Source organism: Taudactylus pleione, unplaced genomic scaffold, assembly GCF_031769625.1.
Source record: "Taudactylus pleione unplaced genomic scaffold, aTauple2 ptg000127l, whole genome shotgun sequence".
Taxonomy (NCBI): Eukaryota; Metazoa; Chordata; class Amphibia; order Anura; family Myobatrachidae; genus Taudactylus; species Taudactylus pleione.
In genome coordinates, this window is record NW_028284529.1 from 1895000 (window position 1) to 2181239 (window position 286240).

The 286240-nt window shown below is 43.1% G+C and overlaps 3 protein-coding genes across 6 annotated transcripts; all 3 read left to right on the top strand.

The window, feature by feature from the left end:
* Nucleotides 1–254: 254 nt before the first annotated feature.
* Nucleotides 255–116847, top strand: FSD1L (fibronectin type III and SPRY domain containing 1 like). Of its 3 annotated transcripts, XM_088472596.1 has the most exons (14): nucleotides 255–433; nucleotides 50870–50965; nucleotides 52936–53067; nucleotides 54281–54382; nucleotides 65845–65867; nucleotides 67943–68064; nucleotides 77531–77740; nucleotides 81867–81965; nucleotides 94420–94549; nucleotides 96453–96482; nucleotides 100119–100219; nucleotides 109176–109427; nucleotides 110717–110805; nucleotides 113205–116847. In XM_088472596.1, exons 1-14 carry the CDS (start codon nucleotides 419–421, stop codon nucleotides 113325–113327), a joined length of 1524 nt encoding a protein of 507 aa, XP_088328722.1. In that variant the 5' UTR covers nucleotides 255–418; the 3' UTR covers nucleotides 113328–116847. The 3 variants fall into 3 exon arrangements, with proteins under 3 accessions (XP_088328722.1, XP_088328723.1, XP_088328724.1); XM_088472597.1 differs by lacking the exon at nucleotides 96453–96482 and having other exon boundaries at nucleotides 256–433; XM_088472598.1 differs by lacking the exon at nucleotides 96453–96482 and having other exon boundaries at nucleotides 256–433; nucleotides 100122–100219.
* A 33394-nt stretch (nucleotides 116848–150241) lies between these two features.
* Nucleotides 150242–175204, top strand: FKTN (fukutin). The gene is made up of 11 exons (XM_088472639.1): nucleotides 150242–150424; nucleotides 150621–150683; nucleotides 155274–155460; nucleotides 160924–160983; nucleotides 163410–163613; nucleotides 167621–167898; nucleotides 169542–169674; nucleotides 170549–170678; nucleotides 170856–170989; nucleotides 174013–174140; nucleotides 174645–175204. Exons 3-11 carry the CDS (start codon nucleotides 155353–155355, stop codon nucleotides 174856–174858), a joined length of 1389 nt encoding a protein of 462 aa, XP_088328765.1. The 5' UTR covers nucleotides 150242–150424; nucleotides 150621–150683; nucleotides 155274–155352; the 3' UTR covers nucleotides 174859–175204.
* A 41612-nt stretch (nucleotides 175205–216816) lies between these two features.
* On the top strand, nucleotides 216817–220702 carry TAL2 (TAL bHLH transcription factor 2). Of its 2 annotated transcripts, none has more exons than XM_088472641.1 (2): nucleotides 216817–216929; nucleotides 218269–220702. In XM_088472641.1, the coding sequence occupies exon 2, from the start codon at nucleotides 218339–218341 to the stop codon at nucleotides 218684–218686; it is 348 nt and encodes a 115-aa protein (XP_088328767.1). In that variant the 5' UTR covers nucleotides 216817–216929; nucleotides 218269–218338; the 3' UTR covers nucleotides 218687–220702. The 2 variants fall into 2 exon arrangements, with proteins under 2 accessions (XP_088328767.1, XP_088328766.1); XM_088472640.1 differs by having other exon boundaries at nucleotides 218323–220702.
* The last annotated feature ends 65538 nt before the right edge of the window (nucleotides 220703–286240 follow it).

Sequence of the window (286240 nt, forward strand, 5' to 3'; positions counted from 1 at the left end):
CTATCTATCTATCTATCTATCTATCACCCTTTGTTAGCTGTGTGTGGTACATAGCATGTTTGTATTCGATAGCAAAGAATGTTTGATGACAATACAATAGAAAGATTTGCCCTCAAACAAAATGGCTTACGATTGCTTCATAAAAGGGCAAAGCGATTGGTGTAATGCACTGACTGTCCCCCCACTCTATGCTGCAGAAGGAAGACACTCTGAGCCCGCCCTCCATGTAGTCTCGGTGGTTATCCAGCTTTCTCTCTGGTCCTGCGTTCTGAGACCTGCAGCAGCAGCAGCTGAGCTGAAGGAGGAGGTGGAGCTGAGGCTGCTGCTCGCTCTCATTCATCAGACAAGTAGTCATTTCTTCTTTATCCACTTCACGCATCCTCTTCCACAGAAGCCTAGAGGAGCCCGGCGCCTGGCTATGGACACACAAAAAGTAAGATACTTTACAATGCTAAATGTTATGTATAAATGGGAATTTGACACCACACACAACCTCCGCCCCCGCTGCACACTATAACGGTCAGTGTAAGGATATGCATATAAATAGCAGCAGCCTTTTCATTCATTGTTGCCAAGGGGTTTAGGAAACGCTGGGTGATGGAAATCGGGCGATGCTGGCTTGCAGGCACAATGGGCGTAATCCTCTATTGTGCATAGTGTAGTGGTTAGGATGGGTGGGTGAGAGTGCTGCTGCTGCCTGTGATAGTATGCAGGGACATCATCATGGGCGTGGATCGGATGTGTCTGTGATGTTCTAGCATCATGTCTGATATTTATCTCATGTAATGTGCTGATTGCTTTGTAGCATCTAGCAATAACCAAGACTTACTGCATGGAAATGTGACCTCTCTTGCTGATCTCCCTCCTGCTGCTTGGCAGGTGTTTCTGAATCGAAAATACAATACATAAGTGAATGATTCTGCTGAATCCCTAGCAGCACAGGATGTATAGAGTAATGACTGTGCATAGATTTTGTTTAATGTTATTATGGTGTATAAATGGTAATTGTCTAAGTTGGTTGTACAATGATTTTTTAGACATGACTGGCATAACAGCAGTCTCCTCCATCCATCTGCGGCCTTGTTCCCATCCTATCCTAGTGTCATTGTGCCATGTGGAGCAGGTGGAGTTTTGTAAACCAGCTCAATTATTTAACAAGAGGATGCAGACGCTCTATGTCCAACATGCTCCGTTGCATAATATACACCCTTTAGTTAGCTGAAGAAAGAAGGTTGAAGTCCCATTTGGCCCTATGGTGAGGATGCTAGAGCCAGGAACACTTGTTCAGTTGTTAACTCTTGAGCCAATTAATGCTGTTACCATCTGTACAGTTAATGTTTACATTGTATAATCACTAATGGTTAATGTTTTGAAGAGTAAAAGTACACTGCCTTTCCCCATTTTTAGTCATAAGCGTAATTTCCTTAAAAGATCTATTAAATTATTTAAAAGCAAACTTTTGTTTGACTTTGCAAAATGCAGTCCCTGTATGTATCTCAAAAAAGCCGTGACACCACCTCTTGCGCAGTAAACAGAGTGACAGCAGCCTATTACTTACCTTTTGGAAGCAACACTTCCTAAATCACGTAAAAGTACAATAGAATGTATGTAATGATTGGCGCTAAAACCTGAAGATAGTTTTCTTCTAAAAATTCAACCTTTTTATATGTAAGAGATAAAAAAAACATTTTTTAAATGCAAATCATTTTTCTAAACACTTAGTGTGAATAAACGTTCAATATTTTTATTTCACACCATAAGTAAAACCACAGAAGAATGCATAAATAGGTTTAAAACAATTACAGGCCATATACTGGATATCATGTATACTTATTTCCATGTGGGTCCTGTTTGAGGAAATCTCACCCTTGTTGGAGATTGCGGTGGGCTAGCTCAAAAACCATGTGCAGACTACATGCCTGGATCTGGGACCTTGACCTGGATATCGAACAATTGTTTGCTGAATCTTGAATTGGGCTCCCAGTAAATTTTTTACGGTGGTGCCGTGTGATTTGCCCAGGACCTTAAACTTTTTTTCTACTCCCAGTGGCAGCTATATTATGCTACCTCACAATTATATTTTGCAAAGAGAACATTGAATTATAGGGGAACTTCATGGGAAAATGAATGTTTCAGATTCATGTTGAAAAGGTATAACTTGTGTTTTTTTTTTTGTTTTGTTTTTTAAGAAGTCTATGTGAGATTACTACTTTTAAGTAAGTTACACAGTATCTCTAAATTAATACTAACTAACATCAGTTCTATGATGTCAACTTTTACAGAAAGGAAGTTGCAGTGATATAATGAGGTAGGGTGTTGGTATGGCAGGCAGCCATATACTGCTACAAGTGTGGTAAGTGACAGGAATTCTTATAACTGGTTATGCTGTCACTATCTCTGTGGGTAGGGCTTCCCTTGACCAGTAGTGACATGCGTATGATGCAGTGTAGTCTATGCTCTTTGAACTGAAATTATATAGTGGCTGTTCTGCATTACCAATATTGGGCAGTTACTTGAATATTACTAGGTACTCCACCCATTGCAGGATTACGGGACTTATTCAAGAGTTGTATGCAAAGCTGGTAGTTTGTGTACAACTCTGATGTTTGAAGATCTGTGCATGCACAAGATCTGTACTGTGCATGCTCACTCGCTCACACTGCTCGGGCACTGAAGCCTGACTGACAGTCTACGGCTGTTTGGGGGTGGTATCAGGCAGCGTCCCAGAAAATGGGGGCATTTGTGTCCTTTTATGCAGCTTCACTGGCTTCAGCTGCATGAAAACACCATCCTGAGTAACCTGAAAGTTACTCAGATGACCAATGTTCACACAGTGATGCAATGCTGCATCTTCAGGCGCAACAGTGGATCACAGATGCTATATTAGCATATCATTGCACAGCCGCTGTGTCCAGAGTCGCAGCGGCTATGCAATGGCATGCAACTTTGAATCAGGTCCTACATGATGCAGTAAGTTATGAATCAGTTTTAGAGTTCGAATAGAAAGGCTTTACTATTCGTGCATATAACATTTTATGGGGATTTAATTCTAGTTTATTAGCACTGCATGATATAAACTACTGCAGAAAGCTTAAATTATTTACCTTGCCCCCAATCTAGATGAGCCCCACCATAATGTTCTAGCGACCTAGCGCTGCTTGTGCAGTGTATACAGCTGCTAACAGCCGCCGTGGTAACGGATTTGGCAGGTCTGTTGATTTCTATTTTAAATGCAGATCCCATGCCTCTCAAACAAAATATAATGTGCCATACTGCAAAACATATTATAGTGCAAGACTTATGGTGCGTATCCACTACGCGACCTTACTGTAATTGTTCATTAATTGGTCGCAAATCAGGCATTTAAATGTCAAAAACGACCAGCGATGCACGTGCCCGCTGGTCGTTTTAGACATCTATCATTACCCGTACATGCTGGTCGACCTGACTATCACATCAGGTTCAGCATGTACGGGGATGATGGATGTGCCTACACTGAATGACTGAACGTTCAGTGTAGGCACATCACAGACGGAGAAACTACAGCACGATTACCATGTCGTAATCGTGCTCTCGTTTCTCTGTCTGTTAGTGGATACACAACTTTAGGCAGGTCTAGATAAAATCTCCAATGTCTAACCTTCACTGGATTATAATACATACTGTGCATATTTCTGGGCCTCTCAGCCATGTTGTATGCCCATGTCAGCAGATTGCGTGAATAGCTATTTCCTCTGGTGATTTCAAACCACTTATGGTATTGTGGCCGGGGTATGTAGGGGGCTGATTATCTATGGCTGTGGGAAATAAATGCCCTTTACTAACATACAAAGGAAATATTATTGGATATAGAGTATATGTTATCATTAAATGATTCAAGATCAGCTTGTGTACAAAATATGTACATGGAACCTCAGTATATACCTGTAGATGATTAAAAAGTTACACATACAGCATGTGTTTCATGTAGGAAACTATACCTATAGTAGTGTTCTAGCACCCTGCACGTGTTAAAACCCGTGCAGTTCCTGACGCTGAGGTCGGGCACCACCGGAGCACAGGTGACGCATGCGGAAGAATCCGCGTAGTGGCGTGGGTGGCATCTGAGCCTGGAGGGGTGATTGAGCTTGGAATCTACAATGTAAGTACTTAGGGCTCCATTTACAGTACTAACGAGTCAGTAGAATAGTGATAATTATCTTTTCCCCTCACTGTGGTAATTTTCATTTCTCAATCACTATTTAACAATCATCCGGGTCGGTGCAAGCGCTAATGAAGAAAAGTCATGTCAGAGCTATTTTTCATATGTATATAGCGCTGATGATATATACAGTGTCTTGCAAAAGTATTCACCCCCCTCCCTTGGCTTTATACTTTTTTTGGTACATTACAACCTGTAATTTATTTATTTATTTTTAATCTGAATTTTCTGTTATGGATTTGCACAAAATAGCCTAATTTGTTGAAGTGAAATGAGAAAAATATATATTAAAAAGAATCTTTATAAATAAAATTCTGAAAATTGCCATGTGCATATGTAATCACCCCCTTTGCTATGAAGCCCCTCGATGGTTGCATCAGAACTAATTGCCTTCAGAAGTCACATAATTAGTGAAATGAAGTCCACCTGTGTGAAATCTAATGGGGGGCATCCACTAGACGATTTTATCCCTGTCCAACCTCTTAACGATTTTCCCTTGAAGTTTCCCTTGAAATATGATCTTCCACTCTGAACAATTTGCAAAAGATTTGCAAACGATTTGCAAAAGATCTAACAATAAACTATGTTGTTTTAATCTGTGATTGAGAGCTGTCAGCTATAGTGGGCAGACAGTGGTTCATCGTTTGATCGTTCAGCGTGAACGATGTGTAAACGATTTGTAAGCAATCAAGTGAAATTGACCTGCATGTTCAGTCGATGGAGGAGACGATCAAACGACCAGCGGGAGCGCGCATCGTACATCGTTAGAAACAATTACTGCACGATTTGCAAACGATGTTCAAACGATGTGTGAACGATTATCAACCGATTATCGAATGATTTTATCATTAACGTTCAATCGTTCAACTTTATTGTCTACTGGATGCCCCCCATAAGTGTCACCTTTTATGAAAGGCCCCAGAGGCTGCAACACCACTAAGTAAGAGGCATCACACCATGAAGATTAAGGAGCTCTCCAAACAAGTCAGGGACAAAGTTGTTGAGAAGTACAATTCTGGGTTGGGTAATAAAAAAATATCCAAATGTTTGATGATCCCCCGGAGCACGGTCAAATCCATCATCATCAAATGGAAAGAACATGGTACCACAACAAACCTGCCAAGAGAGGGCCACCCACCAAAACTCACAGACCGGGTAAGGAGAGCATTAATCAGAGAGGCAGCACAGAGACCAAAGGTACCCATGAAGGAGCTGCAGAGTTCCACAGCAGATACTGGTGTATCTGTGCATGTGACCACAATAAGCTGTACACTCCATAGAGCTGGGCTTTATGGAAGAGAGGCCAGAAAAAAGCCATTACTTAGTGATAAAAATAAGACGACACGATTTCAGTTTGCTAAAAGGCATGTGGGCGACTCCCCAAATGTATGGAGGTAAGTTATCTGGTCAAATGAGGCTAAAATTTAACTTTTCGGCCACCAAGGAAAACTCTATGTCTGCCGCAAACCCAACATATCCCATCACCCCAAGAACACCATCCCCACAGTGAAACATGGTGGTGGCAGCATCATGCTGTGGGGATGTTTTTCAGCAGCAGAGACTGGGAAACTGATTCAAGTCAAGGGAAAGATGGATGGTGCTAAATACAGGGATATTCTTGAGCAAACCCTGTTTCAGTCTGCCTGTGATTTGAGACTGGGAGGTTCACCTTCCAGCAGGACAATGATCTGAAGCATACTGCTAAAGCAACACTAGAGTGGTTTAAGGGGAAACATTAAATGTGTTGGAATGGCCTAGTCAAAGCCCAGATCTCAATCCAATTGAGAATCTGTGGTCAGACTTGAAGATTGCTGTTCACAAGTGGAAACCATCCAACATGAAGGAGCTGGAGCAGTTTTGCCTTGAGGAATGGTCAAAAATCCCAGGGGCAAGATGTGGCAAGCTCATAGACTTATCCAAAGCGACTTGCAGCTGTAATTGCCGCTAAAGGTGGCTCAACAAAGTACTGACTTTAGGGGGGTGAATAGTTATGCACGCTGAAGTTTTCTGTTCTGTTGTCCTAAATGTTGTTTGATTCACAATACAAAAAAAAACACAACTTCACGGTTGTAGGCATGTTCTGTGAATGAAATGATGCACACCTTCAAACAATCCATTTTAATTCCAGGTTGTGAGGCAACAAAACACGAAAAATGCAAATGGGGGGTGAATACTTTTGCAAGGCACTGTATATCTTTTTTAAACTAGAGTCTGGCGCATGCGCATTGAAGTGAATATTATTGCACATGAGCCGTGAGACCGGACACAGTCTTTATTATTATTTTTATTTTTTTTTGGTGGTGGGGCAAGTTGTGAGCTTCCTGGCCAGTTTAGTGCATGGGTGCACTGTACGATTCCTGCTCGGCAGAACCCTCCTTCCCAGCCCAGTACTTGGTGTTATTTGCTGGGCTGAGGAGGCAGGCTGGGATGGAGCCAGCCAAGTGCTGCTGCTCGAGGGTGGAAGGAGGGGTCGTCGGCAGTTGTGCACTTTTCGTCGGCTCTGGTCCACAGGTGGGGGGGGGGGGGTGGCGCCGGGTGTTGTACACTCCACGGGGAGGGGGGGGGGGAGAGAAGGAGGGGGCTGGTGCCAGGTGCTGTACACTGAATGGACTCGACGAACCACAGCGCTTGTGAGCACTGTTTAACTGAAGCCATCACCTGGAGAGTTAAATTAAGGAAATGAACGGTAAGTTATCATTACCGTTCATTCATAAATAAAGGTTGCCATGGAAATGCTAACAAATACCACTTATGTGTACAAACTCTTTAAATGCAATAATAAATATAAGGAACAGTTGTTTATCATCACTAACGAGTTTAAACAGCAGAAACTCGTTAGTAAATGGAGTCCTGAATATTTAACCTTTATTGGAGTCTGTATACCAGCTGTGTGGACATATTAATTAGTATTGGTGTAGGAGGGGTATAAATACCTGGGGCTCGACGCTGTACATTTGTTGATGGCTGCCATGCTGACTTTGATTTTTCCTGTGATGCTGCGTGAGTTTATAGCTCACTTATCTGTTGTTTACGGATTGCATGCCTTGACAGCGCTCTGTGTCTAGACCAAAACGTTGGTACATGGACTGCGACCCCGATTTTTCTGCTAAATCTGGTGAGTGTCCTTGCAACTACTCCTTCTGTGTGTGGTTCCTAGTTTTTGTGTGAAAAACAATATATATATATATACAGTACCAGGCAAAAGTTTGGACACACCTTCTCAGTCAATGGTTTTTGTTTATTTTAATTGTTTTCAACATAGTAGATTAATACTGAAGACATCAAAACTATGAAAGAACACCTATGGAATTATGTTGTAAACAAAAAAGTGTTCGATCAAAATAGTTTTTATATTTTAGATTCCTCAAAGTAGCCCCCTTTTCCTTGGATGATAGCTTTGCACACTCTTGGCATTCTCTCAATCAGCTTCATGAGGTAGTCTCCTGGAATGGTTTTCCAACATGCTTGAAGGATTTCCCAGAGGTGCTGAGCACTTGTTAGCTGCTTTTCCTTCACTCTGTGGTCCAACTCATCCCAAACCAGCTCAATTGGGTTTAGGTTGGGTGATTGTGGAGGCCAGGTCATCTGGCGCAGCACTCCATCACTTTCCTTCTTGGTCAAGTAGCCCTTACATAGCCTGGAAGTGTGTTTGGCGTCATGGTCTTGTTGAAAAACAAATGATGGTCCCAGTAACCGTAAACCAGATGGGATGGCATTGCGCTGCGGAATGATGTGGTAGCCATACTGGTTAAGTGTGCCTTGAATTTTGAATAAATCACCAACAGTGTCAACAGCAAAGCACCCCCAAACCATCACACCTTCTCTTCCATGCTTCACAGTGGGAACCACACATGCAGAAACCATCCGCTCACCTTCTCTACGTCTCACAAAGACACGGCGGTTGGAACCAAAAATCTCAAATTTGGACTCATCAGACCAATGTACAGATTTCCACTGGTCTGATGTTCATTCCTTGTGTTTCTTGGTCCAAACAATTCTCTTCTTGTTGTTCATCCTCAGTAGTGGCTTCTTCGCACCAATACGACCATGAAGGCCTGATTCACGCAGTCTCCTCTGAACAGTTGATGTTGAGATTTGTCTGCTACTTGAACTCTGTGAAGACTTTATGTGGTCTCTAATCTGTGGTGCTGTTAATTAGCGGTTTCTGAGGCTGGTAACTCTTAATGAACTTATCCTCTGCAGCAGAGGTAACTCTTGGTCTTCCTTTCCTGGGGCGGTCCTCATGAGAGCCAGTTTCATCATAGCGTTTGATTCAAAGTTCTTGAAATTTTCCGTATCGACTTACCTTCATGTCTTAAAGTAATGATGGGCAGTCATTACTGAGTTGAGTGGTTGGTGCCATAATATGGATTACAACAGTAGTCAAATAGTGGTGTCCACTGTGTACTAACCCTACCTCTGCACAACACAACTGATGGTCTCAAACACATTAAGAAGCCAAGTATTCCACAGATTGACTCTTGACAAGGCACACCTGTTAATTCAAAACCATTCCAGGAGACTACCTCATGAAGCTGATTGAGAAAATGCCAAGAGTGTGCAAAGCTGTCATCCAAGCAAAAGGGGGCTACTTTGAGGAATCTAAAATCTAAAACCTAAAACCTATTATGATTTGTTTAACACTCTTTTTGTTTACAACATAATTCCATATGTGCTCTTTCATAGTTTTGATGTCTTCAGTATTAATCTACTATGTTGAAAATAATCTAAATTAAAAAAAAAAACATTGAATGAGAAGGTGTCCAAATGTTTGACTGGTACATATATATATATATATATATATATATATATATATATATATATATATATATATATATAGCAAAGGAGAGGCGTCCGGCACTCTCCTTAAATATACCAGCTGCCCTGGTGCCACTCCAAACAGAGAGGATATGTAAAGATAATCGGGGGGCAATGCTTGATAAAAGCATTTGTTTGCTGAAACGTCGGCAAGAGACACCGGCTCCGTCTGGTTCATTATTCGTAAAGCTGTGCAAGTCCCGTTGAGTGCCCCCCGATTATCTTTATATATATATATATATATATATATATATATATATATATATATAAGTATATTGCGCATTGTACTGGATTTGATCAGACATTTGCAGACATCTGAAGCACAATCATGTTTTTGCCCAATGTGATTTCTCACTTAAAAGTAGACAATGTGTTTTATAAGATTGAATGCAACATTTGTCAGAAAGTATGTTTCATGTGTGTTATTAGCTTAATAATTTATTTAAAGCAGACTAGTTACCAGTTCTATTTAATATCTTAATTGGTGACACTGCTACTGGTATTAAAGGGAAAGTCAATAAATTTGTATGTGACACATAGATGTGACGTGACCAAAATGACTGATGATCTAGCTAGAATAGAGCTATGATAATGAGTGTATAGTTCACTGCCAAAATGGGCAGTTGTGTGTCATTGTTAACAACCAATAATGGTAAAGAATGAGGAGGATGGGGATCTTAAGGAGGGAATTCAATTTCATTTAATGTGTTGCTGGGCATCACTGGTGTGCCGGCTGTAGACATATCGGCTCCTTATTGTAGTGCCGACTTCGCAAGTTTCCCTGAAAATGTGTGATGCTGAAACGTTGCATTGTATCGATGCAGATTAATTGAACCTCCTCCCCCAAGAATCAGAATTTCTATTGGTTTAAAGGTTGGCAGACAACGTAGCAAAGTAATGGGCAATAATGTGATGCTGGGTTTCCTAAAGGGAGGAGTTAGTAAAAAGAACAAGGTGATTGAGGAGAGCACACCTAGCTAGAATACTGTATTCAGTTCTGGAAACCTTATCTCCTGAATGGCATAAGGAAGATGTGCAAAAACTCTACTATACAGCAAATAAAATGGTACATGGTCTACATAAAAATAAATAAATAACAGGAATGACTAAAAATACCAACATTTTTATAGCTGTAGAAGTGATAATAGAAGAAGAGGAATAAGAGTTTGATAGGTCATGCATTAAAACTGGATGGTTGCAGGATTTGAGGAAATCTGACGCAGAATTACTAGTCGGTGGAGTAGCCTTCCAACAGAAGTGGTAGAGGCTGATGGATTCTGTATGAAATACCGACAGTCGGGGTCCTGGCGGTCAGAATTCCCACGCTGGGATCCCTACAGGGTTAACATACCGACACTTGTTGGTTGGTATGTTAACCCTCCCCCTCTTCCTACCCTAACTGTAACCCTCCCTCACTGGTGACTGAACCTAACCTCCCCCCCTAGTGCATAAACTTAACCTCCCCCTCCCCACACCCTAAACCTAACCCTCCCCCTTAGTGCCTAACCCTAACACCCCCTGTAGTACCTAACCCTAACCCTCCCCCCCAACCCAGTTACTTACCTTCAGCATCCCGGCGGTCGGGATGTGGGCGTCGGTATTCTGGTGCCGGTAATGTAAGCGTCGGCATCCCGGCGGACGGGATGCCAAACGCATACCAGGCTGATATGATAAGGGATATTAAATTAAATATACTTGGAATAAGGTTATACTAAAAACCAAGGATCAAATATGGTCTATGGTTTCTAGGAACAGAAATGGGCAGATGGGTTGCATGGATCTACGTTTCAGTTTTACTAATTGCCAGAGAGGGAGGGGCAAATTAAGGCTATTAAACCTTATGAGCAAATTATGAGCAGTTCAGATTACTTATAGACTATTTTTTGCATTAACTAGCGATGTGTCCATTTTTTCTTGTCAAAGGACTAACTTTTTTATATGAAGATGCCATGAAAGCTGGCCAGCCATATCAGCAGATGGCTCAATATTGTAGGACATGTGCCCCCAAAATCCCCAAAACATGCCAGATAAGTCTGATCAAAATAGACTGGATAATTATCATGCGCAAACAAAGTTGGCCTCTGTGTATGGTAATCTTTCAACCTGTGATCCAATGATCATGTCACTTTGCTCTTAGGCTGAACAGCAGGATCATAGTGTCTGACAAGCTTTACTCTGCTTGCAGAATTCACTATTCAATCTCCGTGTTGATCTTTTGCTTATCTTTCATAATCCCAATGAGCAGAGTTCATTTTACAGCTATGACACTAAATTCAGGACAGGTTCATAGAACCAAGCTGTTCTGCGCCAAACCCCACCCAGATCTGCTTTCCCTGCTAAACCAAGTGAATCAGGCTATGCAGGAAGTAAGCATTATACAGAACGTCCAAACTGACCTGTGATCTTTGACCTGACATTTGTGAACACTGTCCTGACTGATATTAAGATAAAATAGCCTTTAAGTAATACTGTCAGGAGCAGAGCAACCATCCCTTAGTGCTCTTCCTTGCCAGCATTATTCTTTTATGTTATTACAACTAGTTTGTGCTTTTATTTCTGATTGTACAACATGGTTACAGAAAAAAAGGGATTTTCCCTCCAGCACACTGCAGCAAAATCAACAAATATACTTGAATCCTACATGATAATAGAAATTCAGAGGTATTGGTTTGCATACATTTGCAAATATATGAATAAGCGCTGGGCCAACGTCAAGGCTCCTCTATACCAGCGTCCCTAACATTATGGGGTTCACGTCCGAGACGCAGGGAACCCCAAAAGAATCCAGCCAAGGACCATCCCCAGGGCATCACACGAAAAATGGAAAAAAGGTGAAAGTGAAGTGTAAAGTATAGTTGTGTAAAGATAAATCAATAAGTGTTAATGGTAAGGGGTTAAAATTACATAAATAATAGACAAACAAATAGAAAGGTGATAAAAACATATCTATGTGAATTAAGTGGTGATGCCCTGAAAAAAGGCCCAGCCAGAGCAACTTCGGGGGACCCACGCCCAAACGCTCACCCCAAAATAATTGTTGCTACCTAATAGTAGCACCCTCTCTGGGTCATATAATTACAAATTAATGTACTGCATAATAACAGTACATGTATAAGCTGAGAGCAGACTCACCTAGAAGGAACCCCAGAAACCTCCTAATGGCACTATTCAGACCAACACATCCTCCCAATGCTGGCTCCTTTCATGCCTCACAATTCTACAAACAAAGAGTATGGTGGTCACTCACATCAACTTAATGACATTGCACAGGTGCTCGTAAAGGGTGGGGTTTACACTGAGCTACAGAAAAAAAAGGGATTTTCCCTCCAGCACACTGCAGCAAAATCAACAAAAATACTTGAATCCTACATGATAATAGAAATTCAGAGGTATTGGTAATGTATGTAAACCAATACCTCTGAAATGCTGGAGGGAAAATACCTTTTTTTTTTTTTCTGTAGCTCAGTGTAACTTTTTTTCTTAATCATTTTAATAAACTTTTACTAATCTTGCCTCGTGGCAACTAACTTTTTTTTGTAATAGGACACACTCTCTAATCTACTGTAGTCTTTGGCAGAAATCAGTGTTTGCAAAGTTGTAGCCATTGCCTATGACTGATCTAATTCAATAGTTTTTGGGGCTTAACTCCCAGTGGGGCAGATGTATGAAGCTGTGGAAAGTGATAAAGTGCAGAGTGATAAATGACCAACCAATCCGCTCCCACCTCTCATTTTTCAAACACAGCCTGTAACTGGACAGTTGTGAGCTGATTGGTTGGTCATTTATCACTCTGCACTTTAACACTTTCCAGAGCTTCATACATCTGCCCCATTGTCTCTTGTTACCTGAAACTGTCGAAGCCAGTGGTTCCCAAACTGGGTGCCTTGGGTCACTTTCAGAGGTGCCACGGGTTGGTGGACCAGGACCAAATCAATTTATTTATGGCCAATGTGATAGGCAAAATCAGCGCTGGCTGCTGCCAATCATAAATATGTGGACACAGAAGTGCAGCCCGGGATGCGGTCATAATACCGACCACGGGGATTCTGGTGATCAGAATGCCGGCGCAGGAATCCCAACGCTTGTCAGAATCCCGGCATCCTGAAGGTAAGTAGCGGGGTTAGGCACTAGAGGGAGGGTTAGGGTTAGGCACTAAGGTGGGAAGGTTAGGTTTAGGGTGTGGGGAGGTTAGGATTAGGGTGTGGGGAGGGGGAGGTTAGGATTAGGGTTTGGGGGGGGGGAGGTTAGGTTTAGGCACTAGGGGGGAGGTTAAGTTCAGGCACCAGGGAGGGAGGGTTAGGGGTAAGGAGAGGGGTAGGATTAGGATACCGACCGACAGGTGTCGGTATCTTAACCCTGTCGGGATGCCATTGTTGGGATTCTGACCGCTGGGATCTCGAGAGTCAGCATCCCGTACCCAACCTGTGCAGCCCTGTCCACCACCACCACATTACTGACCCTAAGTATGACAGGTAAGCACAATTTATTTAATTTAATAATGTTTGCTAAATCTCTCCTTTTGACCTAGGGGGTGCCATGAAAAAAATGCTGATACTGTAAGTCGCCGTGATTGAAGAAAGTTTGGGAACCACTGGCTTTAGCATTGTAATGACTTTCTGCTTGTTATCATGTACAACTATTTTACCCCTTCATACTGTAGCTAGTACATACAAGACTCTCCACCCACTGTGTCATTCAGCTGTTGTCAGTGAAGGTATTTCAGTAATTCCTTCATACAGGAATATTCAACTTTTGTACTATGTACCATGGGAGAGAGAAATTAAATGTAAACCCTTAGCAGGAATTTATATGACAAAACTAAAAAAAAGTCTCTCAGCTAAATAAAATACCTGAAATAAAGGTGTTCTACATAACTATAATGAGCCCAATATGCCCAGGGTGTAGTCTGTCCCCTGCCTTTATAGGAGGTTGATATTTAAGGAGAGCTAAGATTCCACATATTCCATTACTACAGATTTTTTCAGCAAACCAGACAAATGGAATGATTGAGAGATTAAACAATCACCCCTCCTTAGTCCTCTGTTTAATATACTCCTGAAGAATCTTCAGCTGTTAATCCATTAAGGAGGTGAAACAAATGTGTATCAAGACTCTACAGAGTCCCTAAAATAATGAAGACTGAGCGCCCAGAACAACTTTCATATTCATAACATGAAGCTTTCCCATGGGCTATCGAAGTTCATGATTGTTTGTTGGAAAACTTCATATTATAAATATGAAAATAGTTCTGGCCGAGATATTTTGAATGTGAGGAGTGAAGGAGAGGGAGGAGTCCGTTATGAATGATATCTAGGCAGCAGACTTGAAGGACAGCAGGGAGTATATTTAGTAATGTTTGATTTTGGATTCTGTTCGATTTGCCATTTGATTTTGGTTCAATTTCCATTTGATTTTGATATTGGAGATTTACTAAAGCCAAAATCAAATGTCAAATCGAACAGAAAACTGAATTTCACTCAAAATCGAATATACAGATGTGCCCACATACATCTATCCTCCGTGCGCTACAAGTCGCGCCACACAACGCGGGAGCTCAGTGTGACTCTGTAGCGTTGAGCGTCTTTTAGTGCGTCTTTTTACCTTCAAATGCGTCTTATTCGCACAACGATGTGAATAGATAGCACAAGCAGCTTCTGCTGATTAAAATGATATCTGTTCACATCGTTGTGCGAATAAGACGCATTTGAAGGTAAAAAGACACACGAAAAGACGCTTGGCGCTACCAAGTCACGCCATGGCATGGCGCGACTAAAAGAGCTGTTTAACGCGCCAGGAGGCTAGATGTATGTGGACTCATCTGTAGGCAAAACATTGATGGTTTCCCATAGTCGAACATAGGATCCCTTTATTTACTAACATTCAATTTGCAAATCTAATGTAAATCAAACTCAAAATTGAACTTCAAAGCTCCAAATGAATATAATAAGGAGAGACAGTCGAGTTTGAGCTTCTAAACACCATTCTGTTGGCTGGAATTGATTGTGATGCCTTTAAAAGTTCCCAAAAGCATATGGGGCAGTCTGGCTGTATGAATAATGGCTGCTCAAGGCTATGCTATGTCATGCATCTACCTGCGGTATTCATGGGCGCAACAAGCTCTTTGGGAGCCTGAAAGCAAAGGTACATACAGGCCCCCCCATGGCGGGGTTCAGCTGATATAGCCAGGCGAACAAAAAAAAGTAAAAAAAATATATATATATACACACATGTATACAGTATTATGCATGCAGTTATGAGACCGGCGGATGCATGCCCGCCGGTCTCAATACCGACAGCATAATCCCGGCAGGGGATCTAACATAGGCGTCGAAATGCTGACGCCTATGTTAATCCCGATGCCGGGACCACGACAGGACGATGGACCGATCGTCCAGCGCCGGGGGTAAGTTTGTATTTAGCCAGGGATGGGGGGGTTAGGTTTAGGGCACGCCGCGGGGTTAGGGTTAGGCTAGGGAAAGGGGGGGGGGGTTAGGTTTAGGCACTAGGGGGAAGAGGTTAGGGTTAGGCACCCCCCCTGGAGGGTTAGGTTTAGGGTGCGGGGAGGGGGGTTTAGGTTTCGGCACTTACGAGGGAGGGTTAAGGCAATAAGGGGTGAGGTTAGGTACCCCTAAAGGAGGGTAGGGGAGGTTAGGGTTAGGAATACTTACCTCCGCTGTTGGGATCTTGTGCATCGGGCTGCCGGCGTCGGGATTTGAACTGCCGGGCTGACGTCTGGCGGTCAAACATACCCATTCCATATATATCCATATAATTGTATACATACATACTGTATGTTATGTATGTATATAAATATATATTTAAGATGAGTATATTATAGTTATGAAGAAATCATAAATCACTTTCACTTTGCTAGAGTGTGCCAAGTGTTTCCAATGTTTTCCCCTGTTATTTAGTGTGCATGTGATACATTTGGGCCAATAGGAAGTAATGAGGAAGTTGAGTTTGATTTTGCATTCGATTTTAATGGGGATTTGAGGTTCGACTTTTGAAGGGATTTCATAAACTGAACACAAAATCCCTTCTTAAAATCGACCAAAATAGAATTCGATTTGAAAATTGAATACTAGTAAATGAGGGATTTGTTAATGGATTTTGCAGTTCGATTTAAATTCAATTTCAGTCGATTTTATTGATCCATAAAATTTTATACTAAATCGATCTTTAGTAAATTTACCCCAGGGATGTAAACCACAGTAATAGAGGGGGAGGGAAAAAGCAGTGAGTTTGGTTTTGGTCATGTTTATTATGAGATAATGTGACCGCACTGGGACATTCAGGATGAGATGGCAGAAAGGCATAGGGGATGGAGGGGAAGCTGCTAATTCTTAGTAATATTTATTCCTCTCATTTTCTGGGTGGTGTTATTATAGAATAGAATCACTTAGCTGACTCTACAGGGTACATTCATGAAAAGTGGTGCTCAGAACAAATGTACTTGTAACCAATAGCAAACGGGTATTTCCTTTGTAAACTGTACTAGGAAAACAACTGTTACAATCTCACTAGTTGTTATGGCTAATAGTAACTTTTTACTGTGTTCCAACTATCATAAATGTCACCCTGCAACTCCCATTATTTGTTCTTTTACCTTGCGTTTAGTTGCCTGTCAACCCTAAAGGCAGTATAGTAATCAATTAAATTGACCAACAGCAGAGCAGTCACATCGTTGGTGATCACCAGGTGGACATTCACAATGTTGACAACAGAAGGTTGGCATTGATGATGCCGACATGTTTAAATGTTGACATCATTAACACCTGCAAAATCTCAACATTGACAGAATGGCGACATAGGAATGTCGACATTGTCATATCGAGGTTTCCAGGAGACTTGGGGTTTGGGTTATCATTAAGGTTATCGACAGAATAAGAAGAAAACCAGTATGTCGACACAACATCAATGTCGACATGGTCAATGTCAACACCATGAACATGTCGACATGTTCAGTGTTGACAATGCAACTATGGACTATGTCGACATTGTTATTATCTAACTGTCTTCTATGTAGACAAAAGTGATTGGACACTGACAGCAAATAGATCAATGAGATTTTATTGACATCAGTACTTTGTAGGTCCACCATGTGCAGTGATTACTGTAGACGCCCTTCTTGGCAAACTGTCCACAAGTTCCTGGACAACAGCAGGTGGTATGTTTTGCCATCCCGCTTATGTCTAGTGACCAACTGTGACACTGAAGAAGGTCAAACTGGCCTAGAATGCACCCGTCGCTCCAGTTCGTCCCAGAGGTTCTCAGTGGGGTTAAGATTTGGACTCTGAGCTGGTCAGTCCACCCGGGTTACTACATTTTCTGTATGCCAGTCCAGCGTCGCCCTGGAAACATGACAGGTGGCTTTGTCGTTCTGATAAAAACATTTATTGTTTCCGTAGAACTGCTAGTGCATGGGCCTCCCTACCAAGTGTTCTTGCTGAAACCGCCACATTAGAGTCCATTTCAAACTCGTGTGCAATGGTATGTATGGTATGCATTTCACTTGTGCGGGGGTGTCCAATCACTTTTATCTACATAGTGTATATACCGAACCCTGTGTGTGCATACAGGTACGTTCAGTTTACATCAGTGTTTTCCAAACTCGGTCTTTCAAGATGCCCTGACAGTCCAGATTTTGAAGATATGCATGCTTAACTACAAGTGACTGAATTAGTACTTCAGTCAGTTTGTTTAACCATCTGTGTTCAAGCATGGATATCTTTAAACCTGGACTGTTAGGGTGCCTTGAGGACAGTTTGGGAAACCCTTGCTTGCATTATTTTTAAGACTATCAGCGTCATAATGCGTTTAATAGGCTTTGAGAACATATGTTCAATGCTTTCAAATAATACCCACCTGGCCTTATATATATGATATGATTTAATTTAGTCTGAGACAATATTTATCTGAAATTAGTAAATATTTCTGATCAGGAGTGCAGTCTTATCAGGGACTATATTTACCTTCACATTTCCTAAATTTTCCTTTACAGAAAACTAAAGCCAGTAATGCATAATGCTATCAGAACATCCATTTGGCAAATAACACTACACATTTTACCAGACCTGCCAACTTAACCAGATTAATCATTGTGACTGGAGATGTAAGAAAGCTTGGTGTAATTCAATTTACATGCTCATCTGCTGTGAGGAACAAATCCACTTTAATCTTGCATTCATTAGGGGGTTTCTTAAGAGAGCTATGTATTAGTCATTTACAGTGAGTGTCATTACTCTGCATATGAAGACTGGACATACCTACAGCAACTTCAAAATAGATGAATCCCTTTGTTTGAGGCCTAGATGTAAAATCACAGGCAGCCAAAAGTGCGCTAGTCATTAGGTAGGTAGTCTAAACAACAGACGCTCCCTTTATGGCTTAGAGAGAGGATGTATCTTGTGGATTAATATAAGAATAATTATATGAACAATATAAAGAAATATGTCCCTTAGTGATCCAGTTGAGATTCTTATCCCTGCTGTTCTTTCTTTGTGAATGGTATTTTTCTCCGAAAGGACTCGATCGCTGTTTGTAGGATGCGTGAAAAACAAAAGGGTGAACACACCAATGTGTAAAATATTCAAAGGTAAAACATGGTAAAAAAAAAAACCCTGGTGGCCGAGCTTAAATGTGCATATTTCATAAGAACCGCCCCCATAAATACGTAAGGTATATTGGACAAGCATACCCCGACGCACAAAGGAGTTGGCAGCTATAAACTTCTATGAGTATCTTTATGGTTCCCTCCTTTAGGTGGACATAGTTCTGCGTACTGTTACACACGTGAATTGTTAATATGTCTCATCTATAAAGGTTTCTTTTTGTCCCCAGAAAGTGTTTAGGGGTGCTCTTCTCATGGTGTCACCGTGTAAAATAGATCGATTTATTGACAAAAATAAATAAAAAGAGACAACTTCATAAAGAAAAGTTCTCTGGGTACATATATAAATAAAAATAGAACAAGGCACTGGAGGTAGGCAGTCCCACCACACTCATGGGGCTCTATTTACTACAATCCGCATTGGAAATGCAGATTGTAGTGTGATATTACTAAAAATCCCTTGCAGGGACAGAGCTTGCGATAAAGCTCTGTCCCTGCGAATCCCCATGTTTTTCACATACAGTCTCGCCATTGAGCAGATTATATATATTCTGCTCAATAGCGAGACTATATGTGACATTATATATAACACAGATATTAAATGTACCTCCCACATACAAGTCTTGTTGAATCTAATACAGTGATAAATACTAGTGAGTTGTATTTTAAAGGCCAATGGGGTGGCAATTGCCAATTACCATCAGGTAGGTGCATACACAAATAACCATCTGTGCCACACACATTTTGCTCAAAGAAACGGTGCAAGACAGTTAATAATTACTAACTGTATAGTTGGCAATTAGTTTAAAAATGTGTCAGTCAGTAATGACTGGAAAACAGTGAACTGTGTGGGGTCCTGAGGACTGAGTCTAAAAACCACTGTACTACTGATATGTACCCTTTAAAAATAACATGTACTGCATACATACATAGGCTTGCCATATCATCCCTTTAAAGGGGTCCATATACCACCGACTTATTGTCGCAATCCTGTGATCCCCAGATGCCGGGTTGGCGGATCGGTGAAATCCAACATGTTGGATTTCACTGATTTGGCGATCACAATCAAAATATGATCGTGATTTGCAAATCAGTGAAATGTAACATGTAGAGTTTTACCAATTCTCCGATGGATCAGAGAACATCGATGGCCACTGGTCGTCATTTCCTACCGGCAGATCACTGTTTCAGATTTGATCGCAGGATCGCACAAATAGGGGGAATTCAATTAGCCACGGGCTTTACCCCATGACCAATTGCTGGTCAAAATCCCCACAGTGTGGGGAAAGGCTGTTCAATTAAATAGCCTTTTACCAGTGCTGAAAAATTGGGATTCATAAACTGCGGAATGAATGGGTTTTTTCCCACGCGCGGACCCAATTTTGTGTTTTTTTGCACTCCATGAGCTACAAGGTTCAGTCCGACTGCGGGAACCCACGTGCGGGATAATCCCTCCTAATTGAATAGCTCCAGTGCTGCAATTAGCCACAGGGTTTATTGAATACCCCCTAAGTCGGTAGATGTATGGGCCCCTTAATTCAGGACACATGAATTACACAGGTTCTGTGGCTGGCTGACTCCAAGTCTCCATTTCACATGGTTTTAATCAGCCACAAAAATTCACGTTTCCCAAATTAAAGGGATGATATGGCAAGCCTATACATACAATAATTAGTGTTTTAGGTTCCACCAAACCAATGATGGGCAACAGGTTGCACAGCGAACAACTCAAATAGCATTCAACATTTTTGCATTAAGACTTCTGATAAAGAATACAGTGGGAATGCAATTGATAGGCCAATATATCTGCTGGCCGTCGGCCAGTGTGTACAGACGATATGTCTGTGAACCGCGTCGGAACCGTGTCGTTCACAGACATATCGCATTGGCTGTGCTGCACAGCTGATAGATAGATAAATCTGTAGACATATCTGTGCATCGGCAAGTGTGTACAGGCGGTCTGCAGACCGGCCGTACACACCGCGGTAGCCGCGGGGAGTGGGGACGGCCCGACCCGTCTGCCTGCCAGCGGGACCCCCAGCTGCCGTATAGATGATGGCCGTTCAGTGTGTATGAACGACCATCATCTAAATATATATCTGCAGATCACTCGAACTGCAGATATATCTTTCAGGTGTGTACCCACCTTTACTTACTTTTGTGCTTTGCTATCAAATAAGAATCAGCTTCGCAATGTCTAGTTTTAACAATGGTGTTTGCTTTTGAGTTGATCAATGAATAATGAACCTTCTGCCTGACCAGGGCACTATGAGTGTGGAGGTTGTCTGTTCTCCCTCTGTCTGTGTGGGATTTTTTCCTGGAGGTGGCATTATCCAGGATCTCCCCCGGTTACTAACGTGCAGAGCGGAGCCCGGAGCCGGCCCCAGTGATCAGCTGTGTGGTCTAAACAGACCACACGCTGATACACTGAAAAAAGTAAAAAAAAAAAATTTACTTACCGGAGTCCAGGGACCGGAGTTCGGGGCTCCGGTGATGTCCTCCCTCCGGTCAGCTGGTCTCTCATACTGCACTGCGGCCCAGTCATCAGGTGACCTGGTCCCAGTGCAGTATGGGATGTCAGCTGACCAGAGTTATGGAGGACATCACCAGAGCCCGGATCACGCAGGTAAGTGCAATTAAGGGAGGGCGGGTCCGTGATAATGGGGGTGGGGCTTAGCGCTGAGGGCAGAGCTTAGTGCCGGGGGGGGTAGCAGCGGCGGTCGGTCAGTGCATGCGCGGGCACTTGTCACGGTGTTGTTTTGCGAAAATACCGTGATAAGGCTGCGGAGGGGATTCGCAGGGACAGAGATCACAATTCCCATGTCATAGTGCCAGTGATTACTTGACTCCGCCACCAGCCACACAGACTTGTATGCAGCGGCTGTGCACGGTGTTGGGCTAAAGATAGGCGTCGGGATTTCAACGCCTATCTTCAATCCCGAGTTGGGAATTCGATGTCGGGATTCTGACGCCCGGCATACCGGTCTCCAGTAAATGAACTACATCCCATATTTTTATATTTTCGTTATATAAACTGAAGGCAAAAGTAGAAATATTTTTGAAAGGATATGAACTTATTTTGCAGTATGGCACCTCTTATTAATCTATCCTATCATGTAATTAATTCTGCAGTTCACTGACTGCTTTTCATGTCTCTTCATACTGCCACTTTCCCGCTTCTTCCCAATTCCAGTGACCTAATATCTTCCCACTTCAACCTACCTGCTTATCCTGCTTTCTGTAACCTATGTAGTTTGCCCTATGTTGCTGCCTTGCCTGGGATTTTCAAGGCCAGATGAACAACTTGTAGTGGGCATCCTATTAGTCACTTTTCATTTTTACTCCTGTATGTCTTAATTCCATGTACATATTGCATTTCTTGCAAATTGTAACCTATGTAGTGCACCCACGATGGCTGCCGCATTTTGTACTCTCATGTGTAGGATGAACAATGCATGGTTCTGATGATTTTCCAAGAATCGTTTATCTCGCCTACTAATTTTACCTCCCCAATTATGTCATCTCATTCTGCCGAGTGTATTCCTATGTAGTGAGCATCAAATGGCTGCCTCACCTGGGTCCTTCTTGGGTAGGATGAATAATCCTTTGAACTGATAACCTAAAATGACTGCCCAACCTTTGTATTATATTCATGGTTTCTGTAAATCTAAACCTCTATATCATGTTCGTGGTATCTGTAACCAGCCTTGAGTCCTACTGGAGAAAAGCGCCATATAAATAAAATTATTTAGTATAATTTATTGCACTTTCTGCTTCCTTTATTGTGTGTGATATCTCCCTCTATCAATATGACATGAGTTTTGATGCTATGCCAAGGCATGATTGGTGTTTGGCAGTGCACAATTTCCAGCTCATAGAGGGAGTCACTGAAGCCTAAATTGCCTCTGTCTCAAACCACATGATGAATCCATGAGACAGAGGAGCAGATATTGGCACCACTTGTCTGTTGGGCCTTACACTTTTTTACACAATAGGTGCACTGTGTGGAATCAGATAGTGGTGCTGGAGAATATCAATTTACACATTATAACCACCTTGTGGTGTTTCTGAAAAATAAAAATGCCAGTTTATGTTGAATTCTGATCAATTTTTTTTGCTGTAGGATTTGTTAGTACAGGTTGAGTCTCCCATATCCAAATATTCCAAAATACGGAATATTTTTAGCTTGACTGAGATAGTGAAACCTTTGATTATACTATCTCAATACCCCAAAATGCGCTAATATGATCCGTGGAGCAGTTATGTATCTCTTTGAAATGAAGAGAGAAAGGGAGGGATTCTAATCCCTTACGGATATTGCTAACATGTTCTGACCATCAGATTTTTAAAGTTCGTGTGGTCTTACCTATATATAATTTATTACATGTGCATTTAATGGCATAAATTGCATACTTGCTATTACATGTAATAAAATTATGGATATTGAATTCCTTATTCTTAGATTCAAATTTAGTTATCTTTCTATTTAATGATGGACAGACTTTACACATGCTGCACTCTCCGCACCTATGAAACCCTTGATTTCTAATCATTCCTCCTAAGGATCTTTCTATTAGGGCACTAGTTACAAATTTATCTTTAATGCTAGGGGCTCTTTTATACAGGAATTTAGGTCATTCAAGTAATATTTTGGATAATAATGGATCCTTCAAAAGGAGATACCAATTGTTCTTTAAAATTTTCTCTACCGACCTAAAATGGCTGTTATACTCTGTATTAAATGCCAAATTAAAGTGCTTGTTTTGGTTTCTTTTCTTAGTACTATATTTTGTTTGGTCTGCTGTAAGCAGACTACTTTTATCCACTGTTGACACTTCTTCTATTACCTGTTGTAATTTATTAATTTTATAGCCTTTTTGGGCAAATTTGTACTTCATAGTGGCCGGTTTTTTTCTAAATTTTATATCCGCAGAACAATTCCGTTTCAATCGAGTGAACTGTCCTTTCGGAACATTCATAAGCCACTGAGGTAGATGGTTACTTTGAGTATTAATATAAGTATTTTGGCTTAGTGTAAACAGAAGACTCTATTTTATCATTAGAAATATAAATTTCAAAACTCAGAAAGTAAATTTTTTTTGACTAACACTAAAACTTAATTTAATATTCATATCATTGTTATTCAAGTATGTAATAAAAGATCCAAGGTCGTTTGGTCACCCTCCCAGATAAAAAAGACATCATCAATGTACCGCCACCAACGGACCAGGTGTGACCCCCAGCTATGACCATGACAGACAGAAGTGTCTTCCCATCTGGACATGAAGATATTCGCATAGCTGGGGGCAAACCTAGTCCCCATGGCGGTACCAATCTCTTGGGGAAATTAGAGAGAGTTTTATTAAAAGAAAATCGCATATGGTGGGAGATTGTCACGCTTGAGAAATATCTTGCTGACAATCTAATACCCAAAGGTTTACAAATACAATAACTAGCCTCATTTAATAATGCTTCAGTATACTTTGCTTCAAGGTGGGAAAATATCTTGAAATCATGTTTATTCTCTCTAATTGAATAAAATATTCAAGAAAGGAGAAAATAGGCTAATGCTTTAGATCAGGGGTGGGGAACCTTTTTTCTGCCGAAGGCCATTTTGATATATATACAACATTATTCGTGGGCCCGGTGCACGCCACGCCCCCCCGTGTGATGTCACATGAGGACGGGACCACAATCGCCAGTGATTACAGCAATACCTGGTGCATCCTGAGGATGCTTCGGGGAGCTGTAAGGGCAGCGGTGTGGCAGTCTGAAGTGTCCTAAGGACGCTCCAGGCGGCACTACTGCATAGATTCTGGCCACAGGGTGCCATTATAGGCACCCTGCTATCCAGATGAGGCTAGCAGAAAAAAGCTCAGAGGACCAAATGACTCCAAGAACCTTATACAGCCCCCACGCCTGAGGTTCCCCATCCCTGCTTTAGATGAACAGATCAAAAATATTGAGTCACTAATTATCCCATTTAGAGATCTAGAAGTAACCATCTCCTGTATAATGATCCCATGTGTATTGTAACCATGGTTACATAATATCACTAGCTAGGGGGATGCGGCAATAGCATCATATCACCGCTGCTACCGTGGTCTTGTGGAGCAGGGTCGGATGTGACGTAATGGCCGGACCTAGAGAGTATGTTGTAAGGGAGGATGTGAGATAACGCCGGGCTCCGGAGTAGGGGCGGATGTGACGTAACTGCTGGATCCAGTGTAAGGGCGGATGTGAGGCAATGCTTTGCCACGGAGATCGGTGTGCATAATACATAGCACGCGATCTACCCGGGGGAACCCGGATGCCGCAGGGAGATATGAGTGATGACATTTGGGCTGTAAGTAACTATATAGATGACTTAAATATGTGAAAAGCAAGTGGAGTCACTTCCGGTAAGCGGGGGTGACTTCCGGTGGATTTCATTTAAATATTGAGCTAATGCCAGCACCAAGGTTCCTTGAAAAAGACCCGCTATAGGGTAGAAACGCGTTGGAGAGAGTGCTGGCATGGTTTTTTAAGCAGTGATTAGACATTAGTGTTATACATATAGATTGATGGGATTTAGGGTATTTTCGGCCGATGTCCTGCTTCCCTTATACTATATATGTTTGTGACTTGTCTGTATAACTAACTGCCACCATACAATTTTTATGTTGATTTTTTAAAGTAATTAAAGCCTTTCTTTATATTATTTGAGATTGGCTTAATTTATATTACTTTTCTGGATTTGAATATCAGAGAGTCTGAAAATCTACTCCCCAAAGAAACCCAGATAGAAGGATTACAGCTCTGTGGAGAGTGAGTATGGTACACTCCATATCTGTTTGATGAATTACCAAGTTCCAAACCCTACATAAAGAAACCTTTATATGTGGAATCTTCAATGTTTTCCTGTGAGTTGGGTACGCTGTGGTCTTTTGTCACAAACAGTAGCTGAATCCCACACTTATAGATGGTGTTTCTTTGTGAGCAGTTATAGACGTACTATACCATGATGTGCTTTCTGTTTTCTTTTTTAAACGTCTGCAATATGAGACAACTATAATCACCAACCAGAGGACATCAGGAAGACGATTCAGCATTACAGACTGCACCAAACCATATCTAATTCCGTTTTGGACAATTATTTACCTTTGTAGTTATAAGATTGAGATGGACTTTTACTTTCTTAAAATTTTTGTGTTGTATGATTTGTTTATGAGGGTGAGGTGGCCCTCACATTTATAGAAGGCAGCAAAAGTATAGAATGCGCCATGGGAGTTTGTTTATATATATTTTCTTATATCTGTTTGGCAACGATAACGATATCGTTGAACGATCTCCCGGGTGTGACGGATGATCGATAGCGATCATCCAGCACACCATGAACCCACCAACGATGGCCAACGACCTGCGATCAACTACCAAGGTGGTCTGCATGCACGGGGGATGGACGATATCGTTATCGTCCATACGTGCCCGCGCATCGCAGGACGTTGGTGGGTTGGAGGCACCAAAAAAATGCACGATATGAACGATAACGATATGATCGATATCGTTCATATCGTGCATTTTAATCGTACCGTGTGTACGCACCATAAGGGCACATGTTATTACTTGTCAACCTTATTTTCACACTGTCTGGTAGTGGAGGATGTCGGAGCACATGCTGGGTCTTTCTGCTGCACACATTACCATTGGAAGTGACTGCAAGTCTCTGGGGGAAGTGTATCAAACTTTCTAATGAGCACAGGAGATATTGCCTAAAGCTTCTAGCTATCATTTTATAGAATGTACTTGATAAATGATAGCTAGGTATAGTGTTCCTGCTAGGCTGTTTTAGCGGGACGCTGCGCCTTGCCCAATTTTAAAGGTGCAAAATGCGCCCTGCCCTGTTACCACTGCCCTGCTAAAACAGACTGCCGTGTGCCTTCCCCACCAGCTGGCCGCAGTATCCCGTGAATGGGAAAAGTTGCAGTGACCGATTACCACGGGTGAATAGCGCACTGCATCTTTTCACCGTCAGGGGAGAGCTTGGGGAAAGCCCAGCGCCTCCATAAGTGCTGGGCATGCCCCCAAGTTTGACGGATGGAGGGCGTGTCACATGGACATGCCCCCTACCTGGTCGGCCAGGCCCCCATTTCGGGAACGTACGCACTGCCCACAGTGGCGGGAACACTAGAGTACATGGTTGCTATGCACAACTTCTAGTCTTCTCTTTAGAAGGTTTGATACTTCTTTCCCTCTGTTGCTTATCAGGTGAAACACTTAAGGATTGGATAAAATTTCAATGGATGGTCACTGTTATGGGACACATTGGAAAAACAAACCAGTACCAACATAAATGATGTGTTTACTTCTTGACTGTGGTGTATATTGTGAATATCTGCACTAGGATCAAACTACTAATACCACGTTCAAAGTTAGTGAAAGAGTCATGTTGCTGAAAATAAAAAAGTAACATTATTATGTAATTCAGAAGTTGTATGGATTACCAATAGTGCTCTGAAAGAACCTGATAATGAATTTGTCTATATGTGCTAGCTTTGGGTTGTGATCAGCCTGCCAGTGCTGCATATGAAATCCATGTCCATATGACAGACAGACTTCTTTGCACTTTCTTCAGCTCCTCTGCTTGGCTATTTATAGATACACTGCTGAAACATAGACGGAGCTAAGTGCTTTACTTGTGATGCAGGGAAACCAGAAACTGGGATGCAGTGCCTCTGTGCATCTACTTATCCTAGAGTGCTAGAGGCTTACTTATGGGATATCTGTCTACATTGTACAGATAATTAGCAAGGAAAGTCAAGGACACACTCACATATACACTATGCCTGTGGTAAGGTGGCCAGTAAAACAACAATAAAAAACAGGTAGAACAGACAGTAGATATATTGTTGTAGCAACAGCATCTTCAGACCATTATGGAGGTTTTAAGGTGCGTACACACACAACGATATTTGGAACGATTTTACTATAACGACGTCGTTATCGTTCAAAAAATCGTTTAGTGTAAAACGATAAACGATTATCGTTCATGCGCGTTCACATTTGTCGATTGTAGTTTGTAGTTCAGTCAGACTGGCCAACTGAACGATTTTCAAAAGAAGTTGCAACATTTTTCCTTCAACACACAGAAAATCGTTTATTAAGTAAAGTAAAACCAACTACTTGTAAAATGATTTTCGTTCACTTTTTCAGGGGAAAAACTGAACGAAAATCATTCAACGAAAATCGTTCACTACTTACATCGTTGTGTGTGTGTACGCACCTTTAGTATTACTCTAAAAGAATCAGACCAGACCGTTGTTACCTTACCAACAAATTCACCTGTTTTTTTTTGTCTCATCTTATGTAAACTAAGGGTTCAGGGCTTTATACTTTCAAGTTTGTCTATCATTTATCAGTATAGGTAATAATAAACTGCCATACGACTAAGCAAAAAATACAATATAAGCAAAAATACAATAATAAAGAGCAGGGAATAAAAACGCTAGTTTATTAAGAATTATTCTGTTACAAGGTTTGATACTAACCATTCGTGATGCCATCACAAACGTAGCCTTAAGCCCTACCCCAGGCTCTAAATTGACCCCTTGCTCAAGCTTTAGGTGCTCGTACATATTGGCGTTTGAAAACAGTGTTAACCAAATGTGCCTTTTGATGATGCTACGCAAAACACACATTTTTCTAGGTGCGAGTACTTGTCCATTCAGGTTACATTATTTTTTGTGTATTCAGCATCGTAGCATGTTTAATAGGCCTCCAAAACGTCTTAGATGCTCTATAATAATGACGTGTACAATGCCTTTCCTTCTAACTGCATCCAAAACTACCCATCCTAACCCTAAATCTTGTACATATTTTTTTTTTTATAAATTCTTTTTTTTCAGAGAAAAACATCTTGTTATATCAAGTAACAGTGATACGAAATCTATACGTTTTTCCTTATTTTCTCAACATTAATACATGTAAACCTTGCAGATGAAAATCCGAAACAATAAAACAAACATGAAATATCAGCAAGGAAAAGAAGAGAGTTGTATCCACACAGTTAAATCTTCTGCAGACAACCGTATGGACAGCAAAAACCAAATTTTCTCAAATAAAACACCGAGATAACAAATTAGACCAGAAGAATTAAAGAAAGGGAAAAAGAGAGAGAAATAAATTTTTGGAAAGAGGGGGAGGGGGAAGGGGGGCAAGGCAGCCGACCCATGCTAAGCATACATCTTCCGACACCAGGCATCGGTAAAATCAGTAAATAAATGAGCTAGGTTCGTGGGATAAGGGCTGCGTACGAAGCAGTTGATTTAAATTCAATCCAATTGCACCACAGAGTCGTAAACTCTGAATGTTTTTCAGGGGCTGAATAGAGGATATCATCCATGGTCATGTAGAAATCGAGACGTTGACACCATTCCCATAACGAAGGGGGAACCTGAGAGCGCCAGCGAACTGGCAGCACTGCCCTTGCAGCATTGTTGATATGTTTAAGTAATGATTTTTTATATACAGAGACAGAGAAAGACGTATGGGATAGTAACCAAAAATCAGGTCCCGTTGGAACAGTAAATCCTAACATCTCAGAAGCCAAGGCTATTATCTTACACCAGAAGGGAGAAATTAATGGACAGTCCCACCAAATATGTATCATTGTTCCTGTTTCCTGAAGACATCTTCAGCAGAGAGGGGACACCGATGGGAAGCATCTATGTAAGAAGACAGGACAGCGATACCATCTTGTCAACACTTTGTATTGTGTCTCCCGAACCTCCAGACTATCCGAGCACACCTTGGTGATTTGAAAGACCTTGTCCCAGTTAATTTGAATACCCTTACTTGAAAAATCCCTATCCCAGGCCTCAACAAAAAGAGGATCAGTAGAAAACATGTCGTGTAACAAGATCTTGTAAATACCCGAGATAATATGTGTGGGAGGAGTACGATGGTAGCACATAGATTCAAAGGGCGTCAATTCTCTGGCAAATACTGAAGGGCTCCCAAGAGATGAAGCGAAGTATCGTACCTGAATGTAGGCCCAAGAACATTCCTCAGTAAGGGAAGTATTAGCACATAGGATTGGAAATGACATAAATTTTACCATCTGCCAGCAGATGACTCATTCGAACAATCCCAGCCCTCGACCATCTAGAAATGAAAGGTCCTAAAGTCCCAGGGGGAAAAAGGGGATTATGTAGGATAGGGGTAAGTGGAGATATCACAGAAGATATCTCAGGTTTAGTACGCAGTCGTTTCCATGTCTCTAACGTAGGGCCCACTGTTGGATATGGGGAGCGAGCGATTTTAGAGCACCACGGCAGTGTGCGCAAATGAAGTCTGGATGAATCCGCCTCTAATTCAACCCACTGCTTATCCAAGCTACCCCGGGTCCAATCCAAGACTCTACTAAGCACTATGGCTTGATAATAAGTGGATAACATGGGCAATTTCTGCCCACCCCGACACCCTGGTCTAAATAACACATCATGCTTAAATCTGGGTTTTCTGCCCCCCCAAACAAAATTTCGTATTAGATTATGTGTTTCAGTCAAAAAGCCTGGAGGGAGACCTATTTGAGTCGTCTGTAAGAGATATAAGAGACGTGGGAGGATGTTCATCTTAACAATATTTAGACGACCAAACCAAGAGAACTTTTTTAAGAGCCACTCGTCTAATTCCTTACGGATGGAACTTAATAAAGGTGTATGATTAAGAGTAAACAAATCCTGTAGACGGCTAGGTATGAGTATCCCTAAGTACTTAATATAGGAAGTCTGGAATTTAAATGGGAAAGAAGCTCCAAGGGCAGATATAGTCTCAGCTGAAGCGGTGACATTTAATGCCATAGATTTACTATAATTAATTTTAAAGTTTGAGAGACTGCCAAAACGTTGGAATTCTTTCATTAAATTGGGAAGAGAGGTGACTGGGTTAGTGACAATCGCTAATAGATCATCCGCAAAGAGGGCAAGGCTATACTCCCGCGAACCCACCATGAGACCTGTTATGTTCGAATTAACCCTGATAGCTCTCGCCAGTGCCTCCATGCATAGAATAAAAACCAGTGGAGAGAGAGGGCAGCCCTGCCGAGTACCATTGGCTATATGCACTGGATCTGATAAAATCCCGTTTACACGAATCTGGGCTGAAGGGGCTCTATATAAGGCCAAAATTTTTGATAAAAAATTTATGCCCAGGCCTAAGCGCTTTAGTATTGATGTCATGAAACTCCAGTCCACCCGATCAAAAGCTTTTTCAGCATCGGTGGAGAGGAGTATCATGGGAACATCAGAGGCCACTGCATGGTGTATCAAATCAATGACTTTGGTGGTGTTGTCTTTAGCCTCTCTACCTGGAACAAAGCCCACCTGGTCAGAGTGGATGATAGTCGGGAGAAATGGTTTGAGACGATTGGCTATAAGTTTGGCGTATAGCTTTATATCCACATTGAGTAGAGAAATCGGGCGATAGCTCGCTGGTAGGGATGGATCCTTGCCCTCCTTGGGTATTACTGTGATGTGTGCCCCAAGCGACTGATTGGAAAAAGGGCTATGCTCTGATACAGCATTACATGCCCGTAATAACAATGGCAAGAGGGTATCTTGATATGTTTTAAAGTAGGACACCGTAAACCCATCAGGGCCGGGACTTTTCCCAGACGGGGAGGTTTTGATAGCTACGGATAGTTCTGTTTCTGTAAATGGGCATTCGAGAGACTGTGTCACCGCTTCAGGGAGAGTAGGGAAATCAATTTCCTCTAAATAATTCTGGATTTCTAATTCCCGGTCTGCCAGATCCAAGCTCGAACGGGTCGGACCTAAATTATATAGCCCAGAATAAAAGCTCTGAAACACCGCAGCAATAGCTTTATCTGTGTGGCTTTATCTGTGTCTCTGATACTCTGAAGGTAAGTCAAAGATCTCTGGGCTCTAAGTGCCCTAGCCAACATTTTACCTGGTTTGTTCCCCCAACGGTAATGTTTATGACGGCATCTCCGAAATCCTCTCCGGGCACCCTCATTTAAGAGATTATTAAGATCAGATCTAGCCTTTTGAAGTTCAACCAAAACATCAGAGGTCATATTACGTTTATGGGTAAGTTCTAACAACTGAATTCTAGACAATAAAGCATCTCTACATTCAGTTTTCTTTTTTTTTGAGATAAGACCCTAGTTGAATGCATTTACCCCTAATGACGCATTTATGGGCCTCCCATATTGTAATAGGAGACACATCATCAGTGATGTTGTGAGAAATGTAGTCTTCCAGGGCCTCTCCAATTTGAGCTTTACAGTATGGATCCCTAAGGAATTGCTCATTAAGCTTCCAGTGCCACTGGCGCGGGGGAGGGTCACATAGATATAATGTCAGAAATATCGGGGCATGGTCAGAGCTAGTAATCTGCCCAATAGTAGCTTCCGCCAAAAGATCTAAATGGGAGTGATCAATGCAAAAGTAATCTATGCGGGAATAAGACCTATGTGGAGAAGAGTAGAAGGTGTAATCCCTCTCTGCTGGATGTAGTAGTCTCCATGTATCTACTAGTTGGAAATCGTGTAAGATCAGCCTAAACTTCCTAGTCTCTTTAATGGAGGTGCGTGGAATCTCAGAGGAAGTATCAAGAGAAGGTTCCAAAGCCCAGTTAAAGTCGCCACCAATTACTCTGATCCCCTCCAATTGATCCTCTATTAATTCCAACGATTTACGCAAAAAAGCAGATTGACCCTGATTAGGTACATATAGATTGACAAGGGAAAATTTTTGGTCATCTACTGTAACTTTAACCAATAGTCCTCTACCGTTCCCAATAGGGACAGCTGAAACATTGGTAAGCTTCAGGTGTTTAGCAAACAAAATAGCTACACCCCTAACCTTGGCTTCAGAGTAATTATTAAAGTAACCCACCGGAAAGTATCGAGATCTAAGGGACGGGGCCATACCCTCTTTAAAGGGCGTCTCCTGAAGAAAAGCTATGTCTACCCTATCCAAATGCAGTGCATGTAGAAGACTGGACCTTTTTTCAGGTATATTAAGTCCCTTTACATTATTAGAAAAAATAAGTAGTTTAGCCATAGTCAATATTTTAAAAAAGGAAAAGATACCAGTGTCGTTGGATGCCGTGGTCGTTTACCTGAATGTGTGTGCTGTCCGCCTGCAGGTAGAGAGGGAAGGGAGGGGTACGGGATGAGAAAAGAAAAAAAAAAGAAAAGACAAAGAAAAATAGAGAAATGAAAGAAAAGAAGAAAAGAAGAAGGATAGACATGGAACAAACCATATCTAACAACATACATATTAACTAGGGGTGAGCGGGTTCGGATTTCTGAAATCCGAACCCCCCCGAGCCCCCCCGATCCGAGTCCGATCCGAGTCAGGCTCGACTTTTCCCGCCTGACTCGGATTCTGAAATCGAGGCAAAACGTCATCTTCCCGCCTTCCGAGTCTCGCGGGTTTTGGATCCTATATAAGGTACCCACGTCGGCGCCATTTTCTCACTCGGCTGTGGACAGTGAAGAGGGAGGGTGGGAGTTAGGGCTGTGTAGTGTAGTGTAGTGCTGCTGTTGTCCACTACTTCAAAGTCCATAGGGGCTGGCTGTGTTGTGCTGTGCTGCTGTTGTTAATAGGGGCTGTGTCCACTACTTCAAAGTCCATAGGGGCTGGCTGGACTGTGTTGTGCAGTCAGTTCTCCATAGGGGCTGTGTCCACTCCAAAGTCCTGTGCAGTGGCCCAGTCCTAAAGAGGTGCTGTAGTGTTGTCCAGGGGGTGCTCTGTCCATCAGGGGTGCTCCCCCCAAGTGCTAAAAAAATAATATATTTTCTGTGTTTGTGAATTGTGTGCGCAGTAGCCGCACGTGCATCAACAAAGTAGTGCCAAGCGTGCGCCTGTGTCATAAGTAAAGGGCCGGCTGGCTTGACCGTTAAAGGGTGCTGTAACCCCCGAAAGTACACTCCAGTCCAAACCAAAAAAAAATTATTTTCTGTGTTTGTGAATTGTGTGCGCAGTAGCCGCACGTGCATCAACAAAGTAGTGCCAAGCGTGCGCCTGTGTCATAAGTAAAGGGCCGGCTGGCTTGACCGTTAAGGGTGCTGTAACCCCCGAAAGTACACTCCAGTCCAAACCAAAAAAAAAATTATTTTCTGTGTTTGTGAATTGTGTGCGCAGTAGCCGCACGTGCATCAACAAAGTAGTGCCAAGCGTGCGCCTGTGTCATAAGTAAAGGGCCGGCTGGCTTGACCGTTAAGGGTGCTGTAACCCCCGAAAGTACACTCCAGTCCAAACCAAAAAAAAAATTATTTTCTGTGTTTGTGAATTGTGTGCGCAGTAGCCGCACGTGCATCAACAAAGTAGTGCCAAGCGTGCGCCTGTGTCATAAGTAAAGGGCCGGCTGGCTTGACCGTTAAAGGGTTCTGTAACCCCCAAAGTACACTCCAAACCAAAAAAATATATATTTTCTGTGTTTGTGACTTGTGTGCACTGTGGCTGCACGTGCATCAACAAAGGAGCAGCGCCAAGCGTGCGCCTGTGTCCCATAAGTAAAGAGCCGGCTGGCTCATTTCTTAAAGGGTGGTGTAACCCACAAAGTGCACTACTCTCCAGCAAAAATAAAAAAATATTTTCTGTGTTTGTGTGCGCTTTAGCCGCACGTATATATATCAATATAACATAAATGGAGGACCAAACTTTCTCTGATAAAAATAAAATAGGGAAAGATCAAGAACCACTTCCTACTAGTGCTGTTGCTGCTGCTGGGAGTTGTTCATCATCCCAGAGAGGAAGTAGGAACATCACTACTTTTACTAAACAATTGACCCTCCAACAGTCCCTAGCGATGAGGATGAAGTACGACAGCAGTCATCCTGAAGCAAAACGTATAACTGAGGCCTTGACTGCTATGTTGGTGTTAGACGTGCGTCCGGTATCCGACATTAGTGCAGTGGGATTTAGACAATTGATGGAGGTAGTGTGTCCTCGGTTCCAAATCCCGTCTAGATTCCACCTGCATCCTCAAAGCAGCAGCGACAAGCGTGCGTCTGTCTGTTAAAGGGTGGTGACACCCTCAAAGTGTTCTACACAAACAATTAAAATATTGTTCTTTTTTTTTCTGTCTTTGTGAATTGTGTGGGCTGTAGCCGCACCTGCATCCTTAAAGCAGCAGCGACAAGCGTGCGTCTGTCTGTTAAAGGGTGGTGTAACTCTAAAAGTGCTCCAAAAAATAAAAAACTATTTTTTTTGTGTTTGTGACTTGTGTGCGATGTAGCCGCACTTGCATCCTCAAAGCAGCAGCGACAAGCGTGCGTCTGTCTGTTAAAGGGTGGTGACACCCTCAAAGTGTGCTACACAAACAATAAAAATATTCTTTTTTCTGTCTTTGTGAATTGTGTGGGCTGTAGCCGCACTTGCATCCTCAAAGCAGCAGCGACAAGCGTGCGTCTGTCTGTTAGAGGGTGGTGTAACCCTCAAAGTGTGCTCCACAAACAATAAAAATATTCTTTTTTTTTTTCTGTCTTTGTGAATTGTGTGGGCTGTAGCCGCACTTGAATCCTCAAAGCAGCAGCGACAAGCGTGCGTCTATCTGTTAAAGGATTACATCGGTGACAGCATCCAAGTAGGCATGTCAGACAGTCCGTACCTGTACTGGCAGGAAAAAGAAGCAATTTGGAGGTCCCTGTACAAACTGGCTCTATTTTACCTGAGTTGCCCCCCCTCCAGTGTGTACTCCGAAAGAGTGTTTAGTGCAGCCGGGAACCTTGTTAGCGAAAGGCGTAGGAGGTTGCTTCCACAAAATGTGGAGAAGATGATGTTCATAAAATGAATGATCAACTCTTCCAGGGAGACCAGCCTCCAGAACGTACAGAGGGACCTGTGGTTCCAGCAGGGACGAATTAATACTCTGTGAGGATGAGGATGTACATAACACTGAAGAGGGTGAGGAATCTGTGGATGAGGAGGATGAGGATGACTTCTTGCCTCCGTAGAGCCAGTTTGTGCAGGGACAGATTAATTGCCAGCTTGTTTTGTGGGGGCCCAAACGAACCAATCATTTCAGCCACAGTTGTGTGGCAGACCCTGGCGCTGAAATGATTGGTTTGTTAAAGTGTGCATGTCCTGTTTATACAACATAAGGGTGGGTGGGAGGGCCCAAGGACAATTCCATCTTGCACCTCTTTTTTTTCTTTGCATTATGTACAGTTTGGGGCCTAGTTTTTCAATGCCATCCTGTCTGCCACTGCAGTTTCACGCCTAGATGGGTCACGTGTTTGTGCTGCCCACTCGTGTCGCTTAGCATAGTCATCCAGCTACCTCGGTGCAACCTTTTGGACATAAAAACACTATTGTGAGGTGTGAGGTATTCAGAATAGACTGGAAATGAGTGGAAATTAAGGTTATTGAGGTTAATAATAGCATAGGAGCAGAAAAACCTACAAATTCTGTGATTTTAGCTGTTTTTATGCTTTTTTTCAAAAAAATACAGATCCAAAACACAAAACCCAGAACCCAAAATACGGAAGGGTGGTTTTGGCAAAACCAATCCAGATCCAAAACACGAAGAAAGATCCAGATCCAAAACCAAAACACAAAACACGAAAAGTGGCCGGTGCACACCCCTAATATTAACCTCATATTATATTGTAAATTAGAGATGAAGATAGTAAAATAACATGACTCCGTAGAAAAGGCCATGGAAACCCCTAGCGGGTCCATGGACAATATATATACAACGGAGTTAGGGGGAATGGGAGGGACATAGTGAACATGACAACCAAACAGGTCCACATAAAATTGGGACCCATCTAACAAAATATTACATAAACAATGATTGCCTAAGTCAGCAAGATATTTTTGAGAATACGCAAACAACAACAATCAAAAGAGCTCCTATCCCAAAACAGAGTAGATATGCAAAATTTAGCAGAGCATAAATATCAATGAATAGCCATCCTCAGCAGGGTATAGTATCTACTTGCAACCAGGATAAGGTAGAAAAAAAGCATAGAATTAGCAAATATGCCATTTATACCACTGCTAGTATAAAAAGGATATTCAAAACAGCATTAGAGACAATAATCAAGTAATATCCTCGCCCTCAGCCGCAGAGTTTCCTCCGGGTCTACGTCTGGAATTCCGGGTACGTTGACAAGTCTCTTTGCGAGGCGGTTGGGGAATGTGCATATCTAAAGGGACTAGCCAATTAGGTACCGAGACAGCAGACAGATTGAGAGAGGAGCAAAACTGAGGCACCTCATCGGGTTCCCTTAGTACAGAGGTTCCCAACCACAGTCCTCAAGGCACACTAACAGTCCAGGTTTTAAGGATAGCCATACTGGAGCACAGGTGACATAATTAGTACCTCAGTTAATTTGATTTAACCATCTGTGCTCAAGCCTGGATATCACCAAAAGCAGGACTGTTAGTGTGCCTTGAGGACCAAGGTTGGGAATCACTGCCTTAGTATATGAAGCCTCCCCTCATGCATAACTTGAATGCTTAGGGGAAATCCCCAACGAAATTTAATGTCTCGTCTGTGAAGTTCCTCTGTGAGCGGCCGGAGCAGGCGTCTCTGTTGGAGTGTGTTCCAGGATAGGTCTTGAAAAATCTGCACAGGGCACCCATTGAATTAAATTTCCTTTACTTGTCTAGCTTTTCTCAAAATCTCCTCTTTCACTGTATAATAATGTAATCTGCAGATAATGTCTCTGGGCTTTTCAGAAGGCATACCTTTAGGGCGCAAAGCTCTATGTGCTCGGTCAAATTGGATTCTGGCGTCTGGGTCAGCATGAAGAAGGTCATTAAATATTTTAGTGAGGGCATCCTCAATACCAGACTGATTGATATCTTCAGTAATCCCACGTACCCGCAGGTTATTTCGTCGGCCCCTGTTGTCGACATCATCCAGACGTCTTTGCATTTCTATCAATACACGGGAGTGACGTGAAAGTAAACCATGGATATCCCCAAGTTGAGTGTCAACAGTCTCCCTGTGTTCCTCCAGCGAGACTACCCTCTCCGCCACTTGGTTAAGATCCGACCGAATAGAGGCGACATGCGTCTGGACTGTTTCCTGGATCCTCTTTTCCAGTGATTGTAAATCTTGCTGAATGTCCTGTCTAGTCGGTAAGGACTTTAAATGTTGCAATATCTCACCTATATCGGAGGAACTGGCAGGAATGGATGATGTTAAATGTGGCGAGCGAGACTCCGGGGTAGAGCCGCCATCCGAACTCCCAGAAGCCATATGTGGAGAAATAGGTCCCGAGGAAACACCAGCGGCAGACGTAGAAACACCAAAAAGAGTATTAAATGCAGTATTAGATGAAGACTTAGCTGGAGTGACTGCGGGTCGTTTGGTTGTGCCCCGTTTACCCATGAAGAAACATATTAGAAGAGATATACAGAGAAAGCAATATATAGACTTCTAGGCATATCGTAGGTTGGGTGTAATAATTCACATTCCCCTCACCATTATGTAGCTATTTCATGGCAGCTGCTGTTGGGACATGGATTACTTCTTCCAGCATCCACAAGGTATGGGACAGCCACCCATCCAATTTCAGTAACTGTGCCAGTGGGCATTTAACTGTATCAGACCTCTATTTGGTTCCAGTCATCAGCACAGGACAAAGGCCAGAGCCAGCAGCAGACCTGGCAGGGTATCCACAGAGGCAGCTATGCAGGAATGGATGAGCAGAGCAAAATGGGAAGACAATGCCCTGTATAGATTTAGCCCGTCACCACTGAGTCATCAGCACAGTCACATAAACATGTAGTGGGTCTCAAAATGGCGCCTCCCGCGATTCGCGGCTCCGCTCAGTGCCGCTTACCAGGTCTTCCAGGGGATATTAAGGCTGCCCCCTATGTCCCCAGTCGAGCAGTAGGAAGCTAAGACTCGGGGGGTCCTGTCGCGATGTCCGGCGGCAGCCGCGATAGTGCTGAGCACCGGCGCGGCTACAGCCCAGAACTCAAGGCTGCGGCTCCTGTACACCCCGCAGGCCGCGATGCGGCCACAGTCCCCGTCACACTCCCGCAATCCGGGAAAGAGGCCAACAGGATCCCACTGTAGATAGCAACTTAGGGCAGAGCAGATGGGGGATCAAAGGCTGTGGTAGCCGGGCCCAGATGAAGTTTAGCCGGGAGCTGATCCAAAGCACGTCCACCTCCCTTGGCAAGCAAGCCACGCCCCCATCTTGTACATATTTTGAAACTTTATTTAGCTGTCAAACAGGTATGATGACCTTTGCCAGAATAATCACAAATGAGAACATATCTAGTGTCAAACTCATTAGATACACTTAATTTAATCAAGAATAAGCAGCTGTAGTATCCTTGTTACTGTTTGGTCAGTTGGTCTATTTTTTACCAGTATTTAATACACATATATACATACACTTTTGGGGCTGATACACAGTTGAGAGTAAATTTTAAAGAAGTAAGAAAATTTGCACCATGGCAAAATTATGTCGCACTCTAGTTGGGGCAAATTCAGGGGCTGGCTGGCAACTTTTAGCCTGGGGGGCAAATGCATGCAGGCGACCCTGGCAGAGGAGTAGCATGTAGCCAGGGTGCCCGAAGAACGTGCGTGCTACGGCGCGGCCCCCCCTCAAGTGTTTCAGGGAGGAGGCGGGTCCATATGGGATTAATGTAAGGTAAAAATAAAGATTAGGGGCAGCCCCCTGTCGTAGTGCCCATATGCAGTGCCCTCGTGTGCCACAGGAGAGAACACCCTTATGCAGGCCTCCAGTAGTGCCCCCAGTAGTGATCCTCCCCTATCCAGTGCCCCTTGTGCCCCCAGTAGTAAGCCCCTTATATAGTGCCCCCAGTAGTAGTCCCCCCTTGTAGTGCCCCCAGTAGTAGTAGTCCCCCTTGTAGTTCCCCCAGTAGTAGTAGTCCCCCCATGTAGTGCCCCCAGTAGTAGTAGTCCCCCCCCCTTGTAGTGCCCCCAGTAGTAGTAGTCCCCCCCCCTTGTAGTGCCCCCAGTAGTAGTAGTCCCCCCCCCCCTTGTAGTGCCCCCAGTAGTAATCCCCCCCTGGTAGTGTCCCCATAGTAATCCCCCCCCTGGTAGTGCCCCCAGTAGTCCCCCCCCCCCCCCCGGTAGAGAGAGACTTAATAATAATAATAAAAAAAAAAACCACTTACCTGAAACTCCCGCTCCTGGTCCCGACGCTTCTACCGGCTCCTCCGGCCGCTTTGCATTATGGGAGAGACGTCGTCATGACGACGTCTCTCCCATTACCCACTGCGGGAGCCAGAAGATAGCTCCCGCAGTGGGAGCAGCAGCAGCCGATGAGAGTCTGACAGACTCTCAGCGGCTGCTGATTACAGCAAACACATAGCTGCCGGCTCCGGCGGCTGTGTGTTTGTGCTGTGTAGCGCTGACCGAACTCCGTCCGGTCAGCGCTACACACGCGGTGCAGTCTGTGTCACAGTGACACAGACTGCCCACGGCCTGCATGACGCTGCGGCCCGGGGGGCACGTGGCACTCTGCCCCCCGGCCCAGCCCGCCACTGGGCAAATATAAAATGTGCAATGAGTTGTATTATTGTGGTGGTGGTGGTGTGTGTGTGTGTGGGAGGGGGGGGGCTTGTAAATATAACGCTGTCCAATATTTATGGGCTACATGCGAAAGCAACTAGTGTTTAACCTGCATGCAAAAAAAATAAGTCATTTGCACCCCTTGCATTACAACTTGGCCTGTCCAGGTGCAAATTTCCTTTTTTTCTTTTTTGCTTTGCTGCAATATCTGACGCCCTTTATCTTTGGAGTAAAGTTAATAGTTTAAAATCACGTGTAAATGGTTAGGGTTTATGCCGGGCATACACTACACATTTAGCGGGGCGTTCTGCCCGATATCAGCGGATGCCCCTGATAATTGTAGTGTGTGCGGGCGACCGAAGGTAAAATACTGATCAGTCGGGCATGCCGGATCATCCAGCATGCCCGTCCGATGCAATATTTTGTAAGTTAAATGTCGGCCACATCGGGCAGTGTATGCCCAGCCGCTACCGACTGACAGACATTTCCCCTGATTCTTCACTGGGAAGGAAACGGGAAATTGTCTCCTCCCTGGGGGCGGAGCGCAGATATCGGGGCCAATACACTGTGAGATACAGTGTATGCCTGCGATATCTGCAGGGTCACAGCCTGCCAGATAAAATGTCGGTCTGACAGGCATTTTATCTGGCAGTGTATGCCCAGCATTACCGATACCATTAGCTGATTCTGTTTCCTACATACATTTTATAACAAAATAAACCTTTTGCATCTTTCTTATTTGTATAAAATGTGACCTTTGCACTGTTATGGCCCAATAATAACCAAAAACATTATCGTAATTAGCACCCAGCACTTGCTGTGTACACATACAGTACATAACTTTGGGCCTGATTCAGACCCACTCGCGAGCGGCTGTCCGCTCGCAAGTGGGTCGATGTTCTGGACTGAGCATGCGCACGACGGAGGGAGCTCCGTCGTGCGCATGCGCCAGACGCGACGAGCGAAGGAAAGTCCTTCGCTCGTTGTGTCTGATCAAAGGGGGCGTGCTGTCGATGTTGATTGACAGCACGCCCCCTTTGGTAGGCGTGCCGGGGGCGTGCCTCCCTGACGGGGGCGTTCCCACGGGAACGCCTCCCGTCAGAAGCCGGCCCACTGACATCACTAGTGATGTCAGTGGGAGTGATTTTGGCTCTGATAGAGCCAAAATCACTCCGGAGCTTGCGGTTGAAAACCTCAACCGCAGGCTCCGGCTCGCAGTTTCGATGGTCGCGATGGTCAAGACCATCGCGGCCATCAAATTGCACGCTCGTATAGGCTGTGGGTGGTCACCCACAGCTATACGAGCGTCCAGGAAGACGCTCCATTTTCATGGAGGCCGGCCCTCATTCAGAGCGTGCGCTCTGCTCAGAGCGTACGGCTCTGAATGAGGGCCCTTGTTTGTAGACTTGTTTATAGCCCTTGATTATGTTGTGAGATCATTAACGTGCAGGCACAGTTTATCATACTTCATATATACTTCACATTATCTCTTCAAAACATAATACAAAATAAACATCTTGGCAGAGGAGTCATAGGGTGTGGTGATACCCGGTGCGGCACTTATCTACCCCTCGTGCATTTGAAAGGGCGTGTGGCCTCGTATCCGAGAGGCCACGTCCCCTGATGTGTACCATTCTGTTGGGTGACTCCATCCAAGGCAGTGATACCAAAATAGCATAGTAGCTCTGCTATTTTGGTGTCACCGCCTCGGATTGTGTCACCTGGTGTGGCCCGCCGCACCCCCATAGTGCCGCTACTGCATCATGGTTTATTGCGTAACTATTTGAGTGCTGTCGTTTTCCAAGGAACTTTTGCATATGACCCTGTCTGGCACTTTGTTCATTACTTTGGGCCTGATTCAGAGCCGCTCGTAAGCGGCCGCTCGTTCGTTCCGAGCGATGTTAGCCCAACTGCGCATGCGTACGGATTGTTATACGCATGCACTAACCAGTCAGTGCGGCCGAAATTCATGTGCTCGCAAAATAGCGAATGCCTGCTATTTTGAGTGACAGAAAGAGGCGTATGTGGGTGGTAACAGGGGAAGGTGCTTGAAAATGGGGAGTGGAAATCAGAACGCAGGCGTGCTTAAAGGTCAAAACGGGCGTTTTATGGGTGTGCATATTTAAAACAGCAGCGTCATTGACCACGTCACTGGGTTATTTTAGAGTCAGAACTGCTCGCAAAATTGTGGTAGCAAACACTAACCACAAGAATAGCGAGCAGTTCATACCCTTGTCGATGTACTCGATTAATCTAATAAATAGCGGACATGACGTAGGATGCGAGCGGCCAGGGGGCGTATTTTTCAAAAAAACTAACGCAAGTTTTGCTCGCTCGTTCAGACATAGAGGCGTGAACAGACCGCAAACAGCGAACGGTTCATTTGAATAGCCACCCCTTGTTTTAGAACGAACGACCGCAAATAGCGAGTGGCTCTGAATGAGGGCCTTTGTTTTTAGTGAGTGCCCTTTTTATTGATCTGTTATTATAAAATTGGACCCTGATATAAATGAGGTACTTCACAGACGATTGTCTGAAGACCTAATCGTGACTGAGGCACGTGCATTTCATTACTATTGTGCACAGCATGCGGCCTAGCTCTCACTGCGCACAATAGGTGTGACGTGCACATACAGTACGCACAATAGGTGTGCGTATATATACCTTGTACTGACTGAAATGTTGACTTTTGTTAATAAACAAATTGTTCTGCATCATATATGGAGTGTTGTGACTTTACTGTTCTTCTATCATTTCCTGCTTTGGCACCATTTGTGTGAAATGTAATGGTACGGAGTACCCACCTCAACCAAGTAGCATTTTATACCCTGAAGGTTACTTTCCATAGATAAACCTCCTTTCTACTTCAGGGTCCATAGGGTATCCACAGGATACCTTGGGGTATAGGTGTGACGTCAGTCGCAGGGCACCAAAGAGTTAAGCTTTCAGCCTCCCAGGATGCACTAGGTCCCCCTCCTATACCCCGCCCCCGAGCCAAGGCACCTCAGTTTAGTTTGGTGCCCGGCCGGAGTCGGGTGCACCTGTTGGAGTGGGGGCTAGAAGAGCCCCTGAAGCTTATTCTTCATGCAGCTGTGGCTGCACAACTGGATGAACAGCATGGACAGTCAGTCCTGACGTCCATGCTGTCTTCCCTACACCCCGCCGGTACCAGAACGCCGGTACTGATCCGGGGATGCTGGTGGGCGTCTGGGGTCACAGCTAGCGGTGACCCCAGATGCTCCGGACCATGGCCGGATTCAAGGGGGACAGAGGTAAGCAGCGGGGTCCCGCGGTGGGTCCCCGCTGATCACATGGTCCTAAGTCCCCAGGCAGGGGGCTCCCTGGGGACTGGCTGCAGCGTGGAGCCAGGCGACCAACCTGCGCTTCCACTACCCCCTGGGACAGCGGACCGCAGCAGAGCGGTAGCGCTGCGGCGTCCCAGGGGTTAAATGCATGCCAGGGGAGCGCGCCTTCCCTGTCTCACAGCCGGCGCCTCCCCCGCTGCACACAGCCCTCTCTGCATGCTGCCGACTGGTCCTGTGGCAGCGCTCCTCCCCCAGGCCAGCCTCCTCTCTGCTCCTCGGCGGCCATCTTCTCCAGAACGCATGGTGAACGCTGCTGGAAGCGCTGGAAGGAAGCATCGTGGTCTGGGTCCCCCCGCATACCTCTCCTCCGCTGTGGTCAGGTCTGTGTATGCAGCGCTGTGTCCTACCAGGCCCTGTGTCTGTGTAGTTGAGTGATCAGCGCTGTTAGTGCAGGAATTGTTATTTTTCTGCATTGTATGTGACTGTGCTAGCGCTGCTGCCTGTAATCTTTTCTTCTCTAAACTGTCAGCTTTATTACTGTCCCTGTTCTTTCTGCTAAAGCCCTTGCGGTGCGGTGCTGCAGGGTGGTCTCTCGCCTATTTAATACTTAATTGGTGAGAGAGGTCACATACGTGGTGCCATCATGTCTGAAAGTGATTTTCCCCTCCGGCTACAGTGTACCACGTGCAAAGTACCGTTAGCGGAGGGGGAGGGTAGCGCGGAGGGCCTTTGCCGGCAGTGTTTGTCCATGGCGCGGCCTATTACGGTTACAGCACCGGTACAGGAGCCGCCCTGGGCTTGTTTCGCTCAGGCGTTAACAGCTTTAGTGGGCCAGTTAGCTCCGCAGCCCGCGTTTACTCCGATGGGTTTGTCCCAGCAGTCTGTGGTGTCGTCACCCATGCAGGGGTTCCCACGACAATTGGTGGTACCCCACAGTCTCCCTATTTCCCCGCTCCCGGGTTCTCAGGAGCCAGCGTGGGTTAACTCCCTGACGAGTTCTGTACAGCACTTGTCGGATGTGTTGCAAGGGGAGTCTGTGATGCGGTCTCATAAAAGGCCGGTGGCGTCTCTGTCCGCTCCTTATGAGGATGACGAAGGGACGTCTGATGATGGGGAGATTCTAGATCCTTACGATCAGGAACCTCTCCATACTAAGGACGCTGATGCTAAGTCCAAAGTATATATTCCTGGACTTATTCGGGCGGTCCGCACAGCCTTGGTGATTGAGGACGAAGTTCCCCCAGCGGCTAAATCTAAGTATGCCTTTTTCAAAGATGTGAAGGGCGATGCCACAGTCTTTCCTCTTTCGGGTCAGTTGGTGGACCATTTAGAGGAGGCGTGGAAACAACCTGGCAAAAGATACCAGCCGCAGAGACGCCTGGCGGTGGCTTATCCGTTCGCGGATAATTATTTTGCGAAGTGGGAATCCCCTCCACAGGTGGATTCTCACGTGACCCGTCTTGTCCGTAGTGCCACATTGCCGATGCCATCCATGTCCTCCCTTAAGGATGCTACGGACCGCAAGGTAGAAATCTGCCTGAAGTCCGCTTATTCCCTTGCAGGGGGGGCAGCACTGCCGGCTATGGCTATTTGCTGGGTTGCCAGAGCGATGGAGCGCTGGGCGGATTCATTAGAGGCTTCTTTTGAATCCGACTGTCCGGCCGATCAGGCGGAGTTGATTGGCAATCTCCGTGATTCGGCCACCTACATCAACGAGGCGGCTCTAGACATTAGTACTCTGGTGTCTAGAATTTCTTCAGCAGCGGTAGCTGCTCGTCGCACCTTGTGGCTGCGATCCTGGAAGGCGGACGCAGATTCCAAGAAAGGTCTGGAAGCGTTGCCGTTTACCGGAGAAGTTCTCTTCGGTCCGGATCTGGATAAGATTGTGGCCACGCTGGCGGCAGCCAAATCTGCCTGTCTCCCGTCGGCCGCTGCTCCTTCTGGTTCAGGTCCATCGTCCTTTCGGTCATCTAGGGCCCAGGGCAGGCCCAAACCACAGTCGTTTCCTCGACAGGCTGGCCCTAAGAAATCGGTCAAGCCCCGGAAGCAGGCATGGAGTACCAGACGTCCGGCCCCCAAGCCAGATGACAAGCCTGCGGCCTGACGGTCCGGGCCTCCCTTTGGGGGATCCCAGGGTGGGAGGCCGCCTGCTACAGTTCGCCCAGTGTTGGTCGACCACTACGACAGACACTTGGGTTCTGGAGGTGGTTTCCCACGGATACGCCCTCTCCTTCCGGCACAGACCCCCGGCTCGCTTCTTCACCACGGGTCTCCCATCAGACCGGAACAAGGCTACGGAGCTGCGGAAGGTATTGCACACTATGCTCCAGGCTGGAGTTATAGTGGCGGTTCCATTCTCCCAGAGGGGCCAGGGTTTCTATTCAAATCTATTTTTGGTACAGAAACCCAATGGGTCATATCGTCCGATTCTCAACCTCAAAGCACTCAACAAGTCTTTGCGGGTCCCGAAGTTTCGGATGGAGACCCTACGGTCCATCCTTCTGGCGCTGGAACCTGGGGACTACTTGGTGTCATTGGACATACAGGACGCTTACCTGCATGTCCCTATTCTTTTGCGCCATCAACAGTTCCTCAGGTTTGCAATCAGCAGCGACCACTTCCAGTTTCGGGCGTTACCTTTTGGCCTGGCAACAGCACCACGTGTTTTCACCAAGGTGATGGCGGTCATGGCGGCTTCTCTGCGGCTGCAGGGAGTCCGCATGTTGCCGTATTTGGACGACCTGTTATTGGTGGCAGGATCTCCAGAGCTCCTGTTACGCCACTTGGACCTGACCATTGCACTGCTGCAACGGCACGGCTGGCTAATCAACTGGCAGAAGTCCGCTCTAATCCCGTCTCGGAGGATTCTACATCTTGGAGCCTTATTGGACTCGGGACAGCAAAGGATCTTCGTGACGGAGGACAAGATCTCTGCTTTACAGTCAAGGGTGCGCAGTTGTCTGCACAGCCGCCGGGTGTCCTTACACTCGGCGATGAGGTTACTGGGCTCCATGGTGTCGGTGTTCGACATGGTGGAATACGCCCAGTTTCACTCCAGACCTCTGCAGCACCTGATCCTGTCCAAGTGGAACGGGCTGACTCAGTCTCTGAAGTCCCAGACGATTGTGCTCACCCAGGAGGTTCGCCTGTCCCTTACGTGGTGGTTACAGACGACCCACCTCAACAAGGGACGTCCGTTCTGGGTTCCAAATTGGGTCCTGTTGACAACGGACGCCAGTCTTCGGGGCTGGGGAGCAGTTTCGGGTCCACACTTGTTCCAGGGCAGGTGGACGCCGACAGAAGCGGAGCTTCCAATAAATATCTTGGAACTCCGTGCGGTCTTCAATGCTCTCCAGCAGGCACAGCGGTTTCTCCAGGGTCGCCCGGTGCAGGTCCAGTCGGACAACGCTACCACCGTGGCCTACATAAACAGGCAAGGAGGAACTCGCAGTCGGGCGGCTCTCGTAGAGGTCTCTCGGATCCTGGTTTGGGCGGAGCGCAATCTTCCGGCCATATCAGCGGTCTTCATCCCGGGAGTGCTCAATTGGGAGGCGGACTTTCTAAGTCGCCAGGACGTTCATCCGGGGGAATGGTCCCTGCACCCGGACGTTTTTCAACTACTGGTGGACAGGTGGGGTCTTCCAGAAATCGACCTCATGGCGTCCCGGCACAACAACAAGTTGCCGGTGTACGGGTCTCGCACAAGAGACGAAGGGGCGTCTCTGGTGGATGCTCTGTCCGTCCGGTGGACGTTCCGGTTCGCATACCTGTTCCCTCCGGTCTCCCTTCTTCCACGGGTAATCCGGAAATTCAAACAGGAAGGAGGGACGCTCCTGTTGATAGCTCCCGCGTGGCCCAGACGGCACTGGTTCTCAGACCTTCAGGGTCTGTCCGTGGACATTCCTCTGCGGTTGCCGCTACGACCGGACCTTCTGTCTCAGGGTCCTTGCCTTCACCCGGACCTGACTCGGCTGTCTTTGATGGCGTGGCTGTTGAGACGGCCATGCTGAGGTCCCGGGGGTTTTCCAGCTCTGTGGTGCGGACCATGTTACGAGCTCGGAAACCGTCTTCCGCGAGGATATACCATCGCGTGTGGCATACGTTCTTCCAGTGGTGTCGACCGAGAGGTTATGCACCGCGGGAGTTTCGTCTGTCTCGGATTCTCGCCTTCCTGCAAGCGGGACTAGATCATGGGCTTCGCCTTGCTTCTTTGAAGGTACAGGTTTCGGCCCTATCTGTCTGGTTTCACCGTAGGATTGCTACAATCCCGGATGTGCGCACCTTTATGCAGGGTGTTCTCCGCATTCAGCCGCCCTTTGTTCCACCTGTGGCGCCTTGGGATTTGGCTGTGGTCCTGAGGGCTCTCCAAGGACCGCCGTTTGAACCACTGGGCTCAGTGGATCTTAAATGGCTAACAGCTAAGACTGTTTTCCTTCTGGCCATTGCTTCGGCCAGACGTGTTTCTGAGTTAGGGGCTCTTTCTTGTAGACCCCCTTTCTTGGTTTTTTATGGGAACAGGGCAGTGCTCCGCACTCGGCCCGAGTTTCTTCCCAAAGTTGTTTCCCAGTTTCATATTAACGAGGAAATAGTTGTTCCGGCCTTTAACTCACCGGGTCTTTCCGTGGGTGAGGCCTCTTTGGATGTTGTGCGGGCCTTAAGGACTTATGTTGACCGCACTTCTTCGTTTAGGAAGTCGGACGCTTTGTTTGTCCTCTTTGGCTTCCGTAAAAAGGGTTGGCCTGCTTCAAAGCAAACTTTGGCAGCCTGGATCCGTATGGCTATTTCTGAAGCTTATCTTCATGAAGGCCTACCGGTCCCTCCTTCTCTGAAGGCTCATTCCACTAGGTCTGTGGGTCCTTCGTGGGCAGCTCGACGTGGTGCCTCGGCAGTTCAGATCTGCAAGGCTGCTACGTGGTCTTCTGTCCATACCTTCGTGAGGTATTACAGGTTTGACACCTTCGCCTCTCGGGATGCTTCCTTCGGGCGGCGGATTCTCCTTTCTGCACAGGAGCGTCCCCACCCTTAAAGGATACTGCTTTGGGACATCCCCAAGGTATCCTGTGGATACCCTATGGACCCTGAAGTAGAAAATATGAGATATGGTAAGAACTTACCCTTGTTATCTCTATTTCTACGAAGTCCATAGGGTTCCACAGGACTCCCGCCCTGTCGCACCTGTGCTGCAGATGGGCTTTGCTCTGGTCACCGGTTTTCCGTCTCCCTCTGGTGAGAATGTGATTCTTGTATGTGTCCAGATCTTTGTTCTCTCTCTTCCTTCTCCTCCTCCGGCCTATGGCTCGGTAACTAACTGAGGTGCCTTGGCTCGGGGGCGGGGTATAGGAGGGGGACCTAGTGCATCCTGGGAGGCTGAAAGCTTAACTCTTTGGTGCCCTGCGACTGACGTCACACCTATACCCCAAGGTATCCTGTGGAACCCTATGGACTTCGTAGAAATAGAGATAACAAGGGTAAGTTCTTACCATATCTCATATTTTCTAGGACAGAGTATAATATATGAGGCACTGTAAATTATAGAGTAAAGATTCAGAGGCGCACGCCCTTTTTTTTTTTTTTTTTTAAATTCCGGCCTCCAGGCCACTTGCACATCTGTGGGTGACCACCCACAGCTTGAGCGAGCGGCCTGGCGATGGTCGCGATTATCGCGACCATCGGCATTTCGAGGAGAGCCTTGTGGTAGGGTCTCAGCACTCGCAATGCCAAGTAGACTTCCTGCATAATAGAGCAGGAAGTCCACTACTGACATCACGAGTGATGTCAGTAGGGCCGCCCACAAACGGCAGGCGTTCCTTCGGGAACGCCTCGGTTTGTACAGCCACTCCCCCTCCCCGCCTACAAAACGGGGCGAGCTGTCGTTCAACATCGACAGCCGCCCCGTTTTGTTGAGAGCCCCGGAGCGAGTGATTTCTCACTCGCTACGGGGCTTGCGCATGCGCGTTGCGCACACCGCACGTGCGCATTGGGCTACCATCAATTGCGCTCACAAGCGGGGCCTGAATCAGGCCCTAAGACTCTTAATTTGCCATTACTATTAAAACAATGCAATTACACTTTAAAGTTGCTGGGGTGTTGTTTGAGCAGTATTATTATTATCCTTTATATGGCGCCACAAGGGCTCGGCAGCGCCTTACAAAGTACAGCCATGGCCAAAAGTTTTGAGAATGACACAAGTATTGGTTTTCACAGAGTTTGCTGCTTCAGTGTTTTTAGACCTTTTTGTCAGATGTTACTATGGTATGCTGAAGTAACATTACAAGCATTTCATAATGCTGCTCATCCGCTAGCAGACCATAAAAAGGACAGCACGATTATGACATTGTAATCGTGCTGTTGTTTCTATGTCTGTGATGAACCTACACGGTACGAGCAGTCGTTCAGTGCAGGTTCATCAATCATCTGGCAACCTGCTGAACCTGACGTTATCGTCAGGTTGACCGGCATGTTTGCCCGATGATTGATGTCGGAAACGACCAGCGGGAGCGTGCATCGCTGGTCGTTTCCGACTTTAAAATTCCTGATTTGCAAGCGATTGCACGATAACGACGTCGTTATTGTGCAATCGCCTGTCAAAATCGCCTAGTGGATGGGCAGTGGATTAGTGTCAAAGGCTTTTATTGACAATTACATTAAGTTTATGCATAGAGTCAATATTTGCAGTGTTGACTCTTCATTATCAAGACCTCTGCAATTCGCCCTGGCGTGCTGTCATTCAACTTCTGGGCCACAAACTGACTGATGGCCGCCCATTCTTACCTAATCAATGCTTGGAGATAAGGAAAGTAAAGCACATGAGGGAAGAGGGCCCTGCACATGAGATCTTACAGCCTAAAGAGGAGGGGGACACTATGCAATCAATTGCTTTATTTACATCTCCTGTATATTTCCACCAAAAATAAATATAACTTTGCATAACACATAATGATAAATGCTGCTAGTATGATAATTAATAGTTCTATTGTTTATATTTTCAGAGAATCAGTACTTTCAAAGATGGCAGTTATACTAACCATGTTTAGTTACTATAGACTGGATGCTTTCTTTAATAGCTTTTATTAAGTAAATTACTCATTAGGTTAGTCCTGCATTGACCTGAACCCTCCCAATGGGGCCTCTCCTGGCACATGCATTGCTCAGAGATTAAACTGTGTCCTTGTAGGGATTATTGCTCTTGTTATAGAATGTAGAATAATAAAATTTGTTCTATAATATGTGATTTCACACTATCCTGAGAATCTCATACAGTTAGTTTTGTTGGTGTCAAACAATTTATGTAGTTATTTTCTAGGCCTTGATTTATACAGCATGAAGATTGAGAATAAATTACAATGTTAATTCTACAACAAATGTCAAGTCTATTTTATTTTTAAATCTTTTTTTTTTGTATTCTCTTGATAGGAAGCTTTGCAGAGGATCATCACAACACTGGCCAATAAAAATGATGAAATCCAGAATTTTATTGACACGTTAAGTCATGTACTAAAAGGCGTGCAGGTAAGGTGACAAAGTGATAGAATATATGACATGTCTGTGTTCGGCAGCATTGGTAATGTAACAACAAAAAGAGTGATTGTATCAAGTGTAGTCTCAACCTCTTCAAAGCCAATGACACCAAAGCTGAAACTCTCCTTCATCTCACAGCTTAGTAGCAGTACTCGAATCATGCATCCACTGCTGCTGATCACATAAAACCACTGTAAGACAGGTCATGACATGTATTGGATCTAGCCTATTTCTTGTAATGCTGCTGTACTGCTATGAAACAAAAAAACCTGAGTAATCGTATCATTTGTAAAAGCTGTGTCCAGCAGTGTGTACTGGAACTGCATTGTCTTTACCCACATATATTTAACATCTAAGGTATCACATATTGGCAACTACATTGGCTATTGCCACTTCAAAATGTTTCAAGTGTTGACGTAAAATGCAGGTACCATCATGTGGTTGGCACTCGATTTTTGTCTCATAGCACCTAGCAATTACCAGATTGTTTGGTGCGTCTGTGTGAGAGTGTGAGTCACACACACATACAAGACTGGATGACAGATAGGGGAGGTAGATATCAGTGATCATGGTGGTAGGCTGAGAGCAGGGGGAACATAAACTCCCACCCCTTGATCAGACATGGTTTAACTGTGTCAATTAATGTAAGGAACCCACAAGAACAGGGCCGGCTCTACCATTAGGCAGCTGCCTAGGGGCGCTGGATCTGGGGGGCGCCACAGAGTCTGCCCATCACAATATTAAGAATTTCTCTGAGAGAGACATACTTGTACTAAATGCAGGTGACGGCTATAGAATGAAGATGACGCCTCCTTACTTTCACCTGATGGGTTAGAAAGTGGGTATTGGTAACGGTGGTGGGGGGCAGTTCTGTAGGCTGAAGATCTGCCTAGGGAGCCGAAAAACCTTGCACCGCCCCTGCACAAGCACATGGGACAGGGCTCTGCCCACATGACCCATGGATGGGTGTGCACTGCTTGTTTTGGAACTACATGCACAAGAACTGGCTGTCAGACAGGAAACATTATCAAAATGTCCAAAAATCCATGTTGGTTTGACTGTTTCCTGGCTGTTGGGGGCTCAAAAAACATATTCTGGTATTTCAACAGGTTTCATAATGCCCATTTTACCCACCTCTGGTATAATCACTCTACTTGGCTTAACTAACACACATCTCCCATCTGGCACTATGCAGGTTGTTCAGGGTGATTATATCACTGTTCCCAGAAGTTACACTAATCGGTTGCTTTTTTAGAGTGAGGACTGCCCTCCAGTTTATAGAAAAACTTGGGCACAAACACTTTCCATCAGAAGTACAGAGACAGAGACACATTCAGTTTAGGGAACTCCATGTGAGCTGCCATTAATAAATGTAATCAGCATGTGGTGCTGTAATTGGCTAAAATAATAATACTGTTATTTATCTAGCACTTTTCTCCCAATAGGAGTCAAAGTGCTACAAAGCAAGCATCAGACAAGTGCTTGTACAGTGAATGCTAACAGGCTGCTGAAAAATGATCTTTTGCCTGTCTTAAATGAGCAATTTGCATATAAATTATTGACCTGGAAGTGAAGTTAAACTGTTACAGGTTATTTTAGAAAACCTTTAAAAAATGATTGTGAAGGCCTAAATTTGTGGTAATACATGCAGAGTAGTAATAACATGGATTCCTGTCCTTCCACTTCTGGTAACCTTTCTTTTTTACCTTTCCTTCTGCTTTCATTTTAATGTTTTAGCTTTCTTTCATTTTTTTTTCAGTTGTCTTTATTTTTATTATCCTTTCTGTCCCCAGTACGTTTATTTTGTGTCTTGTTTTTCCTGACCTCTCTGTAGTCTTTCCTGTAATCCATGTCCTTGCATCTTTGGCTGGTTCACTGAGTTAGGGCCTGTAATATTGCCACCTGTTATTGTGGAGCTACAATAAAATAATGGTGATATGATTATTTTTTTATTTTTGCAGTCAAATTCCACCAAAGTGCTGTCAGAGTTGGATGAAGAGTTTGACAGCCTTTACTCTCTGCTAGATGAGATGAGAGAGAGAATGACAAACAGCATAAAGCAAGAGCAGGCCCACAAAACCCAGGAACTACAGGTGAGAGTACAATGCATGTTACTGTGCATCACAAATCACATATAGCAGCCCTTAAGGCACCTCATTGGTTGATATATAGGAACATGAGACTTAAATTGCCATTAGAAGGTATGCTGTGACTGCAATCTATGGTGTTTGATGCTGCTTAATAATACAGATGTGTCCTTACACATCTTTGCTGCAGCCGCGCTAAAAAGCCCCTCTCTGTGCGCCAGGTCCCATGAGACTATGCTGAAAGGCATCAGCAGATTAATTTGATATATGCGACACTTGTACGACTAAGTCTCTAAATCTGTATATGAAGTGCGAGATCCCGCGCATGCTCAGTGGAGCCGGCTGGGACTGAGAGACAGCGCATCAGCACTAGGCTAATGCGCTATGTCCTAAGACAGGGTTTGCCGGAAGGGGGAGTTAACGCTCCCCCTCTCCGGCACCATCTCATCGTTAGTGCTTCCTGCTTCGCCTCGGTAAAAAGGCGAAGTAGGAAGTGTTATAGCAGCACGTTAAGTGCTGCTATATTTCATCCCCTCCCATTATGACTTATGGTGTGTGTACACGGTACGATTAAAATGCATGATATGAATGATATCGATCATATCATTATCGTTCATATCGTGCATTTTTCGGTGCCTCCCACCCACCAATGACCTGCGATTCGTGGGCACGTATGGACGATAAAGATATCGTCCATCAATGGTGCATGCAGACCAATCTGATCGATATCGACCAGGTTACTATAGGGACCCGTGATCGTTGATCGCGGGTTGCTGGTCGTTGGTGGTGTACTGAATGATCGATATATCGATCATCCAGCACACCCGGGAGATCGTTCAGCGATATCGTTATCACTGACGGTCGTGCCGTGTGTATGCATTAGATGCACTTTCAGCAAAAATAGAAGCTCAACGCTATCAGAGTACCATGGGACCTGGAGGCTCGCTCACATCAGGCAAGTCACATGGCGTATTGAGGCTAGATGTATGAGGACACATATGTAAATGTATTTGTTAACTGTATAGACATTTGTAGATTTCTACTACTACTTTTATTATTCTAAAGTTGCTAGAACATTACGTGTACGAGCTCTGGGCATACAGAACATATGTCATAACAAATACCATGTGTTCGTTTTTTTTAGGCATCTACTCAAACACATCTTGTCTCTCAAAGCTCACACTTAAAACTGCATGTTATTATCTTTATTCTGTTCTAGAATCAGCTGTCCCAGTGTACAAATGCCCTGGAGAGCTCAGAGGAGCTATTAGAATTTGCTTCACGGACCATGGACATAAAGGAGCCCGAGGATTTCACCAAGGTACAGAAATGTGACTTTGAAGGGAAACCTTAAAGACATTTTTCTTACCACACTCTGTGCATGTACAATGGGAATGTGCTACTCAAAGGAGCATGAACAGGCTCTATTTGAGTGTAGCCAGCTACAGTAGACAACTACACAACAAGTACAGTAGTCACATCATTACTGCCCTCTAACTCTAGATGCACCAGATTTCATTACAAATCTAAGCTACCAAAACTGTGTCACTGCCCAATATTTAATGAAAACTACAACCTAGGCTTTACTTTTACACAATTACATTTTGTAAGTGTTTGCATGTAGTTTATACTTCTTTTATACTACATACAGTCAGGTGCATAAATATTGGGACATTGACAGAATTTTCATATTTTGCCTCTATTCACCACCACAATGGCTTTGAAATGAAACAAACAAGACGTGCTTTAACTGCAGACTTTCAGATTTAATTTGAGGGTAATTACATCAAAATCAGGTGAACGGTGTAGGAATTACAACGGTCTCTATATGTGCCTCCCACTTTTCTACTTCAGGGTCCATAGGGTATCCACAGGATACCTTGGGGTATAGGTGTGACGTCAGTCGCAGGGCACCAAAGAGTTAAGCTTTCAGCCTCCCAGGATGCACTAGGTCCCCCTCCTATACCCCGCCCCCGGGCCAAGGCACCTCAGTTTAGTTTGGTGCCCGGCCGGAGTCGGGTGCACCTGTTGGAGTGGGGGCTAGAAGAGCCCCTGAAGCTTTTTCTTCATGCAGCTGTGGCTGCACATCTGGATGAACAGCATGGACTGTCAGTCCTGACGTCCATGCTGTCTTCCCTACACCCCGCCGGTACCAGAACGCCGGTACTGATCCGGGGATGCTGGTGGGCGTCTGGGGTCACAGCTAGCGGTGACCCCAGATGCTCCGGACCATGGCCGGATTCAAGGGGGACAGAGGTAAGCAGCGGGGTCCCGCGGTGGGTCCCCGCTGATCACATGGTCCTAAGTCCCCAGGCAGGGGGCTCCCTGGGGACTGGCTGCAGCGTGGAGCCAGGCGACCAACCTGCGCTTCCACTACCCCCTGGGACAGCGGACCGCAGCAGAGCGGTAGCACTGCGGCGTCCCAGGGGTTAAATGCATGCCAGGGGAGCGCGCCTTCCCTGTCTCACAGCCGGCGCCTCCCCCGCTGCACACAGCCCTCTCTGCATGCTGCCGACTGGTCCTGTGGCAGCGCTCCTCCCCCAGGCCAGCCTCCTCTCTGCTCCTCGGCGGCCATCTTCTCCAGAACGCATGGTGAACGCTGCTGGAAGTCTGGAAGGAAGCATCGTGGTCTGGGTCCCCCCGCATACCTCTCCTCCGCTGTGGTCAGGTCTGTGTATGCAGCGCTGTGTCCTACCAGGCCCTGTGTCTGTGTAGTTGAGTGATCAGCGCTGTTAGTGCAGGAATTGTTATTTCTCTGCATTGTATGTGACTGTGCTAGCGCTGCCTGTAACTTTTCTTCTCTAAACTGTCAGCTTTATTACTGTCCCTGTTCTTCTGCTAAAGCCCTTGCGGTGCGGTGCTGCAGGGTGGTCTCTCGCCTATTTAATACTTAATTGGTGAGAGAGGTCACATACGTGGTGCCATCATGTCTGAAAGTGATTTTCCCCTCCGGCTACAGTGTACCACGTGCAAAGTACCGTTAGCGGAGGGGGAGGGTAGCGCGGAGGGCCTTTGCCGGCAGTGTTTGTCCATGGCGCGGCCTATTACGGTTACAGCACCGGTACAGGAGCCGCCCTGGGCTTGTTTCGCTCAGGCGTTAACAGCTTTAGTGGGCCAGTTAGCTCCGCAGCCCGCGTTTACTCCGATGGGTTTGTCCCAGCAGTCTGTGGTGTCGTCACCCATGCAGGGGTTCCCACGACAATTGGTGGTACCCCACAGTCTCCCTATTTCCCCGCTCCCGGGTTCTCAGGAGCCAGCGTGGGTTAACTCCCTGACGAGTTCTGTACAGCACTTGTCGGATGTGTTGCAAGGGGAGTCTGTGATGCGGCCTCATAAAAGGCCGGTGGCGTCTCTGTCCGCTCCTTATGAGGATGACGAAGGGACGTCTGATGATGGGGAGATTCTTGATCCTTACGATCAGGAACCTCTCCATACTAAGGACGCTGATGCTAAGTCCAAAGTATATATTCCTGGACTTATTCGGGCGGTCCGCACAGCCTTGGTGATTGAGGACGAAGTTCCCCCAGCGGCTAAATCTAAGTATGCCTTTTTCAAAGATGTGAAGGGCGATGCCACAGTCTTTCCTCTTTCGGGTCAGTTGGTGGACCATTTAGAGGAGGCGTGGAAACAACCTGGCAAAAGATACCAGCCGCAGAGACGCCTGGCGGTGGCTTATCCGTTCGCGGATAATTATTTTGCTAAGTGGGAATCCCCTCCACAGGTGGATTCTCACGTGACCCGTCTTGTCCGTAGTGCCACATTGCCGATGCCATCCATGTCCTCCCTTAAGGATGCTACGGACCGCAAGGTAGAAATCTGCCTGAAGTCCGCTTATTCCCTTGCAGGGGGGGCAGCACGGCCGGCTATGGCCATTTGCTGGGTTGCCAGAGCGATGGAGCGCTGGGCGGATTCATTAGAGGCTTCTTTTGAATCCGACTGTCCGGCCGAACAGGCGGAGTTGATTGGCAATCTCCGTGATTCGGCCACCTACATCAACGAGGCGGCTCTAGACATTAGTACTCTGGTGTCTAGAATTTCTTCAGCAGCGGTGGCTGCTCGTCGCACCTTGTGGCTGCGATCCTGGAAGGCGGACGCAGATTCCAAGAAAGGTCTGGAAGCGTTGCCGTTTACCGGAGAAGTTCTCTTCGGTCCGGATCTGGATAAGATTGTGGCCACGCTGGCGGCAGCCAAATCTGCTTGTCTCCCGTCGGCCGCTGCTCCTTCTGGTTCGGGACCATCGTCCTTTCGGTCATCTAGGGCCCAGGGCAGGCCCAAACCACAGTCGTTTCCTCGACAGGCTGGCCCTAAGAAATCGGTCAAGCCCCGGAAGCAGGCATGGAGTACCAGACGTCCGGCCCCCAAGCCAGATGACAAGCCTGCGGCCTGACGGTCCGGGCCTCCCTTTGGGGGATCCCAGGGTGGGAGGCCGCCTGCTACAGTTCGCCCAGTGTTGGTCGACCACTACGACAGACACTTGAGTTCTGGAGGTGGTTTCCCACGGATACGCCCTCTCCTTCCGGCACAGACCCCCGGCTCGCTTCTTCACCACGGGTCTCCCATCAGACTGGAACAAGGCTACGGAGCTGCGGAAGGTATTGCACACTATGCTCCAGGCTGGAGTTATAGTGGCTGTTCCATTCTCCCAGAGGGGCCAGGGTTTCTATTCAAATCTATTTTTGGTACAGAAACCCAATGGGTCATATCGTCCGATTCTCAACCTCAAAGCACTCAACAAGTCTTTGCGGGTCCCGAAGTTTCGGATGGAGACCCTACGGTCCATCATTCTGGCGCTGGAACCTGGGGACTACTTGGTGTCATTGGACATACAGGACGCTTACCTGCATGTCCCTATTCTTTTGCGCCATCAACAGTTCCTCAGGTTTGCAATCCGCAGCGACCACTTCCAGTTTCGGGCGTTACCTTTTGGCCTGGCAACAGCACCACGTGTTTTCACCAAGGTGATGGCGGTCATGGCGGCTTCTCTGCGGCTGCAGGGAGTCCGCATGTTGCCGTATTTGGACGACCTGTTATTGGTGGCAGGATCTCCAGAGCTCCTGTTGCGCCACTTGGACCTGACCATTGCACTGCTGCAACGGCACGGCTGGCTAATCAACTGGCAGAAGTCCACTCTAATCCCGTCTCGGAGGATTCTGCATCTTGGAGCCTTATTGGACTCGGGACAGCAAAGGATCTTCGTGACGGAGGACAAGATCTCTGCTTTACAGTCAAGGGTGCGCAGTTGCCTGCACAGCCGCCGGGTGTCCTTACACTCGGCGATGAGGTTACTGGGCTCCATGGTGTCGGTGTTCGACATGGTGGAATACGCCCAGTTTCACTCCAGACCTCTGCAGCACCTGATCCTGTCCAAGTGGAACGGGCGGACTCAGTCTCTGAAGTCCCAGACAATTGTGCTCACCCAGGAGGTTCGCCTGTCCCTTGCGTGGTGGTTACAGACGACCCACCTCAACAAGGGACATCCGTTCTGGGTTCCAAATTGGGTCCTGTTGACAACGGACGCCAGTCTTCGGGGCTGGGGAGCAGTTTCGGGTCCACACTTGTTCCAGGGCAGGTGGACGCCGACAGAAGCGGAGCTTCCAATAAATATCTTGGAACTCCGTGCGGTCTTCAATGCTCTCCAGCAGGCACAGCGGTTTCTCCAGGGTCGCCCGGTGCAGGTCCAGTCGGACAACGCTACCACCGTGGCCTACATAAACAGGCAAGGAGGAACTCGCAGTCGGGCGGCTCTCGTAGAGGTCTCTCGGATCCTGGTTTGGGCGGAGCGCAATCTTCCGGCCATATCAGCGGTCTTCATCCCGGGAGTGCTAAATTGGGAGGCGGACTTTCTAAGTCGCCAGGACGTTCATCCGGGGGAATGGTCCCTGCACCCGGACGTTTTTCAACTACTGGTGGACAGGTGGGGTCTTCCAGAAATCGACCTCATGGCGTCCCGGCACAACAACAAGTTGCCGGTGTACGGGTCTCGCACAAGAGACGAAGGGGCGTCTCTGGTGGATGCTCTGTCCGTCCGGTGGACGTTCCGGTTCGCATACCTGTTCCCTCCGGTCTCCCTTCTTCCACGGGTAATCCGGAAATTCAAACAGGAAGGAGGGACGCTCCTGTTGATAGCTCCCGCGTGGCCCAGACGGCACTGGTTCTCAGACCTTCAGGGTCTGTCCGTGGACAGTCCTCTGCGGTTGCCGCTACGACCGGACCTTCTGTCTCAGGGTCCTTGCCTTCACCCGGACCTGACTCGGCTGTCTTTGACGGCGTGGCTGTTGAGACGGCCATGCTGAGGTCCCGGGGGTTTTCCAGCTCTGTGGTGCGTACCATGTTACGAGCTCGGAAACCGTCTTCCGCGAGGATATACCATCGCGTGTGGCATACGTTCTTCCAGTGGTGTCGACCGAGAGGTTATGCACCGCGGGAGTTTCGTCTGTCTCGGATTCTCGCCTTCCTGCAAGCGGGACTAGATCATGGGCTTCGCCTTGCTTCTTTGAAGGTACAGGTTTCGGCCCTATCTGTCTGGTTTCACCGTAGGATTGCTACAATCCCGGATGTGCGCACCTTTATGCAGGGTGTTCTCCGCATTCAGCCGCCCTTTGTTCCACCTGTGGCGCCTTGGGATTTGGCTGTGGTCCTGAGGGCTCTCCAAGGACCGCCGTTTGAACCACTGGGCTCAGTGGATCTTAAATGGCTAACAGCTAAGACTGTTTTCCTTCTGGCCATTGCTTCGGCCAGACGTGTTTCTGAGTTAGGGGCTCTTTCTTGTAGACCCCCTTTCTTGGTTTTTTATGGGAACAGGGCAGTGCTCCGCACTCGGCCCGAGTTTCTTCCCAAAGTTGTTTCCCAGTTTCATATTAACGAGGAAATAGTTGTTCCGGCCTTTAACTCACCGGGTCTTTCCGTGGGTGAGGCCTCTTTGGATGTTGTGCGGGCCTTAAGGACTTATGTTGACCGCACTTCTTCGTTTAGGAAGTCGGACGCTTTGTTTGTCCTCTATGGCTTCCGTAAAAAGGGTTGGCCTGCTTCAAAGCAAACTTTGGCAGCCTGGATCCGTATGGCTATTTCTGAAGCTTATCTTCATGAAGGCCTACCGGTCCCTCCTTCTCTGAAGGCTCATTCCACTAGGTCTGTGGGTCCTTCGTGGGCAGCTCGACGTGGTGCCTCGGCAGTTCAGATCTGCAAGGCTGCTACGTGGTCTTCTGTCCATACCTTCGTGAGGTATTACAGGTTTGACACCTTCGCCTCTCAGGATGCTTCCTTCGGGCAGCGGATTCTCCTTTCTGCACAGGAGCGTCCCCACCCTTAAAGGATACTGCTTTGGGACATCCCCAAGGTATCCTGTGGATACCCTATGGACCCTGAAGTAGAAAATATGAGATATGGTAAGAACTTACCCTTGTTATCTCTATTTCTACGAAGTCCATAGGGTTCCACAGGACTCCCGCCCTGTCGCACCTGTGCTGCAGATGGGCTTTGCTCTGGTCACCGGTTTTCCGTCTCCCTCTGGTGAGAATGTGATTCTTGTATGTGTCCAGATCTTTGTTCTCTCTCTTCCTTCTCCTCCTCCGGCCTATTTAGAACCTATTTTTAAGGGGCCAAAAGTAATGGGACAAACTAAACAATCCTAAATCAAACTTTCACCTTTTAATACTTTGTTGCAAATCCTTTGCAGGCAATTACAGCCTGAAGTCTGGAACGCATAGACATCACCAGACGCTGGGTTTCATCCCTGGTGATGCTCTGCCAGGCCTCTACTGCAAATGTCTTCAGTTCCTGCTTGTTCTTGGGGCATTTTCCCTTCAGTTTTGTCTTCATCAAGTGAAATGCATGCTCAATCGGATTCAGGTCAGGGGATTGACTTGGCCATTGCATAACATTCCACTTAAAAAACTCTTTGGTTGCTTTTGCAGTATGCTTCGGGTCATTGTCCATCTGCACTCTGAAGCGCCGTCCAATGAGTTCTGAAGCATTTGACTGAATATGAGCATATAATATTGCCCGAAACACTTCAGAATTCATTCTGCTGCTTTTGTCAGCAGTCACATCATCAATAAATACAAGGGAACCAGTTCCATTGGCAGCCATACATGCCCACGCCATGACACTACCACCACCATGCTTCACTGATGAGGTGGTATGTTTTGGATCATGAGCAGTTCCTTTCCTTCTCCATACTCTTCTCTTCCCATCACTCTGGTACAAGTTGATCTTTGTCTCATCTGTCCATAGGATGTTGTTCTAGAACTGTAATGGCTTTTTTAGATGTTGTTTGGCAAACTCTAATCTGGTCTTCCTGTTTTTGAGGCTCACCAATGGTTTACATCTTGTGGTGAACCCTCTATATTCACTCTTGTGAAGTCTTCTCTTGATTGTTGACTTTGACACATATACACCTACCTCCTGGAGAGTGTTCTTGATTTGGCCAACTGTTGTGAAGGGGTTTTTCTTCACCAGGGAAATAATTGTTCTGTCATCCACCACACTTGTTTTCCGTGGTCTTCCGGGTCTTTTGGTGTTGCTGAGCTCTCCGGTGCGCTCTTTCTTTTTAAGAATGTTCCAAACAGTTGATTTGGCCACACCTAATGTTTTTGCTATCTCTCTGATGGGTTTGTTTTGATTTTTCAGCCTAATGATGGCTTGCTTCACTGATAGTGACAGCTCTTTGGATCTCATATTGAGTGTCGACAGCAACTGATTCCAAATGCAAATGTCACACCTACAATCAACTCCAGACCTTTTACCTGTTTAATTGATAATGAAATAATGAGGGAATAGCCCACACCTGTCCATGAAATAGCTTTTGAGTTGATAGTCCCATTACTTTTGGCCCCTTAAAAGTGGGAGGCACATATAGAAACCGTTGTAATTCCTACACCGTTTACCTGATTTGGATGTAATTACCCTCAAATTAAATCTGAAAGTCTGCAGTTAAAGCACATCTTGTTTGTTTCATTTCAAAACCATTGTGGTGGTGAATAGAGGCCAAAATCTGAAAATTCTGTCAATGTCCCAATATTTATGCACCTGACTGTAGGTATAAAGGCCATTCTTTATCTTTATTTTATTTTAGATGTTGGCACAAGACCAGATTTATTAAACTGTAAATGGAAACTTTTTTTGAACCTGCTTTTTTAAACATAAGTTTCCAAAATTAGATTTAAAGAATAGCAAAAAAAATGTTGTGTGACACGTATAAAATGAACTGCGTAATGCATTATTACCAAGACCAGTCTGTAAGAGCATTTATTGCAATACTGAAAATATTCCACACATTATAGAATAAATGCGATCAGCACATTGCATGTTTTGGCATTTACAGAAGATATGTAGTATAAGGCAATGTTTTTTCTGTTAGATATTGTCTTGTAATAAAAGTCAAATGAAAAAAAAATATATTATAAACATTGGTTTCAAGCATTTCCACAGTTGGAATGCTGGGATATAAGGAGATATTTTTCTCACCGTCTAAGGAGGACCAGTGGAGGTGTTGTACATAGCAAACAATCAGATTTGAGTTATTATTATTTTTAACTTTCTATGAAATAATGGCTAGAAGCTGAAAAGAATTATGCTGTGTTAGCTAGGGGTAGATGTACTAATCATTGGAGAGAGAGAAAGTACCAATCAACCAGTTCCTAACTGTCACTTTACAGGCTGTTTTTAAAAATACAGTTAGGAGCTGATTGGTTGGTACTTTCTCTCCACCAGAGCCGTAACTAGACTTTTTGGTGCTCTGTGCCAGAAAGAGCATTGGAGCTCCCCCTATTTTTCAAATAGGGACATAATGCATCTGAAAAAGGGGCATGGCCTCATCAGGAAGGGCCAGGGAAGAGATAGGGGAGGCCAGGAGATGCTGGGGATAAAAGAAGAGGAAGCTACAAGTGAGAATGATAATGAACAGAAAAATTGACAGGCCCGAACAGCGCCCCCTGCCCTGCAGTGCCCTGTGCCATGGCACAGGTCGCACTACCCTAGTTACAGCCCTGCTCTCCACTTTATCTCTCTCCAAGGTTTGATACATCTTCCCCCTAGTTTCCTATAGGATACTAAAGATATACTTGTATCTGTCGCTGCAATAGTTTCACTGACCCAAATGCTTCAACAGAGCTCCATCAAATGTGATAGGGGCCATATTAAATGAATTACATTTTTCAAATCACAAGACACCTGTAGTAACCACGTCATATAGCCTTTAAATAAATAAGGTAGCGAGTGATAAATCTTGTTGCATATGATAATGGTGTTAAAGCCAATCCGCTCCCAACTGTCATCTGTTTGAAAAATGACAGTTGGGAGTTGATTGGCTGGAGCACTATCATCATTTTTAAACTTGTTACATATAAAACACGTTGATAAATTAGGCCCTAAAGGTGCGTACACACTAGACAATGTGCTCACGATGCGATATCGTGAGCGATTTCCCTTGAACTCTCCCCTGCAGCTCCCCGGGACTCCAGGACACCATGTGCAGCAAAAGCTGCATGATGTAACACAATATCTATCATGTACGTTCTAACGATTTTCCGATCTTTAGATCGTGCGCGATAGCAGAGACACAGATGCTTGCACGGATCTGGGAGATCCGTGATGCATGCATCTGTGTGTAAAAAAACAAAATACAGATGAACGGACGGGATCAGTAAGATCCGTCTGTGCTGCTGTGTTTAAAAAAATGAATAACCTGTGTAAAAGTACAACCAGCACCGTGCTTTGGAGACCCAGTACTTGTTGTTTTAAATACAGGGGACAAACAACGTAGGGGCCCCCTGTATTAAGCACAACCAGCACCAGGCTATTTAGAACCAGCCCTGGTTGCCAAAATACAGGAGACCCGCTGGCCAGGGGTGCTGGGGTAGCCCGGGCTATCAGTCTAAGCATGGGGTGCCCTGGAGAGTGGGACCCCTTTATTGGGGGGGGGGTCCCCAACTCCCCAGGGATCCCCGGCCTGGGTTGATTAGCGGTCGGGGTAATGCTTTGGCTGGGGGACCCGGTGACAGGGTTTTCCTGGCTGTGGCATTACCTCCCAGCTAGAAAAAGTTCAGTGGTGGTTCCGGTAAATACAGGGGAACCCTACTCATTTTTTCCCCTATATTTCCAGAACCAGGATTGGATCAGAGCCCAGTGCTGGTTGCACTAAATACAGGGGACCCTTACGTCTTTTGTCCCCTGTATTTAGCACAACCAGTACTGGGTCACAAAAGCCCGGGGCTGATTGTGCTTTGGGGCGGGGAGGGGCAACGTTTTTTTTTTTTCTCTTTCCACTTTGTATTCAACATCGTATACGGATCCGAACGACATATTGTTCAGGCATATATACTAACCGATATGCCGCTGGATCATGTACGAGATTGGCAGATCTTGCTTGCTGTGGACAAGATCTAAAAATGCGATGTACGACCTGAGGGTACACGCATAGGCATTGTGATGGTGAGTGGACACTCATGATTTGCACATATTATGCACGATCTGTTATTCCGATGCGTCAAAATCGGACAAATCGTGCATAATATCGTCTAGTGTGTATGCACCTTAAGTCAGACTCCAAAAGTGAAGTTGTTTCAGATCTGTTCTAAAAACGGGTGAAACATACTGTAAACAGAAAAAGTCACAAAGCCACAAGCATTTTCTTCCCTCACATTATTCTTAGGCACTTCACACTCCCACAGTACCATGCTAGGATTTAGGAAGCAATTTCATTGTGGCACTTGTCTCAGGAGACTTCAGAAACATTCATCAATCAATATTGTCAATCCAAAAAATTAAATGTCACTACAAAAGAATGAAGAGATAACCTATGGGCATAGACTAATCTGATTTCATATATAAGATATATTGGTCTCCTTATCCTTTAAATGAGGCTGGTTGTTAATATGCTACAGTCGGACAGCAGAGAGTGAATAGATCAGTAAGTGGCATTGGGGAGCAGTGGAGCGTGGTGGTGACATCACAAATCACATCACAAAAGGCAGCGACAAGTAAGAACTGCTTACAATACTTTCCACAGTAGCTCCTAGTCACAGCAAATGAAGATAAAGGAAGGGCACTGCTCTATAATACATTGATTTATAATTTCTTCCTTTATTCATGTCTGATAGAGAACAGTGTGGAAACAGTACATTCCCCCACATCAGACCATCTTATGCTGATAAGCTGCATACACACATAAAGATTATCTGTACAACCAGCCAACTAGCTGATTGGTTGGAATGAAAATCTGGTAACGTATGGGAGTAACTGATGATCAGTAATTTGCTCCCAAACGCCGGAAAATGGACAAAAACTGTTGTTTGAACAAATTGTTTAGATCAAACATTTAACAAACTTGTCTGATGACTATTTTCATCTGTTTTCTGGCATTTAGGAGCAAATTGCTGATCATCAGTTACTCCCATACGTTACCAGATTTTCATTCCAACCAATCAACTAGTTGGATGGTTGGACAGAAAATCTTTACGTGTGTACCCAGCCTAAGTTTATACTTTGAAAGTGATTTTGCAATGCAATTTTTTTTTTTTATGTAAAAATGAGACTACAGTCACTTGATTAATGTTTTCTTTTCTATTGATGACTGACAATTAACCACACTGCTAACACCTCATTTAAAACCAGCACATTTTTCATCTTTCTAAAGAGCTGACTTACATTCAGATGACTTATGTGTGCTATAAGGAACGTGTGCGAGGGATGTTTATTTTACCCTAAAGTCCTGCATGGAGTTTGCTGCCCTTTATACTTGCATGGAGACACTAACTTTGCTCTCTCTCTCCTTCTTGCACCAAGGCTGCCAGACAGATCAAGGATAGGTACAGTACCAATCCTCTTCATTCTACATTTTGACATGTATCTGTTTTCTCCCCAGAAATGTCTTTATTTATATCGCATCTTAAAAACTTGTGTTAGTGTACATTTTGGTTTTCAATTGAGGACACGTATTTAAAAATGTTGTCAGACTTAAGGTGCCCACACACTGGACGATTTTAGGCACGATTTGCATGAAAACGATGAATCGGAACAATACATTGTTTAAAAACCTGCAAATCGTGCAGCTTCCAGGACCGATAACGATCCGATGCGTGGTCCTGCGGGTCATTTGTCATATCTTCAGATCTTACCTACTGCAGGTAAGATCTGCAAATCTCCCTAATGATGCACTGGATAAGGACGCATGATAGGTCCTTAGTCACATTGCACAGTTTAGCAATATATCGTGCCGGTGAGTTGCCCGGGAAGTTCAAGGGAAACCGTTGACGACATCGCATCTTTTGCGAGTCGTCAAGTGTGTGTGGGGGCCTTTAGAGCTATTTAAAAAGATATATTAATATATTGTGAAGTGTGTGTCCGATAATCTTGTACTCAGAGTCCTATTGTTAGGACCATATATTTGTAGCGTTTCCATTGCCTTTTACTTTACTAGTGAGTGTTGCATTTCTTTTGTAATCGCAAATCACCCGCAGCCTAAATAATTGGCTGAAATAAGAAGACATTGAAATGACTAAGTTTAGGATATGCTGTGTTCCAGTCATCTTGTAGGTTACTTTTATGAACCAGTAGCAGTTCTTCCTAGCAACCTGTTGATTTAATAAAAATGCTGAATAATAGGATCAATTGGGCTCTTTAAGCCAAAAATCTAGAGTATAGAAGGTTTAGTACATGTAGAAGTCTGCCTCATACAAGATGGAGATAAAATCTGGGTCTTATGCACAATGCTTTACAATTAGCCCTATCACCATCCTTCACTTCCTTGGGTGCAAAACAGAATTTGTTTTGTGATTTTGGTGGGCAGAGGGCTGCAAAACTGCCACTAGACTGTAAACCATAGGAAGCTAGATCATTCCTTATCAGTCCATAATCATTTGCAAAAATAGTTGTCCTCACCAAAGACACCATCTATCTCTGCTAAATATTCTTGGAATGGCAATACATGACCAATGTGCTTCTTTTTATCTTATAGCAACTACTATCTCATTGGTTGTAAAGTTTTACTGCAACATGTTTACCAGGTCTCTAAATAAGTTGTTAGTTGTTTAGTGTTGCTCGCTGCGCACTGCAAGTACCAGTCAGTATTGTTAGGCTTTCAACAATAAGCAATGATTATATCTACTTATATTTACCTTGAGAGAAAGACCTCTGGTCATGTCTTTTCTAGTATATAGAATATGAAAGGAAAGGTTTGAGTGCTACAGCATATTGCACCATTCTATTAAATAATTCCCTATGTCCCCAATTCCCGTACATTATATAAAATACATATTCTGTATTGGAATGTGACACTAGAGGAGTTTGTAAATTCTTTATCGCTAATTTCTTCATAATTTCTAATAAGTTATATTTGATAGTAATACAAAGCACCTAATATTACTCCCCCAAGTTGAAAACCAAATAATGACAAAATGATATAAATGATAAGATAAAGATAGAGGGGCTGATTTATAGTCACATGCAAGTCCCCGCACTGCCTCTATACATCAGCTGGTGAAAGTAGGCATCATCCCTTTCATTGTGCATTTGTACCAGCTCTGTCCTTGGTGCAAGATAGCCATCAGGTGGATCTCTGTGTACGCTCACTTCAGCATAGCCTGCAATTCTCTCTACATGCTCACTGCACACTTATCCTACGTGCGAAAGGCCCTTTGCCAGTTGCCCGTATTCAGTCACATGTGAGATTCGACTCGGATATGAACGATTGTTGGTTGTGTTCTCCTTGCTCAGATACATGCGGAGCTACTAAAAATGCAATATCCAACTTTATGTGTAACTCTGAATCAGCCTAGGAACGTACAGATACAGGAGCTCCTACAATGAGGCAGCAGATTGTCAGAGAATAAACACACTTGCCTGGATCTTCCCTTCTGCTCAGTATGTTACATTTATATTGTAGGGTTACAATGGCTGCTGCTTTCCGTCTCTCACTGAAACCTAAAGTCAGTGACAACATGACCCATTTAATGGTGGATTTCTCCCAGGAAAGGCAAATGGTCCAGACCTTAAAATTCCTACCAGGTAATGTGTTGTGCAACTGTGTAGATTATTTACCTAACTGTGTAATACAGTTTCACCTACTGTAAAAAGTTTTATGATCATTATTACTTTTTGTTGCCCAATTAGTATTATTGTATTTGTTATGACATAGTAAATAGAAATGCTATATTACTATGCTAAATATATGAAGTGTCATGTAAGTTGGCTGCCAGCTATGGTAGACAAACATTGAGCTCCTTTGGAGAAATGGCTACTCTACTAGATCCATATACATCTCCATTGTTACAGCTTCCAGTGAGCAGCGTAATGTGTATGTTAGCCTTGTTCCACGTACATATAATGTTGTCGATCCAGTATACCCATCCGATTAATATTTACGGACGTGCGCATACACAGTACAATTATCTAGGTGATCCGCCGATAATAGGTGGACTGCCCATATAGTGATATAGAGTATGCCCAGCATTAGTGAGGCACATCGCTAAAGTGCTAGCGATTTCATGTAAAAGTGATATTTAGCTCAGAAATGTAAATTAGTCATCATTGAACATTGTAAGTTCCAGAAAATAGAAGAGCAATGAGCTGTTAGCATATTTATAGCACAGGTTACTTCAGTGATTACAGTGTGTGCACATATTGAAACCTTGACACTCCAGCTGTTGTGGAACTATATATCCCAGCATGCCCTGCCACAGTTTTAGCATGCCCTAATAGCAAAACTGTAGCAGTGCATGCTGGGTTATGTAGTTCCATAACAGCTGGAGTGTCAAGGTTAGCCAACACTGCTCTAGGAATATACAGTGCTTGCATAGTGCTTAATCCTTAGGGCTTCTACGCTTACAAATATAGCAAGAGTTAAAAAAACAAAAAACCTGGCACACAACTCTGCCAGTCATGTAATGTGCCAAGGCGCTTTGAGGAAACACATTACATTGCGTCCAATGTAACTTACATTTATTTATATGCAGTACCTTTTCTCTACCACCAGATTTTATACTGAAGCTACAGTGCTGCACGTGCATAGTAATCTCTATTAAAAAGAATAGGAAATTGAAAACTAATAAATGGATAACAGACACATTGGCCCACCATAAAAGGAAATCCATAACCAGCACTTGACACTCACCATGTGGGGGGCGGACAAGCCTGGGGCTTCCCTGCTAAAGTAGAAGGCAGTAACAGACTGGGCTGCTTACTGAATAAGTAGGAAATCTGCAGTGTTGGATATTCATGTTACAGTGTGAACTAGCACCAGTGAGACGATGAGAGTCTTGGTATGGGGAGCGCACATTTTATATATATATATATATATATTTTATGCAGGCTACCCCTAATAGAACCTGGATAATAGTGATGGTTTCCTTAGTAATGCCTGTTATACTTTGAAGGACAATAATCTCAAACAAAATATTTAGCTGTTATTTTAAGTGACACACTTATGAAAAGGTGCTTGTCTCTGCTATGTTTTATGCTTTTAAATATTTAGCAAAATATATCTGTTAGCAGATGTTACTGTAATCAGTTTTCCAGTCTTCTGTTTGGTTTATTGGCTTTGAATCACTGTGTGTGCAGGTGTATTGTGTTTATAAAATTCTTATATGATATCTCTTGCTTCCTTCACATCTGTACGGATGTGTCCTCATACACTGTAGCTCAAGTTATGCCAAATAGCTCCTTTGGGCACGCCAGGGTTCTTGCAACTCAGCCATATTCGCACTGCTAAAACAACCAAAAGTGACAAAACTACATTGCTAGCGTACACTGACCACTGGGGCTTGCAGAATTTGTACATCTGTGTGCAACTGATTCTCAAATCATTAGTATAAATGGTTCCGATATGAGCGGCCTTTCCTCCCACGGTTTTTCGTTATGCTTCATCTGCAATGTAGTACTTGTGTTACACCAAATCCTGTGCAAGAAATGTTACAGTTACAGTTACTGTCCCTGGTGCACTGAGAGCAGCTTTGTTTGCTGTTAATACCCCTTTTACACCAAAATCCCCGGGTCTGCTGCCCGGCAACGGTGACCAGCGCTTTTCCCCTCCCTCCCCCCTCCGCAACCTACTTACCTTATCCTGCAGCAGTCCGGAGGCAGGGAGAGCGGGTGGGGTGCCAGGCCCCCTGTTGGACAAAGCCTGCATGGCGAAACGCGCGTCACAGGACACGTGAGTATCGGCTATGGTTAGCTGATCTCCTGACCGGCGTCTGTATAACCCCGCTATACCTTGCAGTGGTACTGACAAGGACACGTGAGTAACAGCTGTTCCCAGCTGACCTCCCGGTTGTAATACAACTCTGGAGCACAACAGACATATACACGCTTCCCCTTGTTGTTTAATAGTTTACTCCTTGTGTACATTGTGGTCATTCCGCGCAGATACTATACATATTTTCCCCTGTTGCTGAACAGTTTGTTCCTTTTTTGACATTTGTGACTTTTTGTTGGACGAGCCAGAATTGGTCTGGCTAATATATGAATAGAATTTTTTGTCACTTGAAGGGTTTCCCTTTTCCTTTGTATATATACCTTTCAATTACCCCATGTGTACATTGTGGGAAGAATTGTATATGCAAGGTTTGGAGCTACAATAAACTGGGGTTAATCTACAATACCATTAGAATTACAGAGGATCAACAAGTGAGGATATTAGTGCTGATTATAACCTGGTTGGGAAATTAAGCTTATTAACTCACACCCAGGTATGAATACTACAAACCATGCAATTATAGGTAGTAAATATATAATGTTAATTACTATCTGCAAAAGAGTTTAGTAAATGTAATCTAGGGTTATGATATCAGACGCCGGTTACTAAATATGCTTGTACATATAGACTATTAAGACTGTTAAAAGATATAATTTATTATTACAAGCATATCCAATATTTCGCCTCTCCTTTTCACTGCTAACAACAGGGTAGGAGATATACCCAGATATAAAAGGGTGATTATATTTCCGCATATACTGCGGTTATAATCTGGGTTATTTAAACCGCAGCGCGGATATTCTTTATCATTATTTTTATTCTACTACGCTACAGCTATATATGGCACACAATGCTGTGGTGAGTATTTTATAAATGTATGTGTTGTGGTCTGTGTCTTTTGTCTGTTGGTCTTTTTAAGTGCATAATTAAATTAAAAGTTATGTTTTAATTCTAATCTGAGGAACATTTATCAAGAGTGCCCCCACAAAGGAGTGTCTTTCTGTTATCCTACTTTATAGGATAATTTTCTTTAGACACTTAAATAACATTGTAAGTTAATAAGTGATAACCCAAAGGGAGAGATTCAATTAAGCGTAAGGTTCCTCCTGTGCACATTGCAGGTAATCACGGGTGGGAAATCTTGCTAGTTTTTGCTCTCGCATCTATGGGGTGTGAGGAAAAACAAGGTAAGTTTCCTTCCTAGATAACCTGTGTTATATTAGCATGCGAGGTTCTAATGGAACCTCGTTGCTTATTGAATCTCCCTCAAAGTGCCAAATGCTGTAGCTAAAAAGTAGAATGCTAATGAGGTTGAATGAGAGACGTTATTGAGAATGGCTACAGCTCCAACAATGAACCTGTCTTGTGAAAAATTTTATGTACACAAAGTAGAACAACTATATGCTTCTAAAGTTTATGTTTGAGTGGCACAACTAGATATTTTCTGATTTCAATCAGGAGCAGGTGAGACAGGAGAAGGTAATGTGAGTCTTGTTAATTGTTTATGAGTATACTAGTTACATGTCTGTGTAGAGTTTCTTTTCTACAGTGTTCCGCCCTATTGTTAGTCGTCTTAGGTTTTGCTCTTTGTTATGTTAATGGTACTATTAAACAATAAAATAGCCCAGTTGAATACATTACCAAGTTAATGTAACCATGGCTGGGAGATACAATTTATTTTGCTTGTTACAGAAATTATGGCTATAATTTGGCCTATGCTTGCTGTAACATTACAGTTTTTAATCAGACTGTATATGCAGTGGCTTATAGTTTATAGGCACAGCATCCTGTAGTGCAAAGCTTTTCTCCTATGTGCTCTGCCAGGTCAATAAGTAATAAACAGAGGCCTGAGGACAGCAATTAGTGATGTGCACAGTTATTACCAGAGTTGTACATGCCCTTTATATACAGTATTATGGGAACACGCTTGCACAAGTATTATGCTGCTGCACTAATCCTGTCAGAGTTGTAGAATAAATTGGTAGGAACAGTGAACAGTGTCTTGTTCCTGCAAACCTCAGAGACTTGATGGTACACGGGGAGCAATGTTATAAGGACAAACCACTTTTTTCTGCAGAGGTCTAAAAAGTCTCATACCTGTTATGGGCTTAAATAACTAATACAGATGCTCCTCACTTAACAACCGAGCTCCGTTCCTACGACTAGGTAGTTAAACGAATTGGTCACTAAATGAGGAGCCGCATATACTTAATACAGGTAATTATGTTTTTTATTCTGAATAAAGAAAAGGTCTAAAGGAACCTCATACTTGATACTTTAACTGTGTTATACTTTGCATATCTCTTACATACTGTACAGTACAATTTAAAGTTATAAAAAAAAGACATTCAGAGTAACATTTTAGTCATTGTACTATGTGTTCCAGCTGGTCGAAGCGCCGTTCGGGTGTCAAACAGGAAGGTTTTTAAGTGAGGAGCATCTGTATTACAAAACCGAAAAACAAATGGCAACTCTATAATAATATATATATTTTTTATGTCATCAAAGTTTAATATATCAACAGGAAACTAGATATAAATCTAGAACTCTTAAGGCTTATACACACTTGACGATATCGCTCGTGGAGCATATTGTTAAGTGTTTTCCATGAACTGCTGGGCTCAATGTCGGGAACGACATTGAGCATACACACTGAATGATATCGTTAATGATATCGTTCAGTGACGTCACCCTCCCTCATCCCTGAACATGCACAACCTGACGATATCGTCAGGTTACCCTGCATTTACTGCGCTTGGTGATATAAAGTGATCCCATTTAATAATAAAAGTAAGTTGGTGATTGCTTTCTATTTTGAACACAGGAGGCTTGTATATAGAGTAGTTCACAAAAATTCAGTTTAATCACATAAACATCTAGATAACATGGAAATGGAATAAAATACAAATAAAAGCACAATCAATATAGCAGCATATTTCTAAGAACCAATGATTATCCTATCTAATAATCATATAAGATAGAACTCAATTACTATATAGACTTTACATTCAAAGCTGTTCAATCACCACTTCTATGTGGGAATAGTCAGTGTTCACAGCTGAGTAAGTATTCGATTGCTACAAGTGACTTCATATATAAAATGGCTTGGAGCAAGTAGCCAATTTGTTGCAATTGTAGTAGTCTTACAGAACAAGCCTGAAACTAGCTCTCCGTGGCTAATAGTGATATACTGGCATTCCAGTTATAATCACATTTATCTTGCCATGGAATAAATACAGTGTTACCTCAGTCCAAGTGAGACTGGCAAATGTGATATGAGAGCAGTGCATTATCACCTTCTGAAATCTCTAGCTCCCTGTGTAAGCGTGGCCACGCTGGGATGTCCAGAGCTGGATAATATCCTCTCTGCAGGGTGAGCAATCTCTGCTATTAGGCAGAGGTGGACGCTGTGTATGGTGTTAAACAGCTAATCCTGTTCGTGCTGCGGTGGATTGGATGGTAATGTCCGTGCAGGGACAGCTGACAGGCAGCGGCGAGGGAAAGCAGTACTTGCGGCACTGATATCTGCTGTTGCTGTTATAACCGGCTCTTAGATACTTAGATAGTGCAGCGGTTTCTTAAGCTTGTCTGGATCAAAAGTGTGCTGGAGGGAAAAGGTCAACGCGTTTTGTCCTGTAGGATGCCGATACTTTTATTATTAAATGGGATCACTTTATATCACCAAGCGTAGTAAATTAAGATTGTAGCTTCTCCCATTTTTTTGGTCCTAACTAGACCTTATACCTGCAGCAGGTGTTATTTAATTATATATTTTCACACATTAGCGCCGGGAAGTGTAGTGACTTCACTACAGCATTAAAAAGGTTGCCCTGCGTGTTCAAGCGACGGCATCATTAACGATATTAGGCATACACATTGGACGATATTGAACGCTATGAGCAATAACGATATCGTCCATATCGTTCAATTTATCGTCTAGTGTGTATGAGCCTTTATACTCATAGCATAATTAAAGTTTATAGCAAACGGATTAATATCTTTCTCTCCTTCTGAGAAGATGGGCTGCTGCCTATTATTCGGTGCTGTGTGCTTGCCCACATGCTAAAATTTGTGGGCTCATCAAGTAGAGCACATTTGTATTTCACAGAACATCGTTAAGTGTATCACAAAACAAGTTCAGTAAATGGAGTTTGGCTCACTGACTGGTAAAGAAAGTGACATTAATGCTTTCTGGCATCTGCACAGACCCTGGCACACATGTTATGTTGCTGACTCATTGTGCAACCAAAAGATCAAGCAATACTTTAGCTCAAAGGTAAGCAACATGCGGACCTCCAGCTACTGTGGAACTATACATCCAAGCATGCCCTGTCGCAGTTTTAGCATGCCCTAATAGCATAACTGTGGCAGGGCATGCTGGGATGTGTAGTTCCACAGCTGCTAGAGGGCCACATGTTGAATGCTACTGCAAGTTTAGCTGATACAACTTGTTTTACAATTGACTTGTTCACTAGTGAAAAGGTGCAATGCCTTATTACCAAGATGTGTCACCAGCCTTTCCGCTAATCAACTAACCCAGTGAACACGATGCATTTATATTTTAATTTTGAGCATTCTAGTGTGCTGACATTTGCTGGCCTAGACATTTTCCAACCATTGATTAAAAGCACACTCCACTAGCAGCCACTTAAATAATTGATTATGTTTTTCTGCTGATTGTCTCAGTTTGTGTTCTGCAAGATTGCCATTGTTTGTGCTGAAACAGTAGACTGGCTATGTCTTTTTCCTTATCTGGTGCTAGAATGGACTTCACAGTTCAGTATGTTCCTTAAAGAAGAATTATTTATTATTATTATTACTACTACTACTATATTACTTTTAAATCTGGTATTTAATTACTATTTTTTCATATATCAGATATCACCAAGTTTCCTCTCCGAGCCAACAACCCATACATAGGGGTCAATCCAGTTAGGTGCGACTTGCGAGTAGCGATTTTGTTTCATGAAACTCGTCTTAGCCCGAATGCGTGCACCCGAGAATTCTCCAATCCAATTAAAAATGCCTATTCGCTGTACTCGCAGAGGAAGTTTGTGAATTTACTGGCAAATGTGATATGAGAGAAGTGCATGAAAAAGTGGGAAGACCACCCTGGACCCCCCAAAATTTATAATTTCAATAGCAGGACAGTATAGAAGGCTGTTTGTGGGTATTAGTAAAGTACTAATGGTTTTTAAATGGTAGCAAATGGCTGATTTGTGCTTTTATTTAAAAAAAAACACTTTTTTCATTAAATCTCAATTGAAGTAAATGACAAATGCAAAAAAAAGTAGGAAAAAGGAATTTTGGGGTACTTTGAGGGCACTTTGAAAAAATGTAAAACAAATGATAAAAAAACAATTATTTTTCATTTAAAAAAATACTGTAATTAAATTTGGAGTGCCTAAACTAAAGAAAAAGTTGATTTTGGGGTAATTTGAGGCCATTTTCTTTTATTGGACTAATTAAGCTATTGGAAACTTTCAATTGCCTAATAGTCAATTGCCTAATGAGGGTGTCCAAGGGGTTCAACACAGTGTCCTCACATTTTAATCTTAAAATAAAGATTTTCCCTTCCGTCTCTCACTTTCAGGGAGGTGCGAATGGAAATATGCTAATTCACTGACTGGTTCAGTGCGAATAGCTAATTGGATTGCAAAATGAATTCGCTATACAAATTCAAAGAGAAAACAGCTACTAGCACCTTGCAATTCTCACCTAATTGGATTGCCCCATAGATGTAGATAATGGAATTACCTCAAAACAGAGGAAATAGACAGGTGCACCAATATTGTGTTATAATAAAATTTATTGGGGTGCTCACAAATTTGGACCATCAATTTACAATGATAATAAAAATATATAACAACATACACATGAAATCCTATAAAGGCTTTGACCTAAATCAATTACCCAAATATTGCTGGAATAAGATCCAGTATCAGTGCTTTTCCCATACCCGGGAAACAGGGAAACGAACACTGGAAACCTCCGATGTATCCAGGTAACAGCAACCACCTTGATAAAGCAACATATCTGAAACGCGTTGTGCGATCTGAAATGCGTTTTTTTTGAGTAAATTCCATTATGAACATCTATATATATTTTTCTTAATTTGGGACTTTATGTTTTGCTGCACTCACATGTCATTACCCTCTGAAAGTGTTTTTATATATGTTTATGTTACTTGCTGACGGATGTTTTGATTGATTAAGAACTAGTTGTGAGTCTTGAATGGTCCAGGATGGGACCGAGGTCGAGGGACGACGGCATAAGTATTATTTATGTGTCTGATGGATGTTAAGTGAGCCATTACTATTTACACTGCTGGAACAGCAAGCATAACATGGGATTGCTTAGACTGTCTCAGAGGCATTAGAGTGACTGGACTAACTATGGAGATATCCCAGCAACACAGTGATTGATAAAAGAGTGGTTTGCTTGAAGCATTTGAAGTGCATGGAGATACATTACCACTAAGAGATTATGGGAATGATTTTGATTAGCTTTAATTGAGACTATTATTGGTCTGGACATAATTTTTCTGCCATAAGGATACAACCAGTATAATTGTTGTTTGGCTAATGGCTACTTGGGCAACCAAGGACACATATATACTTGAGATATGATATGCTGATCACATTCATAAAATGTCAGTGTTTTAAATCAGTGCGGATTCACTGGTGGATTGCTATTTCCATAAATAAATGTATATTGATACATCAAATTGAAGTGTATATTTTGGAGAGTGCCCGTCTTTGGACTGTTATATATATTAAAGGTTGGGTACTTATTAAAGTTGTACATTTGCAGCTGTATTTAGATTTTTTTTTCTTGCATTTGAGACTTGTAGTTAATGATTCTCCCCTGTGTTCTTACAAGTATCCTTGCAACAGGTTAGTGGCACAACTGCTGCTTTGCCAATTTAAATTAGGAGAGTGGTTTTACATAGGGGAGCTGTTTGGAGAACATTGGAGGCATTAGTAATACAGTGAATTGGGTAATGAGCGCCAGACTGGTGAGATTTAATCTTTATTTTGCCAATTTAGCGTAATAGCAAATTTTAAGATTTGTATGTATTTCACTTGCTGGGAGGGACCATTTAGTGTAAAACAGTTTATCTATCTGTACTGCAGAAATTGCAATGCATTGAATGATTGTTTTGTAGTATAACATACATTAAGTATGTCTTCAAGTAAAAAATAATTTGCAGCCATAGAATCTCCAGTAAAAGCAAAACATACGAACATTTTACATCACGTCTTTCATTTATTGTTTCAGTTCCCAAAGCACCGGAGATTGATCCTAGTGACTGTATAGTGGCTGACAATTGTGTGACAGTGGCTTGGCAAATGCCTGAAGATGATAACAAAATCGACCATTATGTTCTGGAGCATAGGAAAACAAATTACGACGGACTTCCAAGACTTAAAGATGAGAGATGCTGGGAAATGGTTGATCAAATAAAGGGAACGGAGCACACACTCACTGGTAAGTGTAACAGAACTAGTCTTTGGGTTCAACAGCTATGTGCTGAATATAAACCACATTGTGATAAGGCAATTTATAAAGGTGTACAGAGCCTATACAGTCATTATGTCATGTGCAGTAACTGTAGCACTGAAATATGACTGCTTTCTATAAGTTATACACCTCGTCTGTAAAGGAAAATGTGTCCCTCCTATTGCCCTTCCATCCTATCCTTCCTCAGTTACCAGCCCACCTATGGAGACACTGACATAAATCAAGTAACATTGCTTCCAATAAGGTTTATGTAATGGAATGCAGTTTAATATATGTACAGTAACCTGCAGATTCTATCATTGTAAGTACAGTTTAGAAAATTAAAATAAACTGACTGGTTACTATGAGTATACCAAGGAAAAGGGGGATGGGGGAATATAGAAGAGCACAGGATAATATGATAATAACAGTGTAAATTATTATTGAGATATAATTTGAAAGATCCACAATCGTCGAAATCAGGACCCTATGGTCAGTAGGAACCTGAAGAAATAACAAGGTGGAGGTGCTCCCCGGAGAGTACACTTCTGACTGAGGAAGCAGCTCGTGAAACGCGCGTCTCAGATCGGTGTTTCCCCGCTGTGTACAGGCGGGACCACACAGCACAACACTCGGACAGACTCTCGGTTTGGCACCCCTAGTCCACCGTCTGCCGCTCTCCATATGGGTATACAGGTACCGCTCTTCTCTTATTCTTAGACGCACATGCCTACTCGGCTGCATGTGTAAGTGACTGACTCTGCACTACCCCGACGGGCACACAGAGCATTACTTACCCTGTGTGAGTCGCAGTGCAGTCTTTTTCTTAACTTCTTTCATACCAGAGTATACGACTCCATGCTTCTCACTACTCACCACTACCGTTAGGAAATGTGACTAGCAGCAGCACTGGGGACAACATTATACTGTGGCCTGTATTATTCTTTGTCCTGTTTACCATCTTTTAATCAGATTATCCACTATCTATGAGCACTCTCATTACAGCCTGATTTGAATAGGTTCCTGCACTATTCTACATACCAGGTTCCTTTTTCATACCAGCCCTAACAGCAGATGCTCAATTCACTCATTCATACCCTTGGGTGAGCATGACAGTACGCTCACATGTCATTCTCTGAATATCATAATGACTTGCAGCAGCTGCTGCCTTGACACCGTTGATAGGGAATAACTCCTTTAATTTCTTCGCTTGATATTCTCCACAAATCTACTTTCAGCGGTACCTATAGAGATCACATCCCCATAATATTTGTTGCTCACATGTATACTTAATTTACCTGTTGATTTTTCAGTGTATATTATGTGGGCAAGAGACCGATTATTCTAGGTGTGTCTACCTCATTAACCAGTACAGTGAGATCTATCTATACCAATTTTTCGGAATACAGATCTCCGTATACCATATACTCTTTCCTGATTCAGAGATATACCGTGCTACCTTAGGAATATGTACAGAGAGAGTTCTCTACAACAATCTATATGATGCGCATTGCTTTCTACCTTTGTTACGTATCACAATTTTGTATCTACTCCATCCATAGAGTGGGAGCTTCTTGGTGATATCTGCATGTGGAGTTTTGTTTATTATCGATGTGTTGATGCTGTTTGAGGTTATTTAACCTACTAATTTTATCTTTAATACACATTATAATTATTTGATTAAATTCAGTCATTGGACTAATACCGTAGTGGGCTAAACTCAGAGAATTATTTATGAGATTACACTTGTGATCTCTCTTTTTCTCTGACACCACCCCGCTGAGAATTACTTTCACCTTGCTTTCTACGTATTTGAATCTTTCATGTTTCATGTCTTGTTTTGTCTTGTTCTTGTATATTACTACTGACATACTTACCGTATTGTGGCAGCTATTTTTAATGTATACCAATTAAATGTTATTTATTAATTAATTATTTACTTACATTCAAGTGTGACCCCAACTAGAGAGTTTCTTTCTTCTTTTTTGTTTCCATATGATGGTTACTATGAGTGACAGCAGTTTTTGCACATAACAAAAGATGCAGATGAGCACAACAAAATAGAAATCTCATATTCCATGAGTAATAATAGGTTTTACAGGTGGATTTGGAGTGGAGCGGGCATGAAAGTCTAAAGTACACAATATACAAGAAAGCGTGACACTTTGGTTTTGACACCTGTGTTTCCTTTGGAAAATATTTATGCAAGACTTTGTGTAGGATTAAAATCTCTGATGTGCCACCAGTCATCGCCACAGATTATTTACGCTCAAATTCCTGCACACCAGTGTCATGATTATGTTACGGATCACAAGATATTAGGCAGCATGTAACCCTTTGCTTTTATTACATTTTTTTATTTTAATCACCAGCATGGTGATCTAAGAATGACCATTTGATGTGTACTGTCCAGCTACAGGGTTTATTTTTTGTTTAAGAAGATGCCATGTGAGGGGGTGGCTGGCAGATTTATGTATAGCCCATTTGGACTGCCAGCAAATAATCCAACAGGTAGATAATGGTAAAATGAAGGGGTCTTAGACATTTTGGACATGCCCTTCTTACCAACATAAGGGTTGCCTGAGGAGTGTCACCCCTTCATACCTGACTGACAGCATGCTGTAGACAAAGAGCCATAAAACCTAATTAGCATCAACTCAAGCCAGTGAGCCAGGAGAAGGGGGACAGGCAGGCATAAAATACCATGACCATGTAGAACGCTGACATTTTGTACAATTCTTGGGAGCCAATCTTACATTGAGAATTGCTCCATCTTCAGATTCATGTAAGTGAAACTGTTCATTAATTTTTTCCTTTTTGTTTAGAGAAAATGATTTGCCTAAGATTATCTTGGTTTGTCATTCTTTCTTTCTCATATTAAACTTAATTTAATAAAATTGGTCTCTGTGATTCTTATCTGATCCATTTTGTCTGTGGATTTGGCTTATCCATGCCCACATATCTGTACTACAGGTTATTATTTGGGTAAAGATATCTGGGAATTGTAGTTGTAAGGAGGACTTAATGCTTCCTATTTGGAGTGAGTAGCTCTTGAAAACTCTAGTGGTGGCAGTCAACTTAATAGTGAGATACTTGGGAGTGCAGTCATATCTGCAAACAGACCAGGTGGTTGTTTTTTCATTAACGCTGTCAAACTTATGTCAAGGAGGCTTAAGTGAGCGCTGACTATGACAAAGTTACAGATTGCGGTTAGAGATTTGAGTATCTTGGAACCGGTCTGTGACGACGAGTATGGGATGTAAGAGAAAACGAGTGAGGATACATTTCTATATTGCCTTCACGGACCATTCCGGAGAATCTATGCTCCGAATTCGGCTGACCCCACCCTGTTATGTTAGATGGGTGAAAGCACAGAACGGGCTGAGGAAGTTCATCTGTCAGAACTTGGGATGTGGAGTTCTGCCTCCTCCCAGGAACACTGTGTGGGAGATATCTGAATTTGGTTATTAATCTGGTAATTGTTACCTTTTTCTGTTTTATTGTTATACTGTAGCTTAGTGTCTTTCGTGTGCAATTCTAAACCCTAAAAGTACCCCGTTTCTGTAATGAGCCTCAGCTATAACATCCAGGTACCTTACAATTGGATTTAATAAATTGCTGTTGGAGTCCAGCACCACAGATTCTAGTGATAAGGTTTGTAAGTAGTGGCTGCAAGTGACACATTGTTACAGTTTAAGGTTTATAAGGAAATTTGGGGCAACATCTTTGTACTGTACTGTAGCCACATCAGATATCATTGGCTGCTGTATGCATTCCTGCATTGAAGGTTTGTTCCATAGAGACTGTTGGTGCTTTTAGTGCTTTATTTCAGCATATTTACACTCTTTTTATTCTAGCATTAATGTCACTATTACTATTTTTTTTATAAATGTGCAAATCATAAGGTTTTGTTTGTCACCACCTTACCTTATATGACGTACCTGAAATAACAATAATAGATTCATTAATGTTGTGATATAGAATGTATTCCCTAATGATGTCACAGAGTGCAGCTTTGTATGTGGTGACAGTCAGAGTTTATGAGTTACAAGATAGTACAGAGATGATTTCCCATCCCAGATCATTAATCATGTACTATTATATTTACATGCAGGTTTGAAGTTTGACTCCAAGTATATGAACTTTAGGGTACGAGCATGCAACAAAGCTGTGGCAGGGGAGTACTCTGATCCAGTCACACTGGAAACCAAAGGTACAGTATTGTACAGTATTGTGCAGTATTATATAATGTAAAACACTGTCAGACTAAAACTACACATAATTGGGGCTCACTTTTTACAGGACTAACTATCCTCACCCTCATTACTGATACTAGCAATCAATACGTCTTTTTCTTGGCTATATCATTGATATATTTAGAAAGCAGAACCAAATTGAGAAAATAAATGAAAACACGGATACTAAAGCACTAGAATGAAGTGGCTTTGTCTTATTACATCTTAAACTTATGGGGCTCATACATCTGCGACATATTGCCGCAATTTCCTGTTGTGCCGACTTCAGAGTCAGGGAATCTGGGATAATCAACATGTTGAAAAATCTCGATTCCCCGATCCCGACCAGAAAATGGTAGGAATTGCAGAGTCAGGGATATTTTACATGTAGAATTTTCCCGATTGCCGATCATCGATGGCTGCCAATCTGCGGATCAGATCGATGGAACAGGTCGGAGTGAAAGAACAGGGAATCAGGGCCGCAGATCTATGGGCCCCTTTAGTCCCCATTTATCAATTTACAGACAAAGGCCCTCATTCAGAGCCGTACGCTCTGAGCAGAGCGCACGCTCTGAATGAGGGCCGGGCTCCAGGCTATACGAGCATGCATTGTGATGGTCGCGATGGTCGAGCCGGAGCCTGCGGTTGAGGTTTTCAACCGCAAGCTCCGGAGTGATTTTGGCTCTATCAGAGCCAAAATCACTCCCACTGACATCACTAGTGATGTCAGTGGGCCGGCTTCTGACGGGAGGCGTTCCCGTGGGAACGCCCCCGTCAGGGAGGCACGCCCACCAAAGTGGGTCTGAATCAGGCCCAAAGCCTTTTATTATTGCTGTTAATATTAATATTGGGCCCTTTCGGTTACTGATTAGGGGCCTGATTCAGACCCACTCGCGAGCGGCTGTCCGCTCGCAAGTGGGTCGATGTTATGGACTGAGCATGCGCACGACGGAGGGAGCTCCGTCGTGCGCATGCGCCAGACGCGACGAGCGAAGGAAAGTCCTTCGCTCGTTGTGTCCGATCAAAGGGGGCGTGCTGTCAATGTTGATTGACAGCACGCCCCCTTTGGTGGGCGTGCCGGGGGCGTGCCTCCCTGACGGGGGCGTTCCCACGGGAACGCCTCCCGTCAGAAGCCGGCCCACTGACATCACTAGTGATGTCAGTGGGAGTGATTTTGGCTCTGATAGAGCCAAAATCAATCCGGAGCTTGCGGTTGAAAACCTCAACCGCAGGCTCCGGCTCGCAAATTCGATGGTCGCGATGGTCTCGACCATCGCAATGCATGCTCGTATAGCCTGTGGGTGGTGACCCACAGCTATACGAGCGTCCAGGAGGACGCTCCATGAAAATGGAGCCCGGCCCTCATTCAGAGCGTGCGCTCTGCTCAGAGTGTACGGCTCTGAATGAGGGCCTAGGTCTCCAGTTTTATTTTAATTATTGAAATGTCACTTATGCTAATAAATAATGAGGGAAGTACCTCTTTCTGTGTAGGGAAACTAATACCTATGTTGTAATTGTACTGAACAATTACAGAAAAATAAAATATCAGTAAGCTCCTACAAATTGGAGATTATTATAGTGTATATGCTGTAGTACAGGGGTGGCCAACCCGCGACTCTCGAGTCGTATGCGGCTCTTTTGAGTTTCCGATGTGGCTCGCGGCTCGGCAGACCCTCACTAGTACTGAGAACGCTGGTCTCTGAAGTGATCAGAGACTAAAAAAGCCTCTGATCACTTCAGAGGTCAGCGTTGCCAGTAATGCAGTGCGCGGGTGATGTCATGACATCACCCGCGATGTGAGGAGCCCGCGAGCCTGCTGGATCCAGTTAGATCCAGCAGGAAGCAGCAGCAGCGATGGCGGGACTCAGGAGCCCTGACGGCGTGTAGCGGTACCAGCATGAAGACAGGTACGTTTCTTCATAGGGGTGTGGGTGGGGAGCTAGTACTGGGGGCACTACCTTAGGGGGCACGACTACAGGGAGCATTGCATAAGGGACACAGCTACTGGGGGGCATTGCATAATGGGCACTGCTACAGGGGGCATTGCTTAATGGGCACTGCTACAGGGGGCATTACATAATGGGCACAACTACTGGGGGCATTGCTTAATGGGCACAACTACAAGGGGGGCACTACATATGGGGCACAGCATAATGGGCACTGGCTTTCTCAATGTATTTTATGTGGTTTTGGATTTCAATATGTCATTTATTTGGATGTGTATTTTAAATGTATTTTATGTGAATCTGGCTTGTTTCTGTGTATTTTATGTGAACGTGGCTATTTCAATGTCTATATTGCTCTGGCTTTTTCTTTCACTTCAACAGTGAAAAATTGGGAACTTTGGCCCTCATTCAGAGCCGCACGTTACCAACAGTACGCTCGTTGCGTTCCGATGTTGACTAACCGCGCATGCGTCGGTGTTACACTGCGCATGTGCGTACGGCAGATTGCGAGCTTTTTTTCTCTCGTTCCTAAAATAGCGTACAGGAAGTGACATGTCAAATGTGATTGACAGAACAGGGCGTTTTTGGGTGTTGACGGGGGTGGAGATGGAAAAACGCAGGCGTGGCGAGGCGTTTTTGGGGCGTACATACATTAGCAGATGCGAACGTCAAATGTGTTCGGACCGTCACATACGTCACTGGAACATCCTCTTTCCCTTCAAAATGCTCGCACAGTTTAGGGTCTGGATTACTCGACCACATTGGCGATGGCCTTCTCCTCCGTCCCGGGACTCCATGATGTTGCAGCGATTAATCGCGGGTGGTCACAAAAGCAATTAGTGTTGTATTGAAAACCGGCTTGGTATGTGTTTGGAAAGCAGTTTATTGGGATAGCACAAAACCGTACGCAGGTGGAAATCATACCTGCTAATGTCAGGATTACACAATCAATTGGCGTACATTTTTTGGGGGGTTTTTTGGCCTCAATTTGTTGTTTATGGCCTATTGTGACAATAATGTCATCATGTTTTAATTAGCTCCCCTTTTTTTTTTTAATGTGGAATTTGCATCGTTATGTGATTTTTTAAACGTTCCTTCAAGAGGCCTTTTTTTTTAAAAATGAAATGGTTTTTTGTGTCCTTTTTTGCCTTTAGGGCCAGGATTAAATGTAACCCATTTGTACAATAATGTCACAATACAATGTCAGATTTTTATCATAAATTTATTGTTTAAACACAAACCAATTGGCATAATATTTTGTTTTCTTTTTTTCTGGCAAAGATACTTTTTATCAAAAATAAATAATCAATAACTGCTAACATAAACGTACAAAAATAAATTAAAAACATTTCACAAGAAAGGAGAGGGAAGTTTTGACCAGAAAGGAATATGAGCCAAGCACAGAAGGAGTGTGGGAAAAGTCGCCATTGCTGTCACCGTTTTTTTGCCCGTTTGGATGGGGGAGGGTGGGCGCCAGACCGGGTCCGGGATGCCATCGGGCTGGCCTGTCCAGAGGCAGATGTTGTGGCCTCTGGACTAGGCACAGGGCTAGGCACATTTGGAGGATTGGCTGATGTTGTGCCAGAGGTGGAGGATCCTGATGTTCCGGCAGGAAGGGAGGTCGGCTCCACCATGTGCTGGCGAACGAGCTGCTCCAGGGCATCGGCGATGCGGATGTTGGCCCTGGTATTTTCCGCCAGGGCCTGACCAATGGTCACGTTGGCCGCAGCATTTTGCTCCAGGGCCTCAGCCACCCTTATCAGACTGGCGTCCATCCTCTGCAGAATCTCCGTATGGAAATCCGATTTTAAATTGAGTTCTGTGAGGAGGCCCACTGCCTGCGAGGGGGCACGCCCTGGACTGGCTTCTGCAGGGTCCTCAGCCGGATGTACTGGTTCCTCCCCTGCAGAGCCAGCAGAAATTCTGCGGCCAAGGCTTCCCTCTGGAGCAGACTCATCCGCCTGTGTCTCTGTTGGAAAAATGAGAAAAGAGTCACATTAGAATCTACATATTGGCACAATAGCATTTCAGAGTTGGTGACATCACAATACTTACCTGGGCCAACATGAGGAGCCGCAAAGTCTGGCATGTCCGTATCCATGTTGGACACGCCAAACACCTCCACAGGCTGCACACACCCCTGTGCCAGCTCTTCTAAATCCGTCAACTCCAATGACACAGGGGTGGGACCCCCACCTGTCCCCCTTGCATGCCTAGCCCTGTCCGCGAGTTTTTGCTTTAGGCGATATTTGAAGTCGCCCCATCTGTGGGGAAAAATGGAAGCCATTATCCTTTGGTTTAAAATGGGGTTTGTTTTTAGGGGGGGCAAGGGTTTACTTACCGCAGTTTGACATTCCGGGCTAGACGGACATAATCACCCACTCTATTGACAGCAACGGCTACCTCTTCCCACATTCTCCACTTCTGGCTTAGACTCATATTCCTGTCTGCCTGTGGCAGGATGTCCACACACTTCTGGATCAAAACCTCCATCTCCTTTCTTGTGAAATGTGGCTGCCTTTTTTTTTTGGCCGCTTTGGCCGGAATACTGGGCCCAGCAGCCTCTTCCATGTCATCCTCCTCACCTATTTGTGTAGATTTACAGAATTCACAAAATCACAACTTGCCTAATCTTATGTTTCAAATTAATCATTGATAGAAAATGCATGAAAGACTTACCGCCTGACTCTTGGGCATTGTTTCCCTGGTCTGTCGCCATGTCTGAGGTCCAAACAAGAAATACACCAGAATTTGAATGTGTTTTCGTGACGTATTTATACATGCGTCCTTATTTTGCGGCCGCATCATTGATTGTGCGGCCCTATGATCCCTCCTTAATTTGTGCGGGAAACTAAACACTATTTATGGCTTGGTGTGTCTCAAGTCGAGGTGGCGTTTTTGGATTGTTGGAGGTTATCTTGGCTGGAGTTTATTGATTGCGTAGAAAGGAGTTGGCGGTTGGAGATTCGTTTGTTGGTTAGATTTGCGTTTTTTTTTCCGTTATCTTTGTTGGTTTATATTTTTGGGACCTCGTTTCTTGATTTGGTAAGTTTTGTGAAGTCTAACTTTTGTTCAATTGTTGTTTCATTGTGTTTCGTATATTTTGTAATTTTTGGATCCCTAATTTCTTCTATTTTAGATTTTGTTTATTTTCGACCCCAAAGACCTTTTGATTTTGCATCTTAGATATTTGCTCTTGGTAAGTCCATTTTTTATCTTGTATTAGCGAACTAATTAGCGCATTTTTAGTAGTTACTCTTGTGACTTGTATTAGCGAACTAATTAGCGCATTTTTAGTAGTTACTCTTGTGACTTGTATTAGCGAACTAATTAGCGCATTTTTAGTAGTTACTCTTGTGACTTGTATTAGCGAACTAATTAGCGCATTTTTAGTAGTTACTCTTGTGACTTGTATTAGCGAACTAATTAGCGCATTTTTAGTAGTTACTCTTGTGACTTGTATTAGCGAACTAATTAGCGCATTTTAAACAGCTTAATAATCATTCTAACTTTTTGGTGGTTTATCTTTCGCTTTTTGAGCCAACATTTCGACCCGTTTTGATGTACTGTGTTAAATGTCGCTTTGCGGTTTTGCTAAATGGGTGTTTGGCATATTTTAACTTTGGTCTAGCACAAAATTTATAAACAAAAATGCACAGAGTGAAATGTGTCAAGTAATTTTGGTGTTTATTTTCAGTTTGGACGTATCATGACAATACCCCGGCATGTAAGCAGCAATGGATGGTATCATCAAGCTAAGTTGTTTTAATATAGTTTTGGGGTGGGTCAAAAGCCTTACTTTGAAATCTTTGAATTTCAGGTTGATCTGGGGCGGATTGTTCTGGCCATGCTCCCGGAAGCCGACCAACCTCAATCTCATCCCAGGCGTAGGCATCGTAGGCATGCAAGGCCCCAGATATTTCGAACACGTGTCACCCTTTTTGGAATGCCCGATGATGAGGTTTTAAGACGCTACCGTCTACCTCCCAAAATCATCATAGACACTCTCTCATTAATAGAAAGTGATCTTGAGCGGCAAATTGACAGTCCAACAGCAATACCACCACTGACGCAATTTATGGCGGTGTTACATTTCTGTGCCTCAGGATCGTTACAAACAACGGTGGGAATAGTGGCGGGCATCTCCCAATCCTCCTTTTCCCGGATCCTGAGGGCAGTGATGGAGGCACTTTTCAAGCACCTCCATCATTTTATTCAAATGCCTTTGGATATGGGTGCCCTTAGTGTGGCCAAGGCCAATTTTTACCAAATAGCTGGCTTCCCACACATCATAGGGGTTGTGGATGGTACTCACATACCACTTCAGCCTCCAGCACGGCTGGAGGCAATATTTAGAAACAGGAAACACTATCACTCCCTGAATGTAATGGTGGTATGTGATGCCTCCCTCCAGATCCTGTCCCTGAATGCTAAATTACTAGGAAGTGCACATGACTCCTTCGTCATCCGGCAATCAGGGATATGGCAGAAATTAACCAACCTACAAGCTGGTGATGCGTGGCTTCTGGGTAAGTGGAGACCTTTAGTACATAACAATGTTAAGCTTGATACACAGTGTTCCTGATGTTGTCTCTTATTTTTCACAGGAGACAGTGGATACCCTTGCATGTCCTGGCTGCTCACTCCTTATTTGGCTCCCACACCAGGCCCACAAAGTGAGTATAATTCCGCACTTACAGCCACCAGGCAAGTGGTGGAGCGCTGTATCGGCCTTTTAAAAGGCCGATTCAGATGCCTCCACCGCTCTGGTGGCGAGCTCATGTATTTGCCGGATATGGTGTCGAAAATTGTGGTCCTGTGTGGGATATTTCACAACATCGCCATAAGGAGTGGTGTCCCAATGCAGCCAGAGGATGCCTTACCTGAGGATGGCCCCCCCGAGGTTGGTGGCCAGATTTTTTAGGTAAGTTTGACCAAAACTACAGTGTTTATACCTAATGTGTTTGTGTTTGTTTGCGAACATCTAATTTATTTGTATTTTTTTCACCATCTTCTGTTTGTTCACATAATCTTTGGCACTCCAACGCTCACTACTTCCTGCTACCCTTACCAAACCTGGATCTGGTGATTTGGGGCATATATTCTGGAACCCATATCGCAACGCCATGTTTGTGGAATCATGTTGGCATGGTCCTTCGTCAACCAGTTCTTGATTGTCTTTTTAATTTAAATATTTTATTTGTATGTGTTGTATTTGAGTTTATCACTGTGTTTTTTTTTGAGGGAGTGACCACTTTGATTTCTCATTTATGTTGTGAATAAATGTTTGGAGAGTGAAATGGTCTTCCTTTTTTTGGACGTTAACAGCAAGTGTAACCAGGTTAACACACCTTACATTTGACTAAGGGGTAATCCAGTACTGACACCAGTTGATGTAAACTGAAATATGTTTTCAGGTTCCCAACCCACACCAAAAGGAAGCCTGTCCAAACCTTTGGATTTGGAAGATTGGCCTAAGCAGCTTGCACACCAACTAGGTGTTACTGTTCTGTGTTTCTTGTGGCTGATTTACATACAAATACAAAACACAATCTAACTTTAAAAAAGGGAAATCCTTGCAGGAACAGTCAACTTATGTCAGGGTTTTTTTTTTTTTTGGGAAAAAAAGAATGAGCCAGAACATATATTCGAAATCAACAATTTATTTAGAAAACTAAAAAAAACAAAAAAAAACTACTGGCGAAGGATGCCAGACAGCCGGTCAAGGCCCACAAGAACGCCAATGACATGTTGGCGTATCTGGCCAACACATTCGACCACCTCTTGCCGACGCCTCTGTTCCTCTGTGTGTGAGAAAAGTGTGTGGATTAATAAAACAATAGGGAAGCCACATTAACAAAAAAAAAACACAACGAAATCACTCCTAAACCTAAAAAAAAGAAACCAAAACAAAAAGGGGGTGCTGCCAAAAATACCAGGCCTATGTACAAATTCCCACAGGTGTGATATGTGTATGTTGAAACCAGCAGGAAGAGGTAAAGGCAAACTGCTAAATCACCAAAAGTAAACCCAAAAATCACGAATAAAGGCACGACACATGATTACATACAAACAGTTTGTGCTTAAAAAAAATGCGAAAGAAAAACATACCGGGAGCCAAAACGGGAGCTCCGGAAGTCCCTCCATGTTCTTCCTCGGAGGAGCCTTCATTCCCCAAAGAACGGGGAGGGGTAATGACGGACTCCGGGGAGGGGGTAATTGTAAGAGGGGTGGGTGGAGGAGAGGGGGAAGTGGGACGGAGGGGAATGAGGCCCGACAGTTCCGGGAGAGGGTCTGGGATGGCTGGGGAGGAGTGGGGTATAGGGGAAATATTTGGGGTGGAGTGTTGGCTGGGGGTTGGGGATAGTGGCCGGGAACGCCGTCTGGCCGGACGGTGACGGCGTAGTCTTGGCTGTCCACCTAAAATATGTCAAACAAATTGAGGTTAGTTTCTGGCCAAATCCGGGGCCCAAATAAAAAAAAAAAAAACACCAACAAAAAACATGCAAATAGGAGTAGAATGAAAAAAACAGAAATAGAGGGAAAACATGCACACGCAGATATGAGGACAAATAATAAATAGGACAGACAGGAAAACATGCACACGCAGATATGAGGACAAATAATAAATAGGACAGACAGGAAAACATGCACACGCAGATATGAGGACAAATAATAAATAGGACAGACAGGAAAACATGCACACGCAGTTTGCCCCACAAACACAAACATGAAAACCACAATACATAACACTTACTTTCCAGTATCTGCATGCGAAAGCATGCCAGCAAGCGTGGCGTTCGCCGTTGCAGGTCTGACCACCTGCGCTCCAGCTGCCCGATGTTGCGGCGTGAACCTAAGGACCGCAGGCGGGACCGTGCCTCCGCATACGCGGAGCGCTTCTGCCGGTTGGTGATGGGTGGAGGCTGGCTGGTGATACGGCGATCCATCACCTCCGTAAGCACCAGCAGCTCGCGCCTGGTGAATGCGGAGGCTCTCATGATGGCAATGGAGTTTTTCATACAAAACATTTTTGATAAAGTGTGCAAAAAATTTCTGATTGGCTAATGTATTTTGGAAATTAACAGGAGCAATTTTATTGGTTAGTGTATGAGTCATGTGTTCGACAGGGCCAGAAATCTTTGGAGAGTTATGATAGGCTTGATGCAGTGACATGCGTTTGCAAATTTAAATAAAGAAATGAAACCCGGAAAATATGCGGGGATCCACAGCAATAGAACAATTGTTTAATTGTGGTTCACATGTTTTTTGAACAATAAAAGCGAATGTTCCATCCGTACGTATTCTGCGGGTAAACACAAACACGGACAAGAGTAAAGTTTCTTGCATTGTGTTGAAAAAACAACAACAATTAAGCTAATTGATACATTGATTGGCATGATACGATTGAGGGAGGTAGGCAGAATAAAGGAGCAGGTAATCGACATCTGACAAGGCCACTTCCGGTTTCACTTGTGCGTGCGTTCCCTTCAAGCCATTTCGGGGATGTACGCTCGCTATTTCGCACGCTCGTTAGTTAGAGGAGGGGTCGCCTGAGTTTAGGGAGGAATTTTAGATGCGAAAGAAAATACGAGCGAGCCATTGAATTTAAATAATTTTGTACGTACGCCTAACGTACGTGCGCCCGCTTGCGAGTGGGTCTGAATGAGGGCCTTTATGTAAATTGTGTATTTTCAATGTGCTGGGCTCGCCGCCAGCGTGACTATATATGTGGGGGTGTGACACAAGGTCATGCTCCTGTGAATGTCATGCTAAAGGCGTGCGCACAAAAATGGGGAGTGGCCTTGTGACAGTGCATGCGATCGGCTCTTTCACTTGACCACAGATATTTTTTGGCTCTTTGCCTCTGACTGGTTGGCCACCCCTGCTGTAGTATATTGCAGATAGCCAAAAGACATTTAAACAGTATTGATGACAAAAGAATTAGACCCTCATAAACTCTACTTAAAGGACGTACATCTATTTGCAGGTTCACAACACATTAACCTCATTCCTTGTGATCATGTTGCTCATGCCATTCTACTGCAGTCTGTGCCAGGCGCTCACAGCGTCTCATTGCCTGGTAGTGTTAATAGATGTACACATGCTAATCGTCTAAAATGTACAATTGTGGCTCAACCACAATGAATTGTCTTTTTTTAATACCTTTTTTTTTTTTACATGACGTTGTCCGTGACTTATAAATGACATATAGATACATTAACATGTGCAAGTTTTTTAACTTTGAAGTGTAAATCTGATTTGCCCAGTGTATAAAGCATCACTATTAAGTATTGGCCTAAAGTATTCAGTATAACTTTAGATGTATTATATCATGTACACGTTACAGTAAAAATTCCCATTACGGTGCAAACAAGCAGAATACTGTAAATGAATATAATATACAAGTGTTGTATATTTATAATGTAGATTTATTTAGAGCTGACATACTATGACAGAATATAACATTTAAATATAGACCACATTGAAAAAACATGTTGAGCATATTAAATGTAGGCTGCTCTTTGGTAATGGGTGAGCAAAGCCCCAGGTTTTCTGATTGCTACCCACACATTACGAATCAAATGTACATCAACGTAGCTATTCCACAAGGTATAAGATCATGTAATGATATGAATAAGACATTGCTGGCCTTTCCTTTGTTTGTATAAGGATGCGCATTAGCTTGTACATTAAGATGACATGTACAGAATGAGCCAAGACTGTGCTATAAGCAGTGTGCAGACCTGCCTTGGCCTGTGCTGGCAATGGCTGCTGACTTTGTGATGTCTATTGTCTAATTTACGGTGAAGGAATGTAATACATATTATCCTAATAAGCAATGAAGTGACAACAATAGAACTCACTATTAATACAAATAATTTTTACATATTTAATATCAGTTGTATGGTGTAAACCTATTTCTATACATTCATACATGAAAGCTGATTGTGTTTTTAAACCTTGAGGTATGGTCCTATTGAAGTCCAGTTAAATGACTCGTACCTCTTCATAGTAGGTACATATTTGGGGAATTTGTATTTATTTGTCTCTATTCGTATTCTCAATACTATTAATATTTATAGAAAGAAGCGAGCAAGTCCTTTGGTCACCTGGGGAATATTAGAGCTCCTTCCAGTAGAAGCTGATTTACCCTGAAGAATTCTGTGTAAAGTTCTGTAATAAGGCTGTGATACTGCGGGAACTGTAATGGGTAAAGACATGTCAGCTTGTTCCCAAGCATTCACGCCACATAGTCATGTCACATTAGTACATGGGAACTGAGTGAGCACTGGGAGCCCTCAGAGAAGGGACCTTTTATTATTCCTCTCTCGATTTTTGTCTGTTTTGGCCATTAAATCACCAAACCTGAAACACTGGTGGTCTGATAACAGTTACATATTTATGTACAGATTTCAGGAGTGAACCAAAACTGCAGATGTTTGAGATAAAGTTCTAATCCTGGAAGCAGGCACTTTCCTACACACTGCAGCCATTGCAGTTAGGTTTAGTGGTCCTTTATTTATGTATTAGCAGTTATTTATATAGGGCCTAATGCAGAGTTGTACGCAATGCCGATCTTTTCTCAAATCAAGGGATTTTTTTTGCCACTGCGCATGCGTCAAGTTACATTTCCGTAGTCGCATGCTACAAGTCTTTATTCGCACTGTGAGTGTCAGACATGGAACATGTGGGGGAGGCAAATACGTGTCTTTTCATGGGCATATCAAATCCTGCATCTGCGAACCCAAGAAACATAGCTCTGGCGTTTCAATTACGTCAGCCATTCTGAGTGTCCATAGACTCACTCGGGGAGTCGATGTTTGTCAGCGTACGATGCTGCGTTTGTGTATGCAGGTGCGTATAGCCGTGATGGCTCTGGCGGGCGTCCCAATACAAATCTCGGTGGCTATATGATTAGCATATTTGCGCACATCCTCTGAAAAAATCGCAATTTCTGCAGCAGTAGTGTACAATTCTGACTTAGGCCCATAGTGTACACATTACGCAGCGCTTTACTGAGAATATTTAGACATTCACCTCAGCAAGTAGTATAGTGTAGCTTGGTTTCCCAACAGGGGTTTGGTATGGGATGCCGGTGGTCAAAATCCCGACACCATCATCCCGACAAGGTTAGGATACAGACACTTGTCAGTCGGTATCCTCGCCCTCTCCCTAAAGCCCCGCTAGTGGCTAAACCTAACCTCCCCGCACCCTAAACCTAACCCTCCCCCCTAGTGCCTAATCCTAACCCTCCCCCTAGTGCCTAATCCTAACGCTAACCCTCCCCCAAACCCTGCTACTTACCTTTGGGATGCCGGCGCCGGGATTCTGACAGGTGTGTCCAGAATGTTGACTGCATCCCCTCAACAGCACAGATCAGTGAAGGAAGGAGCCTGTAGTGTTGCTGTAAAAAGATTGTAAGGTCAAATGTTTGCGGCAACGTTCATACAAAACCTCCAACTTGTTATTTGTTGTACTGCAGCACTGACCTTTGGCCTTGACAACACATGTTCCCATCTTAACCTGAAAGTGGAAGACTCCTATGTAGAATGGGATCCCATGGCTGGTAAAAGTCAAGAAAGTAAGGTGAAAGGAAAAGAGAATAAAGGCAGGTAAGCGTGGATTTCTTATTACTTATTATTGTCTGTGTTTCACCATATTCTACTGTTGTACATTCTGGTTGTGGGAATATGTCAGTTTGTTCCTTATTGTCCATGCCAAAATTATTCTGGGCATACATTATGCAATGATCTGTCCAAGCCGCCAAGTATCAGCAGATCAGCCAGATAATTGTACAGTGTATTTGCACGACTGATCACTAATTATCGGTCTGTCAGACATGTCCAAAAGATCTAATAATTTGAGAACTGCTGATTGGCCACATTGGGCAATGTATGCTGCCTTGGGCCAAGCGACGAACATTTCCCCTGTTCCTTCACAGGGGAGGAATGGGGAAATGTCTCCTCTCCTGGGGAGGAAAACAGATATTGTGTGGTCATGCACTGAGATATCTCACAATGAGAGAGATGTACTAAGCCTTGGAGAGAGAAAAAGTACCAGCCAATCAGCTCCTAACAGCCATGTTACAGCCTGTGTTTAAAAAATGACAGTTAGGAGTTGATTGGTTGGTAGTTTTTCTCCCTCTACTTTATCACTCTCCAAGGCTTCGTACATCTGCTTCAATGTATGGCCAGGATATCTAATAGGTCACATGTTGTCACATAAAATGTCTGTTGGTCTGACATACATTTTATCTGACAGCTTAATCAGTGAACCCATTGTTGCCAATATTTAACCAACAAAATGATATTTCAAGAATTCCACTTCTAGAATGTATTTTAAAAATGTCTTTCACTTACTTACACTGAAGCTTTCACATTACACCTACAGGTCCTCATTTCGTGTTGGATGTAAGGTGTGCAAGACAAATGTGCTTTGTCACACTGAACATTTATATAAAGTTATTTAAATTTAGAGTTGCAAGTTACTTGCGGCCCTGTGCACCCAGGAGCGAACGTTCAGTTTCAGTAAATGTTTTTTTTTAAATGCTGTGCACCCTCCCATCCCCCTCCAAAATGGTCAGCAGCAGCGCTTTATATTTGCTGCTTACCGCTAAACCGGGCTTTGCCAAGCTGGCCACATTGTAAAAGAGGGACTGGCAGCATGGGCCCCTTCCTGCCATAATGTACATCTAGTAGGCCAACAGCTCACCAAGGCAGTGATTTACCCGCTGTTAGTACTTGAGCCACCATCAGTAAAAAATAAACATAAATATAACCGTTTGTCCGTGAGTAAGGGTACAACCATAAAAACATAATACCCTTTTGACATATTATAAATGCTGACAACATAGTATTTTTTTTTTTTATCTATGGTTATGATCCCCTTCTTTTTATCACTGACTCCTTAATCTTTTAGATATTGCTGCTATCACTTTTAAATATGTTTTATTGTCATATAAATAACATGTTAGTTGCAATAGTGGCAATCAATTATTTTTGTAAAGCAATAAAAACAGCTATAAGTGTTGGTGCTAAAGGTGCCTACACACATAGCGATGTGCTCACGATCCGACATCGTGCACGATTTCTCTTGAAAACTCTCCTCGGCGGCTCTGCATACGATTTGGAGTTTGCAGTGTCCAATCTTCAAACGATCTATCGTTCATCCAGACATTTCTCCAGTGCATTGGGTCCCAGATTGTCAGATCTGCCCTACAGCACGGCAGATCTGACGATGCGATGTAGGACCAGCGGGGACGCGCATCGCATCGTGATCGTGAGTGGGGACTCCCGATTTACTCATGATTTGGGCATATTTTACACGATCTATCGTTCTGATGCGTCGGAATCGGCCAGATCGTGTAAAATACCGCTATGTGTGTGGGGATCTTAAAAGCCCAATTTGCAGGGAGCACTGGATTACAAACTGACACATGCCCTAATACCATGACACATGCTCCTGTATACTGCACACCAAATAACTCACCGTTTGCTTATCTCTGTTGTCTGACAGTGGCCATGTTACGCTGAGGAACAGTCCCAGGTGAAGATAATGTAGATATGAGTAGCACTAGGACCTCTCTTCTGCCTTGCCTGGAATCTGTAGCATACAACTATTTCTAACACTAACTTCATGCAAACAGTCTGGCCAGCCTTTCCTTAGATCACAGAAAGCATCCATCCCTCTCTGGCTGTAAGAGTCTGTGATTTTGAATCTAGTAGAAGAACAGTATAGTCCCAGAATAGCAATACCAATGACCTCACTTTAATAGATACAGACGAACTCTGACTGCAAAAGATACTGTGCCTAACCGTTTAGGCAAGGGCCTGTTACCTTATGTGTTCTCATTGTAAAGAAGTTTGGAATCAAAAATAATCCAGGAAGGTCAGAAATGTGCATAAACCCCAACAGTATGTAACGTGTTAAGTAAAGTCTTTTAAGCCCATAGTGAAGTGACCAAATGAAAAGGCAACAAATTATTGTCATTAAAGCTGGTTATCAGCATAGCCATATAAGCACGCACCAGGCGTACTTGCAGCTTTCTATAGGCACTTTACTTTGCTAGTTAAAATAAGAAATATATAAGTACGCTTTCTTTTATCGCTGATAGGCTGCTGGATTCAGTTTGCTGGAAATGTAATCATTTATTCTTTCTGTGTATACATTGGTCATTTATGGATAAATGTTGTAAGATGAATGGGCATATTAGCTTTATATTATAAAATGTAGTGTTCTCCATTTTTTACAGTCATAAACTGTAACTGAAATTCTGGGAACATCTTGTCCATAAATGACAGTTTATCTATATTAGGAAAGTCCCTGGAGCCTCTGCCTTCATCTTGTATAGGAAGGTAGAACTCCCCCGAGGGCTCACAGACTATATTGAAAACCTATCCGGAAAAACTTCTCAAAAATTTTTGTTCTTAGCTTGGCTTGTATTTTTATTTCTTTTTCATGCTTTCCTATGCAACACTTTATTTTGGTAAGTACTTTCTGCCTAATCTTTATGTTCTAGTGTACCTTTTGAAGCTGTTGCCTGAGTTCCTGCTGTTTGCTGAATGGCTTGTTTTGCATCTTGCCTGGTGTTGCATTTTGAATGCTGCTGATGTTTCCAGACAGGTCACTAAAACGTGTCACTTTAACTGCTACAGTGGTTTATGCCTCTATGAATACGGAATTACAGTGGCTAAAAAACATGCACCCCTCTTTTTTGTTTACAAGCCGACAGTACATTACAACTTAAAAGTGAAATTAAATAAAAAAAAATGAGTGAAGTCTCCAACATTGTGTCTGATTCAGAGTTGTATGCAAAACTGATGATTTGCATACAACTCCGACGGTGGCCAATCGGTGCTTGTGCAGGATCTCTACTGTGCTGATTAATTTCTGCAAGGTCGTTAGCAGTAGCCGAATGCCACAACCTGATTGACAGGCTGGGATTACTTAGTTGTAAAAAGATCTGATTATTACAGAAATCTATGTATAGAATATAGAAAGTAATTGTCCGAACAAGGAGCGCTTAACATATAAAGTTGTAGAATTTTAATAATAGATTAAAACACACACTATTCAGACACAAATTGACACAAAAATATATATATATCAAACTGGTATATATAAGATAAACCTAAATCATTAATACACAATAAGAACAGACAAGGGGATCACCTCTGCAGTAGATGTCCCCAAAATTGAATAAATATATGTGGAGGTTAAAAGACCATAATGTATTTATGCTTCGAATTCTGACTTGGTAATAGATAGTAAAGTAACCCGGTCTTACAAAGATCAATTTGTATAAAGTACGTTGGAGCTTACTAGCGCTGGAACAGGTGAGTCACCTATGGAGTCGCCCACATTGGCTTAATTCTTATGGGTATTAATCTGACACCTTATGCCGTATGATTGGTAATTACTTTCTATATTCTATACATAGATTTCTGTAATAATCAGATCTTTTTTACAAATAAGTAATCGCAGCCTGTTCTAGGTGCTATATTTCTATTCAGTGGGTGAACAGATAAACCACTATTAGGAACAGCTCGTATGAAGTAGATATTGATATTGTTTGAAAAAATATATTATTAATACGCCTGATATATATATTTGTTTATGATTGACAGGCTGCAGTTGTTTGGGGGGCAGAGTGTCAGGGAGTGTCAGCCTCGTTTTCTGTGCGTGCAGAAGCCAGTGGCTACGTCCGTGTTGCAGCTTCAGCTGAAGGCTACTCCTATGACCGATGGTCGCGCAGAGTGATCTGTGCTGTGTCATTGGACGCAGCAGCGAATCACAAAAGCTGGCAGGAGGTGTCTATATATTCCTGCAGCATCAGCATATTTTAGATGATGCCACATCCAAAGACTCAGCAGCATTGCTAAAAGCGTACACCTCGGAATCAGGCCCATATTCAGCTAAATGATCAGATAAAATAAACCTCCAAACTGCCCAATTTTAGCACATGCCCTAATTCACTGAAGTTAGGAGGAATGTTCAGTTCATGCTGGTGAGCTAGTGCCACATGTCATATATAGGTGCAATTCTAGAACATTGGGAATGTGCCCATGGCCTTCTCAGAGGAAGTGTGGCAATGCCCCAATTATGGAGGTATGGATAAATGTACCTAGACCAAGAGTGCTATAGTCTTAATAGCAGCATTTGTTTTTGCCCACAATCCTAGCTGTGTAAGTAAACTGTATAATGTCGACATCGTGTTGTCAACATAGTAAATATCAACCTAATGACTACATTCTGATATAAAAGCGATAAAGAATAATAGTAACAAAATTACAAAAGGTTTAAATTGCCTATAAAACGAAGGAGTTATGCTGCCAAGCATTAGTGAGTATAGGCATCCCTGTGATTGCACACATCATTGTAGCCCAATGCCACTGAAGTCTATCTGCCTTATATTCTATGTTTATGCTGTTGCTCTCTGATCAGCTCAAGAAAATAAATTAGATTGGGGGCTTAGCAAACTTTTCTTATAATTGATGCAGTTTGACAGACTTGTATGGATGTAGGGCAGATGCTCCCTAGTGGGAGTGTGGCACCATGCTGTGACATCATTGCCAAGCACCACACTCTCCTTACATCCTATACCAGATTTGGGCTACCTCATAGTTGTCATATTGCAAGGTACAATTGTCAGTAGACCTGGATTCAGTTTGTGAGTTCAAACTTTGCAGCTTATACTCGTGGTTTGCTGTGTTCTTTGGAGCTTAACCGTTGATGTTAGAATGGGTGTTCTTGACGCCTAAATTAAAAATAAATAAATATTTATTAATGAATAAAAAACTATTTTCTCTCTGTTATTGAACTGTGAGCACCACTGATTTTGGACAACAGTTCGTTAACTGAGAGGCAAAAAAGATAGCCGAAGGGAGAATCTTTTTTTAGCTCCTAAATTTTATTCCCCTAATAATACAATATGGTCCCTGTATTACCCATCTTAGCCAGTGTATTAGAAAATAAATAATTTAATGGTCAGTACAAAATCCCAGCTTTTATGAATGCATGTGGGATACAGCCATGCAGTTCTTCTATATAGTATTTGTATTGTATTTTTAACCAGTGTAATAAACCTTTAAATTATATTTTAGTTCTGTAGATGGGTATATTGTCCCTTCACACATTGCTCATGGTTTTGTCTTTTGCTCACATTTTGTATTTGTCTTATAGAAGTGCAACTCCATCTCCAAAAAGAACATCTGTCACTTCTCGTCCATCTGTGGGGAGGGGCAGCAGAGATCGTTTCACAGGAGAATCTTATACAGTGTTGGGTAATATCTACTGTTTATTTTAATGTGCTCTGAAGTAACTGTAGTACTCATGTATAGCAAGGGATGCATTTCAGTGCAAACCTGCCTTTTTTTTGCTGCTTGAGGTTTGTTTCAGATTTGAGAGGTGTTTAGGGATTGTCCACTTAGAACTAACTATGTAGCACACCTCTATAATCCTGCATATTAGTTGGGTGGGGACTTTCAGCATTTATGTAGAATTTAATTAGGCGTGATAAGCCAGCTTTCCGCGAAAAGGTGGCTTATCGTGCGAACTAGTACTTATCGTGCTATCCTATTAGCTGCTACTTTTCGCAAATGCAAATTCTCCATAGCATCCCTCCTGAATGGTAACGCACAAACCTTTGGGGGAAATGCATAATCTTATAGAATGTACTTGATAAATGCTAGCTAGAAGCTGATTGGTTGCTATGGGAACTTCTCCACTCCACAAGGATTGATAAATTTCCCCCTAGCTTGGTAAGGTTTGTGATGAGTCAGTGTCAGTGATCAGTCCGGTTCTACAATCACTATATATTCCCATTACCAGGTGTGAATCTCTCAGCAGGCTGGGAGTCCTTCTATGTGGAACTAGAATGTTCCAACACTCTCTCCTAGTTACAGAACAATAGGCACTGTGGGCAATTGGAATGTCATGTTTGTTGTAGCAACGAAGGGTCTGCAGCTAACTCCCATAAATAAAGAGGGGAAGGAGGACTACATATTGTACTAAGTATGCCTACACACATAAATAATTTGTTTCTTTTGTACATTTCTCTTTCATCCCATCTGGGGGACACTGGACCATGGGGTTGCTATTGGGGACCGAAGGAGCTGGCACTTAATTTAGACTAGTATAACCTTAACCACTTAACTGACTAATTATTTTTCCAAAACCGCTCAGAAATTGTTGTTTTTTTATGATAGAATTAGGTCAAGAACATATTTTTTAAAACTTATCCAAAACAATTGAATTAATTATTATTTTTTTTTTTTTAAACAGTATACCATAAAATTTGCAATTTTATATGGTATACTGTAATGGTAGTTATTGACAGGTGTGCCATCGATGGTCAGTGGGGAAACCATCAATAAAAAATTAATTGATAATTTGAGACTACAGCCACCAATGTTGCCTTAACATTGGTTGGGGCTGCCATCAATGTGCAGCATCGGTGCCTGTCAGCAGGGCAAAACCACTTGTGTTTTTTTTTTTTTTATAGAGACCATCAATGATTTGCAAAACATCGATGGTCAGTGGCCATCCCTAGTGTGCGTGTATGTATATTTAAATTACACACACACATACTGTATGTATATATATATATATATATATATGTATGCACGTAGAAATGTACCACACATTAGGTCGCGTAGTCACAAGGGCACTCACCAGATTTAGTTGAAAAACATCAATATTTTTTATTTTTCATCTGTGAACAAAAAGGTAGATCTGAGTTGCATTTGAAGAAAACCGACGTTTCGGTCTAAGAATAGACCTTTTTAAGGCTTGCAATCCATATTCAATATAATAAATTCACCAAGTCATATCAACAGCACTCTGCAACAACCTTCATCAAATGCATCAGGCCAGTTCCCACATATTAATACCCCTACTCCAATTCTAAATGTTAGTGAAACAAAATTACATATACATATACAAAGTAAAAATGTACTCACACTACACCCAAATGCCATGTGCATACACTCACACACACACATTAATTCACATACTGTGTGTATATATATATATATATATATATATATATATATATCGCGAGCAATAACACGGCGGCACTCACGTTTTTTTGAGAAATGAGGACAAGAGCCCAAATACTTTTCAACGTTTCGGTAATTAAACCTTCGTCAGGAACAAGAAATACATGAAAATTCTTACAATAAATACAGTAACATACACCGCGTCTGTGCTGACTGGACCCGGAACTGACGTCAGCAAACACGCACATCATAGCGGAAGTGACGCCGGCCGCCGGGATCCGTTGCTATAGTGATGTAAACAAAACACCGTCACCATGATAATACATATAACAGAACCATGCACAGGAACCTCCACAAGTTATATAAATAATGCTCAGTATAGGCATATAGGGGGCTAATATACAACTTCTCTAAGAGCAATAAATAGTGAACATGTTAATCAAAAATACATTTACAAAAAACACGTAAGGGGGGGATGCTCATTGAGACCAGATGGCTGCACAGTATTCAACCTATATATCCACCGGGCCTCAGCCTTCAATAAGGCTTGAGCCCGATCTCCACCTCTAGGATCATCAGGAATACACTCAATCATTTTGTATCGGATGGTAGCCAGCGTGTTTGTGGTTCCGAAAATGCTGGGCCACAGGTTGATCATTATCTTTACCCTCCAACGCTTGCCTGATTGCAGAGCGGTGGAGGGCCATCCGTTCCTTAAATTGTCGTATTGTTTTGCCTACATAAAGTAGGCCACAGGGGCATCGGATATAATACACTACATACTTGCTATTGCAAGAAAGAACATGTTGAATTTTATATTTTTGTCCAGAATGAAGATGGACAAAAGTGTCACCCGTCTCCAAAAAGCTGCACGTGATACATCCTAAGCATTTAAAGTTTCCAGGTTTTTTTGAAAGAAAATGTGTTGCTACAGTCTTCTGATGTTTTGAGATATCTGTACGGACCAAACGGTCCCTCAAATTTTGTCCTCGCTTACAGCAGGGGATTAATTTGGAATTGTGAAGGAGAGGTAACTCGGGGTCAGTGTTAATTAATGGCCAAACTTTCTTTGCTGTACCTATAATGGTTCTACTCGCCGTAGAAAATTTGTTCACCCAAATAATTGAGTTATCAAGATGTTTTTTAGTAGGAGTGTTACACTCTCTAGGAACTGACAAAGCTTTGTTTTGAGCTGTAGTAAGCAATTGTAGTGAATATCCTCTTTTCAAGAATTTTTCTGCCATAATTCTCATTTGGGATAGTTCATCTTCCAAATTACTGCAGATTCTATGAATCCGCAAGTATTGGGAGTAAGGTAACCCCTGTTTTAATGGCATGGGGTGATGACTGTGGTAATGCACAGTACCCAGAGAAGCTGGGACTTTTTTCTTAGGGCTGCTAATTATTAACTTTATTTTTACTTAGTCTGCAACATGTGCTGCATCTGCCGCACACATCGAGAGGTCCGGCAGCTGTGTTTTCATGTATTAACAGTTTCTTATATAGCGTATTATAGTGTTAATCAGCACTGCCGCTGGACTACTGGGGATGTGAACTGCGTTCACTCCCGGCCTGCTATTGAAAGGTTTGCAAGACAGCGCCAGGAGAGGAGCTGGCTGCACACCCTGACTCCCCCCTGTGGTACCAGCAACCTTCCCTGCCTGGAAAAGGGTTGCAAGGAAGGAGGACAAACAGTTTTGCAGTCTCTCTCGGGTCTCCGTTTTGGAGCCCGGAGGTCCGTCGGCTATGAGGATGAGCACTACAGCCGGACTACTGGGAAGGTGAACGGCGTTCACCCCCTGACTGCTAATAATCGGGTCTCCGTTTCGGAGCCCGTTGGGACCCGCAGCCGGCCAGTGCTACTGCCGTTCTAGAGGGTTAGTAGCGCCGGCTCAGCATGCTACCGCCATCTTGCGGGTTGGTCTGCGGCTCCCATTTTCATTAAGATGAGGAACGCACATGACGTCGGGCACAATGGAATGTAGAGTTTGAGGTTTTTCCCAGTACCTACATAACAGAGAGCCAGGGTGCATGACTTGTCCTTTTGCTTTCTTGCTGCTGAGATCCAGCCCACGGAGGTTTAGGTTCCCCTGTTACAGTAGAAGGGTTGTCAGGGGGCTAGCGCTGCGGAATGTGTGCAATATATAAATAACTGGTAATAATAATACCAATATATACGGTCTCTCCTGCATGCTCCCCTGGATGGTATCCCTATGAGTGGTTCATCAGGGGTCTACCCACGTTTGGTTCTTACAGCTGTCAGTGACATTGAGGTGATTAAGCGGTTAAATGGCCTAGATCTGATACCTTATCTCCGGTTGTCTGCTATGGCACTGTACCTAGGAGGTCATCACCAGTGTTTAGGTAGGTTTGCATAATGTGCGCACCCACCCTGTATTCTTTGGGTCAGGGGCCTGCTATATAAAATAATACATTTCAACAAATGTGTTTTAGGGCCTCTACATTGCCTGGGTGTTCATCTGGTTCAGCTGCTGGACCATCAGCTCAGCTCTACGTTGAAGCCTGGTTTCCACAAAGTTATTGCTTTTAGTCTGCCTGTCTGGTGTGTTTTGTGGGCAACCTTCACAGCATCGGGACTTGGCCTGGGTCACACCTGTATACGGTGTAACTTTTGGCTGCACTTAGTGTAGACAGCCTAGCCCTTGGTGTTATTCCTCCTTCGTGGGGGTCTGGTCCTGACCTGTGTCAGGGTTCTGCAGGTTACTGACCGGTTGTATTTTTCACAGTTAATGTAGTCTCTTACAGGGTCAGGAGCTGTTTCTGAGTGTAGATTACTTTTCTTTTGCCGCAAACAACCTTGTGGTGTAGGTATTACCAGTGCACTGCTGCAGCCTAATACAAAACCTGTAGTCAGATTCCAGGGTATCCAGGTTAGCACTCTAGGCTCTGAATCCAGCATTCAAGTTCAGATCTCGGTGGAACCTTATTTTATGACCCCAGGTTGACTACACAGATGAGTTGTGACCAAGCCATTGGGCGGGCCTGTAAAGCAGGCGGCCGCAATCGACAGTATTCGCGGACACCTTGTCTGGCTGTACTGGGTCGCTCTCCACCGCGCTTCTTTGACTATATTTTTTTTTCCCAGGGTGTCAGTATGTGTGCCCAAGTGATCGGACAGTCCTGCGCCTATTCCTAGAACTCCAGCGGGACGTCTGAGGTTTCGTCCCAAGCTTGGGAGTACCAACATTGTGTGATTCATTTTTTTTCAGTGATATGGCCGAGTGGTTTTTGTCCACAATAGGCCTGGTGGTCTCAGGCACCTTGGTTCAAGGACCCTGCCGTTGGTACTGTAAATTTTCTAACATCTTTACCCCAAAGGCCAGAACTTTGAATCACAGGCGTGGTGCTGTCTTTGGGCCTGATTCAGAGCCGCTCGTTCGTTCCGAGCGATGTTAGCCCAACTGCGCATGCGTACGGATCGTTATACGCATGCGCTAACCAGTCAGTGCGGCCGAAATTCATGTGCTCGCAAAACAGCGAATGCCTGCTATTTTGAGTGACAGAAAGAGGCGTATGTGGGTGGTAACAGGGTAAGGTGCTTGAAAATGGGGAGTGGAAATCAGAACGCAAGCGTGCTTAAAGGTCAAAACGGGCGTTTTATGGGTGTGCATATTTAAAACAGCAGCGTCATTGACCACGTCACTGGGTTATTTTATAGTCAGAACTGCTCGCAAAATTGTGGTAGCAAACACCAACCCCAAGAATAGCGAGCAGTTCATACCCTTGTCGATGTACTCGATTAATCTAATAAATAGCGGACATGACGTAGGATGTGAGCGGCCAGGGGGCGTATTTTTCCCAAAAACGAACGCAAGTTTTGTTCGCTCATTCAGACATAGAGGCGTGAACAGACCACAAACAGCAAACGGTTCATTTGAATAGCCACCCCTTGTTTTAGAACGAACGACCGCAAATAGCGAGTGGCTCTGAATGAGGGCCTTTGTTTTGACCAATGGCCTTGAGACTGTGTCTTTTAGACTGTAGTACCTGCAAGGGTCCTACTACTGGGTCCTGCACTTCGGTGGTAGCTGCCCTAGTCAGGCAAGGGCTCCGTTCTTTTTTTGGTGGCCAGTGGACCTTTCATCTGGTTTGAGCCTTTGCTGCATCCAGGGGATGTAACCTAAAGGTCTGCTTTGATCGTCCTCAAGGGACCATTATCCCTGGGTGTTTTACATCCATCTCCCAGACCTAGGTTGTTGTTGTTTTTTTCAGTGCATTCCTCCTTGTTGTAGGGGGCTAGGGGCCTGATTCAGAGCCGCTCGTAAGCAGCCGCTCGTTCGCTCCGAGCGATGTTTGCCCAACTGCGCATGCGTACGGATCGTAATACGCATGTGCGAACCAGTCAGTGCGGCCGAAAATCGTTTGTTCGCTAAATAGCGAATGCCTGCTATTTTGAGTGACAGAATGAGGCGTATGTGGGTGGTAACGGGAAGGTGCTTGAAAACGGGGAGTGGAGATCCCAACGCAGGCGTGCTTAAAGGTCAAAACGGGCGTTTTAAGGGTGTGCATAATTAATACAGCAGCGTCATTGACCACGTCACTGGGTTATTTTATAGCCAGAACTGCTCGCAAGATTGTGGTAGCAAAAACCAACCACAAGAATAGCGAGCAGTTCATACGCTGGTCGATGTACTCGATTAATCTAATAAATAGCGGACATGACGTAGGATGCGAGCGGCCAGGGGGCGTATTTTTTCAAAAAACAACCGCAAGTTTTGTTCGCTCGTTCAGACATAGAGGCGTGAACAGACCGCAAAGAGCGAACGGTTCATTTGAATAGCCACCCCTATTTTCTGGACGAACAACCGCAAATAGAGTTCGGCTCTGAATCAGGCCCAAGGTTCCATTCAGGGTTGGCATCCTCTTATGGGGGTACAAGTACTTCCCTTCTAGGGTCTGTGCCTAGTCTAGGAGTTCTGGGTATTCAGCCTTTTTCGGGAACGATAATCCCTGCAGGGGGTTTGAGTCCTTTAGACTGCGACCAGTTCAAAGGGGTGAGTACTTCACGTTTGGCAGCAGCATGGCCAATTCCTGTAAGGTCCCCTCTGGAAAACTGAGACCAGTGAGCTACGGATGGCTTTCAGGATTTCTAGCTGTCTTTTGCTGCACCTCTGTTGGGGTGTGGTTCCACTGGGCCCATGGGTTCTGATGTAAGGGCCCCGGGAACTTCTTTCTTTTATCCCAGCGGTATGGCTGGACATAGTGTCTCACGGCGACTCTGGTGGTCATTTATCTGTTGGGAAGTGTCAGAGTCACACATCCTGCAGCTCCTCTACCAGCTTGTTCGAACGTATGTTCTTGGTTTCTACGGTACACTCGGCTGTGTTTACCATGGGTTTTCCAAGGCTTCTCTTTAGCTACAGGAATTGGTAGTTTCCCTGCTGTATGTCCAGGGCTAGTTTCTATGGAGACTATGTTAGCTTTGGCCTTGGTTTTTTTTGGAGTTGGTCCTCTAGACAGGCTGGTTGTTCCTACTCTGGTCTAGGGCCCACAATATGTCTAGCACTGGCCGCTGGGGTCTATTGTTACCAAAGGTTTTTCTGATCCGGAAGTCGGAATCTCCACGGTTTTCTACATTGCCTTGGTGCCAAGTCTGTCCCACGTGAACTTACGCACTAGTTCTGGGCTGCTGTATGTGTTGCCTTCATTGGAGCATACAGTACCATAGGTCTCTGTCCTATGGTTTTGTGTTTTTTTTTTTTTTTTCTCTCCGCATTTTATGACTGAGTTCATGTGTCAGACTGGCTTTTGTTGCGCCATTGATGCCTGGATGGCTTCGAGTGTGTATCCTCTTCTTTTGTGGTACAAAGAGTGGGTCTGAATCCTTCTGGATCCTATTTCCAATTTCTCTTATTGGGCGTGAGTGCTGCGTACATGTCTTATGTTTTAGGACTCCCTGACGTCCTCTTAAGACACTTATTCTAAGTGAATGTCGGGTGCAGTTTCCTGACTATTTAGTTTAGTTTTCGCAGTGGTCTGCTTACAGTCTGTTCCTTTTAATTTTCTCGTCCTTGAGGCGGTAGACTGGACTTGATAGGGCGGTGTTGGACTTGCCATTGCCGTGGCGACTATATGGGGTGGTCTGAATCCGCTTGCATTCTGGCTTCTCCAAATTGTTTTCTCCCTGATTATTTTGGTTGTTGAAGCTGCTTCTGTCAGATACTTGCACTCTTTGCTCATATTGACTTGTCACCGTAGTTGTCTTGGAGTCTTTGCCTCTGCAGATCAGGTATCAACATTGAAGTCAGCGTCAGCCTGGTGGCTCTGGTTGCAACCTCAGGTTCACCAGATTAGGTAAGATAAGTTTCCTGGCCCAGGTTGACCACAGGGGAGGTTTAGGCCACGGGTTGTTCATACATGGGTTTCGGCCTAGGCAGGGCCGGTATACTGCAGTCTTGACAACATATCGGGACGCTGTCTTTTTTATTTTGTTGTGACTGCGATTTATGCTTCTTTCTGCCTCTGGGGGGAGTCCTTCGGGGTCTGGTATCCACGCAGTCCTGGCGGTGCGGCTCCCTGCTAAACTCACAGGGGCTGTTTTCCTAATCTGTAAGGCTCCCTCTATGCATGTTGTGGCTTTTGGGAGAAGCCACTCTGCCAGTGGCGGTTAGGTCAACTGTTCACCAGCAGGTTCACCATGTTTTTCTTGCTTTCCGGAGTTCGCATCTAAGAATGCTAGTTTTGGTCGGAAAGTCTTACTTTCAGGTTTTCTGAGCGTACCCTCCCCTAGGGGTGGCTTTTGAACGTGCCCATGGTCCAGTGTACCCCAGATCGAATGAAAGAGAAAATCGGATTTTTGTGCTTACCGTTAAATCCTTTTCTCTGAATCCATCTGGGGGGACACTGCGTTCCCACCCTTACGCTCAGTTCTTTGTTTGTGAGTGGGTAGTGGTTGATCTGTAAGTTACACTAGATGGTTTACCCTTGGTTTAGGGCTATTTTTGAAGTTATACTGAAGACCACAGGTGTCAGTGGGGAGGAGCTCAGAGGGGAGAAGCTACTCCCTTAAAGTTATACTAGTCTTAATTAAGTGCCAGCTCCTTCGGTCCCCACAAGCAACCCCATGGTCCAGTGTTCCACAAATGGATTCAGAGAAAAGGATTTAACGAAAAGTAAAAAAAAAATCAGATTTTTGTTGTAGTGTAAAAATAACAACTATAAGCATAGAACAATTGACATATATTGGTTACTAATGATCATTAAATGGTTTTTCAATCAGGTGAAACAACAATTGAAAGTGGACAGCATTACTGGGAAGTTAAAGCTCAGAAGGACTGCAAATCCTACAGCGTGGGCATCTCGTATAAAACAATTGGGAAATTTGACCAACTAGGAAAGACAAACACAAGCTGGTGCTTACATGTGAACAACTGGCTGCAGGCATCGTTTGCTGCAAAGCATAATAACAAGGCTAAAGCCCTGGAAGTGGCAGTACCATATAGAATAGGAATATACTGTGACTTCGATGGAGGTACTGTTTTATTTATTGAATTTTTTTCCAAAGTTTGTTAGAACAGCTCTGAATCCTGGGGTAGTACTATTAGTAGTTGGCGTTGGTCATTTACCATTTAGATGGAGTATATTTGCTACAGAAGTAGAGCACTCTAGCCGTTACTGACTTAAATGCACCAGACAACGCAATTCAGCTCTCGAGGTGAGTTTGTCAGCATTTGCCGTTTTCCCTTCCAGGGCCAGATTTCACATTGTGTTAAAGCTCTCTTATACCCCCTTTCCACTACCGCAATAACCCGAGTTGTTGTCTGGTCTACCCAGGTCGCGGCTCGGTGTAAAAGAGTTCTTGAAAAATAACTCGGTGAGAGTGACCTGGGAACCCGACCCTGGTCGCTACCACCAGGGTTCAACCCGGGAAGAACCCAGGTAATGGTGCAGTGTAAACAGTGCAACCCGGGTCACGATGACCCGGGTTATGCCTCATACCAGTGGATTGGCTGACTTCTGTAGTTCTTGGAGATAACATCACCCCATGCATCCACTGTAAAGCCGGAAACTTGTGTCCTGTATGAATGGCTGAACTCGGGAAATAACCCAGGTCCAGCCGCTGGTGTAAAAGGGGTAAAACCTGGCTCTGATCCATGCTTAGTCTGTGCTCAGTGTCCTGGGTTGGAGCTGGGTCTTTAATGGAAAAGGGGTAATAATGTGAGGCTGAGAATGCGGCCTTGGAGAAAACTTAACATTGAGAGCATGCTGTATTAAATGCCGATTACCCAGGCAAACAGGGTTGCAGGAAAATTCCTTTTATGTTAAATATGTATACCTTGTGCCCTATGTAATAAGCATATAAAGGCTATATAGGAACTGATGATTTCTTATCATCCTGTGTACTGCAGCTTTATTGACATGCTTGACAGTAGTAGAGGCCAAAGGTTTTATTGGGTTCATAACATAGCAGCACTAGTACTTGTATACTCTGTTTATGCTAACGTATTGTGCTGCAAGGGTAAAATTGCTTATTTATACATAAATGACAAAAAAAAATACTTAAAACGTTAGAGGCAAGACTAGTATAGGAATGCTACAACTATAAAATAAATACTACCTTAAATCTAACAGTGGCAAATTTTTATTTGTATAATTTACACTCTAATCACATTGGATAATTACCAGCCACTTCAAAACCAATACTTATTACGTACATTTTTCTTGTGCATCATTTGCCTCTGACATCTTCTTTAAATTATGTCTCCTTTAATATTTAAAGCAATTATTGTGCTAAAATTATGTTTATTTTTTTCTTTGCAGGTCAGCTTTCATTTTACAATGCAGACACGAAGCAGCTACTTTATAGCTTTAAAACAAAGTTTACACAGCCAGTTGTCCCTGGATTTATGGTTAGTAGGAAGCCTGCCATTATTTTCATACAAAGCAGCATGACTTGTTTATGCGGGAGAATGTTAATTTTCTGCATACTGAAAACGCCTTCTGTAAATGGAACTACACATGTGGGATCTATTATCTGGAATACTTGGGACTTAACACATCTTTCTGCTATTTGCAGCACCAAACCAAAAACCAGCTTTATTCCATTATTATCTCCCCAAACGGCTACTGACTTTACTTTATCATATTGTTTAGCAGTGCTCCTAACAGTGACTAAAGAAGCACTTGGTGATCATGGCTTGTTGAACAGTACCATCAAAGAGCAGCAATTAATTAGTTTTGTCAGAACTTACTGTAGCAGTAAGTCTCTGGGTAAAATATATCATAATGGCACATCAAGCTATTTAAATAAACCCCATCTTTTGCTGCTATTTATGGAGACAGATTATATTATAGTCTTTATGCAGTTCCATGATGTAAATCACTTCATAATTAAGACAATAAGTCAAATCTGTTCCTTCATATTGTCAGTATGGGCCAAATGTAATAGGGCGAGAGTTTAGAAAATGTGAGTGTTTAGCAGTAATCTCTCACAATGGTCGAGTTTTATCTTCAAAATGGGAAAACATCTGGATGAGAGTTTAAATCGTGTGAGTTTTTTGAGTCTAAACACATGCAAGTTTCCATGTTCTCAGGCTCTATTAGATTGGGCAAGTTTAAAAAGTGTGAGAGATTACTGCTAAACTCTCACATTACTACATTTGGCCCAATGTATATATTCACACATGACTCAATTGGGCCATTGAATTCACAACATACAGCATGAAGGAGGGTAAAGAATAGGTCAACCTATTACAGTGTCTTGGACTCTAGGGCTTATTGATTTGCATGCTTTCCCATTTGTGTAAGGGAAGAATATAAGGAGGAGTGACAACACAAGAGTTTTGTTTTTTTACTTGATAAGCAATCGTTTACTGGCCCATCCTATATATTTAATGGCATTGCACATGAGCTATGCCTCATTTAGTAATATTTCTTAATCTACTAGCTCACCTAAGCCAGGTACCCACTGGTGTTTGACTTGAGTTTTGTAATAATAATAATAAAAAAAAAAAAAAAGCAAGTGAAACTGTATGACAAACTTACATTCAGAAGGTCGTTGGGGATCACTCTATTGACCTCCACAGTAATAAGTAATCTTAAATCTACAACCAGATTTGAACATGCTAAAATACCAGTGGCTATGGTAACAACTCAGTACCGTAACAGGGCTGCATTGCACCCTGTGCAAGCCCACCTCCTATGCGCATGAGGTCGTGCAGTGGGGGCGGGGCCAAAGGCTCCCGATGCAGCTTTGCCCAGTGTGTCCTGAGGACTATTATATGCATGTCATTAATGCATGTACTATAGTTATGTGAGGGGATGCTCTTTTGGAACTTATTGTTTTAGCAGCCAGCACACGATTTGGCTCTTGCCTGAATTCAGTTGCCGGCATTCCTTTTAGCCCGCCTGGTGTTTACATTTTGGATCAGAGGTGCTCACTGCAAATGTCTGTGATACGGGTAAGAGCAACGGGCTTGACCAGATTTTATGCAGTCAGCACTACATATCTTTCTATACTTCATTTGGGAACTTTTTTGTGGAACCGGTGACTATTTCATTATTTGCGGGCACTTTATGAGAGTGGAAAACTCCATATAGGCAAAACCTCATCTTCACTTTTTTTTTTTTTTTTTTCCCATGTAAACTGTCGGGTTCCTATTCACTCCGATTATAATTATTAATTTGTATATATCTGTCTGCTATTTTCAAAGGAGCACTAATATAGATGTTATACACAGATTGACATTTATGCAACATATACTTTGGATATTGGCTGCATATAAATCACATATTGTTGAACACTACAGGATTGCTGGACTGACAATTGTTTCTTATACTGTTGCAACACTGTTATTTTTATAATGCTTGTTTCATTGCATTCAAAACAGATTTTTTTTTTATCTTGGTTTATTCAATCTAAAACTGATTTCTTTTGTTTAGTTCATCAGCAAGTCATTTTTATACTGCAGAGGGGGGCAATTCAATAAAATGCAATGTTGAATAGTGTTGGTAAAGAGTTCCCGGAGCTATACAATTGTCCCCATCGCGCCCCGCACTTAAGTTGGGAGATGCAGGTTACATCGCCTAATGCCGGGTGTGTATGTGCTATAACCTGCATTCCCCGTCTTAAGTGCCAGTCGTGATGTTGTTAGCGCATGCGCTAATAACGACACTAGCAGTAGTTTAGTCGGATTTCTGCTTGTACCTCATGAGGCAGAAAAACTATATAGATCTCAGAAATATTTATTGTAATAATAAAACTAAAACAAGATCAAGTAAACTTCTGCTTAATTATCTTTGCTTACAGGTATGGTGTGGCGGGATCACATTGTACACAGGACTACAAGTTCCAAGTGCTGTCAGAACACTTCAGAAGACTGAAAATGGGATGAGCGGTTCATCTAGCAGCTTAACCAGTGTTGCCCAATAACATGACACTTTGAATTTATAGGATGGAACATTTGCTCTGGTCTGAGTGGATTGCTAATTATTTTTTATTTAGTAACATTATGGTGCTGTTCACCAAAAGTAGGAGCAAAGTGATCATTTGGGTTATTCGCCCCCTGCTGCTCTGACGCTTGCAGTGTCCTTGGTGCCTGACCATGCTGCTCAGATTTGATGTTAGCATCTGTTACAAATGTTTAACAAGACATTGAGTAAGTAGTGGCTAGGCAGACAGAAAATGAACAATATGCCAGGGTTGTTTTTGTACCCATGGATCAACCCATGCAACTTATCCTAGGCATATTAAATGACTTGATTTTTAAATTCTACACACTACCACCTCTGTGCTTATTGGGTGGGACACAGTGTTCTGTAGAGCAAATGTGATTTTAAACAAGGCTACGTCCCTTTTAATTTGTTGTCATTATCCTCAGGCTACAGATATGATATGCTTCTGCTGTATATTGTTAGCAAGACCTCACGGTAGTATTGACATTGGGTACCATCTCTGGTGCTCATCTGACCTGTCATATTGTACTGGCATTCGCTGATAGCAATTAACAATTGCCTATAGTAACTTAGAATTAGGGAGGCTGAGTGTACACTGATATGGTTTGAAGGGTTCATCCATCAGAGGACTAAAGTGTGCTGAGGGAAGTGTGAAATACATCTGCATGGTGTAATTAGATCTAATAAGTTTAAAAATAACTGTTTTTAAGACTTCATAGGTTTGTCTTTGATGCAGTTACACACAGCACACATTGACCAAGAGATAAATTGGAAACAAAAACAGAATCCAACCACCTTGACTATGAAAGAGATGTATGTTGTATCTGTGCCCTAATAAACAAAGGCTATCTGACATGTTATTTATAAATATTAACAATATGTTGATTTATTATCACATACATTTTTGTGCTTTTTTTTCCTGACAAGCCCCATTGTCCCCCAACTATACAGCAGTTAGGTGCGACCTCCCCAGTACCAGCTGCCGCCCACTTGAAGTGAGTGAGCGGCTGGTAAATATCCGCATAATACATATTTTATGTACTTGTTTCCGTTATTTGTTTTAATGATCTGTGGACCGTTGGACGTAAATGCAAGGTTTTATTTCCCTGCAACAGGCTATTATATTTTTTATTGCACGTGTGTCTTTTTCCCTGAGGACATTTTGCCCTTACCACCCCTCTGTGAAGTGGGCAGAGACAGGGTTGGAGGGGGATATGTCAGCACAAAATGTGTCCCGAGATAGTCACCTGACTTGTGGGTACTATGCAAGTTGTGAGCTGATAATTATGATGGCCGCTGGCCACGTCTGATTCGCCAAATGTGTCTAACACTGATCCAATTATGCAAATATGTTATAACTGCTGTGACTACGTTCTCATAACAAGATTACAGTGTACTGAGCATAATTCCTATGCTGGGAAAAAGGAAGGCTACTAGTATGTTAGTGTGGAGACGTTAACATTTTATATTTGCATCTTGTTCATATTGCTTTCAACATGATCCATACAAATTGGGTATTATCTACACTTACCGGCCACTTGCTGTAATGTGTATGAATTGTGTACTGTGATTATGCCAATCCTTGTACAGTTAAGACATCCCTCCTCTATAGTAATCTTGCTGCATCTGCCCCTGTTATTTGCAGGGGGGCACATTTGCTAGTTTTGCAGGGTCGGGCTCATCTCACATTTGTAACCAACCCTGCATCGATAACAAAATGCAATTTACATTTGCGCTTAGACACAAATTGCGTACCACTGTAATAATGCCCTGCATATTTATTGAATTTGGAGGAAAATGGGTTTCACCTACAGGGAAGACAAATCTCAGTTGTAAAATCTCATAATACATGGACTCTCACGCACTCAACACCACAATTGTTTCCAAATAATGGAAGAAACTGCTGGGTGAATCTCAGGTCATCTTGGTTTACCAATGGCCGTTACATGTGTTTGCACATAGTAAAATTACCTTGGTTTCACCCACAGTCAGTCCTATTTTATCCTATTGTACCTAGTAAATACTAACTTTAATAGTGTGACCCACGTCATAGATCTTATAATCCTAAACCCTGTTGTCCTATAAATGATGATTGCAATGCTCTTCAGCCATATCAGTTAAGCAGAGGTTACTCATACATCACAGTGATACATGCAGGCCTTTGCTGACATATAGTACATACTGTAATCTACATTGCTCTCTTATATAAAGCACCAATGTATCCTTTAGCTTGTTCTGCTGATGGTTTATTTTCCCCTTTGCTATATGATGCACGGCGCCCACTACAGCCGGAGGAGGCAGCCTATTAATGTGTGGGTAATATATGAATGTTATTCTGAGGCATGTAAACATCTCTTTGTATTACAGGGCTACTGTATTTGAAGATGTATGGCATCTTATACATTTCCATAAGTACTGATGTGTCTATCCTTTTAGCCTAGCGCTGAGCACGTTTTTTTTTTTCCTTTTTACGACTGCTCCAAGTTCCACACAGTATAGAGATAATTGCTGGTATCACACAACATGGCAATGCTTTATGTAATAACGACATGATTTACACTTACAGTATGGCCAACATCCGATGTTAACAGTGATATAATGATTGGGCAAGTACCAACTTCTGTGCTACCATGTTGTTACATATATATGGGCTACAAAATAAAGTTACTAGGCCTTACAAATCTTGTGCAGCTCTGCAGTCGCCATTGCTAAGTGAATATATATGAACAGTTTCTTTAAAGGCCATCAGTACTTTCAGTGAATTACTGTTTGCACCAACAGACTATTTATATTAAGTTTAAGGGTCTGCGTGCTGCAAGTTATTCTTATAGCAACTATATCTTTGTGAGGTGAATTTTTTATATTGATATTGTTTTTTTCATAAAAAATAACCCATAATGACAAACTAGCAATGGTCTATTGACCAAATTTTCAAACTGGTGGTGGGTTCTTGTCAACTGTACACAACCCACCTGAATATTACCTTTAATTTTTGTGATCCATTTAACACATACGTATTAGGATACTATAATTGCACATTTGTGCTAATATACTTTTAGTTGAATGATAATTGTTACATGAATAGCGCTAAGCGAGGGATGTACAGTATCAAAGTGCATTTTTTGTCCATACTGCAAGTAAAAATGTGTCTTTTGTGTTATTTTTTTTAAACAATTGTGTAACTAATAATCACTGTAAAAAAAAAAATGATTCCATAAAAGTTGTTTGCAACCTGAGTTCCTTATCAACAGTGCAATGCATCAAGCATCAGTTTGCAACATCATATCAAAAACAAAAATACATTGTTTTAAATATAGATTTAATTGGTGAGGGTTTTCAAATTGCATGCATTGTGAGTATAAAGTTTATGGAAAAATGGCTGATTTACAGTTTATAGGGTTAGATCAGGAGCAAACAGGTTTGTGTGATGTTCGGTTTGCAATAAACATCATATGTTTTGTGTCTTTTAAAACCACCACACATTGGATGCGATTTTACTGCAGATTAATAAATAATATGAATTCTGTTTGAAAACCTCATCCGGGCGTTGACTGTTTTAAAACAACATAACAAACCGCACTTTGCTACTTCCCCATCTAAAGTGGCATACACACATAAAGATTATCTGTCCAACCAGCCAACTAGTTGATTGGTTGGAATGAAAATCTGGTAAGGTATGAAAGCAAATGAAAATCAGCAATTTGCTCCCAAACGCCGGAAAATGGACAAAAACTGTTGTTTGAACAAATTGTTTGGATCAAACATTTAACAAACTTGTCTGACGCCCGTTTTCATCTGTTTTCTGGCATTTAGGAGCAAATTGCTGATCATCAGTTACTCCCATACGTTACCAGATTTTCATTCCAACCAATCAACTAGTTGGATGGTTGGACAGAAAATCTTTACTTGTGTACCCAGCCTAAAGCTGGCCACACACTAGACCAACTTACATCCAACCATTCAACTAGTTGATTGGGTGGAATGAAAATCTGGTAAGGTATGAAAGCAAATGACAATCAGCAATTTGCCCCCAAACGCTGGAAAATGGACAAAAACTGTTGTTTGAACAAATTGTTTCGATCAAACATTTAACAAACTTGTCTGAACGTCCATTTTCATCTGTTTTCTGGCATTTAGGAGCAAATTGCTGATCATCAGTTACTCCCATACGTTACCAGATTTTCATTCCAACCAATAAACTAGTTGGCTGGTTGGACAGATAATCTTTAGATGTGTGGCCAGCTTAAGAGGTGAACATGCTATTTATCTTTGGTGCATGAAAGGTCTGCCCTACATAGTTACACTTTTAAAGGCTACATGACAGTCAAGCAGCTAATTCTGGAACAAGTTTAATTACCATCTGAAACACCAACAATGGCAGAAGCAGTGAAGAACATGCAGAGTGGCCACAGCAATTAGGTCCTAGTTCTCATTTTTCTAGTACAGTTTATGAATGTGTATGTGAGCAACTTTGACAAGGACCAAATTGTGATGGTTAGACGACTGGGTCAGAGCATCTCCAAAACAGCAGGTCTTGTGGGGTGTTCCTGGTATGCAGTGGTTAGTACCTACCAAAAATTGTCCAAGGAAGGACAACGGGTGAACTGGCGACAGGGTCATGGGTGTGCTTGGGGAGTGAAGGCTGCCCGTTGTCCAATCCCATAGAATAGATACTGTAGCACAATATGCTGATAAAAGTTAATGCTGACTGATAAAAAGGTTTCAGAACTCACACAGTGCATTGCAGCTTGCTGCATATAGGGCTGCGCAGCCGCAGACCATCAGAGTGGCCATGTTGACCCCTGTTCACCACCGAAAGTGCCAGCAATGGGCATGTGAATGTCAGAACTGGACCATGGAGCAATGGAAGAAGGTGGCCTGGTCTGATTAATTCTTTTACAAGATATGGACGGCCGGGTGCGTCGTTTACCTGGAGAAGAGATGGCACCAGGATGCACTATGGGTAGAATGCAACCCAGTGGATGTAGTGTGATCTGGGCAATTTTCTGCTGAGAAACCTTGGAAATCCATGTGGATGTTACTTTGCCAACTACATAAACGTTTTTGCAGACCAAGTACAGCCCCTTCACGGCAACAGTATTCCCTGATGGCAGTGGCCTCTTTCAGCAGGATAATGAGACCTTACACGCAGCAAGAAATTGTTAAGCAATTGAGGAATTTGGCAAAGAGTTCATGGTTTTGACTTGGCTTCCACATTCCCAAGATCTCAATTAAATTGAGCATCTGTGGGATGTGCTGGAAAAACAAGTCTGAGCTATGGAGGCCCAATCTTAAAATTTACAGGACTTGCTGCTAATGTCTTGGTGCCAGATACCATAGGACATGTTCAGAGGTCTTGTGGAGTCCATCCCTCAATGTGTCAGAGCTGTTTTGGCAGCACGAGGGGGACCTACACAATATTAGACAGGTAGTTTTAATGTTAAGGCTGATGAGTGTATATGTGAAATGTTACAGACAGTGCCAGAATAAACCCTGTGGAGGCCCCTAGGCAGTCGTTTTTAATTTTACCAACCAACAATTTTAATAAACCGTATGTAGGTTCCACCACATATTTTTTTTTACAAACTGAAAGCTGACAGACAATGAGCTTTTAAGAGACAAAGGGCCTCATTTATCAACGAGTTGTATCACTCAAAACGTGTGATAAAACTCGCTGCATATGATAAATGGTGCTCCAGCCAATCAGCTCCCAACTGTCATTTTTCAGACAGATGACAATTGGGAGCTGATTGGCTGGAGCGCCATTTATCGTATGCAGCGAGTTTTATCACTTGTGAGTGATAAAACTTGTTGATAAATGAGGCTATTAACTAAGACTTAGGCGCGTATTCAATTTGAGCCGAGCCATGATACTTTTTAGCCTCCTGGACTTTTCGCCTACATCGCGTGTTTTGTAGGCGGAAAAGTATAGCGCGCATGCCCTCGTATTGCCGTATTCAATTTGAAAGTAGGTGAAAACGGGACCCGGCGAAACTTAAACAAGCAGAAAGTACTGTCAGTTTTGGGGAAATCAGCCTGACACCCCCCAAAAGATAATCTGACATGGGAGTTCCCTATGGTACCCCCCGATTTGGCTTGCTGAAGGTATCTTGTGTTTTTAAATGGGCTCAATAGCTGCTAAATAGTGTTTTTGTATATGTGATGAAGAATAGTATTGTGGAGGGTTTTTTGCAGAAAATAACTTATCCCAGCAAATTTGGGGTACTTGAAAATGGGGGTCAGCATATTTTTTAAAGTTAAGTAGAAAAAATCGTGCAAATCCCACCTGCCGCAAGCCCCTGCAATGAAAAAAACACTGGGACATACTTGGGGACCCCCCCAGAGTTAAGTTCGCTAGTTTTTATCTTTGTCCCCCAACATTTGTTTTTCACCTCCAAATTCAAAGTGATTTTTTGGGGTGTCCTTAAGTGTTTTTTTTTTATTTTTTTGACACAGTTTACCTTTGGGGGACTGTCTGAAGGCTGCACGGGGGTTCCCGTACCGTTGCACCCCAAAACCCCAATTCTGCACTTTTTTCCGCCTCCCATTCATAGGCCTTTTCGCTCCAAATTGAATACGGGCCTTAGAGAGAGTTAAAGTGGAGAAAGATTAGTCCCAGCCAACCACCTCCTAACTCATGTTACAGGCTGTGTTTGAAAAATGACAAGAGCTGATTGCCTGGGACTTATCTTTCTCCACTTTATCTCTCTTCAAGGCTTTATACAATGTAGTTTTATTTTTCTTTCAGAAAACCTATAGACACCAGTGTGTTTTTTTTTGTGGATATGATAAGTTCCATTTAATCAAATTATGACTTAGTATTTATCATTAGCCAGTGTGTCAAAGCTGTTGAGGTGATGGGAGCAATATACTGGTATGGGTATCCTTTACATAGAGGAATAATAAATAAAACTAGTTCATTTGAATAATGATTAAAATCACTTTTTCTTTTTACACTTAACTGAAAAATTGACAATACAGTTGTCAATTATGAGCTGGTTATTTAAATATTAAAATCGGTTCTGCAATTATTGTGCAAGCTATTTACTTTCATGTGAAAGAGACTAGGGAAATCTACTGCTAACGACAGCGTGTTGCTGTCTAAAGACCACACATTTGAAACTCAAAGGAGATGTCAGTCCTTTTATTGCAGGTCTGTCGATTTTGATCTTTCAGTTCAAAACCAATGGCATTTAGAAATGAAAGCACTATGATCTGTGCAGATTGTTTAGGGTGAAAGCAAATAAAGAGTTAAAAATTAACCAACGTGGTGATCCCTCTATGGGGGATCTTATGCCATAGCAAGGAAACACATCATGGGGTCCCTGTGCCATCACCTAAAACCAGCCCCAAACTGGTCAGCCCAGGGCTGGAATTTCTCAGAAATTCTGGACCCCCAAAATAAATTGGGGTCTTCCCTCCCAAGGATCAACCAGCCCTGGACTTTCATTCCCCGCATCCCTGGAGGCGTTGGATGTGGGGTTGGTTATGTAAAAAATATATATATATTGTTCTTTACAGTGGGACTACAGGCCCCAGAAAGCTTTCCTCAGTTGTGAAACAGGTGCCAGCTTGCCTGGACATTAAGTGCCAGCTGGTACCTGTAGTCCCACTGTAAGGTAAATATTACAATAATGACAGAAGATGGACACTGACTGTGTTGACCCTTTATTAAACACACTCACACTTCATACTTACCTACTGCTTGGATATGCTCGGTCCCCTTCTCCATGTATAATCTAGAAAATTATTTTGGTTTCATTTTTGTGTCATTTTCTAAGAAGTATCTGGAGCTTTTGCAACCTTTCCAGTGATTAAAGCATGTATATGGTGATATAGCATCACTGTTGTCTAATATGAAGTGGATGAATGAGGGTATTTCATAATAGTATTTGGGCCGTGTTATAGATGTATGATATATAGTTTAAGGTTGGAGGTGAAGTTGATACCAGACATGAATGAGGCAGAAATAGCATACTGGTACTTTAGGGTTTGGGATTGTAATAATTCGGTGTCAGTTGAGCTTAAATCAAGTCCTTTTTTTTAGTAGTGTTGTGAGTTATGACCACTGGTTTAATTACTTGATTCTTGGTTTTGTTTTAAGATAGTAAATATTTATTTGAAGTCAGATAAAATGAGTTTATGGACATACAGTATATGTAAGTGGCAAATTTATTTTAATTTGTTGTGGATGAATTGTAGACTATTAGTTAGAATGGGCATTTGATCGAAATTGCCTAAAGTAAAGAGCTCGCCAGGTCTACTGCTGATGGTCATTTGTTCTTCTTAATTCAGGGTAAACCCTCAAGCCTGTAATTTTTCTATTTTAGAAGTGTTTTTATCCTTTTGTATCCTTTTTTAACTTTCTTAAATTGACTATGTGTGTGTGTGTGTGTGTGTGTGTATATATATATATATATATATATATATATATATATATATATATAGATATATATAGAAAGAGAGACGTAGCACTAAATCTGGCACTCTAGGCTGCTGTATGCCTCATGTTGTGCTGCTTGGGTGCCTTCCAAATGGGATTCAACCCTCCACATAGCACAGATAAAAGGCGGCACTCCAAGGCTTTCACTGGTGAACAAAAGGTGTCTCTTTATTTCATCAACGTTTCTGGGCCTGATACCCCGTCATCAGGACAGACATAAGTGAATAGTGTAATGGGAACATGGTTATATACTTACAAATCAGACCGCTCACCCGCCTCCAGTCAGGCGCTGTCCCTCAGCTGTGCGCTTCATGTCGGAAGACACTCAGATAGAGCATGGGGATGACTTATATCTTGGGGGCCGCGTCTGAGTGGAGACAGGAGGTCACACACGCGTTGCTACAGCAACAGCAAAACAAATATTGTCCAAACTATCAAAACAATATAAATATAAGAAATGTAAACACTGTGGGCATATAAATTATGCAGACTCAAACGTAATATAATAATAATAATATTATAGAGAATAATAATCTAAAGTGTGCAAAATGTTACAAAAGTGCAAAATGGATTACACCACCAAGGTATGTAGCATGTGCTACCTCCTAAGTGACTTGTACTGCTGTGCAATAACCTAGAATAAACACACGAAAAAATACACAGAATAACTAATGAAGTATTATAAACAAAGTGCTAAGCTAATAATATTTAAGTAATAAATTGTCTAATCACCTAAATGTGACAATAAACAATCTGAAAATACTAAAAGATTATATAACTACCATAAAACTCTGACGTCAAAAGAGGAAAAGAAGGAAAAATAAGATAAAAAAAGCATCTCAACATACAGCTTATAAATATATTAGACAAGTATGGATATCAACATTAGTATATGGATAGGTACAAAAAGTAAATAAGGGTATAGATGGTCCATTAATGGATGAACAGATTATAAATATAAATCACAAAAAACATCTTAAACCCAACACTTCATTTAATCCCTTGGGGTTTACTGTATCAAGAATATAGATCCATTTGGACTCAATTTGTAACAATAGTTTTGATCTGTCACCTCTTCTGATTTTAAATGGTACCTGGTTTATCATTCTATATCGCAACATGGCCATGTGCTTGGCCTGTGCGAAGTGCCTGGCAACAGATTGGTCACTTTTGCCTGACACAAGGGCTGCTCTATATTGAGCCATGCACTCTTTAAATTGCCGTTCTGTCTTGCCCACATATGTGGGCAAGACAGAAAGGCAATTTAAAGAGCGCATGGCTCAACATAGAGCAGGCCTTGGACCACTCCTTTTCTCCCTCTATACGTCCTCTCTAGGTGAACTCATCAGCTCTTTTGATCTCCATTATCATCAAAAGCTACTATCAGGTGCCACCTCAATGACCAGTGGCAAACGCAGGATTTCTAGAGAGGGGTTTCCAGATGCTTGATTTTAGAGCGAGGTGGCCAGTCCATGAAGAGGGTAGAATTAGTACTCAACCAGTTTTAATATTCGTCAAATTCCAGCATATACAGGACCAGCAATCATAGTAAGCCATTAGATGTGTCAGTAAGCCATCCTACCTGAGCTGAATGTATTTATTTTAGATGTGTGCACCATTCCAGACTATTGGAGCAAGTCTGGGAGCCTGGAGGAGCAGCAGAATAACCAAGCACTGCTCTGGACATATATGTACATATTGGGCTCTATAGCAGTGCATCCCTAATAGTGCATGTTTTCCAGATTTCCTAGTTGGTGCACAGGTTATTTATTACTGTCTGATACATGTTAAAAGATCCACAGGTGGTGCTAATTATTTCATTTGTGATACTGAGAAGAACATGCAACACAAGGAAAATTCTATTATATTACTATTTCTACTGTGGTCATGTGTGTGCTGGGGAGGGGGGTGTCCAGGCAGACGGAAACCCCCCCTGCGTTTGCCTATGATGACCTGAAGGTTTTGGAAGAGTTCCACAAAATAAGTATTTCCTAAAAGTAAGACACAAAATGCAGTAGCTGAGCTTTACAAAATGTCACTGGAGCTACTAATGTAATAGTGTGTTTTGGCCAGATGAGACAAAAATTGGCTATGCACATCATCGTCACATTTGGACTAAATACACAGAAAAGCACCTGGTACCCATTGTCAAATGTGGTGGATATTTGATGTCCTGGCGTTGCCTGTGGTTCAGAGGTTCTTGTGAATAACAATGGTATAATTAATATCCTTTATTTATATGGCGCCACAAAGGGTCTGCAGCAACATACAAAGTACAGAAACGGTATGAACAAAACAAGAAAAAAATTGACTTGCCTTGCAAAACATTGCAGAACATGTACAAGGTTAATAAACATTTCTGCAGCAGCAGTACTAATACCCAAATAAGCAACAGAATAGCCAAAATCCATACTGATATGTTTGCGGAAACTATAGCCCTCTGTCTCCATTTGAACCCAAATGAAAACCTGAGGGTAAATTTACTAAGAATCATGTTTTGACATGTTTAAACACACTGGGCAACACTAGTATTCGCACAAGCTTTTCGCAACCAAAATCACAGATTTACTTAAAATCATATTTGCCTATTTTGATCGGCTGGAGATACTGATCGTGTTGTATTGTGTGCGAGTTTGGACATATTGGCCCCTTCTCAATAATCTCCGCTGGGCACTGCACAGATCATATAGGAAAGATTCCTGGACTGCACACCCTGAATATATATAATGGGAGGTGCTACCTGATGAGACTAATTGCAGGCACAGAAACAGACAAATCTCAGGTGCACAGCTCCAAATTATTGATAATATATTAATGCAATAAAATTTTGCAATCAATAGAGGTTTTTAGCATAATCATGGCTAAGGTTATGGTCCTACCAACCATATCCAGGTAACCTCTTTAGGGTAGGTCCCTAATATACTAAGGTTCAAATCCAGAGCGCAGGACACCCCCAAACTGGCCCAGCCAAGTTGCCCCAGGGCACCGCCATAGTAAGAAAAGTGCAGTGTTAAGAGCAGCCACAGCTGCATATAAAGAATGAAAATAAAAAAGTGAAGTACATGTATAATAAACAAACAGTGAAGGGTTAAAAGCTCCGGTTTGTTGGTGATTTCTGTCAAGAATGGAGTCAAATACAGGGAATTTATACAGAAACCCTGGCACACCCTCCATCTTGACAGGAACCTGTCAGAAACTCTTGAAGACAAAGTCTCCATGAGTTGGAGACGGTCAAAAAATCTACGCGATGGGTTAGTGAGAAGTCATTTTGTCAAAAATCCACCAAGACCAACTAAACTCACAGGTACCTTTCCATGTGGTTCCTGCAAGGCGTGCCAATTCATACTTAAGACCAATAAAGTGGAAGACAAATTTGGTCAAATATTACATATCAAGAATTTTATGAACTGCAATGCGATAGGGGTAATCTATTGCATAACTTGCAGTTGTAATAAAAAGTATGTGGGCACGACATCTCGGGCACTCAAACATAGAATTTTGGAACACAGTGGATCTATCAGGAAAGCATCCTCTGACCTAGAGAAACATAGGAAATCGACATCAGTAGCACGACATTTCCTCAAATACCATCAAGGATCGAATCAAGATTTTAAAATCTTTGGCCTGGAAAAAATTAGCCTTGGCATACGTGGAGGAGATATGGTACGATAGCTACTCAAGAGAGAAAGTGCCTGGACATTCAAACTAGGAACACTAACTCCAGATGGCCTAAATGAATTAATCAATAACAGTGTTTTCATTTAATAATTAACATCAAGTATATTTATTACAGTACTAATAAATAAACATCCAAACACTGTGATATTGATATAATAGTCGCTCATATGTATATAGTGACTCAAAACATAGAGTAAGTACATCAGCAAACATCAGGATATAATTTTATGTTGACACTATATTATATTACTTTATCACAACCTTTGTATATATGGAACTTTAGTGGTACACTTATACACTTCTCTTTCTCTTCTCTGGCTGGTGAGAGGCGCTGGATATAAACATATTATCTGATAAATCTTCTTCCCGTAGCGCTGATTAAAACACCAGCAACGAGGGAGTTAATTGCATTGAAGACGGGGATTCCACTCTGCTGGATACATATCACAATCGTGACAAACAGGGAATGCCTGATGATCACTGGCTGGCCTGATACACGTGACCTATGATAGGAGATCACGTGGATCATCGGACCAATGAATGAGGACCTCCCGAGATCACATGATCGGGACGCCCTCTTGGCAGTATGCACATAAGGTGATAACAGAAGCTCTGATCCTTAAGCAATGGTGAACAAGCCCACCACATGCGAAACGCGCGTCCAAGGACTTCTATGATGTTGGTCTGGCTGGTGCACAGGCCGACCACTTCTGCTCATCCGGATATCTACTAAAGGGTAAACTGTATCACACCACTTAGACCTCTGTGTCTGCTCTCTATATTTAATACAGTACACTGCTCTTACCTATGACTTGGAGACAGTTATTGTACTTTTATATCAGTTAGACACAGCAAACTGTAATCAGGTACTTATGTGTGCACACGTTTGTGAAAACACATACATATATATTGGCTGTGGTAATGACATGGTGGGTGCACTCATGGATACTATGTCTTATTGCAAAAGCAAACACTAGACACTTATAGATTCCATGTGTGGGTAGTGCTACATAGCTCTAACTAATTAGTGAATATTCACAACCAGCATTGGATATATCTGTTAATCACTTTGACATCTGTCCTTCACAAAGCTGAGATGATTGGGGTTCTTTGTGGGATGATCATTTAAACCAAGTAAAAAGACTCCTTTATGGGAAGTGATATATAGCATTCGTGTCAGTTTGTGACACTATTATATTTTTTGGAATTATCTTTTTGTTTCCCATAGGAGATCAGCCTAATGCTAAATACTATCATATATACAGATAAATGAATGTGTGGGATATATACCATATTACTGAATTATTATGAATGTAATATCATCAGAATATGCCCCACTGAGAAATATCAACGTGAGACTTACAATTGTGGAGCAAAATATTTACCCAATGTACCCAATATAGGGTTGTATATCTGAGCTTTACGAACACTGTGTGCTCTATGTCATCATTTATTATATTTTCGCAGGGCCGGATTAAGGTATGTGGGGGCCCCAGTCTATAAAATCAATGTGATTATATGGGCGATGTTATAAAAAAGTATAATGTATCAACCAGCATTGTTTATATATATATATATATATATATATATAATGTGTGTGTGTATATATGTAAATAAATAATATATATATATATATAGATAGCAAAGAGGTCCGGCACTCTCGCTGTGTCAAAACAGCCGCCCTGGTGCAAGCGTATAATACTTAGAATATCGTAGGTGTAGGTGCCATCCATGCATACTACACCACACTGCACTCCGGGACTTGAATATGTCAAAATTTAATAAATTACATTTATTAAATTTTGACATATTCAAGTCCCGGAGTGCAGTGTGGTGTAGTATGCATGGATGGCACCTACACCTACGATATTATATATATATATATATATATATATATATTTGTGAAATAAACCTTGGTGTTGGTGATTGCCTTTTTTCTTGCATTTATATATAAAGGATTTACAGTCTATATGGGAGCGCCCCATGGATGGATACTGTTTGGACCAAGTGTGCGGTCTATTGTTTTATATATATTTATATATATATATATATATATATATATTAGGGGTGAGCGGGTTCGGATTTCTGAAATCCGAACCCCCCCGAGCCCCCCCGATCCGAGTCCGATCCGAATCAGGCTCGACTTTTCCCGCCTGACTCGGATCTGAAATCGAGGCAAAACGTCATCATCCCGCCTTCCGAGTCTCGCGGGTTTTGGATCCTATATAAGGTACCCGCGTCGGCGCCATTTTCTCACTCGGCTGTGGACAGTGAAGAGGGAGGGTGGGAGTTAGGGCTGTGTAGTGTAGTGTAGTGCTGCTGTTGTCCACTACTTCAAAGTCCATAGGGGCTGGCTGTGTTGTGCTGTGCTGCTGTTGTTAATAGGGGCTGTGTCCACTACTTCAAAGTCCATAGGGGCTGGCTGGACTGTGTTGTGCAGTCAGTTCTCCATAGGGGCTGTGTCCACTCCAAAGTCCTGTACAGTGTCCCAGTCCTAAAGGGGTGCTGTAGTGTTGTCCAGGGGGTGCTCTGTCCATCAGGGGTGCTCCCCCCAAGTGCTAAAAAAATAATATATTTTCTGTGTTTGTGAATTGTGTGCGCAGTAGCCGCACGTGCATCAACAAAGTAGTGCCAAGCGTGCGCCTGTGTCATAAGTAAAGGGCCGGCTGGCTTGATCGTTAAGGGTGCTGTAACCCCCGAAAGTACACTCCAGTCCAAACCAAAAAAAAAATTATTTTCTGTGTTTGTGAATTGTGTGCGCAGTAGCCGCACGTGCATCAACAAAGTAGTGCCAAGCGTGCGCCTGTGTCATAAGTAAAGGGCCGGCTGGCTTGACCGTTAAAGGGTGCTGTAACCACCGAAAGTACACTCCAGTCCAAACCAAAAAAAAAATTATTTTCTGTGTTTGTGAATTGTGTGCGCAGTAGCCGCACGTGCATCAACAAAGTAGTGCCAAGCGTGCGCCTGTGTCATAAGTAAAGGGCCGGCTGGCTTGACCGTTAAAGGGTGCTGTAACCCCCGAAAGTACACTCCAGTCCAAACCAAAAAAAAATTATTTTCTGTGTTTGTGAATTGTGTGCGCAGTAGCCGCACGTGCATCAACAAAGTAGTGCCAAGCGTGCGCCTGTGTCATAAGTAAAGGGCCGGCTGGCTTGACCATTAAGGGTGCTGTAACCCCCGAAAGTACACTCCAGTCCAAACCAAAAAAAAAATTATTTTCTGTGTTTGTGAATTGTGTGTGCAGTAGCCGCACGTGCATCAACAAAGTAGTGCCAAGCGTGCGCCTGTGTCATAAGTAAAGGGCCGCCTGGCTTGACCGTTAAAGGGTTCTGTAACCCCCAAAGTACACTCCAAAACAAAAAAATATATATTTTCTGTGTTTGTGACTTGTGTGCACTGTGGCTGCACGTGCATCAACAAAGGAGCAGCGCCAAGCGTGCGCCTGTGTCCCATAAGTAAAGAGCCGGCTGGCTCATTTCTTAAAGGGTGGTGTAACCCACAAAGTGCACTACTCTCCAGCAAAAATAAAAAAATATTTTCTGTGTTTGTGTGCGCTTTAGCCGCACGTATATATCAATATAACATAAATGGAGGACCAAACTTTCTCCGAAAAAAATAAAATAGGGAAAGATCAAGAACCACTTCCTCCTAGTGCTGTTGCTGCTGCTGGGAGTTGTTCATCATCCCAGAGAGGAAGTAGGAACATCACTACTTTTACTAAACAATTGACCCTCCAACAGTCCCTAGCGATGAGGATGAAGTACGACAGCAGTCATCCTGAAGCAAAACGTATAACTGAGGCCTTGACTGCTATGTTGGTGTTAGACGTGCGTCCGGTATCCGCCATTAGTGCAGTGGGATTTAGACAATTGATGAAGGTAGTGTGTCCTCGGTTCCAAATCCCATCTAGATTCCACCAGCATCCTCAAAGCAGCAGCGACAAGCGTGCGTCTGTCTGTTAAAGGGTGGTGACACCCTCAAAGTGTGCTACACAAACAATTAAAATATTGTTCTTTTTTTTTCGGTCTTTGTGAAATGTGTGGGCTGTAGCCGCACCTGCATCCTTAAAGCAGCAGCGAAAAGCGTGCGTCTGTCTGTTAAAGGGTGGTGACACCCTCAAAGTGTGCTACACAAACAATTAAAATATTGTTCATTTTTTTTCTGTCTTTGTGAATTGTGTGGGCTGTAGCCGCACTTGCATCCTCAAAGCAGCAGCGACAAGCGTGCGCCTGTCTTTTAAAGGGTGTTGTAACTCTCAAAGTGCTCCAAAAAATAAAAAATGTTTTTTAATGTGTTTGTGACTTGTGTGCGATGTAGCCGCACTTGCATCCTCAAAGCAGCAGCGACAAGCGTGCGTCTGTCTGTTAAAGGGTGTTGTAACTCTCAAAGTGCTCCAAAAAATAAAAAATTTTTTTTAATGTGTTTGTGACTTGTGTGCGATGTAGCCGCACTTGCATCCTCAAAGCAGCAGCGACAAGCGTGCGTCTGTCTGTTAAAGGGTGGTGACACCCTCAAAGTGTGCTACACAAACAATAAAAATTGTCTTCTTCTTTTTTCTGTATTTGTGAATTGTGTGGGCTGTAGCCGCACCTGCATCCTTAAAGCAGCAGCGACAAGCGTGCGTCTGTCTGTTAAAGGGTGGTGACACCCTCAAAGTGTGCTACACAAACAATTAAAATATTGTTCTTGTTTTTTCGGTCTTTGTGAAATGTGTGGGCTGTAGCCGCACCTGCATCCTTAAAGCAGCAGCGACAAGCGTGCGTCTGTCTGTTAAAGGGTGGTGTAACTCTCAAAGTGCTCCAAAAAATAAAAAACTATTTTTTTAATGTGTTTGTGACTTGTGTGCGATGTAGCTGCACTTGCATCCACAAAGCAGCAGCGACAAGCGTGCATCTGTCTGTTAAAGGGTGGTGACACCCTCAAAGTGTGCTACACAAACAATAAAAATATTCTTCTTTTTTCTGTCTATGTGAATTGTGTGGGCTGTAGCCGCACCTGCATCCTTAAAGCAGCAGCGACAAGCATGCGTCTGTCTGTTAAAGGGTGGTGACACCCTCAAAGTGTGCTACACAAACAATTAAAATATTGTTCTTTTTTTTTCGGTCTTTGTGAAATGTGTGGGCTGTAGCCGCACCTGCATCTTTAAAGCAGCAGCGACAAGCGTGCGTCTGTCTGTTAAAGGGTGGTGTAACTCTCAAAGTGCTCCAAAAAATAAAAAACTATTTTTTTAATGTGTATGTGACTTGTGTGCGATGTAGCCGCACTTGCATCCTCAAAGCAGCAGCGACAAGCGTGCGTCTGTCTGTTAAAGGGTGGTGATACCCTCAAAGTGTGCTACACAAACAATAAAAATAGTCTTCTTTTTTCTGTCTTTGTGAATTGTGTGGGCTGTAGCCGCACCTGCATCCTTAATGCAGCAGCGACAAGCGTGCGTCTGTCTGTTAAAGGGTGGTGTAACTCTCAAAGTGCTCCAAAAAAATAAAAAACTATTTTTTTAATGTGTTTGTGACTTGTGTGCGATGTAGCCACACTTGCATCCTCAAAGCAGCAGCGACAAGCGTGCGTCTGTCTGTTAAAGGGTGGTGATACCCTCAAAGTGTGCTACACAAACAATAAAAATAGTCTTCTTTTTTCTGTCTTTGTGAATTGTGTGGGCTGTAGCCGCACCTGCATCCTTAATGCAGCAGCGACAAGCGTGCGTCTGTCTGTTAAAGGGTGGTGTAACTCTCAAAGTGCTCCAAAAAATAAAAAACTATTTTTTTAATGTGTATGTGACTTGTGTGCGATGTAGCCGCACTTGCATCCTCAAAGCAGCAGCGACAAGCGTGCGTCTGTCTGTTAAAGGGTGGTGACACCCTCAAAGTGTGCTACACAAACAATAAAAATTGTCTTCTTTTTTCTGTCTTTGTGAATTGTGTGGGCTGTAGCCGCACCTGCATCCTTAAAGCAGCAGCGACAAGCGTGCGTCTGTCTGTTAAAGGGTGGTGTAACTCTCAAAGTGCTCCAAAAATAAAAAACTATTTTTTAAATGTGTTTGTGACTTGTGTGCGATGTAGCTGCACTTGCATCCTCAAAGCAGCAGCGACAAGCGTGCGTCTGTCTGTTAAAGGGTGGTGACACCCTCAAAGTGTGCTACACAAACAATAAAAATTTTCTTCTTTTTTCTGTCTTTGTGAATTGTATGGGCTGTAGCCGCACCTGCATCCTTAAAGCAGCAGCGACAAGCATGCGTCTGTCTGTTAAAGGGTGGTGACACCCTCAAAGTGTGCTACACAAACAATAAAAATATTCTTCTTTTTTCTGTCTTTGTGAATTGTGTGGGCTATAGCCGCACCTGCATCCTTAAAGCAGCAGCGACAAGCGTGCGTCTGTCTGTTAAAGGATTACATCGGTGACAGCATCCAAGTAGGCATGTCAGACAGTCCGTACCTGTACTGGCCGGAAAAAGAAGCAATTTGGAGGTCCATGTGCAAACTGGCTCTATTTTACCTGAGTTGCCCCCCCTCCAGTGTGTACTCCGAAAGAGTGTTTAGTGCAGCCGGGAACCTTGTCAGCGAAAGGCGTAGGAGGTTGCTTCCACAAAATGTGGAGAAGATGATGTTCATAAAATGAATTATCAACTCTTCCAGGGAGACCAGCCTCCAGAACGTACAGAGGGACCTGTGGTTCCAGCAGGGATGAATTAATACTCTGTGAGGATGAGGATGTACACACTGAAGAGGGTGAGGAATCGGTGGATGAGGAGGATGAGGATGACATCTTGCCTCCGTAGAGCCAGTTTGTGCAGGGACAGATTAATTGCCAGCTTGTTTTGTGGGGGCCCAAACGAACCAATCATTTCAGCCACAGTTGTGTGGCAGACCCTGGCGCTGAAATGATTGGTTTGTTAAAGTGTGCATGTTCTGTTTATACAACATAAGGGTGGGTGGGAGGGCCCAAGGACAATTCCATCTTGCACCTCTTTTTTTTCTTTGCATTATGTACAGTTTGGGGCCTAGTTTTTCAAACTGCCATCCTGTCTGCCACTGCAGTATCACGCCTAGATGGGTCATGTGTTTGTGCCGCCCACTCGTGTCGCTTAGCATAATCATCCAGCTACCTCGGTGCAACCTTTTTGGACATAAAAACACTATTGTGAGGTGTGAGGTGTTCAGAATAGACTGGAAATGAGTGGAAATTAAGGTTATTGAGGTTAATAATAGCATAGGAGCAGAAAAACCTACAAATTCTGTGATTTTAGCTGTTTTTATGCTTTTTTAAAAAAAAATACAGATCCAAAACACAAAACCCAGAACCCAAAACACGGAAGGGTGGTTTTGGCAAAACCAATCCAGATCCAAAACACGAAGAAAGATCCAGATCCAAAACCAAAACACAAAACACGAAAAGTGGCCGGTGCACACCCCTAATATATATATATATATATATATATATATTATATATACACATACACACATTCAGACAGTATATGCGTGTGTATACTATATATATATATATTTACACACACACACACATATATATATAGATAGACAGTTTATGTGTGTAAGTATGTGTATATATATATATATAGACAGTATAAATTATGTGTGTATATATATTTCTATACATACACATACATTTATACTGTGTGTATGTGTATATATATATATATACACATACATACACACACATTTATATACATACAGACAGTATGTGTATGTATACAGTGTGTGTGTGTATATATATATATATATATATATACATGCATATATACGCTCATTTAATATATTTATAATAATGTGTGCGGTGGTGGGACAGCGGGCTACCTTTCCTTCAGCCCTCCGCTCCACGGCCCGCCGCCTGGGGAAACGCTGAAGCAGGGTGAATTGTTCCTTGAGTGGCCGACTAAGCTGCTATGCCACGCACTGCAGGGCAGGCAGTCTGGGTTCTTCTCTCTGAGACTTGCCAGCCACAGTCTTGCGAGATTTTACATAATCTCACGAGACTGTCACAGTGTAGAGAGTCTCCTCGGCAGCCGCAGCTGAGCTGCCGAGGACAGCAGCGGGGACAGTTAAATGTAAGTAGTAGCGGCCGAGGATCGGGAACAGTGTGTGGGGGCCCCCAATGTGTGGGGGCCCCCGGGACGACCGCCCCTGTCGCCCTGCCCTTAATCCGGCCCTGTATTTTCGCCCCTTTTTTCTATATTGTGTTACAAGTGTGCTCATATGGAATTAAACTGTACTGATGAAAGAGACAAGGACTCAGGGTTCTAGATCTATTAGATCCCTGTAGAGCGTATCAGACGCCATACCTTTGTATATGCTTTAGAATCTGATTCAGTTTCCAGAACACGTATATGGAAATATTGTAACACATCAATTTTGACTTGATATATGTTGTTTGTGTTGTCTGTTTGGTATATGTATTTTGGGAATTATTTTAAAGGACTATAATTAAAGTTTAATTTTAATCATTTAATAAAATATAAGAGTGCCCCACAAAAAGAGCCTACTTTTTCTTCTTTTTTCTGGATACAAGGGTTAAAATGTGTTATAAAAGAAAAATGTGTTATAATGCGGTGCCCTGAAACAGATCAACCAAAGCAATCCAGGCGGACCCACGCCCCAAAAATGAACCAAAGTTGCACTACAGTATATAACTTGTAGGACTTACCTAGAATTGTGCCTAATACCATTGTGCATATACATTACCAGACTCCATGCTTTTAAACCAGTAAGGAAAGGGTGCTAATCCAGACTGAGAGTGTCTCATTTCCCTCAGGCGTGCAATAAAGCACTGTTTGTTTATTATACATGTACTTCACTTTTTTATTTACAAGAGAACTTTTTTCCTGTTTTTCACTGCAAAAGACCACTGACTGTGTGTCAAATCACTTTGATACAAGTAACATCACGTTTCTCTTGTTCATTATACATAACAGTGATATTTGGGCTTCCTTTCTTTTATAATTTACTTGTGCATAATATGCTTGTTATGTGGAAATATTTATTTTATTGTTCAGAATAAATTGACCTTTTTTATATACATACCTCATTGATTTAAATAAATTTTTTTGAACACTTTCTTTCTCTATGGTTGCTTTTTATCATGATACATGTTTTGTTGTTAATGAGGTTGACTCCCTCATTCAACCATTTAGAGACTGATAAGTAACTATAACTCTGCAGCGCCTGGGTCTATTTGTTTTGTGAATTTGCAACAACATAATTGTACTGTGTGCAAACAACAATAAATGTCCCTTGCTTACTAACCAGACTTATCACAGCTGCTACAGTGGTTCTTAAAAAAGGAACAATCCTACATACTGCTTCCAATATTTTGTTCATTCATGTCGTGTGTATATATATATATATATAGTCACATGTTTGTGCTTTGTTTACATATTTGTTTGGCTGTGTGAGGTCCGCGAGCGTCACTTCCGACGATCTGGGAACCCCGATGCCTTCCCCATGGCCTGGCTAGTGCAGATTGGTTCCGTCTGACGTCACTTCCGGTGTGACGGACGGAGCTTGCTGACAGCATGTGGCAAGGAGACGGCGGTGTTCCGGCGGTGGTGTGACGCTGGTGATGACGCTCCACAGGTGAGTTGTCTCACAATCAAAGTGATGGGTATTTAATTGGCCATGGGCTCAATATTGTCTTGTGGTTCCCTGAGGACGGTAACCCGAAACAGCTGTTGGAGCCATCCGGGTTCAGAGCGTGTCTCCCCGGGCCCTATGGAGGCTGTACATTACCTAGATGTGCTGAGTATTACCTTATATTAACTGCTTTATGGCTTGCTATTATCCCCTGATGGTGAGTTTTTAAAAATTAAATATTTTTTCATGTTACTCTTTACAAAAGGTGTGCTGGATTTTTGCCCTATATTGGGCTCATTGCTACAAATTCCGTGATCCGTGCACTCCTGCACAAGTTTTGAGCGCGACCTAACATTTGCCTTTATCTATATGCATTGACTATGATTGACTATGTATATGGGTTGCACCACGCTTACAAATCTAATTTTTACGTTTTGAATTACTATTGTTCAAGTTTGGACTATTTGACTGTGAGGGTTCTACCCCGTTTTCCATCTCAGAATTGTGAGATTACGTCCATCTCATTATGGAACAAGACATGGGAGAGATTATGGGGACCAAGAGATTTCTGGACAAAGATATATCTAAAATTTTGTTTACAAACACTTCACAATTAGCCTTTGATGTGGATTCCCCAGCTGAAACCTTCTCAGACTTAAGTAAATTACGTAAAAGGTTGGTGGAATTAGAACTGCATGGCTTGACCTTATCACAATACCACAAGGAGGGACTTATACCAAGAGGATTTAAGATTCGCAACCAGCCCACTTTGGGACGGAACAACAAAGATTTCTGCAGGCAATGGTGCATGATTTTAAACCATTGAACCTGGACCTCATGGTATTGGTAGTGCAACAGGTTAATTGTGACATAGATTGTGTGAATAAGGATATAGCAACATGCGAGGCTGCTGGTATGGAATTGTTAAAAGGAGATAATGGAGTGGATTGGCTGGCCAAATTGGAGGACTCAATTAATAAATTTAAAGCTGACTTATTATTTTTCAAAAAAACTAAATATAAAAAAGTCAAGGAGGACTATAAAGATTTGAAAGTGTACCCATGGCTTGTGAGCCAGGTCACTAGACGTCCTCGGCGAAATGTCGGTGGGGGTCGTAGAAGAGCGGAAATGCAATTTACTGATATAGACACCTTGCAAAGTGATTCAGATAACCCAGGGGCTAGGAGTGATTTTTTAGGGGAGAGAATGTACACAAGGGGCACCTCAAAAGAACGGGTGGAAGGAAGTGCAGGAGGGGTGGGTACAAACACAAAAAAATGTGGGGGAGGATACAAGGGACCCAAGAGGTAACTATATTTAATTTGTCTGATCATGTACTTTCTGAACAGGAGACATCTGTGCTCTCTAGAGGCCTATCTTTTGTTCAGACCTTTAGACAACACAGTTTTGATTATGAGAAGGAATTATACTGTTTTCACAGGACATTAAGAATCAAGGACTATTTTGCCAGAAAGGGAGATCAGGAGTTTACCAAAAATCCCTTTAAAGTCGATAGCTCCTTCGATCCCCCCTCACCCAATGTTTCTATAGAGACCTTTATGAGACTTGTTAAGTCTGATACCTTACCCGCTGTACAAAAAGCCAAAATTTATCATTCCAACCTCTCTAAATCCGAGAACTTAGCCATTAAACAACTACGTAAGAATTCCTCAATTGTCATTCGCCCCGCCGATAAGGGTGGGGGAATTGTGGTTATGAACTACGAGGACTATGTTAAAGAGGTTATGCGTCAATTGGCAGACATTGATTGCTATAAACGTCTCACCTTTGATCCTACAGATAAGTTCAAAAGAGAGATAGATTCAATAATCCAAATGGGTCATACTAATGGCTGGATTGATGATCATACTGTTCGTTTTTTGAAACAAGACTTCCCCAAAATACCACTACTATGCATTCTACCAAAAGTGCACAAGTCGCTTATACAACCTCCTGATAGACCTATAATCAGTTCCCGTGCATCACTTTGCCAAAGTTTGTCGCAGTATGTAGATTACTACTTACAGTCTATTGTTCAGAGCACACCCTATTTTCTAAAGGATACCTCCGACTTTCTTTCTAAGGTGTCCTCCATTGGCCAGCTACCACATGATTGTTTATTGGTGACGTTAGATGTGAGGGTAATTACATCCAAATCAGGTGAATGGTGTAGGAATTACAACGGTTTCTATATGTGCCTCCCACTTTTTAAGGGGCCAAAAGTAATGGGACGATCAACTCAAAAGCTATTTTATGGACAGGTGTGGGCTATTCCCTCGTTATTTCATTATCAATTAAGCAGGTAAAAGGTCTGGAGGTGATTCTAGGTGTGACATTTCCATTTGGAATCAGTTGCTGTCGACTCTCAATATGAGATCCAAAGAGCTGTCACTATCAGTGAAGCAAGCCATTATTAGGCTAAAAAATCAAAACAAACCCATCAGAGAGATAGCAAAAACATTAGGTGTGGCCAAATCAACTGTTTGGAACATTCTTAAAAAGAAAGAACGCATCGCAGAGCTCAGCAACACCAAAAGACCCGGTAGACCACGGAAAACAACTGTGGTGGATGACAAGAATTATTTCCCTGGTGAAGTAAAACCCCTTCACAACAGTTGGCCAAATCAAGAACACTCTCCAGGAGGTAGGTGTATATGTGTCAAAGTCAACAATCAAGAGAAGACTTCACAAGAGTGAATATAGAGGGCTCACCACAAGATGTAAACCATTGGTGAGCCACAAAAACAGGAAGATCAGATTAGAGTTTGCCAAACAACATCTAAAAAAGCCATTACAGTTCTGGAACATCCTATGGACAGATGAGACAAAGAAGAGTATGGAGAAGGAAAGGAACTGCTTATGATCCAAAACATACCACCTCATCAGTGAAGCATGGTGGTGGTAGTGTCATGGCGTGGGCATGTATGGCTGCAGTGGAACTGGTTCCCTTGTATTTATTGATGATATGATTGCTGACAAAAGCAGCAGAATGAATTCTGACGTGTTTCGGGCAATATTATATGCTCATATTCAGTCAAATGCTTCAGAACTCATTTGAAGGCGCTTCACAGTGCAGATGGACAATGACCCGAAGCATACTGCAAAAGCAACCAAAGAGTTTTTTAAGGCTAAAAAGTGGAATGTTATGCAATGGCCAAGTCAATCCCCTGACCTGAATCCGATTGAGCATGCATTTCACTTGATGAAGACAAAACTGAAGGGAAAATGCCCCATGAACAAGCAGGAACTGAATACATTTGCAGTAGAGGCCATCCAGAGCATCACCAGGGATGAAACCCAGCATCTGGTGATGTCTATGCGTTCAAGACTTCAGGCTGTGATTGCCTGCAAAGGTTTTGCAACAAAGTATTAAAAAGTGAAAGTTAGATTTAGGATTGTTTAGTTTGTCCCATTACTTTTGGCCCCTTAAAAAGTGGGAGGCACATATAGAAACTGTTGTAATTCCTACACCGTTCACCTGATTTGGATGTAATTACCCTCAAATTAAATCTGAAAGTCTGCAGTTAAAGCACATCTTGTTTGTTTCACTTCAAAGCCATTGTGGTGGGGAATAGAGGCCAAAATATGAAAATTCTGTCAATGTCCCAATATTTATGGACCTGACTGTATGTATATGTATATATATATATATATATATATATATATATTAGCTGAAGTACCCGGCGTTGCCCGGGTTTAAATCTTCAAGTTATTACGTTTTATTATGTGATGTCGTCCAAATCCATCCAGTAGAAGGCCCAGAACAGGTGCCCTGGGTTAAAGTTCTGCCTGGAGCACTCCACCATGAGGTGCAACCGAGACTCCAACCACTCCATTAGGCATCCCAGGCCAATTGCCACCCCTCTGCGAAGTTTCCATCCAAAACCATCCAGTGGAAGGCACAGGAAAGGCTTCCCGGGTCAAAGGGGGGTCAGACCGAAACCTCAATCCCCTAGTATGTCTTCTGGTATCCAATGTTACCACTCTGTGAAGTTTTCGTCCAAATCCATCCAGTGGAAGCCTCCCCAGGTCAAAGTTCTGCCCAGCATACACAAACGGGAGGTCCAACTGGGACCCTAACCACCCTAAAACCTGGTCAGGATCCAACTGGACCACCTCACACTGGTTTCATCCAAACTGGTGCAGGGGTGTCAAGTTATTCAGTTTTATTATGTGATGTTGTCCAAATCCATCCACTGGAAGGCCCACAACAGGCTCCCTGGGTCAAAGTTCTGCCCCGCACACCCCGCATGAGGTCTGACAAAGACTCCAATCACTCCATTAGGCATCCCAGATCAATTGCCACCCCTCTGAAGTTTTCATCCAAAACCATCCAGTGGAAGGCCCAGAACAGGCTCCACAGGTCAAAGTTCTGCTCAGCGTACACCAACAGGAGGTCCAACCGGGACCTCAACACCCTAGTATGTCTTCTGGGATCCAATGTTACCACTCTGTGAAGTTTTCGTCCAAATCCATCCAGTGGAAGGCTCAGAACAGGCTCCCCAGGTCAAAGTTCTGCCCAGCGCACTCTGCCGTGATATCCATCCGGGACCCCAACCACTCCATTAGGCATCCTAGACCAATTTCCACCCCTCTGAAGTTTTCATCCATATCCATCTAGTGCAAGGTGTAGAACAGGCTCCCCAAGTCAAAGTTCTGCCCAGCATCCCCAGGTCAAAGTTCTGCCCAGTGTACACCAACGGGAGGTTCGACTGGGACCTCAGCCCCAAGTATTTCTTCTAGGATACAATGTTACCACTCTGAAGTTTTCATCCAAATCCATCCAGTTGAAGGCTTAGAACAGGTTCCCCAGGTCAAAGTACTGCCCAGCATACACCAACGGGAGGTCCAACCGGGACCCTAACCCCCCTAAAACATGGGCAGGATCCAGCTGCCAGGGGTGTATCAAGGGATCCGAGTGCCCCTGGCAGTGTAATGGACTGGTGCCCCCCTCCCCTCATAATTTTAGGCAGTGCCCCCAGTAGAAGTCCCCCCTATACAGTGCCCCCAGTAGCAGCCACCCCCCTATGCAGTGCCCCCAGTAGTAGTCCTCCCAATGTATTGGCTCCAGTAGTAATCCCCCTTATGCTGCATTGCCCCCAGTAGTAATCCCTCCTATGCTGCATTGCCCCCAGTAGTAGTCCCCCCCCTATACAGTGCTCCCAGTAGTAATCTCTCCTGTGCTGCAGTGCCCCCAGTAGTAATCCCCCCTATACAGTGCTCCCAGTAGTAATCTCCCCTATGCTGCAGTGCCCCCAGTAGTAATCCCTCCAATACTGCATTGCCCCCAATAGTAGTCCCCCCCTATGCAGTGCCCCCAGTAGTAGTCTCCCATATACAGTGCCCCCAGTAGTAATCTCCTCTATGCTGCAGTGCCCCCAGTAGTAATCCCTCCTATACTGCATTGCCCCCAGTAGTAGTCCCCCTATACAGTGCCCCCAGTAGTAATCTCCCCTATGCTGCAGTGTCCCCAGTAGTAATCCCTCCTATACTGCATTGCCCCAATAGTAGTCCCCCCTATGCAGTGCCCCCAGTAGTAGTCTCCCGTATAGAGTGCCCCCAGTAGTGGCCACTTGCCCCCCAATAAAGTGCCCCCAGTAGCGGCCACTCCCTATACAGTGCCCCCTCCCCGTGCCAGGCTTACACACATACACACACACACAGAAAAAAACAACTTACCTGATCCCCGCTCCTGCTGACAACCACCGCTGTCCACTCCTCCGGGACCACTCTCGCTCTGCACTATGGGATGGGAGAGACGCCATGACGTCTCTCCCATCACCCCCTGCGGGGGGAGCCGGAGCTCATGAGTGAGCTCCAGCCTACTCCCTCTGTGGACGATGCAGCAGCCAGTGAGAGTCTGTCTGACTCTCATCGGCTGCTATAATAAACACACAGCTGCCGCTGGTGGCTATGTGTTTGTAACTGTGTAGAGCAGAACGCTCTCACTGTGGTCTTCCCTACACTTGTGGGGCCCGGGGCACTAGCGGTGGGTGTGGTGCAAGGCACCGGCTGCACCGCCGCTAGTCTCTGTACCCCATGGCTGCTTGCGCCCCTGGCGAGTTCCATCCTGGCCAATGGGTAGATACGCCTCTGCCAGCTGGACCACCAATCATTGGTTTCACAGATTTCGGTTTATGTCTTATTAATGATTACTGTTTATATTAATTAGATCATATGGAATTAGTTTTGTTGTGACCTCTGTATAGACTTCCATTTTGGTTGGAGCATAGGTGACAGCATAACTACTTCTACTTTTTTTAACAAAATTAATCTAGATGTGAAAATCTGTTTTTGCAGTAATAGAAGAATATGATAATAGTAAATCTGTAAATACAAACATAGAATGCAATTACAATATGCAATGCAAACATAACTGAATTCTGAAATTTAGCAGACCTATATATACTGATCTACTGCACCCATGCAAGACCTAAAATGGAGTCCTCCACTATCTCCTACCATTGGTGCACATGTCGATCATTTTACATGTCTCACTTTAGTGTGTCTGACTTTTGTCCCTGTCGACCTTTTGTCCCTGTCTAACATCTGGTGTCTATCTAGACATTGTCTATCTAATTACTATCCCTTATACCATACCCAAATATATTGAGATTTAAGTGGCTTAGGTGGCATTAGCTGGAAAGATGCCACCAATTAAAATATATGACACACATTGTGACCTAATACATATTGTAAGATGCAAATTTGTACAGCGGGCTCCTTTGATTATACATTTGTTAGAGTTAATGAATGAATAATATCTTGCAACACAAGGTCTCTAAATGTGTCAGCTTTCATTGCAGTTACTATGCAGACCCATCACAGAAGGTGCCGTGTGTGGGAGGAGACGGAGGTGTGGTTGGCGAAATGCAGGTGTGCCAGTGCATTTGAATGCCATTGCAGGGGTGTGCATAAATTATCCACTGCGATGCCATATACAGCTTGTGTACTCACAGTGAGCGACGAGGTTAACAATTCTTGAGTAAGGTCAGAGCTTGTGCAAGTGTGCGTGAGGCTGCGATGGTACTCGATGTTAACGATGGTTTTGCATTCTTGCTAAGTGTTACGGAAGTATGTAAGGTAAGGTGGGCATCCTTATGTTGTGCAGCGACGGCATAGCGATAGCAATGGATTAACATACCATCGTAGTGTGACTGCTTGCGTAATCACAGACGCGATCACAGTTGCGATTCTTGCTGAATCAGGCCCTAAGACAAGGAATTTGTGTAACTCCCAGAGGGGGTTAATATGCATTGACACAGGAGAGCAAGGCAGTCAGAGCCTAGCTGCAGCATATAACACAGTGACAGTCTCAATGCATTATCCAATCCTGACAGGATATGTCACATGGAGGTTGTCCCTGGAACTTCTGTGTCCTGTCCGCAAAGCAGATTCATAAATGCATAAGTTGTGTAAATGTTCTGTATCTTTTTTATATCTATTGTATCTGATATTAACAATTATTTGCATGATATTGTATGTTCATTTATGGAACCATTTTTGCAAATGATAAGCATTGTGATTATTTTTTTTTCAAATGAAACTTTCATTTAATTAGCATGATCTCTGTTGTTCTTAAACTGATCCATAAGCAGTGGGTTTGACCAGGTACTTGCTACATATATTGGTTACAGATTATGGTTTGAATATAATAATTGGATTGTAACTGTGAATGCATAGGGAGAACTGAAGTGCTTCCTAGTTGAATGTCGTATTCCAGATTTAAAGTATTAATTGTGAGTGGGAATTGATGTTATGGGAGTGTATTCATTGCGTAACAGACCAGGAGGATGCTTTGATTAACTCTGTAATAAAAACCACCTCACACAGACTCAAGTGAGTGAGTGAGGGTACAATGGATTCAGATTAATATATCTAGGAACAGGCTGAACATGATAAATGCAAAGCAAAGGGAATTATTGGAGTCTAAAGACCAGTTCTAAGGAATTATGACTAAATGCTGTGTTGCTCTTCTTGTGGGTGTTTATTGGAAGGAATCTGCTTAGAGAGTGGCATAAGCTTCCAGCCAGTACTCCCTGCTGTTCCTACACTGTCCTGAATAGTTATTGCAGCAGTCTATGCTCCAGCATAGAATAGGTTTCAAAGTAACATGTGGTCCCCTGGGCATCCATAATTATGAAATGAGGAGGTAAATATTGGGACACAGGGAGGAAGAGAAAATACCTGCAGCTGGAGGTAAGGAGCTGCCTAGATTCCAAGATTTCCAGGCAATACTAGCAAAATATGTGGAATCCAGCTGTAAATGCTGTAGATAGGTATAACATATATATCATCAATAGAATATTAATTGTTGTTACAATAACATAGTAACATTTTTAAAATATAGAATGCAAAACTCGATTTTTGGTGACCACAGTCATAAACAGTCTTCCCAGTCATGACCAAAAAATGTAAACAGACAGTATCAAGCAATATTGAACATAAAGTATGGAAATTATGACAAGAGATAACATTTCTGCATGAGCCTTCTTTGGATATCACTGCCTTTTAAACAAAAGGTTTATGGCATCAGCAGCAGTTTCTAGGAGAGCTAAATGAATGTCGCTAATTGATTGGAGATATGGGAAAACCGTGCAAAAAAACTTACTCCGGCAACAAGCCAGGTGGCCTATTTGCCTGGATTCTGTACGGCAGTTTTGGCGTAAAACTATTAGACCCCCTCCTGCGGGCTGAATTATAGAAAAAACACCAGAAGCCGGTAGGTAAAATACGCTTATTATAACTAGATTGCAATAACAAGTGGATCTTGAGGAAAGTTGCTGCTACTATTGGCTAAGTAAACCTATATTGAGAAAAAATCCTTGGATTTATCCTGCAGTCTGGATTCATATATGGCCAGGACTATATGAATTATAATGGATGTAAGTAACATTATTATTAAAACCTACTGACACAGACAACAAACTAACAGCATAGGCAAACGCAGGGGGGGGTTCCGTCTGCCTGGAAACCCCCCTCCCCAGCCCACACCATGACCACAATAGAAATAGTACTGTAATAGAACTTTACTAGTGCTGCATGTTCTTCTCAGTATCACAAGTTAAATAATCAGCACCACCTGTAAATCTTCTAACATGTATCAGCCAGTAATAAATAACCTGTGCACCAAATAGAATATCTGGAAAACTTTCACTGTTAGGGATGTGCTGCTATAGAGCCCAATATGTACATTTATATATGTCCAGGGCAGTGCTAGGTTATTCTGCTGCTCCCCCAGACTCGCTCTAATACTCTGGAATGGTGCCCACATCTAAAATAAAAATATCCAGCTCAGGCAGGATGGCCCTACTGCCGCCTCTAATGGTTTACTGTGATCTCTGGTCCTGTATATGCTGGGATTATGACACACAATACACACAATACACTTTGTATGATGCATATTAAAGCTGGTTAAATGCTAATTCTACCCTCTTCATGGACTGGCCACACTCACTCTAAAATCAGGCATTTGGAAACCCCCCTCTAGAAATCCTGCGTTTGCCACTGCACAGCATGCAGAACTAACAATCTAATTACTAACAAAGTTGTACCCAAGTCTCTTAATTAACTATCATTCTGCTCATGGACATTTGTCTTAACTACACAATAACTTGCAGTGATTTATAAAGACTGTTGTTGCAATTTAAGCCATCATTGTGTAAATATAACACCTTAATTTTAGACATAGGTCTATCATGATATAATTTTTCAAATTGTATTGTCACAACGGCCGTGTGTTGTTGTATTTTTACATTTTATATATATATATATATATATATAATATATATATATATCTGTTGTGACTAATCACTTGTCTGACATGGTCGCATTGTTTGTTACTACGCCAGGCTGTGCATTACATGACATGGTTGCAAACAATGCGACCAGTCAGAAACACCCACTGGGCGGATGCCGGAAGATAATTGGACCGATTTAACTTTCAATTTCCCTTGAGGCCAGAACATACGATATTGAGCATACACACTGTTTAATATCTCATACGGCCGAACGATATATTGTATCGTTTGAACGTATGTGATATTTCGCTGCTCCCGTACACACTACAAAGATCACTGGCAACATATGATGTCAAAATTGGCCAAATCGGACCGACATATCGTCTGGTCATCCGGTTGGCCATACACACTACACGATTGGCACCTAATAGCATACGACCCACTGGAGCGTGCAATAGTGCGTACACACTAGCCAATATCCACGATTTGTTGTTCTGATATCGGCCAAGTTTGTATCCGGCCTAACACTGCCAGGAGGAACCCAACAGTGTACATTTTTGGATGGCTTTTCGGAGCTCCATTGTGCTTCTCCCTACTTTACTTTCATCTACTTTTTACTCACCACTAGGGCACCTAACACTTGGTTGCTTATGCTCGGTTGCTAATGTAGCTATGTATATTACCCATGTCCTGTAATGTATTGTATTGTTCTGTAAGTCACTGGTCACCTATTTGTTTATGTACTTTGTAAGGTGCTGCGGAACACTTGTGGCGCCATATAAATGATAATAATAATACTGAATTGCTCCGCATATTTGAATTTGCTGCCACAAATTAGATCCATAACTTGTGTGGAACCTTCTAAATTTTTTATATATTCCTAAAAATATCACACACATAGTTCTACTCATTCTTGTAAAAAGCATAAGGAAGAGAACACAGCAAACACTGATGTACATTTCTTTCACCTCTTTTTCAAGACAAGAAGCTAAGTCCAAAAAAGACCAGGATATTTGAATTGTAATTTTCCAATAACATTCTTTTACTTGTTGCCATTTACTGTATAAGGAAGAAAAAACAGCCCCCGATAGGTAATGCCTCATGTAGGTGTCTTTAGCAATTGTAGCCTATAGGCAACACTAGTGATATTGTGTACAGAAATGGCTTACAAGGTTCCTTCTCTGATAACTAACCCTTGAATGTGTGGTCGGATGACAGCTGGATCCAACCCTTGAAGTACAGTGATAGAGCTAGTTACTTTATCCTCTTCTCAAGGAAGGGTACTTATTGGAAACTTTGGCCCTGATTCAGAGCCGGACGCTCTGAAAGAGCGCTCGCTCTGAATCAGGGCGTTTTTTTTTTTGTGTGGCCTACTGGCCGCTCGCATTGTTGTGGGTGACCACCCACAGCTATAGCGAGCGGCCATGATGATGGTCGCGATGGTCAAGACCATCGCGACCATCGGGTTTGCGACAAGACCATTGTGGTAGGGTCTCGTGGCCGCAAGCCCCAGAGGGATTTCGGCTCTAACAGAGCCGGAATCTCTCCACTGACATCACTCGTGTCAGGGGGCGAGCTGTCACTCAACATCGAGAGTTCGCCCCCTTTGGTGCGAGACCCGGAGCGACGGATTGCCCGTCGCTATCTGGGCCTCGTGCATGCGCACGACGGAGCCGGCTCCGTCGTGCGCATACGCTCTGGGCCACCATTGACCCGGTTGCGAGCACTCAGCGCTTGCGACCGGGTCTGAATCAGGCCCTGTGTTCCTGCAAGAATATCTTGATACACTGCGCCAGTAAATTATTTCTTATTGCTGCCATATATTACTTATTGGGGCAGAAATTCCAGGCATTATGAATATGCTCTTTAGTGTTTTGATAAATAATGAGGACTGCTGGACTTGACATCTGCATAATGTGGCAGCACCGGATGATTCCATAGGCCCTGCTGATGTAAAATGAGACTATACTGGAGCTATATATGTGAACACAGAGACATTACCAAGGCACATGGTTGTGTATGCTGGAACTTGTTATGTTGGCATAGGCCTTTATATGCTGCCATATTTTGGGAATTGTGCTGCATATCATGGGCAAAGAACACCAATAAAGCATTAAGGAGCATGCTGGCTCTATATAAACAATTACTATGCATGCATGCAGCCTATGTAATTCAGGTGTGTTTGAATGTACAGTGCATGGCTTATCCGTTAACTATAAACACTAATCATATTCATTTTAACCACAGTTAGTGCAGTATTCCCACTTTAAAAAGCCAACATGTAAAAAAGAGGTACTATATTAATGTTACACTTCCTAGAGTGCACACGGTATCTGGATTATAGATCAACAGTGTCTAGATAGACACTCAATAGGTCGACACCAGATGGTCAACAGGTACGAAAGGTCGACTGACAAATAGTCGTCAGTGCAAAAGGTTGACAGGGACAAATGGTCGACAGAAAAATGGTTGACATGTTTTTCAAAATGTTTAAGGTTAGGCTCCAAAAGGGGATGATTAGGCATCAGAGAGAAGGTTAGGCAGGGCGGGTGCTAGGTGTCTCGGCACCCAACGTCGTCCTTTGCTCCCCCTCCACCCCTTCCCTCACTGCGCCCTTCCACTGAGCTTCATACAGCGGGTGGGCGGAGATCTTCCACAGCCAGACCCCCGTCGCCCTTGTGCAGTTGCACACACGGAGTGTGCCTGGTGCCGGTCCTGGGGTTAGGCACTTGGGGGAGGGTTAGGCTAGGGTTTGGTTTAGGCCAGAGGTAGTCAACCCGGACCTTGACAGTTTACGTTTTCCAAACCACCTAACTGTTGGAAAGGTGTAGACATTACTCACTAACACATTTTAAAAAATCCACAGGTGGAGCTATTTATTTCACTTGTGATTCTGTGAGGAGACCTGGAAAACATGCACTGTTGGTAGCTCTCGAGGACCAGGGTTGGCTACCCCTGGTTTAGGCACTTGGGGGAGGGTTAGGGTGAAGATTAGGCTTAAATTACAAAAACATGTTTACAATTTTTTTATGTCAACCATGTGTCAACATTTTGCACTGTCGATCGTGTCTGTCGACCATTTGTACCAGTCGACCTTTTGTCTCTGTAGACCTATTGTCTGTCAAAGGCAATGTAAAAATACCATAGAAAAAAGATAATGGCGTAAAATGCAAAAATATCAGAATGAGGCAAAATCTAATAGGCCATTATAAAATGCTAGGTGTGCCTATACATTTGAATAAGATCGAATCTTTATGTAGAAGAAAAGGGGTAAAGGTAAGAGGAGGGAAGGAAAGTTCGAGAGGGAGTAGGAGAGCCAATGGAAGGTGTTAAGAGAGTGATATTGAAAATAACAGGAACACCCCGAAGAAATTCAAAAATATTAGAACAAAAGGTCCGATAGCCCAGAGGAAGAGGTAGGGTGAGGGATGCAATTGTGGAGAGAATACCATAGACCGCAAACCTGCTGGAATTTTGGGGATCTATTATTTATGTGGTGCTGTGATTTTTTGTTCATTTCAGACAGGTACCAAATTTTGGACATGACAGTATGTAATGGTGCGTACACACTGGGCGATTAGGAAAGACAGTACGATTACGACATTGTAATCGTACCGTCGTTCCTGTTCCCCTGTAGTGCCTACACTGAATGATCAGTCATTCATTGTAGGCACCCTCCATCATTCCTGAACATGATAATGACAGATTGGCCTGCATTTTCAGGCAATGTCGGGAACGACCTGCGGGAGCGCGCATCACTGGTTGTTTCTGACATTATAGTGCACGATTACTGAGCAATTGCACGATTTCGATATCGTAATCGTACAATTGCTCGGTAAAATTGCCCAGTGTGTACGCACCTTTAGGAAGGAGCTTTGAGATGCTTCCAAGAGGTAGTGATCAAGCATCTAGCTCCATTAATGATAACAATAAAGATTTTAATATTTATTTATTTATTAACAGTTTCTTATATATCGCAACAAGTTCCATTGCGCTTTACAATTTGAATTAACATTATACTGGGTTGTAAAAGACATACATACATAAAAGACATTTATAAGGGTAAGAGGGCCCTGCTCGCAAGCTTACAATCTATAATATTAGTGACAATATATACAATTATATAATAACTTTATATATGATGTATTAAAATATGCTCTAGGTGAATATGGCCGTTTTTCTGTTTTTACAAATTATATTCGCCCGGATGTCATTCTACCAAATTTCTCCTCATAGATGTTACTAGACCAGAGGTTCCCAAACGCCATCTTCAATGTTCCCAAACAGTTCATGTTTTAGAGATATCCAAGGTTAAGCACAGATGATTTAATTAGTACCTCAGTCAATTTGATATAACCACCTGTGCTCAGCCATGGATATCTCTAATGGTGCATACACACGATCAGATTTTTTCTTCAGATATGGACGATAACGATTTAAAAATCGTTCAGTCGTTCATATCTGAAGGAAAATCGTTCATATCTGACATGCCTGAACGATGGACGATCAACGATGCGCGTTCCCGTTTGTCAGATAACGATATCTGACATCTGATGGGTTTGCAGTCAGACTTGGACGATTCCATTCATTTTAATGCAGTCAAAAATCGTTCAATCGTTCAAATCGTTCAAATCGTTCAAAACTTTGGTCAAATCGTCCAAATCGTTCAAATCGTTTAATCGTTCAGTCGTTCATCTGACAAATCTGACAAGTCTGACAAATCTGACCGTGTGTACGCTCCATAATGGTGCATACACACGATCAGATTTTTCCTTCAGATATGAACGATAACGATTTAAAAATCGTTCAGTCGTTCATATCTGAAGGAAAATCGTTCATATCTGACATGCCTGAACGATGGACGATCAACGATGCGCGTTCCCGATGGTCAGATAACGATTTCTGATATCTGATGTGTTTGCAGTCATACTTGGACGATTCCATTCATTTTAATGCAGTCAAAAATCGTTCAATCGTTCAAAACTTTGGTAAAATCGTTCAAATCGTTCAAATCGTTTAATCGTTCAATCGTTCATCTGACAAATCTGACAAGTCTGACAAATCTGACCGTGTGTACGCTCCATAAAACCTGAACTGTTTGGGAACCTCTGTACTAGATTGTCCTCGGCTCCTTCCGGCCTGATTCAATTTGGCTGTGATTTGGACTGTGTGACCACTCACTCATACTAGCAAGGCCGTGAGTACAAAACTGTATTTTGCATAATTTAATCTCTTACTTCCCGTGACCGCCAATCGCTCATTTTCTGTCAAACCCAGCAGCCTGTCACGCAGTTGAGAGAAGCCTCTTAATTGGCTATTGCAATACACTGACCGGCTCCTGTGATTGGGACGAGGTGGAGAGGCGTGAAATATGCACGCGCATACCACTAGAGGCCGCTGCAGCAGGTTATACAGAGAACGATGGTGATGACGACGCCGGGCTGCGTGTTACCTAGCAACCCGGCACAGCTCCTGAATCTGTGACAGTCGGCAGATGACGACACTCTGAGCTTTGCACTGCTGCTCTGCTTTACGGCAGTGACTGTAGCCTGCACTATGTGCGACAGAAAGAAACACGGATCCAGGCAGGTCGAGGTAGCGCCTCCAGGCGGCCAGGCAGGAGCATCATAGGAGGGTGGGTCACTTATACGGTCTTATACAGTGTAAATTACCATGTGTAGGTGTCTGATACCCATATATCCCATATTCAGGTGATTCCAGGACCCTGCTGTCCTGCACATATGATCATAAGAATAATTTTAAATGTCTCCTTGCTGCTTTATGGATAGTTTATTTCCACCGCTTACCTGTCTTTCATGCTCTGTTCACAGGACGTGCTCTATGGTGTCCATGCATTTGTCAGCGATGTGCTGCCGAGATGTCCGCTTATTACAGTAAGCAATTTTCATACCTTTTACTGTGCACTTCTATGGAGTGCAGGAAAAATGATCATATATACATATAGTGCTTCTCTAAGGAATTTAGGGGAAATTGCATTGTTCCTTGAGTCCAGTTCATTTCTACGAGATGTTGAGTTGCGATGTGTGGACACACATTACTGTATATTACTGTAGTCAAACATTGGCAATTATCTATGGAGCACAGCAAAATCAGCAGTGTTAGTGGTCCCAATGTGCAGACGCACTTCGCAGCTATCACGCTCAATTGAATCACCCCCTGTGAGTCCGGCTGAGTATGTGCAAGCATCACAGATTGTTTAGTTTAAAGTGTGACCCCACTAACAACTAACTGATTTTGCCTAGAGAGATATATTATCCTGCACTGAATCAAAAAATCTAATAAATATACAAACCAGCAATGAAAGGAAATTAATTTAGATAGTTATCAAATTCTCAAATTTGTGAATAATATAAAAAGTAGCCGGAGGTGCTCCCAGGAATCAAATAACAAGTACTTAAAACATAGTAATTATCCTAGGCTAATTTAAAGCAAGAGATTCCTTTGTGGGGCACACTTTTGAATGATCATTATGTATTCTATAGAATAAAATTAAAATATAACTTTTATTGGTTCTTTCCGTAAAAAAAAAGGGGGTATAATGGGGTAGATATATGATCTTAACGTGCCGCTATAACGCTTCCTGCTTCGCTTCTTTACCGAGGAGAAGCAGGAAGCACTACTGATGAGATGTAAGAACATCTCATCGGCTGGAGAGGGGGAGCGTTAACTACCCCCTCTGGCGCTACCCGCTAGAGACCACAGCGCATCAGCCTAGTGCTGATGCCCTGTGTCTCTGTCCCGGCCGGCTCCACTGAGCATGCGCGGGATCTCACAAGTATCGTGAGAGCTCCGCGTGCAGCCTGGAGCCGGCAGCAGGGACAGCGCTGTCCCTGCTGTGGAGATAGGGCAGCGCCAGGTTGTAGCTGTCGATAACGACAGCTACAGCGTGCCGAACGGTCAGGCGATCTGGCCGTTCATACATAGCCCAGGCTATCGGCACTATAATGATAGGCTTTCGGCACAATAATGACAGGGGCGCATAGCGCCTCTGTCATTTACTGCCCAGACGTGCGCTTATACCACTTCTGGGCTTCTTACATCTCCCCCAATGACTCTTATATAACAGATGTGGTGGAGTCATCCCTAAAATAACAAATACATATACAAAAAATATTCACATATAAACAGAAAATTTCAAGAAAATAGAGCAATAATCAAGTGAATTCCTCAAATGAGTCTCAAGTGGTGAAATTTACTGGTAAGAAGAATATATCACTTCAATTAGTAAAATGGCAGGTTAGATATGGATCCCAAATAATAAATAATCAAACATACTTATAAAATAATTAAAATTTAGATGGATATCCAACCTTGCGTATTTCCATATCCAGTTTGATTGTCAGCAATTATCTCTTATATTTTGTACATCCTTTCCGCTGGTGTAGACTCCCGCTCATTCAAAAAAGGGGGCAGGGGTTATATGAGTATATATAATATATGTCTAATGTATCTGGCTTTCTGTCTATAGTAGAATAATCAGGATGCCACAGTGTAAATGGAGTAAAGAGTCAAAGGAAACGTAAATTCTCAATTTAGTTTTGAGGGTAATGCCTAAAGGCCCCCATACATCAGCAATTGATTGCAGCAATCGTGCAATTTGCAATCGATTGAAAAAGGGAAAGATTTTTATACACAATGGATTGCAAATAGCACAATTGCTGCAATCAATCTCTGATGTATGGGGGCCTTTAGTTTAGAAAAAAAGGATACATTGTTTGAAAATATCAAATTTGTTGCAACATGTGTAAAGTGTCTCTCCTCAGACATCAAGTAGCCAATGCTCTTAATCACAGTTAATACTATTATTTGATGGACATATATATTTATAGAATATGTTGCATTTAATCATTCTAGTGCAGCAATCATATGTTCAGAGAAAACACACAAAGAAACAATGGATTCAAATAAACTTGGTACTAATTCCAATATGCTGATTGATTCCTTGCATGATTTGTACAGCACTAGTACAAAAGGGTGTTATGAAAAATAATATGGCTTCACCAAAACACATGAGTATACATAAATATATTATGATATTGTCCCAGGTCTAAATGATGTAATAATTTGTTTTGTTACATAAACATAATATAATAGGCATTTTTCCAATCAGAGTATAGAATATTATGCTTCAATATAGCACAGGAACTGATTTATATATCCCAGGATAGATGGATAGAAAAAGATATTGTTAAAGTATGGTACCTGCGTCCCGGACCCTTCTGCTGTCTGGGGTCATCAAAAGAGCGGACCAGAGATGAGAGAGAGTCCCTTGAACAGTGCTGATAGAAACAACAATAAGTGCAGGAGACGCTGAGCCCGTGTGCGGTATTAGACGGTCCCTGTTGCTAGAAGCATTGCAGGGGCCGAATGCGCCGCCGGGACTGGTCACTACACTGAAAAAGAATACCTGGGATGCCTGTAGATAATGGTGCGTTGCTGACACCTGGACCTGCCGTTCGTGGTTCCCTCCTGCAGCTGGGAACCGTGACAGGATCCGCGTTTCACCTACGTCGGGCTTGATCACCTGTTTATCAATTGATCGGACACTATATCGGGTGCCCGTCGCCCAGTGTGTACCGGCGATTTGTCTGTGAACGACGTCATTCACAGACATATCGTGTCGGCTGTGCTGCACAGCCGATGGCAGATATATCTGTCCATTGTGCTGTGTGTATGGGCGGGACCCGCGGCCAGATATATGATTGTTGTTCAGTGTGTATGAACAACCATCATCTGCAGATCACTCAATCTGTAGATATATCTGTCAAGTGTGTACCCTGCTTTACAGTCAGGATTAAGTGGGCCTGATGCTCCGGAAATGGAATGTCCCATCAGTCCGGTACCCACTATCATGCCCCGTTCAAACTGTGACACTTCACGTCACCTTGCCATGAGCAGGTGTTCAAACTGACTCACGAGATGTCAGATTACAACTGATGCAGGTCTAGACATTTCCAAAATGTCACAGTACGGTGACGCCACCTACCATTACCTTTACAAGTTGTTATACAATGACTTTTGGCACTTCAGTGCAAGTAATTGGGGGCGTTGTGAGGGGGCAGTGGGTGCACTGTGCCCAGGTCAGTTTGAGGGGCTTGGGTCCTGCAGCTCCCACAATCGCCCATGATGCGGTACTTTGGGCAGGGAGAGAGAGGACACTGCTGTGTGCTGGGCTAGGGAGAGAGGCTGCTGCAGTAACAGTCAGTCCTGTTTCTCCAAGGCCAAGCATTATGTGAGGGGAAAAGTGGTTGTGCCCCCCAGGCACAGGCGCCACCTAGCGCATCTGCAAACATGGGTCTGGCCACTCCTTCCCAGGTTGGCCACACCCCATCCAGTACCGAGGACTAGCAGAGCTTGTCGGAAGCCCTATGCATAATCATATATGTTTTGGAGTACAGCATCTACTGATTACTATTTGTCTGATATGATCTCAGGGCCTGATTCAGAGCCGGTTGCTCTGACAGAGCGCTCGCTCTGAATAAGGGCTGGCCTTCTGTTTTTTTTAGAGCTTCCTCCTGGCCGCTCGCATAGGTGTGGGTGACCACCCACAGCTATAGCGAGCGGCCAGGAAGATGGTCGCGATGGTCAAGACCATCGCGACCATCGGGCTTGTGACAAGACCCTTGTGGTAGGGGCTCGTTGCCGCAAGCCCAAGAGTGCTTTCTGCTCTAACAGAGCCGAAAGCACTCCCACTGACATCACGGTAGGCGTTCCCATGGGAACGCCTCTGTCTGGGCAGCCACGCCCCCAGCCCGCCCACCAAAGGGGGCGCGCTGTCACTCAACATCGACAGCACGCCCCCTTTGGTACGAGACCCGGAGCGACGGTTTGCCCATCGCTATCCGGGTCTTGCGCATGCGCACGACGGAGCCTGCTGTTTGTGAACCCTTCAGAATTTTCTATATTTCTGCTGAAATTTGGCCTAAAACTACCTCAGATTTTCACACAACTCCTAAACATAGATAAAGAGAACCAAAACAAAAAAATTAGACTTCCTTTTTTTTTTATTGAGGAAAATGATCCAGTATCACATATCTGTGAGTGACAAAAGTATGTGAACCTTTGCTTTCAGTATCTGGTATGAATGACCCCCTTGTGCAGCAATAACTGCTTCTAAACATTTCTGGTAATTGATGATTAGTACTGAACATCTGCTTGGAGGAATTTCACACCATTCCTCCGTACAAAACACCTTCAACTCTGCTATGTTGGCGGGTTTTCTCCCATGAACTGCTCGCTTCAGGTTCTTCCACAACATTTTGATTGGATTAAGGTCAGGACTTTGACTTGGCCATTCCAAAACTTTTTTTTTTTTTTTTTTTCATATAACCCCTGTGAGACATAACTGTTAAAAAATTTTTTTACCATTTGCTTTAACTTCTGAGCACTTCAGATTATTTTAAGTATGATTAGAATCCATTGTACTTAATTTGACAGATCATATGATTCCTATATGTTTGCAGATTGGCAGCATTCATTGCGTAACCAGAGAAAGATGGCAAGGGGCGATATGACCTGTAATTGGGTAACAGTAAGTCGAAAATGATGCAGCGAATCAACAGAAATGTGCTACTGGCTGTACTAACAGCAGCAAGTTCCTTGTTTCTTCTTTTTCAACTATTCTACTATCGATACTATATATCTGCAAAGGTACTATTAACAAAAGTTTTCTATGTATTTGTTTTATAGCTTTTTTCTATTTTTGGTATGTTTTCATAGCTTAGTTTGCTCATGTGACAGGTAACAAGTGACCTATAAAAGGGAATCGGGAGTTGTCAGCTCTATTTAAGTTGAGCGTATGTTAATATTTTGAGAATTAATGTGAATGGTTTCCAGTCATACGGTCAGGGTCCAATAACTGATGAGAATAGATATTACTTAATTGGTACCAAATATACCAAACCATCAGATCGGCAAAAGTAGAGGGTGCTTGACCACACTGCAAATTGCCTGCACACACTCCCCTTCCATTACCAGGTCAACTGTGAGCCACCAGCCAACCTTCCAGCATTGGCTCCTATAGCATGTCCATTTATTGAGGATGGGGCCACACACTGTACATTAACCAACAAATATTATCTAGAACATATAAACTGGCTATTTAAATCTGTATATGTGTCGACATACTGTAGAGGCTCACTGTGATTTCCAGTTTTGAGGATTGTATAATTTGTTTGAGTTTACTAACCTCCTTGTTCTTACTTAATTGAATCTCCCCATTGAACAAAATTTCTCCAGATCCAATATCTACACTTTCAGTCTTACAAAACTTACAAATTAGACAGTATATTTCGTTTTTGTATCTTTTCACCGGTTTGTTTGTTCTTATATTCTCATAGTTTTTAGCAAGAGAAATAGTGGACAAAGATGAAAAGAAACACAATGCAATGATTCTTACCTCAGTAATGTATTTCAGTTTGTGTAAGGAATGAGGCATACATTGATATTGTGCTGAGATAAAAGCACATGCACATAGACAGATTAGTTCCAATGCTGGCTGGAAATGCAGTCGATAGCTGCTAGCCCAACCATTGAATGCCCAGAGTTTGGTGGTTATTCTTAAGTAATGGATCCCATCCCAACTGTACATATTATTTTTTTATTTATATAGTGCAAGGCTATTCCGCAGCTCTTTACAGTTGGGAGCAATCACAGTAATAACAGAAGACAAGGCATTAACAGCAAACAGTGGGGTGATTCAATTCAGCGCGAACCTGAATAGCCCTAGGAAGTTGGGCACAGAGCTATTCAATTCACCGCACTGTTAGCCCGACTAAAGGATTTCTTCTCGCACCCTCCTGAGTGTGCAAGCAGAAATCCGACTAAAGTGCGATGCTGTTTTTCAACTTTTCACGGTGCTAACAGTCTCCCGAAGCTGGCACTTTAGTCGTAGAATTTGGGTTAGCTTTAGGTGCGCTAACCGGCATTCTCCAACTTAAGTGGTTCTAGTCGGACTTAACAGCGCAGTGAATTGAATAGCTCTGGGAACTCCTTCCCGGGGCTATTCAGCATTGCGCTGAATTAAATTGCTTCCCAAAAAGTAAGAGGACCCTGCTCCACAAGCTTTACACTCTAGGAATATAGGAGTTTGATACATGAGATTAAGGGGCAGATTCAATTAGCCACGGGATTTACCCCGCGACTAATTGCCGGCCTAAATTTCCGCGGCGCATTGAAAAGCTATTCAATTAGCCTTTTTCCTGCACCGCACAGGGCCCGATAAATGGCCCAGAGCTCCAGCACATTTATCGGAAAACCTATCTCCGATGACGACCAAGGCCCCTGAAGACATAGGTTCTCCGTCACCGCACCCCAACCGCTGAGACTTGCGTCTGTGGTGACATTGTTCCAGTCGGGAGTGACCAGGGACCGACCCTGGAGAAGGTGATCGGTAATTTAGCCACAAGCGAAGACTCTGACGAGTGCTGTCTGACAGAACCAGCCGCTGAGGAGGTCGTCCGAGCAGCCCGTCCAATTCCGGAGAATCTCCCACTGGAGGATCCGTGAATGGAAACGGCCGTACTGGATGGTCTCGAAGGTAGAGACCATAGTACCGAGTAACTTCATGCCCAGCCAGATGGATGGGCGATGGACAGACAGCACCTCCCTGACTAAGTCCTGAAGGGGCCGGGCTTTAGGCTCGGGCAAGAAAACTCCTTGTAGTGCCGTATCGAAGACCACCCCCAGAAACACCAGGCGTTGGCAAGGCGTGAGGTGACACTTCTCGAGATTCAGTAACCAACCATGATACTGTAACAACTGAACCATGCGATCCAGGTGGGCCTGAAGTTGGGCAGCCAAATCCGCCTTCTATAGCAAATCGTCCAAGTAGGGCACGATCGTTATCCCCTTGGAATGCAGCAGACTCTCCATCGCTGCCATGATCTTTGTGAAGACCCACGAGGCTGTTGCCAGTCCAAAAGGCAGGGCCTGGAACTGGTAATGAGCTCGGCCAGCTGTGAACCTGAGCAGAGAATGATTCCCCCTCCCAAATTGACACATGGAGATACGCGTCTCTGATGTCGAGAGATGCCAAAAATTTGTTTGCCGACATACTCTGGATCACCGATCGGAGCGGTTCCATGCGGAACCGATCCACCCATAGGCTGGCATTCAAGGCTCGCAGATTTAAAATCGGCCGATAAGTGCCATTGGGCTTTCGGACCAGGAACAAGTTGGAGTAAAACCCCGTTCCTTTGAGACTGTGGAACTGGAGCTATAACTCCCTTGGGACAGAGGGAACTGATGGCCTGGTTCAAGGCCAGTCTCTTCTCCGGCTCCCTGGGCAATGCCGTGGTGAAGAAACGTTGCGGCGGTGGCAACCTTAGGTCGATCACTTAACCTCGGGAGACAACGCCCCTTACCCAGGCATCCGCTCCTGAAGCTACCCACCGGTCTCGAATAAGGAGGAGACGGCCCCCCACCCTCTGCGAGACCGGACCGGCTGAGATCCTGTCAGGTGCTCGGCTTCTCAGATGCCCTAGCACCCGAGCGCCTGAATGTACCTGAGAATCTACCCTGTGGAGCAGAACCCCTGCTGGGGAAAAAACGTCCCCAAGCTGTTTGACCTTTAACCGCAAGCGGGTCGATGTTTGGCTGTGCGCACGGGGCTCACTACAGAAGGGGCGACTGTTGATGTTGATCGAAAGCTCGCCCCGTTTTGTAGGCGTGGCAGGGGGGTGGTTTCACAAACGGAGGCGTTTCCAAGTGAATGCTTGCCGTTTGTGGGCGGCCCCACTGACCTAACCAGTGATGTCAGTGGGAGAGCTTCCGGCTCTATTAGAGTTGAAAGCTCTCTGGGGCTTGCGGCAGACGAGACCCTACCTCAAAGGTCTCGTCGCAAGCCCCGATGGTAGCGATGGTTTCGACCATCAACCTGGTCACTCGCTAAAGCTGTGGGTGGTAACCCACAGCCTAGCGAGTGGCCAGGAGGCCGGATCTTTTATGACATGCGGCTGCCCTCATTCAGAGCGAACGCTCGCATTTTGCAAGCGGCTCTGAATGAGGTCCATAGTCTGCTGCCACAGGGATCTGTTCCGCCAGTTCCAGCAACTCCTATCTGGACGAGTCACCGGAAAGTCCTGCCACTAATTTGTCAGCCCACTTCTCCATGGCCCGAGAGACCCATGCAGATGCCAACAATGGGCAAATAACAACCCCGGAGCCCATAAAAATACTCTTAAGGCATCCTTCCAAGTTTTTATCCAGCGGGTCCTTAAAAGAAGCCGCACCTTGGACCGGAAGAGCCGTGTGTTTGGCTAACGAGCCACTGCCGCATCCACTCTCGGAGGCAGCTCCCACTTGGCGACCTGCTCCTGTGGAAAAGGATAAAGGGATGCAAACTTACGAGGAGTGGCGTACTTTTTATCTGGGGTCTTCCATGCTTCCTCAACAAGATCTGAGTGATCCTGAGAAGCCGGAAACAAACTACCCTCTTACGCCTCTGTTTGAACGGCACCTCCGCCGCTGCTGAGGCGTCTAGGTCCAGGTAGTCCAAAGACTGTCGTGCTGCCATAATAAGGTCCTCCACGCCTTGACTTAACGCGGGCTCTGAACCTTCCTCTTCGGACAGAACCTCCTCTACTGGGAGTTCCCCCTCCTCCTCTGGGTCTGACCCCTCTAAAGGGCCCCTAGATGGAGGAAGACGCTTATGCACAATGCGGAGCTTAGGATCCTCAAAGAAGCATTCCATATAGGAGGATACCTTCTCAAACCCCGCCGCTGTGCACTCCATGGTATGGACCCAAGGCGGATCAGGGCCCTGGTGACCAACCCCCGCTATGGTGATGGCAAAACAGGGGCTGGTGCTGATTGAGCCTGTTCGTCTCTCTGGTGTACCATAAGTCTCACCAAGTCAGAGAGTGAGCGGTTCATAACCTGCGCCCATGCAGGTTCTTCCGTAACCGGCGTGGCACTCCCTCCTGGCTGCGCACAAGTGGGCCTCAGCTGACAGTCCACACACAATGCTCCCGCATCCAGCTGTCCACATGGTAATTCAACCTGACACTGGGCACACGTATTCAAAAATATAGCCATAGTGGGGGTTTGGCCCTTAGCGGACTTTGACTTGTCCGTCATTTGAGCCCCCCCTTCCCCTCCTGTGCTACCCTGCTGTGGCAGGTAGCCCAGAAATAGCAATATATATACAAATATATATAATGCGGCAATGAATACTGCAAAAACTCACAAACAGGCACAAACAAGATTTAGCAATAATTGCAAAATACTTAGCTGCACCCCACAGAGGAAAAGGAGCTTGAAACCTCTCTGTCCTTCGTCCATGATGGCCAGGCTTGTCCCACTATAAAGACAGTAACAGCCCACGCAGCTTCCTGGAGTCTCCATTCTGCCGCTGGAGAACAGGGGGAACCAGCAGCCATGGCTCCTACCCCCGCTATAGTGAGCCAGCCCTAAGGCTTCCTCCCTCAAGCGCTACTCCCCTCAGTGGGGAAAACACTTGGACTGACCCGCGCATCACCACGGGTTGTCTGTAGTCGGCGCTCAACCCACCGGAGCCCACGGCAATATGGTGCCCGCCATCAAGGCCACGCTGACTGCCTGCGCCTTCAACAGGTACAGCAGCGCGCTATCCCAGGGCTCAGGTGATGGAACGGGGAAGGCGCTCTGCGCCATCCCCCCCCGTCGATGCGGCTCTCACCGCTGCTTACACTCCCGTTGTGCGCACTGCTCCTATCATAAAATTTACAAAGTAACAATCCTACACTAAACAAGGCTGCAATGCAGCCATGAAAAAAAAAAAAAAAAGTGCCTCTCTCCACAGGCACTAAATTTACACTGAAGTCAGGGGTTGCAGAGGGGAGGAGTTAAGATTTCAGTAATTAGTGCCAGCTCCACACCTTCCCACCTACAACCCCATGGCCAGTGTCCCCCCTTGAGGAAAGAGCAAATGCTTAGTGCGGCTGTGATATTCGTACACTCAACATCATTGGTTTGTGGGTCATTGAAAGTAAATAAAATTAAAGGAAATTAAAATATAACACATTTGTACTGTGATTAAAATGTATAAATGGTGTTGGAGAGAAATAAATGAAATGTCATTGCCTTGTCTATTTGTACACTCATTTATGCTAGTTAATATTTTGCTTTATTTAGAATGGACCTACCTTTTCTAAGCTGAAAGGAAGTTTGTCTGCACAAGACAGTACACATTGGGTAAGTGTACAGCAGAAGGACCATAGATTATGTAGTTAATGAAGTGGCTTGTACCGTAAATGTAAAAGTTTAAGGGGGACGAATGCCAATGTTTTGGTTTGATCTCTGTATTGCAATGATAAGTGTCAGTGATGTTTCTGTATTGTCATGTATGCACGCTACAGTATCTTTCAAAGGTACTGTGTAATTTTAATGGAACTGTGGAGATTTTGTGTTGAAAGTTTAACTAGTGGGGCAGATACATCTGGGTTATTCCATGGCAAGTGGTCCAATTTTGAATATCATCTCCATCTAACCATCACACATTTTGATAACGTTTTACAGAGAGGTTGGCATATATATTCAAACTAACTTTGGGAACGTTTTAATTCACAGTATGCTATAGTAGTAAGGACTATGGCCCTCGGAGTGTTTAAGTTACTGCTTTGGCTGATCTAGAGGAGTAAATGCTGTATAAATTGACATGCCTGTACAACTTTTGGTGCTGATTTAAAAAATCGAAGTCACAAGACTTAAGGCGCACATCCACTAGCAGATGAGGTAACGACAGAACAATTACGACATCGTAATCGTACCGTCGTTACCCATCCCCTGCAGTGCCTACACTGAACAATTAGTAGTTCAATGCAGGCACCCTTCATCATCCCTGAACATGGACAATCTGTCGTTATCTGCAGACTTACCGGCATGTTCAGCCAATGATTGATGTTTGATATGGCCAGCAGGAGCGTGCATCGCTGGTCATTTCCGACATTCTAGTGCACGACTAATGAGAGATTGCACAATTACGATGTCAAATCATGCATTCGCTCATTAATATCTGCTAGTGGATGTGCTCCTTTAATTCCTGCTACTTTTTTCACAGCTGAAGCCAAAGTAGGCAAAAAAAAAAAGTAATGTAAAATTTAATTTTGAATTCCGCTGCTTATATCTCCAAAGGATTGACAGCAATACAGCTAACTCCCTTTTTGGACACCACCATAAGTTTAAAATAAGTATATCAAATATAGTGAAGAACAGCAAAATGAGGCATAACATTAACTATATCCATAGAAAGTATGTAAAGCAATAAATGCACTTGCTATGTTCATATAAATGTCCCTTTTGGAGGGAAAAATCAGATGAGGTGGAAGGTTGGATATGAGATTCAGCCACGTGGGTGAGGGAATTTAGAGGGATGAGCCTTATTTCTATAGAGCACCTGCTTGTAAAGTACAACTGATCAAACTAAATTCAATATATAATGCATGAAAGCAATTACTGTTACCATAGACTCGGGAAGCAATTAATGTTACCAGAGACTCTGGAAGCAATTAATGTTACCATAGATTCGGGAAGCAATTAATGTTACCATAAACTCTGGAAGCAATTACTGCTACCATAGACTCGGGAAGCAATTACTGTTAGCATAGACTCGGGAAGCAATTACTGTTAGCATAGACTCGGGAAGCAATTACTGCTACCATAGACTCGGGAAGCAATTACTGCTACCATAGACTCGGGAAGCAATTACTGCTACCATAGACTCGGGAAGCAATAACTGCTACCATAGACTCGGGAAGCAATAACTGCTAGCATAGACTCGGGAAGCAATTACTGCTACCATAGACTCGGGAAGCAATTACTATTAGCATAGACTCGGGAAGCAAACGAATGTTACCATAAACTCTGGAAGAAATTACTGTTACCATAAACTTGGGAAGCAATTAATGTTACCATAAACTCATAAACTCTGTAAGCAATTACTGTTACCATAAACTCATAAACTCTGTAAGCAATTACTGTTACCATAGACTCAGGAAGCAATTACTGTTACCATAGACACAGGCACCAGAACGTCTAGTTTGTATGCTAGTGAGCTCCAGCAATATTCACAAATTTCAAAAGAGATTTCACAAATGTTGAAGTATAAAATCGAGTTGGAGCCTTAGGGGGAAAAAGTTTATGCATTAATTGAAGAACATATAACTATACAGCTTGAGTCTCCAATATCCAAATATTCAGAAATTCTGAATATTTTTAGCATGACTGAGATAGTGAAACCTTTTGCTTTTTGATGGTTCAATATACACAAACTTTGTTTAAGGCACAAAATTATTAAAAATATAGTATAAAATTACCTGCAGGCTGTGTGTATAAGTTGTATATAAAACATAAATGCATTATGTATTTAGATTTGAGTCCCATTCCCAAGATATCTTATTATGGTATGCAAATTTTCCAAAATACTGAATATTCCAATATCCAAAATACCCCTGGTCCCCAGCATTTTGGATATTAGAGGCTCAACCTGTAATACCATAGTTGAGAACACTGTTGGGATGGTGTAATTGAAAATTTAAAATAAAAAAAATGGTGATAAATGTTACATAGTGAGAACATGCATCATGGTTAAAGAATAATACTTTTTAATTTCTCCTATACAGCGGGTGGTTAAGAATTTTTTAAGTGTGGTTTCCAATCACAATGTGCCAGTGTTTCTAGTGGACTCCGTGATTTTAGAACTACTGGCTAAAGACTTGGAACAGCTGAGAAGCTCACCAGATACTAGACCTTCTGAATGTCAGTATTTCTGCAAACGGAGAGATGTCACCACATTTGGACTTCTGGATAAGATATGGGACCACAAAGTATGTTCTATTAACTAGTTAACTAATTCCCTTATCAAAGCTAAACTTTTTTTTTTTTTTCTTTTCAACAATTTTCTATTGAGGCACTATAGAATTGTTGAAAACAATTACAATGATCAATAAGAAATAGTATAACATCACACTATTACAATATAAATGTGTCAAATACAATACTCCAGGTTACCATATTAAAGCACAAACATGAGGTATTATCGATAGCAAATTAAAAATACCTGTGTGATATACACAATTCATACAAACTTAAACAATAATGAATATAGACTGTGGCTGTAATTACAATACACTATCATAGGAAGCCCAGGTGGGAACTGTGCCAACCCCCCTTCAATCAGATCAAAGAAATAGGCGGAACCTGTGCCACTAACCTAGTTGGATACCATGTGTTATTTTTGAGGCTGTGATAGAATTGTTTCCTAGTTGTGAGGGAAAGAGTATCTGTTTATGATTCCCAAATCATAAAAAAAACATTCCGCATAGTTTTTCTTTATGCAAAAGTGTTTCCACCCAGTCCATCCTAAATAGAAAGTTAAGTTTATTTAGGAATAGAGGTATTTGGCGAGGTGTACTATCTATCCAGCCCTGCAGAATTGTTTTTCTGCCCGCAGCACTGAGAGTTAGTAAAAGTTTCCTACTGGCCAATGTAATTCGTAAGTTAGCATTGAAAACTCCCTACATTGCCCATTCCGGGGTAAAAGGCACAGAATTTATAAGTTTGGCCTCTGCATAACGATGAATAAGGTGCCAAACGTAATGAGCAATAGGGCAAGCCCAGAGGCAGTGATATGTATCTGCCTCTTCTTGCTGACATTTTGGACAGGCATGGCTATCCAAGGTCCCCATTCAGAAAGGGCGGAGCGGAGATAAAGAAGATATATATTGAGAAAAAGTTCAGTGTACATACTAGCTGGTAATGTATTCCTGGAGAACCAAAGAGCCTTGTCTAGTTGAGACATAGAGTAGGGAACTGGATCAGCCATCCAGCCATGCCCCCAGTGATCTTAGTGTGATCCAAAATATCTCTCAAAAATGTATAGTGCACGGATATAGCTTTATAGTTAGGCACAGGTTGCGTCAGGAAGCAATCCAAGGTATTATCCCAGTCCCCAACTGAGAGATGACCAATAACATGTGACACATAAAAATGCGTTTTGTAGGAAAGCCAAAGGATATGGGGTGACCATGGCAAATTGCAATGTAATTTCTGTATAAGTGAGAAGACATTTGTTTTCTGTAGATGCTAAAGATCTAATATTATGTATCCTGGCCACTCTCCACAAAGTGAAGGGGTGAGCAGCCATACCGTCCAGGAAATTAGGGTTGTGAATTAAGGGAAGGTGTAGGGAGTGAAATGCATTCAAACTGGCCTTGTGCCTAAGGATATGCCAAATTTTCCTAGTCGTCCATCAAAGCTAAACTTCTAATGGATTCCCTGTGTAAAGAAGCACCAGTAGTAAAAATGTCAGCTTTTATGTTTGAGAGGAGAGTTCTAAAATATTATAGGCAAAAAAATGAACCCAGTTTCTGCTCCAAAGCAGCGGTGTTTGTCATTCTATGTCTAGCTTAGGCCTGATTCATAGATGAATGCAAACCCAATGGTTTGCGTACATCTGTGATGGTTACTGATTTGTGCTTGTGCAGTATATATCCTGAGCATGTGCAGATCTTGTGCTGCGAGATTGCTCGCAGTGCCCCCCAAGCCACAGCATATCAATTTTGAGGGCGGCGATGGGGACTCATTTCTCCCCTGTCTTGTAGGCATGCCAATGCAGGACTCAGGTGGCCGATGACTGCCTGATGGTGATTCGTGCTGTGTCTTCAGACGCAGCAATCCGATCTGCAATGCCAGCAGTGGGCATCTTTTGCCTTCAGACGTCTTCTGCAGAATTAGCATTTATTCACATTAGACACAGCAGCGATGCAAACAGCGTACAACTCTGAATCAACCCCAATCTTATATATAAAATTAATTGGTCTGTTTGTTTGTCTGTCTATCTGGTTATGCATTTGGACACCCCTACACCGCTTGGGATGAAACCAACGTGAGATGGTCCAGTTGGATTCTGGACAGGTTTTAGGGGGGGTGTTAGGATCCTGGTTAGATCTCCCATTGGTGTACGCTGGGCAGAACTTTGACCCAGGGAGCCTGTCCTGGGCCTTTCTCCGGATGGATTTGGATGAAATCCAAAGAGGGGGTGGCAGTTGGTCTGGAATGCCTAATGTAGTGGTTGGGGTCCTGGTTGGACCTCATGGCAGAGTGCACCGGACAGAACTTTGACCCAGGGAATCTGTTCTGCACCTTCCACTAGATGGATTTGAACGACTACAACTTCACATAATAAAACTTTAAAAGTTGAACATTTAAACATGGGCAACACTGGTACTTCAGCTAGTAAGTCAGACATAAGATCATTTAAATTTGGCAGGACTTTCTAACTGGACTGGTAAAGTGTATGGCTAAAATTTCATTAAAATTGGAGTTTGTCGATTACTTAACTTTTGTGGTTGATTTTGCATGGAATGAACCAATTATAACATTATTGTGGTGCGTACACACGTAGAGATCTGTCAGCGACACAATATCGCTGGTAGATCGTTATGCACCCTCCCTGGTATGCTGGATGATCAATATTGATCATCCAGCACACCACCAATTTACCGACGACTATAGTGACCCGCGATCATCGTTCGTGAGTCCCTACAGTAACTTGCTCTATATCGAGCAAGTTGACCAGCGTGCACGGCCGATGGACGATATCGCTACCGTCCATACGTGGCCACGCATCGCTGGTCGATAGTAAGTTGGTAGGGTCTATTTAAAAGATAACGGTAACTATAGCGTTAAAATCGTTCTTTTAATCCGCTACAAGTGTACACACCATTACACACCCTCCAGTCATGATCTGGTTAAAATATTTGAGGTAGATTATTTAATGCTTCCTAGTAGTATGGACAGATCAGGACACCATACAGAGTTTGCGCTGGTTGAGGGACAATAGAGAGAGAGACAGAGACTAGCGACTCAGCGAAGGACTGGTCACAAATACTAGTTATAATTATAAACATAGCAGGGAGGCTTACTACACATCTGCCATTCTATAGTCCTAATAAGACCACAAGCTCATATCTCATAGGTAGTTTGAAGTAAAATACTGCTAGTCCATCACAATTCAAGTCGAATAGGATGTATATAGGTTGTATTTAGATTGCATCTGTGACTGTCACCTGCTTTAAACCACTTGCTCACCCTAACCAAGTTAGCACTCATCTTGTTTGCAGTCCTTGCTGGTGATTGTAGTTTGTTCTGATGGGATCTTGGAGCAGAATTGTAAGGTGGTTACTAGGTAGAGGAATGGATTTGTTAAGCTATGCTTAGCATCTGTTGAGTTTGATACTACCTTTTAAAAGACAGAGTTAAAATAAAATACAGTAAAATTCTGCACTAGAAAGGTGCAGGCACAGTGGGGTCAATCCAATTAGCCGCGAAGGGTGCCAGTTGCCGTTGTAACGGTATTAAAATGCCGGCAACAGACCGGCATCTCGCACCCTTCGTGGTCCGCTCTGAGCCCAAATTCGCAGAATTTTGCTCGCAGCCCTACGGGGCTTCGAACAAATTTCTGTGAATTTTGGCTGCCGTAAAGTGCGCCCATTGCCACGATGGCTCGCACCGGCGAGATCATCGCGGCTAATTGGATCGACCCCTATAACTACACCAAAATAGTCAACTGAACCATTGTAGTAGTATTAATAATAATAATAATAATAATAATAATAATAATAATAAGAAGAAGAAGAAAGTTTATTTTCTCAACATTAATATTTATTGAAATTTTCTCAAGGGAGGGTTACAGAATAAAGAATATGGGATGGCAGGGGGAATATGTATTTGTAGAATATGTATTTGTTGTTTGAAGTGACCATATCACTTAAAAAAGAAAAAAAAGTAATTCTGCCAATTATCTGCTTTTATCTCCCTGCATAACTCTAAGGGGAATTTCTTTCGTGCTGTAGAGAAAATGGGATTTCAGTGGCAGAAATATGAGGGGAAAGATCCTCGACTGGAAGGAATGGATGACCTTTCAAGCACGGAAATACCTCTTCATTATTTATTCAAAATGGCGGCTCACACAATTCATTTAGTAGTGTTTTATGAAAGAAGTGGCAACTACCTCTGGCACGGTCCGTTACTGCTAAAGAGAAATATGGATAGAAAGTTTGTAGCTTTTCGGAGACTTCAATTTGGTCGACATGCTGGAGCCTACAATAGGTAATGTTCATTTTGCAAACGCAGTATTCTGTATGTCTTAGGTTGTGGATAAGCTCGTTAACTGTTTTTGTCTTTTACACATTTAGGACTTGACAATATTGCATTTATTCTCTAAAATGTATATTTAATTTTGCAATGTCCTGTGCTGCCATCCCTTCCCCGCTCCCTCACCCTGTGCGTATACCAATAACACCAGCTTGTGGGAAGAGAGAGGGGTTTTCCTGAGCCGTGCGGTGGTGAGTGCAATAATCTTCAGACAGGGAGCTATGACACTCCGCTAGACCGTGCCTTGAGCTGCCACTGAACACAAACACACAGATACGCAGCTCTCAGCGTGTCACATGATGGCACATGATGGCAAGGTTCAAGGGAGGAGGGGAAACACTTTAAAATGGCAGTTAAAAAATTATGTAGAACTATAAATCATTAATAGCAGTCTAAAGAAACAAACCAAGGAAAAATGTTAATAACCAAGATTTTTATGTTAAATAAATCGCACTTCATTTTTTCATTGGTTTGCTAATAATTAAACAAATATAAATGGTGTGAACCATGTTTTATAGCTATAGAACCAAAACTCTATCAATTAAAATAGCTAAATAATGTTTCTTTTCTTTATAGCATGTTTTGTTTTTCATTTGCATGATATTCTTACATCGGTTTCCATCTGAAATTAGATGTGAAAATTCCACTGGAAATGCTGCAGACACCAGAATGTGTATTACCTATTAGTTAGGTAATGTGTGTACAGAATGTGATGTCGGGTGATGCTCTGAAAGTTCTCTTCCTAATAAGCCATTGCACACTAAGTGGAGAATTCAATAAGCCGTGGGATATGCTCCAGAGATGATTGATTGCACTGTGCGGGGAAATGCTATTCAATTAATTAGCCTTTTTGCAAGCACGGTAAACACTGGGTTAACACGGATTAACCCATTGGTTCCCTGTAAAGTGTGTAACCAATGGGTTTCCCCACATGTTAATCCTCAGAGGGTGCCCTTTATCGCAGACTTTTCCTTGCAGCTCCTGAAGTTGCGAGGAAAAGTCCACCTCTGGGTCTTAAAAACCCTTATGAAAATTCAATGGTTGAAATACTGTCTTCTGATTCCACACTAGTGACTAGTATTACAATTTATATGTTCAACAAAGTTATCATGACTATCGTAGACAACAAATACTCTGAAGCATTGGTGTGTGCAGGATTACACCCTTGTGTGTGACATGCCCATGCCCCCTGACACAGACCACTCGCGTCTTCTTTGGGGGATGGTGGAAGACGTGGCGTTGCTGAATTGGAGTGCTCTCCAATGTCACTTCTGAGCTGCCCACCCCTAGGCAAATGGCCGGGATCAGTTCTGCTGATTCCAATGATTATAGTCAGGGCAGACAGGTTGGGGCCGCCTACTGGGTGTATGGGCTCATACTTATACTCCAAGGCGCTGAGGTGGGTGCAAAATATCAGGGCACAGGCCTGCCAAATAGGTGCAACCACACCCCCCAAAAAAGTGTAACCACATCAACTCTATTCACCCTGCCTCCTTCACCTTTGTACAGAGGCCAGACAATCCATGAGAGCGCTGAAGATACTTTCATTTTTATTTTGAGATACTCATACATAGTTTTGGATTTTGTATTTGTTTTAGAGCTGACCTGATCCATATTACTGCTGATGGATTGAAAGTACAAATCCCAAAAGATCCTTCACAATTTTTATTGGAGATGTCACACTCGAGGTTTCTTGAGTGCAGATACAAAGAAGCTCGGTCATTTTTTCAGGTTAGTTCTCTTTGTTAAGATTTGGTGCAGTAACTTAGTATTTTCATAGTGAGGATATTTTGTGAACAAATAAACTTTAATATATGAATAATTCATGTAGTATGCACTATTCTGTGTAACGTTACATTTCTTACGCAGATTTGTTGAAAGGAAAGAGTAATAACATGCTACCGTCTCCCACAATTTACATTTGTAATTTGGAAGACTGAAAGCTATTCGCTCAAATTGATGATGCTTAGGCCTTTGCCACAATTCTTATTTTTTTTTTATGCAGTTTGCTATAATTATTATTAAAATTGTGCCTGTGAGATAGAAGTATTTTTTGGTAGCCCACCATCATGAAATAACAAAAGACTGTTTTATCTACTGCTGTAATATCCAGTACCAGCTGCACACATGGCCAATTAGGAGCCTTCAATACATACAGAGACTCATTAGAAAAGGGCTAAACGACATGGACTGTTCTACTTATAACTAAAATAAAGGTTTTTTTACTAATACAGTTTTTATGACAATTTATTGTGTTTTATAAATAAATACCATATTGATATTTCTGTTCTAACCTGCACTACTTCTACTTTCTTTTTACCAATTACCGTTTCAGCCCTGGTAGTAATATACCATTACATTTGCACCTTTTGGTAGTTGGGAAGATCCCAATCCACTACCTAGCTTCTTCTCTATTTTCCTCTTCCCCTCTTTTACTTGGGATTGCACCTTTTTACTCCCTAGTTTTTAAGCTTTCCACATTAGAGAACTTTTCATGTATATATGTAAGTAATAAAAGTAGCTTTTCATATGTCACATGCTAAATTCAAACAAATTGGAGCAATTCCATGTTTCTTTTAATTAAATACTTTATATTTCCCACAAGCTCTATCCTGATGACATATCCCTGGAAGGCATTGAATTCCGAAAGAGATCGAAAACATTATTACACTTGGCAGCTTCTACTTTGGATGCTTTGGGTGTGAGTTTCTGGATCAGCAGTGGTACATGTTTAGGTGTGTATTTTTCACTTACACCCCCTCTTCTGTAACTGCCTCAGACACAAAGATTGGACAGAATCAAAGTGGATCGAAAGTGTTATAAAATATTTAGCAGTATTAAATTATATAATTTTAGTTAGGATTTTTGTTTTTATGAGGAACTCTCATTATTGCTACTATGCTATTTTTCAGGATGGTATAGACAGTGTAACATTATTCCATACAGTAAAGATGTGGATTTAGGGATATTTATACAGAACTACAAACCTGAACTGATCCCAGCATTTCAGAAGGCAGGGCTCCCACTGAAGCACAAGTTTGGCAAGGTGAGTATTGTTTTGCTAGAAGTCTTCCTTATACTATCTTTGTGATCTCTATCTTTGTTTTATAAAATCTATTTTCCTATCTATTTAGTATAGATGTTCTTTGTATTGTGTAGCTGTCTTTTATTTTAATGGTTTTTGTTGTTTTTCATTATTTTATTTTTGCTATAGTGTTTTTTTTTTGTGTTGTTTTTTTACAGAAGTTTAGATGCCTTCCATTTAACACATTAGCCACCATTTTCTTTTCAAATATGCCTTTGTCCTAATAATTGAGGATAAGGAGAAAATCTTAAATAACCTAGCACTCATTGTTATGTATGCATTAATCTAATTTTACCGATCACATCCATTATACATATTTGTTTGTGATGGTCTTGGCTATGATCAAAGTCCCTGTATTTTGAGAAGCTAACTCTTGCCAATGTAGTGACCATTTTTGTAGAAGTATGAACATTATATGAAACCACTTAAAGTACATCTGACCTCAAGATTAAACAGTTGGCTATCTGTTACAGTTTTGTATGTGTATTCTAATGCACAATACATTAATGTATTTGCCAGCTGACTCATACTGTTCATATACTAAATTGTGCTATGCCATGTGCATAATTAGCTAAATGACTTAAATGTGTTAATCAGTTTGAAATCACATGGTTGAAAAGGATTTACCCGCTTTTGGAAGACATTGTTTTAAATGCAAAAAAGGCTTCATCCTGACACTTAATTAGACTATTGCATGGTTAACACACTACTAGCTTTTTTTTCTTTGTCATAGAAGCTATAAATGTTACACTGGTGGCAACCAATTGATTTATATTCAGGAAAAAAATTATTTTGCCCTTAAGTTTGTCATTAAAAATGGTTGATTCTAAGTTACAAAGGGGTTATCTTAGAGTTTCCCACTAGATGGCAGTGTCATTTAACAGTTGTAATGCCAGCTTCTGCTGAGACTGGCATCTCTGATGGGAAAGGTATTTGATTTAGCAGTGCTACAGTTTTATATGTTTTAGATTTAATGATTGGCAACATGTATAAAGGGAATATGTAACTGTCATTAACATTAATATCTATAGAACTGAGTAACAGTGGTCACACAATCTTGCCACATAAAATGTGAAACTATTGCATATGAAATGTTTTTTTTGCCAGACCTATAAATAAATAGTAGGAAAACCTATAAACAAATGTACATATATTGTAGTAGTATTTGTTGTAGCAATAACATTTTCAAAGGTAAAAAAGAATATCAATACAGGTTACAGTATAATGCAGGGTTAAGCTTAAGCTGCCCATCCATTTAATGATGCGAGGGACGGCGGCACGATTACGACGCCGTCGTCTGCCGCGGGGTGAAGTGCATACACTGAATGTTCAGACGTTCAGTGTATGCAGATCAATCGTCCCCGAGCATGGCAACCTGACGGCGGTCGTCAGGTTGACCGTCATATTCGGGCGATGATTGATGTTAAAAACGACCAGTGGGCGTGCGCATTACTGGTCGTATTTAACCCTTCACTGCCCGATTTGCGAGCGATTACCAAGCGATGGAGCGATAACGACCGTCGTTATCGCTCCATCGGTAGGTATAATCGCCTAGTGGATGGGCAGCTTTACAGTTTCTTATAAAACAATATGCATTTAATAAATGATCTCTAAAACCTTCATTTGTGACGGTATAATTTATAACACTTTCTGTATTACTAATTACTTGTTAGCCGCTAGCAGTACCTTGTTACCTATGAATTATAACTAGGACTAATATAAATAATTGGTTTAGAGTATAGACACTCAAACCCTTGTTAATAAAATAGCAAAAAACAAGGATTTCAGTTTCTAAAGCTCTTTTTCGCCTAATATTCCCATTTACTTAGTCTGTTTTATTTCAAGAATTGCAGAAGTTTTCACTATTTGTTCCTCTGGCAAATTTAATAGTATTATCTGTAAACATGGCAAAAGATTTATTTGTGATGTTTATTTGTTTTCCTAATAAAAAAAATCATGTTTTAAAGTTGCCTATAAGAGTTAAAGGTCATTCAGTGTCCCTTCACCAAATTCAAGAATATCTTTTGATCTCATATGACTTCTTTTTTAAACTAATGAAAATCTTTTTGTTTCTTTTTTTTATCCTATCTGAAAAACCTAAAACAAAAATTTTCTTTTCTAAATATGGCTTATGCTGGGTACACACTATACAGATATATCTGCAGATGATGGTTGTTCATACACACTGAGCGGCCATCATTTGATTCTGCCGGTGGGGGGGCGGAGTGTTCCGCCCCACCCCCCGCGACTCCCACTATGTGTACGGGCGGTCTGCAGACATATCTGTCCATCGACTGTGCAGCACAGCCAATGCGATATGTCTGTGAACTACGCAGTGCAGACATATCACGGGTACACACTGGGCGACAGGCAGCAGGTATATTGGCCGATCAATTGATTGGCCAATATATCTGTCAGTGTGTACCCAGCTTAACAGACAAAGCCTGTTTCATTAGGTCGTAAACGCATAGTGTAACAACAACATTCTGTTATGTGTTCACATTCTAGGATAATGTAAATAAATGAAGGGGTTTGTTTATCACAGAAGAATCACGTAAACACCCTGTTTAAGTTGGATGGACAGAAGTTTGTCTTTGCTGGTTACAATAAGACCTATGATTCAGAATCTGTATTGCAAAACTGTACACTTGACAAAAGACAAACAAAAACAAGAAGTAACTTCATTTGCTTGTCTCTCTTAAAGGGGCTTTCCACTTTATATGTACTTTCTATTCTTTACCTTCCCTGCCCAATACTAGTGTCTTGGGGGGGGGGCTCCCTTCCCTTGCACCACCTCCACTCTCTCTATTTAGCAGGGTTCCTACTCTGCTGATCACTTTCAATCCTTCACATCTCTTTCCATTGCAAGAGAGATCGAGACAGCGATCTGACTGGAACAGAAGGACCCCCACCAAGTGAAGACCCCCTTTGGAGTGTAGACTATTTCAGAAGGTTATTGTGTTACTATTTGCTTTGGCTTTCAGGTGGAAGATAGCTTGGAACTTTCATTTCTTGGAAGAGAGGATGTGAAACTTGACATATTTTTCTTCTATGAAGAAGAGGATCATATGTGGAATGGGGGCACACAAGCCAAAAGTGGCAAGAAGTATAAGTATGACTTTTTCTTTATTTCTCTTTAGCAGAAACCCAGATCTTGCTTTATGGTGTATATCAAATTGTGGGACTTTCTAGTTAAAATATAAATAAATAATGCAGTAATTAATTTTAATGGTTTATTTAATATACTAGCGAAAGTGCGTTTGCAAAAGAGCATCATGCTCCCTTTCCTCAGTGTGAAAGGGGTATTAGTAAATCTAGCCCTTTTATCTTGAAGAATCTATTCAGCACTAATTGATACAGAGGAAACTTAATCTTAAAATAAGTCATATACAGTCTATTGGCTCCAGCTCATCATTTAGTTCTCCCATGAAGTACAAGTCTACAGCATGAAGAAAGCCCAATAACTGTTACATGCCCTATATTAATATAAATACATCTACACTAGTTTGCATGCTTTACAGAAGAGGAATATTATAGGCAGTTTTCTTGTTTGGTATACTGTCCTCCTAAATATAAATGAACAGAAAGTAATTACTTTTTTATTATATTATTTCAGATATCTGTTCCCGAGATTTACACTTTGCTGGACAGAATTTTTAGGGCTAAAGGTTCATGTACCATGTGAGACTCTAGATTATGTGGAAGCGAATTACGGCAAGAGTTGGGATGTTCCTGTTAAAGTCTGGGACTGGAAACATTCCCCAGCCAATGTACAGCCGAATGGAATGTGGCCTGTGGATGAGTGGGATGAGGTCATTCAGTTACTCTAGTGGACAAGACACAAAAAAAATTGTTATCTGACTATTAGGAGTTGGATTTATCATTAATCTTAGGTGACAATTTGTTGAACATTTTCCATCAGAAATTTCACATGGAGGAGCCTTTCATGACGTTATATTGAAGCTTTACTTATTTATAAACTTTGAGGCTCATCTGACTGTAACAAGGGTAGTCCTATGCATTGGCCAATGGTTATCACTTAACTGGCACAACACTTTTTTTTTTCATTGAGTTCTGCTTGACTGAAATGTAGTGTTACCTTAGTTCCCACTGGTTAATTATTGTTTTCCGAATAGCATGCATCTTTGTTTTATTGAGAAGGATAATAGGAGATCCTGAAGGCATCTTCAAAAAAAATATCCTATACTCTGCTGCATTGTACTGATAATGTCATTTAATTTACATTCTTCTCTGAGACTTTCAAATGTAATAGCTTTGGGGAGGTATTATGCAGTAGGATGAGAGATGTTGTCTTGCCATTGCTGTTACAAGGAACATGGTGTTTGCTCTCAGCAAGAGGAAACCTGGAACCATTAACTAAGGTTTTGTAAAACTTGAGTCATATCTAGAAATAAAATCTAAGTTTATATATTTATTGGTTGATGAGTTTCTGCCATATAACTTTACTTGTTCATGTCCCATCACTTTTGCAATTCGCTATACTACTGATGGAAGCATATTGATCTACTGCCATGCAAGTCGTACAGTATATTTCCCCCCTATTGCTGCTTGTTTATCTGGTTTTTTACTTTGTTCTGTTTTGTATTCAAGTACATCTTTTGTCTGTATCACTTATATACATATTAAATAAAAATTACAATTTAGTCGACTAACCTGGTACTTTTGCAAAGTTTTAATGTATATTCACATGTTTTGATTTACTGGACCATACGTACTATAAATATACACCATTATAATTCCATTTATCACAATAATGGCAAGTGGTTTATGAAGGAGTCTGGATTTATGCCATTCCACAACACTAATCCCATATTCTTGCTTACTGTATTACTGTACATCCTTATGTGCTTCATATAACTTATTGTCTTATAATATAAATAAAAGTCTTTAAGGAAAAAATACAGCATGAGCTAAGAAACAAGAATATTTTATTGTATACTGTCTAGTATTAAATTATAATTGTAATTTATGCATATATAAACACTTGTGAAAGCTGTGTTTATATTTATCTATTTCTGACATGACTAGCGATCAGAGATAAAATTGTCTTTCCCCATAATGGCCATGTTATATGGATAAAATGGATAGATAAAATTATTTATTTCTACTTCAGGGTCCATAGGGTATCCACAGGATACCTTGGGGTATAGGTGATGACGTCAGTCTTCAGGCACCACAGAGTTAAAGTTTTCAGCCTCCCAGGATGCATCTGGGTCCCTCTCCTATACCCCGCCCCCGGGCCAAGGCATCTCAGTTTCGTCGGTGCCTGGCCGGAGACTGAGGCACTGTGCAGAGGGGGGCTATGAAGAGCCCCTGAAGTTTCTTTTAAAGGCAGCGCTGGCTGCACATCTGGGAGTACAGCATGGACAGTCAGTACTGATGTCCATGCTGTCTCCCCTACACCCCGCCGGTACCAGAACGCCGGTACCGATCCGGGGATGCTGGTAAACATCTGGGGTCACGGCTAGCGGTGCCCCCAGATGTTTTGGACCATGGCCGGATTCAAGGGGATGCAAGTAAGCAGCGGGGTCCCGCGGTGGGTCCCCGCTGGTCACATGGTCCTGAGTCCCCAGGCAGGGGGCTCCCTGGGGACTGGCTGCTGCGTGGAGCCAGACGACCAACCTGCGCTTCCACAACCCCCTGGGACAGCGGGCCGCTGCTGAGCGGCATGTGCTGCGGCGTCCCAGGGGTTAAATGCATGCCAGGGGAGCGCGCTTTCCCTGTCTCACAGCCGGCGCCTCCCCTGCTGCACACAGCCTCTCTGCTTAGACTGATTGGCCATAGTGTGTCAGCGCTCCTCCCCCAGGCCGGCCTCCTTCATCCTCTGCTCCTCGGTGGCCATCTTTAAAGCATGGTGAACGCTGCTGGAAGCCTGTGAGCGGTGGCATTGCGGACTGGGTCCCCCAGTATACCTCTCCTCCGTTTGCCAGAGGTCAGTCAATGCAGCGCTGAGTCCTACCAGCCTGAGGGTCTGAGTAGTTGAAGATCAGCGCTGATAGTGCAGGGATTTTTCTTCTGCATTGTATGTGACTAATCTGCTAGCCCTGCTGTCTGTACTTTCACTTTCTACTGTCAGCCATATAACTATCCCTGATCTTGCTCTGCTCAAAGCCCTTGCGGTGCGCGGAGCGCAGGGCGTTTTTCACACTATACCAATAGTATAGGTGTGAGTGTCACATACTTTACCATCATGTCTGAGACTGATTTTTCCTCTCCAGCTCTTGTGTACTAAATGTAATGTACCGATAGCGGAGGGGGAGGGTAACGCAGAGGGGCTATGTCGCCAGTGCCTGGCACTGTCACGGCCAATTATGGTCACGGCTCCGGTACAGGAACCTCCCTGGGCTTGTTTCGCTAAGGCGCTTACAACCCTTGTGGGCCAGCTAGCTCCGCCACCTGTGTTTACCCAGACGGGTCTGTCCCAGCAATCAGTGGTGCCATCACCCATGCAGAGTTTCCCGAGACAACTGATGGTACCCCACAGTCTCCCCAATTCCCCTCACCAGGTTCCTCAGGAGCCTGCGTGGGTTAATACCCTGCATACATCGGTTCAGCATTTGTCCGATGTTTTACAGGGGGAGTCTGTATTGCGGCCTCATAAGCGTCTCTGTCTGCTCCTTATGAGGATGACGACGTGACGTCTGATTATGGGGAGATTCTGGATCTATCTGACCAAGAACCTCTCCGTACCAAAGAACCGGACGCTAAGTCCAAGGTGTATATCCCTGGTCTTATTCGGGCAGTCCGCATGGCTTTAGTTATTGAGGATGAGGATCCTCCGGTGGCCAAATCCAAATATGCCTTTTTTAAGGATATTAAGGGTGAGGCTACGGTGTTCCCTCTTTCTGATCAATTAGTGGATCATTTAGAGAAGGCGTGGAAAAATCCAGGAAAATGGTATCAGCCCCAGAGGTGCTTAGCTGTGGCTTATCCGTTTGCGGACAATTATTTTTCTAAATGGGAATCCCCTCCGCAGGTGGATTCACGTCACACGCCTAGTCAGAAGTCCCACGTTGCCTATGCCTTCGCTGTCATCATTGAAGGATGTCACAGACCGCAGGGTGGAGATCTGCCTCAAATCCGTTTATTCCCTGACAGGGGGAGCATCCAGACCGGCTATGGCCGTGTGTTAGGTAGCCAGAGCTATGGAGCGCTGGGCGGATAGTTTGGAGGCGTCTTTGGACTCTGACTGTTCGGCTGAACAGGCCGAGTTGATGGGCATTCTCCGAGACTCGGCCACTTACATCAATGAAGCAGCCTTAGATATTTGTATGCTCACCTCTAGGATTTCCTCTGCAGCTGTGGCTGCTTGTCGCACCTTATGGTTGCGTTCTTGGAAGGCGGACGCTGATTCCAAAAAAGGGATTAGAAGGTCTGCCTTTCAATGGAGAGGTCCTATTTGGTCCATATCTGGACAAAATAGTAGCTACGTTGGCAGCAGCAAAATCTGCATGTCTCCCGTCTGCTACGATGCATTCAAGTGCTGGAATGTCGTCCTTTCGGCCTCACAGGGTCCAAGGTAGGCCTAAAGCACAGTCCTTTCCACGACAGGCTGGGACCAAGAAATCGTCCAAGCCCAGAAAACAGGCCTAGAGTACCAGACGTCCGGCCCCTAGGTCAGATGACAAACCTACGGCCTGACGGTCCGGGCCTCCCTTTGGGGGACCCCATAGGGGGAAGCCGCCTTCTTCAGTTCGCCCAGTGCTGGTCGAGAGCTACGACGGACACTAAGGTTCAGAAGGTTATGCCCTCTCCTTTTGGCACAGGCCTCCATTCAGTTTTTTTTTACCACAAGCCTTCCGCTAGACCGGAGCAAAGCTTCGGAACTGCGGAAGGTATTGCACACTATGCTCCAGGCCGGAGTTATAGTGCATGTTCCAATTTCCCAGAGGGGCCAGGGTTTCTATTCCAATCTATTTTTGGTGCAGAAACCCAATGGGTCTTACCGTCCAATGCTCAACCTAAAAGGCCCTCAACAAGTCATTGAAGGGGCCTTGGTTTCGGATGGGGACCCTGCGGTCCATTATTCTGGCACTGGACCCTGGGGACTACATGGTGTCATTGGACATCCAGGACGCTTACCTGCATGTCCCTATTTTTTTTTTTTTTCGCCATCAGCAGTTCCTCAGATTTGCAATCTGCAGCGAAGCTGCCTTTTGGACTGGCGACTGCTCCACGGGTATTCGCCAAGGTCGTGGTGGTCATGGCGGCTCTCCTGCGGACGCAGGGAGTCCGACTGTTGCCTTATCTGGACAACCTCCTATTGATAGCAGGGTCTCCAGAGGTTCTTTTACACCATCTGGATCTGACGATTGTGGTACTGCAACGTCACGGCTGGTTGATAAACTGGTAGAAGTCCACTCTCACCCCTTCTCAGAGGATCCTGCACCACGGGGCCTTCTTGGACTCCAGGCAGCAGCGGATCTTTGTGACGGAGGAAAAGATCCTGGCTCTGCAGTTGAGGGTGCGCAGTTGTCTGCAGTGTCGTTGAGTGTCGATTCTCTCGGCAATGAGGTTATTGGACTCAATGGTGTCGGTATTCGACATGGTGGACTATGCCCAATTTCACTCCAGACCTCTGCAGCTATTGATCCTGTCCAGGTGGAATGGATTGCATCAGTGTCTCAGGTTCCAGACGATAGTGCTCACTCCGGAGGTTCGCCTGTCTCTAACCTGGTGGTTGCAGATGACCCACCTCAACAAGGGTCGTCCGTTCTGGCTGGAGAAGTGGGTCTGGGGAGCTGTCACGGGTCCACACTTGTTTCAGGGCAGGTGTACTCGGGCAGAAGCGGAGCTTCCACTAAACATCTTGGAACTCCGTGCGGTGTTCAGAGCTCTCCAGCTGGCGCAGCCGGTTCTCCAGGGTCACCCTGTGCAGGTCCAGTCGGACAACGCCACCACAGTAGCCTATTTTAAACACACAAGGAGGAACCCGAAGTCGGGCAGCACTCGCAGAAGTGTCCCGCATTCTGGTCTGGGCGGAGCGCAATCTCCCGGCAATATCAGCAGTGTTCATCCCGTGAGTCCTCAACTGGGAAGCGGATTTTCTCAGCAGGCAGGACGTGCATCCGGGAGAGTGGTGTTTGCACCAAGATGTCTTTCAGATACTGGTGGGCAAGTGGGGTCTTCCAGAGATAGACCTCATGGCGTCCCGACACAACAACAAGTTGCCGCTGTACGGGTCTCGAGCAAGAGACGAAAAGGCGTCTCTGATGGATGCTCTGTCCGTCCAGTGGACGTTCCAGTTTGCCTACCTTTTCCCTCCGTTTTCCCTTCTTCCGCGGGTAATACGGAAATTCAAACGAGAAGGAGGTACGCTACTGTTGATAGCTCCCGAGTGGCCCAGACGGCACTGGTTTTCCGACCCCCAGAGTCTGTCAGTAGACGTTCCTCTGAGGTTACCATTTCGATTTGCTGTCACAGGGTCCTTGTCTTCACCCGGACCTGACTCGGCTGTCTTTGCCGGCGTGGCTGTTCAAACGGTCATGCTAAAGTCCAGAGGGTTTTCTGGCTTTGTGGTGCAAACCATGCTCGTAAACCTTCCTCGACAAGAATCTACCATCGTGTGTGGCATACTTTCTTCCGGTGGTGTAGACCTAGAGGGTATTCCCCTAGGGAGTTCCGCCTGTCTAGGGTGTTGGTTTTCCTACAGGCTGGACTGGATCATGGGCTTCGCCTGGCTTCTCTGAAAGTGCAGGTGTCTGCCCTGTCAGTCTGGTTTCCTCATAGGATTGCTGCGCTCTCTGATGTGCACACCTTTATGCAAGGTGTTCTTCGCATTCAGCCACCTTTTGTTCCACCAGTGGCGCCTTAGGATTTGGCTGTGGTCCTGAGAGTTCTCTAGGGACCGCCGTTTGAAACACTGGGCTCAGTGGACTTCAAATGGCTTACAGCTAAAACCATATTCCTTCGGGCCATTGCCTCGGCCAGAAGGGTTTCGGATTTAGGGGCTCTCTCTTGTAGACCCCCTTTTCTGATTTTTCAGAAGAATAGGGCGGTGCTTCGCACTCGTCCGGGATTCCTTCCCAAAGTGGTATCCAGTGTTCACATCAATGAAGAATTTGTTGTGCCGGTTTTCAATTCACCTGGATTTTCAGTGGGTGACGCCACTTGGGATGTTGTGCGGGCATTGAGAATTTATGTTGACCGCACTTCTTCTTTTAGGAAGTCGGACGCCTTGTTTGTCCTCTATGGCTTCCGTAAAAAGGGTTGGCCTGATTCAAAGTAGACTTTGGCAGGCTGGATTCGTATGGCAATTTCAGAAGCTTATCTTCATGAAGGTCTTCCGGTTGCCTCCTTGGTGACGGCTCATTCCACTAGGTCTGTGGGTCCTTCGTGGGCAGCTAGACGTGGTGCCTCTGCAGTTCAGATCTGCAAGGCTGCTAAGTAGTCTTCTGTCCATACCTTTGTGAGGTATTACGCTTCTGACACCTTTGCCTCTCAGGATGCTTCCTTCGGGCGGCGGATTCTCCTCTCAGCACAGGAGCGTCCCCACCCTTAAAGGATACTGCTTTGGGACATCCCCAAGGTATCCTGTGGATACCCTATGGACCCTGAAGTAGAAAATATGAGATATGGTAAGAACTTACCCTTGTTATCTCTATTTCTACGAAGTCCGTAGGGTTCCACAGGACTCCCGCCCTGTTGCACCTGTACTGCAGATGGGCTTTATTCTGGTCACCGGTTTTTCCATCTCCCTATGGTGAGAATGTGATTCTTGTGAGTGTCCAGATTTTTTCTTCTCTCTTTCTTCTCCTCCTTCGGCCTATGGCTTGTGACGTAACTGAGATGCCTTGGCCCGGGGGCGGGGTATAGGAGAGGGACCCAGATGCATCCTGGGAGGCTGAAAACTTTAACTCTGTGGTGCCTGAAGACTGACGTCATCACCTATACCCCAAGGTATCCTGTGGATACCCTATGGACCCTGAAGTAGAAAATATGAGATATGGTAAGAACTTACCCTTGTTATCTCTATTTCTACGAAGTCCGTAGGGTTCCACAGGACTCCCGCCCTGTTGCACCTGTACTGCAGATGGGCTTTATTCTGGTCACCGGTTTTTCCATCTCCCTATGGTGAGAATGTGATTCTTGTGAGTGTCCAGATTTTTTCTTCTCTCTTTCTTCTCCTCCTCCGGCCTATGGCTTGTGACGTAACTGAGATGCCTTGGCCCGGGGGCGGGGTATAGGAGAGGGACCCAGATGCATCCTGGGAGGCTGAAAACTTTAACTCTGTGGTGCCTGAAGACTGACGTCATCACCTATACCCCAAGGTATCCTGTGGAACCCTATGGACTTCGTAGAAATAGAGATAACAAAGTTCTTACCATATCTCATATTTTTTTGTGGTCCAAATTCACCTCAGTCAGACACTGCCCTGGTAATAATACAGGCACAGAACAACTCCAAATTACTAATTATATATATATATAAATACATTATGCAATAAATAAATAGAGGTTTTTAGCATAATCATGGCCAAGGTTATGGGCCTACCCACCATATCCAGGTAACCTCTGTAGGGTAGGTCCCTAACATACTAGGGTTCAAATCCAGAGCGCAGGACACCCCCAAACCAGCTCAGCCGAGCCACCCCAGGACATCGCTCTAATGAGAAAGGTGAAGTGTAAAGTAAGATAGGTAAGAGCAGCTACGGCTGCGTATATAGGATGGAGAAGTGAAAATACAACTATAATAAACAGTAAAACTGTTATAACACATTTTTTCCTTTTTTGCATTTTAATGTGATGCCCTGAAGCAGACCAACCAAAGCAATCCAGGGGCCCACGCCCAAAGTAGCACTACAGTATATAATTTGTAGAACTTACCTAAATTGAGCCTATTACTAGTGTGCATTCACAATACCAGACTCCATGCTTTAAACCAATAAGGGAGGGGTGCTAGTCCAGGCTGAAGGTGTCTCATGCCTTCAGGTGTGCAAAGAAGCACACTAAATGGAGTGTATGCTCTTACCTATCTTGCGTTAAAACCTAGTTTTGAACCCTAGTATGTTAAGGACCTACCCTACAAAGGTTACCTGGATATGGTGGGTAGGTCCATAACCTTGGCCATGATTCTGCTAAAAACCTCTATTTATTGCAAAATTTTATTGTATAATGTATTTAAAAATAATAAGTTATTTGGAGTTGTGCACCTGTGATTTGTCTGTTTCTGTGCCTGCATTAATAGTCTCAACAGGTAGCATCTCCCATTACATATTACATATTACATTCAGGGTGTGCAGTCTAGGACCCTTTCCTATACACTGGTAATAATACAGCCAGCAGCAGCCCTACATTATTTATCCTTCTTGCCCAAAGTGACACCACAAGTGTCAGGCCAGATTTTATGCATCTATGGGGTTTTTTAGATACTTGGGTATGCTAAGCAACTAGTTAATATAATGGTAATGAACTACTGAACTGTTTCTTTGTCATATGTGCTTTTGCTTATGCTATTTTGAGAAAAAATGCACCCTCCCCCCAGCAATGAAATAGAAGTATAATAAAATTACACGAGTTCCTTGAGATACATAAAAACATTGCAACAGATCTCCTTGTTGAGTTTAGTATCCTTATTTCATAATACGGGTACAGTAGCTCATACATCATTTATTCAAAAGTAATAATAATACAACAACGTAGAAAGTGTCTACTAATATATTCAACTTGCAGACAGCTGGTTTGATCTTGTTTGTAGGGCATGGTTCTCTCTTCCTCTGTCCCATTGTTGTTAATAATGACAATATTAGTTTGTTTTCTGGTGCGAAGCTTGGACAATACCCAATCAGTACATCATATAAGATCGTTGGGCTACAAAGCACCAAAAAGACTAATCACTGCATATTTGATATACTACACGCTCAATGGCGAAGTAGCGTAGCTTCATACTTTCACATATCCACTGCATGTGATACTGTTATAGACTCTTTAACTTATTTGCCTCAAGAGGGCTGGTCTTTGCACATTAGTTAGTCCAAAGTTTCTATTTTCCAAGCTGTGAATAACTTTTTATTCATATTTTTTTTTTTTTTATCTCATCTATCTATGGTTTATATTCTTCGTATGGAAGGGTTTTTTATTTTGACACCATAATCGAGAATAAAATTTTTTTTTTTAAACTGTCAGATGAAAGAATCCAATAAAAGTACACAGAGTGATGTATCTGGTCAGCTGTATTCCTCACTGTTGTTCTGGTTGACTTAAGAAAGAGAGAAATTTTCCATGTGTAGCTACTTAAGGTGAGTTAATCAGTAAGTGTTCCACCAAATTACAGTACTCACAATTTTGTCTTTTTTAGAGTATGAATATCACATATCTAGATTTTACTCTAGCTTAGTATATTCAAAGCACCATAGGGAGGAATCAAATAACACCTCTCACATGTAAAGTCCAACAGTTGATGGCCCGGGGTTTAGGTGTCCTTCACATCTGATGGCGTCAGGAGAAAGCCATCCTCCTCTGAACCCTTGCAGCACACTCTTATACACCAACGCATTTAGACCAAAATGTCTTTATCAAGGTGGTACACTTATACCCCCCTTGGCCAATCATAGGCCAACTGTTGCGGGTGGTCCCATTCTGACAATATACATTACTATCCAATAAAATACATCACATGATAAAATACATATATTCACAATCAAGGCTCAATCATGACTAAACTTAACTATCTAGCAGTCTTGCCTGAGGTTCAGCATATGTACTCAATAGTTAAAAAAATACTTAACTTTTAATATATATAATAATAGTTAAAAATATTTTTAAAGTAACTGTTTGAATTTTACAAGTGTGCCCCAGAAAAAGATATATATTGGGTATGGTTCGGCACTCAATATTCTTCTTATAGTAGAGTACCTGGGTGCTCGCACAAAAATGATATAAACGTCCAAGGTTTACTGTCACTAAACAGGACAGACCACAGCGCGTCACTCCAGGATTTAAATGTAGCAAAATGTATTCAACGTTTCAAGGCCCGTCGTCAGGAATACAAACACAAATATACACAAACAGGACACTTACCTAAATACCCCACCCGATCAGAGAGAGAGTGACGTGCTTCTCCACAGTCGCGTTCACGTGTCCGGAGGGCGCGGGTCGCCCGGTGATGACATCACCCGACTCACCTCAGGCGGTTGTCTAGGCAACCTAAGACGCTACTGCGGCTGGGCGCTGACATCCTCCTAAACCAGTCTCTAATGGAGGGAGGCGAGGTGGATTTCCACAAGACAGGGATGACCGCTTTAGCTGCATTATTTAAGTGTCTCAGTAAGGAATTTTTTTAAGAATTTATAGAGGATGAGGTCATATTTAAAAGCCAGAAACCAGGATCTCTAGGGACCTCACCTCCCAAAATTATCTTAGAACACTCAAATACATTCAACCAAAAAGGGGCCAAGGAGGGGCAGTCCCACCATATATGGAGAAGGCTACCTGGTGAAGAATTACATCTCCAGCAGGTTTTTGGGACCTGAGGAAACATTTTATTTAAAAGTACTGGATGTCTATACCAACGTGATATAACTTTGTAAAGAGTATCAAGAGTAGCGATACAAGAAGAGCTGGCAAAGGTGTTATTATAACCAATCTCCCAGTCTATGTCCCGTATGACACCTTGGAGCTCCTTTTCCCATACTGTAGTAAATAGTGGAGGTAATTTAGACAAATTTCTAATAATTAGTGAGTATAATGTGGATATAGTGTGAGATGGAGTTTGAGAGCTGGAACATAAAGATTCAAATAAAGTGAGTGTCCTAGTGAGATCAGTCAACTTACAGGAGGAGATAATAAAATGACGTAGTTGGAGGTATTTCCAGAATTCGGATTGGGGAAAGTGCCATAATTCCTGAAGTTCTGTATACGGACGCACCCCTGACGCGAAACCAACTGACCTAGTCTAAAGTGGCCTTCACACGACCAATTTTTGAATGACAATGTGGAAAGCCCAGGGGGAAAATCCGGATTCCCAAGAAAGGAAGCGAGAGGGGAAACAGATGAAATATGGGAAAGACGGCGTAGTTTCTGCCAAGAGCGTAATGTGGGTGTTATAGTGGGATGTCTAATAGTTGGTAGTTTAGGAAGCCATGGGGCAATTTCTATAGGCTGAGCCAGACTGCTTTCCTCCAGCATGATCCATTGCTTGAAACCTCTTGATCGGGTCCATTCGAGAACTCGATTAAGCATTATGGCCTGATAATAGCTAGTGATATGAGAAAGCAGCAGACCTCCATCTTGTTTACGGCGGTCAAGGATAGCATGTTTAAAACGTAGTATAGAGCTGTTCCAGACAAACCTATGAATAAGGCGTTCCATTTCCTTAAACCATGTTGGAGGGCTATAGATTGCAAGGGATTGCATTAAGTATAGAATTTTGGGTAGTGAATTCATTTTTATCACATTGATCCTGCCGACCCAGGATAGTCGAGCAGTGCGCCATCTAGTCAAATCAGTACGGATAGCTTGCAATAATGGGATAAAATTGTTTGAAAACAGTTGGGATAGATCTTTAGTCAGATAGACTCCGAGATATTTAAGTCTAGTGGGGTGCCAAGCAAAGGGAAAAGATTGTTTCAAGGAATCAACCAAAGATGGAGGTGCAGTCAGGCTCATTGCCACAGAATTAGAATAATTCATTTTAAAGTTTGAGAGCAGACCAAATTTTTGGAATTCTGATATAAGATTCGGGAGGGAAATAGTCGGGTTAGTAAGCAATGCAAGAAGATCATCCACAAAGAGTGCCAGTTTATATTCCCGACCACTTATGTGGACACCAGAAATATTCACATTACTTCGTATTGCCCTAGCTAGAGCTTCCATACAAAGAACAAATAGAAGTGGGGAAAGTGGGCACCCCTGTCTCGTACCATTTGAGATAGCAAATGAGTCAGAGAAAGACCCATTTATCCTAATTCTTGCTGTGGGAGCATCATATAAGGCCAAAATTCTATGCAGACATGTAGGCCCTAATCCCAGATGCTGCAAAAGACCTGACATAAACTCCCAGTCAACCCTGTCAAAAGCCTTCTCTGCGTCGGTCGATAAGATAATAGACTGGGCCGACATGAGAGAGGCTTGGTGTATTAAATTGATAACTTTAGTTGTGTTGTCTCTGGCCTCGGTGGCCTAAGACAAAACCAACCTGGTCATCATGTATCAATTTGGGTAAGAATATCTTCAACCGGTTGGCTAGGAGTTTAGCAAAAATCTTCAAATCAATGTTTAGAAGTGAGATTGGCCTATAACTAGGGCATAAGGTAGGATCTTTACCCTCCTTAGGTATGACGGTAATGTGTGCTTCTAGTGATTGTTTGGAGAAATTGGTTCTATTGGTGATTGAATTAAAAGCACGAGTCATGAGGGGGGCCAACCTATCCTTAAAAGCCTTGTAGTAGGCTCTAGAAAATCCGTTCGGGCCAGGGCTTTTACCGGCTGGGGAGGAGGAGATTACCTGATCCACCTCTTCAATAGAAAAGGGCGCCTCAAGAGTATCAGCCTCTTCTGAAGAAAGCTGAGGGTAATTAAGCGAGCGTAAATAGGATGAAATTGCCTCTCGATGAGCAATAATATCCGAGCCTTGATCCAGATTCTGTAGATTGTAAAGTTTGGGGTAATAGGATCGAAAGGAATCGGCGATTCGTGCAGTTTCATTATGGGTCTGGCCATGTTCGTCTTTTATCGCTTGGATAAATGTAGTAGCATGTTGTTCCAGCAAAGCCCTAGCCAACATCTTACCCGGTCTATTTCCCCATTGGTAGAAGCGACTACGGCATTTACGGTAGGATAGTTTTATTTTATCCATGGAGAGTTTGCGAAGGGCAGCTCTAGCTTCCTCCAATTTGGAGTAGAAATGTGGGGACAAGGAAGCTTTATGGGAAGTTTCCAGGAATTTAATCTCAGCTAAAAGGGCATCTCTTTTCTGCTTTTTCTGTTTTTTTAAGTAGGAACCCAGTTTTATACAAGTGCCTCGTCAAACAAATTTATGTGCCTCCCACACCGTTACCTTAGAAATGTCATCTTTATAATTTTGTTCAATATAAGAGTCGAAAGAAACCTTGATTTGGGACTTGCAATAGGCATCTTGTAAAAAGAGGTCATTAAAACGCCATGACCAAGGGTTGAGCGGGTGTTGTGGCAGAGAAAGTGTAAGGAAAACTGGAGCGTGGTCGGACCACGTGATGGATCCTATTGAGGTGTTTGAGACGAGATGTAAATGTCGGTGACTCAAAAAAATATAATCGATTCTCGAGTATGTGTGGTGAGGACAGGAGAAGAATGTGAAATTGTGTTCAGCTGGATGAGCGATACGCCAGGTGTCAACAAGTTGATGGTCGTGAAGGGTGCGTCTCATCCGTCTAAATTCTTTACCTGGCCTATGAGATATTTTATTAGAGGTGTCACGGAGAGGATCAAGAGGCCAGTTTCTCCTACGACTATGATCCCCTCCAATAAGGTCTCGGCTTTATCCAACACATTAGCAATGAAGGAGGGTTGACCAGAGTTAGGCGTGTACACATTTAAAAAGGAGAAACGCTGATGGTATAAAGTACATTTAAACAAAATACCCCTACCTTCTACAAGGCTGTGTATGGAAACATCAGATATTGGTAAGTGACGAGCGAACAAAACAGCAACACCTAGAGTTTTACCAACTGAATTATCACTAGAGAATGTGTGTGGGTAATAACAGTTTTTCAAAGAAGGGGCGTTCACTATCTTAAAATGTGTTTCTTGCACCAGAGCTATATCTACTTTATCAGTACGAAAGGACCAAAACATTTGGGATCTCTTCTCAGGGATATTTAATCCTTTTGCATTGATGGAGACAATCCGCAACCCGGGTTTATGACTAGGCATGGAATCTTAGTGTGGAAGTTGCATAACAAAATGTTCCTCGAGATAAAGTGTAAGTCACCCCACTGTATAGACCACCTTTGAGGGATAGAGAAAATATGGATAAGGAAAAGAGATGGGAAAAATAAAAATTGAAAAAAATAACAATCGCAAATATTAAGCAAACAATTGAAATATTAAAGATAGGTAGATATTGGAACAATGGAATGCTGCATCTGGACAACCAGGAGGCAAAAATCAGCTCCATGTCCAGGATGTAAAAAAAAGAAATGCAGCATTGGGGGGGTACGGAGGGACGGCAACAACAGCAACCCAAACTTGCAATTATAGAATTTAGTTGATTCTACTAAAATAATCTTACAGATAACTTCACAATATGAAACTTACAGACATGTGTTATAATGTCACAGATATTACTGCAGTAACTAGTAATTAGCTAAGGTGCACTAAAAGTGCGTCAGAAAAAACAATGGCATTGAAACATTTAAATATAAAATTAAGACCAAAGACCTTTGTAGATAGAAAAAAAAAAAAAAAAAAACTAGAACAGTCTCACCAATTTTGTATATAATATGCTGTGATCAAGTCACTTTCATGGTTGGTGTGAGAGATAGGCGTCTTGTCTTCCGCTTGGAACTTGTACCACGTTGCCAACTATCTCCATCAGAAGGAAGGGAAGGAATCGATAAAGGGCTGTGAAGGTTCTCCCAATCCGGAAGTGTCACTGGATCTATACCCAAAGCTGTGAAAAAGGAAGGAAGTTCATCTGGTGTATGAAGGACAACGGTTTTCCCATTATGAGTTACTTGTAGATTAAATGGAAAACCCCAACGATATCTCAGAGAATGTTTACGGAGTTGTTCTGTGAGTTGTCTAAGGGTTTTCCTTTGTTGCAAGGTAAACCAAGAAAGATCGGGAAAAAGTTGAATTTTGTCACTTTTAAAATCGACTTCTTCAAGCTGTCGAACCTTCTGTAAAATAGCTTCTTTTTAGGAGTGGTAATGAAGGCGACAGATAACATCTCGGGGTTTGTCAGTAGGCAGACCTCTTGGTCGGAGAGCGCGGTGTGTCCTATCAAACAGGATCTCACTATTGGGGTCTAGGCCAAGAATTTCATCAAATATCTTTGTGAGGGCATCTGTAAGATTAGGAGGCGTTACATCTTCAGATAGACCACGTATCCTGATATTGTTGCGTCTTGTCTACGACTTGTCTAAGTCGTCTATACGTGATTTTAGATGGCGTATCTCAGATTGTTGGTGAGAGAGTAAGTCTGTGAATTGGTGGAATGTGTCCGCGGATACCTCTTTGTAGTCTTCCAGACCATCAATTCTGGTCCCCAATTCGATTGAATAGTGGCCACTTCCTGGCGAATAGTGGATTGAAGTTTGGCCTCCATAGACTGAAAGTCTTGTTTCGTAGGTAGTGACCTAACGTGCGAGAGAATTTCACTAATCTCGTCTCGGAAGGAAGATGCTGGAGGGCAGGAAGTGGCTTCTGGAGACATTCTTTCTGAAGAAGAAGAGGCTGCAGGTGAGGCTGGTGCAAGGTTTCATCCGCAGCATTGGTACCAGCGGGCTTTAGGAATTGACGTAAGTCCTGATGAGATCCGCTATCCGATCTGCCCCCAGCTTCTGATCTAGACCTTTGTTTCTTATCCTTCCCCATTCTGAGTTTAGATAGTGTAAGTATGTGACATGAAGATCAATTTCCATGTGTGAGGCCAGCTAGGGAAAATGAGAAAAATCTGGGTCGTTGCCAGGCACCGTCCCTCTCAAGGACCTAGGCAGCCATCAGGATTAGCGTTACATCATAGTAGAGAACCGGACCAGGCGCGACCTCATAAGGTCGGAAAAGAGCAAAAGTTTTGTTGGGTATAACAAGAAAGACAGACACTTGGAGTGAGGTATAACAGTCTCCAGATGATATTTAAAAGACTGTATGATGAGTTTCCAAAGTTTCACCACTAGAGGGAGCTAGATTAGCTGGTGTTGTTAATAGATATAGAATCAGTGTAAAATAATTATATTGGAAAGTCCTGCAAGGAATGGGTAGGTTCACTGCAGAGTAACTGTTAAGCTACAGTAGGTGTTGTGTATACAGTTTAAACTCAGCTCTTTACAGATCAGAGAAGCAGCCCAGGAGTCACTGAGAGTGCAGGAGAGTCAGAGAGCTTCCAGCCAGTAAGTAAACAACAGTGCTGTGGCAGGCAGCGCTGGCCTCCCTCCGCAGCAACACTCAGCTCACTCACCCCACCTCAGGACAGCACGTCTCGCCCGACAGCGGGGATCCTCAACCTCCAGATGGGTGAACCTAGTAGCCGGGATCTGAATAGGTCCTGGGGATCCACTGCCAAGTATCTGCACCGCAGTTCCCTCACCTTCAAGGCTTCAAGATGGCAGGCGCTTCCCTCTTGTCAGCGCAGGTCAGTGCCGAGCGTCCACACACAGCTGGCCGGCGGGTGTGTAGGCAGATCTCTCCACTGACGGGGAGTCACAGCAACAGGGGGGAATACAGCAGAAGCTGACTGAGGCGGGCAGCACCTCCGGTGGGTCCGCAATCCGGCGGGACCACAGGCAGGTGGGTGAAAGCTTCCAGTCTCTGGAGGGTGGAAAAGGCTACAGCCTGCAGGAAGGTAGGAGACCTTCCCCGGCTCCGTAGCGCTGCCCAAGGGGCACCCACCGATGCTAGGGGCTTCAAGGAGGCACAGCAGGGGGAGAAAGAACGGGATCCGGGTGGCAAGGGCCGAAATCAAAAACGCTGAAGCAGGAGCTGCAAACAAGCACGTCTCCTGCAAATGGCTGCCAAGCCATGCCCCCCTTGAAGTATATTCTATCAGTACTTTCACCCCTTTCTCTCTGTGCATTGGGCCACCCCAACAATATCTGGAACATTTTTCTGACTGGTTCCCTCACTTCCTATCCTCTGACATCTCCACCATCTTAATGGGTGATTTCAATATCCCTTTTGACAGTCTACAATCTTCTCATGCCTCCAAACTACTTTCTTTAACCTCCTCTCTCGGCCTCTGCCAGTGGACTGACTCCTCTACTCATCAGGAGGGCCACTGCCTTGATCTTGTATTCACCAGGCTATGCTCAGTTTCTAATTTCAGGCATCTTTCCCTCTCTCAGATCACAACCTCATCACCTGCACACTCTCCTCCATTTTGCAAATCTCAATGTCATTGAAATCAACTAAGCCTCCTCAAACCCGCAGAAATATTGCTATGAATTTTCAACAACTATCCACCTCTCTACAACAACTACTCTCACCAATTTCTACATTCACTTCTCCTGAGACTGCTGCATCACACCTGAACCAGAATCTAGAAAGAGCCCTCAATGAAGTAGCTCAAGCTACCCATCACACTCCACGTAGACTTTGACGTAGACAAAAACTCTCATGTAAAGTAGAACGTCAGTGGCATAAATCTTGTACTCCAAGTGACTTCCTCACATGTAAGACTATCTACCACTCTTACAGTAATTCTCTGGACACTGCCAAACAAACATATTTACAATCTCTCATCTCTGCTCAAGCCTCTAACTTCAAGTGACTCTTTTATACGTTAAATCACTTCTTACCCCTCCCTTACCTAACCCACCTGCTACTATCCACGCACAAGATCTTGCTTCCTACTTCAAGGACAAGAGCCGAAATTAAATCATATGCTCTTCCTCAGCCAGTGACCTGCTCAATTCCCTACCTGAACCCTCTGACACATTCTCTTCATTACACACTTTCTTAACTCACACAACTTATTGAACCCATTTCAGTCAGGCTTATGTTCCCAACACTCCACAAACACAGCACTGACTGATAGGTAGTGAATGATTTGGTCACTGCCAAGACTAAAGGACATTACTCTTTTCCTCTGGATCTCTCTGCTGCTTTTGACACTGTTGACCACTCTCTTCTTATACAAACACTACAATCCCTAGGTTTTAAGAAAACAGCCCTTTCTTGCTTCTCATCCTACCTATTTAAGAGCTATTTCACTGTTCGTTTTTCTGATTCTGCCTCCTTCACTACCTCTATCAGTTGGAGTACCACAAGGCTCGGTGGTAGGTCCTCTGCTTTTCTCAATCTATACCATGTCCCTTGGCAGACTAATCAGCTCTTTTGGATTTCAGTATCATCTGTACATGGATGATATTCAAATCTACCTATCCTCCCCAGATTTGTCACCATCTGTATTGGTCCATGTCACTGAATGTCTCTCTGCCATTTCATCTTGGATGTCATCTCGCTACCTCAAACTTAATATTTCCAAAACAGAATTAATTATATTTTCATCGGCCGATAATAGTTACCATTTCGATCTCTCTATCACTGTTGATAACTCGACAATCCACACTACCTACCTACCTACAAGCTCGTTGCCTAGGTGTCATCCTTGACTCTGAACTGTCCTTTGTTCCCCACATTCAATCTGTCTCAAAATTATGTTACATACATCTAAAAAACATCCAAAATTTGATCACATCTTACACAAGACATTGCAAAAACTCTAATCCATGCACTCATTATTTCCAGTATTGACTATTGCAATAGTCTCCTTACTGGTCTTCCCAAAAACAGGCTCTCATCACTACAATCCATTATGAATGCAGCTGTGAGGCTGATCTTCCTCGACAAACGTTCATAGTCTGCTGCTCCACTCTGTCAGTCCCTCCATTGGTTACTGGTTTTCTACCATATTCAATAAAAAGTACTTTTACTTATACATAATGCTATTTACCTAACCATACCAACATACATCTCTTTACTTATCTCAAAATATCTCCCAACCGTACCTCTCTGCTTTGCACAAGATCTGCATCTCTTATCCACACGCATTATTTGCTCCCATTCATTGTTACAGAACTTTCTTTTAACAGCACCAACTCTGTAGAATGCCCTCTCATGCGCAATAAGACTTTCCTCTAGTCACCAAACCTTTAAGTGCTCCCTGAAAACTCAAATATACAAATACAATGAGTAACAGTGCTAGAAATCAGGGAGTAATGTATTACTTAGTAAACCATTTAATATCGGAAACTATATAATGACAGACAATTACAAGTAATAAAAAACATATAGAGATCATAAATCATTCAATCAATATAACCTAGGCAGTATTCAATGGGCGGTTCGTCCATAAAGATCAATGTCCTGTGGGTAGTATCAGTCCAGCTAGTACACCGCTTTGCTGGCTCTGTGGTGTTTGTTGAAAGGGATCCTAATTAGTGATGGTCCTGCATAGCAAGGGAATCCAACGCAGAGAAACGGAATCCTTAACCACAGTCCTAGAAGTCATGTGCTGGTAATCCCAATTCTGGACAATGTCATCATTTGTATAGAGAAGCTTCTCACAAAAGTGCCCTGTGCCAAGGTTTAGCCATTGACGCGTTTCACTGCTGTCATGCAGCTTTTTCAAAGGACCCCTGAAACCTCACCTCTTCAGACAAGCTTATCAGATTCCAAAACCGCCCACATAACCTTCATAGCTTCACTATCTAATTTCATTCCCTCTCACAGTCCACACATAACCTCACACATTTTCTTTCCTGTCCTCCTGACATTTGGCTAACATTCTTGTGTGACTGGATCATTCAGCCCACCAAGAACCTCTGCAATCTGGCTGGACCAATATGCAATATGTAGCACCTATACTTGTGTATCAATGCCTATTCCCCTATAGATTATAAACTTGCAAGCAGGGCCTTCCTACCTCTGTCTGTCTATTATTATCCAGTTTTGTTCTACTAATGTTTCCAATTGTAAAATGCAACATAATATGTTGAGCTATATGAGAATCTGTTAATAAATAAACACTACCTAATATTTGTACACTATACAGACAAAAGTGATTGGACACTGACAGTAAATAAGTCAACAAGATTTTATTGATGTCAGTACTTTGTAGGTCCACCAAGTGCAGTGATTACTGCAGACGCCCTTCTTGGCAAACTGTCCACATGTTCCTGGGCAGCAGCAGGTGTTTTTTTTTTTTTTTTACATTCCGCCTTGCATTGACCAACTGTGACACTGAAGAAGGTCGAGTCAGCCTAAAATGCACCCGTTGCTCCAATTTGTCCCAGAGGTTCTCATTGGTGTTAAGATCTGGACTCTGAGCTGGCCAGTCCATCCGGGTTACTGAATTTTATGTATACCAGTCCAGCATCGCCCTGGAAATATGAAAGGTGGCATTATTGTCCTCCTGATTAAAAACTATTGTTTTTTTTCCATAGAACTGCAAGTGCATGGGCCTCCCTACCAAGTGTTCTTGTCAAAACCGCAACATTAGAGGCCATTTGGAACTGGTGTGCAATGGTATGTATGGTATGCATTTCACTTGTGCGGGGATGTTCAACCACTTTTGTCTACATAGGGACATATCAAATTAGCCGCGAGGTTTACCCCACGGCTAATTATTGCACAGGTCGGGATTCAATTAGCGAGGATTCCACACGAGGGTGTCCCCGACACCCCGTGCACGAGTCCCCGCTGACGGACCTTACCTCACACCTCATGTAGGCGTGAGGTAAAATCTGCATGAGGCCACCCTATTCAGCCTTCCGCAAGCGGGTATAACACACTGATTCCGCAGTTCTCGCACGGATATCCTGTTTTAATGATGTGGGGAAAAGCTATTTAATTGAATAGCTAATCCCTGTGTCGCAGAACTTTTGCCCGTAAATCAGCCGCGGGTGAAACCCTGCGGCTAATTGGATATGCCCCATAGTTTAGAAAGTATCAATTTATCTCATTCACAGGCTCATGGTATTTCCTAGTAAAATAGAATAAGACAATGCAACTTAATATTTCCATTGATGCACTTTGGTGTCTAAGGGGCTCATTTATTAATGATCGCATGTGCAATGCGATCTGGGTGCGATATTAGCGGCCATGATTGCAGGATGCGACCATAGCTCTGGGATTTAACAAAATGCACCCACAGGGATGGGCTCCAAAAGGAGCCCATCCCTGCGATGTGCCGGAAGAGAAGTGGCTGCGTCAGCGGTTTCTTCAATCCTTGGCCAAAAATCCTTCACATGCGTGATCTACAAACCATAGTTTTTCCGATATGTAGCCCATCGTCAGATGGCTGTAAGCTGCGGGGACCAAGTTGGTAAACATGACAGCACCATATATGGGGTTTGCGGTGCTGGTGGAAGTGGAGGGACAGAAGCAGATATCTCAGATAGCTGCTGCGATCCCTCCATAACATCTGGGGGATACTTGATATCTGCAGGTATCCCACGAAAATGTGTTTTTTTGGGGAATACACTGCAAACATTAAGTGATAAATGGGCCTTTAAATACTTAAAGTTGAAACAGGATGGGCAGACTATCCTTAAAGATAAATTTTGCACCATGTTTAAACCCAGTCTTGCACAATGTTTTCACAATAATTGGTCTAAATACAATATCTGAGTATTGACACCTAACAGAGCATTCAAATGCATGCATAGTTAACTGCTATAATATCATTCAGCAGTTTATCAAAATAATAAATGCACCATTTGCGTGTAAGCATAAACTCTATACCGTATATACTCGAGTATAGGCCGACCCGAATATAAGCCGAGGTACCTACTTTTACCCCCAAAAACTGGGAAAACTTATTGACTCGAGTATAAGCCTAGTGTGGGAAATGGCAGCAGCTGGTAGTGCCCCCAGTAGTAATTCCCCCTGGTTGTGCCCCCAGTAGTAATCCCCCCCTGGTAGTTCCCCCAGTGGTAATCCCCCCTTTTAGTGCCCCCTGCAGTAATCGCCCCCTGATAATGCCCCCTGTAGTAATCGCCCGCTGGTAGTGCCCCCTGTAGTAATCGCCCCCTGGTAGTGCCCCCTGTAGTCCCCCCCCCCCTAGTAGAGAGAGACGTGGTAAGAATAAAAAAATAAATAAACACTTACCTGAAACTCCCGCTCCTGGTCCCGCCGCTGTCCGCTCCTCCACGGCCGCTTTGCATGGGAGAGACGTCGTCATGACGACGTGTCTCCCATCACCCACTGCGGGAGCCGGAAGATGGCTCCCGCAGTGGGAGCAGCAGCAGCCGCTGAGAGTCTGACAGACTCTCAGCGGCTGCTGATTACAGCAAACACACAGCTGCCGGCTCCGGCGGCTGTGTGTTTGGCAGTGTGTAGCGCTGACCGAACTCCGTCCGGTCAGCGCTACACTTCACTCGAGTATAAGCCGAGGGGGTACTTTTTCAGCACATTTTTTGTGCTGAAAAACTCGGCTTATACTCGAGTATATACGGTACCTTAATTACATATCCCTTAACAAAAACTGCATATTTCAAAGCAAATTAGTCACAATAATAAATTCCCAGACGTCCGGATAATAATGAAAGAGAAAAAGCAGTGCTAGGAGTACTAATGCCCTGCCACTTGTTTATTGTCCTGCAATGTTGCATAGGACAATAAATGAGAGAGGGACTGGAACAGTCTCGTGACAGAGCCAATGGCCTCCTAGGCACTCCCCGTTAGCCTTTCATTACATGCAGGCTGCCTTGCACGCTGGTTGAGAGAGCACTTCTGAAAGTAAAGAGAGGGGTACCTGCTGGAGACTATTGTAGCCAGGAGAGTCTCCAGTACACAGTGCTAATGCAGGTGGTATTCGCAGTGGAGTATGCACTGGTAGTAGGTTAGCTGTGAGCGTCCGTCTCACCACGAACGTGGACCAGAAATTATGTGGGTTTCGCTTTCTTGCTTGATCGCAATTGTCATCTATAGCCATAGACATAGAATCCATGTGATCAAGCCATTTAAACTTTGTATGTCAACTAAACAGGTAGAGAATGCAAACATTACATAATTTATAACCATAATGCATAAACTGCAAAGTAATTTGCATAAATGGAAACATTTTGCTATGGGGCCCCATAGGACTTGCTATGCCCCTCAGTCCTGGTCAGTTTGTTGCAAACTGACCTGGAATTCCAGAAGGCAAATGAGAAAGGGAGGGGCAGAAGAGATGTTGATGAGGTTACAGGTGTTGCAGGAGCACTGTGTGTTCAGTTTAAGGTGCAAGTGGGAGAGAGTAGTGATGTGATAGAGGCTGCACACTCCTACTTCTCCTGTTTTATATGCTATATGTGGTGGGATGCCCAGGACTTGGTTACAACATGGGGCTCACGGTACCTTAATTCACCATTTTTGTTCTTATATATGTATACCATACAGTAGGTGTTGGCAGTCCCCTGCACATGTACCAGATTTAACATTTGGAACCGTTTCAATTGGTACACCAAAGGTTCACAATTACCAGCTAAGAACAATACGTAAGTTTTAGACATAAATTTAGGCTTTAAAATGTTATAATTAAAAGAGCAATTTGTTAATTTCTTTAGTCACAGATAGCAAACAATAACAATAAACTTAAACTGTCCGATTTTACCTACAGTATAAGCTGATTTGGTGTATGTTACTTGTGCCGCTGCAGCTCTCTGCCTGATTGGCTCTCAGGTGTTATCCTAACCACCTGGACTCTGGCTGCTATGTGCAGTTACTCACCTGTTGGAAAGTCTCGTTACCTGGCCTCAGCCTGATGGACCAATTACAGGATACACCTCCCTTCATTAGGGGTTCGAGTCAGTTCCTGCCTGCCGGTGATATTACTAAGTTACTGCACCTAGTGGATGTTCATGTTGTCGGTGCACGCTGTGCAGTTCCTTGCTCCTGAACCTGTGTTCCTGTGTCCAGTATGTGCCGTTGTATACCATTGCTCCCAGACTCAGTCCTCCGTGCCCTGTCACTGCCAGTCCTACTCCTGTGTCCTGCTGGATTCTGCCCTGTTCCATCCCAGCTCTGTGCCTGTGTCTTGCCTTTTGTGTCTCCTCCAGTTAGTGTCTAGTCCAGAGGTTCCCAACCATGGTCCTCAATGCACACTGTCCAGGTTTTAAGGATAGCCATACTTGAGCACAGGCAACCTAATTAGTACCTCAGTTATTTTGATTAAACCATCTGTGCTTTAGCATGGATATCACCAAAACCAGGACTATTAGTGTGACTTGAGGACCGAGTTTGGGAACCACTGGTCTAGTCCCAACGTGTACCTGTGGATTCAACCTGCCAGTTCAACTACATCAACTACTGGTTCTGCTACAAACTCCAACTTGCATCCAACGATAGTACAGGTTGAGTCTCCCATATCCAAAATGCTTGGGACCAGGGGTATTTTGGATATCGGAATATTCCGTATTTTGGAATATTTACATAAAATAATGAAATATCTTGGGAATGGGACCCAAATATACACACATAATGCATTTATGTGTTATATACACCTTAATACACATAGCCTGAAGGTCATTTTATACAATATACTAAATAATTTTGTGCATCAAAAAAAGTTTGTGTACATTCATGAAATGTATTTATGTTTCATATACACACAGCCTGAAGGTAATTTTATACTATATTTCTAATAATTTGTGCCTTAAACAAAGTTTGTGTACATTGAACCATCAGAAAGCAGAGGTGTTACTATCTCAGTCATGCTAAAACTATTCCGTATTTCGGAATATTTGGATATGGGAGATTGAAAGTGTAATAAGAAAGTGTGGAAAATTCCTATGCGCCAAATGGCAGCCTAGGGTAGGTATTCTAAAAAAGGTATTTATCTCTCATGGATACCAATGAATCCAATATATATATGAAAAGACAAAAAAATAGTGTAATACTATTTAATACATATATGTCAACATTAAAAATATACAAATAAACATGACAATCCTGTCATTGGAATGGAGACGAATTACCGGCAGGGCTTTTAGAACTGTGAGTGACCTCCCAGTTACAAGTTCTAAATAGATACCTATAAGCTCAGTCGGTGTATAGGTCTTGTCCTAGTTACCTATAAGCTCAGTCGGTGTATAGGTCTTGTCCAAGTTACCTATAAGCTCAGTCGGTGTATAGGTCTTGTCCTGGTTACCTATAAGCTCAGTCGGTGTATAGGTCTTGTCCTAGTTACCTATAAGCTCAGTCGGTGTATAGGTCTTGTCCAAGTTACCTAAAAGCTCAGTCGATGTATAGGTCTTGTATGAGTTACCTATAAGCTCAGTCGTGTATAGGTCTTGTCCGAGTTACCTAAAAGCTCAGTCGGTGTATAGGTCTTGTCCTAGTTACTTATAAGCTCAGTCTATGTATAGGTCTTGTCCTAGTTACCTATAAGCTCAGTCGGTGTATAGGTCTTGTCCGAGTTACCTATAAGCTCAGTCGGTGTATAGGTCTTGTCCTAGTTACCTATGTTACCGGTGTATAGGACTTATCCGAGTTACCTATAAGCTCAGTCGGTGTATAGGTCTTGTCCTGGTTACCTATAAGCTCAGTCGGTGTATAGGTCTTGTCCTGGTTACCTATAAGCTCAGTCGGTGTATAGGTCTTGTCCTAGTTACCTATAAGCTCAGTCGGTGTATAGGTCTTGTCCAAGTTACCTAAAAGCTCAGTCGATGTATAGGTCTTGTATGAGTTACCTATAAGCTCAGTCGTGTATAGGTCTTGTCCGAGTTACCTAAAAGCTCAGTCGGTGTATAGGTCTTGTCCTAGTTACTTATAAGCTCAGTCTATGTATAGGTCTTGTCCTAGTTACCTATAAGCTCAGTCGGTGTATAGGTCTTGTCCGAGTTACCTATAAGCTCAGTCGGTGTATAGGTCTTGTCCTAGTTACCTATGTTACCGGTGTATAGGACTTATCCGAGTTACCTATAAGCTCAGTCTGTGTATAGGTCTTGTCCGTGTTACCTATTAAGCTCAGTCTGTGTATAGGTCTTGTCCTAGTTACTTATAAGCTCAGTCTGTGTATAGGTCTTGTCCTAGTTACTTATAAGCTCAGTCTGTGTATAGGTCTTGTCCTAGTTACCTATAAGCTCAGTCAGTGTATAGGTCTTGTCCTAGTTACCTATAAGCTCAGTCTGTGTATAGGTCTTGTCCTAGTTACCTATAAGCTCAGTCGGTGTATAGGTCTTGTCCTAGTTACCTATGTTACCGGTGTATAGGACTTGTCCGAGTTACCTATAAGCTCAGTCGGTGTATAGGTCTTGTCCTAGTTACCTATGTTACCGGTGTATAGGTCTTGGCCGAGTTACCTATAAGCTCAGTCGGTGTATAGGTCTTGTCCTAGTTACCTATGTTACCGGTGTATAGGTCTTGGCCGAGTTACCTATAAGCTCAGTCTGTGTATAGGTCTTGTCCGTGTTACCTATTAAGCTCAGTCTGTGTATAGGTTTTGTCCTAGTTACTTATAAGCTCAGTCTGTGTATAGGTCTTGTCCTAGTTACCTATAAGCTCAGTCAGTGTATAGGTCTTGTCCTAGTTACCTATAAGCTCAGTCTGTGTATAGGTCTTGTCCTAGTTTCCTATGAGCTCAGTTGGTGTATAGGTCTTGTATAGGTTTTACCTTATCATCAATTGGGATTTGTTGGGGGCCGCCATTCTGTGAAGGGAATCCACAGGACAATTTTAGCCACTATCTTCTTACTCTTCTACCTCCTGTAACATCCTCAGCCTTTATGCCCCCAAGGCATTGATACTGTCACCTGGCCTCATCTTTATGATGTCCTAGAATGAAATTGGTATGAGATGCCGGCGCTTGGCTTCCCAGCAGTTAGAATCCCGACACCGGCATTTTGAAAGGGTTAACATACCGACACTTGTGGTCGGTATGTTAACCCTCCCCCTCTCCCTACCCTAACCCCCCCCATTTTGGTGCCTAACCCTAACCTCCCCCTCCTAGTGCCTGACCCTAACCTCCCCCTCACCGGTGCCTAACCTTAACCCTCCCTCCTTAGTGCCTAACCCTCCCACTAGTCCCTAACCCCACACGCCTAACTCCGACCGGCGTCGGAATTTCGGTGCCGATAATAGGAGCACCGGCATCCAGACCGCAGGGATGCAGAAAGCATACCCCTAGAACAAGGAGCTGTTATCCTGACTTTATAGGTTTAATCAGCACACTGAGCGTAATTACATTTTAGCTGACATTCTGATATCAAAAGGTTCCGACACCTGCCATACATGGTCCCACTATATACGTTTACCACACACCTGTACTGTACTACCACATACTGTATCTGTGTCTGCATTCCACCCCCCAGTAATAGTAATTTCACAGGGGACAATGACTGGTCACTTTTTCTTGTTCTCTCTTTATACTAGAACAACAGATTCTGAACTGCTAATCCTTTGCTATTATGTATTCAGAACACTATCCCCACAATATACAGAAGCTGCCTACTTTCCCCATTCTCTGCTTTAGGACAGATGAAGAACATGCTATACACAGTTGAAAATTTGCTAAATCCTTCACAAAATGGATGTTTTGTTTTCTTTTGCCTCATGCACTGTTATATGTAGGTTCCTCTGGGTCATTATTATAGCAAAACTGTAGGCAAGTCTGACGTTCATGGGATATTGTTAACCTTGAACTTGTTTAGTGAACAAATTCACTACACAAGTGAAATAGAATATACATTTGCTGCTGTCTTCTCATTTCCATCTCTTGCTGCTTTTATTGAACTTCTGAATGTGAACCCATTTACACTGTAGTGACAGGACAATACAGTGACCTCCTAGGCAGAAGTCACACCAATAAATCCTTAAGTGTCTGGGCCATGCAGAGACACAGCAGGTGTGTTTTTACTAGTCTCCATTAAATGCATAGCAACTGTGCTTGTGGATGTTGCTTTAGCCTTTGGCCTAAGTGAATGCCTAAAAAGAATTAAAGCAAAAAACTAGCTGGTGATAATGACCGGTCACAGAATGACTAATCCTCAGCTATGCTGTGCTAAGAGAGATGAGCTGTTATTGGTCGTAAGGCTGTTTTACCTATTTCACAATCTGAAGATTGTCAGAAAGAAAAGAAGTACGGGAGTTCACTAAAACTCAATGCAAGTACCACATCTAGGGGCATATGTATCAAAGCTTGATGTGAGATAAAATTGTGAAATATATATCACCAACCAATCAGCTCCAAACTATCATTTCTTAAACACAGCCTGCAAAATGTAAGTCAGAAGCTGATTGGTTGGTGATATATAGCTCACAATTTTATCTCACATCAAGCTTTGATACATATGCCCCCTAGTGTTTTTTAATGGTAAGAACTGTAGTGGAAATAAAAATATTCTGTAGGCTGTTGCATTCAAAATTTGGGGTCTGTTTAGTAAGCGAAATGAAGGCTTTTCTCCAGCATTTTTGCTGGAAAAAGCTGTTAATTTAGTTTCACACTACATAGAATAAAGAAAAGTGCAGGGAAACTCTATTTAATAAAATGAGATAAATGAAGCTCATCTCTACAACATAACTCCTCTCAGGATAGCGTATGTGTGTGCTCAGGGGAGATAAGCAGGAAGAGACTGTTTGCTGCTCACTGCATTTTGCCTACTGTCCACTTTGACTATGTGGCGCATGCGTACAGGGCATGTGCCGTCATTCCCATTTGCGAAATACGTCACTGGGCTCAGTTATCTCCTCACCGGCACCTAAAAAAAATTAAATGCGGAGATGAAAGGAAGGTGAAAAGCGGCAACGAGAGTGTGTAACCAGTAATAAAATATAGGTGGGAACTTATATTAGTAGAGCCCATGGGTCAATTATATCCATTTGTTAAGGGAAATGATGGATATATGTTTATGTCTGCATGACACTGGAATATTGAGAAGTATGCAAAAGGTGTATCACAGAGGGGGGCAGTTGGAACATTGTGAGGCTGCACATCATGTCCATGCTGTACATCACACCCCATGTTGCTCGCTACGCTGGGGGTGTGCCCAATACTTCCAGAGCTGCTGGAGTACCCACATCATCTCTCTACAGCAGGGGTCAGGGATCTATTTTACCCAAAATATATTTAGATACGCTGATGTAAGCCCCTTGATTTGAAAGGAAGGAAATCATATAGTTGTGCCCCCATATAATGTCCCTGTAGTAGTGCCCCCATAGTTATGCCCCTGTAGTAGTGCCCCCATATAATGCCCCTGTAGTAGTGCCCACATATAGTGCCCCTGTAGTAGTGCCCCATATAATGCCCCTGTAGTAGTGCCCCCATATAATGCCCCTGTAGTGCCGCTTGTACGAAAAAACCCACTTGCCTTAATCCCCGCTCCTGCATCCGCCGCCGTCCTGTCCGCCTGGCTTCTCCTCGGAACTATGGGAGAGACGTCATGACATCTCTCCCATAGTGCGCATGAAGAGAGGCAGAAGCTGGAGTTCAGAAGAGAACCCCAGCCTCCGGCTAACGCGGCACTGCAGGGAAGAAGCTGGGCGCCCGCTGGTAATAACATCTCAGCGGGCGTCCGGCTTAGAGCCTCCCTGCGGCACAGCCGGGCATGCATATAAATCATTCTGTCCGTCCATTACCCCTAGGAATTTAATTTTTACCCCATGTGGGGTAATTTACCCCTGTTCCCTGACCACTGCTCTACAGTGTGTGGATCCATTCATCGGTGCAGTGGGGAGAAAGCGTGCCCTGCCATCCTGCCATGGGACACTGTGACCCATGGGTGGGACAGCAGGACAGTGTCTAATAAGAGGGACTGTCCCACCCAAATCAGGACTGTTGGGAGGTATGCTTTTTGCTCATATGTATGACTCCATTAATTTATGCACATAGCTTACTTCTATGATTTGTATTTCTGCTTTTATTACTTTATGATGAAGGTTCCCAAACGCGGTCCTCAAAGCTCCCCAACAGTTCTGCTTTTAGAGATATACATGGTTGAGCACAGGTGGTTAAATCAAATTGCCTTGAGGACTGAGATTGGGAACCTCTGGTTTATGACCCTTTCTAATTTATCCATAAAAAGTGTCATTGCTTATGGCTACATGTTGCAGCAATATGCAAAGTCTTTTCAGTATCATTTATTAAAATGATCTTGGTGGGACAGTGGATCCGATAAGTCAGTCCTTGGAGAAGAGCAAAAAGCTACTGGGTGCCAGTTACGTAAAGCTATGGGCAATTACGCTACTCTGAGGACTGCTTATGCAATCAAAATAAATGAGATGTATCTCTGATAGCAGAGGCAGTGTCCTGATGTCAAATAGCCCCGATATTAAATAATATTTTTAGAGGATTCACCACAAAAACTACAATAATAAAATGGCAACTAAGACACTTAAGAGATACTATAACTCATTAATATAGATGGCCATAAAATGTGTTGTACTAAACAGTGCAACAGAAATAGGATAAGAGTGCTTTGAAAAAAAAAAAAAAGACAGCTTCATGTCTAAACAAAAATATAAAAAAAATCTTGGGTTCAGTTTTTTTTTTTTTTTTTGCAAATTGTGTGCTCAGAGTGACTATTTATCAAACATGCATGCAGAAATCAGCAGAGCATTATTCATGAGAAAACTCAGTAAGACCAGGAGGGTGCAGGGATGAAATTGAGTGATAGTGCTAAGCCTTTTGACTGTATTTTATTTAACACAGGTTCTTAACAAATAATCTTCCAGTGAAGGGACCCAGTCTTATCACATTAATGCAGACTGTTTCAAATCCTTATCTCCATTGAACAGTCTGCTGTAGTGATTTTTTTTTCTTTTTTGCAGGGAAAAGCAGAATCAAAAGCCACATGATTGTAAACCTTGGTATACCGTCCTCTCTGCTGTCTTCAAACAAACAGAGCACTACAGTTGGCAAGCAGGGAGAAATGGCTCCAAATCATTGTTCACAACACGAATGGCTGGGCTTTTTACATTATATATATATATATATATATATTATATATATATATATATATATATACACACACACTTGCCAGATTCAGTAAATGTTTCTGAAAATATCTACATGAAGCGCTTAGCACTGAAGCTGTAATTATAAAGCCATTACGTCTTCCATACAGCCATTTGTACACTGGAAAGGACAAACATTTGCTTTGGCTTGATAGTATTCCCTAGGAAATGTGTTTCCTGGGCCACTGGCACTGTACTCTGCTGACTTGTCTCCTGGTAAGATTTATAGTGAGAAAAATAACTGCTGTTTCAGAAAGGCTTATTCTTCTTAGTAGGAATAAGGGACTTCTTCAGCTCGTAATGCTAGATACAAATTTCTTGCGCACAATTACAGACCCTCCGGCCGGCAAAGGCAGGATCCACGGCTGGTTAAACATCTATTTAATGAGCATTCACCTTGCAGTGCTGCACCACTGATATTTTTTAAAACTATAATTTCCAGCTCAGCCATTTTAGGTAGCAGAGCATTGACTAGCAGAGCACTGACATTAGATCCATGTTACTATAACTTTGCTATAAATGTTTTGAGCAGTAAACTTGTGGAATAATTTGACACTGGAGACTATTAAAGATGTCTGTGTAAATGATTCTGGTTTTCCACCAAAATCCCAGGTCCAGCCCGGGACACTGAACACCGGTTTCAAGCCATGTCACAGAGGCTTGAACCCCGTTTGGACCACAGTCTGGACTCAGGATATTGCCGGGGTTTACCCCTCCTGTCGCTTGGCGATTACATCATCTCCAAGCGCTAGGAAATGCGGCTCTCCCTATGCTGTGAACGGTACCTGGGTCGGATGACCCGGGATACCTGTTTCCACTGAGCCTTACCCAGGTCTTATCCGCGTAAAACCCTGCCTGAGACCTGGGAAGGAATAACGGGATTTTTGTCCTAAGAGCCTTTTCCACTGATCCGCGACCCGGGTTGACACAGCAATAACCCAGATTTTGTCGGCAATGGAAATTGGGTATGATTAACTTTTCTAGCCTCCTGCTGTGCTCATCAGATGGTTGTGATGGTCAAATATTTCAAGAGATGTATTTCATGTGTTACAATAACATGACTGCTCTATCATTTTACATAGAAGTAGGGATTTGCTTTATACACCTTTGATCATGGATATTAAGCATGTAAGAAAGACAATATTGCACTAAAACCATTTACTTTTACTCCATATATTGAGACCTTCTTTTTCTTTTGCCCCTTTTATAGCATTGAATTTCCTAAAAAAATATTTTTTCATGGTAAACATTGCTAAGCTTATATTACAGCTGATATGTGGGTTTTAATGTGAATCGATGTGCTTCAGTTGTTTGCAATCCCTTCTAGCCCCCCAAAATACTGGGACCAATTCAGAGTTGCTTGCAAAGCCTTACTGCGGATGTATCTTGCAATTTTTAGCACTACGCAAGCTCTGTAGCAGAGCACATGTACCTACAGCAATTCCAAGACTTAAGCTGCATACACACACAATGATTTAGTAAATTAACGATTTTAGTAAACGATTTTCGTTAATTTTTCCTTTGAAAAAATGAACGAAAATCATTTACAAAAATCGTTCATTTACTAAATGTAATGAACGATTTTTTTGAACTACAAACGATTTTAGCATATTCCCTTACTGAAAATCGTTGAGTTGGCCAGTCTAACTGAACTACAAACGTGAACGCGCATGAACAATAATCGTTCATCGTTTTAACTCAGAAAGTGAACGATTTTTTCTACGACTGAACGATAAACGATATCGTTAAAGATAATCGTTCCAAAAATCGCGTGTGTATGCACCTTAATGCATCTCAGTCACAACTCCGCTTTCAGCTGAATAGAATGTTTACATTTACGATACATTCAGTGATGGTGTTTACAAGGCTATGTAGAAGGAACTGCAGACTACAGTATGCTGAGTTTCAAATGGATTTCTCACACTAGTGGGTATATTTACTAAAGTGAGTTTTTAGAAGTGGAGATGCTGCCAAGAACAACCAATCAGATTCTAGCTTTAATATTCTAGAAGGTGCTATTTAAATGTTAAGTAGAATTAATCTGATTGGTTGCTATGGGCAACATCTCCACTTCTAAAAACTCTCACTGTAGTAAATGTACCCCGTATGTAAACGTACGGGTAGGGACGGTGTGGCCACATATATGCATGCTATTCAGTATATGGACAAATATTTTTCTGTAAAGAATTGTACATATTTTTGCTTATTTAATAAATTGTATAAGTTAGAATTACTGCCAACTCTGAGGTCATGAGTTCTATTCCTGACCAAGGCACTATCTAAATTGAGTTTATATGTTCTACCCGCGTTAGCATGGGTTTCCTTCAGTTGCTTTTACTTCTAACAAAAATCTAGCCTCAGTGTGTATGCGTGTCTATGTGGGATATAGGGATATATATATAGGGATATATTTACTAAGCTTTGTTAGGAGATAAAGTGAATGGAGGTAAGGTACCAGCCAATCAGCTCCTAACTGCCATGTCACAGGCTGTGTTTGAAACATGACTGCTAGGAGCTGACTGACAGGTACCTTTGTAAGCTCCATTACAGACTAAAAGATTCTCTCTAAAGCAATGTGTAATATGTGCACTGTACTGTATATAAATAACTGTTAATAAATAATAGTAAATAAATAAAAATAAGAGTAAAATAAGTTATGTTTTTATTAATTACAGTATTGTTGTTGTTTACTCTATAGGATCACTGTTATACTTAATGAGGATTTACTCTTTTGTACAAACTCTGGTAGTTATGCAACTCCCCTGATGGGTGGAATATAATAAGAGATAATAAAAGTGAATATGTGAACATTGTCATTTGTGTCTGTGTTACTAGGAAAAGACTCCAAGTAACAGGAGGATTAATGCACTCAGTTACTGTTCAGTTAGATAAGTGTTAATTAATATCTATTTATTTCAAAGTTCGAGAAAGTGAGCTTATGCTGTAGATTTTGCAAGCGTTATAATAATTTAACTCTACCTTCCTTTTAAGTCTGATTGCTAATAAACAAGCAGGATATAACATTGGAAGCCATTTTTCCAGTTAAAGAATATAAATACTGGGAGCCATATGTCTATTGAGATGGATGATCGGCGTTGTGATATTTGTATATTGTTTTGTAACCAAAATAAAATAATTTTAATTTTATTAAGAGATTAATTTTATGTCCACAGATTTTTTCTGATTCATTTTCCACTGTATGGGTATTTGATTCAATAAAGTTATATTCTACCATCATTTTGGTGTTAACTCATCACTCATTGGAGGGAATTCAATTCAACCGCCATATATGGAACGGCCAACATTGCAAGTTTTCCCTCCACCTCTATTGGGTGTGTGGGAAAACCTCTGAAGCCAGCGGTTCCAATATGGCACCTCGTGTCCATCATGCTGAACTGAATCCCCCCATTGTATTTTGTAGGAATTACAATGTTTTTTTTTTTTTTTTTTTGGGGGGGGGGATTAGCCTTTGCACATCCAGATGGGAACATACTATGTTATGTAAACAGGTAAAGGTTCCTCTAACAGGAAGAGACCTGAATCTAATTGTAGGTAAGCATGAAGAATGCCTCTTGACAAAGCCTTACTTTGAATGGTAGGTTGTAGACATTACATGTTAACTACCCTAAATGAAATCTGGGTAGGCATAACCACATTAGTTATTTATCCTTCCATGTAGCCATTTTTTAATCCCTAACATGGGGAACCAGCAACTAAAATAAAACTTTAAAATGTAAGCTACATAAGTATGTCAAACTTGAAGTTAAATGGCATTTAAAAAGAAGTTATACTTTGTTCACATACATAGGGGATAGCTTATTCTCTGGACAATGAATGTGTCAGAAGGGAATAAAAATTTGCACGAGTTAGCCTTTTCCAGAACGCGATGACCCTAAGTGATAGGGCTAACTGGCCTAGCTTTTATTTTCTGGCCTGCTTGAGACTAATCCAGACAGATCAATTACGCGCTATATACACATGAAGGATGGGGCCTCTGAACTCCTCCCATGGCTCCACACTGTGGAGATCCCAGAAGACGTTTAGGCAGTGGTCCTGCAGGTGCAGTTTCTCCACAGCGCTGTGAGAGCAATGAATAATAAAGGTTTGCAGCTCAAGCATATTGAGCCTGTTTAGCGGCCACTAAATAATCCCCATTTAATCAGATTATGTAAATTCCTACTTCAGCGCCCTCACCTCTTTTCCCTCACAACCTCCCCCACTCATTGAACACAGGAAAAAGCATAACAAATCCTGCTAAGAGGCCATGTCTAATGTAATATGTTACACTTAACAAATAGTAGAACTCCATTACCAGCAAAGTAGATGGCTAGACTGAGAAATTGTCTCAGGCCAGTAAAAGGTGTGATCCACTGATTGTTGTGTGTACATATAGTTTACTGTTATTTAAAAGTACTTTGATGAAGGGCAGTTTCTAGCCCATTAAGTACAGCTCAAACCTGAGTAAAGGGGGATATAATTTAGTCATATGTGCATCAATAGATAAAGAACACTAGAATTACCAACAAATATAAATAAAGTATTTTTTTAAATATCTATTTTATTTCTTACCTTAAAATGTTACATGGCTTCTTTGTAACTTCTCTTTTGTTCCGTTTTTTACACCTATCATTTTCTTACATCATGGAATCAAAATGTATTTATTTCAACTGATCAGCACAAAATGTACTCTAAGTAAAATCAAAACAATTCTAACACTTTTTTAATTACACATATAAATAAAACAAACCTTCCATGCAATCTAGATTGTTACTACCCATTCAAGGAATTCACTTTATGTATCTAAACCACTAGAATGTACCTTTTGTTGTATGGTTTTGGTTATTGTCTTTCTGGAATAAAAATCTTCTCTCAAGTCAACGCTTTCTTGTAGACTCTAGTAGGTTTTCCTTCAAGATTTGTCTATTTCTTGTTCCATCCATATCTCCCTCTGTCTTATTAGGTTTTCCAGTCCCTGAAGTAGAGAGGCCTTCTCATAGCATTATGCTCCCACAATAATGGGTCTCAGCAGTCATAATGTTTTTGTGCTGACATTCAATGTTAAGTTTGCTGCATACAAAGCACTTAGGTTTTAGGCAAAAAGTTAATCATTAGTCTCATGAGACAATAGAATCTTTCTCTGCTCTGTATGCTGGTCTCCTACATACTTTAGGGTAAACTCTGGCCAAGATTTCATGTATGGTTTCATCAACAATGGTGTCCTTTTGCCACACCTACATAAAGGGCACATTTGCAACGTTTCTCCCATCTCCATAATGAATAATCATAACTCTGTCAGAGTTGTCATAAGATGTCTGATTCTAGGCAAATTAACAATTTCTCTTTATTTTGATGGACTTGATATTGTTCTTGGGATATTAATGGGGAATTCAATTCAGTGTGATTTTTGACTGCACATTTCACTGTATATAGGGCCTGATTCAGCTTGGATCGCAATTGCTAATACGCACGCAATCGGCCGATTGTTCCGTACTGCGCATTTGCATGCATCACAGTGCGCTTGCGCAAACCAGCCGCTGTGATCGGGACTGTGATCGCAGTGACTATGCAGACCCATCCCAGAGTGATTGACAGGAAGTGACATTTGTGGGTGGTGATGGGGGGAGGGGTGCCAGTGTGTTTGGCGAAACGCAGGCGTGCCAGTGTTTTTGAACACCATTGCATGGGCGTGCATACATTATCTGCTGCGATGCCCTACGCAGCCTGAGGCCTCATAGCATGCGCTGAAGTTATCAATTTCTGCGTAAGGTCTGACCTTGTGCAAGTGTACCGATGTTTTCGCAGTCTTGCTAAACAATTCGGATGTGTGTAATGTAAAGCGGACGTCATTATGGAGTGATGTGGCGGTATAGCGATCGCAATGAATTAGCATACTATCGCAGTTGTACTGCGTGCGTAATTGCAGCTGCAATCACAATAGCGATCCTTGCTGAATCAGGCTCATATTACAGTGGTGCTAATTTTTCCTATTGGATGCTATCATGCTGAAGTAAATTCCACCTCTAGGTATTTTACATTTCATTATATCCTTCTCCTAATTTTGCTTTTCAGTAACCTGTTTCTCAGTTTTGTTTAAAGCGTGCTTTAATCTTCATAATTAAGTTATTTGAAAATACAATAACTCAGTGGTTCCCAAACTTTCTCAGTTTGAGACACCCTTAGGGTCTCTATAATTATTTCAAGACACATCTAAGTCAATATAATTACTGGGCAGTCCCATTTTTTAAATAGTCGGGTCAATATAATAATAAGTATTTAAAAAAGAGAGAAACACTGTGCTATTCTTACCTATTGCCCCCTCCATCTCGCTCCTTTTGTATCCTCCGTCTCTCTCCTTTTGCCCCCTCCATCTCTCTCCTTTTGCCCCCTCCATCTCTCTAAATTTGCTCCTCTCCATGCCCCCACTTACTTACCTTTAGTTGTGAACCTCGGTGCCGTTCTGCAGCATTGCTCCTCAGATCAGATCAGACACTTCCTGTCTGATCTTGTACAACGCACTGCGCTGTAGGGCCCTATTCAGCAACAGACATACACTGCCTGTTGCTTTACAGTGACAGCTCTCCCCACGCTCATTGCGAGCCCCCCACCGCTCTGCTCTACTTCGCTATGCCAACCCCTCTCCCACCTGTGCAAAGAAATATATATATTTCACACACAAAAAAATACACTGGCCGGTCTCTATAGGCCACTGGTCAAAGCGGCACCCCGGTGACAGAGCCGCGGCGCCCCAGGGAGCCACAGCGCAGAGTTTGGGAATCACTGCAATGACTATCTATCAACCTCTCACAAACATGTAGATTTATTTGAAATCAACTGAAACACTTGTACACAGAAGGACACCAAGCATATAATTATGCGACCTCTGAAGATAACTACTCTTTCAGGCGTAGCTTAATAAATTGGTAAATAGTGTAATCAATTATCGTCTTATTTTATTTGTAATTGCTGAAAAGCCTATGTACTAATAATCATGGCACTGCTGCAATTATTATGTATCCAACTCGCCGGGAATATTTTAATTTTTAATGAAAAAATCCCCGCTATGTACCAAGGGGTACTCGCAGGGACAGCTGTTGCGGTAACCGCTATCCCTGCGAGGTATATCCCCAGCATTTAGGGGATACGCACAGGGCATGCACACAGTGTCAGCTTCAGGACCTGCGGGGGAGAGATTGAAAGATCTCTCTCCTGCACCTGGAGCCTCCATAAGGTTACAGCAGTTTACACCATCTGAAGACGGTGTAAACTACCAGGGCTAAGCTCTGAAAAGCTTAGCTGTTTGGAGTTTAGTACATAGGGGTGAGATCGCAGTCCCCTTTGATAATAATGGAGACTGCGATCTGCAGCGTTAATTAGCACTTTGCCTTAGATTTCTGTGAACTCTCCTGCATTGTGCCTTTAGTTTCTGCATAATTTTATGTAAAAATCAGCTTGATACATAGGCCCCCTAGAATTATTTTTCTCATTTGGCAGTATAGAATATGCTTTTGATCAGTAATACAAATCCAGAATTAATCTATTTTGACTCCATAATGTAGGAAAATGAAATTTCACTGTTTGTTACTATACATAGGGAGAGAAGTATTTTCCATTCATTGTTTGTTACTTTATATAGTAATATATACTGGCAATACCAGTACCCCAATACGAGGCTCTTATATTCCCACCCCCCAGCGGAACTCTCCCAGGCCTCCACTCTACTCAGAGCAGAGTTCCCAGAAGAGGCCCCTTATCTGCAGTTTTCAGAGCAGAGCTTGGGGCCCCAGGAACTTAAGCAGAGGCCTATGTTTTGCTAAAGAGCCCAGAAATACACTGCCCCTGGACCGGCCCTCTAATTGGAAAGGGAATTCCCTCATTCACATCTTAGCAAAAGCCAAATGGCATCATACTGGACATAAATATAAAACCACATAGTGTAGGAGTTGTACGCATCTTGACAGCAAGTATGGATCGGGTTTTATATAGACATCTTGGCTTCTGTTATGTCTGACCTTTTTAGTCTGAATGTAAATACATATATTAAAGCCATCCATACAAATATCAAAATTGATGGGAGTGCCTTAAAAAACGACAAACATATCCTTTACATTTACACAGGGACACAAAAGGAAATCCTGGTACATACAATTCAGTACTATGCTTCCTCACTAATGATCACATTTCATTCTATGATTGTGTAATAGTATATTTATATCACAGATATATATTATATATTTATATAAGGTATATAGGGGCAGATACAGCATTACACGCAACTCCAAATTACCTAGGTCTTACTAGCATACTATGGACCTGATTCAGAGATGGACGCTATAGCAAAGCCACTGTGTCTTTGTACGCAGCAGCTCTGCTAAAATATGCAAAAGCCACAGGAGGTGTCTTAAGTAAAAAGATGGCCACCGCTGGCTTCTCTGATCCGCTGCTGCATCCGCAGATACAGCATCGGATCAACCGCGTGAACATCGGACATCCGAGTAACCTATAGGTTGCTCAGGCTATCCGGCAAAATCACATTGTTGGGTCCAGTGAAACTGCACCACTAGCTTTAGAACATCCAGAAAATGGGGCTTTCACCGCCCCGTCCTTGTCCCCAAACGCCCGCAGCATGTCAATCATGTTGTGGCTTTGGGCCACTACGATCAACATCGTAGAAACAGATGTGCATGTGTGTAGTGGGGCCCCTGGGCATGCCCAAATCAGCAAACAATGGAGATTTACATAAACATCGAATTTACTTAAATCTCTGAATTAGGCCCTGTGTGAGAATTTTTTAAGCACCCTATACCCTATATGCCTCCACACTGTAGTGCCCCATATGCACTCACAGTAACACCATATGCCCCTAGTAGTGCCACATATGCCCCAGTGGTGCCTCTACTCCATATGCCCCTACAATGTCTCTCTAAACCCTTCTATTTTCCCAATTTACATTTACCTAAGCTGTCTTCTGTGAAGTTCTGTCTTCTTGTCTCTCTGGATGATGCTGATGGTCACTGGAAGCCTGTTATTATTTTTACACTGTGTCACTGTGCGGCCATTTAATTTTGTACATTAACCTCAAGTATAAATTTACAGACTGTGATGTTTTCAATCTCTTAACCTCTGCAGCTTCTAATTTCAAGATACCATTGGTCCTTTCGAGTGGAACCAATGCAAGTAGACCATGTCTATATGTGTAAAAAGAGAACACGTCTACAGAGGATCCTTTGGCATGTGTATGTATTGTGGTATGAAGAGGCACTTTGTTAGCCATTGACTCCAGAAACTGGGAAACCTAAAAGCTTAATTTAATCTGGAAAGGCCATAGTGGGCAGTACCAACAGCATTCCTACTAATAACATATATTGTCCTTTCCTCATCTTACATACTTCTGTTCTGATATTTTCCTGAATGTGTAGGTGCAGGTAAATTTATAGAACAAACCTTAATTCAAAAATACCAGATACCTTTCAATCACCCTGAGAAACCTCTCTACACTACTACTTTTGGCAAATGTGTAATTTCTGCAGAAAGTATTTAAAATGATTGCCCTGAATTTACAAAGCAGTGTTCTACATAAGGGTTTCTATATCATTTCAAAATCAATTAAAAACTACCTTGGTTCTAATGACATCTCTGCAGTGATTGGAGTTCCAGTCTCCATTTAAATTCTTAAATTGTTTAAAAAATATTTACACTGTAAGGCTGAGACCTTACTACCATAGTATCCATGAGATAGTGCCAATGGTTTAATCCCAGACACTACTCTTGCAGGGCTCATGCATGCCCTCTGTCCATACCTGAAACCAAAGCTGTGTCTTAGTACATGAAGGAAAATGTGTCTTTCTTCTCTAGAAAGACAAACCCAGCTGTTCCATTTTGTTAATTTTTTTATCATCCTGCATATACTACAGATGGCTGTACAATACACAATACAGAACCCATACCTAATAATTATCCAAAATTCTGTATAATTTGCTCATAGTGTGAAATATATGCTTAACATGAATATAATGTAACAATAAAATAAATTGACAGATAAATGTTGGTACTGTACCTTACACCTAGTATTGCACTGATCTTGCTCTATGGTGCTATAAATTACTTGCACTTTAACACTTAGATTAACTTAACTATGATATCCATCACTGGTAGACCATATACAGTATTTTATATATACTTGGGTAGACAGGTGAATTAAATAGACCATTTATGCCTCAATATAACTCATGCTTAAAAAAAGAAGCATTCAAGTACATAGTCTTTATAAAGTAAAAAGCTTAATAAATGATTTACAGAATGCTATGTATATATGATTAGTACATGTTCACATGATCAAAATGCAGCTTTACAATATGACGTAGAGAACACAATTGCAGTGATCTGTACAGTGGTTGCTATATTAAAGCACATAAAGCTTTGGGTTTGACTCTGACCAGGCTGCTATCCCTGTGGCGATTGTATGTCCTTTTCACGTATGTTTATTTTCTGTCTTCCCCTCAGTTTTTTTTTCACAGTCCTCAGATATACAGGTAGGTTAAGCTGCTGCTAACTTAATTGTATCTGATATGTTTAGGTTTGTGAGTTGTGGTATGTACACTAGATTGCAAGCTCTACTGGGTTATGGATTATGCGGCCGAACGTATAGTCTGTATAACACTGCAGAATATGATGATAATATAAAGGATAGTAATAATAATCCATTACAAATATCAGGGTAAATCATTATATGTTTCACTTTTTCAAAAATGCATATTTGTAACTGTTTTGACTTATTTCATTTTGCGCAAAGAAATGACCCCCATAATGTTTCTTACATTATAAACCCTGTGCTACCTGGAAACACTGATTGTACAATTCTGCCCATCTCTCGTACAGATTCGGTCTGTAATGAGTCATTCTTGAAAAGGTGCAACTATACTAATACAGTATACTATTTATATCAAAATTGTTCTTTGAATGTCCCCAAATTAATTCTTAATCACCATCACCCTGCAGAAACAGCCATGTAATTATTATGCAATTATACCTGTGCAGTGCAGGGGGGACGTTAGGGAGGGATCAGTGTGGATCATTGCTCTCCCAGGAGGACAAAAATATACAAGCATCTCTGGGACCAGCAGTGACACACGTCGGACAAAGAGGCAGGCTTCCTATAAATGTGGCTGAGGGTTTCACATTCACTGCTTGACACACTAGTCAGACACTGACAGGACTAGCTAGATTCAACTCTGTATACTGTATGTGAAGGTGCATAATGTTCAACTGAACATACACAACAAAGCTGATCACACTGAGGATTCACCAAAACAGTAAGTGTATGACAATACTTGTTTATGACTTGTGCTATTTGAATTGCTAGGTACATCAGCTATAACTTTAATCTAGTACCATATTTCCAATATTTGAACTTGTGGTGCTTATCTTTTTAAATATCATAGATTTATATATAAATGCAATATATATATATATATATATATATATATATACACTGCATTGAAGTAAAAGTTGTATCAGATATAGGATTGTTATTAATGATGCAGCAGTAAACCTGCTAGCCTATGTGACCATAAATTACTATGTATTTAGTTATTATAATATATGTGTTTGCTACCGTTTCACAACTGTAATTACATTTGCTGTTTGCTCCTAGTTGTCCCTTTACGTTCGTTTAGTCTGCCATTTTGTTTTTTTAAATGCAAAACATTTGCCAGGAGTAAAATTCATACAACAAATGTGATTATAATTAATATATATATATGTATATTCTAATTAGCGTATGACATTATAAAAATACAATTATTGTTTGTTGATATCTACAAAACACATTTTTCCCAAGTGAATATTTGTATGGGTTTTTGTTAATCTTTGTTTAAACTAATAACCAGCAAATAAAAATAAGAAAAAAATCCCTGAGAAATACAATTTCAACCTGTTAAAATATTCTTATTACACATAGTCTGGTTTCCATTTCATACTTAAAATTCTTATTAAAAAGGTAATTTTCTTAAAATCACGTGTAATACAAAATGAATTTGCTTTGCACAATTACTTATTTGTAGAATATCCTGTAAATAAAGTAGTTCAGATTTCCAGACCAGAAAAAAAAACATTTACTGTGATATGTTATATCTTATACATTAATTCATTAGGTGTTAGGTTTGACTGGTCAGTGTCAGTGCACTTTGACGTCTTTATCCTATAAAATGTAATATTTGTCAGCAGTGTCCTTGTTGACAAGTAACCAGTGTAATGTAAAGAAAATATATTTTATGAAGAGAGTAATATTACCTAGAAAAGAGCAGTGTATTTTTTCAGCTGAAAAACAAAAAAATATTGGTTTATTAACCATGACATTTACTGCAAATGTATGGGGTATTGCTTTTATTCTGCCAATGCATCACACAATCTAAGTGATACAAATGCAAGAAAATAATAGTTAGGTATTTCATAAAAGCTCCATAAGAGCTTTAATTGCTTTGAAATGGAAAAATGAATCTTGAGATTGTGTCCAAAATAATCAGCTGCTAATTTGGATGCATTTGTATTTGAAATGGTAAAATAATACTTATATGTTACACCACTAGCTAGCAGTATGGGTTTTATTGTAAAGCTTACTTTTTTGTTGTACTGTTCTTCCTTTTTGCATAGGATTAAACAGCGACACTAAACACAGTTTTATTGTTTGTAATAATCCCCTTGTAGAAGACCTGCTGAGAGAATGACACGTAAGATCTTTACCAACACCAGGGAGAGATGGAGGCAGCAGAATGTTAATAGTGCTTTTGCTGAGCTGAGGAAACTCATTCCCACACATCCACCAGACAAGAAGCTAAGCAAGAATGAAACTCTAAGATTGGCCATGAGATATATCAACTTTCTCATTGACATCCTTGGAGACCAGGGTATAACTAAAGTTGGAGCAAATTCCCAAGCAAATATACTGGGCATCTTTGAACCTGAACCACAAAGTATAGGAGAATGGACTGTGATGGATCCCTGCAGTGACTCTTCTCCTGGGACAAGCAGTGACACCCAGGACTGTTGGTCATTAGTCCCCTCACCATAGCACTGATTAAATAGATCAAGCGTTTTTTGCCTGTTTGAAAAATATTTATGTTTCTCTGTGTCTACCTATTGTATTATATAGCTTTTAATTTATCATTTATTTATATTTTCCTGTTGAACAAACTGGCATCGGAAGGTTTTGGAAAGATCAAGTTAAACTCTGCTGTGCTATTGCCCTGGATAGCTGTTTTAATACATAGAGCACATGGATATCAGAAGATGTGTTGGACTTGGCCGACTAAAGAAAAACAATAATATAATAATAAGCCACCTGTTTCGTATTTGTGGGACACTTATCATTGTCAGTGGTATTCTATGAAGACTGTAAATACTGAACATGTACTATTGGTCCATATATATAGATCTTAGTTAGATTGTAGTTACGTTTAACCCAGGAGTGAAGCTCTAGCTGACTATATTAAGTAGCTATTCTTCCAATATACACAACCTGTCAGCCATCTGAAATATAATTCAGCAATAACAGGGGAATTATACTCTAGTCCATTTCTAATGTGTATAACACAGAAGTACAATTTTTAATTGTCATACAGTATATCTATTTTATTATCTTACCTTTCACCAAGCATGTGTATGATTTGTAGCAGGCACCGAGCAAGGGAAATCAATTAACTGATCTTAAAATTTAGTATAGTAAAGTGTTACCATTTTATGTATTAAATGTTTAAATATTTTACAGTCTTTAATAGAATGTGAACTCAAAATTACTGGTATGTTTTCCTCAGTTAATCGAAAACAAGTTTTCGCATAAAAAAACCCTACATTTTTTCTTTTGCGCTAAGATGATTTCAGAGGTGCTTGTAGTATTAATTTTCTTTTATTTTTAAAAATATATATTTTATAGCACTTAATTTAGAAGAATACAAAGCACTAAGAATAAATCAACAAAAAATGGAAGTTTAAAATTCCTAAAAATTCACTTTATTGATACTATTAGAACACAATGTGTCCACAAAGCTGAATGGCCAACACAGTTGATAATGTTAATTGAATATAGATTACCTACAAATATGGCCTATATTATTCCAAATATATTAAAAATAGCTAAAAATCTGTCTCCTTTACAGGCATGTACATAATGTTACAAAATGCTCTTTGTAATATACAGTTAGATGTAAGAACTGAGCATCTTTCCTGGTGACAGACTTTGGAAATTTCTCAGGCTTGTAATGGATCAACATCTCAATATTGCTGGGAAGGCAAACTGTGACTCTGTTTACACTTTTGAGACATCTTTTTAACATAAATATATAGTAACCTGCATTAGCTAATTAATTCTACCTAAGATTATAAAACAAGGCTCCCTTATTTTTGAAAAGAAAAACTGAACAAAAATGTCAAGGTATAAAATCCAAATCCATGTCAAATATCCTGGAACCTCTTTCTGTGCTCCCTGTGGACTTATGGTGCGTAGACACGTAGCGATATAAATGAGCGATTTGAACGATATCGTTAAAATAGTTAATTTTTAAAGCCCCTACCAACTCACCATCGACCAGCGATGCGCGGCCACGTATGGACGATAGCGATATCGTCCATCGGCCGTGCATGCTGGTCAACTTGCTCGATATCGAGCAGGTTACTATAGGGACTCACGATCGTTGATCGCGGGTCGCTGTAGTCGTTGGTGACTTGGTGGTGTACTGGATGATTGATATTGATCATCCAGCACACCAGGGAGGGTGTAGGACGATCAGCTAGCGATATCGTATCGGTGGCTGATCGCTACGTGTGTATGCACCATTAGAGTTATCCAATTTAAGTGTAAATTACAAGAAACTGCACTTTGATTTTATAACTTCTAGTTGGAAAACAAGCACGATCCAGTGAAAATTGAAACACACAGGAGCCTTATTATAAAAAATATAATTTAACAGATGTAAACTTCGCAAAAACATTGCCACTTTCTAAGTATAACAACTTTGATTACTTTTATTTGACTTGATAATGAAAATCTGTATCCAATTAAAATGACTAGACATTGCTGTAAATGCACTTACCAAAGAGTTTCTTCTAAGTCTTGAAAATGTATGAAATTAATATTTTGTATTTATTTGTTATCATATTCCAATAAATTATTAAAGTTTTTTTTGCATCAGTAACTATGGTGATTTCATAATGCTTCTGCCACTACTAGACATGAGCGCAATTTTCGAAAGTGTTTAAAAAATTTTCCGCTTTGCATTTCACTGACAGGAAGTCCGATATTAGTCTTATCACACAGCAGAATGAACTGATCATCATCACATCACTATGCATAAACTATAAATGCAACAAAATGGAAATGTACAAATACAGTGATTGCCATTTAGTAGACTGGAGTTTTGCTGGAGATTTGCACCCCAGTGTCTACAGTTTTTTTTTCCACAGGAAGGCCTGCTGAAGAATTAGTTGCAAGCTGGTTATAATTGCTCCTGCATTGGCGTGCACAGACATAAATGCACTATTCGCCTGTATGCGGAGCTTTACACATTTTTTCTTCAACCCAACACTGCATAGCTGGCAATTCCATCAGCATCCACTCATTGAACTTTGCCTACATGAAAACACCCCCATTACAGTCGAGCTACACCTTATCTTTGCAAGTGGAGATGCTCCTGAAGTATTGCGAACTCTTGGTTTCCGAGCAGACACAGGCCCTGATTCAGAGCCGGTGAGCGCTCTGACAGAGCGCTCGCTCTGAATCAGGGCCGTCCCTCCTACTTTTTGGAGCGGCCTCCTGGCCGCTCGCATCGCTGTGGGTGACCACCCACAGCTATAGCGAGCGGCCAAAATGATGATCACGATGGTCAAGACCATCGCGACCATCGGGCTTGCGATGAGACCCTTGCGGTAGGGTCTCGCTGCCACAAGCCCTGGAGTGCTTTTGGCTCTATCAGAGCCAAAAGCACTCCCACTGACATCACTAGTGATGTCAGTGGGGCCGGCACCAGACGGTAGGCGTTCCCATGGGAACGCCTCCATCTGGGCAGTCACTCCCCCGGCACGCCCACCAAAGGGGGCGTGCTGTCAATCACCATCGACAGCACGCCCCATTTGGTGTGAGACCCATAACAACGGCTTGTCCATCGTTATTCGGGACTCGTGCATGCGCACGACGGAGCCGCTTTTGTCGTGCACATGCGCACTTGGACAACATCGACCCGCTTGCGAGAGCTCAGCGCTCGCGAGCGGGTCTGAATCAGGCCCACAGTGCGAATACATGTAAAATGTACTCCACCAATAAAAGCAATGCAAACAATGATGTTCAAGCAAACAGCACTTCTGTCACCAGTGTCTATTACTGTATATAACTGATATGATATCCCCTGTAAAGTAGTATTGTATCCTATTTTTCTATCAGTGAGTCATGTGATATACCCATATCTCTCTCTCTCTCTTATAGATAGAGCCAGGGCCATAGCTAGGGTAGTGCGGCCAGTGCCATGGCACAGGGCACCACAGGTCAGGGGGCGCTGTTTGGGCCTGTCAAATGTCTGTTTATTATCATTCTCACTTGTAGTTTCCTCTTATTTCATCCCCAGCATCTCCTGGCCTCCCGTATCTCTTCCCTGGCCCTTCCCCATGAGGCCATTCCCCTTTTTTGGGTGCATTATGTCCCTTTGAAAAATGAGGAGGGCGCCAATGCTCTTTCTAGCACAGGGCACCAAAATGTCTAGTTAAGGTTCTGGATAGAGCATATGTTCATTTGATATAAAAAAAATGTAAGAATCCACTCAAATCCTTAAGCAGACCCAGTGCTAGACACCCACAATAATAGGGAGACCATGACCAAGGGATTTCCCCACAACCGTGAAAATCAAAATCTTATTTATGTTTTTCTTGATCTGTGAAAAAATGGAACCTCCTAATAATCCCCTTCAAAAAGACCTACTCACACACACGACGGACCAACAAGTGAAATGATTACAGGCTGACGTATGCAAGACTCCCCTTCGCCGTCCTGCCAATAACAAGAGAGACACCTCTTGTAATTAGCAAAGTGGTGGATGGGGATTTTCTGGAGTCATTTATTAAAAATAAGTTTATTTTAAAATTGTGTTCCTTTTGTTTTGTGTTTCTTCTCTCATTTGGTACAGCAGCCTCCCCTGTGACTAATAATAATAATATTATACTAGGACAATTGGGATGAAAAGGTTTTCAGTCCAGAATTTCTATTCTCCATGTTTATGGCCTGCCTCCTTTAGTGGAAAGCAGCACAATATATCTTTATCTACTTACTTATTGTATTGCTAAACTTTTTGCAGTGTGCATGAATGTGTTAATCTACTATATGATACCCAGTGAAGGTATAGGATTAGACCTGGGAGAATATTTCCAAAATCAAGTTGGTCCAAATGGTGCATTTTTTGGTCATCTGAATTAGCCTATTTTTATATGTAGAAAAAATGGGACTTGAATCACAGTGTTTTACAATATGTTTAATTCTGGTTCTCGTAGACTTTCACTCTATGTTTCGTTCATTCATAAATGTCTTTATCAAGGACTATATATATATATATATATATATATATATATATATTTGACAAACAAAGAAAATGTCCATTGCTAAAATACACAATGGATGCACTGGTGTACTTGGTTTTATTACATAAGTACAAAATCAGACCTACATTTGTAGAGTGAGACTATTTAAATGAGATAAAAGTGATAGAGGGAGTATATATTTCTTCAAATATTCCTTGCTGGGAGATGGGTGTACATTAATATCCAGTTCATAAATGGATTCAAATGTTGTACTAGGTTTGAGTTAGCGGAGATTGGGTCTCATTCTACACTTTTTAATGGGCTTGATACATGAGTATTTAATGAAAGATGTTGTTCCAAAGTGGATGGGGGTTGGACAGTGATGCAATGTTTGTGTTCTGGGTAGACCATCTAGGTTCACCAGTGTAAAATTAAGGAGCTTTGGAAATCAGTTATTTTATAGCACTAATGGCTACCATATTATACCCGGCATACTACAGTATAACGGGTTGGGTATGATATCCTGACTGTCGGGATGCCGCTGTTCAGAATACCGACAGCAGCATCCCAACAGCCAGAATACCAACACCCATTCGAACGCAAGGCAAGTTTTTTCCCTACCCTAACCCTCCCTCCCTGGTGCCTAAACTTAATCTCCCCTACCTAGTGGCTAAACCTAACCTCCCCCTCCCCGCATCCTAAACCTAAGACCCCCTCCCCGGTGCCTAAACCTATCCTCCCTCCTAGTGCCTAAACCTAACCTCCCCCTCCCCTCATCCTAATACTAACTCTCCCTCCCGGTGCCTAACCCTAACCCTCCCCCTAATGCCTAAACCTAACCCTGCCATCTAAGGCTACCCTCCCCTTGCACCCCGATACTTACCATTCGGGATGCCGACGGTCGGGATACTGGTGCCGGGATCCCGACGTGTCGGGATTTTGGCGCCGGTATTTAGACCATCAGCGTCCTGCACGCCGGGATGCTGACTACATCCCCAAAATAATATGTTAGTTCCCAGCACATCATATCCAGTATACTATATCCACAGTAGCCAGCATATCAAAATCAATGTATTAATATCTAATAATGGGCAGAATATTGTATACCGAACTATACACTGAGTCTACACATGGGCCTCCTCCTCTCTTAAACCACCCCTGACAACACAAAGCCAATCTGATGACAAAATATAATGCAGAGCCACATAATATGATCTGCTGCAATTCACGGTATATTCTAGTGAACAAATATACAAAACATGTAGTGTTCTGGTGGCTTTCATACAATACCAAACCAATTATGTTGTCTAATAAACACAGCAGACTCCTATCTTGTGATTAGTCAATAAATAGTAATAAAATCGGACCCCTAATCTGGTGAATATTTTGATATTGTATATACTGTACAACTAACACCTGAATGTGGAGACTATTAAAACTATTTATCCAGATTTGGTAGCTAGTATACAATGTACCAGTACACAATTTATATGTGGCTAGTGTACAGGGCAGACCCCACTCTGGTGCTAGTATACAAATTTATGAACTGAAAAAATAATCTAGTACTAAATACACAGAGTAAATACCAAACTGGTAGCCAGTATTCAATTTCTTAACCAACACACTGTGCTGCTGCTGAAAGAAGTTCTGTCCACTGAATGGTAGAAATTCTATTGGCTTCTATTACCAAGTTTACAGTGATTAATTTATGCTCTATCAGGCCAGGCAACAGGGGGGTACAAAGGAGACACTTGTACTGGGCCCTGAGACTCAGAGGAGCCCCGTTCATGTGTCCCCCATCCCTTGCCTCTGATGCTGGCCCACTGCTGTAAGCAGGCACATGCAAAAACAGCCGAGAAGCCGGGGCCGGCAGCCTGGCGCAGTGTGCGTGGTGTCATGATGTTGCGCTGCTGGAACAGAGAGGAGCCATGGCCGGGCCAGAGCTGACCGCCCAGGAAGAAGAACAGAACAGCACAGCAGGCAGCAGGTAAGTGTTGGTTGGGCTGGGCTAGACAGACATATGCGGGTGGTGAAGGGCTGCAGATGAAGGGGGGAGATGGAGCTGAGGGAATGAGGCTGAGACACACAGGGACTGGGAAATGAGACCTGGGTAACACATGGACTGGGGAATGGGGCTGGGAAGACATAGAGGGGCTGGCGAATGATCAAACTGAATGACAGAAAGGCTGGTGGATAATTAGGCCGGGGAGACACACAGGGGCTGGGGGTGTGATTAAACTGAGAGACAGAGGGGCTGGGGGATGATTAAACTGAAAGACAGAGCAGCTGGGGAGGATTAAGCTGAGAGACAGAGGGGCTGGGGATGATTAAACTGAGACAGAGGGGCTGGGGGATGATTAAGATGAGAGACAGAGGGGCTGTGGGTTGATTAAACTGAGAGACAGAGGGGCTGGGGGATGATTAAACTGAGAGACAGAGGGGCTGGGGATGATTAAACTGAGAGACAGAGGGGCTGGGGAGGATTAAACTGGGAGACAGAGGGGCTGGTGGGGTGATTAAGCTGAGAGAGAGGGGCTGGAGGAGGATTAAACTGAGAGACAGAGTGGCTGGGAGAGGATTAAGCTGAGAGACAGAGGGGCTGGGGGTGATTAAGATGAGAGAAAGAGGGGCTGGGGGATGATTAAGCTGAGAGACAGAGGGGCTGGGGAGGATTCAACTGGGAGACAGAGGGGCTGGGGATGATTAAGCTGAGAGACAGAGGGGCTGGGGAATGATTAAGATGAGAGACAGAGGGGCTTGGGAGGATTAAGCTGAGAGACAGAGGGGCTGGAGGATGATTAAGATGAGAGAGGGGCTGGGGATGATTAAACTGGGAGACAGAGGGGCAGGGGATGATTAAGCTGAGAGACAGAGTGGCTGGGGGATGATTAAGCTGAGAGACAGAGGAGCTGGGGAGGATTAAACTGGGAGACAGAGGGGCTGGGGGATGATTAAGATGAGAGACAGAGGGGCTGGGGGATGATTAAGCTGAGAGACAGAGGGGCTGGGGAGGATTAAACTGAGAGACAGAGGGGCTGGGGGATGATTAAAATGAGAGACAGAGGGGCTGGGGAGGATTAAACTGAGAGACAGAGGGGCTGGAGGATGATTAAGATGAGAGAGGGGCTGGGGATGATTAAACTGGGAGACAGAGGGGCAGGGGATGATTAAGCTGAGAGACAGAGTGGCTGGGGGATGATTAAGCTGAGAGACAGAGGAGCTGGGGGATGATTAAGATGAGAGACAGAGGGGCTGGGGGATGATTAAGCTGAGAGACAGAGGGGCTGGGGAGGATTAACCTGAGAGACAGAGGGGCTGGGGATGATTAAACTGAGACAGATGGGCTGGGGGATGATTAAGCTGAGAGACAGAGGGGCTGGGGATGATTATACTGGGAGACAGAGGGGCTGGGGGATGATTAAACTGAGAGACAGAGGGGCTGGGGAGGATTAAACTGGGAGACAGAGGGGCTGGGGGATGATTACACTGAGAGACAGAGGGGCTGGGGATGATTAAACTGGGAGACAGAGGGGCTGTGGGAGGATTAAGCTGAGAGACAGAGGGGCTGGGGATGATTAAACTGAGAGACAGAGGGGCTGGGGGAGGATTAAGATGAGAGACAGAGGGCCTGGGGAGGATTAAACTGGGAGACAGAGGGGCTGGGGAGGATTAAACTGGGAGACTGAGGGGCTGGGGGGTGATTAAGCTGAGAGACAGAGGGGCTGGGGAGGATTAAACTGGGAGACAGAGGGGCTGGGGAGGGTTAAGCTGAGAGACAGAGGGGCTGGGGAGGATTAAACTGGGAGACAGAGGGGCTGGGGATGATTAAACTGAGAGACAGAGGGGCTGGGGAGGATTAAACTGGGAGACAGAGGGGCTGGGTAGGATTAAGCTGAGAGACAGAGTGGCTGGGGGATGATTAAGATGAAAGACAGAGGGGGTGGGGAGGATTAAACTGGGAGACAGAGGGGCTGGGGGATGATTAAGCTGAGAGACAGAGGGCCTGGGGAGGATTAAACTGAGAGACAGAGGGGCTGGGGGATGATTAAACTGAGAGACAGAGGGGCTGGGAAGGATTAAACTGGGAGACAGAGGAGCTGTGGGATGATTAAACAGAGAGACAGAGGGGCTGGGGGATGATTAAAATGAGAGACAGAGGGGCTGGGGAGGATTAAGATGAGAGACAGAGGGGCTGGGGATGATTAAGATGAGAGACAGAGGGGCTGGGGAGGATTAAACTGGGAGACAGAAGGGCTGGGGAGGATTAAACTGGGAGACAGAGGGGAGATGAGTGGATGACTGAAGAAGGAGAGACACCAGGATGAGGCTGGAGACAGGGAAAATGTTGTAGTGACACTGGCTAGGATTAGGCTGAGAGACATAGGATGAGCCAATGGTCGACCTGCATATATACGTACTGGTAGGGGATAGGGGGCATCCAAAAAAATTATTGTTCCGGGCCTCAGTATTTGTGTTGCTGGCCCTATGCTCTATACAAAATGCTAGGAGAAACAACCTGGCAGGATAGAAATTGTTGCTGGCTGAGCAATAAATATATAAATTCAGCCCCCATCTTATGATATCACGATAAAATTAGACAATTAGTACATGGGTGGATTCTAAAGCAGAGTTGAAATACGTGTGTCCAGCAGATTCAATGGATGAACTGAATCTCAGTAGTTTGCATGCCTAGTCAGAGCCATACACTCAGCCCTGGTCAAACCTGCACACATACAGTATATGTTATGCAATAGTAAGCAGAGCTATTGAAAGAATTCACATGTGACGATTGTGATTTTAGTTTGCAGTAAAGCACACAGCAATAAACTGAGAAAAACCTGATAACAGCACATCGAATTGAGACCACTCTATACAACTTTATGTACATAGCATGCTTTTGGGTGGCATCTGAATCAAATAAACTTGCCTATGCTGTCAGTCTTTCTTTAAATAAATCTCATTCTGCATGCTGATTTTCTAAAGGAAATCGCTAATCCAGGAAATGTCTCCACCAAATTCAATTTAAATGGGAACTAATCTTCCAAAGGCTGTTAGTGTATTGTACAGCACACATATCACTTCAGTCCTGAAGTGTTTATTTCTTTTATTACCAAATATACACCTCAGATGCAGTATATAAAAGATTAAATGGGTAAAACTATTGCCACAAATGTACAGACATGTGATAAAGCAAAAGTGGTCCTGAACTAAATGGTCATTATAATTGACTTTTGTTACTTGATGGTTGAGTGATGAAAGCAGAAGGAGAGAATGGACAGCTTAACTACTGACCTAAAGGGTCACAGGTCAGCTCCAAGTTTTACTTAAATTTCATATGGGCATAACAATGTTGGTATGTAAATCTAGGGATCTACGTCAAAGGCACTGAATGAATTAAATACTTTAAGGCAATTTTAGCAGCTGCAATGTGACCCCTTAGATACCAAATGCTACAAAGTCTCAAAAGGTGAACATTGTAGTTCAGCTTTCCAACTTAATACAAGATTAGTGTGAACTAAATGAAATATATGCTCTATTACCGGGCATGAAATTTCCCTTGACGTGCAAAAGATTTTTAATATCCATTATTGTGAATGAATCGTGCAAATCAATGGGAGCTACTGGGGGGTTTATGTTGTTGTTTAGGAAGGACTGAGGATCATGGGATGCAGCAATTATATTCCCTCGACCTTGTTTCTTTTCCTGAACAGCTGGTTTCCTATTTACCACCTGATGCTGTCTATTGCCATAGCCAAGTCAGTATTTTTCTCCGTGCTGTGTAGATGGCTATACTCTTTCCAATAATCACCCTGATATGTTTCAAAACTGTTGCATACTGTAGTTACTGATGTCACAGGTTCTATTTTTGCATATGCACAAATGTCATCAGATTATCTGTTCTATAGGCTGATAGCAGCTTCACGGAAATTAATCAGCTTCAGTGCTAGGCAAGGACTGTATGCTATTAGCCAGTCAAGAAAAAGTCTAATAGAGGTCAGTTTTCTTCCCTGCACTGTTCTCAGCTACTCAGTGGAGTAGAGGAAATAAGTGCACTGCTCCAGCAGTCTTAGAACATTTCCATGGGGTAATACTGAGTGGAAGCACTGGGACAAAGAGCAGAAGGATGAGTTTAGACAAAGTACTGCAATCGTTAAAAACAAGCAATAACTTTTTTTTGGTTTTTGTTATTCCATCACATTTTTGTATTTGTTTTATTTTTAAAATCTTCTATGACCATTCACCAACCCTGTCTACACTACTTGATGGAAGAAGTTGGATAGACTGAGGCTGTTCCATGGTAAATATGCAGTAGAAGCACTGGTGCACCTAGTTATGTACGTCTAATTTTACAGACTGAATTATTTACATGTGATATAAAAGTTTAAATTATATACTTTGTACTCCCCTTTTTGTGAATGAAGATGTGGGATATATGCCCCTTGCAGTGGCACAAAGTTTTCTATAGAAACAAAAGTCAGAAGTGCCCAATAGTGTAATACAATTTCATATTATTCACCAATATAGTTACTGTTGGTGAATAATGTGAAATTACATTACACTATTGGACACTTCTGACTTTTTATCTATAGAAATTATATATATTAGATTCGGCAACAAGAAGACATGTAATAACTGATTACAGCAATCCCAAATGTCTTTTCTATGGCCCAATAATGTCACCACATAGGTCCTAATGAGATAATTTATTCACATAATTAACTAGCACCCCTTCCTGCAGACCATTACTTCACCAAGGAATAAGTAGATAACACAAAAGAATAAGTAGCTAACACTCATTAGATCCCCTTCTTAGAACCCTTCAGACCTGGCGGGAATTTAAGGGTATCCCTGTAGGTAGACAGGAACTAAAAATGTCCGCATTTGCGGATGATATTCTTCTCTATATAGGTAATCCTGAACAATCTCTGCCCCTTCTGCTAAGTAAATTGGAACATTTCAGTCTAGTATCTGGTCTACACATAAATATGAATAAGTCAGTGGCTATGTCACTTAAAAGTAAGCTCTGCTAGATCTCCTAGATGGGCCTCTCAATACCCCTTAAAATGGACTAAACAATATATACCATACCTAGGAATTTTGTTACCACAAAATATGTTCAATCTTTATAGACTGAAGGGGATGGGAACGTCTTCCTTTGTCATTTTTGGGAAGAGCTAACTTGTTAAAGATGGTGGCTAACCCCGTTTATTGTATCCCTTGCAATCTCTCCCTGTTCTTTTAACAAAAGCTGATAAACTCAAAATTAATCTGTTGATACGTCAGTTTATTTGGAGGGGAGGCAGAGCTAGAATAGCCTTACGGAAACTTTGCCAACCTAGGAACAATGGAGGCATACATTTTCCAGATATAGCTATATATAATCAGGCGGTACTCTTGCGACACTTGCGCGACTGACTGCATCAATCCTCCACATATACTAATGTCCCAGTGGAACAAAGTTTTATAATAGAAAGTGATCTAATTAGTTTTCTTCATCAACATGATCAAGAAATATCTGAGATATATAAATCGAATCCGCTACTATGGACAACTCGAAAGATATGGCACATTTTACGACATAAGGCTGGATTAAATGCCTATCACACTCTTCATCTCCCATTAATCCGTAATCCCAGTTTCCTTGATGGCATGGCTGCTCACCCTTTTACACTATGATGTTTGGTAGGTATGACCAATATCAAATCATTGGTTTCAATAGAGGAAAAGCATGTGCTTACATATACAGAGGTCTCAAATAATTTCCCAATGATAAACCCTTACCCATTGGCATTTTTGCAAATGTGCTCTTATCTTACATATGTTTTAAAGCATTTCTCTGGTAAGGATTGGGATAACACGTTTGACACTTTTCTGTCTTACCAGGTACCAAACCGTAGAGCTATCTCAGTTTATTATACTTTCTTAAGATATATAGTAATATAGTAGACCATTCCACAATCTCTGGAGGTATGGCTTAATGGCTAATTCATTTCCCAAATCTGACTATTCCGAGGTTAGAAAAGGCCTTGGAGGTCTCTAGAAAAACTTTGCCAGCCAGCATGTATACTGAACTCTTCATAAATATTTATCACAATGTATATTTATCCCCAATTAGGCGTTTCAAAATGGGATCATCTAATAATCATTTATGTCCACGATGCCAACAGGAAGAAGCAGATAACTTTCACTGTCTCTGGGCATGCCCAATAGTAAAAAAATGTTGGTATCAGATACGTAGATATGCAGAGACAAAATTTGTAAATTATGTCCCTTTTACTCCTGAGTGGGCAATATTGGGGTTTTTTGACCCAGAACAACGTATGACCTCAGATAGTAAGAAATGACTGTTGATTATGAGTGCGGCAGGCAGGAAAACCATACTGCAGGGATGGTTGGATAGATCACCTCCCCAATGGTCCCTGTTTATGACAAAATTATATTTTATTTTTAAAAATGGATTGGGTAGAGACCATGATACAAGAAGAAAAAGGTGGAACGTTTCTTTTCATTATGGGAAACGTACATAGACACACTTCCAATTACCACAAGAAAACAAATACACTATAGTTTGAGAAATACCACATGGTATCTCACAAGATTAGCGGTATGTGATCCTCCTATTAATATTATTTAAGAAGATAGTTTGGTTGTTTCTCTCTCTGGGTCCCCAGGAAAAGGAAAACAATAATCACACAATAAATAATAATTTTGTACTGGTTTATTATATTAAATAGATAAATACAAAAGGCAAAACTGAAGATTTGTTTTTCAGTTTGAAAGTTGTATTTTAAACTATGTAATTGTAAACTATATAAATAGAATGTTTTTGTATCATATTTTGTTAAGTATGATTCTAAATTGATTGTTGAATGAAACAAAAAATTGTCCTGTATTATATATACACATTGTCTCAATAAAAAATTTATGAAAAAAAAAAGAAGTAGCTAACACTAAGGTTGAAGTAGAATGTATTAATGGTGGTTGAGGGTTGAATACAACAATGACAATTCCTGTATAACTACTACTTGTTTATACAGCAATACATGTTGGTAGCTGCTCGATCACTTCAGTAATATCACTCAGGTGCATGTAAGGGAGGGGTTATTCTATACTAGAAACAACAAAAAGTAATCCCCCAGCACTCAGAATGAAATCAGTAATAAGATTTATAAAACTACATGGTGGTAGATAATGCAGAGATCTCAGTTGCATATATTTGGAAAAATATGGCTAAGCCTCAGGCCGCGTCACGGCGTCTCTAATACTGGAGGTCCCTATTACTTGGTCTGGGGTGCAGTACCCCAAAAAAGCCTGCAAAGGCCAGCCACCCCAGTGAAGCACACCAGCGAAAGACTAAAGTGTTAATATGTGTTAATAAGAATAAAGCACACAGTATGTTTATACATACTGTGTGCTTTTCTATAACCAGGACTTCAATCTATGATAACTCAATGTCCTGATTTTGATCAACTCTGCACTGTATAATTTCTCTTACTGCCCACTATGCAGATAATTCTCCCCTATTATACCCCAAAGCTTCTTCCTCTGCAACCACTTCTCATCCCACCTTCTCTTTGCCTTGACTCCTTAAGCTGATCAATTATCATTCTGTCCAAACTGCTTTCAATGTCTCTCCACACTGACAACTCACTTGGTCCATACCCAAAACTATATTGTTCCACTAATGGCTGCTTTCAGAAATTGCGGGACCCAATACAGATGAACCAGTCAGCTCCCGCTCTTTGGTCCCCCCCCCCAATGTTCCTTCATCTCCCATATTTCATGTGCTGTAGTGAAACAAGTACTGCCGTGACATTTGAAAAATAAGGCTTCCACATGCAATCCACCTGCAGCGGATTCCGTTAGTGGTTACCCTTTGAAGTAAAAAAAGCCCAGTTGATTAATTAAAGGAAAAGTGTGCTTACCTGCCATACATAGGTTAAAAGGTGTGGTGGTGAACACAGACAGGCTTCAATTCATCTATGCTACCTGCAATGGTTCAGCTTACAACATAAAGAAGAGAAGGGTTGAAAGGATTGAAGAGGGAAGAAATTAAAGATGAGGGGGAGAAGGTGTGGCACAAGAAGATAGTGGGAGAAGGTGAACATATGGGTTAAAGGAACAAAGTGGGATAAATCAACAGACATTGAGCAGAGGCACATATACTGTAGGCGGATGGGCAGAGGCATACAGGTACTAATTACCTGGGCCTGTTGGTGGGGCCCGAAAGGGGACCTAGGCCAGCTACTGAGGGGGTCAAATGCTGTATTTTATATTTCTTTTTTTGGAAGGGGGTGTGGTGATGCCTCTCAGATTAGACCATGCCCCCCTCAGTACCTGAGCCTCGTGGATGTCTCAACATCCCTGGAGATGGGGTAGAGGCACATGTGGGGAGAGGGAAGAGCTGCCATCATCCGGGAGGGGAAACACACAAAGGAAGTGGTGGCAGATACAGCTATACAAAGTTGAACAGAGATAATGACAGAGACATATGATTTGCATGTGTGTGTGGGGGGGAGGGAGTTTGGGAGCGAGCTGAAAATGCAAGGGTGTGATTCCTGTGCTATGTGCTTATATAAATTGCTGCCCTCTTCTGAGACCACGTGGTGCACAAGAGGCCAGTGGAAGCTACTGCATTGATGATCCCAGCCATGGTCTACCTCTGACAGGACAGAGGAATCCAGTCACCTCTTAACAGGAGTTGATAGATGCAATAATTGTAGCACAGGTGTACACAGAATAAAATAAATATGTGTATATATATATATACAGTCAGGGACATTGACAGAATTTTCATATTTTGGCCTCTATTCACCACCACAATGGCTTTGAAATGAAACAAACAAGATGTGCTTTAACTGCAGACTTTCAGATTTAATTTGACGGTAATTACATCCAAATCAGGTGAACAGTGTAGGAATTACAACGGTTTCTATATGTGCCTCCCATTTTTATAAGGGGCCAAAAGTAACGGGACAAACTAAACAATCCTAAATCTAACTTTCACTTTTTAATACTTTGTTGCAAATCCTTTGCAGGCAATTACAGCCTGAAGTCTGGAAAACATAGACATCACCAGACGCTGGGTTTCATCCCTGGTGATGCTCTGCCAGGCCTCTACTGCAAATGTCTTCAGTTCCTGCTTGTTCTTGGGGCATTTTCCCTTCAGTTTTGTCTTCATCAAGTGAAATGCATGCTCAATCGGATTCAGGTCAGGGGATTGACTTGGCCATTGCATAACATTCCACTTTTTAACCTGAAAAAACTCTTTGGTTGCTTTTGCAGTATGCTTCGGGTCATTGTCCATCTACACTGTGAAGCGCCGTCCAATGAGTTCTGAAGTCAGGAAGCCAATGATCGAAATGCTGACTGCCGGCTTCCCGACAGTGAAAGCCCGGCAGGGGATTAATGATAGGCCTCAAAATACAGACACCTATCATTAGCCCCACGCTGAAATCCTGACGCCCAGCTTACCGAATGTAGGTAAGCCAGGCATTGAGAGCTCATAGCCACAGGGGGGAGGGTTAGGTTTAGGGACTCCCGGGGGGGTTTGGGGTTAGGTACCCCCCCAGGCGGGGTTGGTGTTAGGCTAGGGGCAGGGGGGGTTAGGGTCAGGCACCACCGGGGGGAGGTTAGGGTTAGGCACCCCCCCAGAAGGGCTAGGTTTAGGGTGCGGGGAGGGTTAGGTTTAGGCACCCCTGGGGGGAGGATAGAGTTAGGCACTAGGGGGGTAGGTTAGGGTTAGGCACCCCTAAGGGAGGATTAGGGTTAGGGGGGGACAAGTTAGGGTACTTTCTTACCTTAGTCGGGATCTTCAACTGCCGACCTTCCGGCGTCGGGATTTCATCCGCCGGGCTTAGGTCCGGCGGTAATACATACCGAAGCCGTATGAAGGGACACAGCAGACTAATATTTAATTTTGATTACACTTCAATATTTGTTTTAGAACTGTGTCAGTTTGATCCAAAGAAATGTTATAGAACAACAAACTAGTGTAAATTACAACCTGATACAAAGTATAATAAAGATACTGCTGATAGTCTACTAATTATGTTGGAACCTTTACACCTCCTGCGGCATAAGCACTTTTTCACTTTGCTGCTGCATCCAAAGACTTTTAATAAAATGAAACAATTTCTCCGTAGTATATTAATAAAATAATATTTTCCCCATAAGAGAAGTAGCAATCTGCCTCCTTATTTGATGCATACTGATTGCTCTCATTATAAGCTTTATCACCTGTCACAACCACCTCATTTTTGTTTCCTCACTTTTGTCGGTGGTTTGCAAAATGGCTGCTGGATAAATTTGGAAGTTCCTATTCTATTCTTCACATGTAAAACAATTGGGACCGCGATGTGTTTAGACTTTTAAACTGGTGGTTTTACAGTGGTTTTGCTTTAGTAATTCTGGGGTTGGCAAAACCACTGAGAAAATGACCAAAAACCATATAGTACATTTACCCCATCATGTGTTGAATAGATGAAATGTTATTATATACTTCATTTTATTTAATAAATTTTCCCAAATTTTGAGTACTTAAAAGGAAACTTTAGCTGTCATAATGTCACTTGGTTTGTTTTCCTTTGTTCCTCAACTCAAGTGGCACTGATATTATGGTACGCTATGGTTTTTATGCCCTGCCTATATGATCTCATAATGAATGAGCTGTTCCTAGTCATAGTGACCACAGGGAACATTGTAAATACTTCAGTGGGGCATGACTTTGGCCGTAGGTGATGGCTGTGCTTTATATCAGCTCTTTGCCCACCTCCCACATCTCCATCTTCTCACAGATATTACTCAGCTACATATGTGAGATGGCAGTGGGAAAATACTTGATAGAGCTGAGGAGTTATCACATCAAGGACAGGGCAGTTTAGACCATCTACTGATACCTTCTCAGCTCAGTTGCTGGACCCAGGGAGTTCAACTGTTATTGTTGCTTCCTCCTCTGCTTCTCCACTGCCTCTGTGGTGACAAATACAAAACATGGGGAACATCTGTCTTGGCTTTGTGTACAACACTGAGGGGTAGATGTATTTTGGAGAGAAATAAAGAGGAGAGTGATAAAGTACCAACAAATCATCTCCTCTCATTTTTCAAACAGCCTGAAAGTGACAAGAGCTGATATATTGGAACTTCATCTCCATCCACTTTATCTCTCTCCAAGAATTGGTACATAGACCCCTCAATATACTAATGTAAAACATCTGGCACACATCTTTTCCAAGCTGGAGAATAAACACAATATTACCCATTCTGCACAAAAGCAAATAACTTCGCTAGAAACATCAGAGAAAAGAGGCACAGTAATAATAAAAAGTGAAGTTCAGTTTATGGTCTTATCATTTCTACAGTGACTGAGTTATATTTCATGTCTCTGCCTTCCACTGTCTCCCTTTTTTTCCACCAGCACCACACAATCATTAGCTGCAGAGAATTGCCAGTCACTTATGCCTGATTTATTTACCAGCAGCCTCTTAGACTGTAAGCTCATTTGGGCAGGGCCATTTTTATAATTTGTTTTACGTCATTGCATGTAATTTGTTTATGTCATGACCTTCCAGTGTACAGTGCTGCTTAATATATCAGCACTTTATAAATAAAACATAATAATAATAGTACCTCCCAACCAGTGGCGTCACAAGGAGGGTGCAGGCCGCACCCGGGTATCATCCGCCGAGGGGTGTCACCAAAGTGCCGACTCCTACTCAGTGACAGGAGCTGTGTGCTGCACTGTAGTATTACACAGTGAGGGAGCCAGCACTGCATACAGACTGGTCCCTGGGGGCAGTCCGCATCTCCAGGACCCCTAGAGTAACTAAACGGGGTTTCGGGATGCGAGGCTAACCAATACCGGTGAGACCACGCCCTCTACCTGCGAGGCCACGCCGCTTTGCCGGCATCCGGCTTTGCTGCTCACCAGGTGTCACCATAGGGAGGGATGCCAATGTTCCCAACTGTACTGAATTAGGCTGGAAATTCCTGATTTGCAGGGAAAGTCCCACTATCCCATCCCATTGCTCAAGACATTTGTCCCAATTTCAGTACAGGTGGGAGATATGTCCTGCTGATAGGGGCTTCCAGTTGCAGGTGTGTATGGCACTGAATGGTTGTTTTTAAGAGATTGTGCTGGGGAGGGCCGAGAGCTCTGGAAGTGGTGGGCACACAAAGACAACATGGTATTACATAACATGATGTGGCCATGCCATATCCATCTTGTACTGTGTCACCATAAAGGAGCAGTGTTTGAGCTCTTTTAATTTGCAACAACCAAAAGTTGTAAGGTATGCCTGTGTAGCACTGTGTAAATAATCACAGTTCTCAAGTTACTGTACCTCCTACTTAGTCCATCATCTGTCACTGGTTTAAATTTCTTTTACCGGTGACCAAAACTCAACATATGATGAACTCAGGTCACCATGTGACTACTGTATGTAGTTGAAAGAGGAGTGTGCTACTGTGCAGACTCCAGTCTTTCTATCCTCCAGGGAGGCTTCATACCCTGTTCCAAGATGGCCACTATGATCACTACTGAGCATCTGCAGGGTCCATCTTGTTTTTTTTTATTGTGTAGATTGACATAGTGGGAGACAGAAGTCTCCTTCTTATCTAATATAAATAACCCAGTTATTACCTGCTATAAAGCTGTTTCAGCAATCTTGCACCACTACCCGTTTGCAGCATACACTGACCGCCTGGTGAGATGTATGGAACCTCGCTCCGTTCCATCACCAGTGTGTATGTAACAGTAAGTACAGCTGTACCTGCTATATCTATCGATAATCCAACACCACAGGTTAAGTAAAGGGCTGTTCATAGTTTGAGACATCCGCTGGTGTGTGCCTACATAATCTGCAATATCAACATCTGCACACATCATTTCCATAATGTGTTACACTGTCCCAAACTATTCACACAGTGAGCTGAGTGTCATCACTAATGTATATTTTTACAACAAAAGAAAATTAACACTTTCTTTTTCCAGATATGGAATAAAGAGTAGAAATAAAATATTGCCTAATAAGAAGGCGTTACTTCCAAAAAGTGTTTTATGTCACAAACTATCATGACACATTATTTAGATATTACAGTATTCCAAATAGGGGCCTAATTATTTAGCCATAAATCCTGCAAAAAGGTTTGTTTATGGCAAGTTTAAGCAGCACAGCCATTTATTATACCACATACTGTATGCTATAGATATCACAGATATATCCAGTATTTACTAAAGTATGGCCAAGTTCCCGAAAGAACCATTGTCCTTATACTGTAAGCGGACGCTGGTATTGGGCTATTTATCAAGCCCCAAAAAGCTTTGATTTTTGGAATATGATCATCATACATGCCTACCCTCTCTCGGAAGCTGCGGGAGGCTTCTGATATTTCGGGTAACCCTCCGCACCCCCGGAAGGGTAGGCACTTCTCCCGCATTCTGCCTACTTCCCAATGAAGTGGGCAGAATAAGGAGAATTTTCTTGCGGAGTGTGACCTAATGATGCGATTCTATAAGAATCGTGTCATTTGGCCCCTGCTTCTCCTCCCCGGGCTGCTCCCGAGAAGGAGAAGTCGAATGTCGGCAAGTGTGAACCAATGCCATTTTCAAATGGCGTTAGCCATTGCCAGGGCCGTAACTAGAGTGGTGCAACCAATGTCATGGCACAGGGAACCGCAGGGCAGGGGGCGCTTTTTGGGACTGTAAATTTTCCTGTTTATTATCATTCTCACTTGTAGCTTTCTCTACTTTTATCCTCAGCATCTCCTGGCCTCCCCTATCTCGTTCCTGGCCCTTCCCCATGAAGATATGGCCCTTTTTCAGGTGAACTAGCTAATGTCCCTATTTGAAAAAATGGGAGGGGGGGCACCAATGCTATTTCTGGCACAGGGCACCAAAAAGTCTAGTTACAGCTCTGGTCATTGCAATCTATAGACTACATTATCACTGGGGAGCCATTGTCCCGATAGCCTTGTCATTACCCATTGTACCCTATTGGCTACAACTTCATATTCCACTCTGACAGCATCTCCTACAAACATTGTACTGTCCTTCATTTACAATAGATGCTGGTGTGCACTGTCAAATTGTTCTTCATAGAGTTAAGAAATCCACGTTTGAAGTTCTGGATAGACTCTAGTAAATACAACTCAAGCAGAATGTAAGTAGGAGCATAAAAATACTCAAAAATTCAGCATTGTCTTCTTAACAAAAAACAAATACAATATAAAAACATAACTATGCGTTCTCTTTTATATGCAGGCAGCAGTCTGCAACTATTTGTCTTATGTTGGGCACACACTAGACGATGTTTACCCAGCCCGACATCGGCAGCAACGGGACTCAGCAGGGGAGCTGGCACTGGCAAATGCATACACACTTGCCGACGCGGGCAGCGATGGCGAGGGCCATGCTGCATCCGGCAGCATGGCACTCTCTAACGACATCCCCCGTTGGCCCTGCATGTAGGGCAGATGGAGGATGTTGCTGACAACTCGTGGGAGCAGGCATCATCAGCGACATATCGGGTACACACTAGATGATGTGCCCGATATGTCAGTCCCATCCACTAGATCAGACGACATATTGTCTAGTGTGTACCAAGCCTTAGGCAGCATAGCTGACATCATGGGGAAAACTACCTTTATTAGAAATAAATGTGAAGGTGCAGATGTTTCCTTTTTACCCTCAAAACACTGCACATTTAATCCTGATTTCTGGATTATATAACTGATAACTGTAGGGGACAACAGAACCGTCTTTATTTCAGATGTCACCATTTTTTTTCTTCATTACACTGAACTTATTAATGCACTTCTTCTAGAAAATGTATTAAGTCTACATAAAACAGTGTCCAGTTAATGTTTACCTTTACCTAGAGGTCATTTGCATGGCATAAAAATATGTGACATGATTACTTTGCAACTTGAGAGTTACTAATATCCTGGCCTGCAAGGAAAATGTAATTATCTGCTCGTACTGCTGTTAATGCCATCTTTTCATGAGACAAAGGGTCATGCTGCCACTATAGAGGAAGTAACGTCTTTTGTGCTCCTCTGATGCAGCTATCCACAGTGACGCTGAGTGGGTGCATGTATAAGGTAAATAGGGCACTGAATACCAGTCTATTTAGCTCAATTACATTTTAAATGAACACCTTCAAGAAATATTTACATTATGCAACATACAGAGTGATAAGGTGACTACATGACACAACTGTGTAAATCTAAAACAAAAAAACAGTTTTTAAAATCATCAATTACATGTAAACAAGTAATTACAGTATCATTATTGATGATCTTCAAATCGTGTTTTCTACACCAACTCTCAGGGCCTCACTAACAAGGGAAAAAGCACCGGGACTGAAATCATGGATTGCAGAGAATTAGCGTTTGCCTTATCAGTGTACTGCAGATTCTCTAACTCTCTTATCTGCAAAGAGCAGATTACTTGGCTGATCTGCTCTCCAAGCCGAGTACAAATCAAAAGATGTGCCTTTATTTTAGCACATTGTGCGGAAACTGCCCAATCTCCAGCCAGATAAATCAATTAATGTGATGCAGAGCTGTTTTAATTTCTCTTACATTTTCTTTATGTTTATGCAACCACCCTTTACATTTCTCTGTAGATCGAGGTTGTAATAGCATCTAGAGTCCTTAGAAGAGAACTTTAGACTATTGCAGGTGCAGTCTTTCAGTACAATGATAGCAGGCCAATCCACCTCTTTCCTCCCCCTTTCTCTCTGTGCATTAGTACCTCTCCCCTTGTGTGGGACACTTTGTTTCCACCACCCTTTTCTTTCCAGTGTACAACACTGCAGTTAATCTGATTATGCAAATTTTAACTTCATAAATCTAGACACGGGGCTCTTTGCAAAAGGAAAGACAAGATGAACGTGGTTCAAGGGGCTGTATGGAGGGAGAGGAAAGGGGGTAAGACAATAAGTTCAAGTTGGTTAAAAAAAATCCTCTGTTTTAGTGAACACAGCACTTACTGGGAAGTCTACACAGCTCTTGACAATCTGGAGTGTTAAAAAACTATTTCAAGTTTAAAGGGGGTAGTCATCACTATAGGTTGTTTACTAGTAAGTAGTCAACTGCTACTTTTCCCCTAAAGAGGATACAGTAGATACAGACCCTGCAATAACATTGTGACAACTAGGTATAGAAAGCTGATTTTTTTTCTAACAAAAGATATCATTTAAAATACATTGAAAAACCAGATTAATGGTATATTGTATGTTCCAGTACTCCAAAAGGCCAGAAAAAGCCACACATTAGCATAACACATACAAGATCATTTAATAACATGGTGCAAAGAACTCCAATGGGTTTGTAAACAAAAGCAAACACATTTATTCTGTAACACATCCTTTCACTATGAAATAGGCTGTTTAATATTTAACTATATAAACAGTACAATCCCAAAAGCCATTCCTAGCCAGGCATTGATTCACATCAGCAGCCAATCCACGTTAAATGAAAATCAATAGCAGATCATTCACCAGTAAGAAATTGTAAGTCATTGTTTGTTATGGCATCTTCACCAGGACAATACACTAATTACCAGGATTTAGGTGTCTTCACCTATAGCAACCGCTTTTCCCTTAGAGCTAAATATGCTCACCAGTACTCTGTAGTCACAGAACTTTGCACATAATTTTAGGTGTTAACTTTTTAAGGATAATGTGTAGACCAGGGCTTCTCCAACTCAGGGCCTGATTCTGTAAGGATCGTAATTGCAAAGCTGCACGCAGGCTATAAATATATGATGTATGCATGCAGGCAGCTTTGCAATTGTAGTCCTTGCAGATATGGTAATGCAGCAGAAGGCATCACGCCCCCTGTGCATTGCTTAACCGAGCTGCATTGTCCAACACAGCATCGGATAATCTGCGTAATTTCGTCCGGCTAAGGTGCCCCATGGGGTCACGTAGCCGGTTGCCGCAGTTGAGAGGAAGAGGCCAGGAAATCTCCATCAGCCGACGGAGATCCTGGCCTCTTCCCTCCCCCCCAACGGAGGTGACACGCCATCGCTGCCCCCTCCCCACCCACAAACGGCAGCAGACTGTTAGTCACTGCCAGTCTGCGAGCGGGTCATGCGCCTGCGCAGATTCACGAACATCTGCTGAATCAGGCCCCCAGTCCTCAGTTCATGTTTTCCAGGTTACCTGTAAATCTTTAAAACATGCTCCTGCTCAGTGGTCTGGAGCATGTGACTTGTTAGGGGGAGTAGTGGGGTTGAGAAACACTGGTGTAGACAACTGAAGCAGCAGGAGGAAACAAGATGTGAAGAGCAGATCGGTAATGGTATACGTACTATACAACAGACAGAGGTGTAATAATAATAACAACCAGAGTTAGGCTTCAGGACATGTATCACAGTTCAAAATCAGGAGATGAAAATAATGCCGTAAAAATGCATTAAGGATCCATGGTCAGAAACAAAGCGAAAGATCAGGACTGGTGGAGTTTACAGGTGCGCATCCACTAGCAGACATGAAAACGACTGCACGATTAAGACATTGTAATCGTACAGTCGTTTGTCAGTCTGTGATGAGCCTGCACTGAACGAGCAGTCGTTCAGTGCAGGCTCATCAATCATCTGCAAACATGCTGAACCTGACGTTATCGTCAGGGTGACCAGCATGTTTGCATGATGATAGATGTCTAAACGACCAGCGGGCATGCGCATCGCTGGTCGTTTTAGACATTTTTGCAAACAAATTTGCAAACGATTTATGAACGATTGAACGATCGTTATCGTTCAATTGCTCAATTTAATAGTCTAGTGGATGGGCACCTTAACTGAGGTCACAGTATCAAGCTACAGTAGACCAGTAGACAGCAAAAGTCCATCACTAAGCACTTTGGATAGACCAGTTTGGGGGTGATGTATCACACCTTCTGTCATTTTATAGACTGTGCTAGATAAATGATTTCTATAAGCTGATTGGTTGCTATTGGCACCTTCTCCACTTTATTTCTCTTGAAGATTTGATACATCTCCCATTGCATGAAACCCTGTTGCATAGATGGCAATCAGAATATAATGAGGCTTCAAGAACTCAAGTGACCACACAAGTAGTCATGGGGGTATATTTACAAAGCAGTTGTTTTGCATTTTTGCCTGTTTTCCAGTTGTTTAATAGAGGGATTGTATCCCGCTGATTTACTAAAGCCCATACCACTAGAAACTTGTAGAGAATCCAGACTTTAGAATAGAACATTGAAGCACCATAGATATATTTTCCATTAGAAGTATGAGACCTCACATTTACTAAGCAATGGGTTTAAAAAACCCCACAAACCTGCTGATAAAAATGAGGTGGGTGTGACAGACGTGACAGAACAAAAAGCAGGCTTTGTGAGCAATCTGGACAATCTGAAGGACAGGAATCACAATGCATTTATTATGATGGCAATCATGTATTGAATAAGTAAAAAACAGAAAAGTTCCCCAAGTACACTGGAGTAAGCCAGCAGAAAAGGCCAGCACATGATAATAACATAACACAGCTTTTGTACATAATATGGTAAACCACCTGCAACATCAAGGCCTCTCTGCTAAAATAGTTCTAACACTATGGGGGAAATGTATTAAACTTTCTAGAGAAGATGCAGTTGGCAACCTATCAAATTCTGTCAGTTTATAGACAGTATAGATAAATGATAGCTAGAAGCTGATTGGTTGTTATGGTCAACTTCTCCACTTTATCTCTCTTGAAGGTGTCATACATCTCCGCTAAAGTGTGTAACTGAGAGTAACATGCAGTAATTTTACAGTAAATAACTTTACTCTTTCCTGAGGAAGCCACTATCTTGGAGAGGCAGAGAAACACGTAGCATTGGTGCAGAGGGACAGTCTCCCATGTAATGACACTCTTCACACCCTGGTCTGTTGGGAACGGACACTGCAGCTGTGGCGCTGCTGATCACAAGTATATATAGAGTGGTGAGACGTAGAGACTGAAAACAGTCATTTATTTGTTCTCTCTCAAATCAAATATACTCCAATCGGAGGGACTTTGGATATAAAAAGGGATTGAGTTAACAAGAAAAGGAAAAATGTCCTGTGAAGCAGGATATAAAGACAACACTCTCCCGATATATCTAAAAGCTTCAATACTAATGAAGTCTGCTTCCTTGCTGGAGTAAATTTGTGTCTGACATTTCTTTTTTAGAGATTGTACAAATCCAAAGCATGCAGTGTCACAAAGTAACCTTGTAATATTAAGGAACTGAGCCCTGCATGGTATAGAGAAGGGATGGGGAACCTCAGGGGCTTCAGACGGTCACACCGCTGCCCTTACAGCTCCGGGCATTGCTGTAATCACCAGCGATTGTGGCCCCACCCCGTGTGACATCACATGGAGGGAGTGTGGCCTGCATCGGGCCCGCAAATAATGTTATATGTATCAAAATGGCCCTTGACAGAAAAAAGGTGCCCCATTCCTGGTATAGAGGATTAATTGGATACATTATCACCTGAGGATTGTTTAATACAATTACTATCTGTGCTGCTAATTAGGAGGCACCTCTCAAAATTTGTATATATGTTATATGTCTATGATTATAATTTGTATATAAGGTTTATATACTTGTTTTTAAAATATGTGAATACATATTTTTTTAATAAATATACTGTAATTCTTACACGACTTCAGATTACTTTTTATTTAATTTTTCAAAAGAACACTGGTGCTGCTCCCCTGGAGTAAAGGTATATGTTAAGTTCAATTTGAGAGGAAAAGAAAACTTATTTGATATGGTAATATAAAAACAAAGCTGTAGTTGTGTAAACACTCAATATATGCTTAATCATTGAATTAGAACTGTGTTAAAGAAGATGTGCCCAAAGGATGACCTCTCATGTACAGATGTGCCCAGCTAGTTTGTTGTTCATGCCGCGCCATTCAGGACTCTGAGCCGCGCCATGGAACGTTACATGATGGCTGGACTTGTGGCGTACTGTGGTATTCTTCAACTAAGGATACACTACGCTCCACTGTTGTAATTTGTACTGAATACCATACTGTTAAATTGGATGGATATCACATTCACGCACTGTACAGTATTTGCATGTTCGCACAACCAATGTTTTTAATATCGCATACATACAGTAAGCTCTTAGAACGGGACACAAATCAGTACACATACTGTACATAACTGTACAGTAGTGAAGTTACCCGAGTTGATATCACGGTATAACCGATATTGTAGATTAATGAGATGCATGCACAGCTTTCACTGAGATGGGATGAATTATTCTCTAATGGTGGGGTACTGTGTATATATGTACTAGTACTGTATAATATTTGGAAAGGAATACAATTTTTTTTATTATTAAAAACAGCAGCAGGTGGGTGGAGGATGAGCCCGCTATGTGCGGTTCTTAATATAGCTGGCTTGTGGGCTAGTGGTTAGGTGATCGCTTTGCTGGACCCGGGTTCGAGCCCTGGAAAAGAATAATTTTTTTTTCCGGCTCTGGACCCTATAGTGAAACTACTGTAGTAGTGTTGTTGTTTAAAAGGCTGTTTAAAAGTAAGGCATTACAAACTGATTGTGCATTTAAAAAGTGCAAACTTGCGTCAATGTCTGCGCTGTGGTGGCTGTCAGCTCCGAGAGGTTACAATGAGATTTCTGGCGCATGCCCAGTGGAGGGGTTACAATGGGATCTGTGGCGCATGCCCAGTGGAGCCAAGCCATATGCCATGGCGCATGGAAGATCATTGCACTGCACATGCCCAGTTGTCCGTATTACTAATGTACAGTATGCAGTTGAATTTTCACACTTGCGCCACTCTCTGCGCTGTCCCAGACTCGGACACTACTGTATAGTCATTTCATGACTTCAGAAACTGCTAGTGAGCTCTTTTTGAGAGTGTCTCTATATTACAAATTGACTGTGCGTTTAAAACGCAAACTTGCGTCAATGTCGATGCTGTCCCAGACTTGGACACTATAGTGATTTCATGAGTTCAGTAACTGGTAGTGGGCTCTGTTTGAGAGAGAGGTCTCTGAATTACAAATTGACTGTGCATTTAAAGTGCAAAATTGCATCAATTTCGCCGCTGTCCCAGCTTCGACACTATAGTGATTTCTCATGACCAGTAACTGGTAGTGGGCTTTGTTTGAGAGAGAGGTCTCTGCATTACAAACTGACTGTGCGTTTGAACCGAAAACTTGCATCAATGTCAGCACGGTTGGGAGCTGTGGTGGCTGTCAGCCAGCTCCGAGGGGTTATAAATGGCATCTCTGATGCATGCCCAGTGGGAGAGTTGCAATGGGATTTCTGGCGCATGCCCAGTGGGTCAGGAGTCACACACAGTGCATCAGGTCCCTTCCCCCAAAGCAAGCAAGAGCCTCTCATTACCATAATAAAGAACGCTCTGTTAGCCATTTACTGTAAGCAGTCAGCTCTGCCCTTGTGTCTTGAAAAGGCTACGAATAGTGACCATTGCCAAGGACACCATCCCACATCTGCTAGGACAACTAGTGTGCCGCTATGAATGTGTCTGTACTGTATATTAAAAACTGACTGTGCGGTTGAATTTGCACTCTTGCGCCACTCTCTGCGCTGTCTCAGACTTGGACACAAAAGTGATTTCATGACTTCAGAAACTGGTAGTGAGTGGGCTCTGTTTGAGAGAGAGATCTCTGTATTACAAACTGACTGTGCGTTTAAAGTGCAAAATTGCATCAATTTTGGCGCTGTCCCAGCCTTGGACACTATAGTGATATTGAACTTCAATTGCTCTATATTTATTCAATGCTGTTTGTGCGTCGATGCCTGTATGTGTTGGTATAAATGACAAATTGTAGCCTTCTAGGCTTCGATCTCGGGGTGCCCACACTGCTTTGCCCAATCACTACACCACAGACGCCTGCCGAGTGACGCACCTGTGTGTAAAGTATTAGCGTCGTACTGTACATGTGTAGGTACAGTGCTGAGGGCGTGGCTGCCCAGAAGGAGGCATTCCCATGTGAACGCCTACCGTCTGGGGCCAGCCCCACTGACATCAGTAGTGATGTCAGTGGGAGTGCTTTCGGCTCTGTTCGAGCAGAAAGCACTCTAGGGCTTGCGGCAACGAGACCCAACCACAAGGGTCTCGTCGCAAGCCCGATGGTTGCGATGGTCTTGACCATTGCGACCATCTTCCTGGCCACTCGCTATAGCTGTGGGTGGTCACCCACAGCTATACGAGCAGCCAGGAGGCCGCTCTAAAAATCAAGAAGGACGGCTCTGATTCAGAGCGAGCGCTCTGTCAGAGCATCCAGCTCTGAATCAGGGCCAGAGTCCACTAGCAGTTACTGAAGTCATGAAATCAATAAAGTGTACAAGTCTGGGACAGCATCGACATTGATGCAAGTTTGCGGTTTAATTGCACAGTCAGTTTGTAATACAGAGATCTCTCTCTCAAACAGAGCCCACTAGCAGTTTCTAAAGTCATGAAATTACTATTGTGTACAAGTCTGGGACAGCGCAGAGTGGCGCAAGTGTGAAAATTCAACCGCACAGTAATACAGACAACTGGGCATGCGCAGTGATGATCTTCCATACGCCATGGCATAGCGATAAATGGTGTATGGCTTGGCTCCACTGGGCATGCACGACAGATTCCATTGTCATTGTAACCCCTCCTATTTATAACCCTTCGGAGCTGGCTGACAGCCACCACAGTGCCAACCGTGCTAACATTGATGCAAGTTTGCGGCTTAAACGCACAGTCAGCTTGTAATGCAGAGACCTCTCTCAAATAGAGCCCACTACCAGTTACTGGACATGGGAAATCACTATAGTGTCCAAGGCTGGGACAGTGCCGAAATTGATGCAATTTTGCACTTTAAATGCACAGTCAGTTTGTAATACAGAGACCTCTCTCTCAAACAGAGCCCACTACCAGTTGCTGGTCATGAGAAATCACTATAGTGTCCAAGTCTGGGACAGCGCCAACATTGACGCAAGTTTGCACTCTAAAGTATCTACAGACATCCCGCTTTCGTTGCGTTTGACTCCCGAAGCACTGGGCATGCGCTCCACATGTACTGTATTGAATACTGAATACTGTAAGTGAAGATTTTAAAAATAATAAAATATATATATATTTTCAAGGTCTCAAACCAACGGGACAAGAAGATGGGAGAAACAGTGAGACTAGGCATTAGACCGCTAGGCCACACGCTTCACCCATTACTACAGTATTGTAGTTCCTAAAGTAATGAAATCACTACAAGTCTGGGACAGTGCAGACATTACTTACATTGGCGCAAGTGTGCAATTTCAATCGCACAGTCAGTGTGTAATACAGAGCTTAATGATTTAAAACTTTATTAGACATTTTTCTACCACTTTATTATACATTCCTGATTCCATGTGGAAAGCGCTGTAATACTGTATAGTGTACCGAATCACCACTTCTGTCAGCCAATCATCGGGCGGTGATACAAAACATATCGTACGGTACATTGGAAATCACACGCATGCGCTATGTAGTTTAGGAAAAGTGACACCGTTATGACTTTTTTCCAGCGCTATGCTACATTACGAAACTTTCAGTGTGGCGCGACTCACGGCGTGGTGTGTGGCGCGCCTTGCGTGGCGCGCTTCATAGCATATGGAGTAACAAACTAGCTGGGCACATCTGTACATATTTTAGGATTCACAGTAAGTATTTCATCATACACGTATCATTGGTTTTTATAAGGTTTAAAAAACACTTCGTTAAATATAATCAAAATATGATGAAGTATGAGATCTAGACATATATGGTAATAAGCACAGTTTTGTGACCCCCAAATTGGTTATACATACATCTAAGGGTACAACAGGTCATATAAAAATGCAGTAGGAGGTGCATGCATCCTCTGTAGAGCTCACTGAACATAAGTTAACACAAAGGCACATTTTTCATGATAAAAAGTAAACAATTAAAATAAAAAAAACAACAACACAGGTCTGGATAGTAAATGAGTAATATAATTGGTATTGTAACCAGGAATTAGATGCCCACAACTTAGTACCTAAAATAATGATGTACTCTGTGTCATACTGAGGTATTAAAGTAGAACACAGGTTCTCAAACTCAGTCCTCAGGACTCCAAACAGTGCATGTTTTCCAGCTTTCCTCACAGAATCGCAAGTGAAATAATTAGCTCCACCTGTGGGTTTTTGAAAATGTGTCAGTGAGTAATGACTACACCTGTGCACCTGCTGGGTGACCTGGAAAATGTAACCTGTGTGGGTTACTGTGGACCGAGGTTCAAAACTACTGAAGTAGGAAAAGGCTCAATTCCAGGGTGTTTAAAGTATCTGCTGTTAGTCATGTGCCAAGCAGTGAATGACTAATGTGATCAGGACCGGTGCTAGGGGGTGTTCAGTGCCCACCTTCACACTATGAATATGCACTCTCCTACAAATATGTCCTTTTTACATGCCTTTTCACAAGGTTTCATATTTTTAGAAGTGCAAGGATGAAAAATGGGGGATGGCATGGGAGACAGAAAAATGTTAGTTGCCATCGCATTGCTGCATTTGATGTCGGAAGCCCGGCAGCCATTCGATGCCGGGCTTCTAATGTTCATCCCTACTCAGGAGACTTAGGGTGAGGGCAGCCCATAAGGGTCTGCCCCAAATCCTCACATAGGGGGAAATTAAAAGATAAAAAAAAAATGGAAATAAAACATCGCTAATTTAAAATAATGTATAAGTACAATTTATTAACACAAGTCAAACTATAGAACAGTACTAAAATGGATAAATGAATATAGTCACATATAACATTCAATTGTAGACATGTATGCATGAATAGATACTCATAAAAATGCTAACAAAACCCGGTAGACACAAATGTATAATAGATAGTCACCAGACCAAGTCCATTTTGGTATTAGTGTTCCAGCTTTTGATATATATTACCGGCTTGTAAAGTAGTTCAGTGGTACCCTTTACTTAGCGATGGTCTTTAAAGCTGATAGTTCCAAACACAAACGATTAATTCCAGTGTATCACTGTTACCAGTGTCAAGAAGCTGAAAGTTGCAAATCCGGACAATGAGCCGTATTCAATTTGAGCCGAGCCGCGATACTTTTTCGCATCCTGGACTTTTCGCCTACTTCACCTGTTTTGTAGGCGGAAATGTATCGCGTGCGCGCCCGTGTTACCCCATATTCAAATTGAAAGTACGCAAAAATGGGACCTGGCGAAACTTGAACAGGCGGAAAGTGCTGTCAGATTTGGGGAAATCAGCCCCCAAAAAATGCTCTGACATGGTGGTTCCCTATGGTACCCCCCGATTTGGCTTGCTGAAGGTGTTTGGTCTTTTTAAACGGCCTTAATAGCTGCTAAATAGCGTTTTTCTATACGTGGTGCAGAATAGTATTCAGGAGTATTTTCTCCTGAAAATAACTTATCCCAGCAAATGCGCCTCCTTTTTCAAAGTCATTTTTTGGGGTGTCCTTAAGTGTTTTGTTTTTTTTGACACAGTTTACCTTTGGGTGACTGTCTGAAGGCTGCAGGGGGATCCCGCAACGTTGCACCCCAAAACCCCAATACTGCACTTTTTTCCGCCTGCTATTCATAGGTGAAACTTTTTCGTCTATTACATTGCATTGACTTTCCGCATAGGCGGAAAGTCTTTCAAATTGAATACGGAGTAAAAGCAAAACAGGCGAAAATGACATTGGTGAAAAAGTATCGCAGATCCGGACTTTTCGCCTCAAATTGAATACGGGCCAATGTCTCAAAGGTATACAGGTGCTTGTTCTTATAAGGTGCTGAGTGCCAGAAGATAGGGTAAAGCACCAACACGTTTCTCTGCTTATTAGCAGCTTTTTCAAAGAAAAATAAATAAATTACACTGGGAGTAGTTTAAATGACACACAATTAGGGAGAGTATATATTTTTTTTATTTTTCTTCTAATATATGTTTTCCTTTATAATACTTAATATACGCAAATCAATATTTATTGATTTATAAATGTCAAGTTCAACTATGCAGGAAAAGAGTGTAAACATTACACCAATTACAATCACGGTGCATTGTGGGCAAAATAATTTGCATATATACAAATTATCATATCTATAACCCATTATGATTGATATAATTTTTGCCCTCCACCACATGATTTACAGTCACCCATTTCACCTCAAGGTTAGTCAAGGATTCCCTCTGGGGAAATAATTCTTCAGCTCTCCCTTCAGCCTCAGGTGACTTATTTACACAAGGCCCCACATTGGTGGATTTTAACCCCCTGCCCCCCCCCCCCCCCCAAAAAAAAAAAAAAAATTACACTGGGGGCAGTTTAAATAAAGGCTGGGATGGAGCCGAAAAGGAAGGTGGTCAGTAAGCATAGTTTAGGGAAAGGAGCCCAGGGAGATCCATGACGCTGCTGGCCGGCCTGTCATACTGTAGGAGTGGCAGTGCAGCTAATTGTGGACAGCTGGTTGCCAGCAGAGCAGGGAAGGTGCCTCTCCAGCCCAATACCCTCCTGCATTGCATACCTTGCTTACTGCATCAGGCCAGCCCTGGTTAGGATGAAGAGGAATAAGTGTGAGTAATTTCAGTGTGTGTTGTGGTAGGAGTTGATTGAGTCAAAGTGGAAGCTAGAGTTGGCAAGAGGGGTGAAGGGGAGAGTGCAGCAGTAATCTGAGAGGAATGGGAGTTGAAAAGTGAGTTAATGTAGTTAAGTAGTAGTGGTAGATATGGTCAGGGTAGAGGTCCAGTGCACAGGGCCGGTGCTACGATTAGGCAGCTTTAGGTGGCTGCCTAAGGGCGCACCCGACTGGAGGGTTTCGCTGAGTCCAGAAAAAAAAGAAGGCTGTTTCTATCAGTCCTGGCCGGGACAACTGATGACCAAAGCTGACGCAGGAACTCCCCCAGCCTCCGTCACTGCACTCTCACTTGTTAGTGTGGTAGAGTCAATAGCAGTGGTAGCCGTCCCATCCCTTCTTCTCCAGTCTTCTTCTTTCCTCTGGCTGCCAGCCTGTCACTCACATAAGAAGCTCCACACCCCTAGACAACAGGAAGAGCTGCTGCTGCTGAATGGAGCCTGGTAAGGTATGTTATGACTTTTTGGTGAGGAGAAAGGATCAATGGGTGTGCGTTAATAAGTGTAGACAGGCTTAGTGTGTATGTGTGTGTGAGGGGTGGTTTTATTGAGTGCTGACAGGGTTAGTGTGTGGGGGGTTTTAATGAGTGGTGGCAGGGTGAGTGTGTGTGTGAGGTGTTTTAGTGAGTATATGGTTAGTGTGTGTGTGGGGGGGTTGGTTTTATTGGGTGCTGACAGGGTGTGTGTGTGTGTGTGGGGGGGGGTTAGTGACTTCTAGCAGGTTGAGTGTGGGAGGGTTAATTAGCACTTGCAATATGTGTGTGTGTTTGTTAATGAGTGCTGAAAGGGTTAGTGTGTGTGAGGTGGGGTTAATGAGTGCTGGCAGGGTGAGTGTGTGTGTGTGAGGGAGTTTAATGGGTGCTGACATATTTTTGGGCACAAATGTGTGGCATAAATATGATTTGGGGCATGGTGTGTGGCATAATGTTTTGAGGCAAAGCTGTATGGCATATAAAGAATTTGGGTACACGTGTGGCATATGTATTGGAGCATTGTGTGGTATAATTTATGGGTATGTGGCATACAATACATTTTGTGCACAGCTGTGTGGCATGTGTATTGGTTGCCCAAATGTACTGGAGGCACTTACGTGTAGCACAATTATGAATTAGGGATACAGCGATGTGGCATATACTGTATATGTGGCACAGATGTATGGCATATTATGGATTGGAGGCAGTGTTATGAGGCACAGTATTATTTGGGGCTCTGTCATGTGGCATTTTAGTTGGGGCATTTCTATATAGTATATTATGAATTTGGGACACTGCTGTGTGATATATTATAAATTGGGGTCACTAATGTGTGGCATAGTATGAATTAGAGGGAGCAGGGACGGTGGGTGAAATGTTGCCTAGGGAATGCAGACACCTTGCACCGACCCTGCCAGTGCGTGGTAGTGGCATATAGGGTTGGAGTAACAGAAGGATGTGGAAGGGAGGGCATTCAGAGATGGAACAGGACAGATTATTTGGTAAGAAATGGGGCTGGTGTTCAGTGATTTATATGCCAGTTGCCCTAGTGAACAGCTTGTGATTGGCTATAGAGAGTTTTTTTTTTTATTTTTTTTTAGCATACACAAGAGGGTCGTTTATTTCTGCTGTATTAGAGGTTTTAGCAAGTTAAATAATGTACAATAACAATTTCTTTTCTTGCACACAAAATAAACGATTTACAACAGGGATGCAAGTGTCTATGTGTACCTAGGGTAATGCAAATTGATATGATATTCTTGCCAACCGGAAAACCTCTTGATTGCAGCTCAAACTCTGCATATTGCATGTGACAGCATCATATCAGACATTACAAATTTGTAAAGGAGAAATTTGTGCTGCGCTCAGCCTGGTATGTATGTACGGTGAATAGTGCTCTTTGTTATTTATATCCTTTATGTATTTGTGTCACCATATATCTAATGCTGGGCATACACGGCAAGATAAAATGTCTGTCAGACCGACAGACATTTTATCTGGACGGCTGCCAGCCGCAGATGTCCGCAGCATACACTGTGAGAGAAATCTCACAGTGTATAGCGCGACATCCGCGCTCCGCCCCCAGGGGAGGAGACATTTCGCTGTTCCTTCCGTAGGAAGGAACACAGGAAATGTCTGTCTGTCGGCCGCGCTGGGCATACACTGCCCGATGCGGCCGACAGTTACCGCGTAAATATCGCATCGGACGGGCATGCTGGACAATCCAGCATGCCCGACCGAGCAATATTTAACCCTCGGTCCCCCCCCCCACGCTGCAATTATCGCGGCGATCCGCCGATATCGGGCGGATCGTCCCGATAATTGCAGCGTGTATGGCCAGCATTGGAAGCGTTAAGGATGGAAAAAATATAAATAAATAAACTGTAATGTGTTTATAAAAGATACTTTACTTGCTGGTGCAAAAAACAAATACATGCAGTATTCTCACAACTCAGAAAACGCTTGTTTCTGATATCTTGGGTATAGATCAGAGTAAATCAATATACAATGAGCAATAAACAATAAGCAGGGTGAATGGTGTGCAATCGCCCCGCAAAGTATACAATTAACCTGTATTCCAGGTGTCAATACAATCATAACAATAGAATTGAGATGGATATATGAGCTTCAAACCTTTGCACCAAGAGGTTTAAACCTGGACAAGTCAATTATTTGCAAGAAATGAAATCCCACATTAAGATAGAGACAACATTAAATATCCAGTATAGATGGAGCATGAATATAGCTCGCACTTCTATTATACTCCAAGACAATCAATTATAGACATATAAGGGACAGCAAGTACGAACCCCAGAAGCGCAGAACCCCTCATGAACCTTATGGCCCCTATCATCCATATCCACAAGAAATCAACATTGACACTTGTTATTAACAGATAATTCCAGCGCTTCACTGTTTATACTAATTGCACGATTCAATGTATGTCTATCATGCATCATGCATTAACTAAGTATACTAATATGATTGAACCATAAGCAACAATTAAGCAAACAAATAACATATGATCATATTGAAAGCAAATGATCTAATACTATGCAGGAGAATCACTGTCAAAATACTCTCCAATTTATCAATATTGGAACCCACACACCTCTACAAAACAAGTAATCACTCAAACAGGTATCAATCACCTGGGACCCACCCAGTCAGTGACAGACAACCTGTTCCACCTACTGAAGAAAAGAGATAGAATCAATAGAAATGGACCAATTCTAAGAACACCAATCATAGGATACACTGGCTTCTTTATATCCCGGTCACCTACACAAAACAACCACAGCATTACTCCCAGAGGAAGGCCACTACGGCTGAAACGCGTTGGAGATCCTAACACTCCTACTACCAACATATCCATCAATAACGAGTGACCATCACGTACGGCCTGTTGAGAAGCCGCTATCACGTGACCACGAGATGGAAGGACCGTAACCTGCTGCTGCAGGAGAAGACGTAACCCGAACAACAAGCCAGTGAAGGGAAGGAGCAGGTGGCCGTCAAGAACATTTAAGGTAAGTTCTCTGTAGACGAGGGGGTACGTGGCAGCTGATTCAGGGGAACCACTACCGCGACACCCCCTCCCCAGACAGCAGCACACCTCTCTGGAAGCGCGATCACAGCGAGAGCCTGGAGACAGTGTTGTTCATTCCCGCATAGAGGACAGCCCAGTCCAGAGTAACCCTTTATTTCTCTGGCACCGTACTGCCTACTCTAAGAAGCTAAACCCGGGCAATGTCAACACCAGAGACCTACTGAGACAATTACTCTGCACCTATTAACTTTTATGAGTGGAAGCAATTGTTCACTATCTAGAACTCGGACTAGTTATTTATCTATCCAACACCTGGAATACAGGTTAATTGGATACTTTGCGGGGCGATTGCACACCATTCACCCTGCTTATTGTTTTCTGCTCATTGTATATTGATTTACTCTAATCTATACCCAAGATATCAGAAACAAATGTTTTCTGAGTAGTGAGTTTTTAGCACCAGCAAGTAAAGTATCTTAGTTTATTTATTTAAATTTTTTCCATCTGTAACGCTTCTTAACCACTTGCCTGGCACAGTCGTATCAGATACGACCATACCAGACTGGGCTTTAAGTGACATGGTTGTATCTGATACGACCAGTCTGAGATGCCCACAGGGCGGCTGCGGGAAGCTAATCTTCCTGCGGCCGCCTACATCAGAGGGATCTGCTGGTCCCTCTGCACCCGCAGCTGCCCCTACCATGTGTCCCGATCACTGCTGGTCACAGTGATCGGGCATCCGGCGGCGCCCCCTCCCGCGCGACTCCAGTGTATCCCAATCACTGTGGCCAGCAGTGATCGGGCAGCCTGCGTGACATTTCCCCTGGCAGCCGGCACCACTTTATCTACTCCGTGGCTGGGTCCCCTTCCCCCGGCGCTTCAGTGTCACCGGGCCGGGCCACCCTCTTCTTCCGGCGCTGAAGGGACTCCCCCGATCCAGCCCACCCTACACCCCCTCCTCCAGGCGCAGCGGCTGAAGTTTGCTTACCTCATCTTCCCGCCCTGACGGCAGCTGCTGGGTGACCGGCGGCAGCTGCCGCTCTTTGTCCATCTCCTCCGGGCCCGGCGGCTGCTGCTGATGTATGCCCACCTTGTCTCCCCCTCGGAACAGTGATCAGATAGTGGTAGTGAGTGTGTGTGTATGTATATATATATATATATATATATATATATATATGTGTGTGTGTGTATATATACAGTCAGGTGCATAAATATTGGGACATTGACAGAATTTTCATATTTTGGCCTCTATTCACCATCACAATGGCTTTGAAATGAAACAAACAAGATGTGCTTTAACTGCAGACTTTCAGATTTAATTTGAGGGTAATTACATCCAAATCAGGTGAACGGTGTAGGAATTACAACGGTTTCTATATGTGCCTCCCACTTTTTAAGGGGCCAAAAGTAATGGGACTATCAACTCAAAAGCTATTTCATGGACAGGTGTGGGCTACTCCCTCGTTATTTCATTATCAATTAAGCAGGTAAAAGGTCTGGAGTTGATTCTAGGTGTGACATTTGCATTTGGAATCACTTGCTGTCGACTCTCAATATGAGATCCAAAGAGCTGTCACTATCAGTGAAGCAAGCCATCATTAGGCTGAAAAATCAAAACACATCCATCAGAGAGTTAGCAAAAACATTAGGTGTGGCCAAATCAACTGTTTGGAACATTCTTAAAAAGAAAGAATGCACCGGAGAGCTCAGCAACACCAAAACACCCGGAAGACCACGGAAAAGAACACTCTCCAGGTGGTAGGTGTATATGTGTCAAAGTCAACAATCAAGAGAAGACTTCATAAGAGTGAATATAGAGGGTTCACCACAAGATGTAAACCATTGGTGAGCCACAAAAACAGGAAGACCAGATTAGAGTTTGCCAAACAACATCTAAAAAAGCCATTACAGTTCTGGAACAACATCCTATGGACAGATGAGACAAAGATCAACTTGTACCAGAGTGATGGGAAGAGAAGAGTATGGAGAAGGAAAGGAACTGCTCATGATCCAAAACATACCACCTCATCAGTGAAGCATGGCGGTGGTAGTGTCATGATGTGGGCATGTATGGCTGCCAATGGAACTGGTTCCCTTGTATTTATTGATGATGTGACTGCTGACAAAAGCAGCATAATGAATTCTGAAGTGTTTCGGGCAATATTATATGCTCATATTCAGTCAAATGCTTCAGAACTCATTGGACGGCGCTTCACAGTGCAGATGGACAATGACCCGAAGCATACTGCAAAAGCAACCAACGAGTTTTTTAAGGCTACAAAGTGGAATGTTATGCAATGGCCAAGTCAATCCCCTGACCTGAATCCGATTGAGCATGCATTTCACTAGATGAAGACAAAACTGAAGGGAAAATGCCCCAAGAACAAGCAGGAACTGAAGACATTTGCAGTAGAGGCCTGGCAGAGCATCACCAGGGATGAAACCCAGCGTCTGGTGATGTCTATGCGTTCCAGACTTCAGGCTGTAATTGCCTGCAAAGGATTTGTAACAAAGTATTAAAAAGTGAAAGTTAGATTTAGGATTGTTTAGTTTGTCCCATTACTTTTGGCCCCTTAAAAAGTGGGAGGCACATATAGAAACCGTTGTAATTCCTACACCGTTCACCTGATTTGGATGTAATTACCCTCAAATTAAATCTGAAAGTCTGCAGTTAAAGAACATCTTTTTTGTTTCATTTCAAAGCCATTGTGGTGGTGAATAGAGGCCAAAATATGAAAATTCTGTCAATGTCCCAATATTTATGCACCTGACTGTATGTATATATATATGTGTGTATATATATATATATATATATATATATGTGTGTGTGTGTATATGTGTATATATATATGTATACATGTGTATATATGTATATATACATTTGCGTGTATATATTGTGATAGGATCACTGGTAAAGTGGTCTGTGGCAGGTACATTTGTCCCAGATTCCTGTCTTATGTGTTTTAAACCCCCAGGAGAAAGTCTGCAGTGTAGCAGGCTTGAGTCTCGGCTTTTTGAAAAGCCGGTTTGGGACCTGGGGGTTGTGGGTGAGAGGAGAGGGAGGGCTCCACCCACGGCCACTCCAGGTTTTGGGTCTTGCAGCCTGGTAACAGGCTTGTTAGGGTTTCCACCTGAGAGTGGCCAATATAAGCCTAGTTTGTTTAAGGCTGAGTGTCTCACCTGGGAGAGCAGGCAGGGAGTTTGCTCAGAGACACTTCAAAAACCTATCTGTAAGTGCTGTGCCTTTGTTGCTGTGAGGGCATTAGGCCCTGCCAGGTTCTTGTAGTGAGGGAACCACCTGTAAAGTTAGAGCCCAGCCAGGGCTAGGATTTACGTTTATGATTTCTTTATGTTATTTCTGTTTTGCACAATAAAGAATGGCGCCGACCAGCTTGTACTCGAATCCAGTCTGGCGTACTGTTTCCCAGCTGCTGTGTGTGTAAGGAAGGAGTCCTCTACCCAGGAGAGGAACCCCTAATCTGACTGTGTCACAATATATATATATGTATATATATACTGTATGTTTGTATATATATATATATCTATATATACACCCATATATATGTATATATACTGTATATGTGTATAGTTTGTGTGTGCAGCCCCCCAACCAATGTCAAGGAAACATCGGCAGAGGCAGTCTCAAACAATCGATTGTTTATATTGATTGTTTAACCCATCGGCCATCAATGGTACAGCTGTCAATGGCCATCACTACAGTATACCATAAAAAATTTAATTTTTATGATATATGATGTTTTAAAAAAAAATTGCGTTGGAATAGTTTTAAAAATATGTTCTTGACCTAATTCAATCATAAAAATAAAACTACGATTTCGGAGCGGTTTTTCCAAAAAATAATTTGTCAGTTAAGTGGTTAAGGTGCATACACACGTAATGATTTTTTGAACGATTTTTTGATAACGACGTCGTTATCGTTAAATCGTTCTAAAAAAATGTTCAGTTTATGAGTTATAATGATGAACGATAATCACAAATGCGCACTCACGTTTGTTGTTTGTAGTTATCGTTCATCATCCAGTTTAGACTGTCCAACATGACGATTTTCATTAAGGGAAGGAAAATTGGGGGTCATTCAGACCCACTCGCGAGTGCAGGACGCTCGCAAGCGGGTTGATGGTGCCGAATTGCGCATGCGCACGACGGAGGGAGCTCCGTCGTGCGCATGCGCGAGACCCAAATAACGACGGCCAAGCCGTCGTTATGGGTCTCGCACCAATGGGGGAGTGCTGTCGATGGTGAGTGACAGCACGCCCCCTTTGGTGGGCGTGCCGGGGCCGTGGCTGCCAGACGGAGGCGTTCCCATGGGATCGCCTACCGTCTGAGTCCGGCCCCACTGACATCACTAGTGATGTCAGTGGGAGTGATTTTGGCTCTGATAGAGTCAAAATCACTCCAGGACTTGCGGTCACCGAGACCCTACCGCAGGGTCTCGTCGCAAGCCCGATGGTCGCGATGGTCTTGACCATCGCGACCATCATCATGGACGCTCGCTATAGCTGTGGGTGGTAACCCACAGCTATGTGAGCGTCCATGAGGCCGCTCCAAGTTGAGGGAGGAGGGCCCTGATTCTGAGCGAGCGCTCTGGTCAGAGCGTCTGGCTCTGAATCAGGCCCATTATTCGTTCATCGTTCAAAAAATCGTTAATTACACTTCAAAAAATCGTTCACTTTTTCAAGGGAAAATCTGACAGAAAATCGTTGGCTACAAAATCGTTACGTGTGTATGCACCATAAGACATATGGTGACACAAATACATAAAGGATATAAATAGCAAAGAGCACTATTCACTATACATACATACCAGGCTGAGCGCAGCACAAATTTCTCCTTTACTACATTTCTATTGATAGAGTCAGCTATCTTAGTGCGGCAGCTTGCCATAGACAACAAGTTACCATCTTACTTGGTGCGCAGGCACACCAATTTCTATTATTACAAATATTGTATACTACATGTAAAAATTGTCTGATATTCCCTTAAGAGTTAAACTATGAGTCTCAGTAATAAATGCATCAATAAACTTAGAAATGAAAATAAAATTTTCTGTACAAGTGAAAGAAAAAGTTATTATTAGGTTGGTTTAAAAGCAGATATATTCTTTATGAAGGTGAAAGAAACATTTATAGAAATGTGTCTGCTGCCACTCAGTGGAGAGCAGCACTAACTACAATTACAATGCTTTAAACTTATTCCTCAGTGAGCACTAAAGCTGGGTACACACTAGATCAGAGGTTTCCAAACGCGGTCCTCAAGGCTCCCCAACAGTGCAGGTATTAGAGATATCCATGGTTGAGCACAGGCGACTTAATTAGTACCTCAGTCAATTTGATGTAACCACATGCGCTCAACCATGGATATCTCTAAAACCTGAACTGTTGGGGAGCCTCGAGGACCATGTTTGGGAACCTCTGCACTAGACGATATATCGCCTGATCTGGCGGAGCGGGTTGACATATCATCTATGTCGGCAAGTGTGTATGCACTATGCTCGACCATACGGGGTCGTTCATCGCATCGACAGATCGAGCCTACATGCTGCTCAATCTGTCAATTTGATGAATGACCCCAAGCTTGTGGAGGCAGCTGGTGAACGACATATTGTGCGGTCGCCCACCAGATAGTGCGGTGTCAAATGACCGTACGATATGTCGTTCATTGCATCGTGCATCGGCTAGGTACTCACATTGTCTAGTGCGTTCCTGGTATAACTGTGCATGTTTACATTTTTCATAGTTGGTGCACAGGTGTATTCACATTTTAAAAGATTCACAGGTGGAGCTAATTATTTCACTTATGATTCTGTGAGGAGACCTGGAAAACATGCACTGTTAGTGCTCCCTGAGAAATGAGATTAGGAAACACTGCTTTAAGCAGTATGCAAGTGTAACAGAAATACTGGATATTACCATAAGACCCTAATTATACATTTTAAACAACATCATTCCTTAAACTTCTTCATTAAAGAAAAATGTTTATTAAACTATTTGAAGTTCTAAAATTAAAACTGACTATTTAGATACTACATTAGCAATATACAGATATGTCCACATACTGTACATATATCCCCTGTGCGCTACACCAGCGTGAGTGTAGTCCGTCTCGGTAGCGATGAGCGTCTTTTTGTGCGACTTTTTCCCGTGAAATGCGCCTGATTCACAAATCAATGCAAATAGGATGCACAAGCAGCTTATGCTGATTAAAATAATATGCAACATGCCTATATTTATCTGTATGCACAATGCTACATAACAGTACATTACATTACAGTGTTAGTGGAGAATGCTATTGTCAATATTCCATATTGGCTTCTTTAGGAAAGCTTCAATCCCACACAAAAATGGCTGCCGTCTGCACATGCATGGCGTCATCTTGTTAATGTGTTTGAGTGCCATAATGTCCCACTTAGCTCCAGAGAGACCTTGCTATTAGCGTGTGTTCCGTCTTGCTACAACCACTGATACTACTTACATCCTGCTTGACTGCAAACATACAGTCACTGGCTAGTGACTTGTATAAAGGGAGTCGGGCTGGCCCACAGGTGTACAAGGGAAACCCCTGGTGGGCCCACTGCCTGAGGGACTGCTACTTTCCTCTGCTAACCAGTGCAACTTCCTATTACTTCAGCTAAATTCCACCTGGCTGAGTCAACTCAGCATCTGTGCTGTGCCACCCTGTGTAAACTCCCCCTAGAACTCAAGCTAATGAGGTCTTCCACCAATAACAACCACCTGTTGTTCTCTTAGAACTGATAACGTTCACCGGTACTTAAGTGGCCACCTGGACTTCAACTTGGAGTAGTAGTGGTTTAGGAAGACCAGAGTTTCATGTGAGAGAGTAGATGCTTGTTGGGAAATAGTGTGACTAATACAGCCGGAGACTTGGATGCAACTGGTATGTTGATGGTGTGGCAAAAGAGCCAATCGTGCGGCTTTGAGAGCTTATGGTGTGGCTTGTGGGCTGGTGGTGCAGCTTGAGAACTAGTGGAGTGGCTTGATGAGCAGATGATGCGGCTTTGAGAGCCGGTGGTATGGTTTAAGAGCCGATGATGTGGCTTGAGAGCAGGTGGTGTGGCTTTGAGAGCCGATGCGGCTTGAGAGCCGATGACGCGTCTTGAGAGCCGGTGGTACAGTTTGAGAGCCGCTGATGCAGCATTGTGAGCAGGTGATTCGGCCTTGTGAGCAGGTGATGGCTGGTGTGGCTTTGAGAGCCGATGCAGCTTGAGAGCCGATGACACGTCTTGAGAGCGCTGATGCAGCATTGTGAGCAGGTGATGCGGCTTTGAGAGCCGGTGATGCGGCCTTGTGAGCAGGTGATACGGCTTGAGAGCTGGGAATGCGGCCTGAGAGCCGTTGGTGTGGCTTGAGAGCTGATGCAGCTTGCGAACCGATGGTGTGGCTTGAGAGCCAGGGGTGTGGCTGGAGAGCCAGTGGTGTGGCTTGGTGAGCTGGAGCAATGTGGAAGCTGGTAAATGAGAGCCTGCTTGAAATAAGGAACAAGAGCACACACAGATCATGCAGCAGAGCTGAGGGATAAAGAAACGGTATAGTCAGCGAGGCGATAAAAGACTAGCGTGTACAAATAAGGAAAGGATCCAATCATGCTGTGTTGTAGTTCACACGTGACATCCTGTGGCATCCGGAACGCCTAGCAACCTACGGAATGACTCCAGGAGAAACACTGGCAGATGAAGGTATAATGCTGGAGGGAAACACGTCATGACCGTGACTTGTAACAGTACCCCCCCCTTGATGCGGGGTTGAAGAACCCCCAGAACCCAGTTTGTCATGAAAATCCCGGAAAAAAGTCTTCTTCAGTCTTGGAGCATGTAAAGCACTCTCAGGGACCAAGGAACGTTCCTCCGGGCCATACCCCTTCCAGTGGTCTAGAAACTGCAAATGACCTCTGGAAATCTTAGAATCCAATATATTCTTGATAACAAACTCACGTTGACCATGGATGACAACTGAAGCAGGTCTGGATGGAAATTAGGGTCTGCATTTGACAGAGCTGAAGACTGGTTTAAATAGAGAACAGTGAAAGGTGTTATTAATACGGAGAGACTTGTGTAATTGAAGCTTGAAGGTCACTGGATTCAACCCCGATACAATCTTCTCCGCATCACGGGGCTCAACCCCGCTACAATCTTCTCTGCATCACGGGGCTTAACCCAGCTCCGAACCCTAGCCACACCACAGGGCTCAACTCTGCTCTAATCTTCTCCGCATCATGTGCTCAACCCCGCTCCATACTCTAGCCACGTTGCAGGGCTCAACCCTGTTCTGGAATCTCATCGCCTTACAAGGTTTAACCCTGCTCTATCTTCATTATACTACAAGGCTCAAGTTTGATTCATCTCTCACTGTCTCGGCCCTGTTCCAGAACTATATTATTCTGCAGGGCTCGCTCTGCTCCGGATTTCCATTACTACAGGGTTCTACCCTGGCCAAGGTCCTCAATGCCATCCTGAGGTATTAACCTCATACTAGACTCTGGGTTCCCTACCACGTTAGTTCTTATATGTTAAAGACTGCATATATATTTGGGGATTCTCTCCTATACTTATTACTGCATATATGAATCTCTGTGCTGTTTGAGACTTTATATGAGACCTTGCTGATAATAATTCTTTTGTGAATAAATTCTATTTTACTTTTATGCTGTGCTACTGAGTTTCATGGAAAGGTCATTCCTAAGACCACCCCAGTTTATTGTGCTTAGTAGGCCTGCCTCCCTCCAGGAGTCTCAAGTGTCGGCAGCAGTGACAGTTTGCACAGACCTAAAAATGAATTCGGATCTGGAACATGCTACTGGGGTACAGGTGCTTCAGGGTTTGACCGCCCGTTTGGAAGTACAGGTACTTACTAAAGTTCAAGTTTTGCAGTGTCTACAGGATCTTTCCTCACGTCTTGATAAACTTAAAATTCCTGTTACAAGTACATGAGGGGTTTCTGTTTTCATTTATGCCTACCGACTCCCACCTCTTATGATGGTAATCCAAAAACATGTAGAGGATTTCTCAACCAATCTAAGATTCATTTTGAATTGTTACCTCAGAGTTTTACCACCCCTCGTGTCAAAGTGGTTTATGTTATGTCATTATTGTCTGGTACTGCTCTTGAGTGGGCCTCTCCTTTATGGGAGAGAAATTATGCCTTAATGTCTAATTATCAAGCTTTTGTTTCTACTTTTAAAAGGATATTTGATGAACCTGGAAGATTAGTGGCTGCATCTGTGGACATTTTATGAGTAAAGCAGGGAGCAGCTCCAGTTGGGCAGTATGTGGTTCATTTTCAAACTATAGCCACATAACTTAAGTGGAACAATGAGGCATTAAGAGCAGCATATTGGAATGGTCTCTCTGAGAGACTTAAAGATGAGTTGGTGACTCGTGATCTTCCTGAGAGTTTGGATGAGTTCATTTCATTGACTATTAAAATTGATCTGCGTATGCGAGAACGAGGGGTTCAGAGGAATTGCACTGAGGGCCTGATTCAGACCCGCCCGTGAGCGCTCGCAAGCGGGTCGATGTTGCCCAAGTGCGCATGCGCACGAGGGAGCCGGCTCCGTCGTGCACATGCGCGAGACCCGAATAACAATGACCAAACTGTCGTTATGGGTCTTGCACCAAAAGGGGCGTGCTGTCGATGGTGATTGACAGCACGCCCCCTCAGGTGGGCGTGCCGGGGGCGTTGCTGCCCAGACGGAGTAGCATGGGAACGCCTACCATCTGGGGCCGGCCCCACTGACATCACTAGTGATGTCAGTGGGAGTGCTTTTGGCTCTGATAGAGACTAATTGCAGGCACAGAAACAGACAAATCTCAGGTGCCGGTTTTGGGGGGTCCTGCGCTCTGGATTTGAACCCTAGTATGTTAGGGTCCTACCCGAAAGAGGTTACCTGGATATGGTGGGTAGACCCACAACCTTGGCCATGATTATGCTAAAAACCTCTATTGATTGCAAAATTTTATTGTATTTATATTTTATATATATTATTAATAATTTGGAGTTGTGCACCTGAGATTTGTCTGTTTCTGTGCCTGCAATTGGTCTCATCAGGTAGCACCTCCCATCATATATATAGTCAGGTTGTGCAGTCCAGAAATCTTTCCCATATACTCCATTTAATGTGCTTTATTGCACTTTCTGAGGGAAAGGAGACGCCCTCATTCTGGATTAGCACATTTCCTTATTGGTTTAAAGGCATGGAGTATGGTAAGGTATATGCACAATGTATTAGGCACAATTCTAGGTAAGTCCTACAAGTTATATACTGTAGTGCAACTTTGATTAATTTTTGGGGCGTGGGTCCCCCTGGATTGCATTGGTTGATCTGTCTCAGGGCACCGCATTATAACACATTTTTCTTTATAACACATTTTAACCCTTCACTGTGTGTTTAATATATATGTACTTCACTTTTTTATTTTCATTCTTTATATGCAGCTGCAGCTGCTCCTAACTATCTCTTTACACTGCACTTTTCTTACTATGGTGGTGCCCTGGGGCAGCTTGGCTGGGCCGGTTTTGGTGGGTCCTGCGCTCTGGATTTGAACCTTAGTATGTTAGGGACCTACCCGAAAGAGGTTACCTGGATATGGTGGGTAGGCCCATAACCTTGGCCATGATTATGCTAAAAACCTCTATTGATTGCAAAATTTTATTGCATTTATATATATTATTAACAATTTGGAGTTGTGCACCTGAGATTTGTCTGTTTCTGTACCTGCAATTAGTCTCATCAGGTAGCACCTCCCATCTTATATATAGTCAGGTTGTGCAGTCCAGAAATCTTTCCCATATTGTGCCTAGTAGGCCTGCCTCCCTCCAGGAGTCTCAAGTGTCGTCAGCCGTGACAATGGCAGATCCGGATTAGGATGGCAGAGAACAGGCGCATGTGTAAAAGCGGCCTTAAGTTCTTCAAAGGCTTGAACAGCCTTGGATGACAAGTTGAAAGTGTCAGCTCCCTTTTTGGTCAACTCCACAATGGGTGTGAATGAATTGATTAATCTTCGTTAATAATTAGCGAAACCAAGGAATCGCTGAATAGCTTTAAGGGTAGTTGTTGGACCCACTCCAGACCTTATCAGGATCCATAGAAAATCCCTGGAAATATATGATGTAGCCTAGGAAAGAGATTTGAGTGACGTCAAATCGCACTTCTCCAATTTAGCAAAAACATGATTTTCTCGCAATTTTTGCAGTACCCGGCGAACATGTTGATGGTATTGATTCAATGACTGTGAGTAAATGAGAATGTCGTCAAGATATACTACCACGAAGACTCCCAGGAATTCACAAAGAACATCGTTAATTGGAACCTGAAAAACTACTGGGGCATTGGAAAGCCCAAACGGCATGACCATAGTGTTCTGAGTGAATATTGAAGGCCGTCTTCCATTCGTCGCCACACTTAATCCGGATCAAGTAGTAGGCTCCCCGAAGGTCGATTTTTGAGAAGACAGTGGCTTGACGTAGCTGATCAAAGTGAACCGAAATGAGCGGTAACGGGAAGGAATTCTTGACGGTTATATTATTAAGGCCCCTGAAGTCAATGCAAAGATGGAAGGAACCGTCCTTCTTCTCTACAAAAAAATAACCCCAGCCCCGACTGGTGACTTTGAAGGACAGATAAAACCTTTAGCTAATGCATTCTCGATGTATTCTTCCATAGCTTTGTTTTCGGGAATAGATAAAGACTATAACCGACCTTTTGGTAACTTAGCACCAGGGACCAAATGATGGCACAATGATACGGACGATGAGGTGGAAGAGTATTAGCCATTTGTTTAGAGAAGACATCGGACAAATCCAGACAACTGGACAGGTATAGTTGAAGAAGTTTCAAGTACAGCAGGTTGAATCATCCGAATAGATAAGGTGAGACATTGAGAATGGCACGCGGGACTCCATTTTATGATTTCCCCAGAGGACCAATCAATAACTGGATTATGATCCCTGAGCCAAGGGAGACCAAGAACAATGGGTGCAAGAGGACAATGGCCAAATGTAAAAGACCGATGGACAAACTAATGGGAGGTGACTTGAATTAGATGAATCCTTTGGCGACCAGACTTCCATCCAGTCCGCAAATGTGTTGATCCAAAGGAACAGCGGAAAGACCCAGAGACTTCAATAAAAGATATCCATAAAATTACCAGCTACACCGCTATCCAAGAATGCAGAATTGCCAAAGTAGAATTGGAAAGCTGGATAATGGCAGAAACAAGAACGAAATTCTTGGAGAAGATTGGAGCCAGGCCTAAATGTAACTCCTCCTGGACATTTAGCCCTTGCCTTCTACTTGTTTGAGTGGACAGTTACTCAAGGAATTTCCCTTGTCTCCGCAATACATAGAGACCTTGGGAATGCCTCCTGAACCTCTCTTCTGGTGGTAAGTGAAAGGCACCAATTTGCATGGGTTCCTCCTGATCTAAAGATGGAACCCAGGTGGGAGACCGAGAGCATCTGAAGATTCAGAAGGAGGATTCTGGACAAGAATATCTTTAATAGCTTCTGAGAGCCCAAGACACATGGAATTGGCTGTGTAATGCTGGATCATTCCAACTGGAGTAAACTGCCCATCTACGAAATTCAGAAGCATAACCTTCCACTGCTTTTTGTCCTTGTCTGAGGGAGCGCAGCTTTGACTCAGGCAAGGCAGTTCTATCTAGATCATAATACAAAAGCCCCAGAGCGGTAAAGAAAGTGTTAACTGATTGAAGAGCCCAAGGCTTACTTCATCGAGGGTATTGGTGGCCTACCTTGAATAAATGAGTGAAAGAATATGTATCAGCCTGTCCCTAATGTGCTCAAAACAAAGTCTCAACACAGGCCCCTGCTGGCTTACTGATTCAAGTTTCCATGGACCCACATATCCATGGATCTACCTACTTCCAACCACTATAATACAATCTGGATATTAGTAGACCATTTTTTTTAAATTGGCACATTTCATACCATTAACTGGAAGCTTCTGTTCTAGCCCATTTTCTTAAAAGAAATATTCTGATTGCATGTATCTCCAGAAGAAATCGTGTCCGATCGTGGAGTACAGTTTGTGGCAAAATTCTGATGGTACCTTTGTACCACATTACAAATCAAGCTTAAATTCTCTTCATCATACCACCCTCAAACTAATGGGCAGACGGAGAGTCAATCAGGATTTGGAGATCTTTCCACATTTATACATCTCATCTTCTCAAGATGACTGATCTGAATTACTTCCCTGGGTGGAGTTTCCTCACAATAATCATTATCACACTTTTTCAAAGGCATCTTCATTTCATACTATATACAGTCTGCATCCTAGGGTACCAGGTGTAACACCACTCCCCAAAGCCTCCATTGCAGCTTCTGAAACAGCACTTAATCAATTTGCTAACAACTAGGGGAGGGTTAGTTCAGTCCTAATACAAGCTTCTTTTTGTTACAAAATAAGTGCTGACCAGAAACGTACTATAACTCTGCTGAAACCTGGGGATGGAACTTAAGACTCCAGGTTCCTTTGATAAAATATGCACCCTGATTTTTCAAACCATACACCATCTTGCGTCATCAATCCTGTGGCGTACAAGCTTCAGCTGCCACCATATTTACTGGTTCCAAACACCTTCCACATATCTTTGCTCAAACCTCACAATATCAACTGGTTCCTCACTGGCATATCCAAAGCGCCAAAAGTTCAAACTCAACATGGTGTGGCATATAAAATCAAGAAGCTAATTGTTTTCCTCAAGGTCAGCTCCAATACCTTATTGATGGACTAGAGGAACGTGTCTGGATAAAAGCCGAGGATATTCATGCTTCTGCTCTCATTCAGAGATTTCATAAAGAATTTCCTTCCAAACCTAAAAGGTATCCAGGGGCCACCCATAAAAAGGGGGGGTACTGTCACATATTGGTTCTCTAAACTGTTACCTCACCAAGCGCTGTCACTATTCCACATGGCATGTACCTGCGGCCCAGATTCAATATGTTCTTCCAACATGAATCCCAGGTAACAGCATTTGCTGAGTCTCAGTGCGGCATATGCACCGCCATATTGATTCTCATTACATGACCTTTCTGCTCCTATTCATAAGCCTGGACATTCCACATTATCTTCCCAACCAATCCTCACTCAGCGGCCCTGATTCAGAGCCGGACGCTCTGACCAGAGCGCTCGCTCTGAATCAGGGCTGTCCTATTTAAATTTGGAGCGGCCTTTTGGACGGTCGCATAGCCACAGCTTATGTGAGCATCCATGATGATGGTCGCGATGGTCAAGACCATCGCGACCATCGGGCTTGCGACGAGACCCTGCGGTAGGGTCTCGCTGCCACAAGCCCTGGAGTGATTTTGGCTCTATCAGAGCCAAAATCACTCCACAGTGGGGCCGGCCCCAGACGGTAGGCGTTCCCATGGCAACGCCTCCATCTGGCAGCCACGCCCCCGGCACGCCCACCAAAGGGGGCGTGCTGTCACTCACCATCGACAGCACGCCCCCTTTGGTGCGAGACCCGGAGCGACAGCTTGGCTGTCGCTATCCGGGTCTCGCGCATGCGCAGGACGGAGCTCCCTCCGTCGTGCGCATGCGCATTTGGGTACCATTGACCCGCTTGCGAGCATCCTGCGCTCGCGAGTGGGTCTGAATGAGACCCACAGTGCACTGCTGAAGTTTCCCAAGTTCACTAGCACATTGCTAGTACAACTTGTCTCATCACTAATTCCTGGTCCTGGGTCAGCAGTTCCATCTCCTGATCTTCTACCTGTCGCTTGCTGAGTGCAGCTGGCATTCCTGATTCCTCACTGTACTGTGCTAGTGCTCTTCTGTGGTGCACAGCCTTCTATATACTAGTGTGCTCCTGCCTCATTCCTTCAAAGACCTGCTGGAAGCCATATTCATTACAGCCTACATCTACATCCTGGAAACATCTTAAACCTACAGCATCTTACCTGTGGATTGGTTCTCTGTGCGCAGTCTCCTAAGTATATTCCTGCAAACTTCTACTTTCCTCTGCTAACCAGTGCAACTTCCTATTACTTCAGCTAAATTCCACCTGGCTGAGTCAACTCAGCATCTGTGCTGTGCCACCCTGTGTAAACCCCCCCTAGAACTCAAGCTAATGAGGTCTTCCACCAATAACAACCACCCGCTGTTCTCTTAGAACTGATAATGTTCACCGGTACTTAAGTGGCCACCTGGCCTTAAACTCGGAGTAGTAGTGGTTTACACAGATACCTAGGAAGACCAGAGTTTCATGTGAGAGAGTAGATGCTTGTTGGGAAATAGTGTGACTAATACAGCCGGAGACTTGGATGCAACTGGTATGTTGATGGTGTGGCAAAAGAGCCAATCGTGCGGCTTTGAGAGCTTATGGTGTGGCTTGGGGGCTGGTGGTGCAGCTTGAGAACTAGTGGAGTGGCTTGATGAGCAGATGATGCGGCTTTGAGAGCAGGTGGTATGGTTTAAGAGCCGATGATGTGGCTTGAGAGCAGGTGGTGTGGCTTTGAGAGCCGATGCAGCTTGAGAGCCGATGACACGTCTTGAGAGCGCTGATGCAGCATTGTGAGCAGGTGATGCGGCTTTGAGAGCCGGTGATGCGGCCTTGTGAGCAGGTGATACGGCTTGAGAGCTGGGAATGCGGCCTGAGAGCCGTTGGTGTGGCTTGAGAGCTGATGCAGCTTGCGAACCGATGGTGTGGCTTGAGAGCCGGGGGTGTGGCTGGAGAGCCAGTGGTGTGGCTTGGTGAGCTGGAGCAATGTGGAAGCTGGTAAATGAGAGCCTGCTTGAAATAAGGAACAAGAGCACACACAGATCATGCAGCAGAGCTGAGGGATAAAGAAACGGTATAGTCAGCGAGGCGATAAAAGACTAGCGTGTACAAATAAGGAAAGGATCCAATCATGCTGTGTTGTAGTTCACACGTGACATCCTGTGGCATCCGGAACGCCTAGCAACCTACGGAATGACTCCAGGAGAAACACTGGCAGATGAAGGTATATTGCTGGAGGGAAACACGTCATGACCGTGACTTGTAACAGTACCCCCCCTTGATGCGGGGTTGAAGCATGTAAAGCACTCTCAGGGACCAAGGAACGTTCCTCCGGGCCATACCCCTTCCAGTGGTCTTGAAACTGCAAATGACCTCTGGAAATCTTAGAATCCAATATATTCTTGATAACAAACTCACGTTGACCATGGATGACAACTGAAGCAGGTCTGGATGGAAATTAGGGTCTGCATTTGACAGAGCTGAAGACTGGTTTAAATAGAGAACAGTGAAAGGTGTTATTAATACGGAGAGACTTGTATAATTGAAGCTTGAAGGCCACTGGATTCAACCCCGCTACAATCTTCTCTGCATCACGGGGCTCAACCCCGCTCCGAACCCTAGCCACACCACAGGGCTCAACTCTGCTCTAATCTTCTCCGCATCACGGGCTCAACCCCGCTCCGTACTCTAGCCACGTTGCAGGGCTCAACCCTGTTCTGGAATCTCATCGCATTACAGGGTTTAACCCTGCTCCATCTTCATTATACTACAAGGCTCAAGTTTGATTCATCTCTCACTGTCTCGGCCTTGTACCGGAACTATATTATTCTGCAGGGCTCGCTCTGCTCCGGATTTCCATTTCTACAGGGTTCTACCCTGGCCAAGGTCCTCAATGCCATCCTGAGGTATTAACCTCATACTAGACTCTGGGTTCCCTACCACGTTAGTTCTTATATGTTAAAGACTGTATGTATATTTGGGGATTCTCTCCTATACTTATTACTGCATATATGAATCTCTGTGCTGTTTGAGACTTTATATGAGACCTTGCTGATAATAATTCTTTGTGAATAAATTCTATTTTACTTTTATCCTGTGCTACTGAGTAGGTCATTCCTAAGACCACCCCAGTTTATTGTGCCTAGTAGGCCTGCCTCCCTCCAGGAGTCTCAAGTGTCGGCAGCAGTGACAGTTTGCACAGACCTAAAAATGAATTCGGATCTGGAACATGCTACTGGGGTACAGGTGCTTCAGGGTTTGACCGCCCGTTTGGAAGTACAGGTAATTACTCAAGTTCAAGTTTTGCAGTGTCTACAGGATCTTTCCTCACGTCTTGATAAACTTAAAATTCCTGTTACAAGTACATGAGGGGTTTCTGCTTCTCATTTACGCCTACCGACTCCCACCTCTTATGATGGTAATCCAAAAACATGTAGAGGATTTCTCAACCAATCTAAGATTCATTTTGAATTGTTACCTCAGAGTTTTACCACCCCTCGTGTCAAAGTGGCTTATGTTATGTCATTATTGTCTGGTACTGCTCTTGAGTGGGCCTCTCCTTTATGGGAGAGAAATTATTCCTTAATGTCTAATTATCAAGCTTTTGATTCTACTTTTAAAAGGATATTTGATGAACCTGGAAGATTAGTGGCTGCATCTGTGGACATTTTATGAGTAAAGCAGGGAGCAGCTCCAGTTGGGCAGTATGTGGTTCATTTTCAAACTATAGCCGCATAACTTAAGTGGAGCAATGAGGCATTAAGAGCAGCATATTGGAATGGTCTCTCTGAGAGACATAAAGATGAGTTGGTGACTCGTGATCTTCCTGAGAGTTTGGATGAGTTCATTTCATTGACTATTAAAATTGATCTGCGTATGCGAGAACGAGGGGTTCAGAGGATTCGCACTGAGGGCCTGATTCAGATCTGCTCACGAACGCTGAGCGCTCGCAAGCGGGTCGATGTTGCCCAAGTGCGCATGCGCACGAGGGAGCCGGCTCCGTCGTGCACATGTGCGAGACCCGAATAACGATGGCCAAACTGTCGTTATGGGTCTTGCACCAAGGGGGCGTGCTGTCAATGGTGATTGGTGGGCGTGCCAGGGGCGTGGCTGCCCAGACGGAGCAGCATGGGAACGCCTACCATCTGGGGCCGGCCCCACTGACATCACTAGTGCTTTTGGGAGTGCTTTTGGCTCTGATAGAGACTAATTGCAGGCACAGAAACAGACAAATCTCAGGTGCCGGTTTTGGGGGGTCCTGCGCTCTGGATTTGAACCCTAGTATGTTAGGGTCCTACCCGAAAGAGGTTACCTGGATATGGTGGGTAGGCCCATAACCTTGGCCATGATTATGCTAAAAACCTCTATTGATTGCAAAATTTTATTGCATTTATATTTTATATATATTATTAATAATTTGGAGTTGTGCACTTGAGATTTGTCTGTTTCTGTGCCTGCAATTGGTCTCATCAGGTAGCACCTCCCATCATATATATAGTGAGGTTGTGCAGTCCAGAAATCTTTCCCATATACTCCATTTAATGTGCTTTATTGCACTTTCTGAGGGAAAGGAGACACCCTCATTCTGGATTAGCACCTTTCCTTATTGGTTTAAAGGCATGGAGTATGGTAAGGTATATGCACACTGTATTAGGCACAATTCTTATATTATATTATATTATTAATGGGCCGACTATAATGTTACGGTTTCCAAGGCCACCCTGTGTAAACCCCCTAAGACACAAGCTAACAAGGTCTTCCGCCAATAATAACCACATGTTGTTCCCTTAGAACTGATAACATTCAGAGAGTAGGTGCTTGATGGGAAATATTATGACTAATACAGCCGGAGATTTGGATGCAACTGGTGTGTTGATGGTGTGGCAAAAGAACCAGTCACTTTGAGAGCCTATGGTGCGGCTTCGAGAACCGGCGCCGCTTGTGGGCCGGTGGTGCGGCTGGAGAGCCGGTGGTGCGGCTTGAGAACTAGTGGAACGGCTTGATGAGCAGATGGTGCGGCTTTGAGAGCCGATGCAGCTTGCGACCCGGTAGTATGGCTTAAGAGCTGATTATGCGGCTTGAGAGCCGGTGGTGTGGCTTTGAGAGCAGATGCAGCTTGAGAGCCAGTAACGCAACTTGAAAGCTGGTGATGCGGCTTTGAGAGCCGGTGCGGCTTGAGAGCCAGTGGTGCGACTTGAGAGCCGGTGGTGCGGCTTTGTGAGCCGGTGATGCGGCTTGGTAGCCAGTGATGCGGCCTTGTGAGCAGGTGATGCGGCTTTGAGAGCTGGTGTGGCTTGAGAGCCAGTGGTGCGGCTTGAGAGCCGGTGGTGCGGTTTTGTGAGCCTGTGATGTGGCTTTGAGAGCCGGTGGTGCGACTTAAGAGCCGGTGGTGTGGCTTGAGAGCCCATGGTGCAGCCTTATGAGCAGGTGATGCGGCTTGAGAGCCGATGCGGCCTGCAAGCCGGTGATGCAGCTTGATAGCCAGTGATGCGGCCTTGTGAGCAGGTGATGCGGCTTTGAGAGCCGATGGTGCAGCTTGAGAGCCGATGATGCGGCCTTGAGAGCCGGTGGTGTGGCCTGAGAGCTGGTGGTGCGGCCTGAGAGCCAGTGGTGTGGCTTGAGTGCTGATGCACCTTGCGAGCCGATGGTGCAGCTTGAGAGCCAGTGGTGTGGTCAGAGAGCCGGTAGTGTTGCTTGGTGAGCCGGCGCAGTGTGGAAGCTCGTAAATGAGAGTCCGCTTGAAATAAGGAACAATAGCAAACACAGATCATGCAGCAGAGCCGAGGGATCCAAAAAGAAATGCTATAGTCGGCGAGGCGGCAAAAGACCAGCGTGTACAAATAAGGAAAGGATCCAATCACACTGTGTTGTGGTTCACACGTGACATCCTGCGGCATCCAGATCGCCTAGCAACCGAAGGAATGACTCCAGGAGAAACACTGGCAGATGAAAGTATATTGCTGGAGGGAAACAAATCATGACCGCGACTTGTAACAGTATACCAGTGGCGTACTGTGAGGTAAATGGCTGGGGAGGCACTGGCTAGTGTCAGAACCAGATTTACAGATACATATATGAACCCAAGGGTTCATGTGGGCATTATACAAAGGTGCAGCAGTGTATAGTGCTGGAAATTTGGTATGTTTTGATCAGGGATGTGCGGAAAAGGTAGACAGAGGAGGCAGTGCCTCACCTACCATACACTTTTTACTCCACAGTTTTGACTATAAAAATGATTAGAATAATACAAAGAAGATATTTATAATTTTTTTTTATCATTTTTATAGTCAAAACTCTGGAGTACACCTAAGTATGAAAGGAAAGGCTCTGCCTCACCTGACCGCACATCACTGCTGTATACTTATGGCCTGAATGTATGGTCGATCCTAGATATCATTATCATCCATGCAGCCACGCGCATTGTTGGTCGTTCACTGCAAAAAAGTCAACGATATGAACGATATAACTATATCGTTCATATCGTCCTGCACAGTTGGACTGCGTGTATGCACCATTACATCCAGCTTCCATTACAGATCCTACCTGCAGAGGGCGCATGTAATAGTGTGTATCCTGTTCTTCCTGAACCATCATACAGTTCTTAAAGCACCACTCACCTTCAAGTGTTCTAGGTTTGGGCAGTGTTCAGACTCAGGGCCTGATTCACTACCGATCGCAACTGCAAATGCAATAGCGATTATGCGCGCAGTTCAACTGCGATAGTATGCTAATCCATTGTGATCACTATGCCGCCGCAGCACAAGAAAAGGAAGTCCACTTTACCTTACACACATCTGTAATGTTTAGCAAGACTGTGAAAACAACGGTATAATTGACTACCATCACAGCCTCACGCACACTAGCACAAGGTCAGACCTTACTCAGAAATTGGTAACTTTATTGCACGCTATGAGTCCTCAAGCTGCGTAAGGCATTGCAGTAGTATAATTTATGCACGTCCCTGCAATGGCGTTCAAACGCACTAGAACGCCTGCGTTTCGCCAACCACCCTCCCATCACCACCCACAAACGGTACTTCCTGTCAATCACTCTGCGATGGGTCTGCATTGTCACTGTGGCCAGGTCGCGCACTGCGATGCATACGCATGCTCAGAACGCAACAATCGGCCGATTGCGTGTGTCATCGCAGTTGCGATCGGTAATGAATCAGGTCCTCAGTCAGGCTGTCCACCAGTGCCTCTACCTAGATTTAATCTGTCCTGCCATTGTTCCTTTGAGCTCCAGCCAATGAATAAATACAACATTCGTACGCCTAATTTTACCCACTCCAGTTTTCACCAACTTGCCCCAGAAGTCCCAGTTTTGTGCCTACAACAAATACAGAATCTGACGTCAGAGATACAGTGCCTTGCAAAAGTATTCACCCCTCCTTGGCTTTTTACCTTTTTTTGTTACATTACAACCTTTGATTTATTTATTTTTTTATCTAAATTGTATGTGATGGATCTACACAAAATAGTCTAATTTGGTGAAGTGAAATGAGAAAAAAATATATAAAAAAGAATCTTTATAAATAAAATGATAAAGTTCTGAAAATTGGCATGTGCATATGTAATCACCCCCTTTGCTATGAAGCCTCTCAAAAGTTCTGGTGCAACCAATTACCTTCAGAAGTCACAAAATTAGTGAAATGAAGTCCACCTGTGTGAAATCTAAGTGTCACATGATCTGTCAGTATAAACACACCTTTTCTGAAAGGCCCCACAGGCTGCAACACCACTAAGCAAGAGACATCACATCATGAAAACCAAGGAGCTCTCCAAACAAGTCAGGGACAAAGTTGTTGAGAAGTACAATTCTGGGTTGGGTTATAAAAAAATATCCAAATCTTTGATGATCCTCCGGAGCACCATCAAATCCATCATCATCAAATGGAAAGAACATGGTACCATAACATACCTGCCAAGAGAGGGCCGCCTACCAAAACTCACAGACCGGGAAAGGAGGGCATTAACCAAAGAGGCAGCACAGAGACCAAAGGTAACCATGACGGAGCTGTAGATTTCCACAGCAGAGACTGGTGTATCTTTGCATGTAACCACAATAAGCCATACACTCCATAGAGCTTGGCTTTATGGAAGAGTGGCCAGAAAAAAGCCATTACTTAGTGATAAAAAGAAGTGGACACGATTTGAGTTTGCCAAAAGGCATGTGGGTGATTACCCAAATGTATGGAGGAAGGTGCTCTGGTCAGTTGAGACTAATATTTAACTTTTTGGCCACGAAGGAAAGCGCTATGTCTGGCGCAAACCCAACACATTCCATCACCCCAAGAACAATATCCCCACAGTGAAACATGGTGGTGGCAGCATCATGCTGTGGGGATGTTTTTCAGCAGCAGGGACCAGGAAACTGATTTGAGCAGAGGGAAAGGTGGATGGTGCTAAATACAGGGATATTCTTGAGCAAAACCTGTTTCAGTCTGCCTGTGATTTGAGACTGGGACGGAGGTTTACCTTCCAGCAGGACAATGACCCGAAGCATACTGCTAAAGCAACACTCAAGTGGTTTAAGGGGAAACATTTAAATGTGTTGGAATGGCCTAGTCAAAGCCCAGATCCCAATCCAATTGAGAATCTGTGGTCAGACTTGAAGATTGCTGTTCACAAGCGGAACCATCCAACATGAAGGAGCTGGAGCAGTTTTGCCTTGAGGAATGGGCAAAAATCCCAGGGGCAAGATGTGGCAAGCTCATAGAGACTTATCCAAAGCGACTTGCAGCTGTAATTGACGCAAAAGGTGGCTCGACAAAGTACTGACTTTAGGGGGTTGAATAGTTATGCACGCTGAAGTTTTCTGTTATGTTGTCCTAAATGTTGTTTGATTCACAATATAAAAAAAAAACACAACTTCACAGTTGTAGACATGTTCTGTGAATGAAATGATGCACACCTTCAAACAATCCATTTTAATTCCAGGTTGTGAGGCATCAATCCATGAAGAATGCAAAGGGGGGTGAATACTTCTGCAAGGCACTGTATCTCCTGTGTTCAGCTAAGTAGCACAGAAAATAGCAGTCCCCATCATTCTCAAAGGGGACTGCGGTATGTTCCAATATATCAAGCTCTGAAAAGCAAAGTTTTTCACAGTATGAGTCTGATACTGTAGCTGCTGTTGATGCCATCTTCAGATGTCGTTAGCTGCTGTTGCCTATAGGCTACAATATCAACGTTAGCCTGGAATGTGCTCATGCGTGGGTAGATTGTTGCGCATGAGCAGTACACCTCCTTCGCTGCTGCAATAAGAAAGTGAAGGAACTGTTGATGGGGCAAAGTCATCACAAGATGTCTTTAAAAGTAAAGACAATTTGCAATACTACGGTTAACTTCTAAGGGCTAAACCTGGACTGGAAATGTGAACTACTATCAGATGTTCACCCCTGGAGGGTGCAATGGGTATGGTTGGCTTACTTCATGGGCTCAAATCAATTAAATCACCCTGCCCTCCTGGCAGCCCTATCTTGTTCCAGATGTGTTGATTTTTGTACGCGGCCCTATGAAGCTGCAAACAAAAATCTGCAAATTTGGCGTTACCATAAGTGTGGTATATTGCTGCACTTACTTGTGGGGGCAAGAACATCACGCTAATAGGATTGAGCCTACGGCTTTTCCAGAGTTCGTGGAAGAAGCTCTGCAGAATTGTGATGAAGATGTTTATTCCTTAAGCTGGGTACACACTAGGTTGACTTGACGTCCGACTGGCCATCGTGCCGACTGAGTGGCCGATTCAGGTAAGTACACACTTAGCGATCAGCCGCTCAACATGTTGTCCTGACGTCGCAGCTGGGCGTGCATTTAAATTTGCCCACCCAGCTGTGACGTCTCTCCCTGCAGCAAGTGTACGGGCGGGTGGCTGACCACCTGTACACACAGCACCATGAGCCAATATATCTGCAGATATATCAGCCATCTGCTGTGCTGCACAGCCAATGCGATATGTCTGTGAACAACGTAGTTCAAAGACATATTGGGGGTACACACACGCCAACATGCTTGCGATATATCGGCTGTTCAATTGAACGCCCAATATATCGCCCAGTGTGTACCCAGCATTAGTGAACTCCCTTCTGAGAATTCTTTTAACGTTGCCAATCAGTGTTGCATCAGCCAAAAGGAGCTTCTCTTCACTATGATTTAGCTCTTCTACACACCCATCTGGAAATTGCAGTAGACTTTGACAAAGTGACTGTACGCTTTGCAACATGGAAATCAAATGTTGTAAAATGTTACCAGGGCCGCCATCAGGGGGGGGGGGCTGCTGGGACTGTAGTCCTGGGCCCGGAGAGAGAGGGGGCCCGGATGTCAGCATTAATGGATTGGTCATTATACCGGGAGCCAGGGAGAAGACTCGGCGCAGGCAGCATTCCAATTAAGTTGCCAGCCGCTCCTGATTGGTTGTCATTCTGCAAGCAGCCAATCAGCAGCGGCCGCTCCTGATTGGTTGTCCCGTGAGCAGCCAATCAGCAGCAGCCGCTCCTGATTGGCTGCCAGTCCGCAAGCTGATTGGCTTGCGGCCGAACCACATTCAAAATGCCGCCAGCGCTGTTTCTTTTCCCTGGCTGCCGGTGACAGGTAAGTACACTGACCTTACATACACAGAAAAGTAGGTGCATAGCATATAATCATATCAAGTCATTGTGTCCACATAGGTGTCTTGTATATACTTCACCATATATCTCTCTCAATAATTAAATATACATATAACATACATAGAGAGACTGGTTGCAGAAATACATAAAGCTAAATGCGAATGTATATTACTGTGTCTCCACAATTAAATCCAAATCGGATGTCCACAGTAAAGAAATATATGTACACTATCACACATATCTTAGAAGGACCCTTTTCATCACAATATTTCAATATCCTGATATGCATACATAGTTGGAGATCGATCAGTTTGAAAGGGACCAGAAGAGGGGGGAAGGTTCACAAAGCAGCAATTTTGAGTATCATGTGTATATCACATCACATTGTGGACACTCCTATTGTGGACACTCCACTTTTCTATTACATTAACTATAAAATATCTATTTGTCCGTGTAACACATTTGGCAGCATTGATATACAACATGTGTAACAATTAAAGTATGCTCATGCGTAAACTTTCTTTGGAACACAACATCTTTTATACTTAACAAATGGACTATTCATTGTGATAGTCTTACATTTACTAATTGGCTGTGCTTGTGCTCTGACCTAGGTGGGGCTAATTTGCCTTTCCTCATGGAATTATTACTACAGCCATACATCACTAAAATGCCCAATCTCGTCTGATCTTGGAAGCCAAATAGTGATAGGCCTGGTTAGTACTTGGAGGGGATACCCCCAGGGAATACCAGGTGCCGTAGCCTAAGAGGAATATATGGGACCCCAACGACGAATGGCAGAGCACTGCAAACCATATTTCTATTTGTTTTATCTATTTACGGTCAAACATCTCCAGTACTCTTGACTAACATTTCCATACCCATGGAATGATGATAAATTGCTAAATATTTCGCCAGAGGAGCAATTAGGATCTTATAGATCCAATTATATTTCATGACCTTGTCCTTTTTTTCTTGGGGGATTTTTGGTACCTTATATTTTATCAATTTATATTTAATAAAAGCTATATTTTAATAGTATTTTTTAAGAGTGCCCCAACAACTAGCCCTACTTTCTTCTTCTTTCTGTGTATGTATTGTCTTTTGGGGCTATGGGAGCACCACCAACGAATTTTTGAATGACGTTATTAGAAAGCAACGATTATCTATGGTTGGTTCCTGTGGATATTATTGATTTGAAAAAATCAGCTTTGTGCAGAATCTTTTCCTGTTCTAAGTACACTGACCTTCCCTGCACTCCCTTTCTAGTCCAGCCAGCCTTCTCTGCGCTTCTCCCCCTAGTACAGCAATCTTTCCCAGTCCTGTGCCCCCTAGTCCAGCTAGCCTCCCAGCCCTGTGCCCCCCCTTAGTACAGCCAGCCTTCCCAGCCCTGTGCCCCCCTAGTACAGCCAGCTTTCCCAGCCCTGTGCCCCCCCTAGTACAACCAGCTTTCCCAGCCCTGTGCCCCCCCTAGTCCAGCCAGCTTTCCCAGCCCTGTGCCTCCCCTAGTCCAGCCAGCTTTCCCAGCCGTGCCGTCCCCTAGTACAGCCAGCCTTACCAGCCCTGTGCCCCCCCTAGTACAGCCAGCCTTCCCAGCCCTGTGCCCCCCTAGTACAGCCAGCCTTCCCAGCCCTGTGCCCCCCTAGCACATCCAGCCTTCCCAGCCCTGTGCCCCCCTTGTACAGCCAGCCTTCCCAGCCCTGTGACCCCCTAGTACAGCCAGCCTTCCCAGCCCTGTGCTCACCCCAGTCTAGTTTTCCCAGCCTTGTGCCCCTGATGTCCAGCCTTCGCTGCCCTGTGCCCCCCATTAAGGTACAGCCTTCCCTGCCCTGTTCACCCCTCCTCTACCATTCTTGGTCCACCTCTCCCAATTGATGCCCCACCCCTGATGTAGCTCCACCCATATTATTTACAGCTCCGCCTACCTATGTCCCATCCCCCTACAAGGGGGGCCTTGCCTATTCTGTCAGTACCGAGCCCCACAATTTCTGATGGTAGCCCTGAATCTTTTATTTATTTTGGTCTATTTCTTGTTAATGAACATTCAGGGTTTTTTTTTCATTATTTGTTGCTCTTGTTATGATTTTATTGTTTTTAGTGCCCGGATTAAAATAAAGCAAAGAACAAACGTAACTGAAATGTATCCTATGACACATTCGTTTCTGAACTACGCCTTTGTTTTGTGGGAGCGCTGAGGCCAGTGTCGGCGTCTTCTGAAGCAGATTTACTGGCCTTTGCAGGGTAAAATCCCTGGCCATCCTGATTAAGCCTAGGTTTACTAAGATGATCAATGTTCACGCAGAGTGATCTGATGTTGCATGTTCAGATGCAGCAGTCGATCACACAAGCATGCAGGAGGCGTCTATTAACACAAGACGCCTCCTGCCGCATTAGCATTTGTTTGCACAGCAACTGTGTCCAAAGATGCAGCTGCTGTATTTCCTACATCCATCTCTGAATCAGGCCCATTGTGTAGGGAGGTGCAGGGCCCAAAAGAGTTGGGACTGAAACTGGGAGGGGTCACAAATAGAAGTGGGAGGAGTTATGAGTGGAGAGGGGAGAAGTCATTATAAATTCTTACACGCACCCAGCCCCCTTAAAAGAAAAGTCTAATTCCTCCCCTGCTCCTGTTTTCCTATAGGGTAATACCACCGGTAACATAATCACCTTTTTACAGTGCTAAACTCTATTCATTATGAGTGTGTACATAAAACTGATAAATTCAGCTACCAGAAATAACTCTAGATGTTCACAATTTTACTGCAAGATGGGGATATCCAGGGCATACATCTACTGTACATAGATTTGGTAAGTATAATAATTTATGTAACTGGGCACATTACTTAATAAAGTAACAGAATCACCGTGCTGTGGTAACGGAATCACCAAGTGGGTAATGAGCATGTAAAAGTGTACTGATTACAATATGTTTGCTGCCTATTAATGCAACTGCTACTATTTATATTTCCTGCTATGTTTTATAAATAATTTAATTACAAAATTACACAATAATAACAAACATATATTCAGATGCATAAAAGAAGTGCAATTCATATATATCAACTATAAATAGGTACATTCAAAACAAAATCAAGTCTAATCAAGTAGTACATTCATGAAATATAGCCTTTACTGAGCCTCTGGAACAGGAGGGCTAAAATAATATTGTCCCCTGTTATTTATATTGGGGTATTGCAACAACTAACACTTGTGTTTCATCCACCCAACATTTGTCCTCTCTGTGGAAAAAACAACAACACACAATTTATTGAGAATAATATCCAACACTCTTGATCAGGATTATTTTAAAAAATTACTCAGCTCATGGTTCATTGCAGCCTGTGTAATTAATGACTGAGATCAGCTGTATAGATGGTAGATCTACTCAAGGGTGTAGCCAGAACTTTGTTAGCTCCATAAAATCATTTTTGAGGGGGCCTACCCCAATACTTCAAGAGAGACACCTCTCTTCACAGTGGTTCTTCATTCTATGTCCCATAATATTGCCCTAATTAGCATAGACCACACCCCTAAATGACGCTATTTGGGGACGTGCCCGTACGGCACGCCTCCCATTTAACGTCAGGCTTGGGGCGAGCCCAGCACTACGTCAGTAGCTGGGCTGCCCCCAGCCCTCTCCCTGCACTGAATGGATGCCGTGCGCATGCATGTGGGATCCATTCTTGTTTCCAGTGGCTGGCACCCCCGCACAGCTACGGCGGTGAGGTGCCCAACATCCCGACCACCCACGGGTGGAACAGCGGGACAGTGCCCGAAAAACGTGACTGTCCCGCTGAAATCGGGAATGGCTGGAAGGGGTGTGTTCTCTATGGGGTGGCGCCCCTATTCGACTGCACTGGTCGAACATGCCTCGAGCCGGCCCTGCACATAACACCACACAGTATTGCTCCTTATTCCATAACACCACACAGTATTGCTTCTTATTCACAGTACACCACACAGTAGTGCCCTTTATACACATTACACCACACAGTAGTTCACATTATACACATAAGGACATGCATTATAAGAATCTCTTTAATTAGAGATTTTACTCAAGGACCAGTCACCCATGTGCCAAACAAAACGATCCCGCTGCAGACGCCCCTCACACCACAGGCGCAACCTGTTACCATAGTGACAACCCTACACAAACACAATAGCAGAGTTAGAAGAACCAAGGGGTCCCTAAACATTAATATAAAGCCAGTCTGATAAATAGTGAAAGATGCTTTGTATGATATAGCAGAATAGCAAGCGAATAATCTGCCCTCAGAGTGGTTAAACAGTCAATATACACTTTTACCTGTGCAATGTCAAATGTCCAATAGACCTGCCCAATGCTCCTAAGAAGATGGGGAGAGGGAGGAGTCTCTGGGGCTATTGTCAGGTCTGGCGACTCCCTCCACCCAGCAGCCAGTCAGCAGTGATTGAGCAGCACTAGTGAGTTGGGGGTGGGGCGGCCAGCTGGGGGAAAGAGATCTGATAAGCCCGCCCAACGGACATCCCAGCTGAGCCCCGACACACAGTCCTCCCTTACCTCCGACAGTGGGCGGCTGTGTTACCGGGAGCAATCGTCCTGATCCCCCCATCTGGATCCTCTTAGAACCACCGTCACCGTCCGGGTCCTGCTGCTGCCACCCGCTGTCAAGCTGAGCCGGCCCTAGGCTTGGAATGCATGCCCCTAGGCATTTGCCTATGCTCGGCTCTTAGTAGTGCCCTAGTTCATTTTATACCCCATAGAAGTTCCCTAGTTTACATTATACCACACAGTGCCACCAGTTCATATTATGCCACATTGTAATCTCCTCACATCACAATATTCCACATTGTAGTGCTGCCAGTACACATTATGCCATGCAGTGCCACCAGTTCACTTTATACCACACAGGGGGCAAGGACCAATCAGCTCCAACCTGGGGGATACTTGCAGGACATTCCATTTTGAGTAGAGATCTTCTTAATTTAGTCACATATCCCTTGCTGGGACAGTTCTAATCTCGGAGCTCAATTCCCACCCCCCAACTTCACAAAGGCTGTAAACAAGGTGAACAGTGCTGGGCTTACTGACTAGCTCAGCTGTGTCTGTGAGTGTGAAACAGGAGTGTGGGAGATGGATCATATCAGAGTGTAACTTTACTGAGAAGGAGAGGGAGAGATTGCCACTGACATGTCACCTTTACCAGGCCCGGGCAATGGGCCGGACACCATTTCTTAGCAGGCAATTTCCAGAACTTGGTAGACAACTATATAAGCTGGCTCTGGGCCCCATAGCAATGGTAACCCCTGCACCCACTATAGCTATGCCCTTGGATCTACTTCTTAATCAGAGGAGCAACCTAATGTGATTCCCGTTATCAAAACTATGGTGATTCCATTACCTTAAATTACAGTCTGGAGAAACTGTTAGGACCATCTCTTTTTAAAAATGATCTTGACCCCCACAACAGACGCACACATATAGACATACAAAACTGAATTTTGAGGTAATGTCTCAAAATATAAATAAATCCATCTTTTTCGGTAACGGAATCACCTTTCCTGTTGTACATTTTAAATTAACCATATTATGAAGAGAGAATTATTTATAGCTGATAAATTGCCTTATTTACATTATATTAACACTAATATTGAGATATGTAATAATTTAATCAAACATTTTCATACCTTTTTTTTTTGACAGCTCAATGGCAAAAACACATAGATCTGTGAACTTATCACGGATCCTATGCGTTCTATTTGTTCGCCCCAAAATAGGGTGAAAAACAGGGATTATTAGCAGAGAATCCCCATTTTTTGGCCCGAAAAAATATCAGGGTTAATTGGATACCACCCTATGTCCATATTCCCATGGAATTGTCCTATAGATGGTTTGCAAGCAGTGCCCTGTTACCTTTGTCTTTTGCCAGTCTCATTTTATTTGCATTTCTTCCCATTGTAAAGTGCTATGTACAGTAGTATGCTACATATACATGTTAATAAATAAAAACAGGTATGTAGTGTAAATAAGTTGAAAATGAGAAAATTAGGGATAAACAGCGGAAGCCCGGCAACAAATGGTTGCCAGGCTTACAACATCAAATCCAGTGATGCGATGGCAACTAGCGATTGCGATGGTTATACTGTGCGCATGGCATGCTCTCCCTGAGATGCTGTGCTCCCTCAGGCTCCCCCTACAATGTGAATAGATGCCGTACACATGCGCACAGCATCTATTCATCTATGCCCATTTGATGGCTTCCCCCAGAGCCAGCCATTGGAATGATGCATCCCATGGCAGGCAAACTTTCGAATGCCCGCTATTCGATGGATAAGTACTTCCATCAAATTGGAAACATTGATGGTTGCCAACCATCGGCTTCTGATGTCCACACCTAGAGAGAATATGCCATCATAACTAGTACAATGGGCCTGGCATATGCAGGGTCACATCACCCCACTTACCGGTCGTCCTCCTCCCCTCTATAACTGCTGTCCCATCTATGTCGATGGGAACCATTGCTGCTGCCACTGCTACAGTAGTCAAGGCCATGACAACCATCCTGTAGTAT

Coding starts and splice junctions, on each gene's coding strand:
- FSD1L (XM_088472596.1), top strand. Junction 53,068..54,280: donor ACAAAACCCAGGAACTACAG/GTGAGAGTACAA, acceptor ATTCTGTTCTAG/AATCAGCTGTCCCAGTGTAC. Junction 94,550..96,452: donor GGAAAAGAGAATAAAGGCAG/GTAAGCGTGGAT, acceptor GTTGTCTGACAG/TGGCCATGTTACGCTGAGGA.
- FKTN (XM_088472639.1), top strand. CDS start 155,353: ATGATGCAGCGAATCAACAGAAATGTGCTACTGGCTGTACTAACAGCA. Junction 155,461..160,923: donor GATACTATATATCTGCAAAG/GTACTATTAACA, acceptor TGCTTTATTTAG/AATGGACCTACCTTTTCTAA. Junction 170,990..174,012: donor TGAAGCACAAGTTTGGCAAG/GTGAGTATTGTT, acceptor TTTGGCTTTCAG/GTGGAAGATAGCTTGGAACT.
- TAL2 (XM_088472641.1), top strand. CDS start 218,339: ATGACACGTAAGATCTTTACCAACACCAGGGAGAGATGGAGGCAGCAG.